This window comes from Myxocyprinus asiaticus, chromosome 18, assembly GCF_019703515.2.
Source record: "Myxocyprinus asiaticus isolate MX2 ecotype Aquarium Trade chromosome 18, UBuf_Myxa_2, whole genome shotgun sequence".
Classification (NCBI taxonomy): Eukaryota; Metazoa; Chordata; class Actinopteri; order Cypriniformes; family Catostomidae; genus Myxocyprinus; species Myxocyprinus asiaticus.
The window spans coordinates 43,245,008-43,488,800 of NC_059361.1; the positions used below are offsets into that span (position 1 = coordinate 43,245,008).

At 39.3% G+C, this 243,793-nt stretch overlaps 3 protein-coding genes across 6 annotated transcripts in view; 1 reads left to right on the forward strand and 2 right to left on the reverse strand.

Moving 5' to 3' along the window:
• Positions 1–90,909, reverse strand: part of LOC127456305 (UPF0606 protein KIAA1549L-like) — a 169,092-nt gene extending 78,183 nt beyond the window's left edge. Inside the window, exons 1-10 of the mRNA XM_051724727.1 lie at positions 90,822–90,909; positions 37,021–37,383; positions 29,240–29,734; positions 28,143–28,258; positions 16,160–16,379; positions 13,158–13,291; positions 12,716–12,884; positions 5,677–5,736; positions 5,333–5,484; positions 4,733–4,904 (exon numbers count right to left, since the gene is read on the reverse strand). Coding sequence (XP_051580687.1) covers positions 4,733–4,904; positions 5,333–5,484; positions 5,677–5,736; positions 12,716–12,884; positions 13,158–13,291; positions 16,160–16,379; positions 28,143–28,258; positions 29,240–29,734; positions 37,021–37,383; positions 90,822–90,891 — 1,951 coding nt within the window. The 5' untranslated portion in view covers positions 90,892–90,909. The remainder of the gene's footprint in view (positions 1–4,732; positions 4,905–5,332; positions 5,485–5,676; positions 5,737–12,715; positions 12,885–13,157; positions 13,292–16,159; positions 16,380–28,142; positions 28,259–29,239; positions 29,735–37,020; positions 37,384–90,821) is intronic.
• Positions 90,910–125,979: 35,070 nt separating this feature from the next.
• On the reverse strand, positions 125,980–212,704 carry LOC127456306 (homeodomain-interacting protein kinase 3-like). 4 transcript variants are annotated; one of them, XM_051724729.1, is made up of 17 exons: positions 212,368–212,704; positions 188,825–190,091; positions 166,630–166,753; positions 156,227–156,346; positions 152,297–152,383; positions 150,359–150,543; positions 149,833–149,989; positions 143,832–143,949; positions 143,610–143,731; positions 143,328–143,443; positions 143,002–143,169; positions 141,143–141,433; positions 140,775–140,921; positions 138,267–138,496; positions 137,914–137,965; positions 135,178–135,317; positions 125,980–133,943 (listed from the first exon to the last, which is right to left on the reverse strand). In XM_051724729.1, exons 2-17 carry the CDS (start codon positions 190,087–190,089, stop codon positions 133,486–133,488), a joined length of 3,780 nt encoding a protein of 1,259 aa, XP_051580689.1. In that variant the 5' UTR covers positions 190,090–190,091; positions 212,368–212,704; the 3' UTR covers positions 125,980–133,485. The 4 variants fall into 4 exon arrangements, with proteins under 4 accessions (XP_051580689.1, XP_051580688.1, XP_051580691.1 ...); XM_051724728.1 differs by having other exon boundaries at positions 143,328–143,446; XM_051724731.1 differs by lacking the exon at positions 137,914–137,965.
• A 9,431-nt stretch (positions 212,705–222,135) lies between these two features.
• Positions 222,136–243,164, forward strand: iqcg (IQ motif containing G). Its single transcript, XM_051724754.1, has 9 exons — positions 222,136–222,407; positions 224,309–224,472; positions 234,392–234,520; positions 234,621–234,702; positions 235,189–235,350; positions 236,067–236,141; positions 241,618–241,749; positions 242,306–242,407; positions 242,503–243,164. Exons 1-9 carry the CDS (start codon positions 222,309–222,311, stop codon positions 242,608–242,610), a joined length of 1,053 nt encoding a protein of 350 aa, XP_051580714.1. The 5' UTR covers positions 222,136–222,308; the 3' UTR covers positions 242,611–243,164.
• Positions 243,165–243,793: the final 629 nt, after the last annotated feature.

Sequence of the window (243,793 nt, forward strand, 5' to 3'; positions counted from 1 at the left end):
TTGCAGGTTCACCACCTGGTCCCGAAAAGGAGTGTTGGGAACCTTGGGTACGTAACCGGGCCAGGGTCTCAAGATCACGTGAGAGTGTGCCGGCCTCGGACAGGGAGTACCACAGGGGGCAGTGAGAGGAGTCTTGGGAGGCGAACAGGTCTACCTGTGCCACCACGAATCTCTCCCAAATCAGCTGGACTACATGGGGGTGGAGTCTCCACTCCCTGCGGAGCATTACCTGCCATGAGTGCGCATCTGCTGCACGGTTGAAGGCGCCCGGATGGTGAGTGGCTCACAGAGACAAAGGTCTGCTGACTCCAAAGGAGGAGGTGGCGGGCAAGTTGCGACATGCGACACGAGCGTACGCCGCCTTGGCAGATTATGTACACTACGGTTGCTGTGTTGTCGGTTCGGGCCAACACATGCTTGCCCTGAATCAATGACCAGAGCCTCCTCAGGGCCAGCGATACTGCCAGTAACTCTATTGCACACGGTGACCCAGCCCGAGTTCGAGGCATCCATCCTGACCATGACGTGCCTTGAGACCTACTCTAGGGGATCACCTGCCCGTAGAAATACCAGGTCCAACCAAGGGCTGAAAGTCTGACGGCACTGTGGCGTGATGGTCACGCACCGGGTGCCGTGGCGCCATGCCCACCCTGGGACTCGAGTCTGTAGCCAGTGCTGAAGCGGTCTCATATGCATCAACCCGAGGGGGAGAACCACCACCGAGGATGCCATATGCCCCAGGAGCCTCTGAAATTGTTTCACTGTTGCCGCTACCTTCTGCCTGAAGGACGTTCGGTCGTAAGACGTGCCCTGAGAGTGACTGAGTCCAACTCCATACCGAGAAAAGAGATGCTCTGCACAGGGGACAGCTTGCTCTTCTCCCAGTTGACCTGAAGCCCGAGTCAGCCGAGGTACTGAAGCACAAGGCCCCTGATGTCATACTGATGCCAGGATGCGCTTCTGCGTTAACATCCTGAACGGAAGACTGTGTAAGGCCCGGAGGATGGAGGTACCCTCTCCCTGCACCGTAGTGGAGAGGATGCCACTGAACCGGGGCAAGCGTCTGGCGAACTGGATCGCGTAGCCGAGGCGAATCATCCTGATAAGCCACACTGAGGGGCTGGGGAGTGCTAACCAGGCCTCCAGCCTTCGCGACAGCGGCACCAGAGGGATGACTGGACTTACCATGCCTGGGCAGGGTGGTTCAAGGCAAGGCAGAGCAGGCGCCCCACCTGGAAGACAGCCCAAGGGAGACGTACTGCTCCGTAAGCCCACAAAGGTGGCCGGTGAATGGGGCGGGTGAGTGGCCCCAGAGACCAGCACACTTATCTGTATGCCGGCTGTCTCTCGACGGAGAACGAGGGCACGAGAGGTACTCACGTTCGCCTGATTGACCGGAAAGAGTTCCAGCACCTGGCCGTTGTGAGTGCGCTGGCCCAGGGAATGAGGAAACTGCTCATTTATTGACATGTGGGTGCCAAGGCCCAGAGGGCACTCAGCGATGTAATACTCACCATGTGCTGGCCCCAGGGCGATGGTGGGGCTGGAGAGATGCCCCGGGCCAGACACAGAGACCAGCCTCATCCCTGGGCGGCCCATGTCAGGACTGCCTCGAAGCCTGTTTGGGGTTCCTGGGGGCCGGCTGAGGGGCAGGTGGAGCCGACTTCCCACGGGAGAATGTTTTTCTCTGAGACCGGCGTGCGGGCTCCAATGGTATGGGAGCCGGAGACGGCACCGCAGGGGAACGGCTCTGGCGAAAAGCAGACCGGGACCTCAGTTGCCTGAAGGCGGCCGGATCGCGCTGCAGCAGGATGTGTTTAATCACCTCAGTCTGCTTCTTCACGGTCACAGTACGCAGTTCCTGCATCAGCCCTGGATCATTCCTACCCTCGTGCAGATCTTTCAGCGCCTTGGACTGGCGGACCTGCAGGATGGCCAAGGAGTGCCCACAGCCTTGTAAGCCTTCGTCATTAAAGAGGAAGAGAACGTATAGGCCTTGGAAGGGAGCCTTGATCAGTCGTGCCAGGTGGCTGCACCCTGCGGGCATAAATGTACCGCTACAGTGTGCTCTACCTGGGGAAGCCCGACATATCACTTAGTTGCTCCGCTGTTGAGGGTAGTCAGAGTGGACAAGCCCGCGAAGTGTGTACGAGCAGTAAAAGGTGGCTTTCCACGACTTTGTTAGCTCCTCGTGCACTTCTGGGAAAAAAGGTACCGGAGCGGGGCGCAGCCGTGAGTCGCGCTCCAAGCCCAGAAACAAATCATCCAGCCACAAATGCTCACGGCAGGGTGGAGGGTTCCACTTCAGCCCGATGTTCACAGCCGCCCGGGCAAGCACGGCTGCCATCTCAGCATCCGCCTCATCCTGTGCTCTACCACCCGTGGAAGATTCGTGTAGCACTTCCGATAGCAGAAGTCCACCCTCCGATGCCGCGACCGAAAGCTCATCCTCGTCGCAAGCCACGAACGACATATTAAACCTGCCCTGAGGCAGACCACCTGCATCGCTCGACAGCTCGTCCGGACAGAACGAGCGTGCTGGGGGATGGGAGGTCCGCAGGGGCTGAGCTGGCGGAAATGCTCCCATGTCCACATCCAGATCGCCCGGTGGCCGGGTTGGGGAGCAGCCGCGGTGGCTCCTCGCTTCATGAAGAAGGAAGTGAGCCGCGACCACAACGTTCTCATGGGCATGTTCTCGCAATGAGAACACAACCCTTCCACGAAAGCCGCCTCGGCGTGCTGGCGCCCCAGACACTTGAGGCAGATTTCATGGACATGGACATCTTTAAAAAGACGCCAAGCGTTTGCGCGAGCTCTTTTTGAGAAAATATACTCTTTTGAATATACTCTTTTAGCACCCGCAGACTCAGGCTGCTGAAGCACCCAGGGGAAGCACCACACTCAACCGTGTGAGGGTGACTGCTGATATGTGGCATAAAAAATCCAGCAGTGTAGTAAGAGGTGAGAGGATGAACACACAAGCATTCGGCTCCGAAGAAAAAATCTGAATGAGTGATGCACACCATTTCCTTTTATACCCATATGTCCGGGGTGGAGAGTGGCATGCAAATTCCACTCGCCAATTTTCATTGGCCTTTTCTATTTTAAGCAAAGGTGATTGGGGCTCTCAAGATCGAACCCCTAGTGTCACTACATTGACACAACGTCAAGTGAGTGACAGACAGGGAACTGATATATTGTAGCTTCGAGCTTTCATTCACTTCCTATTGAATAAGAGATTAGCATTAACAAATTGCTTTATCCTTTAATTCTAAGTTTAATGCATATGTGTATTCATACACATAAGCCTCTTTCACACATGCAACCAGGTAAATTACAGGAAAATAATTGGGTTGCCTTTACTGGTAAATGTACCACATGTGCTGTTCACATATGCAATGACCTTCTGTCTTTATTCAGTTTTGCTATTACCATTCAAATATCAGCACCAAATGCTGTTATTCTCTGTGACGTCATTTGCTGGAAATGACATCTACTTGGCTATGCCGGAAATGTAGGCTTCTTGTTTGAAAACATGGCAGGTATTATTTTGTATCTGAATTCAGAACATCAGTATGTTGGTGATGTTTAAAAAATTTGGGCAAATGTTTCCATTTATGCAGTTGCTCGAGACTCAACGACATTGTATGCGATGACTTCAAATAAGACAGATGAATATAGAGAAAAAAATTCTATCGCTAGCATCCGAAGGCGGAGACATCACCGTTATAAATGAAGAGTTTACGTATAGCGTTACAAAGAGGTCTGAACTTTCCCCAAAGGAGGCTGGTAATTTTATCGTACGTAACAGAATCACTTACTGTTCCTTTAAACTGTCAAAAAATGTCTTTATCCGCTGGGATGAAGAGAAGCACTCTAGTTTCACTATCTGACCAATTTATTGACATTTTTCTTACTTCTAATTCACTGGTGTTACGGCGCGGAGTAATTACGTTATCGCCGTCAGAATTTTCTTACGTCAGTGCGTTCTAACCTCGTACGAACTGAAACCAGTAATCTTATGGCTCTGTTCATGCATACCATCAACATGGACATTTATAGGTAATGATACAACTTCTCATTATTGGAAATTGCCAGAAAAAAAATTTACCAGAATTTTCAAAAGGGTAATGTTCACACATGACCTCTAACCTGAAAATTGCAGTAAATTTTCTGGAAAAGGCTCTATGTGTGAAAGGGGCTGTAGTGAACCTGACTGGTCTACAAAAGGCAGCTGCCTTTTGTGGCAGCATCCTTAACATAAATCAAGAGTTCATGGCAAATTTGCCGCAAACTTGCTGCAAATTTGCCACTGACTATTTTCACATGCAAAAGATCTATGCATCGAACTTGCAGCAAATTCGCCACAGACTATTTTCAGATGCAAAAGATCTTTGTGGCGAACTTGCGGCAAAGTGTCCAGTGTTGCCAAATGTTTGCCAAAGGTTTGCTGCAGGTTCACCACTACTGGCAAAAATTTGCAGCGAATCACAAGTCGATTTGCACATGAAAATAATGAGTGGCAAACTTGCAAAAAATTTGTGATAAGTTTGCGGCTTGTTTGCCAGAACTCTAGATTTTTTGTAAGGGATCCTAACTGAGATTGAATCTATATAAGTGACAGATTTGGACCGCTTTACATAGACGGTATGCATACAATTAGCACTCCTCATGTGCAGCACATGGGCAACTTGAATAAAAACTTAAGAGCTTGGCGAACCAGCTGTTTCACCTTCAGCCTGTAGTTGGACAAAATATCCCAGTGTGAGCGCCATGGTCTGCGAGTCCACTGTGTTAAGGAGTTTGGCTGCGGATGTGCCAAGCAGTGGAGTCCCATTCTGCTGGACATAGTAGGTCATCTCAGCTGGGTTTTTTGGCCCATGCAGACGCCTCATACTCACCATCTGAAGTCAATGAAACAGCTTGATCACTCACTGTAGGTATGACGTTATTTGGTAAACTTTCAGTTGAATCTTTTCCATAAAATTATAAAACAGTATACTAACTAGTCATAATTCCATTCTAAATATCGAGGTTAAGTGTCTTGCTCAAGGGCATCAGTCTCATACGGATTTTGTCTCATACTAAACACTTGTCATTTTCAAGATTTTGATGCACAAATTTACACATACTTATTTTATATATTTATGCATTTTCTTTCATTTTGGAAAACAAATGTACTCTTCTAAGAGAATGAATTGGGTGAATGAATTTCTTAGCCATTATCAGTAATATGAGGTCTGAGGTACCCACCCAATGGATCATACTCATAATAAACTGTACACATTAGTACATATCAGCATCTGGGCACCCTTATTCTATTAGGTCATACTTGGACGGTGTAACTGCCCACAGTTGTTGCCCGTTTGAAGCGCATGCCCTGCTGATAGGCCGCCATGAAGAGTTCAGCCAAACGCTCCTCCATCAGACTGGCAAAGCTCTGGTACTGTCCCTCAAGAGACGAGTTCTCCACATCCTGAACCACTGAACAGACATGGAAAGGGATATAAGTTTACTTGTATTTGCTTTATAGGGGGAAATCCTCTCTTCCTAGTAGATATGTTTCTGTATTGCATGCTTGAATTGCTAACAGAAAGGAAACACATTCTTCCTTAAAATAAGCTCTTTCACTTATATGGTTGGGATTGTACAATATAATTACTGAGAGATGATTACCTGTGATCACCCAAAAGGGCCTGGTTTCTACAGAAGTGTTGAGGTTGTGGTACTCCAGAGCTGAAGATGAAAGATAGATGAAGAAGAGAGAAATAAAGCGGGAGAGAGAATAGATAAGAGGGCTTGCTTCCAAAGACAGTTGCTTTGATCATGATTCCAGAGGCTTATCTTAACAGACATTACAGAAAGTCTAGCCACATTTCCCAAAAGAAACTTATTCTCTATTGGATACTGGCAGTGTGTTTAAAGGCATTCTGTCTTCAAGCCAATGTTTTAAATAAGCCTGTAAGAATTTGAACTGCTACTTTACTCCACAAAAATCTAAACCTGAACAGTCATTGGAGGCTAAGATTAGGAATGCACTAATCTGGAATTTCTGAGCCGACCAATTCTGATAACTGATAATTCACAGCTCATTGTGACCAATACTGGTAATGATAATTCACAGCTCGTTGTGGCCGATACTGATACTTCACAGCTCGATGTGGCTGACACTGGTAATGATAATTCACAGCTTGTTGTGACCGATACAATAACCGAAAATTCACAGCTTGTTGTGGCTGATACAAAAACTGATAATTCATAGCTCGTTGTGGCCGATACAATAACTGATAATTCACAGCTCCTTGTGACTGATACTGATAACCGATAATTCACAGCTCCTTGTGACTGATACTGATAACCAATAATTCACAGCTCGTTGTGGCTGATACTGATAACCGATAATTCACAGCTCCTTGTGACTGATACTGATAACCAATAATTCACAGCTCGTTGTGGCTGATACTGATAACCAATATTTCACAGCTCGTTGTGGCTGATTCTGATAACTGATAATTCACAGCTCACTGTGGCTGATACTGAGAATCTATAATTCACAGCTCGTTGAGGCTGATACTAATAACCGATAACTCACAGCTCGTTGAGGCTGATACTGATAACCGATAATTCACATCTTATTGTGGCTGATACTGATAACCGATAACTCACAGCTCGTTGAGGCTGATACTGATAACCGATAATTCACATCTTATTGTGGCTGATACTGATAACCGATAATTCACAGCTCGTTGAGGCTGATACTGATAACCGATAATTCACATCTTATTGTGGCTGATACTGATAACTGATAATTCACAGCTTGTTGAGATTGATTCGATAACCAATAATTCACAGCACATTGGGGCAGATACAGATAACTGATAATTCACATCTCATTGTGGCTGATACTGATAACCGATAATTCACATCTCATTGTGGATGATACTGATAACCGATAACTTACAGCTCGTTGGGGCTGATACTGAGAATCTATAATTCACAGCTCGTTGAGGCTGATACTAATAACCGATAATTCACATCTTATTGTGGCTGATACTGATAACCGATAACTCACAGCTCGTTGGGGCTGATACTGATAACCGATAACTTACAGCTTGTTGGGGCTGATACTGATAACCGATAATTCACATCTCATTGTGGCTGATACTGATAACCAATAATTCACAGCTCATTCTTGCCAATACGATAACTGATAATTAACAGCACATTGAGGCAGATACAGATAACTGATAATTCACAGCTTGTTGAGATTGATACGATAACCGATAATTCACATCTCATTGTGGCTGATACTGATAACCGATAACTCACAGCTCGTTGGGGCTGATACTGATAACCGATAATTCACATCTCATTGTGGCTGATACTGATAATTCACAGCTTGTTGAGATTGATACGATAACCGATAATTCACAGCACATTGAGACAGATACAGATAACTGATAATTCACAGCTTGTTGAGACTGATACGATAACCGATAATTCACAGCACACTGAGGCAGATACAGATAACTGATAATTCACAGCACATTGAGACAGATACAGATAACTGATAATTCACAGCTTGTTGAGATTGATACGATAACCGATAATTCACAGCTCTCTGTGGCCGATACTGATAATACACAACTCGATGTGGCATATTCAGATAACCGATAATTCACAGCTTGTTGAGATTGATACAATAACTGATAATTCACAGCACATTGAGGCAGATACAGATAACCGATAATTCACATCTCATTGTGGCTGATACTGATAACCGATAATTCACAGCTCGTTGGGGCTGATACTGATAAACGATAATTCACAGCTCGTTGTGACCGATACTGAGAACTGACAATTCACAGCTCGTTGTGACCGATACTGATAACCGATAACTCACAGCTCGTTGGGGCTGATACTGATAACCGATATTTCACAGCTCATTCTTGGCGATACGATAACTGATAATTAACAGCACATTGAGGCAGATACAGATAACTGATAATTCACAGCTTGTTGAGGTTGATACAATAACCAATAATTCACAGCTCGTTGTTGCCAATACAACAACTGATAATTCACAGCTCAACACAAGCTCAAAATAAATCATGTATCATACTCTTCATTTCAATACATATAAATTAGAAGTCAACCGATATTGGATTATGCTGATATGATAGTAAGGTGTTGGAAGAAATGCAACAGCGTGCTTGGAGAATGTGCAACAGTGCTGCTTCTTCACATTAAAGCGTGCAACACATGCACTTTAGAAAACAGGTTTGTCGCAAGCAGCCTCACAGTCATGACAATGAGAGGTGTGTGAGATTCTCACTTAGATGTGCGTGCTGTGCCCTAGCTGATGTGCAAGAACAGTTTCTTCCTCCAGTGAATGCTGTGATGCTCCCTGCAATACACATCTGAATGGTAACTCCAACCGTCAGCGAGACACTGTTGCTCCTGAATGAATTCAACTGTTTACTCAAGCAAAGATAGCATATGCTGCAATAGCTGCACCAAAAGCTATAAATATCAAACGGTCATCAACAGATAAAACATTAATGAATGAAACTGGTTACTTTGTGTATGGTTTTACTGTGGGGTCAATAGAGTTTTTAACTGCCCTCTTTTTCAGTAAAAGTTTCTTTGTAAAGCCTGAATCATATGATGACCACACTGAAGTGTGCGGCACACATATATAAGCTTACACTGATGTGTTTAAGAACTTAGTTATTTCCTTATTTTGCAACCTTTCCTATTGTTGGGAGACGCTAGTTTCCACAAGGAGTAGCACAAGATCTGGTAAAAATATGTTGTTTTATACTTATAAACAATGACTAAAAGTTATTAGTTTTATATTTTACCATAGTTCCTGATTCAATTACGTCATTGTTTAATGGAATGAGTAATTCATAAAAAAAATTTAAGTACACAGTCTTGTACTTTTTGTATTTTTGTTCTAATACAGCTTCTATCTACTTGACAGAGGAACCAAAATCTCATAAATTGTTGGCTAATATTATGTTTCAATGACATATTTTAAGTCACCAATAAAATCTTTAAACTGTAGGCCAATGACACGTTTATTCAATGATAAACAATAAACAATATACAGTGGTGTGAAAAAGTGTTTGCCCTCTTCCTGATTTCTTATTTTTTTGCATGTTTGTCACACTTAAATGTTTCAGATCATCAAACAAGTTTAAATATTAGTCAAAGATAACAAAAGTAAACACAAAATGCAGTTTTTAAATGAAGGTTGTTATTATTAAGGGAAAACAAAATCCAAACCTACATGGCCCTGTGTGAAAAAGTGTTTGCCCCACCTGTTAAAACATAACTGTGGTTTATCACACCTGAGTTCAATTTCTCTAGCCACACCCAGGCCTGATTACTGCCACACCTGTTCTCAATCAAGAAATCACTTAAATAGGACCTGCCTGACAAAGTGAAGTAGACCAAAAGATCTTCAAAAGCTAGACATCATGCCGAGATCCAAAGAAATTCAGGAACAAATGAGAAAGAAAGTAATTGAGATCTATCAGTCTGGAAAAGGTTATAAAGCCATTTCTAAAGCTTTGGGACTCTAGAGAACCACAGTGAGAGCCATTATCCACAAATGGCGAAAACATGGAACAGTAGTGAACCTTCCCAGGAGTGGCCGGCCGACCAAAATTACCCCAAGAGCGCAGCGACGACTCATCCAAGAGGTCACAAAAGACCCCACAACAACATCCAAAGAACTGCAGGCCTCACTTGCCTCAGTTAAGGTCAGTGTTCATGACTCCACCATAAGAAAGAGACTGGGCAAAAATGGCCTGCATGGCAGAGTTCCAAGACAAAAACCACTGCTGAGCAAAAAGAACATTAAGGCTCGTCTCATTTTTGCCAGAAAACATCTTGATGATCCCCAAGACTTTTGGGAAAATACTCTGTGGACTGACAAGACAAAAGTTGAACTTTTTGGAAGGTGTGTGTCCCATTACATCTGGCGTAAAAGTATCACCGCATTTCAGAAAAAGAACATCATGCCAACAGTAAAATATGGTGGTGGTAGTGTGGTGGTCTGGGGCTGTTTTGCTGCTTCAGGACCTGGAAGACTTGATAAATGGAACCATGAATTCTGCTGTCTACCAAAAAATCCTAAAGGAGAATGTCCGGCCATCTGTTCGTGACCTCAAGCTGAAGCGAACTTGGGTTCTGCAGCAGGACAATGATCCAAAACACACCAGCAAGTCCACCTCTGAATGGCTGAAGAAAAACAAAATGAAGACTTTGGAGTGGCCTAGTCAAAGTCCTGACCTGAATCCTATTGAGATGCTGTGGCATGACCTTAAAAAGGCAGTTCATGCTCGAAAACCCTCCAATGTGGCTGAATTACAACAATTCTGCAAAGATGAGTGGGCCAAAATTCCTCCACAGCGCTGTAAAAGACTCATTGCAAGTTATCGCAAACGCTTGATTGCAGTTGTTGCTGCTAAGGGTGGCCCAACCAGTTATTAGGTTTAGGGGGCAATCACTTTTTCACACAGGGCCATGTAGGTTTGGATTTTGTTTTCCCTTAATAATAACAATCTTCATTTAAAAACTGCATTTTGTGTTTACTTGTGTTATCTTTGACTAAAATTTAAACTTGTTTGATGATCTGAAACATTTAAGTGTGACAAACATGCAAAAAAATAAGAAATCAGGAAGGGGGCAAACACTTTTTCACACCACTGTATTGCATTCTAAAGCAACTTTTTGTATTGCCTAATCAATGCTTTAATTGTCTGCCACAATAATGTACTGTATATTTTAATTATCTGTATTATTACATTTATGATATATGTATAAATATGTATATATATTTAGAATTATTTAATCATTATAATGTATATTAAATCATTTTATTTTGCAAATATTGATATATGCGATACACTTTATTAATTATTCAGCATATGATGTAGTTAATTCGAAAACAAATTTTAATTGATTGACAGCCCTTAAAATCTGATAAAAATGGTATCATAGATTGATTTAGCTAGATGTCTTTTGATAAAATTATGCTAAGAAAACCTTTTATCAGGCTGGTTCAGCTTATGCACATGCACATTCTAGAGCAGTGAGATAAGGCCTGTACCAGAAAGGCAAAAATCCAACATCCACCATACTACTGTTAAGATTTTTCTCATTCATTTTTCCACAAGTGGTCCGTCTCCTCCCTCTTATACTGTCTCTGCTAATACTCACTGGGAGTAAACTAATGTGCAGAACATATTCGATTTTAGACTGAATACATAATTATAGCAAAATACCCATTTGTCTAATTAACAACCCAGTTTTGCTTCTCCCTCGTTCTACCCCTTCTTTCTTTCTTTCTTTCTTACTCCCTCCCTCTCTCTCTGAACAGCCTTGTTCATAAATATAAAAGTTATAAACATATGACTGGAAAAACTGGGATAAAAGAAAAAGCCTTTATTGGAAATATATATATACACCAATGAGCCAAAACTTTGACCACTCACAGGTGAAGCGAATCTCTTTGATCATCTTTTAACAAGGCCACATGTTAAGGTCTGGGTAGATTAGGTGGTAAACAAACAATCAGTTCTCGTAGCCATCGTGTTGAATGCAGGAGAAATGGGCAGGAGTAAAGACCTGAGCAACTTTGACAAGGGCCAAATTGTTATGGCCAGATGACTGGGTCAGAGCATCTCTAAAACGATGGTCCGAGGAGGGACAAACCACAAACCGGCGACAGGGTGTTGAGTGCCCTAGGCTCATCAATGCGTGAGGGCAACAAAGGCTATCCTGTCTGGTGAGAACAGACAGAAGGTCTAATGTGGCACAAGTCAAAGAAAATGTTAATGGTTGTTACGTGACAAATGTGTCACAACACACAGTGCATCGCACCATGTGTATGGGGCTACTTAGCCGCAGAACGGTCAGAGTGCCCATGATGACCCCTGTCCATTGTCGAAAGGGCCTACAATGGGCACTGGACCTGGACCTTGGAGCAGAGGAAGAAGGTCGTCTGGTCCAATGAGTCCTGTTTCTTTTACATAACATTGGCGGCCGTGTATGTGTGCGACATTTTCTTGGGGAAGTGATGGCACCAGGATGCACTGTGGAAAGTTGACAAGCCGGTGGAGGGAGTGTGATGCTCTAGCCAATGTTCTGCTAACTAAATATCATTGCAGACCAGGTACACCGTTTCATGGCAATGATATTCCCCGATGCCAGTGGCCTCTTTCAGCAGGATAATGCACCCTGCCACACTGGACACATTGTTCGGGAATGGTTTGAGGAATATGATGAAGGTGTTGCCCTGGCCTCCAAATTCCCCAGATCTCAATCCGATTGAGCATCTGTGGGATGTGCTGGACCAACAAGTCTGATCCACAGTGGCTCCACCTCGCAACTTACAGGACTTGAAGGATCTGCTGCTAATGTCTTTGTTTCAGACAACAGAGGACACTTTCAAGGGTCTTGTGGAATCCATGCCTTGACCCATGCGGGTCAGCACTGTTTTGGCGGCACGCAGAAGACTAACACCATATTAGGCAGGTGGTCATATTGTTTTGGCTCATCGATGTATATATACTGTATATAGTATCTAAAATCTTAAGGTGAACCACACTCAACAGTCAAGTCAATCAATCAAACTAAAAATATTAGCAATTGCATATGTTACATCCTATTGGTAGAAATGAGGAATCCAGGAAACACTTACGCTCGGCAGTGATCAGTGGAGGGTAAAATAGGAAGTAGCCCAAAAGCTCGGTGGTCAAACGGCTGAGGAGGTTACTGGCTGTTGTGCCGTTAAGAATGATACTACCATTATGAACCACATAAATAAGAGATACAGCAGGAGAACCCAAAGACTGAGATACGCTCAAGATCTGTGAGAAGAGAAAAAAAAGGGATGAAAAATACAAGAGAGAAATAAAGAAATTACAGTACTGTGTTTCAGCTTCCCCTTTGAGAGCCATTTCAAGTTTCTCAAAACGTCCAAGATTGTCTTATTGCTACACTTAACTAAATTTAACAAAGAGAAAATTCATTTCATAAATATAAATGTAAAGTTTAAAGCTTAATGCACAAGATGCCACATCCCCAAAACCTCAAATAGTAAATGTTGAGTTAATAAAATGTTAGGTGTTGAACTGTCGCACCTGTACAGTGAGAGCGCTGTGCGAGTTGAGCGCTATGGCCTCTGCTTCAACAAAAGCATTCTCCAGTCTCTGCTCCATCATCTGAGCAAACCTACAGGACCTAAGGTCATCAGCCGCACCAACAAATCTCATGACTACACACACACACACACACACACACACAAACAAAAGACATGCACACAAACCAAAGACTTAATACCCCCAGCTGTCTTTTACAAAACACGTGAAGAAAGTTGTGAATATAGTGAAAATCAATTTAGCCAATTTTAGATTTATTAGAAACAGCTTGGCCACAGAGGCAGCTATTACTACATGACTACTTGGACACAAACATGTAAGTTCATCCTCAAGCCTGTTGAAACAGTTTATAAGCAAGCTCTTAAGATTTTATTGCAAATATTAAATAGGTTTCATCATTTTGCATTTTAGCCAAATAATTTTTTTTCCCAGGTATATCTGATTAGATTTGCAGATGTATTTTTTAGGGCACGTAAATTCCTTAATAATGTGGAATTCAATTCAAGCTTGATGTACCAGACTAATGCAGTAGGGGGCAGTCAGCGCTCCTGCTGAACAGGCAGCTTAGCCTTCCACAGACGTGATTTTGCGCTCAAAGACTGCTGGGCCGAACTGGAATTTCGAGACTACATTTAACAAACTTTTCAAACTACATTTAACTTGGCATATCGTCCTGAAAGCACAGCTTTTAGAGCTAGAGGTACTGAAAACTAGTGTGATGTGATGCAACCAAAGTAAAGCGATCCGAAAGCATCCGTCTGACGCATGAGTACATAGACCAACAATAAAAAATACATATAATGTTATGTTTTTGAATTGTCTGAATTATAATAATTATTATATATTTCTAATTATTTTAATTATTATATTCTAAATTACCTTTATTTAGGGGCCTTTCACATTAAATATTGATATGTTATTAATTGCGATTAATTCGATTAATTAATAAGGCACATTATTTAAAGGTGCTGAAAGCGATTTTTTCTTGGAAAAATATGCAAATGTTCCTACTACCTTAAAGATATTAATGAAATAAGTGTCCTGAGATTTCTCACAGGTCTCTGTGACAGCTGTAGACTTTGCAAACAGCAAACAAAAATTTGTTTGCGGACGTTGACGCTTTTCACCTCTCAGTCATTTTGCTTGTTCACATTTGAAGCGGATCATTGAGGCTATGATTAATAATGTTTGTCAGTTGAGGGCGCTATTCTGACACTGTTGAATTTAACAGACACAGGAACAAATAATGCTAATGTTTTGCTCGTTTTTTGTCTCAAAATTATCTTTGGAGGGTGGGGTTTTGGAAAGAGGGGGAATGGCTAATTCAGCAGCTCAGTCACATGAAAGCTTCAGAATGCTAAAATCACTTACAGCACCTTTAATTAATCAGATAACAATTTTAATCGATTGACAGCTCCTTTTTTTTTTTTTTTTTTTTTTCCTTGTCGTGCTCCACCTATATTCAAGGACTACATTAATAAAACAACAGGAATGTTCACAAAGGCTAGTACAGGGAGTGTTTGTGAACATTGTGGCATCCCAGCATAACTGTGTGCTTAGTTCTGATTGGCTGTTCTGTAGCAAAGGATTATGGGTATTGCCATTTTGTGTCTCACCGTCTTGTAAACCTGTAGTGCTTTCAATTAGGTGCTGTTGTGCACTGTGTGAGTGCTCAGCTTGTTCTGTGTTACTTTCCAGAATAAAAAGTTCTTAAGTGAAAAAAAACATTTCTCTTGTCTTAACTAGAAGGGCTTAATACCACACACAGGGTGGCTATATGCACTCCTAAAGTCTGGTGGAAACACAAAATTGAAGTGGCATTGGGTGTAACGACGGTGTGGATGTGCTTTCCCATCCTGTTTCCTGTCTCTAGTCTTCATATTCCTTTAATACTACTTATAATAATAAATAATAATGAATATAATGGTTGATTTCCTTGCAGTGATTTGGTCATAGTGACAGTGGTGGAGTTGAGAGAAACCCTGTTGGATCAGAAAATTCTGTAATGATTTACTCTCCATCATGCTGCTCATTTACTCTTTTACATTCAACACAAGCATACCAGTATGGATGGCCAAATTACTTAATCATTAAATAAATAATTCAATGTTTAAATAAATCATTAAATACATAGTGAATTAAAATCTCCCATTTATTTCATTTCAGCACTAGCTTTGAATTCATTTCATTTAAACAATAGCTGTCTGCCCCCATTTTCATACAGTAAATGTAAAATCAATGCTAATATGAAAATGGATGCAATATAGTGCTAAAATAAAATACAAGGGACATTTATTGATTTATTTAATGATTTAATAATTCATGTAATATATATATATATATATATATATCATTATGCATTGCTATTTATTTAAATATTTATTTAATGATGCAAAGAATTAATTCACTATGTATTTAATTATTCATTTAAATATTTATTTAATGATTTAATTTTGAGTAATTTGGCCCTCCATATACCAGAGGCTGTCCAGATACAAAATTAACACAAAAAACATCATAAAATAAGTAAAGGATGACAGAATGTTCACACTTTAAAATAAGTTTGCATTTAGTGCAAAATTAGTTAACAACATTAGTTAGCATGAACTAACAATGAACAATACTTTAACGGCATTGATTCATCTTTGGTAATGATAAGTTAATGCCTTATGAACTAACAATGATCAATTGTATTTTTATAAATTAACCAAGATTAATAAATGCTGAAAAAACTCATTGTTCATTGTTAGTTAATGATACCTAATGCATTTACAAATGTTAACAAATACAACCTTACTGTAAAGTGTTACCAAATTTAAATTATTGGGTTTACTCCTTTAAGAGCATACAATATATATATATATATATATATATATATATATATATATATATATATATATATATATATTTATTTTATTTTTTTTTTTTTTTTTTTTTTTTACTAACTTAAATTCTGAGCAGCAGCATTAACATTTTAGTCTGACCTGTCTTCAGCATGAGTGAGATGGCAGGGCTGGATCTCCAGGGGACTGCTGGGATGGGAATGACTTGCACTAGCGGCACAAACTGCCGGATGTCCGCCATTAATCTCTCAACCCCGTAGACAGTCAGAGCCTCCACCACCGCTGAGGCAGTGTACACCATTCCTCCACCCATCACATAGTAACCAACTGTCACGTTAGGAGTGCTGGAGATGCTCTCAATCTAAGAAAGATATTATAGTTTCGGAATTATATAATTTTATATACAGTATATAGTACATGCATATTGAATCAATATACATATACAGTATCGGCAATTGCTGCAGGTTCACCACTACCGATGAAGAGCTGCAAACTTCTGACAATAATTTGCAAAATGTTTATTTTTTTGCTGCAAATTTACCACATACTGTCACTTTGTACCAAACATTTTTTTTGCAAGGGTGCCTACCGAAGGCATTTTTTTGTTCAATTAAACACAAGTTACAGACAAGAAAAAACACAAAAACAAAAGATGGAGAAAGAGTTTAATGTTAACCTTCCTATGGTATTCAGCCATTTTTTACCAAAATAAATGTTCCTAATTTAATAAAAATGGTTTACTTTATCTGAGCAGTACAAGACTTGGTGACTTTTCCTCTATTTGCCATCTGAACATACAAAACAAAAAAATTGGTCTTGATTTGATAAGTCTAAGTGGTCGTTAAAAAAAAAAAAAAAAAAAAAAAAGAGGACACCTTTGGTATTCACGGTAAAAATTGACCAACCATTGAAAATGAATGATAAAGACCAAAAAACAGAGCTTTTTTTTATCTGTCAAATACAATCAATAAATCAGCCACAATGCAGAAAAAAAACACAAAAAAAAAAACCCACAGAAATGACAGGGTGAGACTGCAAAACATACTCACCCACTCACACACACGTTTTTTTTATTTATTTATTTTAAATATATATATATATATATATATACAGGTGCATCTCAATAAATTAGAATGTCGTGGAAAAGTTCATTTATTTCAGTAATTCAACTCAAATTGTGAAACTCGTGTATTAAATAAATTCAATGCACACAGACTGAAGTAGTTTAAGTCTTTGGTTCTTTTAATTGTGATGATTTTGGCTCACATTTAACAAAAACCCACCAATTCACTATCTCAACAAATTAGAATATGGTGACATGCCAATCAGCTAATCAACTCAAAACACCTGCAAAGGTTTCCTGAGCCTTCAAAATGGTCTCTCAGTTTGGTTCATTAGGCTATACAATCATGGGGAAGACTGCTGATCTGACAGTTGTCCAGAAGACAATCATTGATACCCTTCACAAGGAGGGTAAGCCACAAACATTCATTGCCAAAGAAGCTGGCTGTTCACAGAGTGCTGTATCCAAGCATGTTAACAGAAAGTTGAGTGGAAGGAAAAAGTGTGGAAGAAAAAGATGCACAACCAACCGAGAGAACTGCAGCCTTATGAGGATTGTCAAGCAAAATCGATTCAAGAATTTGGGTGAACTTCACAAGGAATGGACTGAGGCTGGGGTCAAGGCATCAAGAACCACCACACACAGACGTGTCAAGGAATTTGGCTACAGTTGTCGTTTCCTCTTGTTAAGCCACTCCTGAACCACAGACAATGTCAGAGGCGTCTTACCTGGGCTAAGGAGTAGAAGAACTGGACTGTTGCCCAGTGGTCCAAAGTCCTCTTTTCAGATGAGAGCAAGTTTTGTATTTCATTTGGAAACCAAGGTCCTAGAGTCTGGAGGAAGGGTGGAGAAGCTCATAGCCCAAGTTGCTTGAAGTCCAGTGTTAAGTTTCCACAGTCTGTGACGATTTGGGGTGCAATGTCATCTGCTGGTGTTGGTCCATTGTGTTTTTTGAAAACCAAAGTCACTGCACTCCTTTACCAAGAAATTTTGGAGCACTTCATTCTTCCTTCTGCTGAAAGATGCTGATTTCATTTTCCAGCAGGATTTGGCACCTGCCCACACTGCCAAAAGCACCAAAAGTTGGTTAAATGACCATGGTGTTGGTGTGCTTGACTGGCCAGCAAACTCACCAGACCTGAACCCCATAGAGAATCTATGGGGTATTGTCAAGAGGAAAATGAGAAACAAGAGACCAAAAAATGCAGATGAGCTGAAGGCCACTGTCAAAGAAACCTGGGCTTCCATACCACCTCAGCAGTGCCACAAACTGATCACATCCATGCCACGCCGAATTGAGGCAGTAATTAAAGCAAAAGGAGCCCCTACCAAGTATTGAGTACATATACAGTAAATGAACATACTTTCCAGAAGGCCAACAATTCACTAAAAATGTTTTTTTTTTTATTGGTCTTATGATGTATTCTAATTTTTTGAGATAGTGAATTGGTGGGTTTTTGTTAAATGTGAGCCAAAATCATCACAATTAAAAGAACCAAAGACTTAAACTACTTCAGTCTGTGTGCACTGAATTTATTTAATACATGAGTTTCACAATTTGAGTTGAATTACTGAAATAAATGAACTTTTCCACGACATTCTAATTTATTGAGATGCACCTGTATATCTGTCACAATGCTAAACACAAACACTCAGAAATGAAACAATCTCAATGCAGAACAAACACACACAGAGCGAGAGAGAGAGAGAGTGAGAGACACACACACTCACAGAGAGAGAACCAGGGCATCAATAAGTGGAGCTCTACAGTCATATTTTGGTCATTGTTGGCATTACAAGTCATCTGTTGTTTTCCATAAATTGCTGATGACAGCAAATCTCTCTCTCTCACACACATTTTCAAAATAAATTTTTACTATAGAAAGTTTGAAATTGCAAAATATTTACTCTGATTCTTCTGTTATACTCTAATTGAATTTTCTGAATTTTGCAGTTTCTTGATGTTAATTTTCTTGACATTTTGCATTTACTTTGAGTTATTACATTTTTATGTTTTAAATAAATTATTGGTAGAAAAATTCTTAATCTGTGTCTCCTCTTTGTAACACCATGGTCATGATTGATTGCAAGCATATTGACATTAACTAAAAAACTGACACTTCAAATAACTTGAAATGCTAAAATTTGGCAAATAATAGTTTGATAATGTCTAAATATATATAAAAATGCATATCTTGTAATAAAATTTAAAATTAGGTTACAACAAGTCATCAGACTACACAGTAGGAGGCTACAGCCATCAACTGGCTGTTACCATCATGTTATTTACATTTTGTTCACCATATGGTAGCAATCCGCCTCCAATTTGTGTCACATTGAAATGTACATGTAAATAAGATCAAAACAGCATAAAATCCCAAAAGAAATTTATAATTGTATTGTTCTTACTTCAGAGAAGAACAAATGGTATCATTATCATCATTAAAAAAAAGGGTTACACATCTGACCCTTATGGTCAAAAATGACCACAGATACCAAAGGGAGGTGCCATTTTTCAATGCCATAGGAGGGTTAAAGTATAATATGACCCATCTGAAAACACCAGCGTAGTGGCTAGATAGTTGAACAGAAAGACTACCCTGCTGAAAACAGCTTAAACCAGCCCTAAGATGTTTGCTGGTTTTAGCAGGCTGGGAGACCATCTTAGACCAGCAAACCATCTGGTTTAAGCTATTTTTTCCCCTGCTTTACTAGAGGATCCTTGCTGGCTGACCAGCTTTACCAGTCCACAGCATCCCTTACAAAAAATTTCGAGTTTCGGCAAACTAGCCACAGATTTGCCGCTCATTATTTTCACATGCAAATGAGCTTGTGATTCGCTGCAAATGTTTACCAGAAGTTTGCAGCTCTTCACCGACTCTTCTAGTGGTGACCCTGCAGCAAACCTTTGGCAACATTGGACAATTTGCTGCAAGTTTGTCGCAAAGCTCATTTGCATGTTAAAAATTTGAAGTTTGTAGCAAATTTGCCATGAACTCTCCATTTATGTAAGGAATGGCTATGCATGTCCCCTGTCTAGACCAGTACAAAACCAGCATAAACCAGTCTGGACTTTTATGTAAATTCAGACTGGTTTGACTAAGTGAATAGTGTTATCAAAAACATGTTACTGAGCAAGTGTGTTTCATTCCTCTGTGTGTATCTGAATCTCCCAGAGCCTTCAATTCAAAATATCATTGGAGCATATAACAGGAGAATTATTGTGAGAAATACAGATTTGCTCTCAGTTTCAGGCCTACTTTTTCATTTTGGGCCTCCATTGTCACTAATCTTTACTGACACGTAGCACTTGTTTTCTGTTCCTTCTGCTCTCCTTATCTGAAGCTCAAGGATTTCTTAAGCTCGTCTTTTAGTACAAACTGGTATAAACTGGTATTCTGACAACAGAGAGTTTAGACTGGCACACAGATAGAGATGTCTGTTATTGACGCATGATGATTTTCCTTTACGCACTTTTCTGGTATAAATGTTTGATTGTCAATAAACCTTTGAAGACGCTTTGATATAAATTTTGTGTCAGAGTCTCTTCCCTTGCAAGCATATTCCTGAGCGAGAGGACAATGGAGAGTGCTGAGGCGAAAAGGTCGAATTACATAGATTATAGGAGAAATAATCTAACAATTATATTCATTTTATTTAAGTCTATTGGCTGAAACAAGATATACTTATGACTGTGGTGTTGTTTTTATTATGTTTTATTAATGGGTACAATATTGCAGATCATACTTTGCTTCAATTATAGTCTTGCCCTTTTCCTCCAAACTGGTGCCACATTACTTCTGCGATTAAAAACAAACATGCTTATCCTATTTCCCTACAAGTCCACAGCCTTCAAGTTACTCAACTGAAGAAAATGTTTATTGAAATGAGAGAGAAAATGGGAGGGTTGGGAAGAAATAAAACATGGAGAAATTATGGTAAAATCACCCCTATACTGTAATTCCATTAAAGGAATAGTTCACCCCAAAATTAAAATTCTCTCATTATTTACTCACCCTAATGCCATCCCAAATGTGTACAAATTTCTTTCTTCAGCAAAACAGAAACGAAGATTTCTAAAAGAATATCTCAACTCTGTAGGTCCATACAATGCAAGTGAATGGGTACCAAAATCTTGAAGCTTGAAAAAACACAACCATTGTTACAATCCTGGCTCAAGAGAAGCAACATAAAGTACACGGAGACAAAAGTTGACAATGAAAAATGCTGTTTATTTAATTACAGAGATTAATAATAAAAGAAGGTGGTGCGCTGTAAGCACTGCTGCTGGGTGAGTGGAACCTGCCAATAGCCCTTCTAGAGATCTATCTTCATAACAAAGGAAGCAGAACCAACTTAGTCGATGCAGTCAGCCAGGCATGGGAGAGGATAGGAGTCAGTCTTGGTGATGGCATTTATCTTGCATAAGTCTGTACAAAAAGTAGTGAACCATCATGCTTCTCAACTAACAAACATGGTGCACTCCAAGCACTAGAAGTGGGATCAGCTATGCCATGTCCAAACATATACTCTACCTCCTTACACAAAAGTTGGTGCTTAACAGGATTTGCCCTATATGGATGTTGCTTAATAGGGGTAGTCTGACCCACATCTAGCACACTGGTACAAGATGGAACATCGGAGAACAGGGCCAAATGTTGACAAACTAACTGAATAATATCAGAGCCCTCAGGAAGGTTAAGGTAGGACAAATGGGAGTCCAAGTCAGCCAAAATTTGAGAATTTGGCAATCTATTCTGAGAAATCTCAGAGACAGCAACATTTCCTTCTGTCCCTGTAGATGAAACATTCATTACAGCCAGGGCATTGACATCTGTAGACACTGTTTGATTACGGTCAAAATAAGGCTTCAGTAGATTAACATGGCATAAGCAGGTTTTCCGTTTAAGATCTGGAGTCTTAACTAGGTAGTTACACTCACCAACTTTGCGATCAATGATGCATGGCCCACTATATTGAGCCTGCAATGCGGAACCAGATATTGGTAAAAACAAAAGCACTTGGTCTCCTGAAGAAAACACACAATGTTTAGCCTTTCGGTAATACCAAGACTTCATCTTTTCCTGAGCTGCTTTCAAGATTTCTTTGGCCAGTTCACAGGCCCTACTAAGCCTGAAACTAAAGTTAGACAAATAATCCAAAAGGTTAGAAGTAGAATGTTCAACAGCTAACCATTTCTCCTTTACCAGTTTCAAGGGCCCCCTCATAGTATGGCCAAACACAAGTTCAGCTTGGCTGAAACCAAGGGATCTCTAACTGCAAAGAGGAGTAGTGGAATAACTCCATGCAGTAGGCCTTCAGCATTGTCTTGAGAGTTTGATGAAACCACTCAAGTGCACCTTGAGATTCTGGATGATATGCCGATGAAGTGCTGTGCTGGACAACTGCTTTAACACCCGGGAGAAGAGGCGAGACATAAAATTAGACCCTTGATCAGACTGAACAACTCTTGGTAGGCTAAACACTGTGAAAAACTTAATAAGGGCCCTGGAAATGGCAGGAGCTGTGACCTTATGCAAAGGGACAGCTTCAGGAAACCGTGTTGCTGCACACATGATTTGAGCAGATACTGATTTCCTGATTTGGTACATGGGAGAGGTCCAACACAGTCAGTCAATCAAAACATGTTCAAATGGCTCTACAAAGGCAGGAATAGGATATAGTGGAGCTACATGAATAGACTGATTATGTTTGCCTGCAATCTGACAAACATAACACGATCTGCAATACTGAGCCACATCTGACCTCACCCCAGGCCAGAAAAAAAACTTCGACACACAATCCAAATTTGACCAGAAATACAGTTATGATGGGCAAGATACAATATGTCAGACCGATAAACTACTGGAACCACCACCTGGAACACACTACACCAATCATCCTGACTTTTTTTTTTTATCCCCTTTTTTCCCAATTTGGAATGCCCAATTCCCACTACTTAGTAGGTTCTCATGGTGGCGTGGTTACTCACCTCAATCCGGGTGGCAGAGGACAAGTCTCAGTTGCCTCCACTTCTGAGACAGTCAATCCATGCATCTTATCATGTGGCTCGCTGTGCATGACACTGTGAAGACTCACAGCACGGGAGGCTCCTGCTATTCTCCGCGATCCACGCACAATTTACCATGCACCCTACTGAGAGGGAGAACCCCTAATCGCAACCACAAGGAGGTTACCCCAGGTGACTCTACCCTCCCTAGCAACAGGGCCAATTTGGTTGCTTAGGAAACTTGACTGGAGCCACTCAGCACGCCCTGGATTCAAACTCGTGACTCCAGGGGTGGTAGTCAGTGTCAATTCTCACTGAGCTACCCAGGCCCCCTCCAATCATCCTGACTTGAAGTTTTTGGATCTGTCCACTTTCTCATCAAGACACCATCACTGACAAAACAGCCAGAAGCTACATCTAAGAGTGCTTCATCTGATACTACCTCTTTAAACAGAGGAGACAAAGTGGAGTCTTGTTTTTGCTCTAGTATTAACTGCTCACGAGATAGAAACATCTTTCCAATACCTGTCAAATCCATATCACCTTTGGCCATGAAAGTGTCACAAAGTGAAACCTCAGATTGGTTTAGAACTTTTGCCTTCAACATAACTCTTAGCAGACGTGGCACAAGTAGTTACACAAACAGGAAAAGTTTCTGGATATGCCAGTTCAAGCTCATCTGGGCCTTCTGACTTGTGAGGAGTAAAGGTTACTTCAGGGACAGCTAGCACTCTTTCACCAGCTAAATCATTACCTAGAATGAAGGACACACCATCTAGTTATCTCCTTAGCAAGTGGTGAGGCAAGGGACACAGATTTTACAGATCGGGACCTATTTTACTGGTCTTTACCCTTAAACTCAGCTTGTTTTTCACCAACATTTACCTTATGGGTTAAAACAAACTCATCTACCAGAATGACAGCTTGCTCAAGAGTCATTGCCTTCTGCTCATTCAAATAAACAGACACAACCTCAGGCAAAAAATTTTAAACTCCTCAAGCAAAACAAGTTTTCCAAGTTGTTCCTTATTTTCCACCTTCTGAGATGTAGACCACCTATCGTCTTCGTTATCATTGATGAAATAAAAAACCTTCATCAACTAACTTTTTTTTTTCTTCAGTGATTTGGTTGATGAGATTAACACTGCAGAAGACATTAATTAATCCAACAGAGTCATATGGATTACTTTTATGATGGCTATATGTGCTTTTTGGAGCTTCAACATTTTGGTACCTATTCACTTGCATTTTATGGACCAACAAAGCTGAGATATTCTTCTAAAAATCTTCATTTGTGTTCAGCAGACGAAAGAAAGTCATACATATCTGGGATTGTATGAGGGAGTAAATTGAGAATTTTCATTTTTGGTTGAACTATTCTTTTAACTACCACTTTGATGGACAAAGGCCTGCTAACTTTTCATTTTTCCCTTGATTGCTTCCAAAATTAGGACTGCACTGATATCAAAGCATGATTCTTCAAAGAAAATAGCTTGACCAGCAGTTTTCTTTCCTGTTAAATTTTTTATTAAATCATTTTTTTAAAGGAATATTTCACCCAAAAATTATCATTTTGTCATAATTTACTCTCATGTCTTTCCTTCTTGTGTCATATCAATATCATGGGCTGTAGTGGAAGCATAAACAAGGATCCAAAAGTTTTATAAAAAGAGTCCATGTGACTCGTTCGTCATATTCAAAGTCTTCTGAATGCATCCGATAGGTTTTAGTGAGAAACAACCTGAAATTTAAGTCATTCTTCAGTGAAAATCTTGACACTGCTGTGCATTCAAGAGCACTATGAGAAAAGCTCATTCACTATAACCACCGACCACAATAGCGGCTCGCAGCTATATATATCTCGGAATAACAGGAGGGGCCCACCAACTATTAACTTAACGCTGCTAAAAAATATCTTATTATATTTCCCAGTGTGTTGTAACAAACAATAAAGACAAGAATGAAATTTTATACCTTTATATAAATGAATGTTTTGAGTAAACCAGAAGAAATAAACAGAACAATGCATGTACATGAAAATGAGAACTAATTGAAATGAAACCAGTAAAGTAAATCAAAGCAATATACTCAAAGATGGCCTGTAAGTAATGTGAACCAACAGAAAAAGAATAAAAATAAAAAAGACTTATCTGATCAGTTCAAGTTGTAGATGAGTGATTATTTGGGTAAGTATGGAATCACTACAATGAAAGTTGAAATAGTCAATGTTTAGGATGTTCAAGTCCCTTTGATGATGAAAAAAAACAAACAAAAAACAAAACAAAAAAAAATACAAGGGTAAGAGCTAAGACTGTTACATCACAATGGCTTGCATGTTCATACTTATACTAGTGCTTAAAACCGAGATATTCATTGAAACATATCCTTTTGTGTTCCACATACAAAAGGAAGGCATACGGGTTGGGAATGACATGATAGTGAGTAAATTATGAAAGAATTTTCATTTTTGGGTGAACTTTTCTATGAAATATCCAATAGATGGAGTTTCATAAACAAAGTTTGGGAGGAGCAAGTTCATTTAATCTATCACACTGCCAGAGTAAGCATATATAAACAGATGCTTACCTCTATGTGGCATCGATTCTTTCCGGCATTTGGCTCTGCCCACTTTCCCACGACATATCTGTGAGACAGTTTGGGATGACACACTACTCTGCGCAAAGCATTTGCCCTCATCAGATAAGCTCTTCCATCGCAATCTTTGCATTATTCACCAATCTGCCGCAACAGCCACTATTCATATTTCGTGGCAAAGCTGGCTGCCAGTTCAACCACTGTTTGTTTGCACTATCTTTCTTTTATTCTCATCTTTCCTCACCGAAGCAGACCTGGCATCGGGGCTGCCTCCGCATAGGCCACTGCTTCACTGTAAACCTGCTGTACAGTCCCCTAACGGCTGTACACAGATCCTCTTATCCAATTTATTCCACCCCTTTCCATTCCATTTTTTCGAGCTCACCGCACAGCTCTGATAACTATGAAGCAAGCACTTCTATAAACTTCTATTCATCTCTAGATTATAACATGACTTTCTCTCCTTCCGCCCTGGACAAACGTTTCATGCAGATGAAATCAATCCATCATTTTAATTTTACAGTCAAGTCTTCTCTACTTTTGCACGTAACAAGCCTGACCACAGAACCTGATTGCTGCATGACTATAAAGTATTTCAACAATAATCTCCGCTCCACTCAAGCTTAAAGTAATGGGTTGAAATCGGCGCTGGATGACATCGTATATGTTCCAGACATAAATCTAGCAACAAATTTAGTTTAAGGTGTCCACGACACAACGTTTAATTATGTTCTCCCTCAACAAGCATTTGTACAAGCATGTTCGCAGGTGTCTTACAACACCTAATCTCATGATTCAGGGGATCCCCTTTTATGATCCCGGCACAACTATTCATCTGTTACCCCAATTGCCAGCGGAACTTAATGCTAGGCATTTCTGCAAATGCATGTTTTTACATATTACCATTTACATTATCTGTAAATGTTATATTATCTATAAACCCATCCCTCTAGCAAACAGCAAGTAGTGGTAGCCCTGCTTCCATTGTTTCCAACAATGTACACCCACTATCAGAGTGTTGGTCTAGGCATTTATCTCAGCAGAACGCAGATGCCTGCCCAAACTTGAGCCCTGGCTAGCTGCAATGTTAGCTGCAGACCAACGCGATCTATGTCCAACCGCTTCAGGTTCCTTCGGCTACTTTCACTAATGGCTCGAATATCAACCCACTGCAACTTACCATTCTTCTGCCGAAGCCCCTTTCGTTCATGCCTCACTGCAGCCGTGAAAAATACAGCATGAACCATTCTCACATGTATCGTATGCTCTCCCACTGAACACAGTACGGTCCCGTGCTCGAGTATTCAGCCCGTTCATATCGCAAAAAAAGGGGAGGGCTCTCATTTTAAAGCAACGTTATTCACTTCATTTAAATGCAGAACAGGCTCTCTCGTTCGAATGCAGCAAGAGTCACCATGACCAGGCCGCGGGCTTGCCCGTTCAAACGCAGCATGGGCTCTCCCGTTCGAATGCAGCAAGAGTCACCACGTCGCATCTCAAATCGGCGTGAGGGCCCGCCTGCTTAAGCATATCAAGGGCTCTCACGTTCGAATCACAGTGAGGTTTCTCCCGTTCAAATGCAGTGTGAGTTAACTTGTGTTTATTTGTATTGTGGGCTCTCCTGTTCGAAGTGCCGTGAAGACTCCTCCATTCAAATGCAGTGAGGGCCCCCGTTCGATCACAGGATGAGCTTGTTCACTCGAGCAGCAGCCAAGCCCCTCTCCTACGGCGTTCGCCAATTTGATGCACGGGCCCATTCTGTCTAACCAACTGCGTGTGGAAGGGGGTTTAAGGTCGGGTCCGGGCGGCATGGACTCACGCCTCCACCCGGGGAGGACATGCCCGACCACGGGGGCTTCCCCCGTGTTCGGGCGTAGCAGATCCCTCCATTATAGCTCCCGCAGGAGCTCATTTCTATGCGGCCATTACCGCCACTGTCCCTTCAGTGCTTCAGCCTATTTTCACTCTCCATTTTCTCCACCTATCCTGCACCTCCCAGATTCCTATCCCCCAAGTGGACCCTACCGTGAGGCTGCCTCCGCTAGCATCTTTGGCACCTCTACCCATCTCACACACAAGGCTTAGCAAGTGCCCCCAGGTTTGTCTTTTTTGTTGGGGGGGGAATAGGAGGCATCATAGTACATTTTATATCTTCCCAAACATATCACTTTGTACACAAGGCTCCATTGCTAACGGTTCGCAGTCCCATTTCTTGGCTTTTTTGGGGGGTATTCGAGCTTGGGTCAAGTCCCAAACCTCATGCCCTTTGCCCAGGAAAGCGAGCCAGTTTATTCTATCCCCAATGCAGGATTGTATTAACTTGCAAACAACTGAACCTTTGGTTTTCATCACAGCTGTAAACCATGATTTGCTAGATGTGCATTTGCGTTAGGTGTATATTTCAGGCTGATGAATTTAAATATCTGAAACATGCATAATGTACTTAACGTTCAAACCTTAGCCTGAACAGTGCTGTCATTCAAGGCCTTCTTCAGTGCTTGAGTGAATCCTCTAGGGAGATTCTGCTTCAAAATGCTGTCTAGACGACTCCTCCGTAACTGTATGGACAGCACTGTACAAAATAAAAGAGTTATTTACTCAAAGAGCTTGTCAAATGTCAAATAGGTGAAACTGTGAAGAACTTGAAGGTGGAGTAAGTAATTTTAATCCAATACACTTTTTGTTAAATTCCACAGATATCTCTTCACGGTCCGCTAGCTGTCCATTCTGCATGTACGTTGAAAAAAAATCTAGTGTTTGTACACAGCACTGGCTCTGTAAATGGGAAAATAAACAAAGTGGATCGGACTGATCCGCACAATACTATTGTGCATGCATGAATTGGGGGGGGGCTTCTGACAGAGCACTGAAGGGAGGGATGTGTTTGTTTGGCTGTTGAGTTCAAATATCAACAGTCTTTATCAGGAATTGCTTACTCCACCTTTAACGTCTTATATTTTATGTTTCCAATCTAATCAATTGAAACCTTTTAATCAGGACCCTTACAAAACAAAAACATAATTACCATAGTTTTTTGACCAAAACACCACAGGTACTACAGTTATTACTACTGTAAAATCCTCAAGAACAGCATAGTGCAAGGGGGTCAAGGTTTGACTGGTTAGTTTTTACAGACGCATGTCTTTTCATGCAGTTTAAAGCCCTAAAAAAAAAGGTCACTGGTGAAAAATCAACTATAATACAATTGTATTTTATTTAATTTTTTCAAATGATATGTTTAAAAACAAAGAACTTCGTCAGAATATACGGCTACTTTTAAATGGTCATCAATGGAGAAACATGTCGTTTACCTGCATACTTTAATAATGTAGTTACGGCATCTACCAGAAGGGGATAACACTTTTATTGTAGGTAATATTAACTCTAGGAACTATTGTATTTTGGTGAAAACTATGGTTACCGTGGTAAATTTTTGTAAGGGAATTTTGTAAGGGAGTTGCATACTGTACACCTATTTGCACCCACTGAAATTTACAGAAGTTATCAGTCATTTTGTAATGATGGTTTCACTATCTGAATTTAGCAGTCCCACCTGTCTTTATCCACATCCTGTCAGTGATGATACACCTGAACAATGTCGCTTCAGTGGCAGCAGGTCTTTGAAAGGCTAAAGTGCTTCTTGACGGGGTGGTGTTAGCACTTTGTAAGGTTGAGGGAGACAGCATTCTAAGTGTTGCTTTTGAAGATTCTTGGAGTGTGGTTGTAGTTCTGATAAGTGTTTTAGTTGTTTTAGAGTTTCGTTTAACACTGGTTGAATGTGTAGTGCTGGTCAGCTCTGTGAATGTAGTAGAGGGGGTGCTGGTTGTGGTCGTGGTAACAGTATTTCTGGTAAACATTGTAGGTTGAGATACAGTAATGGCGGTGACCTCTGCTTGTTCTCGTTGTGTGTCCACATTTGTAGCTGAAGTTCTGTTGGGTGCAGTATTGTTTCTTTGATCAGGTGAGAATTTGTTGGAATCATTGGCTTTACGGTGAAGGTCTGCAGCTTTGGATGTAGACTCAGATGACAACAGTTTAGATATCCTCTCTGCAGACTCTGCAACAACACAACACTTTTAGAGAAGAAGGTGGAAAAGAGACTGTAAAAGATTAAGATTATGATGGTTATGATGATGCTGTTGATTGTCATTGAAATAAAGCTGATGGTGATAAATATACTGTAATGGTGATAATGATGTTATGATAACAATAGTGATGATGGTGCTGACACTGATGACGATGGAGCTGACAGTGCTGGTAATAAAGATGATGATGGTGATGCCGATGGTATAAAGATGATATTGATGATGGTGATAAAGATGATGGTGCTGACAATGCTGGTGATAAAGATGATGGTGGTGATGCCAATGGTAATAAAGATGATGGTGATAAAGATGATGGTGGTAATGATGGTAATGGTAATGATGGTGGTGATAATGATGGTGATAAAGATGTTGCGGTTAATGTTGAAAAAGATGATGGTGGGTAATGCTGATGATGGTGATCACAGTGGTAACGATGGTGGTGATGATGATTGGAATGATGGTGGTGATGATGGTGATGCTGATGGTGATAAAGATGATGTGATCATGATCGTGCTGATGATGATAGTGATGATGGTGCTGATGATGATGTTATAAAGATGATGGTGATGGTAATGATGGTTGATGGTGATAAAAATGACGATGCTAACAATGATAATGATAAAAGTTATGGTGGTAATGATGATGATGATGATGATAGTGGTGATGGTTCTGATGATGATGGTGATAAAGATGATGGTGGTGATGATGGTGGTAATGATAGTGCTGATGATGATAAGGATGATGGTGCTGATGATGATAGTTATAAAGATGATGGTGATGGTAATGATGGTTGATGGTGATAAAAATAATGATGCTAAGAATGATAATGATAAAGGTTATAGTGGTAATGATGATGATGATGATAGTGGTGATGGTGCTGATGATGATGGTGATAAAATTATGGTGGTGATGTAATGATGGTGATAAATATAATGGTGGGGATGATGGTGATGGTAATGATGGTTGCGAAGACAATGGTGGTGATTATTATGATAAAGATGATGGTGGTACAAATGGTGAAAATGATGATAGTGATGATGGTGATTATAATGGCAGTAAAGATGATGGAAATGTTAATGATGGTGGTTATGGTGATTAGCATGATTATGATAAAGATGATGGTGGTCTTGATGATGATGGTAATAATGGTGGTGGTGGTGATGCTGATCGTGATGTTAATGGTAGTCAAGAAGGTGATGGTAATGATGGTGGTGATGGTAATGATAGTGATGATGAAGGTAATGAAACAGTGTTACGTAATCAGGATACAATTTTTTTAACTGTAATGCATTATAGTTACATAGAAAATTTACATAATCAGATTACAGTTACATACATTTAGTAAAAATTGGGATTACTAGTAGGATTACAAATTTTACTTTATAACAAAAGATCCTCCTGATAAATTGATATACAGTAGAACACTGCTTGCTATAGAGTGGCTCTGACACCCTTCACCTCTCTTCTGGTTCTTCCATGTGCCTCACATGAGTCAGGAGCGCCAGAAAATGTATTACTTTTTAATGGAAATTTTGACATTATTATCTCTTTAAAGTTGAAAGGTCAAACACTTATTTTAATTACACGATTGGATTAAACTATCCAATCACAATCCCCTATCAATAGACATCCAGTTAGTGAACTCATTGAAGAGTCAGTTTGAAAGAGCACACAGATGAAATTGTGACTGGAAAAATGTCAAGAAAGTGTGCATGTACATTTAATGAGGATCTTCAAAAATAGATTACATTTCTAAAAGAGGAGTCACAGACAGAGCCTAGTGAAATGAGGTGTGAGATTTGTGGAGTTCGCATTTCCATCACTCATGGAGGATGCACCGGCATCGCGCAGCATGTTCATACAAAAAAGCATGTGGGTAATGCTAAAAGTAAGTGTACCACACCAAGTGTTAACGATGTTTTTGTGAAGCAAAGTTCAGAATCCAACAAGGTGCACGCAAGTGAAGGACTTTTTGCTTATCATTCTGTTGTGCACGACCATAGCTTTGCACATTCATGACCTGAGAAAAGTCTTGCAGGCCAGGCTGGAGGAATCATTCATACCCTTTGACATTAAAAAGCAGTTGGATGCCCTGGTTGAAGCTGGTGACATGCGAGCGGATGATTTCTTTTGTGCAGTGAGAAACTTTTATTCAGCATCGGTGGATTACCTCCAAAATTGGAGCCGCTCATTGGAGAACACAGAAAAACTTGAGTGGGCCCTACTGAGAGACATCCCAGAGTGGAAAGTCATTCAGAGCAACCTCAAACACTTCTAGTCCAGAATCTCCGCTTTCAGTTTGATTGATGAAACCATGCTCTTTGATGAGTGGGCTTGCTCAAAAAACATTGTCAGTCGTTGCATCACTGAGTGGAACATGAACAAGACGGCCATGTCTGAGAGATGGACAGACATTTTTCGTGAGTTGGAGAGCAAGAACTTCGGAGTATTAGCCAAGGTCATGGAATTTGTTTTATGCCTGCCTGGGACCTCTGCATCTGTGGAGCGTGTGTTCTCATTAATGAACGCAATATGGACACCAGATAAATCTCGACTCAGTGTAACAGTCAAGAAGGCAATGCTTTTCGTACATCTTAATTTTGGACTGGACTACTCTGTATTTTACGATAAACTCTTGAAAGACAAGCGCACACTGAGAACAATTGCTGCCAGCGAAAAGTACAAGGTGACAACAGCTACAGATGCGGATGCACCCTCTATTTCGCATTGATCTGTGCCTAGGTAAGGATACATCAATTTCATTTTTGCTGGGAGGGGGCTGTCCCGTTTTCCACAAGCAGGAATCTGGTCACCCTAGTCAAATGTAATTTCGCTAAACAAATCTGCAGGTCAGAAATCACCAAACCTGAACTTCTGTACACAATGAAAAGCAATAAATTCTATGCATATGCTTATGTCCGGCTCTGCCACGTTTGCATGCATATGAATGGTAGCGATAGGTAGGGGTGGGTACCTTGAACTGGTTCTTGTCCAAAACTTGTTCCATTCTTTAAAAAGTACCGGAACCATATAATATTTATGACTTTCAGTTCCGTTAATGGTTCCTGTATTTCCTGTACGTTCAACTGATGCGGAGCGAACACTCTACTAATATACTCTGACAGTGTTTCCTGCACCGCTATTTAGCAGCAGCGCTGCCCTCAGCTAAATGTACAGCGTGAAACACACAGTGCTACCACTGTATTTTGATTCCTGAACAAGTGACTCTAATAAGCCGGCTCTTTTGAATCTATACAGCACAGAACATACATCCCTTCTGGTATTCTCAAACAAATGACTCTTATGAGCTGGTTCTTTTTTAGTGAATCAAAAACACTTACACATCAGTCAGAGTAGTTACTGAATTATTCTTATACTGATGTGCAAGTTATGAATGTCCAACTCAAAATGAAATAAGAACTGTTGAAGACTTACAAGCCTGAAATACAACATAAGACTGCATAACACAACTGTCTCTAGAAATGTTACTGTTATGTCATGTACTTCAGACCTGTGTTACTGACTGATTGTTTATATGACAATGTGTAGTTAAAGATACACAAGTGTTGTTGTAATAAGTGGAATTTTATAAAAGAATAAATCCATGAATTAAATATGCTATCACTTTTCTTGTTTGTTTAGAATTTGTATTTAAAATACAGATAAGATCAATTATTGTATTTAATTTACACCACTAAACAGTCTGCAAACACACCTTTTACAAGAATTCTGTACATTTATTTCTGATTATTATATCTGCTCTGTAGAAACTTGAAATTTGAAATCTCATCATTTGGCATCAGACTGCAGATTGCAGTAAATGCAAGAAGAATTGCATCTCTTATTTCAAAATAATTCTTCCTCAAAAGTACTAAAATATTCATTACTGTGACCATTAAGGAACCTTAATCGTTAAGAGGAATCGGAATCGGAACCAGAATTGTAAAATTCCTTATGATTCCCATCCATAGTGATGTATTGTTCACGAACAATTTATTCATTTTGAACAAATCTTTTATATGTCTCGGGAAGAACGAGTACTCTGAGTAAATTAGTTTGACAAAATTTGTTCATTTTTGTCATGGGCATGCACAAAATGTATATTTCGTGTTTTGTTCATTTGACACTTGACAGCCTCATAGGCTCTGTACAGGAAACAGAAATTATTAGTTTGCCTCCGGACTGGGTCTTCGGGTATTAGTCTTTCGTTAATTTTCCACATGACAGTTGTCTGTATTGGAAACAGAAATTAGTTATTCTCCCAGCGTCCTTACATACAGGCGCTTAGTAAGTTTTTATTTTTGCCCTTACATGAAACATTTCGGGTCTCAAATTTTAGCTCAGGGCCGTTTTTGAGTATATGGGGGCCCCAAGAGAAATCCTACTTGGAGGACCTTGCTTTTCGGGGCCCTTTAATTTTATGTGTCAGGTTTAAACAAGGAGAACCCAAACACAGATTAAATTCAAACCAAAAAACTTTATTAAAGGGGTAAACAAACTCAATATACAAAAGACCCAGGTAAAACAAACTGGGCAAAAAACAAAACAACCCATGAGAGTGAAAACTGTAACAGAAAACTAGACAGAGAACTAAAAACAAATGGAAAACAAGACTAACTGTAAACACACGACTGATCAAGGGGAAAACAGGAGAAAGCCGGGAACACAGAAGGAGTCAGAACATAAATGCCAGGATCCTGCCAATAAAGAATGAACAAGAATCCATACATAAGGTAGGATCCTGACACTACCCCCTCTCAAAAGGACGACTTCCAGGCATCCCAACATGCATAAAACAAAACAAGTCCAACAGAAAGTGGGGGTGTCAGACAGAAAAATTGGGACCGGAGGCACGGACCAGGGAGGGACCAGAGGCACAGGAAGTACCAACCAAAGGAGGGTTGGTGGTGGAAATCAGGGGGAAGGCTTCAGAAAAGGGGTGGGGTCTGGTGGCCAGGAAGGAGGTTTGAGGAAGGGGGCGAGGTCCAGCAGCCTGGGAGGTGGCACGAGTAAGGAGGTGAGGTCCGGCAGCCAGGGAAGAGGCTTCAGAAAGGGGGCGGGGACCAGCAGCCTGGGAAGAGGCTTGAGGAAGGGGGCATGGTCAGGAGGTCAGGGAGGCGGCTCCAGAACAGGTTCAGGAGGTCAGGGAGGTGGCTCCAGAACAGCATCAAGGAAGGGAGGCGAGCTGCTGTGGCGAGGATGGATGCCTCTGGGCGGTCAACGGCAGGCTCAATGAGGGTGCCTCCTGGCGAGCTGCAGTGGCGTGGGATGCCTCCTGGTGAGCTGCAGTGGCATGGGACGCTTCCAGACTGTCAACAGTGGGCTTGACGGGCACCTCCTGTCAAGCTCCAGAGAAGAGGACGGGTGACTCTGGGCAAGCTCCAACGGCAAAGACGCCTCCAGGTGAGCTTCAGCGATGAGGACGAGCACCTCCAGGTGAGCTGCAGCGGCGAGGACGAGCGCCTGTGGGGCTAGCTGCAGCAGCGAGGACGTGCACCTGCGGGACGAGCTGCAGCGGCAAGGATGAGCGCCTGCAGGGTGAGCTGCAGCGGCGAGGACGAGCTCCTGCAGGGGAGCTGCAGCAGCAAGGACGAGCACCTGTGGGGCGAGCTGTAGCAGTGCAGGACGCCTATGGCTGTGCTGCAGCGGTGCAGGATGCCTCCGGCTGAGCTGCAGCAGTGTGGGATGCCTCCGGGCAGGCGGTCAACGGCGGGCTCAGTGGACACCACCAGGCGGACGGCCAACGGCAGGCTCGGCGGACGGCCAACGGCAGGCTCGGCGGACAGTCAATGGCAGGCTCAGCAGACACTTTCGGTGGTCAACGCCAGGCTCGCCAGATGCCTCCGGGCGGTCAGCTGACTCAATGGAGGACAATTTCCTCCTCTTTTTCCTCCTGTTTCTTCCAGACAGCCTCTTTGAAGCAGGCATGTTCGATAAGGGACGGGGCTAGGCGTAGCGTGTGAGGCTGCCGGACTGGAATGGTGGTAAGAAACAGCCCCACAGAAAAAAGTAAAAAAAAGAAATAAATTGTCGAGTTCAAAAATCTGGTTGGATCATCCTGTCAGGTTTAAACAAGGAGAACCCAAACACAGACTAAATAAAAAAAAATTCTAAAAAAAATAAAAACGTTATTAAAGGGATAAACAAACTCAAAATACAAAAGACCTAGGCAAAACAAACTGGGCAGAAAACAAAACAACCCATGAGAGGGAAAACTGTAACAGAAAACTAGACAGAGAACTAAAAACTAGAAAAACAAATGGAAAACAAGACTATCTGTAAACATACAAATGAACAAGGGGAAAACAGGAGAAAGACAGGAACACCAAAGGAGTCTAAGACACAAGAGGAATGATCCAACACCGGACAGAGTAAACGAAGGGAATATAAAGGGGGAGAAATCAAGAGGGCAAGCGAGAAGGGCAGGTGGAACAAATTAACAGAATATCAGAGAAAGAGGGGGCGGAGCCAGGGAACAAGACAGAAACAAGGGGGGCAGAGAAACACATGGAGAGGCAACATAACAGACATAATGACAGAGAGGAAACAACAGAACATAAGTATCAGGATCCTGCCAATAAAGAATAAACAAAAAACCATACAGAAGGCAGGATCCTGACAGTATGATGCATCCTTTTGTTGTATGATTTATGTCCTTATGTTCTTGATGTGAACTGTAGACCCAAATCAAGTATGTCTTACAAAATTTACCTTTGAATTTACTGATAGTCATCTAAGACCATTTAACAGTTAGCAGAAAATATCTTGTAAAATCTACCTGCTTTAAATACATGAAAATAATTAATCATGACAATTGTTTGTTTTTAAAATGTAATTTATTGTCACACTGACATGTATTGATCACAATACAAACAACAGCAACATACTGAACTAAAAGCTGAAGAAAATGAACGAAAGACCAGTAATTGTCACTCACAAATGAATCGCTTATGCTGAGCCTAGTAGCGGTCACGTGACAAATGAATGAAAGGCTCAGATCTGAAGACCCTGTCGGCAGGTGAACTAATCATTTGTGTTTCCTGAAGAGCCTATGCAGCTGTCACATGACAAATGAATGAAATTACTTGAATAAAGATTTTTTCATTTTGCTGAACGAGATTCAAAGATCCAAGTAAGTAAAATTATCCGATTTTCCCATCACTAATGAATGGAAGTTAATGGAATACAAAGTCATTGTGACTGCACCTTCAGGATGGGAGAAGCAATTTCAACAAGCTGGGAAACAAACCTGAGTTGGAAGAGTGGTTGCTGACCAGTTCAGAAGAAGACGGAAGGGTGAATGACGACTCCACTCTCTCTAAAGAAGGCCATCGATGAGTTTCATTGTCTCTTGTAACGGGACTCTCAATAGTGGCTTTTGATGGTACACGTTTAGGAGATTTTTGAGCTGTGCTGACCTGTAAAGTGAGTATGGAGGAAAATGCAGGCTGTTCTCTGTTGCCCTTTGATGAGCCCATGAGCTCTGATTGGACGACAGACAATGGATTCTTGTCTGTCATGAGAAGGCCACCCAAAAGATGAGCTGAGGATGGTGAGGTGGCCACATCCACAAATGATCCTGCTGACCCAGTGTCCTCATGACTCAGGTCATCTGAAACAGAGAGAAAGAGCATGATAAATCTATCCTGAGCAGTGGCGTTGCAAACCACACACATACTTGGAGCCTGCCCCAGAGTTTTTTTGCGGTCAGCTAATTTAAGGCTAATAATACATTGCATAAAAAATCCATTGTTGGTTTAGTCTAATGTTAACACATGAAGATGAAAAACAGAGAGAAAATACAACAGAAATGGTAAGTTTATTAAGTAATGTTGGTGATTTATATAGCTTCTGACCAGGACTTTTGACTTAACACATTCATTCAGTATGATTAATTATATAAAAAATAATGTGTTAAAATAATTACGCAATTAATTATTCCCCCAGACCATAATAAACCCCCATTTTGTTTCCACAGAGACCTATACTTCCATCTCTGTGTACTACACACTAAAGTCAAAAGTCAAAGTTAATGTGAAACGTAAGTACATTGCTTGGGTAACACATATACAATTATTTTAATATGTAATTTTTTAAATTTATTTTTTTTGCCATTTCTGTGACAGCTGGATGGTATGCACCACATAATCAACACATGCAAAACATTATTTTGAATTAATTGAGTGGAAAAACAATTAAGTAATCAGTAATTGAATCTGATTAAAATATTTAGAGAGGTAATTAGTAATTTGTCGTGGATTACTTTTATGAACAATTTACACAACACTACAAAGTGCAAAAACCGAATTGTGTTTCGGGCCTCAGAAATGATAAACCTGCCCCTGGTCCTGACGCAGACCAATCTCCTCTCTTCTTACAGTTTGTTCATTTTGAGGAAAACTTTTGCACACTGTAATTTTCTTCTTCCCTATTCAGAAATCGTTTCCGTGAGATAAAAGCAATGGAAATTACAGCTCTCAACAAACCTTTCACAGCATAAATGGGCTTTTTTCCACACATCAATAAAGATGCTGATGCTTCAAAGAACACTGAAAATATAGGAAGGCATTATAATGTAATATAAGGATGCCAGAGATTTAATTTGGGGCTGGAATTTTCAGCCCCAGGGCCATCAGAAAATATTAAAATTTTGGAATCACTGTTCTCTTGTAACGGGACTCTCTATAGTGGCTTTTGATGGTACACGTTTAGGAGATTTTTAAGTTATGATAGTCATGAAAGGACTTAAGTCCTCTTCAAAGAGATCATCTACAAACCTTAATAATGGTTCCATCACCAATGTATTTAAGATAAAACATATCAATCACAATTAAATCAGTGGTTTTTCGCTGGTGTGTCGCTACCCTAAAATGTGTCACAGGTCTATTCTTATAGGGTCACAGACCACAGAGAAAAAACAACTGAATGTAACTGAATGTAAATAATGAAAGACAAGTAATCATATAATTGTATGCTTTTAAATTTTTTAAAAGGGAGGAGAAAACACTTCCAATACCATTTGTTGTTGACGTCAATGGCTGTGTCCAATCAATCTTTACAGTATTTTGGGCACAAATTCATCTGTCATTTGGTAAAGGCTAGTCAAATTGGACAGATGCTAATATGTACAGGCCCTCAACCTCTAAAAAAACATTAACAAAACTATGCAAGGTAAAATAAACCAGAATGCATTAAATATGGGTTCACTTGTAATAAGGATAAACCACAATGTGTTCCTATTCAGCCTACATGTTAATAATATTACCTATTGCTGCACTGTAAAAATGCTATTATATTTTATTCAGTATATGGCTTTGAGTCACAGATGCTATGAAATGTGCATTACTTTACATCTACATAAAAGTGCATGTCAGTCCAACAATATTTCCCCAAATGTTGCCCTAACTAACCTAACAGAGTTGCCTGAACAATTTCATTTTGAACAATGTTGCTTCATGCATTGCAACATGACTACATTATGCAGTTCATGTTATAGACTTATTTGTTTTATTTTTTTGCTGTTTATTGACTTTATTTATGCTGTTGATGTTGTTAAAATTGTTGTGTGGTGATGTTCAGAGCTCATCTTTTTATGTAATGAGGTTTGTATGTTAAGGGTTGTGGTCTAACTGTGTCTGTACCAAAGTATTGCAGGAATTGTCTTGTCTTACATATTGATGGAGGCGAAGATTGTTGTTAACTTCATATAAAAGTAATATAAAACCATATATAAAAATGAAATTGTTATGGAAAAAACTGTCTTGATTTTTATTTTTGCTCAATAATTCCTTTTTTACAGTGTGGGACTTAGCGGTGGATGGTAATACTTTTAAATTTAATGTTTAAATATGAGGACACTTTTCCTCTTTTGTTTTTTTTTTTTTGTTTTTTTTGTATGATAAACAACTTTGTTGGGTCTCCCTTAATGTCCAATGAAAAAGTCCTTAAAAAAATGGGCTGGCACCCATCCACGATCACTTCTTTACCAGTTTCTGCCAGTCGCTCTGGCATCATCAAATCTGGAGGCCAGTATGATTTATTGATAGTAATCTGCAAGCTCCAGCTTTTCTACAGACTGTTTAATGCAGTTCATTCAGCAAGATCAGTTGAGAACCACTTATCTAATGCCTTTGTTCTATGACAGATGATCAATAAATCTTGTCCTGTCTTTGTAGGGCCCTATGAAATCCAGATTCTTTTTTTTACAAATTCCATGTTTTCCATTTGTATTTCTTCTTAATTCTGTGTTTTAAAGTTTAATTACATTTTAACATTAAAAAATGTCTTATCAAATTAATTTATAAAACTTTAATCAACTGAAAACAGAACAATTACTTTTCAAAATACTATTGCATTATTTTATCAAAAGAGATGCTTCTATACAGATCCTCACAGCACAATCCAAAACACAACATTGAAGTTAATTATTTATTTTCAAATATGCACAGCAACAGCACAGCATCACAGTATTAATGAAAACATTGATGACAACTTTTATTCTGTACAATCCAACTACAGTTTAATTATTATGATTATCCATCCATCCATCTCCTATAGCCGGTTGTCCTATGTAGGGTCGCAAGTACTGCTGGAGCCTATCCTAGCTGTCTTGGGCCAAAGGCAGGGAAACACCCTGAACAGGTGGCCAGTCCATCACAGGGCTAACACACACAGATATACACATTCACACTCTCACCTACGGGCCGTATCTTTGTTCCTCTAGTAAACCTTTATTGAAAAAAAAACTAATCCAAAACACAAAAGCTGGGCCCAAAGCAAAACTCAAAAAGCCCAGAAAACCACAAACACTGGAGCAATTTAAACAGGCGGTGGTCCAAAACAAGAAAGAAAACAAACTAAACTAGACCAAGGCAACAAAATAAAAATGTGGGAACTAAAACAGAAAACACTGTCAAACGAATCTGATAAAAAAAGATCAGAAGTCAGTGGCTGGCTGGCAGACAGACAAAGCAAGACCCAGCAAAAATGACAAAATGAAACAGCACAAGACAAGATTCACAGAGTGAATATAAATGAAAGGAAATCCAGAGGGCAAACGAGGAGGGCAGATGGAGCAAATGAACAGATAATCAACTGGATATCTAGGCAAATGAGGGGGGTGGGGCCAGAGCACAAGACAGAGAGCACAAGGGGAGAAAAAACACACAGGACCAAAAGCAAAGCAAAAACACAGGTAACAGGATCCCAACCCCAAAATCCCAAAAAGTGTGTTGGGATCATGACAGCTGCACAAAAACAAACTAAATTAGAATAGCATCTACAAAAATAAAAAATGATTCACATTATCTTAAAGAATCTGGGTTCCATAAATATTTGATTAATACAAGCTAGTGAGCTTTAAATGGAGAAAAAATAGAGAGCAAATGGTTACTTTTGCTTAAGTCTTTATCTATTACAGATCTTTCTTGTAGTAGGAAATAAAGACTCAAGTCTGTGGTACCAGGTACGTTGTCTTTGTTAAGCACAGAGAACAAAAGACACACCAACACATAGCTTTTTATAAGATGCAAGATAAGAGTCGTCTTTGTTCTAAAGCCCTAATTAGTCCCTGTCTTCCCCCTGCTTGCCCAGACCCTGGAAATTCCACAGGCAGCCCTCCAAGGAGAAGCAAAGCAATTGAAACAGATAACTCATCCACGTCTGGTCCACCAACAGTCCCTTTGAAGTAATCTGTTTACCCATTGACCTTGTCCATGTCTGCTGAGTTTAGTGCCTCCTTCACTTGCGATATTTGATAACTTATTTGAAGACCCTTACAGCAGTATCGGGACTCGGAGTGTCATTAGTTCCACAACTTGGGCTGATTGCCCTCCTGGGAGGCCCCTCTGCTGGAGAGGGGAGTGGTTTCCGCCACAGCCCAACCAGTGTGGGCCTTTCCATCCACATCATACTGAGAACCATCCACAAAGAACACCTGCCATTTGCTGATAGCAAGCGGGTCCAGTTCTGACAACAAAAACCTCTGCCACGGTGTGTTCAGCCCTCTGGAGGACCCTTTCCAAGGTAACCACCACGGGTATCTGCATGTCCTTCCACACCTTTTCCTGGTCTTCTTGAGGCCCTCTTTGAAGAGCCTCAGGAAGTCCTCTCTGTCCCTTTCCAGACTGTCCAGGCCTGGGCCTGGAAGGCTGCCCACTTCTTTTCTGTATACTCTAACATGTCTCCATCCGGCGCAAGGTGGACACAGTGGATAAACCCTCAGTTGAATGAGAACTTACCCAGCAAATTCAGAGCTTTCTTTATGGTGTTGGATATCAGTGTAGCCATCTCATCAGGATTCTTACATTTGGTAATGTTTTAAGTGTTTATCGTCTTTCTATGTGGCCATTCCCTTGACCTCTGCTGGCAGCGTACTGTGTATGGGGTGGCAAACATCCGCCAGTGACAGCATTTGGCATTCGATAAGCTCATTTATCTTGGTCCAGAATTCAGAGTTGCCATACCACAAGCAGCAACTTGTCCTTCAGAGTTAAAGGCAGTCAAAGAAAGATACTTGGGTCACGTTGCAATGGTAGACCCCATTGTCCGAAACCTCTTTCCCATCCACTATTTTCACACATGGGGAGCATTCTAGCTCCACGTTTCCTTGTACAGGAAAGTAATCGTCCTAGAATTGATAAATAATTATATTGTCTGCTCGGTGGACGGACAGATCAGGTAATTGTAATATCGATTCTGCTACAGTTAATTCTAAGATCTAATCTAAATATTTTTTATTAATTATAACCAGTTATAATTAATTATAAATAATTCCCTTTGTAAGCTAATTTGCTACACAGTCTAAATACTCTGGATTAGTTCTTCAGCACTGGCAGATTTTTTTCATCATAAAATATATCGCGCCTGGTAACCTGTGCATTTAATGGCTAGAAAAAGCATTTTAGCTAAATGTAATTTTACACAAGATTCACTATTTCTGCTGCTCCAAACTTACTGAAAATCCCCACAGAGTGTATACAATGACATGTTTTTCTGATCGTATGTGGATTCTGTTTTTTGCTTTCTATGCGATGCTAAAGGCCACTTTGGTTAGCATTTCTCATAGAAACATCCTTTATTCATATATAAATATCAGGGTGACCAGATTCCTGCTTGTGGAAAATAGGACTGCCCCCTCCCAGCAAAAATTTAATTGATGTATCCTTACCTAGGCGCAGATCAATGCGAAGTAGGGGGTGCATCCGCATCTGTAACTGTTGCCACCTTTTCACTGGCAGCATGGTGACAATGTTTCGTGCACAAGCCCACTCATCAAAGAGCATGGTTTCGTCAATCAAACTGAGAGCGGGGATTCTAGAGTAGAAGTGTTCGAGGATAATCTGAATGTCTTTCCACTCTGGGATGTCTCTCAGTAGGGCCCACTCAAGTTTTTCTGTGTTCTCCAATGCGGGACAAAACACGATTTTTTCAGAATAAGTCGAGACACTAGAAAAAGTGCTTAAATACGGGACTGTCCCGGGAAAAACAGGACGTTTAGCCACCCTAATAAATATTAAACCAAATAAAAAATATTGACAAACGATATATTTTTTTTAAACGTGTTTATTGGATTCATGTTTCATCTGTCAAAGCATTTCTTGATGTTTTCTGTACTAAAAAAATACTTTTGTATATTCAAATCATGTTTTGAAATTATGAATCATATCTGATGAATATTCTATAGTCCTATTCATTGTGAGAGTATTCTGACTCTTTTCAAAGTCATATAATTCAGCTGTATATCCAATATTGTCCAGCTGCTTTTTCCTGCTTGAATCAGCACTGAGAGCCATTTCAGAAGATGAAAGGGTGTCAGAAAATTACTCTCATTAAACTTTGTCCTTTAATTATCCAGCAATTAATTCCATTTCATTCTCAGAAGGAGTGCTGTGGCAAAATCTAGAATAGAGTCAATGTTCCTGATACTTCTTAAAAACAACAGATCACAATAACTGAGCTGAGCGCTTCAACATATTAATGTCATGCTCAAACAGAAGATTTAGAAGAGTCTTTATATTTTATTGTTAAAAAAATCTCCACTATAATAAAACTCAGGTGGCCAGATGTTACAAATGGGAAGAGAGAATGAAGTTAAGACGACATGAAAATTGTGACCTGTTAACACTTGCCCCCTTTTTGACTACAGGAATTGGACATACTCAATACAGTATAAAATAGCAATAGTTTATCACATCATAATTGTTATTATCATGCTTAAAGTACCATTCAGCAGACTGTGGGTTATAACACAAATGATATTAAAAGTGCCATTAGGGCCCAAGTACTGAAAGTGCGGAGACCCTATTGTTCTTCTAAGGATTATTATTATTATTATTTAGGGCCCAAGCACTAAAAGTGTGGATGACCTATTTTTCTTCTAAGAATTATGATTAGGGCCCAAGCACTGAAATTGCGGAGGTCCTATTGTTTTTCTAAGGATTATTAGGGCCCAAGCACTGAAAGTGCGAGGCCCTTTGTTCTTCTAAGGATTTTTCTTTATTAGGGCCCAGGCACTGAAACTGTGGAGGACCTATTGTTCCTCTAAGTATTGTTATATTTATAATTATTATTATTATTATGCCCAAGCACTGAAAGTGCAGAGGTCTATTGTTCTTCTAAGGATTATTAGGGCCCAAGTACTGAAAGTGTGGAGACCCTATTGTTCTTCTAAGGATTATTATTATTAGGGCCCAAGCACTGAAAGTAGTGCCACCTAGAAGATGGGCATGTAAGGGGGCTCCATAGCACCCAAATGTTCACCTACAGAGCATTTCACGAACATTGGTACTCATCAAGCAGAACAAATTTCATACTCACAGTCATTAGCTCCACCCAACAGGAAGTCAGCCATTTTGGATTTTCTGAAAATTACAGGCTCTGAACTTTTAAATACAACTCCAAGGGGATTCATGTGAATGGTACCAAATTTGTGCAATATCATGCCAAGATATTGTAGGTGCTAAACTGCGAATGGATTTTTGATATTTTGAATGGTGTCACCATGTTGAAGCAAAGCTTTATGGTGAAAAATGGGAAACAGGAAGTGCCTTATATCTTCTGTGTGCATTGTGTGATTTTGATGACAATTCAGCTCTATGTTTGGTAATGGCGGCTGATCACAGGGATGTGGCTATTATGTGCTATGTTCATAGCACCACCAACTGGCATCAGGAAGTATGGCACTTTTAACAGACTTTGAAATAGCCATCTTATGTTTACATGAATTGTTTCAAAATTCTTTAGAATAATGTCAAGACACTGCTAATGTAAAATTATCAAGGGATATTTGATATCTTAAATAGTGTTGTCTTGGCAACACGTTCATTGTTTTTATTCCTTTCTTCATATATTTGGGTGTTTTGGGCACTTGGCATGCTTAAAATTTCATGAAATTTTGCACACACATCAGAGTCGTTGGCCATTAGAGCTGTGCAAAAGTTCACACATGGGCATGTAGGCTTTAAAATGGGCATGTAAGACGGCCTCTGTAGCACCCCCATTTCACCTACAGTCACCAAAATTGGTACATATATAGTTCTCATCAAGCCGGACAACTTTCATAATTATAGTTATTAGCTCTGCCCAACAGGAAGTTGGCCATTTTGGATTTTTTTTTTTTTTATATTGCAGTCTCTGAACTTTTAAATACACCTCCTAGGGGATTCATGAGAACTCTAGAGATTCAATAGTCCTCTTATATTTACCCAAATTGCTTCAAAATTGTTCAGAATAATGGCAAATGCATGTGTCCAACTTAATTCTTAGATTTGACTACCACAATATTGTCGTTTTATATAAATATTAACAGCAAGAAATTTAGATGTGATACAATAGGGTTTTTTATACACTAAGGCACATTTCCAGATTTTCATAATAATCATTTTGCACACACACATACACAAACACACACCTAAATTCACCTACCTGTTGTTTTCTTCTTCAAAAAGAAATTCAAAAATCCTCAACATTTATTTGTGTGTATAAATATATAATAAATTAATTGTAAATACAGTACATACATATATATATATATATATATATATATATATATATATATATATTGGGAGTGTTGCTGTAACATGTAATTTGTAACGTATTCCATTATATTACTCAAGGTCAGTAACATATTCTAAATACTTTGCATTATTTCTTCAGCACTGGTAGATTTTTTCACTTGTTTTGACTATAAAAACTCTGCCAGTACAGTAAGACAAAATACACATGTTAAAAATACATTCTCTGAAAAACCTAAATATCTTATGCAGTGTTGTTTCTAAAACAAGATAAATCAAACTGATCTTGTTTTAAGGTTTTAAGATATTTTTACAGGAAAACAATAAAAAAATTATTATCAAGAATATGATTTTTGCCCTAATATCAAAGGTCTTACTAGACAAAAAGAAATTATGATCCACATGAATTTTTTAGATAAAAAAAAAATATGATCGTGCCTGGTAACGTGCATGTAAAATGGCTAGAAATATCATTTTAGCTAAGCATAAAGCTGACAAGTTTATTTCTATTTCTTCTGCTCTAAACTTACTTCAAACTTACTTCTCTGTCTGCTCGTATGAATGTAACACATCATAAGAAAGTGTTTCACCGCTGTTCAAATGCACTTTGGATCACATCATTTATATGTATAAATGTTTTCCATCTGAAAGGACTAAATATTAAATGAAACAAATGACAATAACATGTAAAGTAATCTCTTCAGTAATCAAAATACTTTTTGAATGTAACTGTATTCTAATTACCAATGATTTAAACTGTAACTGTAGTGGAATACAGTTATTTATATTTTGTATTTTAAATACGTAATCCCGTTACATGTATTCCGTTACTCCCCAACCCTGTATATATATACAAAACACCATACTGCAACACTCTGACTGTGTTTCCTGTATCACTATTCAATGGCGGCGGTACACTGCTACTGAATCTACAGAGCCACCGCAAAAGATGTACCAGTGTAGTCTGATTCATGGACAAATGACTCAAATGTTTTAAATGAATCAGCAAAAAATAAAAAATAAAAATAATAATAATTGATCTTAACCTTGAGTTATCAGTACATGTGTGACACATCTGACACACAGAGTTATGTAATAATAAATGGTATTTTAATTTTAAAAAATAGTCAAAAATATATAAAATATTACTTTTTTTAGTTGAGTCACGTGACACAACAACATGACAGTGATTTCCTTGAAGCGGTTTTACAGAAGCTGCGCCAACAAAAGTGCCTCTGGTAAAACATATCTTTAAATTTTACATTGAAAACTGTTTGTTTATAAAGAGTAGAGTCTCTAGTTTCGTTTGATATGCTGCTTTAAAAAATGCATTCATTTTTCGTGCATCAACATGCTGATAAACATGGTGTCCACATATGTGGTTAATGCATTCCTATATATTTACTATGCATTTTCACATTAAGTATAAATGGGTTTATCCAAAAACTGTTCTGAGACCAGTGAAGACAGACAGCACACTGGAGGTTAAGTCATTCACTATTTTCTTAAAATGTCTCCATATTGTGGTCCACAGTAGAAATAAATTTTTAGTTGTCCCTTAACAGACAAGACTCTAAAATCTAACTGCAAACTGCAAATAATTGTGGGATCCTACTAGTTCATGAAATGTCAAGGTTTGTTTATTTCAGGATCTGTTATAGTATGTTATCTATCCAGATCTTTATATCTCTAGAGATGGAGGACAGAGCTTTAGGTGCTAATAGAGCACAGCTGGAGACTATGAGCTCTGAGTGGCAGTTATGTAATGAGTCTGGAACACTCTATTGTTCAGAGTTTTGTTACATACACTGAATAACAGTGAAGGTCACAGTGTCCCACTGTCCCATACTTCACACACTATTACCTGACACACTTCTCCATTTCCCTGTGGTGTGGAACAGTGAAACCATTTTTTACAGACAGTTTCTGCAAAACACACCATAAGAAAGAACATCTACTAGACTGCAATTACATTAAAAATAGATCAAATGGAGACATGCTAAGATTTTTCTCTTGAGAAAAAGACCCCCGTTATTTCATATGTCTCCTCTAGTTTTAGAAGAGATCCCAATGTCTCAAACTGTTCTCAGATTTGCCAGTTTTTAAACTCTGCAATCAAAAATCACAGATTTCAATTTGAATTCAAACATTTCATCATCAAATTCTTCCATGGCCAAACTATCTAAGTTATGCTATCCACATTAATTGTGTAGTTCTATACTTTAGCACTCTGCTAAAAAGGAAATCGCTCCCATTATAATCAATGATGCTGTCTACACTGGATGCGCAATTCGCGTCACGTCACGTTGCGCAGACAGAAAATGGCCATTTGGTCAAATAAATGGTTTAGAACATTCGTTTTGACACCTCCAGTATAGACAGCCACAAGGGCCAATTTGGTTGCTTAGGAGGCCTGACTGTAGTCACTCAGCACACCCTGCATTTGAACTCGAAACCCCAGGGGTGGTAGTCAACATCATTGCTTGCTGAGCTACCCAGGCCAAAAAAAATAAAAAATAAAAAAATACAAATTTTGTCTCCTTAAGTGTACAAATACAGTATGTACCCAAAACAAGTGTACCACCCCATTGACTGCTTTGTACCTTAAACAGTACCTTTTTTCTGAACGTGTACTTCATTTTCATTTGATGTTTTTGTTATCTTTTTAATTGGAACATGATGCATGCAAACCAAAAGATAAGATTATTCACAACAAATGAATGGTAAATCAGGCATTTTGTAACACGAGTTAAAAAGAGAAATAAAAACAATAAATCTAACATTATAAACAGATTCTGATTGGATAAGCCACATTTAAAGTTGTTGTAAAATAGCCGATACACATTTACCACACTACAGTTGAAATCTATATGATTGTGCCATATTGCTCGGCAACCGTAAACAACTTAACAAGTTGTTCTTTGTCTTGACTTGTTTGGTACATGGTTCTGCTCTGCATTTTCATGGAACATATACCTACAGTTCCGTCATTGCATCCAGCCCTAGTTGACACTTAACTTAGAGCTCCATTAAGTCAAGAAACCTCAACCTCTCAGCATTATTACTTTCTTTAAATAAATAAAAAAACTTTCAAGGTACTTTAGTGATAAACTTGCTGACTTGAAAATGAACTAATGAATGAGGACCATTTTCCCCTGGAGGGCACTGGAGGGTAACGACTAGCCTCAGATGGCACATCCAAGGACCGCCCACTTTCTGTTCTCTATGCATATAGTACACAAAACTGGAAAATGCTTTCTCGATCAACTTGATGAAACTTCCGCGAGTAGACGCACACAGTCCGCCTGAAGCCGAGTTGTGTTCACAAGGTTCCATGTTGATACAATGAGAGCTTCTGATGATGAAATAATCACAGAATTTGCCCAAGATTTCCAGGTTAGTGACATCAAATCTTTTAAAGATATTCAGAGTTTCGTTTGTGCCCTGTAGCAGAAAGCAAATATCCACGAATAGAGCTGTATTTTCTGCTTTGTTTACTTAATTATATCTGTAAAATTCTCTATAATGAGGTTTTCTGTGCTGTACTTAAGACTCTCTACACATTTTCCGCTATTTTCCCATGTGTTTTCTGTACAATCACTCATGGAGACTCGCATGGCATTATATAAATAATTTATTTCTCCTTGTCTGTCTTTTATTAAGGTATGATACATCTCTGATAACCCCCTAAACACCCCGTAATGACAAAACCGACTGTGATTTGTCACTTAACATGTCAGTTAGATGGCTTTTCCTGTTTAAATGGGCAGTTCTTGGTCAATTGAAGGACCGTCAGGGGGCGGTGGAATCTGCAGCGGACCACCAGGTGTCATTGTATTAATGGACCCTCTTTCAATAGTAGGATCTCCCACAGTTGTCATAATTTTACATAAATTTAATGTACTGCTTATCATTATGCCACACATGATTATTCATGTGCATTATAAGATGTAGATCTGCTGTAACAGAGGTGGAGAATAATGGAGGCCCACATAGTTATATGTCCATTATGTATATACAGCATTCTTATGTAGGGTCTATCTGCCTCCGACAACATGGTACTGAATAAAATTATGTTGTTTTCATTTAAAATCATGTGTCTGATTATACATTATGGATGTTTATGATCTAAACATTAGGGAAAATTAATTTCTTCCTAGTTGTAAAGGACGCTGTAAAATGTCCATATTAAAAGGCATATTAAACATGTAGTTTAGAGAAGGACCATATACAGCTTCTGATGAAGTAGAGGAAGCTGAACATCAGAAAGATACATCTTTTCATTGAATCACTCGACCACCAGCTAAAGGACGGCACCGTAGCTTACTCTAAATGACAGCATGTCTCATTTATATTTTCAGGTAATAAAAAGAGTACAATGAAAAGTCTTGAAATGTATGCATTTATATGTACATGAATTAAAGTTATAAGAAATCAAATCTCTAACCTCTATGCTATATCTGTGGTCCATGAAATGATCAAATATTATCTAGTTAGTGAAGAAGAAAAACAAGAGAAGAATTTTATTGCCTACGTTTTGAATTGGCAGACATTACCTGCATGTTGATACAATGGAATGTAAATTTATAATTAACATATTAACATTCATTAACTGAAGGAACTACAAAAAGAATGTGGGATCTATAATTTCATTCTATAATATTTCTAGATATATTATTAATATTAATATAGTGAAATACAATCTTTTTTTGAAGGGCTTAATATACAGTAAATACATAAAGTGTGTGGAGGCCTTTCCAATGTGTACTTTGTTGAAAATATTACTGTATTAAAAGAAAAAGCACTATGTACACAATTTGTTCACTTTTGAATGCAAATCTGTGGTGTGTGTGTGACTGGAAATGCCGGGGAAAGAAGATTTGTGAGGTAAAGTAATAAAGATTGCTGTATATTATAATAATGCTTTAAAGGTATAATATTGTGCATAATCGGAGTTTCCACGCCCACTGTGTCACTATCAAAAGGGTACGCATGCACTGACAACCTCTGAAACTTACTGACACTTACCTAAAATAAACTAACTCTGGAACATAACCTGCTCAAAAGTTGCTATGGCTGCTAACTTACCCTGAAAGTTACCTCAGTTTTTAGAATTGAAAGTTAAGGTTATCCGCTTACTCTGAGAAAACTTACCCGTGTGTGTCGCTAAACTAGCTTTCTGAAATACCCCCAAGGTTACCCCTAGTATGCCAAATGGGGCAGAACCTGCACTGTATAGGCTATAGCTAACCGAGTTGAGCTAACATGCTAACGAACTGATTAGCTTAACTAATGCATAGTCATCTGAGATTGCGGAGTTGTTAGCAAACTAACTGGGTTAGCGAATTACAAAATAATTTAGCATATTATATTAGCCTATGTTACGAAGTTCATTCGAACTTAGCAAAAAAAAAAAAAACCTGGAGTCCAGTGTCTAACAGACACTCACAAATAAACTTCACAAACCCTCTACTGCAGGAACACAGCAGGCAGTATAGATAACTTACTCAGTCAGCTGAGAAGGGAAATAAGAGACTTCCTCGGCTGTTTATTAGAAATTAAACTGAAAGATAAGATGGAGAGGTCCCATGGTAGGTCCTACCCGAAAGGGGTTGGAGTTTCTACAAAGCATGGCGCCGGGGGCAGTGGGGCCTCTGCCCAAGGAAGACGCAGTTTACCGACAGGGAAATGATCTTGCGGAAGATATCACATGGGGTCTCCTTTGGGGAACCAGCACATGTGGAGCACCTACCTCAGTACAGGGTCTCATTAGCGCACGTAAGTAGACAAAGAGCTGCTCGGAGCTTCTAAAGCTCTGCGTGCGATCCAAATAGATGCGTAAAGCTCGCAGCGGACACAGCAACGCCAAGGCTGGGTCTGCCTCCTCCTGGGGCAGCGCTTGAAAATTCACCACCTGATCCCTAAAAGGGGTCGTGGGAACCTTTGGCACATAGCCCGGTCGGGGTCTCAGGATCACGTGAGAGTAACCCGGACCAAACTCCAGGCATGATTCGCTGACAGAGAACGCCTGCATGTCCCCTACCCTCTTGATGGAAGTGAGCGCAGTCAGGAGGGTAGGCTTCAAAGAGAGTGCCTTAAGCTCAGCTGACTCCAAAGGCTCAAAGGGAGCTCTCCGTTGACCCCGAAGGACTACAGAGAGGTCCCACGAGGGGATGAGGTGCGGTCTGGAGGGATTCAACCTCCTAGCGCCTCTCAGGAACCTGATGATCAAGTCATGCTTTCCCAAGTACTTACCATCTACTGCATCGTGATGAGCCAAAATAGCGGCTACATACACCTTCAAGGTGGTGGGGGACAGCCACCCCTCCAGCCTCTCCTGCAGGAAGGAAAGCACCGATCCGACTGCGCATCTCTGGGGGTCTTCGCATCGGAAAGAACACCACTTAGCGAACAGATGCCACTTCAAGGCATATAGGCACCTTGTAGAGGGAGCCCTAGCCTGAGTGATTACGTTTACCACCGTGGGTGGTAGGCCACTTAGGTCTTCCATGTCCCGTCCAAGGGCCAGACATGGAGATTCCAGAGGTCTGGTCACGGGTGCCAGATGGTGCACCGTCCCTGAGAAAGAAGGTCCTTCCTCAGCGGAATTCGCCAGGTGGGGGCTGTCACGAGGAGCGTGAGATCTGAGAACCATGTTTGGGTGGGCCAGCAGGGTGTTACTAGAACGATCTGCTCCTCTTCCTCCCTGACCTTGCACAGGGTCTGTGCAAGTAGGCTTACTGGGGATATCGCGTATTTGCGTAGTCCAGGGGGCCAGCTGTGTGCCAGCGCATCTATACCGAGGGGTGCCTCGGTCCAAAGCGGGCAATGGGAGGATTCCCGGGAAGCAAACAGATCTACCTGTGCTTGACCGAATCGACTCCAAATCAGCTGGACCACCTGAGGGTGGAGTCTCCAGTCTCCCCTGAGGGTAACCTGATGTGACAGCGCATCTGCTGTGGTGTTGAGGTCACCCGGGATGTGAGTGGCTTGTAGCGACTTGAGGTGCTGCTGGTCTTAAGCCGCGCCGGGGCAGGATATGTTGTAAGGCCTCCGTCTGCTTCTTCACTGCCGAGAACTGCTGGGCAAAGTCCTCGATGGTGTTGCCAAACAGGCCAACCTGGGAAATGGGGGCGTCAAGGAACCGTGCCTTGTCCACTTCTCCCATCTCGACCAAGTTGAGCCAAAGGTGGCACTCCTGGACCACCAGGGTGGACATCGCCTGCCCGAGAGACCGCGCCATGACCTTTGTTGCCCGGAGAGCGTGGTCGGTCGCCAAGCGCAGTTCCTGCATCCCAGGTCAGAACTACCCTTCGTGCAGTTCTTTTAGCGCCTTGGCTTGGTGTACTTGCAGGAGAGCCATAGCGTGCAGGGCGGAGGCGGCTTGTCCAGCGGCACCACAGGCCACAGTCGTCAGGGACGACGTAAACCTAGAGACCCTGGATGGGAGCTTCGGGCGCCCGCATCAGGTGGCGGCACTCTGTGGACACAAGTGCACTGCGAGCAACTTATCCACCTGGGGGATCACCGAATACCCCCTGGCCGCTCCACCATCGAGGATAGTGAGAGCGGGGGAGCTGAAAGACCGGGACCTGGCAGTAAAAGGTGCCTCTCACGATCTTGTCAGCTCCTCATGCACTTCCGGAAAGAAAGGGACCGGGGCGGGGCGGGGCGTGGCCGTGGGTGGCGCCCTGAGCCTAGGAACCAATCGTCGAGCCGCAAGGGTTCAGGGGAGAGTGGAGGGTTCCACTCTAGCACAACGCTCGCGGCTGCCGGGAAAGCATGTCTGTCATTTCCATGTCGGCCTGAGACTGGGCGACCATTCCCAAAGGAGGAAGCCCAGCCGAAGCCTCTGCATCAGACTGGACAGCCCGCTCTCTGATGCTACGCTCGATAATTCATCGTCTTCCCAAGCTCCGAACGAGAGGTCAAACTCGCCTTGAGACGAGCCGGCGGTCTCGTCCGTGAGCCCGACCGGGGCAAGCGAGCGTGCTGGGAAATGGGAGGTCCGTGGGGGGATACCCGGCGGAGGTGGTCCCATTGATGTCCCCAAATTGCCCCCAGTGCTAACCGACGTGGCCTCAAACCCATAGGTAGAAGGACCGGTGCGGGGAGCTGCTGGGGTGGCTTGCTTTCATTGCTTTTCATGCTTTCATACGAAAGCAAGCTGCAACCGCAACGTTGCCATGGTCATGTTCTCGCAATGAGGACATGACTCATCCACGAACGATGTCTCCGCCTGGGCAGTGCCCAGACACGTAAGACAGCGATCGTGGCCATCAGAAGCAGAGAGATAACGACCGCAACCAGGAATAACACACAAACGGAAAAGGCATCTTTAAAAAGACGTTCCGTGTGTGCCGCTCTTTTCATGAATGAAAATATACTCTTTTAGAATATACTCTCTTATTTTCGCTCTGCCGAAGCGCCCAGGGGCATTCTCTGCACTCCACAGGTGCAGAGGGGGAGAAGCCACTGAAATGCGCCGTAAATCCAGCAGTTTTGAGGTGCGTCTTTGGAGGGAACTGAATTCAGTGCACTGAATACAACCACTCGGCTCCGAAGAGAAAATCTGAATGAGTGGTTGCATACCAGCTCCTTTTATACCCGTATGTCCTGAGCAGTGGCATGCAAATTCCACTCGCCAATTCTCATTGGCCTTTTTTCAAAAAAGCAGAGGTGTTTGGGGCTCCCAAGAGTGACCCCTAGTGTCACTACATCAACACAACGTTGAGTGAGTGACAGATAGGGAACAGGGATTTTTGGATGTTTAAGGTATGGGTACTTAAACTTAAACCTTTAAGTTTAAGTTTGCCTCAGAGTACTAGGGATGAACCAATATGGAATTTCTGGGTCGATACCGATTAATCACAGCTCACTGTGGCCGATACTGATATCGATAACCAGTATTTAATTTATTTTTTTATTTTTTTATCTTTTAACCTGGAACTGGTAGCTAATTCATTCAAAGATTCTCTTTTGAAAAATAGATGTCATTTAAAAGCTTGGAATTTGGACTTGCTGCTATTTAAGGTTTGGCAGATTTAGCATGAACCAGAAATGTTCCTATATTACAGATGAATGCTAATTTTAATGACAAATAAATAACAATGCTCTTGAATAAATTGTATGATGCCCATTTATGTATGATGTGTTTACGGTAATCCTGATGACTCGCTCACAGAGAGAGAATGAGCTTCCTCCAGCTGTAGTAATGCATTAAACCAAAATGATTAACAGCATTTAACAAATATTAAAAAACTAAACACACAAAACTAACCCTAATCTCTCTATACATGCCGTAATATTAATGCTAGCAGCCAGACTGCGTGTACAGTGGTGGTTTGAGTGTGTTATTTATGTGTGCTAATGCACGTCTCTTTCATAGACGCTTACTACAGTTCTCATCTGTAACAGTTCCACTGTATAATTTATGAAATTTGAACACAACAATCATAATGGGAATAGGTAACATCATACAGATCAAATAGTCATGAGTCACAATGTTAGAAAAGTCTCAACTCATAAAATACAACAAGCACATTCGTTTCACTCACAAACTAATGTTTTTAGCCATCTTGAGTCAATCTGTGAGAATTATTTCAAGATAAATGTACCGTGTTAGGTTGTATTTGGACTTGTTTTAATCACAATGCTTTTCTGTAAGTAACGATGTGCTATTTCCCACATTCTGTTTATGTTTCATTAAGTAATAAGAGAAAATGATTGCCCCCAAGTAACATACAAACATGTTTTTGTTGCATTTCGTTTATTGCCTCATGAAACAAACAGAATATGGGAAATGGCAGGCTGTTACTTACAGGAGATGACTAAAACCAGCCCCAAAACAACATACCAAGGTGCAGAGATGTTGAAATAATCCTCACGGAGCATCATGAGTTTGACTCTCACTCAGACAGACACACTGTGTATGCGCACGTGCACTGTCGCTTTCGGATGCCCGAGTCCCTGCCTGAAGGAAAGACGCCACAGGCAGTCAGAGATACTCAGCCGCAAGCAAATAAACCATGACAAATTGTCTGCGAAAATATCAATGGTAATTACCATTATCTGCATGATACTAATATTTAGATTTTCCCGGTTAATGGCCAAAAATAAATCGGCCACCAATATATCATGCATCCCTATAAAGTACCTTTTCTGTAACACAGAACAAAGAAAAAGTCTGCATTTACAATGACACAAGGAAAGCACTTGTCATTTGGTCTAAAAGACATGCTTTCGAATGACCCAAGTTCAAGGGCTGAAGAGCAGAATTTTAAAGATGAGTCATTCAAGCAATATCACACAAGCAAGAGTGCCATTGTAATGAATATCAGCACGACGGTGATTCGGCTGTAGGCACAAGGCTGCAAGAAGAGTTAACTGCAATATGATTAATTTGTCAATTTTGCACCATTAATGAAAATAGTATCAAATGAAGCCAACTGTTGTGTCAGACACACACCCCAACATGATACAGCATTATTAGTTTTTGTTATTAACAATTTTTATTGATTCCATGCAGCAAATCAAACAGACACAACAGAAAATGCAGAATCAAACCACATGAAATCACAACCTTTCCCCCCGAACATTAACCCCACCACCCGACACTAACAAGCACCCCAGTGGTCAAAAGCCAACTGACAAAGACACACACAATATTTAGGAACATAAATAAAAAAAAAACACACTAGTCTCTCTCAGCTTGGACTCATCACTACTTTTAAATAGACAGATCAGTGCTGTTGTTAAGAGCAGCTTTTTCCATCCTGAGATCAATTGCAAAAGTAAAACACTTTCTCTCTAAATCAGATCTAGAAATTGTGATTCACTCGCTAATATCGTCAAGGTTAGATTACTGCAACTCATTAGCTGTGTCTCGTTTGGAAGGCTGCATGCTAGGTAGGATGCGTCCTTTGAAGGCTGCAGTATACCGAGTGTCCTCCTTTAAACAAGCCTCGTTTAAACGAGATGGCCTTCGTAGGACAAATGGAAACGGAATGGAACATGGTTGCTATGACAGCACGTCACTCTTTAACAAGCGCGAGGGCTTTGAGCGAGAAGGGAACAAAGTCCCTTTAGAAGGGAATGTATGAGGTACATTTTAGGAGAGTTATAATGATGTAAAGAGAAAAGTAAATAGATTTTACAGGTGCAATTTTAGTCTGATACTTTATTTTTAATTATATATTAATATAATTATACATATTATATACTCTGAACCCATCTACTAAGGTACTTCAACTTGTGAAGTATTCCTTGCGTTTGAACATCACATTTACGGGCAAACCTGCGTCTTTTTTTTTAGACATTTCTGTTGAAGCAAAGTATTGTGGGTTATGAGTGCCCACGAAGGATACACCTCATGCATCCTCCGAATTCCCGTGAAAGTAGGTCGCATTCGAAGGCTGCATTCGAAGTGTCCTACTCGCTTTATCTCTGTGACCTTCTTGTCCCTTACTCTCCTACTAGAGCACTTAGGTCAGCTGACCAACTTCTGCTGAAAGTTCCTCGTTGTCGCTACAAATTGAAGGGCGATCGTGCATTTGCTATTGTAGGCCCCAAACTCTGGAACAAGCTTCCGCTTCATATCAGGACAGCTCCGATGCTCTGCCTTTTAAAATCTGCTTTAAATAAAAACATTTTATTCATTAGCTTTTGAATATATTTTAATTATGGATATAGATTTTAGGCTCAGGTATTTATTAGTATTTATATAGGAGCATATTATGCATATTATGTTGTGATTGAAATGTGTGTTGTAATGCACTTTGGGTCAACTCCTGTTGTTATAAATGTGCTCTATAAATAAAAGTTGAGTTAAGACCAAGCCTATACAATCTAGAGGTGATCCAATAGAATCGATGCAAAATCTTACATTGCATCAGATGCACCCTTGCATCTCTAGATGAAGACATGATGTTTTTTAGAATCCTAGCTCACACTCCCTCCACCAATACCAAGTTTAAATCTTTCTTCCATAATCTCTTGAAAGAAGTTGAAGCTCCGTCCCCCAGACTCTGAATTAACAGGGAGTAATACACTGATGCCTCACTTCCAGAGTATCTGCCGCTTTAGGGGGGTGTATGCTACCCCCAAAAATAGTACAGAGCAGGTGGCACAGCTGTAAACACCTAAAGAACTGAGATCTGGGAATCCTATAATGTTGAACGATTTTTTCAAAAGATCTCAACACTCCACTCTCATATAGGTCACCGAGTGTTTTAACCTCTCTCACAATCCACTCTGACCAGCAGAAAGGGGACTTATTAATACATAATTTTGGGTTCAGCCATATGCTCGAGGCAACTTTTAAATAAATGTCTGAATTAAACACTCTGGACACTTTTATCCATACCATGTGCAAATGCAAGATAACGGGGTGTGACTTAACTTCTCCGGTTAGTTTAATAGAAAGGCTTTGCAGTGGCAAAATAGGGGCAAGAACTTCCTGTTCAATACAAAACCAGGGAGGGGCTCAGTCTGAGACCGAATGCATAATAATAAAACAAAATCTTGGGTAGGCCTAGCCCACCTTTGTCAATCGGCCTATGTAACTTATTGAAATGTAATATGGGACATTTACCATTCCAAATGAAGGGCTTTGCTATGCTATCAAATTGCTTGAAATAAGAGAGGGGGACATCTACAGGGAGAGACTGTTGCAGGTAGTTTAATTTTGGAATACAATTCATTTTAATAACATTAACCTTCCCAATCATTAGATAAATGTAATGAAGCCCACCTGCCCACATCACTTGAAAATCTTTTTATCAAGGGGTCAAAATTAACTCTAACTAAATCACACAAATTTGCTGGGAATAAAATGCCCAAATACAGCATTATTAGTTTAACCAATGACATAAGCATGAAGCGGGACTGTTATGATCTGTTTTCCAACCAATGGCGCTCAGGTGGGGTGGGGGAAATGTTCAGAAAACCTTCAAGTTGGTGATGCCAAATGACACACTTAACCTTAAATTTGAAGAATTCTTGGTCAGTCTTGGTGACCATTGATTGAGTCTGACATATCTACTGTATAATGAGGTCAGGTAACAAACCATTGGACTGACCTGAAGGCAATGCTTAGCACGAACGCCTCAATATCTAATTTTGAGCCAACAATGCACAAACAAGCAGAGTCTGCTGTTTTCAGTGTCAATATCTAATCTAGTTGAACTCTGCAACCATTATACTGGCAAGTAAGATTAATATTTATTTGAATCACATTTTGATATACAGCTGATGATAGGGCAGAGTAAACCAAACTCGACCATTCTATAACAGCCATTCTATATTTTTTTTCAAAAGATTTTTCAAATGTCTAACTGTAAGTATAAAATTTTGTCCTATAACTAGTCCTTCAGCGCTCTGGACATGAATGATATCTCAAATCATGTCATAGATGTGTGCTATTTCTTTTCTTACTTAACTTACAATTTTTTGCATAATGGCAAAGAATAAAGTAAAAGAAAACCACATAGATCTACATTAAAGGAGAAACCCGAGTAATATCTAGAGACCAAAATATCATAGAAACTTGGGGTGGGCTCTTTAACCTTGGGCCAGTAAGCTACCTCCTAGAAACTCTCCCCCCAGAGCACCCTAGCAACCAGCCAGAATACCCTAGAAACCTCATAACAACATGCTAACAAGCATTAAAAAGAATCATCCAATCGTGGAGTTTTCGGTAAGCACCGGTGGTAAAATCTTTGCAAAATTACATTACATGGATTATTACATGTATCGTGGCAGTTCTGGCATGAAATGTCCACTGTGTGGTGCTAAAAAGAAGTTAAGTGTTCTCCTAAACAGTTTTAAGTTTAAATCAACAAAACCTACCTCTCTACCCTAATCCTTAAACTTTAACCTAACCGACAGTGTCAAAAAAGCAAATGTGAGATAAAAAACAAAATTGCATCAGCAACCATATCATCTTTTGGTGCTTCTATGACACTTTCGGCTCTTGTGTCGACTCGCAAGCTCCTCGTACCCTGGTCCTTTGCAGCTACCTTGCAATTTGGTTGTGCCAGAATAAGCATGTAAATGTAGTTAATACTGTAATTCAAATGTTAAAATGTATCACCTGACAAGTCATGCACTATAGTAAAAGTGTTTAGATGTCATAAGATAGCATTGTGTGTAGAACAGGGCGAAAAGCATGTGTTTATGAATTGATAATCTGCCGATTAACTCGTGATTTACTCGATTATGTGATATGACTCCGGTCCCTCCTTCTATTTAAGTTTATTGGATTGCTGCACCTATTTAAATGTCTGCGAGGCCAAAATTGTAAGTCTGATTACTTACAAAAGTAAAAGCTCCACAATTACCTGGATGATTTGAGGGTTGTTTAAATCCTTAACCCTTAGTATGGGCCATAATAATAGTGATGTTTGCCTTAGAAAATACCTCTAATAAATATATATATATATATATATATATATATATATATATATATATATATATATATATATATATATATATATATGTTTTTACTCACTCTTTCTGAAACTTTAGCTGTAGTGAGGGATGGACTATGAGGAAACTAGCTCAACCTTGAACTTCTTAGTACAGAGACTCCATCATGAAGGTAATGCACAGCAGTGAGGTGGAGTCATGTGTCATAGTACACTGACCTACATAATATAAAAAATCTATCAAAGCTTTAGCCTACTTTTGGTACCTTGCTGAGTTTGACAGTAAAGAAATGCCTGAAGCAGTCAGATATCCTGTGAGAGTGTTAGATAAGAGTGTGACCACTGCAGAGTTTAACAGCTAACCCGAATTCCTGCACATATCTGTTACCACCACCTTCTGAGGAACACTTCTGGGTGCTGGGCTGTTCCCTGTCTGTCACTCACTCGACGTTGTGTCGATGTAGTGACACTAGGGGTTCGATCTTGAGAGCCCCAATCACCTTTACTTAAAATAGAAAAGGCCAATGAAAATTGGCGATTTGCATGCCACTCTCTGCCCTGGACATACGGGTATAAAAGGAGATGCCGTGCATCACTCATTCAGATTCTTTCTTCGGAGCCGAATGCATGTGTGTTCATCCTCTCACTCTTTGCTACGCTGCTGGATTCTTATGGTGCATATCAGCGGTCACCCTCACACAGTTGAGTGCTGTGTTTCCCCTGGGCGCTTCGGCAGCCTGAGTCTGCAGGTGCTAAAAGAGTATATTAAAAAGAGTATATTTTCTAAAAGAGCTCACGCAAATGCTTTTAAAGATGTCCTTCCGCATTTGCGCTACCGGATGTGGCCGTTATCTCTTCCCTCCGGATACCCATGTCTGGGGCGCCAGCACGCCGAGGCGGCTTTCGTGGAAGGGTTGTGTTCTCATTACAAGAACATGCCCATGAGAACGTTGTCGGTCACGGCTCACTTCCTTCTTCGTGAAGCAAGGAGCCACCACAGCTGCTCCCCAACCCGGTCCATCCTGGGCTGACGCTCAGCCGGCCAGGTCGGCAAGCACCGCAGGCGATCTGGATGTGGACATGGGAGCGTTTCCGCCGGCTCAGCCCCCGCGGACCTCCCATCTCCCAGCATGCTCGTTCTGTCTGGACGAGCTTTTGAGTGATGTAGGCGGTCTGCTTCAGGCCGGGTTTAATGTGTCGTTCGTGGCTCGCGACGAGGATGATCTTTCGGTCGCGGAGGGTGGGCTTCTGCTATCGAAGGTGGACGAATCTTCTGAGCTCCCGCCCACGGGTGGTAGAGCACAGGATGAGTCGGAGGCTGAGATGGCAGCCGTGCTTGCCCGGGCCGCTGCGAACATCAGGCTGAAGTGGAACCCTCCACCCTGCCCTGAGCGTTTGCAGCTGGATGACTGGTTTCTGGGCTCGGAGCGCGACTCATGGCCTTTCTTCCCGGAAGTGCACGAGGAGCTAATGAAGTCATGGAAGGCACCTTTCACTGCCCGTACACGCTTCACAGGCTCGTCCACTCTGACTACCCTCGACGGCGGAGCAGCTAAGGGATATGTCGAGCTTCCCCAGGTAGAGCACGCCGTAGTGGTGCATTTATGCCCGCAGGATGCAGCCACCTGGCGCGACCGACCAAGGCTCCCTTCCAAGGCCTGTAAGTTCTCTTCCTCTTTAATGATGAAGGTTTACAAGGCCGCAGGTCAGGCCACTTCTGCCCTGCACACCATGGCCATCCTGCAGGTCCACCAGGCCAAGGCGCAAAAAGACCTGCGTGAGGGTAGGACCGACCCAGGGCTGATGCAGGAACTGTGCACTGTGACCGACCTCGCCTTACGTGCGACGAAGGTCATGACGCGTGCCCTGGGGCAGACGATGTCCACGCTTGTGGTCCAAGAATGGCTCAACCTTGTGGAGATGCATGATGTCAAGAAAGTCCGCTTTCTTGATGCGCCCATCTCCCAAGGGGGGCTTTTTGGGACACCATCGAGGATTTCGCCCATGAGATCTCGACGGTGAGAAAGCAGACCTAGGCAATTAAACACATCCTGCCGTGGCGCGACCCGGTCGCCTTCAGACCACCGAGGTCCCGCACCCCGTCTGCTTCTCACCGGAGCCGTTCCCCTGCGGTGCCGGCCCCAGCTCCTGTACCATTGGAGCCCACAAGTTCATATATCAGCGCCTTAGTCTTCATTAAGTTATGCTTTTTACTAGGGGTGTGCAGCAAAGCCATTATCTGTATTTGTATATGTATCTGTTCATATGACAAAATTATCTGTCTCTGTATTGGGATAGAACCGGGTGTGGGCAGGGCTTAAACCGGAAGTGCGTCAAAACTAAATGAAATGCCCATTTTTAAATGTTACTCTTACATTTATAGTTTCTATTAATAAAATATGCCTTGTATATGCATTTTCATAATAACAGCCTAATAATAATAATAATAATAATAATAATGCCCTATGATGTCCAGGGTGTTTCTGTTCATTTGTCTGTGCATGTATAACAAAATTATTCTGGAGGCAGGAGGTGTCAAGCAAAATGTGAAATATCAAGCACACATTTTGCAGTGAATAATAAATACAAATTTATACATTAAAAGAAATGAAAATAAAATCAATATAGCCTACAAACAGGTGAAAGTCCCGTAAACCTACCAGGAATTTTTACGATAGGACAAAATTATTTAGTTAAGTAATAATAATATAATATATAATAATAATAATATATTATAATATATATTATAATAATGCTCAAAACAGTGGAGATGATAGTGGACTTTAAGAGGAACATCCCAACACTGACCCCACTCACCATTCTGAACAGCACTGTGGCATCAGTGGAGTCATTCAGGTTCCTGGGAACTACCATCTCACAGGACCTGAAGTGGGAGACCCACACTGACTCCATTGTGAAAAAGGCCCAGCAGAGGTTGTACTTCCTTTGCCAGTTGAGGAAGTTCAACCTGCCACAGGCACCGCTGATACAGTTCTACTCAGCAGTCACTGGCCACGTTTACATGCAACCAAATAATCCAATTAGAATCCGACTGATAGATCAATTGGATTGAAAAGCCTTCATATAAACACAAAAATGATCCGATTGAGCTGAATCCAAATGAAATTTCCATCCAATTGTAGGGGGTGGTGTAGACATAAAATAATCTGAATAAAATAATTAGCAATGTAAACGTTTGAATCCAAATACTTTCTCAATCATATTCAAAATACCTTGTGCTCATGCGCAGAGATATGGTGCGTATGTTCATACATGATACTCTTCGCGTGAACCTAATTTATACAAAGCAATGACAAAATGCATTATTGAGGGTATGCGGGCTCGCACTGAATATTCTGCAGGGCACAAATGTTCTTTCATGACATCGCATAAAGCAGTTGCTTTATGGGGACTTTAAGCATCAGTTGCGGTTATGGTGTTCTGTGTTCAATTGTGTGTACGCGACTTCACTCACTTCCTGACGTCGAAACCATAATTTCTAAAGCAGTTTTTCTTTGCCATAGTGACAGTCGATCGTATGAGACAGATTAGGAAAGTAAATGATAGAATATGTTTTGCAAGAGATGATGCAAAGTAAACACAGTAAATAGCCTAAACATCCTCCTCAAAACTTATGTTAAATTACACACGCGGTTATAGGCTTTGAATAAAAAAACTAAAAAATATCAGTAGCCCATTAATAATAATATCTAGGTTTTAGACGTAGGCTATTTATATCGTACAAGAGTAAAACTCTTCTTCTGACTGTCACATATTCCATGTTGTTTGTTTTGACTTTTATGTTGAAATTCTGGTTTAGTTCCCTTTTCCTGTTTCCTGTTAGTTTTGTAGTCATTTGTAGTTTCTTTTCATGATTGGTTTTCCTCTGATTGTTTACCCAGGTGTTTCTTGTTCCTTTGTTTTCCCTTGTGTATTTAAGCCCCTTTTTTCCCCTGGTTTTTTGTCAGTCTTCATCTGTATTATGCTGTGCTTTGTTCCCTGTGTTTTGTTTCATTATGTTCTGAGTTACCTGGTTTACTTTTGTTTTATTAAAGGCTGCATTTAGATCCTCATTCCTCTCCTGTCTTGTCACACTGACAGTTATTTAACACTGCAAGCATCCTTTCTCTTGCTGTTTCAAATAGCCTAACTTTTTTTCTTGGTTGATTATATGCTCAGTTCCGCTATCATTATTGCTTAGTGATTTTTTTGGTGTAGCGTCCCATCTGCAGCTGTTGCTTAAAGTCCCTATTATTTTGTTTCCATTCCACATCTGAAAACTCCTTTAAGGACAACTCTCACCCACCTGTCTTTACTTCGTACTCGCATCCAGAGATGTCTATGGTTATACTGGAAGAGGAATGGGCATGAGGCTAATACATGGTTAAGTCACAAAGGGTATTACATGCTGCTTCTAATTCTTCGTTTGCAGAGTAGAGTGGGTAACATAAGAAGAACGTTTTTTGGGCATATTTTTTTAGATATCTCAACAAAGATATTCTCAGCCTTTCTCTGCTTCTTCAGACTGACACTCTTCGCATGCACAGAAGTTTGGTTTGTAATACATGTCATGCACATGTAAACAAATATTTGTTTCGGATTGCAAAGTTTAGGAGACATATAAACAGTACATTTGGATTGAATTTATTCGGATTGACGAAAATTAGTGCATGTAATCATAGCCATTGAGTCTGTATTCTGTACTTCAATAACTGTCTGGTCTGGTTCAGCTATGAAATCGGATATCAGGAGACTACAAAGGACAGTTCGGACCGCTGAACGGATTACTGTTTGCACCCTGCCCTCCCTTCAAGAACTGTACACTTCCAGAGTGAGTAAAAGGGCTGGAAAAATCACTCTGGACCCCACTCACCCAGCCCACTACCTTTTTGAACTGTTGCCTTCTGGCCAGCACTACAGAGCACTGAGTACCAGAAACATCAGTGTAACAATGCTGCTAGAGCTGGCAAAGACAGAGACGATGAAGTGAAGAACCCAAGTGTAATTTTATTAACAAACGTGAAATCCCCCCAAAAAACTAACTATAAACGTGAAACATAAACATGAACTTGACTATAAACTTGACTTAAAATAGACTTGACATAAACAATGACTTGAACTAACATGACAATGTTACCAAACACACAATACCTGACAACCGACAATGGAAAACATGAGGGCTTAAATACTTGGACATGGGAGAATACATGACAAATATAACCAATAAACACTAAGAACTCTAAACAAGATAATCAAACAATGAACCAATGAAAACAAGACACATGAACATGGAGGGAATACAGGACATCACATGACCAGAAACACATGACATTATACAGGAACTAAACTTTTAAAATAAAAGACATGAAATACATGAACACACACATTAAACTTTACATAACCCCCCCACTAAGGGGCGGCTCCCGATGCCCCAACACATGAACAAGACACATAAAACATGGCATAATTTTCAAAGTTCAATAGGGAGCTGGGGGGTCTTGAGGCGTGGCTTGGCAGGACGTGGAGCATAGGATCAGGGCGGAGCCCATGGGGGGTGGAGCCGTGAGAGGCTCCAGGGGCGGATCCATAGAGAACTGGATACCCAGAGAGCAGCGGAAGACTCGAAGAGCCAGGGTGGAGCCAGAGGCAGGGAGGACCAAGGAGGCGCCGGAGGCTCGGAGGAGCAAGGCAGAGCTGGGGGATCGGAAGACTGAGGTGGAGTGGGTGGGACTGAGGACCAAGGTGGAGCCGTAGGGAAGGAGGTCCCCGGTGGAGCTGACGGATCAGAGGGACGAGGCGTAGCCAGAGGATCGGAGAGCCAAGGCGGAGCCAGGTGACTGACTGACCAAGGTGGAGTTGGAGGGACGAGGGACCATGGTAAAGCCAACAGGCTGAAGGACCGCAGTGGAGCCGAGGGAACTTAGAGCCAAGGTGTTGTCGAGGGATCGACAGGCCAAGGCGGAGTCCAGGGCTCGAAGGGTCTAGGCAGGGTCAGAGGGTCAAAAGTTCCCCTTGCATGATCATGAAGAAGCATTCACAGGGTGGGTACAAGGGCGGGAACCATCTCCAGGTCTAACAGTTCAGATGTGGCCATGACATGGCGTAGAGCAGACTCAGGCATGGCTGTGACGTGGCATGTAGCAGGCTCAGGCGTGGCTGTGACACGGCATGGAGCAGACTGAGGCTTGCCTGTGACATGGCATGGAGCAGACTGAGACATAAACATAAACATGAACTAGACTGGACTTAACTTGACTTGACATGGCTTAACTTGACTTGACAAACCAAACAACGATACATTAACAATACCTGACAAAGGACCATGGTAAACATGAGGGTTTAAATACATGGACAAGGGTAACAAGACAACCAATGAACAGACAGAACTATAAACAAGATAACAAGACTTATAAACTCAAAATGAGTAACTCAAACAATGAACCAATGAAAACAAGACACATGAACATGGAGGGAAACAGGATATCACATGACCAGGAAACACATGACTATAAAACAGAAAATCACATGACATGAAACACAAAACATGAACAAAAACACATTAAATGTGACAAGCACAGTGACCTCCTATATGTCAAATATCCAGGAAAATTTGATGCCTTATGAAATGGCCCTTTTAAACAAGAAATCCTTTGTAGTATCCCTTTAAAAAGAATAGCATGGAATGACATGAGGGTGAGTAAATTTTTGGGTGAACATTTCCTTTAAAGGGTTAGTTCACCAAAAAAAAAAAAGAAAATTCTCTCATCATTTACTCACCCTCATGCCATCCCAGGTGCATATGACTTTCTTTCTTCATCAGAACACATTTGAAGAAAAATAAAAAATATATCTTAGCTCAGTAGGTCCTTAAAATGCAAGTGGATGGTGATCCAACCTTTGAAGCTCCAAAAAGAACAGCCAGTCAGCATAAACGTCATCCATATGACTCTGTTTGTTAAATTTATGTCTTCTAAAGCTAAATGATAGCTTTTGCTGCGAAAAAGATCATTATTTAAGTTCTTTTTCACTATAAATCATCGTTTCATATCTGAGAGAAATGCCAATTTCGGGGTTTGTGCTTATTTACACAACCCACTTCCTTATTATCTGAACTTTAATAAAGGATGCATTAAAGATATTGATGTCAAAGTTTTCTCGGTTAAAAGAACGCACTTGCCGAATGCATTGCAAACTGACGCCAGAGGGCGCCTTTGCTTTCGTAAGGAATAGGTGACACAGTATACAGTATGTTTGCCATCACGGGTAAAGAAAAAATTTAATAAATACCACATAAAACAATTATTTCAAACTGTAATAATAATTTGCAATTACTGATTTTCGCAGTATTTTTTATCAATTTAATGCATTCTTGGTGAAAGGAAGCATAAATTACTTCCAAGAACAAAAATGTCTTAGTGTTCTAAAAAATGGAAGTGTATATACTATATATAATATAACTTTCATAAATTAACTTATAATGTAATTTATGAAATTTACTCTTACTTGAGTCATAATATTTCTCAGTACTTCTACTTGTACTCAAGTGAATTATTTCTTCAGTAGCAGTTATTTTACTTAAGTAAAAAAATCAGTACTCTTTCCACCACTGGTGTAAAGCAGCAAACAGCCAATACCTCACACAACTCACACAAAGGTGTGTGTTTCAGGTTAATATTTCTTGCTTTATGAAATATGTTTAGCAGTTTGGGAGTGAGATGCTAAAATACGGGACAAACGGCGTCCCATATGGATTTCATATGGAACGCAATTTTTGTTTCCTCAAATACGGGATGTTTACGTATATTACACAGGATGGTTGGCAACCCTATCCAAAAGACAAGACACTATATTGAACCCTCATGTTTAGATCTTTTTCTAAACTCACCTGTGCCCTATTCATCCGCATATTACAACCCTAATACCCTCATAAATCTAATCAGATTAGAGGACTGGGACTTACTGTTGTTTAATAATATAGTTTTATCAGTTCTCTTGCTGGTTTGCACTGCTGAATCTGTTGATTTATCTCTATTAAGTAAAAGTACAAGGTTACAATATTAAGAGGGGCACAGTACGGCAGTAATTTGGGATTGGGTGAATATCTTGGGAATAATAAACGTCCCTAAACCACAGGGCAGGTAACAGTGTTACCTGTGCAGTGTAACCTGATTTATCCTGAAGTAGCCCGAGAAACAGTGTGCTGTTCATGACAGTCCTTGGAGTGATATGATAGTGGAGGAGGACAAGGCATCTATTGGGGATTGATGCAGAACATCAATATAGAACTGCAGGTTGTTTTCACAGGGATACATTTATAGAAGCAGAACTCTCATGAACTCAAATGGTATAATCAGGATCAGTTTTACTGGCTACTCATACACTGGGATTAAAAACACTATTTATATTAATATTATATTTTAAAATGATAAATATATGTAATATGACATAAATATAAATTCAAATAATTCAAATAAATTACATTATTTTGGCAGACGAGTAAAGTATTAATTAAACAATACAAAAAGTGGCTTCAAAAGTCAAAATATTTTTGTTGTATTTCCGTATCATTGAACATTAGTCTATGACTATTCTGCAGTGTACAACAATCCAGTTCAATTTACTGAACCAACCCGGTCTCATAAAATGAACTCTTGGACACCACAAACATTTTAGAGCACTTTTTAGACAGTCCCCTGCACACTGTAGGCTAATATCATACCTAAAACTAACTTCTAAAACTAAGTCCTGCTTGCTCTTTTGGCTCTTTGCGCTCTAAAGTATCCCTTTACCATTTTAACTGAGTGAAACCACTCCAAACGATTCAGTGCGTGCATCAGTGAGGTTTTGGCATGGCTTTATTTAGTTTTGAAATAATCACACAGTTGGACAGTTAACCAGTCATTAAAAAGGGGCTAGATACCATCCACACAGCCAATCAGGTGAGAAGCAGTTGTTACAATTTCCTTCATAACTCACAGACTGTTAAAAACCCTACCTGCCATCTTTTGGTATAATAAGTATTTATGCCAAGAACTGTACCATTAAAGGAATATTCCGTGCTCAATACAAGTTAAGCTCAATAAACAGCATTTGTAGCATAATGTTTCACTGAATTTCGACTCACCCCTTGAAAATTAAAAATCGTGCTTACAGTGAGGAACTTACAATGGAACTTTACACAGATAAGGTTAGTATCAGGTATAATGTTTACGTCTTGTGATATACTTTGAAACGGTGTGTATTTAATGACTGGCCTCATTCACTTCCATTGTAAATGCCTCAATGTAACCTTGATTTCCCTTTCGTAGGAACTCGAGCTGCATAATAGCATTGGGACATGCTCTGAGTGTCACGTGGTCTGAAGCCCTTGTACAATCACGCCAATTTATTGGCTGGTGGCGCTTAAGCTACGTCACTGTTCTTCAGTGCACGATTTTGTCTAAGCCCGTGTTTGTTCCAATGACTCACGTCAAAGCGAGGACTATTAATCCTCCCTTTTGAGTGGCAAACACATAAGGATGACTTTTATACAGCATAGATTTCATAGCAATTTTAATGTGTTTTTTTCCAAACATTACAAGGGTCTGACGGGGACAGCTGCGCATTTCGAGGCTCGCAATTTCTCATCACGAGGTGTTATCCCCACTTGTTCCAGTTCCACGGCCTCTAGATTTTGAGCTCCGTGTGCGGGAAGAGTGTGTGTGTGAAAGAGTTACCATGCGCGTCTTGAGCCGTTGCCATTAAAGAACACTGTATGAGAGATTTCGTCATTCGAAGGTAAGGAACAAATTGGCCCCTTTGTCCCTATTGTCTTTTTCTGTGATGTTCTGTTAGAATGCACATGAATAAGGCAATGGAGGAGCAGCCTCTGCCTTTCTCTTTCTCCCCTCCCCGTTCGACGCAAACTGCTCATGGCGGAGGGGATCATGAATGAGCCGGCCGCAGAGCGAGGGGGCTGGAATAAGAGAATATTCCCCAACGGAGTGATGGTGAACCAGTGCACGGAATGCTTCATTATGTCAGTGCCATTATTCTTTCAGGATTATATCAGGAGATGTTAGAAATTTTAACTTGTTTCTTCTATCTTTTGCCCATTCGTGGACCATGCATGTGTTCTGGCGAGACAAGAGACGTGCACTGCTATCTCTGCTTGATTTTTCGGTGGCGGAAAGGATGTCACTCTTGTCAGTCAGCTGCTGGATCTACACACGATGGTTTTGCAGTCCAACTAAGCGCATCGCATTAAGGAATGACTTCGAGCTAATATCGGCTCCATTTGGAATTTCCCGCGTTTTTTCCCCCTGGGCTCTCAAGTTGGTCAAGGTGATGCTTTTGTTCGCGAGGGTGTTTCGCGCTATCTGGGTACTACACGTTGTTCCCCCATTATATGCTGGGATCGGTTTAGTGTCTAACCCGTTTTTCAGTATACCAATTTAGCTCAGTTTCCCTTGTAATTTACACTGGCGAATGAGCATTGAATATTTCCAGCTTGATTTTGGCCTCTGCCTCCATGACCAAAGGTCTTGAGGCACAAGTAATATAACTCAATGTACAATATAAATAGGGCTACACACGAGACTGATGGGCTTGCTGTGTAATGAAGGATGAGCCCCCATTCAGTGAACAAAATTGGACCGTATGAACATATCAGTTTTTCTCCTGTTTTGCACTTCACTCAGTATCGGAATGAGTTCGTCGTTGTATGCGCCTCAGTGGCCGACAATGCATCTTTACACGTTCCCACCGATCTGTCTGCTGCTTGCAGTTCTGCAGAGAGTTCGGGAGGATCGGGTTCATCTTCTGTTAGTGGTGCCATTTTGTCCATCTCAAGTATGGTCTTCGTCTCTGGTCTCTCTCCCGGATGAAATGCCATGGGAGATTCCAGTCAGAACAGACATGTTGTCTCAGGCTCGGGGCAGCATTTGGCACCCCCAGCCAGACATGTGGAAGTCATGGGTATTGCCAGAGGCGGACTGGGAAGAGAAATCGGCCCTGGATTTTATAAAGAAACCGGCTCAAAAGTTGTTGAGCGGGGGAGGAGGGAGGGGTTGTCACTCTCCTTTTTTGCATATCGTGGCCCCCTTCGGCATATCTTGCATATCTTGTCTCTAATTTTATGTGTGGGGTACACAGGCTTAGACCTTTTTGTCCCATTCGCATTCCCTTATGGGATTTATCTGCTGTTTTAGAGGCGCTCTCGGGTGCTCCATTTGAGTCCTTGGCAACAGTCACTGGTAAGTTTCTGACTCTTAAAATGGCCCTGCTAGTAGCATTGGCATCATTTAAAAGGGTAGGTTATTTGCATGCCCTTATGTTTGGATTTTGCACCAGGGTGATTAAGAGTGGTGTTAAGACCTCGTCTGGGCTATTTGCCCAAGGTCATTTCTACATTATTTCACTCGCAGACTATTAATTTTTAGGCTTTCTATCCTCCCCCATTTGAGTCGGAGGAGCATGATATGCTTTGCCCAGTTCGGGCACTGTGAGTTTATGTTGACCGTACTAGCTAGTGGCATAAGTCAGAGCAGTTGTTTGTGTGCTTTGGTGGCTGCAACAGGGGTGTTTCGGTGTCAAAGCAAAGACTGTCTCATTGGCTTACTGATGCAGTTTCAAGTGCTTACGAAGCACGCAGTTTACCTTCGCCTTCAGGTATTCGAGCCCATTCAACGAGGAGCATGGCATCCTCATGGGCTTTGGCTAGAGGTGCGTCCTTGGAGGACATTTGTACGACGGCAGGGTGGTCCTCTCCGCATACATTTGTTAGATTTTATAATCTGGATGAGGGTTTGACTTCTGCTTCTCGGGTTCTCTCTGTTGGAATAGGAGTAAACTCATAATTTTCTCTGTTTTATTCAGACACTTTAGCTCACTTGTGCGCAACTACATGCTTGCCACATGGGCGTAGACAGCTGGCAGCTACTGTTTGCATGGCGTGAATGTATATCATTCCCAGTGCGATTACGCAGCTCGAGTTCCTATGATAGGGAACGTCTCGATTATGTGAAACGTAACCCTAGTTCCCTGAGTGGGAACAAGACGCTGCATAAGCTGGCCATACTCTCTAGCAGCTGCATAGGCTCGTGCCTTCCTGCAGAAAATCTGACTCGATGGCATAAAAGTGAGCGCTTTTATGGAGCCTGTGACGTAGCTCCATAGGGGTATCACTTAAGCACCACCAGCCAATAAATTGCCCTGATTGTACAAGGGCTTCAGACCACGTGACACTCAGGGGGTGTCCCAATGCGATTACACAGCATCTCGTTCCCACTCAGGGAATCAGGGTTACATTTCACGTAACCGAGATGTTTTTTTCTTCTTTTTTTTATATAATTGGGGGATTAGTCTAAAAAATTTTTGTAGAAATCAAATTATGCCACCAATGCTGTTGATTGACCTTAACTTGTATTGAACCTGCAATATTCCATTACTGGACTAATGAGAAAGACTTGATCATAACATCATGCAGTCAATGTTACAATTACTCCCATTACGTGTGTAATAATGTGTGTAACCAACAACCAAAAGAGTAAATAGATATTAGTTTGAATTCAAAAGCATAAAAATTCTGCAACTTTTGCTTCTTTTTCTCAGGCAGAGAGGGAACTCTACCGAGCGTGTGCTGATTAAGTGTCTTTCACTATAGCTTGTTTCTGATTAAAGAAATCCCCCTCCCTTCCCTCCCACCCTCAAGTGTTGCAGTTCAGAATTAGTTCTACACAAGGGGTCAAGACAAAAATGACTTAGGAGCCATTAGCTCCTAAACTGAAATATTAAGGAGCCAAATGGCTGTTTTTAGTATCCAAATCAGAGATTTTCTCGATTTAGATTGTTGTTCAGAAACAAGATAGAAAGCAGAAGAAAAGGAAGTCAGCTGATAACCCATTCCTCGAAGGTTTAATAAACAGTTGTGACAAGGTTCTTTCACTCTCTCAAGGAGGAAGCGGGAGACGGCGAATCAAACTCAAAAGGTATCTTTATTTACCCCCCCCCCCCCCCCCCCACACACACACACACACACACACAGTATATATAGTTGAGAAGATAAGTTTGCATTCCACATGTTCACACCCTTGTTATTGTCTTCTTGAGCATCAATGAATGTTTGCACCTTGTGTAATAGTTGTGTACAAGTCCCTCAATTGTCAAAAGCTTGATCTCATATATATATATATAAAATTTTAATTGTTTTAAAATATTGCCTTAGTCTTTCTTTACTGTTACCGGATGGCCCCAGACACAGAGACTACAAGAGTGCAAATTGAATTAAATCCCAGATGCAGTTTAAAGTGCTACTCCAGTTCCAGTAAGTAATTACCAAAAGAAAAAAAGTGGTACACAATACAGGACTTTTAATTATAAAGAAGCCCGAAATACACATGGGACTCTTATTTTGAAATGTATGTGCTCCCAGTTGTGAGCTCACTGACGGCTAATTTGCTGAGAAAGTGAATCTGATTCAAACTGCTAACCTGAGCTCCTGAGTTCAAACCCTCAGTTCTTTTCAGGTGATTCATGATAAAGATCCGTTTCAAAAGAGTAATTTGTTCACGACTCTCTCACGTTGGGTTTGTTGTTGCATGCGGTGCAGCAAGCTTGTCAGAAACTGGTGAAAAGCAGCGCATTCTAAAAATATATTAAATAACTCACAAGATGATATCTGATGAAACCGCATATGAACGCACACAACCCGACTGTCGACAGTGGCGACTATATTTAAAATTTTTGTCGCAATCAGTTATTTTTGGTCACATTTGCGACCATTTTAGTCACAGTCTGGAGCCCTGTACACTAACACTGTGTGTTCAGCAGAGGTAGATATGTGCATAGTTATACTGTATGAAGCACAAGATACTGATGCTAATTAAGCTCCATGATAAAACTACCATTTTTACTTTATAATTACTGCAATAGTAACTAAAGAGGGACAGAAAACAATGGCTGTAGTGGACACAAAGCACTGCACAAAATATCAGCATTTTGAGCTGTGAACATAAGTTTATACTGTATCAGCATTCATTAGTTTGTTAATCCAATATCCTTCCACATATTGGCATGTGACCAAAAGTCATGGGTTGTGTTTACAATTAGCTATTTTTAGTAAGTCAACATCAACACAATATAGAACAAAAGTGATTACAGACACTCACTCCACTTAATTAACCTTCACACACATTAAGAGAAGAGAATTGTAAGAAATAACAGTATTCTGCCCTAAAATATGAGTTCCACTAGACCTGATCTAAGAATGACGCATCACCTAAATGGCTTGATTTTTATGAAAACAAAGAAATGTTTACAACTTGATCTTGTCACACTGAATGGACTGAATTCACTGTCTTTTTAATCTTCTTTAAATAAAAAAAAAATCTCAATCCATTCTTTCACCACTGTTCACCTTCCTCTCTACTTACAGTTGATGTCAGAAGTTTACATACACCTTAGCCAAATACATTTAAACTCAGTTTTTCACAATTCCTGACATTTAATCATAGAAAACATTCCTTGTCTTAGGTCAGTTAGGATTACTACTTTATTTTAAGAATGTGAAATGTCAGAATAATAGTAGAGAGAAGGATTTATTTCAGCTTTTATTTCTTTCATCACATTCCCAGTGGGTCAGAAGTTTACATACACTTTGTAAGTATTTGGTAGCATTGCCTTTAAATTGTTTATACTTGGGTCAAAAAGTTTTGGGTAGCCTTCCACGAGCTTCTCACAATAAGTTGCTGGAATTTTGGCCCGTTCCTCCAGACCGAACTGGTGTAGTCAGGTTTGAAGGCCTCCTTGCTCGCACACGCTTTTTCAGTTCTGTCCACAAATTTTCTATCGGATTGAGGTCAGGGCTTTGTGATTGCCACTCCAATACCTTAACTTTGTTGTCCTTTAGCCATTTTGCTACAACTTTGGAGGTATGCTTGGGGTCATTGTCCATTTGGAAGACCCATTTGTGACGGAGCTTTAACTTCATGGCTGATGTCTTGAGATGTTGCTTCAATATATCCACATCATTTTCCTTTCTCATGATGCCATCTATTTTGTAAAGTGCACCAGTCCCTCCTGCAGCAAAGCACCACCACAACATGATGCTGCCACCCCCATGCTTTGGGAAGGTGTTCTTCGGCTTGCAAGCCTCACCCTTTTTCCTCCAAACATAACGATGGTCATTATGGCCAAACACTTTGATTTTTATTTCATCAGACCAGAGGACATTTCTCCAAAAAGTAAGATCTTTGTCCCCATGTGCACTTGTGAACTGTAGTCTGGCTTTTTTTATGGTGGTTTTTGAGCAGTGGCTTCTTCCTTGCTGAGCAGCCTTTCAGGTTATGTCGATATAGGACTCGTTTTAATGTGGATATAAATACTTGTCTACCTGTTTCCTCCAGCATCTTCACAAGGTCCTTTGCTGTTGTTCTGGGATTGATTAGCACTTTTCGCACCAAACTACGTTCATCTCTAGGAGACAGAATGTGTCTTGTTGCTGACTTGGGAGATCTCACTGTAATACTCTCTCTCCACATGGAATGTGAATGGGTTGGGGCACCCCATAAAAAGAAGGAAGGTTATTTCTTTTCTTAAACGTAAGAAATATGATATAGTGTTTCTTCAAGAAACACATCTTTCCCCGCAGGAAGCTGAAAAATTTGGGAAGAAATGGGGTGGACATGTTTTCTTTAGTGCTGGCTCAAGTAAGAATAGGGGAGTCATTATACTGATAAATAAACATCTACAATTCAAATGTCTCAAACAGAGTAAAGATAAATTAGGAAGAGTCATTATTGTTTTAGGAGAAATTCAGGGGCAAAGGTTGATTTTGGCTAATATTTACGCACCTAACACTGATGATCAGGGCTTTTTTATAGATCTTGAAGGGATGTTGCAAGCCACTGGCATCCCTTATGGTATAATATTGGGAGGAGACTGACGACTGAGCAAAAAAATTCTCTTGATTCTGAGATAATCTTGGAGGAGCTTGGCGAGGTAATTAAGGGCCAGATGACTTTGCCACTGAATTTTTTAGATCTTATACTACAGAATTGGCTCCACTTTTGTTAGAAGTTTATAGGGAATCATTAAAGAATGGAAAGCTTCCGCCAACCATGACACAAGCCCGGATCAGTCTGATTCTTAAAAAGGACAAAGATCCAAGCGAGTGTAAAAGTTACCGTCCAATTTCCCTGATTCAGCTAGATGTTGGCAAAAATTCTAGCTAATCGATTAAGTAAAGTTATGGCATCTCTTATACATATAGATCAGGTGGGGTTTTTTTGGGGCCGCAGCTCTTCTGACAACATTAGGCGTTTCATTAATATCATGTGGTCAGTGGCGAATGATCAGACTTCTGTCGCTGCCATCTCACTTGACGCCAAAAAGGCGTTTGATATGGTAGAATGGGATTCTCTTTTTAAGATTTTGGAAATATATGGGTTTGGAAATACTTTTATTGGATGGATTAAGTTACTTTATAGACACCCTGTAGCAGCGGTACAAATAAATTGATTAATTTCAGATTATTTTACTCTGGATAGGGGCACTCGGCAGGGTTGCCCTCTTTCTGTCTTACCCTGGAACCATTAGCAGCCGCGATAAGAAAGGAGGATGATTTTCCAGGGGTGACGGCAGGAGGTGTGGCACATAAGATTTTACTTTACGCAGATGATATTTTACTATTCATCTCTGACCCCACTACATCTATGCCTAGCCTCCACAGAATTATCAATTCCTTTTCAAAATTTTCGGGATACAGAGTTAATTGGTCTAAATCTGAAGCTTTAGCTCTGACTGCGTACTGCCCAGTAACGTTTTTTCAACCCGGCCCCTTTCAATGACCCAAACAGGGCATTATGTATTTGGGCATTTTATTCCCAGCAAATTTATGTGATTTAGTCAGAGTTAACAATTAATTAAAAAGTTAACAATTAATTAAAAAAAAAAAATTAAAATTTTTTGACCCTTTAATAAAAAGGTTTTCGAGTGATGTGGGCAGGTGGGCTTCATTACATTTATCTATGATTGGGAAGGTTAATGTTATTAAAATGAATTGTATTCCAAAATTCAACTACCTACTACAATCTCTCCCCATAGATGTCCCCCTCTCTTACTTCAAGCAATTTGATAGCATAGCGAAGTCCTTCATTTGGAATGGAAAGCGTCCCAGGTTACATTTCAACAAGTTACATAGACCGATTGGCAAAGGTGGGCTAGGCCTACCCAAAATTTTGTTTTATTTTTATGCATTCGGTCTCAGACATTTGGCTCATTGGTCTCTTCCACCTTAGAGAGCCCCTCCCTGGTTTTGTATTGAAAAGGAAGTTCTTGCTCCATCTCACCACTGCAAAGCCCTTCTATCAAACTAATTGGAGAAGTTAAGTCACACCCTGTTATCTCACATTTACACTCAATATGGACAAAAGTGTCCAGAGTGTTTAACTCGGATATTTATTTATACATAGCCTTGAGCATATGGCTGAACCCTACACTATGTATTAATAAGTCCCCTCTCTGCTGGTCATATTGGATTGTGAGGGGGGTTAATACACTCAGAAGACCTATATGAGAGTGGAGTATTGAGATCTTTCGAAAATTTGATTCAACATTTTGGGATTCCCAGATCTCAATTTTGTAAGTATTTACAGCTGCGCCACCTGTGCTGCACTGTTTTTGGGAGTAGTATGCACCCCCCTAGAGTGGCAGATACTCTGTGAGTGGTGATTGCTGCTTTTGGGAAGGGTCATGAGGCATCAGTGTATTACTCCCTGCTAGTTCAGAGTCTGGGGGACGGAGCTTTAAATTCTCTCAAAAGATTATGGGAGGAAGATTTAAATTTGTTATTGAGGAGGGAGTGTGGGCTAGGATTCTAAAAAACGTCAAGTCTGCATCTAGAGATGCAAGGGTTCACCTTATGCAATTTAAGATTTTACATAGATTTTATTGGTCCCCTTCTAAATTGAATAGGCTTGGTCTTAAGGACAAACCCATCTGCCATTCAGAAGATGGAGACACCACCCATGTTTTTTGGGGGTGTCGTAAGATCCAAGAATTTTGGCTGAAGGTGCAAAGTTTTGTATGTGATGTGTTGAACACTCAAATCTCGTTCTGTCCCAGAATCTGTATTTTGGGAGATGGGGAGGTCATAAATTTGAAGGATATGTACATAAAAAATTGGGTTTTGACCAGTGTGATTATTAGTAGGTAGGTTATTTTGAGGAGATGGAAGTCGGATGGAGCACCCTCGTTCCCAGAGTGGTGCGCAGAGATGGGGAGGGTGGCTGCCTTTGAGGAAGGGTCGAGCAGAAGGATGGGAGTTATGGATCTTTTCAATAAGAAATGGGGCAATTACTTAGCATTTTTAGGGGAATCTCGAGGAGGGGTGGTGGAGGGAGTAATTTAGAGTTTTGGGGGTTTTTTTAATTATACTTGATTATTGTATTTTCTTTTTTTGTTGTTGTTTTAGTTTTGTGTTTTTGTTTTTTGTTTTTGTGTGTCTATATTCTATTGACCACAGGAGTGTTCGTGGGGGGCTCAGGGTGGGGTGGGAGTTTGGTAGGGGAGGGGATATAGTGGGGGATTAATGTTAAAAGTGATTGATTCACTATATATATATATGTTGTATTTTCTTTGTGTTAATTTATGAATCAATATAAAGAAAAAAAATGTTAATAACAAAAAAGAACTTTTGTGGTAATCTATACATTATGCCAGAAATGCTGTGGATTAAGCTTCAATTGAATAGTCCTTCAATGTTGTCACCCTAATTGTTTAATGTCACCCTAATTAAATAATTAACTGATTTTGATTTATTAATTCTGGAATCAGAACTTCTGATTAAATAACATCATCTGATTGTTTAAAAAAAAAATAGTTTCAAGGACTTCAACCTTTTGTATGCAAACTTCTGACTTCAACTGTGTACTTCTCAGAACAATTTTAAACTATGTATTGCAGCACTACTCATATTATTGATTTCTTAGGATGAATCGCTTTTGCTGTATTTTGCATTTGTAAGTTGCTTTGAATAAAAATGTCTGGTAAATGTAAATATGGCATCTTAAAAATGAGACACCGAAAATAAGCGAGATGTGTCAATTTTCACCTCTGAAAGACACCAATGTTCAATAAATAGTTACATTTATTACTACTAGGCTAATAAACGGGCTTAAAAAGTCTGCCAAGTAATATAGTTCATTATGTTAACTATTTTTTCAATTATTTTCTTCTATTTAATTAAAGATCTTTAATCCCCGCCTTTTACCACGTGCATCCGTTTTTCCGCTTTTCTAATTTTATCACGATTCTACTGAGTGCATCTGTTTTTTGCTCTGTTTTTACATGGATTATTGCATCGAACTCAAACCCCGCTGCTCAGGAACCTTATTCCGTTACATTTACTTGAGTAACTTTTTGGGAAAAATTTACTTTTATGAGTATGTTTAATTGTGGGTACTTTTTACTCAAGTAAATTTCTAATGAAAATTTTTTACTTTTACTTCGTTACAATGGGCAGTGTTCCTGTCGTTACTTTACTGGTTTTAATTATTAAATGTGTAATTAATTGAGTTTTTTTAAATGGGACTTTTACGACAGCGGAACTTAACAGCGACGCTCTGTGACTCAAGTCGAGCTCATCACTCCTGCGCCAAGCGCTCAAAACAAACACTTTCTTTTTTCACACAATGCCTTCATTTTACACCAAGACAAGCATATATTTCAAGATTAAAATTACATTTCCAACTTAAGAAAGCATGTTGCAGTAAATTTTGGTGATTGTGATAACGTGAGCTTGTCTATATCATGGTGATGGTCATATTCAGGGTGATCCTGTAACTATGGGCTCTTATGACCTCAGTTTATATGTATACATTTTTATATCAGTGCTGCAATACATTAGTGTCTACTGTATAAATCCATGTAACCATTCGCATTAAGTGTAAATGCCTTTTGCTCTGCATATCACATGCATGCAGACAGCATTTCCATGATTGACAGACGATGTGCGTTTTTCTAACAGACAACAAAGAACAAGCTTTGAACATAAATAAGCCTAACACCTTTCCAAACACGAGATAAGGTGCAGTCTACCCTTAGTGTACAGAACTAATAATCTAAATTCTTTCGACGAAATACTTTAACTACCCTGGACTAAGAATCCATACAAGACTTTAAAAAGCTGTGAAGAAGCGACAGTAGGTATTAATAAAGCGTGATCTTGCTTTGTTTTATTCAGCATTATATATAATTGGGCCTGTGGAACATTGTTCACTTTTTTTCACCATAATAATTACTAGAAAGGTTTCCAAACTTTTCTTTTAATTTACAGATTCGTCCAAACCTGACAAGCATCTTTAAAGTGATAGTTCACCATAATTTAATAATATTCTGTCATCATTTTCCCACCTTCATATTGTTCCAAACCTGTGTGATTTTCTGTATTTTGTGGAACCCAAAAGACGTTAGACAGAATGTTAGAGACTGACAGTCTCAGTCACCATTCCCTTTTAAACATATGGAGGAAAAAAACATGCAGTGAATGTAAATGGTAATTAAGGCTAACATTTTGTCTAACATCTCCTTAATTGTGGTGCAAGTGTAACCGGTCCTATTCAACCCACTCCGAGCCGTCTCTGGCATGGGAGGCAGGCACGCTAATGAGGAGGCTAAAGACTACAGCCTCTAGTGCGCTTCTTGAGGGCAAGGGAGTGAGGTTTACACACTGCACAGCTACCTACCATTACACTCACCCCCCTACACCTCACTCCCATCCAGTTCACGGCACCACTGTAACCGGCCCTACTTGACCCACTCCAAGCAGGATTCGAACCAGCGTCTCTGGCATGGGAGGCGGGCGTGCTTATGAGGAGGTTAAAGACTACAGCCTCTAGTGCGCCACTTGAGGTCAGGGGAGTGAGGTTTACACACAGACTGCACAGCTACCTACCAGCTGGCCACCGTTACATATGGAAGAATGTCATATTTTTGAGCAGCATGATGGTGAATGATGACAGAATTTCCAATATAATAATAAGAATTATTATATAATTATGTAATACATGTTAAATATGTTTTATGTAATAGAATTGAGAAGTAAATATCTATTATGTTATATGTCGAAGTAACAAGTTATTATTCTTTCAATTGGATACTTTCTTACTCAAGTAATTATTAACATGAGTACTTCTACTTGATTTCTTTTTTTTTTTTTTTTAAATAAATATACTTTTACTTGAGTAATGTTTTTGGCTACTCTACCCACCTCTGATACTCGTTTCCCGAAGCAACACCACTCTCCTGTTCCTTTTAGGATTTCCAGATTCTCCACACTTAGTGATTCCCCCCTGAAAAGCCTGTTGGAAGCGCCCTGGTTATAACATTTACAAGTGCTGACAAATGCTGGCGGAGACTACAATATGTATATGTCCCATTTGAATAAAGAGAACGTTCTTGTATAAAGCTCTATATGGAGGAAGTCGAACCTCTTAAACTGCTAGACAACCCTGACATTATTAACAGCACAGACGAGGTAAAGAGACGACAGTGTGAAATGCATCAATATTGATTACAAGGTTTTTAAAATACACATCGTCAACCAAACTAAAATGTTTTATCAGCAGTAGCACTAACTGGTATATGGTATAGATCCATATTAAATTGATTAGGGTGAGTCTATAAGACTTAATTTTTATTAGGAATAATTATTCTGTCATCATTCACTTACCTTTATTTTGATCCAAACCCGTAGGACTTTCCTTCTGCCATGAATGAAAAAAAGATTCATGTACTGTGTAAAAGTGAATGGTGACCGAGTTTAATCTACCCAATTTCTCCTTTTGTAGGCCTACTCCATGCAATTATTAACTGTGAAAGTTGTAGTTAAAGGTTTCTAAACATGCTTAGGACATTCGTTTTTCATATCAAACACTAGCCTATAGTTTAATTTTTAGAAAGACTATCTACATTAGCCTAACTACAGTATTATGGAGCCATTCAGGGTCTGAACTATGGTTATGGCCTTTAGTATTACAAATGCCACTATTAAAAAATGGAAGAAGAATGGTAAACTTTCATGAAGGTAAGTACAATTTAGAAAAGGTTAAAGTCTGGAGTTCCATGGACAAATGGACAAATAAATTATGCTTCTATCCTACTCCTGTTCTAACAGGTCATGTTTGCCTCCAGATATTCTAAAGATGACTTAAATCATTAGGATTGTGTCCTGCTGAACTAATTTTATTCTTGTTCAAATAAAATGTCTAAACAAATGCATGCAGTTGCAGTCTCCAGTTACCTTTATGACTTTTCGCTGAGTGGATAGTGACTTTGGCATTCCACTAGCCACAGTGGCCGGTGAGCAAAAAAGTTAATATCAAGCCTTGTGTGTAAACTTGTAAAAACCGATGTCACCACAGTAATATGCTCTGTGTTTGTTTGATTAAACCAAATGTTCTCATTACACATCACTATACTCTTGTGTTCTGAAACAGTGACTATATTAAAGGAAACACGTACAACACCGATGAATAAATATTAGGAGGTTTTGAATTAACGACTAGCTTTGTTACAAGTGTGAGCAGTTTGGTGTTTTGTACTAAGAGTTTTGAAAAATTACCACTAGCATGTGAAAATCGTACCAAAGTAATTTAAAAAAACTGTAATTGTTGGTGACTTCAACATTCACATAGATAATGAAATTGATACACTGGGATTAGCATTTATTGATATTCTCAACTGTTGGGTTCAGACAAAATGTGACAGGAGCAACTCATTGGCATAATCATAGACTTAATTCTGTTATATGGAGTCAATTTTGATAATATAGCAATTCTGCCAAAGAGCAATGAAATCTCAGTTCATTACTTTCTTGTATGTTGCACTTAGCTAATATCTCTCAGTCTGTGCCACATTATCAATCAGGTAGAACTATTCTTTCGACCACTAATGATAGCTTCACTAATAATCTTCCAGATTTGTCTCAAATAATTAGTAAGCCAAAAAGTTCAGAAGAACTTGATGTAGTCAGAGAGAATATAGATAAAGTCTACTTTAGCACTCTAGATAGTGTAACCTCCCATTCCCCAGCATGCTCGTCTGCCCCGATCGGGCTTCCGGATGAGTCCGCCGGCTCGTCTCACGGCGAGTTCGACCTCTTGTTCGGAGCCCGCAAAGCTGATGAGCTCTCGAGCGCAGCATTGGAGAGCGGGTTTGTCCAGTCGGATGCAGAAGGCTCAGCTGGGCTGAGCGCCGCCACCTAGCGCAGATGCCCAAAGCTCCCATCCAAGCCCCGTAGGTTCACATTGTCCCTGAAGGCCAAAGCCTACAGCGCTGCTGTACAAGCCACCTCTGCCCTGCACACCATGGCTCTCCTGCAGGTCCACCAAGCCAAGGCGCAAAAAGAACTGCACGAGGGTAGTTCCGCCCCAGATCTGATGCAGGAACTGCGCTCGGCGACCAACCTCGCTCTCCGAGCGATGAAGGTCACGGCGCGGTCTCTCGGGCGGACGATGTCCACATTAGTGGTCCAGGAGTGCCACCTTTGGCTCAACCTGGTCGAGATGGGTGAGGCCGACAAGACACGGTTCCTTGCTGCCCCCATCTCCCAGGCTGGCCTATTCGGCGACACCGTCGAGGACTTTGCCCAGCAGTTCTCAACAGTGAAGCAGCAGACAGAGGCTATCCGGCATATCCTGGCTCAAGATCCTGCACCCCGTCTGCTCATCGCCAAGGGTGTCCCCCTGTGGTGACTGCACCGGCTCCACCACAGCCTGCCCCTTCGGCCCAGCCCCGGCGTGGAGCCCACCGCAGGAAGCAGATGCCACCCAGAACACACGAAGGTCGTCAAAGCGCCCCGGAGACGGGCGACCCAGGGTCAACGAAACCCACTGCATTGGAGCTGGTAGTAAGACCACTCCATCCCCCGGTGGAGGGCCGGGTGGAGAATCTTTTATTGCCTTTTTATTTGATTTTGCCACATGCCCAAGTGGCTGCGGTACCCAACAGTTCAGCAAAAGAGCGGTTTCCTCCTTCCCTGGGTCACATACCCAGTGTGCACGGTCGTCATCACAACCATCATCCACCTTTTTCCCTTGCAGAATTGGCACTCCAGCGGCGGTCTGCATGCCCCTGCGCGCCCAGCTGTGGCACACATCTGCCCCCGATGTGACAGTCTCCACGGGTTGCGAGGACAGGCCTCTTCCTCCCCCGTCCCAGGCTGTTCCGGGGGTGGTCACAAGGAGCCAGGTAAGTGCTTCGATGTCCCTAGACTCAGAATGGCCACGACATGGTGTGGCACCTCGAGGTCCGCCCCGCCGCAAGGCCCCACCTGCCGGTACATCCGACGACGTTGTCCCTTTGGTCCCCCTTGCACGTAACTTGGATGCGTGGCTTGCGCTTTCCAATCCATCGCGATGGCTGGTCCGGACCGTCTGACTCGGCTACGCGATTCAGTTCGCCAGGCGTCCGCCCAGGTTCAGCGGTATCCACTTCACCTTGGTGAAGGACAAAAACGCTGCTACCTTGAGCGCGGAGATCGTTACCCTCCTACAGAAGGATGCGATAGAACCTGTCCCTCCGGCCGAGATGAAGAAGGGGTTTTACAGCCCCTACTTCATCGTACCGAAAAAAGGCGGTGGGTTGCGGCCAATCTTGGACCTGCGAGTACTGAACCGGGCTTTACACAGACTCCCGTTCAAAATGCATTCTGGCGAGTGTCCGGCATCAAGATTGGTTTGCGGCAGTAGACCTGAAGGACGCGTACTTTCACGTCTTGATTCTACCTCGACACAGACCCTTCCTGCGGTAGGAAGGAAGTGTTTTTGCCCCATTAAGGGCAATCTCGACGATTGGCTAATCCTAGCTCACTCTCGGGACATGTTGTGTGCACACAGGGACTTGGTGCTCTCGCACCTCAGCCGATTAGGCCTTCGGGTCAACTGGGAAAAGAGCAAGCTCCTCCCGGGTCAGAGCATCTCTTTTCTCGGTGTTGGACTCGCACCTCACGAACGAGTGCAGACAGTCGGTGCTGGCCTGTTTGAAGGCGTTCAAACAGAAAACAGCAGTTCCACTGAAACTCTTTCAGAGGCTCCTGGGGCATATGGCATCCTCAGCGGTGGCCACCCCGCTCGGGTTGATGCATATGAGACCGCTTCAGCACTGGTTTCAGACTCGAGTCCCGAGATGGGCATGGTGCTGCGGGACACATCGCGTGGTCATAATGCCGGTCTGTCACCGTCTTTTCAGCCCTTGGACCGACCTCTCATTTCTACGGGCAGGTGTTCCCCTAAAGCAGGTCTCCAGGTGCATCGTGGTCACGACAGACGCCTCCAAATGGGCTGGGGCGCTGTTTGCAACGGACACGCAGCCGCCGGCTTATGGACGGGCCCGCAGCCGCATTGGCACATCAACTGCCTCGAGTTGTTGGCAATTCTGCTCGCCCTGCGGAGGTTCCGGCTATTGATCCAGGGCAAGCACGTGTTAGTTCGGATAGACAACATGGCAATGATGGCATATGTCAACCGCCAAGGCAGTCTGCGCTCTCGTTGTATGTCACAGCTCGCCTGCCGTCTCCTCCTCTGGAGTCAGCAGCACTTCAAGTCGCTGCGAGCCACCCACATCCCGGGCAACCTCAACACTACATCGGACACGCTGTCATGGCAGGTTACCCTCGGGGGAGAGTGGAGACTCCACCCTCAGGTGGTCCAGCTGATTTGGAGTTGATTCGGACAGGCACAGGTAGACCTGTTTGCCTCCCAAGAAAACTCCCACTGCCCGCTCTGGTACACCCTGACCGAGGCATCCCTCAGCATAGACATGCTGGCACACAGCTGGCCTCCTGGCTAATGCAAATATGCTTTGCCCCCAGTGAGCCTACTTGCACAGACTCTGTGTAAGGTCAGGGAGGACGAGGAGCAGGTCGTCCTGGCAGCACCCTACTGGCCCACCCAGAGGTGGTTCTCGGACCTCACGCTCCTCGTGACAGCCCCCCTGGTGAATTCCCCTGAGGAAGGACCTTCTTTCTCAGGGACGGTGCACCATCTGGCACCCACGACCAGACCTCTGGAATCTCCAGGCGCCAGGAGGCTGAACCCCTCCAGACCGCGCCTCGTTCCCTCATGGGACCTCTCTGTAGTTCTTCAGGGTTTACAGAGAGCCCCTTTTGAGCCTTTGCAGTCAGCTGAGCTTGAGGCACTCTCCTTGAAGACTGCCCTCCTGACTGCACTCACTTCCATTAAGAGGGTAGGAGACCTGCAAGCGTTCTCTGTCAGCGAAACATGCCTGGAGTTCGGTCCAGGCTACTCTCACGTGATCTTGAGATGGACACCCTTGGGAGGGACACCCAAGCCTGGCGGCCCAGACGGATAATCCCCCTAGTTTTTTAGGGAGTGGAAAAAAAGAAGGGGAAAAGAGGCCACGACTGGGTTAGCCTGTCTCTATCTTTTGGGTAGTTGACTTGTCCCCAAAGGGCCGTTCGACACTCATAACTATGTTGGGGGAGCTTACGTGTCAGCCTGGTGCGCTGGCTACGAGGCACACAGTTGTCTGCCCGACACACACCGCCAGTTCACGTAACACAGTTCAGCAAGTTGCGGCATTTTGTATTGGGACCCCTTGTGTCACTACATCGACAATGTCAAGTGAGTGACAGATAGGGAATTCCTGGTTACGAGTAACCTCCGTTCCCTGATGGAGGGAACGAGACTTTGTGTCCCTCCTGCCACAACGCTGAACTACCTGCTGAAATGGCCGGACCTTGTCTCGGCTCCTCAGCATAAAACCTGAATGAGTGGTTGCATACCAGCTCCTTTTATACCTGTATGTCCGGGGGAGTGGCATGCAAATACCACTCGCCAATTTTCATTGGCCTTTTATCAAAGACCAGAGGTGTTTCGGGGTCCCAAGAGTGACCCCTAGTGTCACTACATCAACACATCGTCTCGTTCCCTCCATCAGGGAACGGAGGTTATGCAAGTAACCAGGATGTTTTCTGTAATCTTACAACCCCTTCTTAATATTATTAACTCCTCACTATCTTTAGGACATGTCCCCAGAAACTTTAAGATGGCAGTTCTCAAACCACTTATCAAGAAAAAAACATATCACCAGAAATGAACTGCCACAAGCTACCAGCTGGACTGCGATGCCCCTCACTGACCTCTACCTGCATCATCTTGGTCAAAGGATGGACTACACTGCTAACCCAGAAGAACATTAAGGCTCATCTGAATTTTGCCAAAACACACCTTGATGAGTTCTGTGGACCGATGAGTCGAAAGTAGAACTGTTTGGAAGACAGAAGTCCCGTTACATCTGGTATAAACCAAAAACAGAAGTCAAAGTTCTGAACCTGACTGAGATGCTGTGGCAGGACCTTAAATGGGCAGTTCATGCTAGTGTGTAAAGTGGCACAACCAGCTATTAAGTTTAATGGGGCAGTTAGTTTTTCACATGGATGAACTTTTTTGCTTCAATAAAAATAAAAAAATAAAAAAAAAAATAAAAAAAATTATATATATATATATATATATATAAAACTGTATTTTGTGTTTACTCAGGTTGCCTTTGTTTTGTTATATCTCGTTTGAATATCTAAAACAATTTAGTATGAAAAATGCACAAAAATATCTAACAGCACAATGATGACTTAGACATTACAAATATCACATCTTCATTTTATGTTACAGCATAATTTTCTGTGAAGCTGTTTTGAAACTATGTGTGTTGTGAAAAGCTCTATACAAATAAAATGTAATTGACTTGACTTTTTTGATTTTAAAATGGCTTCAAATGTGGTTCATCCAATCAGAATTTGTTAGAGTCTGTTTTATATTTTATCATTTTACAGTGACCTAGTCAAACATTCATTCCATTAAAATATTATAGCTTGATATAAGTGCAAGTATCCAAGACACCCCAAAAAATATTGATGAAATAAATTATACAGAGCAGGAATGCTCAGTCCTAAACTGTTCCTGTAGATCTACCTTAAACACCTAAACAAAGATATTTGGGTTCAAATGAAAATTACTATGCCCAAGACAACTAGGCCCAGTTTCCCCTATATATTATATCCCCTATAAGTTATATGCTATGCATGTACTTAAATAAAAATCCTTAAGAGAAGTATTCAAACAGGTCAAACACTGATCTATCAGCTCACTCAGAGCACAGTGACCCAGTTAATACGTGGAACCTAATTTCTCCACTGGACGGACACACACACACACACACACACACACACACACACACAGTGTGTAGAAAACTAGGACCTCTGCAGATGCTCCTCCAGGAAAAAAATCCACCAGCAGCCTCAGCATTTAAAGGGGTCATGAAATGGAAAATCAAATTTTTCTTGCTATTTAGACATATAAGAGGTAACTGTACTATAAAAACATACTGTAAATTTTAGAAGTCAAAACCTACCCAGTCTAAAAAGAGCATGTATAGATGCCACCTTGCTGAAACATCTCATTTTGAAATCTGTCTATTTGTGACGTCATGAGACATTGCTCATTTGTATTTACACATCCCACAATATGCATCATCGAACCCTTGGCTCCGCCCACTGGCGCTCAATTGAAGTCAAGAGAGCAGGCCTTCTGTGGCAAACTATTCCTAACATAACACCAAAGGGGACCCATCTGGACTATTTTTGATTATTTTTGAAAATATTCATGCACTAGACAGACATCTTTGACCGCTTGATACATATCTCCCGCCACTTTAAAAAGGCGTGGTGTCAAGTTACAACTCTGAAAGGGAGAAGCAATTCTCTTTCTTTCAGCTGCTGCCTGCATCATGGACACGTTCTTTCGCCATCTGCGCTATTTTTAATTGTTGGTGTATGTAAACATTGTCTTTGACGATGGATGTCTTTGACCATTTCAGTGTGTTTCTGGCGATGTGCGCCTCATACATACTGAAGGCGCACTGTGCGTAATTTCACCGTTCTTTGGACTATTTTTTTTTTTCGGCTCATGTCAGCATGGATTGCTTGTGAACAGACAAAATACGATTCAAGCTTTGCAAAGGAACTGATATTGAAGGTGGGGACAGTTAAAAACACTTCAAAAACATAAGTAAACCATTTCATTCATGAATATTTCAAATTTCATGACTGTTTGATAGTTTATGGTGCTGAGTGTTAACAGTTGTGCTTGAGATGAACAGTTTAATATATTCGGATGCAATGTGCTGTTTGTGAGTTACGTGTAAACCCTGCAATTTTGTTTTATAATGTTGAGGGGCTTGTTCATTCTCTTTTTTGAGTTTTAAAAAAGGCTAAATTTGAAGGGCTGCATGATGTTAGACAGTCATAACAGTGGGCGTTTACGTTTAAGTTTTAAGGGGGAGCTAAAGCCAAAACCGAGCGTTTCAGACAGAGGGCCAGAGACAGGGTGGAAAATGATAATATATTACTAAATTGTGATTACATTATCAGTAGACCTCAGCGAAGATAATACAATTATTTAAAAAATAGCAATTCATGACCCCTTTAAAGTCAGACCATGCTGCTGTGGACAGTTTTAATGCGGCTTTGCACTGCTTGATTTATTAAGGCGCGCCATGCAATATGATCTCAACACATGATTAGCCCAGAATAGACGCTTTGGGACTTGACTGTGTACAGTTGTTATGCATTTAAAGGATGTTTGCATTAAAACCGATATGCATTCATAATATCGAGGAAATGGAGGTGATTTCAACGTGTTATGTGTGTGTTATAAGGACAAAAGAGTGCTGCAATCTCGCGCACAGCTGCAGTCTCAATCAGTGAGCGCCTACACACACTTCATTGCATACTGCACTCACGTGCTTCATCATCACATTACATCACTAACTCCTCTCTCTCTCTCTCTCTCTCTCTCTCTCTCTCTCTCTCTCTCTCGCGCGCGCGCGCACACACACACACACACACACACACACTCGTTTACATGTTAAATCCTGCTCCTAAATGAAAATGCTTTGCATTTTTGAAATTATATATATATATATATATATATATATATATATATATATATATATATATATATATAATGTTGTTAATAATTTTGTCTCCAAACTAAGCTAAGTACACACTCAACTTCATACAATATTTATTAGGCCATTTCTGACTACACCATTAAAAAATAAAAATAAAAATAATTTATGCATATACGGGTTCTTTGTTTATAAGATATTAAGGTATATACTGAAGCGAAGCCAAGAACGTGCAAAAAGAAAAAACCTAAATACACATATAGGCTATATAATAAGCCTATTAAATACTACTACTAATAATAATAATAATAAGGTAAAAAAAAAAAAAAGAAGAAGAAGAAGCTAAAAGTAAATCCCGCCTTTATGTAACACTCTTATTCTAAACGTTGACCACATTTACTAAATATTTTGAATTATGCAAAAGTAAAGTTTAATATGATGTGTTTTAGACAGCAAACCGGTGAAATCCGCAAACCACTGTCATATTTGAGGCGATATTCTCAATTGAATGCTTGTTCAATGCCTTTTTTTTTTTTTTCCTCCAAAAAACATTTACGTTCCACTCATTTATGCAACCGGCAGTCTGACAGAAAAATCGCGTCTGGTATTATTTTAGAAACAAATACATAGATTAGATGTTGCCTTACCCTCAAAAGCCTGCGCACTTTGTAATAGAAGTAGGAATATTGCTAAAAATGAGAGTTTGGTGCTCCGCATTCCACCTGCCGTGTCTCGCGAGCATCCTCTCCTCCTCTCTCTGGAGCGCGTGTCACTGCGGCTCAATCTGTGTAAATCTCTCCAGTTTCCCTCTATATCACCAGCCATTTGTGTATCCAGAGAAGGTGGTCTGGTCTCGATTCCGGACCGGACATGTGTTCAGATCCGTAAGTCAGTGGTACGTGAAGTGGTCAGTAGAGAGCTGCATTCGTGAAAATGCCCACAGTCCAACCATCACTGCGACACCGGGGATTCATCCTTGACGGGTTATCTATTCCTTAGACTCCTCGTACTGGCCATAATATAATCAGATATCGGAAGGACTGCATGTAGTTCTTTGTTTAGTTGTTGGCTGAAGCTGTTTTATGAAAAAGTGCATGCATGCAGAGTGTGGCTGTAGTTTTTGGCCATGTGCATGCTCTAGCGGTCAAAGAACCACACTACAATCAGGCTGATTTATAATCCTTCAGATTCTCGTAAAACATTACCATTATTTGGTAACACTGTATAGTACCCCAGTCAGCGCATTTCCTTTGGCACAGCTTTTGCCCAGAAAAAGAGCTGAAATGTGTCCCAGCTCAGAAAGTGAATGATGGCCTAAACCTGGTTGAGATATTTTTTTTGCCAGAACTGAACCAAAACAGTGCCATAACTCCACCAAAAGAAAGCCAAATTAGTAAAGCTTGTCTGGCCCATCTGCAGTGATTTTAACCACCACGCAAACCACGCAGTTGCGTGGGGCCACCGCCCCGGTAGGAAAGCTCTGCAATAACCACTTGAGTGACATGTTCTGGGTACCTGTGCGAATACGCTGTTGTCAGCACTCTCAGAGCGGTTCAAGTTAGAGGTCTGGCGGGTTCGGGTCAGTTTTTCAAGTAGGACTTTGGGTTCGGGTTTGTAATTTATGAAAAAATATACAGGCCTTCCAAACTTGTTTCGCCCACAGGCTCTCACTCACAGATACTCGCAAACAGAAGAGTTACGGGCCATTCACACCGAACGCGTTTTTGCGTGCATCTGCTCTGTTTCTATTGTTTGCCTATGTAAACATGCGCTGGACGAATGTCCATAACTGCTGCACCGTGTCTCACTGTTTCTTCAGTGTTTCATAGGACCGGCACATTTTTAGACACTGTGTCAAGTTAAAAAGAACTTCATGTCTCAAAAACACACGTCGAGGGGGCCTGGGTAGCTCAGTGGTAAAGACGCTGGCTACCACACCTGGAGTTCGCTAGTTCGAATCCCAGGGTGTGCTGAGTGACTCCAGCTGGTTCTCCTAAGCAACCAAATTGGCCCAGTTGCTAGGGAGGGTAGAGACACGGGGTAACCTCCCCGTGATCACTATAATGTGGTTCGCTCTCGGTGGGGCGTGTGGTGAGTTGTGTGTGGATGCCGCGGTGGATGGTGTGAAGCCTCCACACGCACTACATCTCCACAGTAATGCACTCAACAAGCCATGTGATAAGATGCGCAGGATGACAGTCTCAGACACGGAGGCAGCTGAGATTTGTCCTCCGCCACCCGGATTGAGGTGAGTCACTACGCCACCACAAGGACTTAGAGCACATTGGGAATTGGGCATTCCAAATTGGGAGAAGAAATTGGGAGATTGCACTGCATCTTGTGCACAGGTGTCACAAATATTTAAAGGTGCAATATGTAATATATTTACTGTACTAAAGCATAAAATTATCATAGCATATTTCCTAAATCTCTGATAACATATTATGCTGAAATACTGGCTTCTCTGAAAACGATGCTACAGCCAGTATATTCTACTTTGAAATGTCCGTTTAAGGCCGGAATATCTGTTTGTGTTTTGGCCTGTGTGATCCCGCCCACTGCCCATTTCCCAATAGTAATTCAACACCCCGGGTTGCCAGATTTGAAACAAGTTAGCGGGCAAACACAGCGCGCTGCAGCCATGGAAGCCAGCAATACATCTAGCTATAAAAAATCCACATGAGCTGGTTTATAATTTGCAAACAATAAAAACATTACAAACATGTACATTAGCTGATCAACTTACAGTGTAATGCTCGTCACTTGCCATTGTCAGTTTGCTCGTTCCTGTTGCGTGTCCTCAACCTGGCAACCCGTGTGAGCTTGGAGTCTGGGGAGGAGCGGACGGGGGAGACAACTCTCTCTAATATTTTGAATTTGGACTGCAGTACCCATTTTAAATGCTTGATGTCAATGTTACATATTGCTCCTTCAACGTTCTGAACAAGTTCAGGTTGCATAGAGGTGACTGTTACAATTTTTAACATTATTCCAGATTATATTGCACCAACAGCAATGTTTTTTTCCTTCTGCTCTAGTGTGCTGAGGGGCCGTCGTGCCTTGAATGTTTGCTGTTACAGTTACAAATGTCACCTACGATGCTTACATAAAATACAGCCTTTTGCAACATGATGAACAATACACTACAACATTAGAATATAAGCTCCAGGTGAAAGTAAATAAGACAGAAATATATTACTATTGTATACAACAAATCCTCAAAGTAATAATAATAATACTGTATCATACTGTATTATAATGAAAAACTGGACAACAATGAATAATTGTTTGGTTATAATAATAATAATTAATAACAACTGAATTCCAAAATGTTAGTGAGTGAAGTAGTAGGTTTTGCACACCCTGTTCATAAAAAGTATTTTGTAAAAATATATGTTGGTAAATATTGCTTTTTTAATCACTGTACTGTGGAAAAACTGGAAAACATGCTTTAATTATCTTTAAATTTGTATTTCATTAAACATTTTTAATGTACTTGGCTACAATGTCTGATAGGATGAATTTAAAATAATGATTTAAAATAAATTTTATTTAATTTTTTTAAGCAATTTTTTTTAAATTAGTCAGTTGCTTGGGGCCTCAGTAATCGTAAACCCGCACCTGTGGCCCATACATAGGCCTTATATGTAATTCTCTGTTAAGGCCTGATGGCCCTTATGTGGCTGATAGACTAAATGCCAGTATTCTCTCAGAATTTAACCAGAAGAACTCCAAGCCTACTGAATACTTTAATTTACTGCACAATAAATTAAACATAAACCACAAAATTAAATCATAATCTTTTTTATTTGAAGTAAAAATAACATGTTAAACATTACAGAAGTGTGTTAATGTTGAAATTGGAAGTGGTTAGAATTGTCTAATGCATTATGCGAGTGTACTTACAATAATGTAAACCTTAACACATGAAAAGTGCATTAAAGTTGGTAGTAATATCAGAAAAATCTCACCCATGGAAAATATCTTTTTCACTCACAACCTTTTAGGAAGAATATAGAATTATATAGAATTAATAGAATAATTCACATATTAGACACTTTTTATAGCCTGAAAAACAATACACACATCATCTACTCCTAACACTTTTGGTCCTAAGCTAAAAAAAATATATATTTAGATAATTTTCTTTTTTTTAATTTACTGAATATATCAGTAATAGGATTTTAAAATGCCAAAACTTCACTTACTTGAAGCTACTTAAGGGTGTGTCAGGATATGGCAGTTGTGAGGAGAGAAAAGAGTGGGGAAAATGACCACTGTCCAGTATTTAAGTTGCTCATCCATTGATATACCGGTTAAAATTATATGACTGTAAAAAATTTGGGTAACAATTTATAATAATGGTCTGTCATTAATAGGTAACTATGCAGGAATTAATGCAGGATTAATGAGTAGTACTACATTAACACTTTAGTTACTACTATTAACTAATATGGAAACATGATTAACCAGTCAGTAAGTAATAGTGAACTGATGACTGAGGTAGTTCACTGTTAGGTAATCAGTAATTACTGAATTTGATCTGCCTCACTGAGAACTATTAACTAACTATGGCCAATTTAAAATAACTACTAATTAATTACTAATCAAAACATTAACATGTGTCTAAAATGTGAATGATTATGTTTTTATTGTGAACAAGATCATGCATGGGTTCTTTGTGGGAATTAATTTAGGAATGTAACAGTTTGCTAAATCAAGGCTACAATGTCTGGTAGATTATCATAGTCAAGGATGTAACCACATATTCAGGATTGATGGGGACCAAATTTAATAATGTAATAATTAACCATGGAAAAAATCCATATCAGTAGACAAATAAAATGAATATTGGGGGGGGGGGGGGGGGCTCATGATCATAGTCAGCTTACTTTACAGAAATATAGGGATGTTTGTGCCCAACCTATGTATTCCTTGGGATATCTCTTCTGTTCATTAAAAAATTATTAACTTCTGCATGTTTGATATTGCTGAAGGTCTTTTTTAAATAATTCTGGTAACACATAAGTAATGAGTCAAGTGTTACCACATAAGTACTAAGGAATTACTAATGATTGGGACCATTATTGTAAAGTGAGGGTCATGGTAACACATTATTAATTAATGAGATCTTACTGTTTCCTTCCTTGTGAGTTAAAGGTTATCTGGACCATTATTCTAAAGTGAAAACACATTATAAACCATTAATAGTAACTGAGGTGTTACTTGTCAGTTAGTAATGAATACTCAAGTGTTTGTTCCTACATGTTATTCATTTAATCAAACAGATAGTTAACAAACATTCACAGACATAAAATAAAAATAAAAAAAAATAAAAATAAAAAAAAATGTCTGGCATTGAATTATGAATCATTGAAATAATTGAACATAACTGCATTGGCTACAAACCTTTAGCAGGAGAATGCTTTTTAATTGCTGGTGCTCACAGTTACTACATGTTTTAAAAGTCTTATCTCTTAACATAAAATAAAATAATAAAATTATGTGTCTAAAGGACAAGTGTGTCGATCTCCACAAGACTTCAACAGAAAACAGAGAGAAAACCGGCGTGCAGCATGTGGCCGATTCCACATGTGAACTTCTGCCCTAGACAGCCCACTCTGTACATACGTACAGTTTTTATCAAATTAATTTGGCCTGTTTCCTCCTTTGCCTATGTTCAGTATGAACAGAACAGAATGTATGTTCAAATTTACCACGTGCAGGCGGATCGATGGGAGGGTGGAGCAAAATCGCACTCGCTCTTCTTTCAGTTTCAGCATGAGTATGTGCTGAACACTGAATATGGTGAACCCTGATTGGATTAGAGGCTTGATGGACCAGACACTCATTCTTTTTTCCCACTGGATCCATTGTTACTCAGAAGAAAAAAAAATGCACTTCACATAAAATTAAACACTTCTTGTAAGATTAACCTACAGTATCTAGGTTAATTTTGTAAAACAAAAAATGTTGTGTATATTCAAGTGTATAGTATATTAAATAATTAATAATGCGTTACCATGACCCTCACTTTAAAATAATTAGTAATTCCTTCAAGTTTATGTGGTCAAACTTGACTTTTGGGTTACCAAAATTATTTTAAAAAGACCTCCAGCAATAAGAAAACCTGCCGAAGTTAATAATTTGTAATGAACAGAAGAGATATCCCAAGGGATAAACATGTTGGGCACATACATCTGTAAGCTGACTATGATACTCTACCAGACACTGTAGCCATAATTTAGAGAGCTGTTATGTTCATAAATTAATTCCAGCAAAGAACACAAGTGTGGCGCATGTTTCTCTGAAGGCACATTTCATGATCATGTTCACAATAAAAACAGAATCATTCACATTTTAGACACATGCTAATGTTTTGATTTGTAATTAATTAGTAGTTATTTTAAATTAGCCATAGTTAGTTAATAGTTCTCAATGAGGAAAATCCAATTCAGTAATTATTGATTACCTAACAGTGAACTACCTCAGTCATCAGTTCACTATTACTTACTGATTGGTTAATCATGTTTCCATATTAGTTAATAGTAGTAACTAAAGTGTTAATGTAGTACTACTCATTAATCCTGCATTAATTCTTGCATAGTTACCTATTAATGACAGACCATTATTATAAAGTTTTACCAAAATTTGTCAACCATTATACATTTTTGAGAATATTTGAGCGTCGCCAGTTAGAGGTTACAAAATACCAAATACAAATTATCCATCACTCAGATGGATATGAGTTGCAAAGTTTCCATCATGGTTATTTTTATCCATCATTAGTTGCTTTTGCATTATTTCTCCATTGAAACGTGCCTGTTCTCACAGATCTCTCTCTCCCTCTCTCGCACGTACTAAAATTACCTTAGGAATTATAAAACAGCTCCTATTTTAAATGTGCCGTTATATCTAATATAGTTGCCAAAAGGCTATATCCACGATGTCTTCTTCAAAGATCCCTAAGTTATGTTCATGGTTTTTATAGGGATATTGTTTGGTTTGTTGTTCCGTTGGGTCGGTTTGCATTCTCACCACAAGCGAACCGTTCCAGGGTTAGTTTGCAATCGGTCCGAGACACCTCTTTCAGGAGGTCTCAGACCGATTGTTTTGGTGCGGATCTGAGTGCGATTACTGTGTTCATATTTTCCTAAAACACGGCAGGTTCCGAAACAAACGCTCCAAACGAGCCAGGTGTGAAAACAACCTAAGAATGGCTAAGGATGCTTATTTTATTGCTTGGACTGAACCCAATTTCGTTTCCTCCACCAACTGGTCTCTGTTCACATCATATTATTTGGGTAAACTATGTCATCAACGTGAGTACAAGCGGCAGCTGTTTACCACTGTAACTAGGTAACAACTATGGAAGATATCAGCTTCACTGTGTTATTTAAGTATTCGTCTGTATGGAGAGAAGGGGTATTAACATCTAATGGTATGACATATTATGTCTGGTGCCTCTGGCACATGCTGCTGGAAGTTATGGCACATCCGGTGGAATATCCGCTTGTGAGCGGCATGTGCCATTAGAAGTAGTGGCACGTTCCACTGAATTGTGTGGCATTTCTGGTTGTTAGAGGCATGTGCCACTGAAATTTGTGGCACGTCTGGTTGACTGACACATGCCACTTTGTATTTTAATACGCGGCAGTTTAGTCAACGGTAGTGATCACACACTGACATACTGTATAAAGCACGTTACATCCAGACATTAGCTTTTAGCAGGCTACCTGCACCTTAATTTAACAGATAAGCAAAAAGGATTGTTTTACACTGTAGTTTAGGTCTGTCTTGTGTTCCGCTGTAATACACGTTATGCATGAAATGTATTTTGTTTTCTTGTAATAAAGCCATTGTCATTTCATAACACATGTTGGTCTTTTATTAATTTGCTTAAACAACATAGGCGTTTTATTTTGAAAATGTGCTCTGACAGCTTAACTATTTAAACTATTTAACTTTTCATTATATTTGTGTGGTTAAGAGATGCCATTGTGATCACCAATGTGTGATTGTATTCTTCTGAGTCTATGTAGAGTGGTGGCTACAACTGTAAAATTTAAAGAGAGCAAAAGGACAATTGCCACCAGTAATTTAAATCAGGTTTGGCTTAGATCATTTGTAGACTAGCAGTGTGGAATATGACAAGATTATACAGTGGCCCCTTTTGTCCTTTTTTCTGGAATTACATATGAAAGGCACCTACAGTTGAAATCACAAGTGTCCTGGATATCTATGAACTGGCACCTCACAATTCTATGTAAGCATAGGTCTAGAGATGCCATCTAAAACCAAAAGGCTGTCCATCATAATGATAACAAAAATAGTAATATCCATTTGTTAACACATTATGTCTATTCCAGAAGCAAATTAATTAATGCATACTTTTTAATGTATACTTCCATTCCTCTCACATTGTAAAAAAGAATAGCAAAATAGAAATATATATCTTAATCCATCATTCCTCCAAATTGTTTGCATAAATGATATTTAAAGCCACCAATATTTAACCACATATTAATTAACTTTGATTTATTTGTATTATAAATTAACTTGTAATCATTCCTACATTGAGACTCCTCCATTTAGCCAACAGTACTTCCATTACTATACTGTATATAACCTATCCAGCAGACATGAAAAGAAACGGGCACAAGAAATGTGTATGTAAAATAATATGTCACTGTGTGTCAATAAGAACAGAGTACCAGTTTTCTGGGAGTCGATTTTGAGGAGAAGAGAAGAAAGTGGGAGACGAAGTTTGGGACACATGCGTTTATTTATCTTCATCAGATCACACATAGCGAGATTATGTGTCTTCACACACGGAGATGTTATCTGTGCCTCTACCTGTTCACACACACATAGATGTTATATGTGTGCCTTTGTCAAATTCTTAAGAGAGGATGACATTTTAAATACACAGTTTTATGTATACTGTTGCAAAAACATGCAATGAACATACAAGGTAGACATTGTCGCAGGGAGGCATTAGTGCCTTTCCAAAAATTTTATCTTTCACCTCTCCCTAACTGCGAGCAGTGTCTAAACCAAGAACACAACATCAAATAAAGTGTTCTCTACAAGAGGAAAACAAAATGCCATCATGTCCATGTCAGCAGATGTCTCACAGTGGTACCCTAAACAATACAGATAAATAAAAAAAATGGTTCAACTCATAAAAAATAAAAAAAATACATATAATGCACATGACAGCATCCCTGATATTTTGAACAGCATTGGAAAAACCTGCTTCTAGAAGAAGTCTTGAATGTTGACAGCACAGCTGGTGGTGTGAGGAAGGTCACTTTTTGGGTCTCATAGATCACAGCATGTCTTCATTGATAAAATCTATGTAAAAAACAAACATAACTCAAAGAAATAAACATCATTTGTATGTTGAAATTTCATTGCATTCATATTTAAAACTAGAACCTTTCACATCCTTAACCTTCTTCATATACTTACAAAAGTGTGACTGTGAATGTTTTAAAGTGAATTAAGTTTAATTCTTTCAGATTGAAACCATTCATTTGTTAGTTTTACAGATAATGGAGCTGTCTGTTCTTTCAGTTTGTAGAGCCATACAGTACAGAAGTATGTTTGGTTTCAGACGTTAATTCCATAAACCATTAGAACGTACCTCTAGGAGCATCACTCTCACGCACACACATGCACGCGATATCAAACAAGCCACTTACCTTTTTTTTTCCTAACAAAATAGCCTGTCTAAGCTGCCGACTCCACAAGTGTCACCCACGTATCTCAAAACACAATGGCATGTGTCAGTCACTACCAGACATGCCACACATTTTTCGTTATGGCATCTTACGTTCTGCTGCTATATCTTGTGGCATGTGGCACTGCTACTGAAAGTTGGCACATTCAGTTTTTAAACACAACACTTTGGCATAGTCAGGTTTGATTGATTTTAACCGGACAAAACATAAATACATGCAAAGAATGATGCATTGACCAAAATCTATTTACAGTAAATTCTCCCAACTAGTCACTAGTTGAGCTTTAAAGAAGTACTAATAAAACTTTCATACCCTATGGATCCAGAAACTGAAAGAACAGATTTACAACAGATTTGCACATGCCTCTGAACTTAGTGGCATGTCCAGTTGTTAGTGGCACAATGCTGTCTGTTCTTTCAGTTTCTGGATCGATACAGTATGAAAGTTTTATTAGTACAGTACTTCTTTAAAGCTCAACTAGTGACTAGTTGAGAGAGTTTACTGTAAATAGATTTTGGTCAATGCTGCATTCTTTGCATGCATTTATTTTTTGTCCAGTTAAAATAAATTAAACCTTACTATGCTAAAGCCAATTAGAACTTTGATAAGAAAGTAGCAGATTTCTTTAAGGTTTCTGAGCTAGACAATGATCTAAACATGAGTGCAGCCAACCTAAACATGCATCACACTACATCCTTGCAACACTTGGATACAATTACCTGTTAATGCGAGATAAAAAAAAACATAAAATAAAACAAACAAAAAAAAATCTGTTAAAAGTGAATTACCTTAAAGTCCCAGGGTGGTTTAAAAATGAAGGTCTGCTCTTGGCCCACTTTCTAGAAACAGCATGTATGCCAGTCACAGTGATGCACTTTAATAACTTTTTCCAGTTTCTTCATGTCCTACGAGGTAAATTGTTAAAAGTTAATGAACTTACAGGTATTACAAATGATACACATTAGCTAATTAGTTAAAGTGAATTAACATTTACCTGCTTTTACATGAACATGCACTAGAATGTGCAATAGACTTGCAATAAGAGTCAGACGAAACTATACAGTATACATTTCAAACCTCTTTGTAGCACCTCATTATTTTACACTTACCACAAAATGAAGTGGTCCCCAGCAAGGCTCAGGGCTCTCATGCTGACTGACATGTCAAGGAAAAAATCCATAGTGTCTTCAGGTGTAAGGTCATTTTAAGAATAAATCAGGTATTACCACAAAATACTCCTATAAAAGAGGTAACTTTAAATTTACAACCATAAAAAATGTTTAGCAATACACTATCAAACATGATAAGTTTCAATGGGAGGTATTTTTGAATAATCTGTTTTCTCCACCTGGAAAAAATGCTGGGAGCATGACAAGCTTTGAAACGGTGTTAAGAATGATTTTAAATAAACTCTGGATGCACCACTCACAGGGGTTCACTATTATCCAGTGATTCTTCTTTCAATAGCTAATAGCTAATCCGATTAGCTGAAACAACACCGACAGTAGCAACTTCAAACAAGCCATTTACCTTTAATTTCCTTAATTCTTTTTACAGCACAGTAAAGTTTTGTGTATATGCTGCTGACTTCTCAAGTCTCTCTTAGATGAACGTGTTCTAAAACAGATTATCGATGGTATCAATATGCATCGGCAAGTGTCAGTGCCACAAAATCAATGGCATGTGCCACAGCTTCCAGTGGCACATGCCACTCACAACCGGATATGCCACCGGATGTGCCACAACTTCCAACGACATGTGCCAGAGGCATCAAAACGTAAGAGGCCATACCACAAAATGTTAATACCACTACTGTGTATGGATTTACCACCAAAACTTTACATGCACAGAACGAAACGTATGTTTCTCGCGGATGCATTAAATGTGCAATGATGTGAGGAACAGCGTCTGTCTGCCGCGAGCCTGCAGATCCTTTTCAAGAGGTGTGAAGAATGTGAGCTGCTCTCTGAAGGGGATTTATTTAGCAAAAGCAGGTATGAGAAATGCATTTACCCACATATGCTTCTTGCGGTGGCGTAGTGGACTAAAGCACTGAACTGGTAAGTGAAAGGTTGTTGGTTCAATTCCCACAGCCACCACCATTGTGTCCTTGAGCAAGGCACTTAACTCCAGGTTGCTCCAGGGGGATTGTCCCTGTAATAAGGGCACTGTAAGCTGCTTTGTATAAAAGTGTCTGCCAAATGTAACTGTTATAATTGTGGGATAATGTGAAAAGCATATTCAATTTATATTAAAAAAAAAATAAATTCCACACAATGTATAGCATACACTTAAACATTTAGATTTTTTGCAGCCTTCAATTTGTACATTGTTTGATGACAACATTCACCAAGATGTGGAATAATGTTTTAAAATAAAAGTCCATATTTCACAACACTTAAGTGTCACCTCAGACAGCACTTAAGAATCAGTCTTAGACTTTGCTGGCTTTGCTTTCAGTGTCTGTATAAAAAGCTCCTACTCTTTCACAAGTCCTTTTTGACACTTAAGTCAAAGCTTAAGACTATTCTTAAGAGCATTTCTGAGAAATTTTATACATAAGGCCCCAGGGCAAATTAAGTAGACAATGCCCCCTCCAAAGATAGCGGTGAGACCAACACCAAATAGAGCAGCACTGGGTCTTCTCGCGGTTGTCAAACACAGCAGTAGCAAAATAGTGCCCTCCGCTGACAACTTTTATGAGTCTGAATAAGATGTTGAACCTGAATGTTCCGCTTAAACTACTACACTATATTAATGTGCAAAATGACTGACAGGCAGAAAGCACATCAAAGTCTTCTGATTGGCTGATCAAATAATGTGTCTGCGGCCTGTTTACACAGTCTAGTGCTGTCACATATCTTTCAGGGAGAAGAATACATTTTTTTTTTATTGCTTACAACACATTAAATTGAATAGCTTGCCCAAAAATAAAAATGCTCTCATCATTTACTCACCCTTATGCCATCCCAAATGAGTATGACTTTCTCTCTTCAGTAGAACACAAATGAAGATTTTTAGAAGAATATCTCAACTCTGTAGGTCCATACAATGTAAATGAATGGGTGCCAACATTTTGAAGCTCCAAAAATCACATAGGTCAGCATAAAATTAATCTATATGACTCCAGTGGTTAAATCATTGTTTTCAGAAGCAATAGGTGTGGGTGAGAAACAGATCAATATTTTAGTCGATTTTTACTATAAATTATCCTCCCTGCTCAGTCAATCTCCACTTTAAATTTCGCTTTCTTCTTGTAGTTTTTGGTGATTCACATTCTTCATGCATACACCCCCTAAGAATTTCTTGCAAAAATGGACTTAAATTGATTCGTTTCTCACCCACACCTATTATATAACTTCTGAAGATATGGATTTAACCACTGGAGTTTTCTGGATTACATTAATCCTGCCTTTATGTGCCTTTTGGAGCGTCAAAATGTTGGCACCCATTCACTTGCATTGTATTGACCTACAGAGTTGAGATATTCTTGGTCTAAGCTCTTAAATTATTTAAGCGCACTGGAGATGTATCCTAACCTAGTTAAGGGTAGCATGATGACTGTGTTATGTTGAAACCACACACTCTCCATCAAAGAAAGTGTGTGTTAGACTTACTGGATAGTGGGATTTGGCAAATGTGATTCGTTGTTGAGCGACTAAGCCAAATCCAATAACATAATTTTTAAATTGAACCCTTTCGCACATGCGATCAAACCAGTGTGATTAAGCTAGGCTGGGCTCAGAGGTGTACGATCAAATCTATGCGATCTGCATTCGTGCTACTGTTTACCATAATGAACCAGCTGCTCAAATAGTCTTTTCAACATCACAATATATTTATTTTGTTATGTTACAAACATTCAAACAATTGTTTGCAGTTTGATGATCTGGTGGACCTGGCCATCAGAGTAGATCACCGGCTGGCAATGTGCCGACGCAGCCATTCTGAATGTCTGGCTTGGGTGCCAGGACCCATCTCATTGCTGAGTAGAAGCAGTGGTGCATCACTAAAGGGCAGTGCCTGTATTGTGACAAGTTGGGACATTTTGCTTCAACCCGTCCGTTAAAAGCCAATACTTGCCAGTAGCCGGGTGTGGGGGGGCACACTCCTCCCCGCCATCGTGCAGTGAAACCACACTTCCTACACTTGTTAAGTCCTGGTGGACTCTGGAGCAGAGGGAAATTTTTTGGACTCTGCACTAGTGGCCAATGGGGGACTCCCCACCACTTATCTACAGACTCCCCTAACAGCCCGCGCAGTCAATGGGTTGTGTCTCGCACAGAGCTCCCAGTCCTTGGGCCCTGTAAGTCTTACCATCTCAGGGAATCACACTTTCAGGTTGTGTTTAACCTGCTCCAGTCCCCTTGAGCTTCTATTGTGCTGGGGCATCCATAGCTGCTGAAGCACAAAATAAACTTTGATTGGGCTGAGAATTGTTCTTTCCTGGAGTCCTTGGAGCAAGCTCTCTGTCAAGGTCAAGAAGTGCGCTTTCCATGCAAGGTCGGTTCCGTTCCTGTGGTTTATTATCTCAGCGGAGAGGATCCGCATAGTTGTAGGTAAGCATCCCCAAGGAAACCTCAGTACACATTACACTTGTGTTTTGAGAAAGCTATAGATGCAGATGACTGTGCAATGAGCTTATTTGTTTATTTATTTATTTATTTATTTGCAACAGAATATGAATTTTCAATGTAAAAGAAATGAATGTTTGTTTCCATTGGAGTTGTAAATGGATAGTGTACTTGATATTGTGTTGTGAAAGGCAATAATGATGATTCTTTAACAAGTATAAAAAGCAGTTCATGTGTAAATACTTCAATAAAAAAGCACTGTGGACTTTGAATCCAGCGATCCGAGTTCAAATCTCTTTGGAACCTCCTTAGCTACTCGTGCCCAAAAACCAGAGGTTGGCTGTTGAAATTATTATAAACATCAGCCTTGTTTTTGCCAATTTCCAAAAAGCAATTATGTTCTACACACCCAGGGGACCGCTGTTTAATAAAAATTGGGTCCATGGTGTAATAGTTAGTGCTCTGGATGCTGAATCCAGCGAACTAAGTTAATATATTGGTGGGACCTTCTGTGACTTTAACCCTCTGGGGTCTGAGGGTGTTTTGGGCCCTGGAGAAGTTTTGACATGCTTTGACATTTGTGCTTTTTTCAGTTGCTCAAAAACATATTAATGGCTAAAGTCTGATAACACTGTATTCAGCACAAACTGGGCTACAATAATATGTGAACAACATGTATGTACATGTCTGTATTTTTGAGAAAATAATGTTTATGCATGTTTTTTGAAAAAACAAAAATTTTAAGTCACTGAAATAAGGCCATATAACACATACTAAACATTTGTTCACAAGACTTTTGAGAACTGGATTTTGAGGTAGTGATCTGGTATCAAAAGTGAGTTTTGTGGTTAAGTAGGTTTGTACCCATGAAGAATGTCACATGGTAAGAGTTCCCAAGGAAACTTCAATACACATTAAACTTGTGTTTCGAGAAAGCTATAGATACAGATGAGTGCTACATGAGAAATGGGACAAAAAATAAATAAATTTAGATTTGCATTTTTGTTAGGATTTATTGGCAGTTTTACATGTTTTTGAACTGTATGCTTGCTAAAGACTTTTGAATGTCTCCCTATTTACCCATTAATATAGATAGGAGCTGTACTTGCATGACTGGAAATAGCTGTATGTGGGAGTGGCATGCTAAACATCAGAATTTTATGAGGTTTGTTTTGACATTGCAGAAGAGAGCAGACTGGGCCTGGTGGCTCGCTGATCTAGGGGTATGATTTTTGCTTTGACTGCAAGAGGTCCCGGGTTCAAATCCCAGATGAGTTCATCCTTGCCCTTAGAGCTTCATCCCATGGGGTGTAAAATATTATAACCAATGATTTTTTTTGTGTGAATTTGGGCCCAGAGAGTAATAACAATTGGCCGGTTAGCTCAGTTGGTGCTAATAATGCCAAGGTTGCAGGTTCGATCCACGTATGGGCCAGGGAGCCTTTTGTACTGAATCTCTCTTCTGCTCAACTCTCATGTGCAGGGTGGCCTAAAGTTATTCCATGAAAAAAAGAATACATGATGCTGAAATAACTCAGTTGGGAGAGCATTAGCCTGAAGATCTAAAAGTCCCTGGTTTGATCCCAGGTTTTGGCAACCAACTTTCTCGGCTGCTTTTGGACCATGGCTGCTCTCAGCCCAGTTCAAACCCCTTTCCACAGGGCAATTACGCTCTCCACACCCAAGGGACCAAAAAGATTTTTTTTTTTTTGGCCTTTTAATGACAGAGTTAGTGGAGACGAGACAGGAAATGACAGGGGAGAAGAGTGGGAATGGGATCAGGAAAAGACCTCACAAGCTAGGACTCGAACTCAGGTCACCAACAATGTATCAGCACCACATGACATGAGCGCAGCCTACTAGGCTATGACTCTGATGGGACTATAATTTACTACAGATGAGCTGCATGGTGTAACGGTTAGGATGCTGGCCTCTGAATCCAGTGATCAAAGTTCAAATCTCTTTTGTGCCAAAGGTGCGCAGGACCAAATCAGAACACTTTTCAAAAGCAGTGAGCCAAATAATCTCTTCATACTCTGCTGGCAAGGTGCCTGTTCTTTGTAAGTCGCTTAATACATCTGAGATGATGTGACATATTCAAGATCTTCTAATCGTGATAATTCCTTTTGTAGCTAACTCTGTTCTTCAAACACGTGAGCGGATTTGATTAGAATATCTGGATTGAGTTGTCTGAGCACATGTATTGATACTCGAAACCATAACCAGCAATGCAGCGACAGGCTGGCGACATGACAGAGCAATGTAATGACATCATAAACTTTAGTAAAAATATACATTTAATTATATGTATTTATTTATTGATGTACATTTATATAAGGGATTTGTTATTTGTATATAACATTATGAATATATACATACAAATATATAGGCCTATACAGTATTTAAATATACAGTACTTGATATTTCTGTATAAATTAATTTATAGAGAGCCGTCAACATTAATGTTAACCCCAGCCAAAAAGAACGTAATCTTAAAAAGGAAACTAAATAAAGAGAAAAGGCTGAAAAGTTGTGAATAAATTAAATGTGTAACTGTAACATTATTTTCAACTGCACTTACTTTTGATTTGCAACAGTTTTTTATTTTAAATGTCACAGATGTTACATTATTTTCAATTAGATTATGTCCTGACTTATGCAACATTAGTTTTATTATTATTACAATGTACTTGCCTACACAAACTGCACAAATGCGGGATAGAATAAAAGCTCTCTTTAAAAGACTGCGTTCTAACGTGGCTGGAAAACAAATGAAAATCATGAACTATTTTGTGTACATGATGTACTAAGATGTATACATTTCTAAACATGTGACAGAAATAGCTCAGCTGGGAGAGTGTTACACTGAAGATCTAATGGTCCCTGGTTTGATCCTGGGTTTTGGCAACCAACTCTGTTGACTGTGCTTGGACCATTTCAAAACCCTTTTCAAACCCCTTTCCACAGAGAGATTACGATCTCTACACCCAAGGGACCACTATTTAAAACAGATCGGTTCGATGGTATAATGGTTAGCAATCTGAATCTAGCGATCCAAGTTCAAATCTCGGTGGGAGCTTTTGTGACCCTCATGCCAAATGTGTGCAGGCCCCAATCAGAAGACTTTTCAAAAGCAGTGAGCCAAATAATCTCCTGTAGTCAAAGAGTTCATACTCTGCTGGCCAGGGGCCTGTTCTTTGTACATCGCTTAATACATCTGATATGATATGATATGACGTATTCGAGATCTTCTAATAGTGATAATTTTATGAGAGTTTTTTTACCCTGCAGAAGAGAGGGTAAGGTTATTCGCTGTTTGGGACGTCAACGCATGGGTCAGGGAAGCACTTTGTTTGGCTGGAGCGCCTGAGTGATGCCCGGAATGTCTGCTATTTGTGCCTAAATTGGTCCGGCCCTCAGTCCTCCAAGGGGACCACTCCCACGTTTCCAAGGCGATCCATTTTATTCTCCTCCCCAAGCTCCCTTTTGCTAAGGAAATTTCACTGGTGGTGGTAGACCACGTCTTTCGGATACATGTTCTTCCAGTGGATGTGGTATCTGATAGGGGGCCCCAGTTCATCTTCAACTTCTGGAGGGAGTTCTGCCAGCAGATTGGTGCCTCTTCAAGTCTGTCATCAGGCTTCCATCCACAGGCCAAGGGGCAGTGCGAGCAAGCCAACCAAGACCTGGAGTAGATGCTATGCTGTCTTGCCTCCCATAACCCCTCGTCCAGCAGTTGACGTGGGCTGAATATGCCCACAATTTACTGCCCATCTCATCGATTGGACTCTCCCGATTTCAGTGCTGCCTGGGATACCAGCCTCAACTCTTTCCCTTTGCAGGAGCCCGAGGCTGCACTTCCCTCTGCCCATGCTTTGATTAAGTGGTGCCAGTGTACCTGAAGAGGGAGGATCTTCTCAGGGCCAGGGGATGCATCAAGATCTCTGTGGACCATCTCATACTCTGGCCCCCTGGTATGTTGTGGGCAAAGTGTATGGCTCTCGACTAAGGACCTGCCACTTAAGGTGCCAGTACGCAAGCTGGTGCCGTGGTACATTAGGCCTATACCCTATTGCTAGTGTCCTCAGTCTGGTGGTGGTACAGCTCGGGCTTCCGCTATCCCTTCGTTATGTTCAACCTGTCTTCCATGTGTCTCGGATCAGATCTGTTGTCATAGCCATCTTAATCCTCCTGTCTATTTTACGGAGCATGTGCGCACACATGCTTGTCAGTTAAATGGATCGCAACATAAAAAAGGGACCACAATCATTTTGACCAAAACAATTATTTTGATAAAACTTTGTTGATATGTTGAATGCCAAATTTACCTCTAAACTGAACCGTGTTTAACTGAAATCATACATCTTACAAGTACTAATTTAAGAACAGTAATTGTAATTGGACTATAACAAAGAGTTTGGTTTATTATCAATTAAATTGTCCTTCTGCACAGTTGATCTTTTATTATAATTTGAAAAGCAATATGCAATTTATGTAGCAATGTTTATTTATTAAATTTTTTGCACTGAATAGCATACACTTATACATTTATACAATTTTGTAGCTTTCAATTTGCCCATTGTTTAGAGAACACTGGACAAGATGTGGAATAATGTTTTAAAATACAGGAAATAAAATGTGGCTTTCTCATTTGATTAATTAACTAATTAATAAATAGATTAATCTATTATCAAAATGTTTTTTTTAATTATTATTATTATAATGTGCTGTATTAAATCATGAATGAAGGGTGTCATACCGCTCTGACATAATACACCTGCAGTCCCAATATTGGCTGATTCAGTGATTAAGGGTGACTATTCTGGGTAGACATATCCGCCTGAAGTTGTACAGCCATATGCACAGTGCGTACCATGACCTGAGAAATATTTTCTCTGATAATATTTCAGCAATCATGAAGTGTGAACCATATTTTGTTGACTGTTTAAAAGAACTAGCAATGCACGATTTGTGAATGAATTATTCTATTGAGTCGGTTCTTTTCAGTGAATTTAAAACTTGATGTGTGATTCAGTTTAATTCCTTCGGACCGCTCTCTCACTGAATTGTTTGGAGCGGTTTCTCACACAGAAAAACAGTAACGGCATATGTACGAACACAGAACTAACAGCGCTAGATAAAGTGGCTATTTACCTACAATCAACTGAAACAAAATGCTGCCTTTTTGAGAGGTAACTTTGAGAAAATTAAGCTAGCGCTGTGTCATGAGTAGGGCTGCAACTAACGATTATTTTGATAATCGACTACTCTAATGATTATTAGAACGATTATTCAACTATTCAGGCGATTATTGCAATGATTAATCATTAGCTCTTAACCGATTATTCAGCTTGTGACTGACTTAAAAGGTTGTATTAAACATGCTTACTAACAATAAAGAGGACAAAATCATCTTTTAAAAATACCTCTAAATGACATTCACTGAATTAAAGGGAAAAATACCTTTTATTAAGTTTAATTCAGTAAATAAATTCACAGCAAAAAATATTCTACTGTTATCAAGAGTTTTTGTCTTGTTTTCCATTTAAAATGATCTAAAAATCATTAAAACAAGATAAATTTACTTGAGAAGCATCATAAAAGATATTTAGACTTGCTTTAAGAGAATGTCTCTTAAATATAAGTGTATTTTGTATAGAAGTGTATTTTTTCACTTGGTTATACTTCTGCGAGTGCAGTAAAGACAAAATATACTCATATTCAATATCTGTTCTCTAAATGCAAGTCTAAATATCTTATATGCTGCTTCTCAGATGAATGCATCTTTCTTTAAAGGATTTTTAGATATTTTAAAATATTTGTATTTTAATATTACTCCTTTAATATTACAACATTCTCAGATACATTTTTTTTCTTCTGCAGTATAGCTGCTAAAGTAAATGTACGTTGTTTTAAAGGAGTTTTAGATATTTATATTGGAAAACAAGCCAAAATGAAAACAAATCAAAAACGTATTTTGTTGCAGTGTATAATGGGGTGAAGACTACCCTCTATCACCTTTCTGTTCACTTCAGTCCATCTTTAACTCACAAAAAAACAAAAACTCTCTCTTATATTGGCAATTTTCTTCACGTTAAGAAATGCACAGTGACACATATACTGTATTATGATACAATAAGTAGTGAGCTGCAGTAAGCGTGCATGCTCAAGGGATGAGGATCCCCGTGACAGAGTGTGCATCAGCCGGTTGCAGTTTCAATCTGGACACTTTGCGCAGCTCGAAGAGGCGATGACCGCACAGAGAAATGCCAGTTTCGGAGTTTGTAGTTATTTACATGATCTGCTTCCTTATTATTTGAACTTTAATAAAGCTATAACACATGAAATATAAGTGCATTTAAGATGTTTCCTTTAAAGACGCTCGACACGCAAGTTTTGCTTCAGCAGAGTGGCAGCTCCAGCTCCACTTATTCTACTTAGTGCTTCTGTATTTACTTATTTGGTATGTTTGCATTATAATTCCCTCATAATTTGCGATCTACATCACCTGAAGCTGTTTGGAATGTTTATAGTGCATCTGGACTGTGAGCCGTGTTTTCTTCCTCTCCTCAGTCAGGCATCATCATTAGAGTTTAATGTGATGTGATGTTAAATGAGATCAAACAAGTTTTTTTTTTTTTTTTGTCAATGTCCTCGATAACGTCGACTAATCATTTCAGCCCTAGTCATGAGAATAAGGGGCTGTTCACACAAACAAGTTTTTACATCCGCTGGCACTGTTTTTCTATCTTTTTCCATAGACATTCCCTAGATGGATGTTTTTGAACACTACATTACTTTTACTATGTTTTTAGCATCTTTCAAGGGAGCGCTGCATGTTTAGATGCCGTGCCAGGTTAAAAAGAACTTCAACTGTTTAAACCGCACCTCAAGACACCTGTGTTCAGCTATTATCTTGCTTTTGTACCATAAAAATATGTTTGTTCTGAATGGTTACTGTCTTTTAAGCTTTAGCCAGTGCTACACATACTCAAGAAAATTAATAAATTCTTCTCATAAAGTGACCAGAATTTAAACACTTTGGTATTGCTTTTGCAAAAAAACAAACATACATTAAAATCTCCTGGGGGAGGATGCCCACCTGAACCCCCAACAAATAAGGTTAGCTATACTTTAGTCAGATTTCTGTGCTTACCCTCAGATGAAATCCTGCCGGTGCTCATGGACATCACTGTAGTCCTTACTTCACAGCACTTAAGTGTCACCTCAGTCAGCACTTAAGAATCAAGCTTATACTTCTTTAAGCTTAAACTTAAACTTGATTCTAGCCACGTATAGCATTAGCCATTACTCATTATCTACTGCATATCTTACTTCCAATCATAATTGAGTTGTAATAACAGCAACCTGCACCATAGGTGTGTAGGTTGGATGCGTCTTTTGTAGGCAGCTCAGCGGAATGCAGAATTAGCTTTGTTTAAACGAGATGGCCTTTGCAGGACAAATGAAAAAAAAAAAAAGAACATATCATGGTTGACTGCACACATTGCTCTGTGAGAAGGGAATCTCTGAGGTAAACTTTAGGAGAGTTATAATGTTGTTCAGAGAAGATTATGGATTTTGTGGCTTTAATTTGATATTTACTTGTTAATACTTTATTTTACATCACATATATTATTATAATTTGACATGTTATATATTTTACACCCATCTACTGAGGTACTTCAACTTGGGAATCAACATTACTTGCATTTGAATATCATATTTTCGGGTAAATCGGAGTAATTTTTCAGATAAATTATGTTTGTTTATGTTGACACAAAGAATTATGCGTTGTAAGTGCCAACTAAGGATACACCTCCTGCATCCTCCGAATTCATGTGAAAGAAGGTCACATTCAAAGGCTACGGTCGGAGTGTCCTACTTGCTTTTTTTGAGAAGAGACAGCCTCTGTGATGTATGCGGCTGACAAATGCCACCTGCTGAGCGCAAAACCTTTGAAACGAGACACAGCATATTAGAGTTGTTATGTATCTCGTGCCACTTTTAAAAGACGCAGTGTCAAGTTACATATCAGCATGGATTGCTTGGGAACCAGTCATAAGACCTACCATGACCTCCAAGGTTGTTCATTGATGGTATATGCTTCCGTTGAAGCCATTAGTCTGCGTTATTTCATACAATTTCATTGTTTAAAAATCAAAAAAAGTTTGATAGCCAAATTCCTGGTAAACAAATACATTACCCATTGTCCAGCAAAGAAAGCTAATCATAGAAATCACCAACATAACCGGTGAAACAAGCCAAGGAGCGACCACCCTCTCCAATGATGCAATGATGTGAATGACGAAACCAAGTCGCTCTCCCTTCACACTTAAACTACTTATATATTTGTATATATTGGAACATTTTGCAATAAATGTAAAATATGGTAGAATATCTGGACAGCCTTGTTGCAGAGCTGCACCAAGTCACTCAGCCCCGTGTCCAAGACAACACTATTGCTGCCGAGTTAAGGACCACGGAAGAGGACGTTGGAGCACCGGACCATAGAGAGGTGGCCGGGGCTAGCGTGAGACCCCCAGGGTTCCGAGAAGACAGCACCCATCCCCGCGGTGGCTTGATCGCCTTTTTCCATGGCCGGGACCTGGAGGAGGATAGTTCCCAATCAGATGAGAGTGAGCATGCCAGTGCTCAACCTTCTCAGGAGGTGGGGTGACAGCAGTGAACACGGGCCCCGGCGAAGCTGCCGAGGTACGATGGGTCGGCGTCACCTGATTCATACCTCACACAGGTCCAGCTGGTGGCCTGCCATACTAGGTGGAGTCAAGAGGACATGGTGGCTCACCTGCCGTTGGCACTAGAGGGTCTGGCTCTGCAGATCCTTCTCAATCTCAAGCCTGCCAAGCAGTGGCATTACGGTACCCTTGTGACAGCACTAGAGCGGCATACCTGGAGCAATAGTGGGATAAGTTGGCTACTTGTCGGAGGAAGGAGGGTGACAGCCTAGGGTCCCTTGCGACAGATGTCCAATTCTATGCCTGACAAGAGTATCCACCAGCGGCACCAGACAGTGGTGCTGCATAGGGACCATTTGGCGCCATACCAGCCACGGGCATAGGTACGGACAACTGAGGGCCCTAAGGACTATGGATACCTGTTGAGCCCTGCACCATCGATGGTTGTGGTGTGGCCGCTGTCGCCTGCACCTCTTTCCCTGGGTGGACAAATTGCGAATGAGGTGCAATGTCCAAGGCGCACACGCCGATGCCTGAGTTCCTACAGGATAGCATAATTTCGGAGGACTAAATTAATAAGGTGGGGGCAGTGTAGTGTCCCAGTATAACTGTGTTCTTGGTTCCGAATGGCTGTTCATGTTGCAAAGGATTATTGGTATTTTACAGAATTAAAAGCTATTATTGTATATCAGGTCTGCCTGTATTCCATCTTGTTGATGTCCATAAAGGAGATTTAGTTGAACCCCAAAATCTGTGTGCCGTTACAATATGTTGTTTCTATACTTATAATCAACAACCTAAATTCAATAGTTTTATATATTACCATTATTTTTTAATTACATCTTACACAATGCTTCATGGGATCGTAGTTCGTGCCCTCATGAAAGACGTTAAGTACACAGTCTTGTGCCTTTGTCTTTTTGTCCGATTTCCAAATACTTTTTTTTGCCTCAAAACAAAGTTTATAATGTTATGATTCACCTCAAAGCTGGTTGCTTTGGTTTGTGGCATACAACTCTTTTATGGAGCATTTTATGAAAAACCAATGCAAAAAATGAATGGGGAAAATACTTGCGTATCATTGTTGACTGCACACATTACTCTCAAATTGTGCGAGCACTCTGAGTGAGAAGGGAATCTCTGAGGTAAACTTTAGGAAAGTTATAATGATGTTCAGAGAAGAAAACGGGCACTGTTATGCACTATCCACCTTATTTTTCGACGTAACTAGGGCACCATCATTATCAACCTTGAATGTGGACCTCTTCTGGTATAAGCCACTTCCAGCTTTTTTAGCAATACAAAAATACTACATTATGCTGCTTTATATTACAGGCTGACAAAATATATCTCGTCATATTATTATCATTAATTATTATTTTCATAAACACATTGGTTTAGAGTGCATATAGTTTTATAGTTTATTGCATTTTGCCATCGTTTTATCACATGCAGTTGCACAGGCAAAATGGCGCTGACACGGACAGTCCTCAGCAGCTCTGTCTGTCACAACTTCCACAAACTTTACACAACCAGGAGAGAGATGGAGAAAGTGAGCTGAAAGCTACTGGGAAAATGCTACTTCAACTTTCTTTGCACCAAAACTGCATCTTGTTTCATCTTGGCAAAAAATTAAAAGCATTATTCTCTCTGTTCTTGTCAGAGAGAATTATCTCATTCTTAGCAGTGTATAGTAAAGAGACATGCAGATCAGTATTCAGCATGGCTTATGAAATATCGCCTTTGTAAAAATAAATAAATAAAGGCAAAATCGGAGGTTATGCAGGTACATGTGAATGGAGGTTTACATGGAGACAAGAAACACTGTATCGTCACGATCTCGGAAAAGAAAGAAGCAGATTTTATTATCGTCTCTTCAATACAACACACAGCAACAAGTAAATAATTTATTTACTCTTTTACTATAAATGCTGATGTTCGAAAATGATCTGACATTAGGATATCATTCTGCTGTACATCATGTGGTTGTGTGATAGTTTATAAGCCAGTATTACTAAATTCTGGTATTATTATGTTTCTAGTTATTTACATTGCATGTAAATGAACGTCATTAGATGGTTTGTCTAAATGTGGACAGATGAATATCTAAGCTCTTCGAGATAACTTTGTTACCCTTTCCAGCAGATGCTTCTTGTGAATAGCAAACTCAAAATGTTTGAGTGCTTTTTATAATTCAAAGTAGTTCTAACCCACACCTCTAATCTCATTTCATTAATTGGATGCCAAGTTGCCAACTACTTACTCTAATTAGCTTTTGTTGACGTCATTAGCCTAGGGGTTCACATACTTTTTCCATCCTACACTGTAAATGTTTGAATGATGTATTCAATATGTACAAGAACAATACAGTAATTTGTATGTTAGTAGTTCAAACAGATTGTGTTTGTTCATTATTGTAACTTAAATGAAGATCAAACCAGATTTTATGACAAATTTAGATATAAATGCAGGTAATTCCAAAGGGTTCACATACTTTTACTTGCTACTGTGTGTGTATGTGTGTGTGTATATATAAACTTATGCACTTAACTGTACATCTAAGTCTGAGAAGAACATAAAATGCTAGTAGACAGCCATCCATTTACAGGCAGAGAGAAGTCTGGTGTGGTGTGGAACTGGAACAGGTTTCTGTCCTGGTTGACTTGTGATTTCTATGTCCTCGCGAACTGGGGACTTAAGGCCCTGATATACTTTTGTAGAAGTTATTTTTCATTCTTCTTTCAGGGGTAAAAATAAGTTGCAAACAGCCGAGCAACAGTATACTATTTCCGAACATTCTGACACCCGCCACACTGCTGTGGGAGGCGATTAGAAGTAAATTTAAATGTAAAAAAATGAGGTCAGTAAAAGAAGCTGTTTTAACCAATCAATGATGATTTAAAGCAATATATATGCAGTAGAATTGTTTTAATTTGTCGTTTACATTCTGAATTCATGACGCTAATGCACTAACACACAATGCGTGGCCATAATATGCGCTAATTACACTTTGTTATTGAAATTTATGATGACACTGACAACTGCAAAGATGAGTATATAAAAGTGTACATTTTCAGAATAAAGACAAAAGAATGATGATAGAGGCATATCTTACTTTGGGCAGATGTGTGTATGGCTTTCACTGCAGATGGCACGAATGAATGGGCACTTGAGAATATTTGAGCAGATTTGAATCCTTTTGTAGACTAATAAATCAAAACAAAAATCGCATGACACGGTCTTAGAAAATGTCTCTAAGTGAACGATAGTACAGATGTAAGTAATTTGCACCAGTTTGCTAATACACCTGAACTTCTTCACAACATCGAATCTTAGTGAAACCTGGGCTAAAACAAGCTAGACACACCGCAACGAAGGAAGCAGGACGCAGGTGTCTCAAAGTGCTTTTTTAAATACTGAAGCTCATTTTAACTTGACACAGTGTATAAAATCCGTCAGTCCTGCACGAGACTCCATCTAGTGTGCGATTACATCAGAAAACAATTAAAACACAGTGTGAACAGCCCCTGCGATCTCTTAAAAGTATATGTCTGCGTTGCCGTGTCAAGTACTTCAGTAGGTACTTGTGCTTCGGATCTGCTTTTGTCTTCTAATCTGCATTTATCATAAACTCAAATTAATGGTAGTGTTGGGCCTCAAGTATTCAGATAGAAGACAAAGGCAGGCCTAACACAGTCGTAAAACCTAACTCAGGCCCCCATATCAAGTCGTAAATCTTACTGATAAAATTCACACCAAAATCAAACAAAGGGAGTCCAAAACAGACTACAAATCCCATGATGTCTTGCTCACTAAAGGATCGAACGCTCAACTCCTATTGGATGAGGCACACAACAGAACGCACCTCAACCATGACATCTCAGGAGCAGAAATACCTCTGAAATGCTTCCGGGATTTGCTTCCAGCAACTTTGCTCGCCGTGTGTAGACGCAGCTAATCGCTGCTCTCAGGTGCAGCCTCGTGGCACAAGGAAGTAACGTCCGACTTGAAACTGTGGCCATACAATCTCCATCTCGCTGGACGAGTTGAGATTACTCTGTGTTCCACCGAACACACTAACGGATCCGAAGGAAACCGCCGAGCAGTCCGCATCTTCATCCATGTGCCTACAGAAGTGAAGAGAGAAAAGATTTCTCTTCCATCTTCAATCAAGTCGACGTTGCTGATTTCTCCGCCAGCCCGCCGAGAATCAGCAGCCGTACCGCCCGCCAACAGAGCGAGGAAACGGCCTCCCGTCATCACCCAAGCCTCGAGGAACCTCGAGTCGGAGTTAAAAGACGGATGAACACACATTCTGCGTCCTCATGCGATTCAAGTAAGAGGTTTATGTCTGGGCAGAGATAGAATATTATAGTGTGTTATTCTTGTGTATCAAGGTTATTGCTTGTACAGTTTACGGACCGCCATGTCCGCTCGTTATTAATACTCGGGGTATTAATTATCACAAATTTGATTTGCTGTATTGTAGTCCAACCACATTGAACTGTTGTGCATTTCCGCCATCGCGGGTGAGACCGGCAAATTGAGTTTATCCATTAAAGAATCAAAGACCGTGGGACGGTTTACGAGCTGTCCACCACGTCTCTGAGTGATAAACTAACAGCTGCTTTCTCTCCCACAATCGCGAAACCGGCTTTGGGGCCATCACTTTATTCTCTCTCTCTCTCTCGTACTAACACACACACGCACACGCGCACACGCGCACACGCGACCCCTCACAAACATTCTTGCACACATTTTTGGCTAGTAGATAGCTTCGTGATAAAGCTCAGCTTTGTCCCTATGCTACCATTGACTGGTTTCTCTCCGCCCACATTCGCGGCCATATTCTCTGGCCGGAAGTCTCACGTGACATACTCTCCACGAGAGTCACGTCCGCCATTTTGTGCGCATCCCTCCTTACACACACACACACACACCTTATGTGTTATAGGATTATTTTGATTTCCATATCTAATCATGTCACTGTTTAGTTTGTAGTTGTAAGTCGGAAGTTTATTGACTGCATTGTATTAATTATTAATTGATATTACTGCATAAATAAACTTTGTTTATATTACAAAGAGAAGTGTTTTGGTTTGTTTTGCATACGCCTGTGTCATGCTGACGGGATGTCAGTGCTCGGATTCATTCATTGTTTTTTTCCCAAAAATCGATATTCTTCGGATGTCAATTTTCCTAGGAAAACAATCTAATATTGAGACTGTTATACTATCTGGTTATTAGTCCCTGATTTCAGGGTGGTGCCCCATCAATGTTGATCCTTATTAATATTCTATTGATTTTTGATAATTGATAATTATCTTTGATGATTGTTGAATTTGAAAGATCAATAAGCTAGTGTTAATTTTAATTAATGTATCATAGATGTTAATGATTGGTGATTATCTTTGATAATTGTTGATTTAAAGGATTAGAAAAAGCTAACATTGATTCTCATCAATGTTCTATTGATTTTAATAATTAATAATTATCTTTGATAATTATTATCAAAGGCATATTGCCAATGCATTTAAAGGGGCTGCATTGAATTAGAAATGTTATCGTTAGACATTAAATTTTGATTTTCAATTCAATAATGTTTTATATAGAATTGTTGAAAGTCTGTACATTATGAAACGCAAGTACATCATAAGTAACTGTAATTAAATTACAAAAAAATTAAGAGTAATGCCTTACTTTACTTTTTCAAGTAATTTAATTACAGTAACACGTTTCTTTGTACTTTGTAACGTGTTACGCCCAACACTGGTTACAAACCACCGAAATGAATGCAAAAACTCTTCTTTTTGGCCAGATTTTGTTATAAATTATGTCACACCTGTTCATTCTTCGATTTCGTAGAAAGTATGTCTGGGCCTTTATGGCATTCCTTAAAGGGATAGTTCACCCCCCAAAAAATATTTTCTCATCATTTACTTACCCTCATGCCATCCCAGATGTGTATGATTTTCTTCAGCAGAACACAAATGAATTTCTTTTTTTTTTTTTTATTGATTAAAATTTTTTATTAAATCATATATATATATAAAACAATGAAATGTAAACATATATATACACACATATATGCACCACTCCGGATATGGGGGCACACCAGCTGACCTCCAACCCCTCAAAATAACCTGCCTGTGGCGATCATCACACAGGTCAGAACCCAGTTCTCTATATGGCCATCCCCCACATCGATGACCATCCCATCTGCCAGAACACAAAGTCTGGGGCAAAACGAAACCCAAGTGCCCACCACGTCGCACACAAAATTCTGAATCTTCGACCAGAATTTCTGGATCTCGACACACCACCAAAAAACATGGGCCATGTCTCCATCCTCCAATTGGCATCTCCAGCAGGTGGGTGTGTCTTTAAAACCAAGCCTATACAGGCTAGAGGGGGTCCAATAAAATCTATGCAAAATTTTGAATTGTATAAGACGCACCCTTGCATCTCTAGATGCAGACTTAACATTTTTAAGAATCTTAGCCCACACTCCTTCCTCCAATGCCAAGTTGAAATCTTTCTCCCATACTCTCTTGAGAGAAGTGAAGGCTCGATCCTCCATACTCTGAATTAACAGGGAGTAGTACACTGATGCCTCATGACCTTTTCCAAAAGCCGCAATCTCCTCTCCCAAAGCATCTGCCTCCTTAGGGGTGTGTGTGCTACTCCCAAAAATAGTACAAAGCATGTGGCGCAGTTGTAAATACCTGTAAAACTGAGGTCTGGGGATCCCAAAATGTTGGACCAAGTTTTCAAACAATCTCAACACTCCACTTTCAAATAGGTCACAGAGTGTAGCAGCCCCCCTCACAATCCACTCTGGCCAGCAGAAAGGGGACTTGCCAATACACAATCTTGGGTTCTGCCAGATGCTCGAGGCAACATTTAAATAAGTGTCCAATTTAAACAATCTGGACACTTTAGTCCATACCAAGTGTAAATGTGAAATAACGGGGTGTAACTTAACTTTTCCGATTAGTTTGATAGAGATGCTTTGTAATGGCAAAATAGGGGCAAGAACTGCCTGTTCAATAATAAACCAGGGAGGGGCTCTCTCAGGTGGAAGTGACCAATGAGCCAAATGTCTGAGACTGAACGCATAGTAATAAAACAAAATCTTGGGAAGGCCTAGCCCACCTTTGTCTATCGGCCTATGTAATTTATTAAAATGCAATCTGGGACGTTTACCATTCCAAATGAAGGACTTCGCTATGCTATCAAATTGCTTGAAATAAGAGAGGGGGACATCTACAGGGAGAGATTGTAGTAGGTAGTTAAATTTTGGAATACAATTCATTTTAATAACATTAACCTTTCCAATCATCAATAAATGTAATGAAGCCCACCTGCCCTTAAAAAGATAATCCCATTCTACCATATGAAATGAATTTTCGGCGTCAAGTGAGATGGCAGCGATCAGAGATTGATCATTCGCTACTGACCACATGATACTAATGAGACGCCTGATGTTATCAGAAGAGCTATGGCCCCGAATAAATCCCACCTGATCTATATGTATAAGAGATGTCATAACCTTACTTTACCAAAATTTTTGACAATATTTTTACATCTAGTTGGATCAGGGAGATTGGACGGTAACTTTTACACTCGCTTGGATCTTTGTCCTTTTTAAGAATCAGACTGATCCGGGCTTGTGTCATGGTTGGAGGAAGCTTCCCATTCTTTAATGATTTAGTATAAACTTCTAACAAAAGTGGAGCCAGTTCTGTAGCATAAGATCTAAAATATTCTGCTGCAAAACCATCTGTCCCCAGAGTCTTTCCAGTAGGTAGGGACTTAATTACCTCATCAAGCTCCTCCAAGGTTATCTCAGAATCAAGAGAGTTTTTTTGCTCAATCGTCAGTTTAGGAAAATCTAATGGTTCCACAAAGTTTCTAATATCTTCATCAGTAGACAAAGACGTGGAACTATAAAGATCAATATAGAATTCTTTAAAGGCATTATTAATATCAATGGCTATGGTAAAAATTTCACCACCAGCAGATTTCACTGAGGGAATGATAGAAAGAGACTCTCTCTGCTTTATATATCTAGCCAAAAGCTTCCCTGCTTTATCACCCAACTCAAAGTATGACTGTCTTGCCCTGAATAACCAAACTCCACTTGCCGCGACAAAATAGTATTATATCTATATTTCAATCGGGTCAATTCTCTGAGGCCATCAGCTGACATACAGCGCTTCAGCTCTGCCTCTGCACTTTTAATATTTCCTTCCAACTCCATGAGTTCTCATGCTTTGCATTTTTTGATGAATGAGGCATACTGTATGATCCAGCCCCTAAGAACCGCCTTAAGTGCCTCCCAAGCCATGCCCACAGAGGATACTGAGGACCAGTTGGTCTCCATATAAACACTGATTTCAGTCTTTAACATTTGTTGGAAATCAGGATTTTGCAAAAGGGATACATTAAGGTGCCAACTATATGATTTCTTTTTCTCTATATGTGGCATCACCTCTAAACTCACCAGAGCGTGATCTGAGACTAAAATGTTTCCAATTGAGCAATCCACAACAGATGAAATTAGGGATTTGGATATAACAAAAAAAATCTATTCTAGAATAAATCTTATGGACTGATGAAAAAAATGTATAGTCTCTACCAGATGGGTTCAAAAGTCTCCAAATATCCGTAAGACCAAGATTTTTACACATCCTGTGAAGCGTCAGTATTGCTCTAGGGGGTTTACACACTTTTGCTTCACTGTGATCAAGGACTGAGTCCATCAAAAGATTAAAGTCTCCTCCCAATATTATATCATGAGGGGTGCCAGCAGTTTGCAACATCCCTTCAAGATCTCTAAAAAAGCCCTGATCATCAGCGTTAGGTGTGTAAATATTAGCCAAAATCAACTTTTGCCCTTGAATTTCAGCTAAAACAATAATGACTCTCCCTAATTTATCTTTAGTCTGTATGAGATATTTGAATTGTAGATGTTTATTAATCAACATAATGACTCCCTTGCTCTTACTTGAGCCAGCACTAAAAAAATATGTCCACCCCATATCTTCCCAAGTTTTTCAGCTTCCTGCGGGGAGAGATGTGTTTCTTGAAGAAACACTATATCATATTTCTTACGTTTAAGAAAAGTAATAACCTTCCTTCTTTTTATGGGGTGCCCCAACCCATTTACATTCCATGTGGAGAGATAGTACACTCATATTAACATTCGACATTTTGATATAGTAGAAAAAATAAATTGTGTGTAAAAAAAAAATTATACAGACCACATTCCCCATTAGTGAAACAATCAAACCCCGAACTTCCCGAACAAAACAAACAGAAAAACAAATGTGCGCATTAACCCCGCGCACGACAGCGCCAACCGGCAACAATCCCTCTAAACTCAAAAGGTCCATGAATGCCCACGAGCCCCCACGACAGCTTTGCCATCGGATTGCACAATTTTGCCTCACAAATTTGTGAGGCAAAATTACATAACAGAAAATACTTTGTGTTCATTCTTCCTATTGGCTGGGTTTATTTTACAAAGAATGTGTAGATTCATTCACAGAACTGTCTCAAAGGTGTGATCTTCCACAAAACAAATTCCAGCTGATATAAAACATTCAGATATGTTCAGTGAGCTGGCTGTTATGAGTTCAACAGATGACGTAATCATTCCAATGTCCCGTAAAAAAAACTCAACAAAACAAACTACAGCCAGCAGGAGGAATAAGCACGAAGAATGAACAGATTAATCCAAAGCTGTTCCAAAGGAGTGTTATTCAATAGAACAAGCTCCAGCCGCTAGGCGGAACCAATACAAAAAGAAACAAAACCGGCATCCCGGTTCCCCGGATGGTTGAGTCAATTCACTCGGAGGCCGCATAAAAGTAAATACCATGACTTACTCAATCCGTCAACTTTATAAAAGACATCCTTTGTGTGAGCATGTAGATATTTTGCAGTCATCTGTAGTGTCCACTCTCAAACTGGCCAGGAACTTCAATGCAAAAGTAATCTTTCATCAATGCAAAAGTTTAAGGAAAAGTGTTATTCACAAAACAAGCTCCAGCCGCACAGTGGAGCCAACACAAAAGAAAAAAGAAACCAAAATGTCGCCCAGCTTCCTCAAGAGGAAGTACAGCGAGTCGACCCACTCACATAAGAAAACCCAATGGTTTACTCACCCATTGATTAAATAAAAGACATTGCCTGATTGGGACATGTAAATACTTTGTGACCGTCCTTCATTTCTATTCTCAGTTTGGCCGGAAACATCAGAGCAAAAGTAATCTTTCGCCGATGTAAGAGTTTCTTACATTCCTTGAACCGATCGCGTTTCTGTCTTATCGAGTTCGCAAAGTCCGGGAACAAGAAAATATTATGGTTCTTCCAAGAAAGCTTCCCTTTGCTCCTTGCCTGGCTCAACACAAGATCTATATGATGATCTCAGAAATCTGACCAGAATTGATCGGGGCCTGTCTCCCTCAGCAAATCTGTGAGCTCGCTCGATTTACAGTTTGTGGCCTGTTATGTCGAGCAGATTCGGGAAAACTCGTCTAGGAATTTCACCATATCTCTGCCCTCCTCATGCTCAGGAATTCCAACAATTTGAACATTATTCCTGCGGCTTCTATTCTCAAGATCTTCAAGCTTTTCAAGGAGATGTTTCAAATCAACTTTGGTCACGGGCGGATTAGCGGTTAATTCCCTCTCCGAAGACTCCAAATAATCGATTCGTTTTTCAACATCTGTCAATCTTGTAACGATCTCAGAGAATTTTGTTTCCATCGCCGTAATCGATTGACGTATTACAGCGAGATCCTCCAAGTCAGCAAGAACCTTCATCAACATCACCGACATGTTGGACAACTGACGCTGGATCTCCTCTCCCGCCGCGGCATCCAAATCGAGTCCCTGGTCTGTAGGCCTGTTGGGGCTTTCATCCTGAACACATAAGTGTCTTTTAATGTCTCCAGAGCCCGAGGATTTTGACTTCTTTGCCATGTTTTGCATCAAAGAGCAAATGTGTAACTGGGTGTATCAAAATTCACCAGATTATAACATGAAAAGAATCAAAAATTTAGCAAAGTGCGCAGAGCTCGTCGCTCACACGTCTGCCCCTTGCATGGAGTCACGTGACCCCTCTCAAATGAAAATTTTTAATAGAATATCTCAACTTGCAAGTGGATGATGATCAGCACTTAAAAGCTTAAAAAAGCACAGACAATTGTAATAAAAGTAATCCATTCGACTTCAGTGGTAAAATCTATGTCTTCTAAAGCGATAGATCGCTTTAAGTGAGAAACGGATCAATATTTGAGTCCTTTTCACTATAATTGTTTACTTCCAGGTCGCTCTCCGAAGCGCGTCCACGAGGGGACTCGGTTCACCCTGCCTCTTAACGTAAACGTGCTGGAATGTTCAAATGAAAGCAAAAACCAGTAAATAATTATAGTGAAATGTGCTTAAATATTTATGTTTCTCACCCAAAGAGACCGTTTTGCTTTAGATGACATTAATTTCAATCGTATGGAGTCATATGGATTACTTTTACTACGATTGTCTGTGGTTTTTGGAGCTTTAAAGTGCTGGTCACCATCCACTTGCATTTTATGGACCTACAGAGCTGAGATATTCTTCTGAAAATCTTCATTTGTGTTCTGCTGAAGAAATAAATTCTTACACATCTGGGATGGCATGAGGGTGAGTAAATGATGAGAACATTTTCATTTTTTGGTGTAATAACCCTTTAAATACAGCCAATAAAATTCAAACATCAATAACGGTTTTTATAAATTTAACCTGAGGCTTTAACATTTATAATATACTCATTTTGGCCTCTGTGGTAAACATTTGTGCACAATAACCTACAGGATTCAAATTTAAACAGTCTTTAAGAGTGTAGTGACAGTTTTAAAGTCTAGTCTCTCTGTGGCGCACCATCATCTTCCACAGTGGCAGTCAAAATGAACAGACACTTTCCTGCAGTTAACATTTAGAAAACATGTAGGTGATTATTGTTATGTGAAGTTGATCATTTTGAAGTGGCTAATTTAAAACAACTTAAAGGGAACTATATAAACTTACCTCAGATTTTACCTCAGGCAGCCTCAAGGAAGAATGTCGGCCTTGATTTTGTTTTTAAAAAGCGTTAAAATACAATACATTACTTTAACCATAACTCTAAAGTGACATTTAACATTAAATGGGCCAAAAAAGAAAAAAAGAAAGAAAAAAAAAAAAACCTACATAATACGAAGAAAAATAGAAGAAAAATAATATTGCCTACGTTTTGCTCAGCAAAAAGAAGAGCATGTGCAGTACTCTGATTCTCTGTGTAGCAACGATTTATCTAAATGGTAAAAAAGAAGACACTCCCCTGAGAAATATTTGATTAAATAAAGCACGACAACCATCATAACATAAAACATATCTAAGCAGTTAGCGAGTAAACACCTCTGTCCGCAAACTGTGGTGATGTATGCTCTAGCTCTGGCCCAACAGCCGTCCCGAGGCTGCTGGTCTTTTTTTATTTTATTAAATGTCAGTAATAACAAAAAATAAAGAAATAAATGGTCACAACAACAAGCCAGTACAACAGAGGGTGGAAAATAAATAAATACATACATTTTCACAGTACTTACATTTTTAATGCACTTAATGAGTCCAAATATGTGCCTGTCATCATATAAGGCCTAAGTTTATATATATATATATATATATATATATATATATATATATCATTTTGAAGTAAAAACACCATGAAAGCTTATTAAATCACCAAAAGTCACTTCGAAATCTGTTTAATGTGACTAAGTGGAGAAGGCTTGGTCACATCTTTATTAATGGAGAACTGGAGGACACACCAATAAACATTATATTTAAAGGGTTACATTCCCCTCATCCTCATACTGTGAAATATTGCACAGTGCAAGTGCAACGTGACAAACTAGTGTAGCATCAAATAAGCAAATGAAACAAAACGCTAAATAAAAAGCCACAAAAGTCTACAGATATTAAACCCGCGAGTAACAACTTAATTTATCAACTCTTAACTTGCAGTTTGAAATAACTTTGACAGATGGTGAAATCTATGTTAAAGGGATAGTTCACCCAAAAATGAAAATTCTCTCATCATTTACTCACCCACATGCCATTCCAGCCTTGTTGGTCCATACAATGGAAGTGAATGGTGACCAGACAATTACAGCTCCAAAAATCACAAAGTAAACATAAAAGTAGTCCATAAAACTCCAGTGGTTAAATCCATTTCTTCAAAAGCAATATAATAGGTGTGGGTGAGAAACAGATCAATATTTAAGTCCTTTTTTCCTCTAAATCTCTACTTTCACTTTCTGATGTGGTCTATTCACTATTCACTTGCATTGTATGGACCTGCAGAGCTGAAATATTCTTCTAAAAATCTTCATTTGTGTTCTGCAGAAAAAAGAAAGTTATATACATCTGGGATGCAGTGGTGGTTCTGGGGGGGGGGGGCGCGTGGGTGCAGTGCCCCCCCCCCGATGACATGAGGGTGATTAAATGATGAGAGAATTTCCATTTTTGGGTGAACAATCCATTTAAACCTTAATGCAGAACGAATGTAGATTTATGTAGAATAAAAGCATAATAATGGAAAATATCAGGTTATAATGGGAAAAATGATAGATTAGAAACAAAAGACCCAGATTTAACATTGCCAAAACATTTACCAAAAAAATGCATAAAAATAATGATTAAAAGCATTATGCGTGTCATTAAAAAAATGTGGCGTTCATATTTATTGAATGCGGTTATTAGAACAGAGGTCAACAGAAGTCATCCATTTCATTTTGAATTCAAATATGAACAAACAAACCAAAAAAATATCCCAAATTTCTTGTGTTATAGTCATTTGTATATTGACACTGGATGTAGTATGCTGGTGATTGCCATTTCACAGGGATCAAAACGTGAACATAATTTACAAAAGAACCAAGTAACTTTCAACAACTTTTACATTCTGTACTTAAAGATCGGCATTAATTATCAAAAGATGTTTACACAAATACAATTAAACACAATTACTGCATGTTTAAAATGAGCCAGTTAACATTGATTAGACACATTATTGATTAACAAGGCTTTTCATATAATCCATAGTGTGAGGGGGAAAAGATATTGCCGTTATCTCTTTAAAATGTGTACATAGAACTATTTTGATCCCTGGAATGGAGAGTTATACTGTTGCATTGGGAAATGAGTGAACTAAATACTTGTCTTTGCAAAGTGAACTTGTTTCATTACAAATGTCTCAATCAAGGCACACACACAGTGTTGCTTACACTGCTCGAATCAAATACGATACAGAATTTAAGACATGACATACCCGGCGACATCAGATATCTTTTGTTAAAAACATGTTCTCAGCACAATTTTCAAATGACAAACATTAATAAAATAATTTGGTTGGACAATTTCATCACAACACTGTACTCTCATTTTCAAACCACATGGTTACTGCACACTAGTGTTTTTATAAGTGCTCAGTGGCATGAGGTTATGGGATTGATTATCAAATATTCATTCAAATTTGCATATGACAAAATACTGATACATTTTCATTATCTGTATGTCTGTAACACAGCAGAAATGGTTTTCTAAATAACAGCCATTACTTTGATACTTCAATCAATCCTGCAAACTGTTACAAGTCAAAACATAGGTAAACATACAAAAATGTAATTACACCGATACATCTACAGTATATGCAGTGATGAGTCAGAACTGTTAATGAAGATACAATACTGATTTAAAAAGAAAATCTAAATGTCCATAATCAGCAATACTGTAGTTACAAATGACACTCCAAACGAGCAAAAATAACTGAAAATCAAAAACCACTTCTAGTTTAGGCAATCAGACAAACCCATACAAATAATGCAGATGCAGATAAGAACTAGTCTAACCTAATTTCACAGCTATCTGAAGTGGCAATCAATATATAGCAGCTTGTCTATGATACATTCATTCAAGATAGATGACACGACTTATTACTTTTTCAAAAAGCTAAACGTAACCTCATCCGTTTTTTTTTTGTTTTTTTTTAAATTAACACCATGACTATAGTTACAGTATACATGAGGTCTATGCAGAGAAAGTAGCTACCTTGCTCAGAAAAGGGCTATGTTCCAAAACCTAGAGAGCTGCCAGCTGTCTACTGCCTTCGCTCGCAGATTCCTTCTAAGGTAGCATCATAACTGAAACGGAACCTAATTGACCAATTTGCAACACGCTTCATAGGCGCCAACTTTGCTCGTGACACATGACGCTCCTCGCGTGAAGAAAGTTTAGTTTGGAGTTAGCATGTTACTAATCAAATAGCGTGATACTATAAAGGCCAACGTATACTACGGTTGTCCGTGCTGCTGATCACTCCGCTCACAGTATGCGTGACACAAATTTCATCATCAGCACAGTCTGCGTGGCCCATATTTTCTCGACATTCGGACATACTCTGAACGGCAATACGGTCGATCCAGAACGCAGAAAAACAAAGTATACCCAGGCTTTAAGAAGAATAAAACAGCACAGCAGTAGCTAACTAAAAATAGTGACGCTAATAACTTAACTACATTTTTTCAGTAGCGTGACTTGAGTTTAGTTTCGTAACGAGCGTCCTCTTTCTCTCTCAAAATCATTTAAGTGTATCAGTACTGTCGGACAATTCATGTAAATGAACCGATTAAAATAAAAGATTCACTTATATTTAGGGTTGGAAACGCTGAAATATAACGGTATGTTCGGACGGTTCATGCAAAGGAACTAGTTCACATAAATTATTCACTGATCCATTTCAGCATCACACAGCCTTAAAAGGATTTTGCCTTTTTTCTTAAAGCAAAATATTTAGTCAACTGCTGCTGTTTATATTTATGGCACTTTTCCACTGCATGTTACGGTTCGATTCGACTCGACTCTGCTCACTTTTCTGAGCTTGCTTTTCCATTGCAGTTTAGTGCCGCCTCAACGTGGGATTATAGGCTGATCGTCATAGTTGCGCCGCCTCTACTGCCGTGACATCATCTTAAACACTACACAAACATTACTGACCATAAACAATAACACGACCGCTAGCTGTTAGCTACTAGCTCATTGTGCTGCATCCAGGGGCACTCTCCCTCCCATTGCTCGCCGGTCTATTGCCATAGATAGCGTCCATTTGGTCGAACCACTTCCACTTTCTTCTGTTTGAAACACTCTGGCTGTTGTGGTCCTTGATGGTTCTGTAGTCACTTTTAAGTTTTTTTTTTTTATCTTTTCCCTACACTGTTGGTGGGTCTGGTGGTAGCCGTGTGTGGCCAACAGCTGAGACACTTCCTGAAAGACTTTTCTGTTTCGCGTCGTTTTGTTCGTCGCTAACGAGAGGAACGTCTGCACCTCGTTTATTGACCACGGCGAGGTTTAGAGCACAGCCATTTCTTTTTACAATTGGAAAGTCGCGTGAACAAATGATATTTCTATCGCTGTTGCTAACTTTAAAACTAGCAGGTTGATGTCCCATGTCGCAAATCCAGTGATCTGCAGGGTTTTGACATCGCATTTAGTATAGGCTCGGCTCATTTGGAACCTCGACCGAGGTGGTACTAAAAAAAAGTACCAGGTACCATCCACAGTGGAAAACCCCCAAAAAGCGAGGAGAGTCGAGCTGTACTGTGCAGTGGAAAAGTCCCAATATTTAGATTCAGTTATGTAAAATAGGGTGTTTTCTGGTTTTATTAGTATATATTAAAGTATAAATTGAATGTTGTCCACCTAATTAAATATATAACTCAGTTGATATTATTTAATTCTGCAATAATAAGTAAACCCTACTAGGGAATTCGGTCATTTTTTACCTAAATACATTTTTCTCATTTAATAAAATGTTTTCCTTTATCTGAGCAGTACAAGATAACTTTTCCTCCATTTGCCATCTGAACATACAAAAAAAAATTGGGCTTGATTCGATTAGTCTAATTGGTTTAAAAAAAAAATAAAAAAAAAAAAATAAAAAAAAACCCCACACACCTTTGGTATTTGCAGTCAAAATTGACCGACCAATGAAAATAATGGGAAAGACCCAAAAAAAAAAAACAGCAATTTTTGGGGGGGGTGATTTGTCAAATACAATCAATAAATCAGCCACAATGCAGACAAAACAGACATAAATTACAGAATGAGACTCTAAAACATCATCATCAATGCAAAACATACACACCCACTCACACACAAACACACTTACATGCACAAAAATTAACTGGTGAGACTATAACACAGAACTTTATTTTTTTACCTTTGTCAAACAAACAATAAATCAGTCATAATGCTAAACACACACACTCAGAAATGAAGGGGTGAGACGATAACACTCACAATGCAGAACACACACACACACACACACAGAACCATGGCATCAATAAGTAGAGCTCTACAGCCATCTATTGGTCATTGTTGGCATTACAAGTCATCTGTTGTTTTCCGGTCGATGACAGCAATCTGACACGCAATCTGATACACACACACACACACACACACACACACACACACACACACACACACACACACACACACACACAGCAACAATAAGTAGAGCTCTACAGCCATCTTTTGGTCATCTGTTGTTTTCTAGCCGATGACAGCAATCTGACACACACACACACACTTGCAAAATGTTTACTCTGTTTTATACTGGATTTTCAGAATTGTGCAGTTAATTTATGTTTCTTGATGTTCATTTTCTTGACATTATTATGCATTTACTTTGAGTTATTACATTTTTATGTTTTAAATAAAACATTGGTAAAAAAAAAATGCTTATTATGTGTTTTCTCTTTGTAACACCATGATCAGTGGTAATGACATTAACTGCAAAAACTGACACTTCAAATCAATTTTAAAATGTTAAACTTTGACAAATGACAGATTAATAGTGTCTAAATATATATTCAAATGCATATCTTAATATATAAAATAAGGTTACAACAAGCCACTGGCTGTTACTGGCATGACATGGTTTTCAAGTCATGTTATTTATTTGTTCACCAGACGGCAGCAATCTGACTCTCATATTTTCTTCATGTTTCAACTTATAGAAGTGTAGGTTCTGGATTTGTATTTTTTCAATAAATCTGCTTATTTGTATATGCAAATGGTCAAATTTAGAAATGTACATATAAATAAGATCACAATAGCATAAAATCCCAAAAGAAATGCATAATTTTATTGTTCCCTGTTAAGGGAATAAGAAATGGTATCAATATCATCAACATAAAACAAAAATTTAAAAAAAATGGTTACACGTCTGACCCTTCTGGTCAAAAATTAACGCAAATACCAAAGGGAGGTGCAATTTTTCATTACCATAAGGGGGTTTAATTATCAAGCATCAAAATATTTTCTTCTTTAAATAGATTCAGTGTAGTTAGCTACTTATTGTTGACATACATTTCATCATCAGCAGGGGCCACGCAGACTGTGCAAGTGCAGCCAAATTGTTGCACACCTGGGAATCCTTAAAACATTGCCCACAAAGGCATCTCACAAGGTTTGGAATAGAGCCTACAAATTACAGTCTTTGGTGGTACACAAGCAACTTCATTTATAAAGACAAAAAATACACAAAGAAGAACTAAAAAAAAAAAAAAAAAATGCACACAGCACACACAAACACACACACACACACATATATATATATATATATACACATACACACACACACACACACACACACATACTGTAGATATCGGCTATATTTATTTCTCCCTGACGGAATGTATGAAATGCAGTTGACATCAACAAGCTTTCAACACATGATATAATGGTATATAATTAAGAAAAAACAGTTAAATTGATTCACAAATGCATAAATGAGGATTGCACACCTTAAACACACCTTGTCAAGCTTCAGCACTGAATAAACTAACTCTATAGTATATGTGTCTATACATCAGAAACTGTATGGTCTGCTCAGGCTAAGATGAATCCATAACCCACAATCAAAGACCTTTTTGCATTTGTGTCTTCATCTAGTCAGCCATGCCACCACAAAACACACACACACACACACAAACACACACAAAGAATTTAAATACACAGACAAAAAGAGAAAACAAACCCTTAAAGGGACAGTTCACCCAAAAATGAAAATTCTGTCATCATTTACTAATTTCCATTTTTGGGGTGAACTTTCCCTTTATTTTTATATTTATCCTTATATCTAGATTGTATTGCAGTTTCACTAAACAGTACAAATACTGTTAGTAGTAAGACATTTTTCGGAGTAATCGGTATTCAATGAGCTCTTTATACAACTAATTAATTCAAGGTAACGAAAAAAAGTCACATCGACAACAATAAAACCAGCAAGCATTTGCTGCAGCAAAAGCATGCCGTCCTCCGGTGACGTAACAAAAAGTAACTAAATTACTACATCTCAAATATACATTGGATCCAAAAATAAGCACTGCGGTTTGTGCAATGCAGTACATCGATGCCTTTCTATGCATGAAATAATACACCTGTGTGTATAATACATGTACACACAGACGAATTGCAAGTGCTGCAGTCCGGTACACGTACATACACAAACACATTTTATATACATACAGAGAGAGTAGTGTAATAGTAACACGAACTGGACTGCCAATATATAAGGCACTATGGCTGGAGACAACAATGCATCGAGCCTCTTGACGTGTTAAGAGCACCTCTAGGCTTCTGTCAGAGTGACATTGCAGCTCATGCAACACATGCAGCGCGTGACAAACAACCCGTCGGTGACTCAGTTCCGAAAAACATCAAAGACATTGAGAAAAATACAAATACTTGGAACAACTTGTCAGTCTTGAACAAGATACTGGGTCTTTTACAAACAAAGATGCGTCGTATACAAGGTAAAAGGCAATGTATAAAAATAAGTTGACCATCACATGATTTTGAACACCATCCGCTGTTCTTTAGAGAAGCATTCATTTGAAACTCCAATAGTGATGTATCAAATGTGCATCTCCCGTTCCTGTACATTCTCCAACCTTTGACTTTCTTCAACCTACTTGCTCAAGACTTTCCAAACATCTCCTTTTTTAAAGCTCATTGTAATTGCACTCAAGTCTACTTTGTGATTCTGAAAAATTGCTAGATTTCTCTCTTGCGCCATGGCTTTGGGAGCAAGAACCAGGTGGTTTGTGGTTTCTTGCTACGCCCGAGACTGAGGTGGAGTTGACTGCCCTTCTGGCCTGAAGAGGTTGGCGGAGCCAGTCTCAGACGTACGGGTACTGGTTAAGTTTAGTGGGACTGAGGGGGAAACCTGCGTATGCGGGTGACGCGATGAAGGAGTGTGGGGGGAAGAAGGGCTTGAATTGACCCTGAGAGTGGAGGGTGGGCGAGGGCAAGAGGCGGGGGTTGAGCCCCACCGTGACCTGGTGCACGAGGTGACCCGCCGGATGGGAGAAGCCATAGGGAGTTTGAAAGATGTGATTCCGCGTAGCCCCGGGTGAAGCCAAGAGGTGGGCCATGGGCGCATTTGTCACCAAGGGTCCTGAGGTGGGGTAGGAGAGTAAAGTGGGCTGGGTATGTGGGTGGACACCCAGGTGCGACTGAGGAGGGTGGACCGTAGTGTGGGTGGGGCTGCCATGAGGCAGAGTGAAGGTGTGGCCATGAACGGTGGGTGGGATGAATGCCTGAGGCCGGCAATGGCTGTAGTTGCCATTCCACTCCAGGTGGGAGGAGCCATAATGCTGGACCTAGAGCACAAACCAATCAGTTCATTCCGAAATAAAGCAAGTATCGATCATTTCATTTCTAGAAGAATAACAATAGACTCAAGAGACCCCATGAAATGACCCCATTATGGCTTTTAGTTCACGTCTGTTAGCTTTAAGTTCGTTTATATGTTAGTGTATTTTTATATGTTGACAAAATTCACATTTAGCAGACACACATTTATAATTTACATTCTCAAAAATATTGATGACTCATCTTGCACTAGTGATGGGAATCATAATGAATTATAATTACAGTTCCGATTCGGATCCCTCTTAAAGGGTCATGAAACCCCAAAACACATTTTCTGAGAAGTTAACAGATACTATGTACAGGTTGCACATTATAAAAAAAAAAAAAAAAAAAACTCATTATGTTTATTAAGACGGGAAAAGTGGAAATTTATTTATTTTTTGAGCCATTTCGTTCTTCTGGTTTAAAAACTAAAGTTAAAGCAACATCACAAAAATGTGTAAACTCATATACCTCAGATAGCAGTAGATCTTGAACGTTTCTCCCCATTATTCATGAGAAGGAACGCTTCCATCCAATCACAGCGCTGTCTCATGCAAAATGCACATTCAAGAATCGTTAACGAACCGAAAGTTATTAAAATCATACGGTTTCTGTATTTTTTAAAAATGGAAACGGTTCTCGGTTTTCAACCTTATCTTGCACTTATGGGTGATTCCAAATTTTTGTCCAATCAAAATCTCGCTATAATGAGAATGTCCTGCCCCTTTAATAATATCTGCCTCTGATAAACTATATAAAGTAGCAAATCATGGTTCATGGCTCTGACGTAAACTAAAGGCCATTTAAAAAAACACTTCTATATGTCCCGCCTTCCGTCCGGTCTCAAAAGGAAATTGGTTGACACAGGAAAGAAAATGACACTTATCACATGATTTCATGGGGTCTTTAAGGCCTATTCACACAAAAAGCAATGACAAAAAGCAAATTGAAGGGGAAACATTGCTCGCTTCATTACAAATAAAAGACTTGTGCCGCTGAAAAATTAAGCCAAAAATGTATGCTGCGTGTGAATAGGCCTTTTTTGATCAAGTATTTGATCCAGACAACTCAGATTCTTGAATTAACTATGCTAGTACATACAACTTAATATCTGGGCTTCTAAAAACCCAGTTAACCATAAAACAATCAATCACATTTCCTCAAAAGTAGCAGGTTGAGAAGCAGGGGAGAGGAACTGACCTGTCCAAAAGTAAGCTGCTGTTGAGGGGGCTGCAGGGGCGGGAAAGCAGGCGTGGTCTTCTGCTGCCGATTCACCAATAACGTGGAGTACGGCAGCTGTCTGTTGGAACCACTGCGGACTTTGGGTGGACATGACTGCTCTATATAACCACAATGGGAAGAACAGGAAAATAAGCCAATCCCTCCTTAAAAGCACATACAGAAATATGTGCTAGACAAAACACAGAAGTAGCCAAAACAAAACAAAGAAACAATGAACATCGGCACAAGCTCTTTCTGTTTTTCCAGTGGATAATAAGTAGGGCTGTTAATTGATTACAATATTTGTTACTAATTAATTGCACAGTTTTCTGTGATTAATCATGATACATTAAAACAAACATTAAAATATAATTATAAATATATTTACTTTATTCTTTGTCTCAAAATACTTGCAAGAAATTGGTTAGTCATCATTTATTTTTAATTATTTTAATATACCCATGTTAAAATGTTGCAGATATAGTTAGACACATTTTTTACATGTATAAATCTTTGATACAAGTATATACTTACATGCCATAAAGTCAGTGGACATGCAGTGAGCAGATTCAATTTATATTAAGCTTTATTGGCAAGGTAAACTTAAGTGTACATTGCCAATGCATTATTAGAAACAATACATACAGATATAAAACAAATTGAATGCTTAAGTTTAATTTGCTTAAGTTTAAAATCTCAAAACTATTATTTTCTCTGGCTGCCGTTGTCATCGCGCACACACACTGGATCTCTCTCGTGCAGTTTCACTTTTAACACTGGTTCAAATATCTCTTCCACACCTGGCTCCATTCTCTGTACAGTAAATCCACTCCCGGTTTATTATGCCCAGGACATGCGTCACGCGAAATTAATAAGCATGCACTGCTCCAGGGAATCAGTTTTTTAGTGCTAGATTTTGTAGTCGAGTCAGATGTGTGTCTCCTGGAAATGTATATACACCGATGAGCCAAAACATTATGACCACTCAAAGGTGAAGCGAATAACATTGATCATCTTCCAGCAATGCCACATGTCAAGGTCTGGGTAGATTAGATCATAAGTGAACAATCAATTCTCGTAGTCAACGTGTTGAATGCAGGAGAAATGGGCAGGAGTAAAGACCTGAGCGTCTTTGACAAGGGCCAAATTGTTATGGTCAGATGACTGGGTCAGACCATCTCTGAAATGTCAAGACTTGTGGGGTGATCCCGGTCAGCAGTGGTGAGTAACTACTGACAGTGGTCCTAGGAGGGACAAACCACAAACCGGCGACAGGGTGTTAGGCGCCCAAGGCTCATTGATGCACAAGGGCAAGGATATCCCGTCTGGTCCGAACCGACAGAAGGTCTACTGTGGCACAAGTCACAGAAAATGTTAATAATTGTTATGGGAGGAATGTGTCACAGTGCATCGCACCATGCTGTGTATGGGGCTGCGTAGCCGAAGAGTGGTCAGAGTGCCCATGATGAATCCGGTCCAACGTTGAAAGTGCCTACAATGGGCAAGCAAACTTCAGAACTGGACCTTGGAGCAGTGGAAGAAGGTCGCCTGGTCCGATGAGTCCCGTTTTCTTTTACATCACGTGGACAACCGTGAACATGTGCACCGTTTGCCTGGGGAAGTGATGGCACCAGGATGCACTGTGGGAAGATGACAAGCCAGTGGAGGGTGTGATGATCTGGACAATGTTCTGCTGGGAAACCCTGGGTCCGGCCATTCATGTGGATGTCAATTTGACACGTGCCACCTACCTAAACATCGTTGCAGACCAGGTACACTCCTTCATGGTATTCCCTGATGGCAGTGGCCTCTTTCAGCTGGATAATGCGCCCTGCCACACTGCACACATTGTTCGGGAATGGTTTGAGCGACAGCACATTAGGCAGGTGGTCATAATGTTTTGGCTCATCAGTGTATATGCAACTTTTAGCTACAGGAAGTGGGGAAAAACATACGTGAATTTTCAGGAAGTGAAAAAAATAAAAAAAAACGGATACAGCATTATTTGCGTTAATTATTTTTAACGCATTAAACAGTCAACTATTACTCACAGAAATTAACACGTTAAATTTCCCAGCCCTAATAATAAGTGAATACACCTGCAACACTTTTACAATTTTCAGGAAATGTTTTCAGTTGACAAATTACTTTTAAGTAAATTACTGGGGTTATATATTTCCAAAATAATATTAGTGTTGTGGAGTATATTTAAAACATGAATAATGTTTATATGCAAGTCTGTGTGTGTATATATATATATATATATTCTGTGACAGCTGAAGAGTCACCAAAAGGTAAAACGTGTGGTTCTGAATGATTTGTGTGCAACTATGTACAAGGAGGAAACATGGACATTATATTGAATTTGTTGAGCGGAAAAGTGCTTTAGAAAGTTATGTAAAGTAATTAGTAATGTGATTACTTTTTCAATTAAGTAATCAATAAAGTAATATGATTACAATTTTAGATAAATAATCAGTAATTTGTGGTGGATTACTTTTTGGAGTAACTTAAAAAGTCAAGACGTGTAAATGATTAAATGTTTCTTTCTATTTTCCGCTTGTTTGCCTTTGTTTATGGTTCCATATAAACACTTTCACACACAGTTTAGACCAAAAAAACAAAATATATATACAGAAGAGAATGTTTGAGAAAGAGTTTTCAGAGGGAAGGAAACACTCCAGCCAGTCTTTCCACCACTGCACCCATAATCACCTGTGACCGTGTCTGTTACCCATTAAAGACACACATTCCCCAGTCATGTGATCTGAAAGTAAACAGCAGCAGCAGTGATGTTCTGACCTGAAGTAACCAATCAGTGTGTCCTTTAAGCTTCAGGACTTAGCCATTACATTGATATTCAGGTGCTAAAAGTGTCATTTCTTTTTCACAATGACTGCAATAAAGTTATATTTTTTTTAACCAAAATAAACATGTAATCTCCAACTGAGATTGCCATTCGTACTTTGTCTTGCTCTGTTTGTTTGAGCATCACGACCAGACCAGCATAGGAACATTGGCTGGACGATAGCATGAGTCTGGGGTGTAACTATCTGATGGCATATTACCTGTACGGCCAGTGGGCTCATTGTTGTGAACTCTCATGGGCGGCACCATCATGGTGCGGACGGGCGGCTTGACAGACTTCGTCTCTGTGGCTCCCGTGGCTTTACAGTTCTGGTTGTTGTCATTAATAAATGTGCTTTCCAGGAAGGGGCTGTCCGCTCGGCTGGAGGAAACAGAGGTGGGCGAGCCGTCCACAGGATCACAGCCGCTCTCGCGCTCGTCATCTGACATACTGCACACAGACCAGAGCAGACGTTCGAACACACTGAGCAAAGACAACACTCGCTGATTAATAGGGATGTCCCGATACCATTTTTTGGAGAATGAGCACAAGTACCGATACCTCCTTTCAATCCAAAATACAACAATGGAGTTATTTTTGGTCAAATAAAGTGTCACATAACAGAGCATCACAGATGTGAGATATTGCTTAAATATAATACAATTACTATTGATTTATTATTATTACTAGTAGTATTACAGTGAATATTACATAACTACTCCATTACATTGAGCTTTAATTTTGCGCAGAAGCTTTTACTTTGGAGTGAAGCCCTTTCCGTTTCTGTGTTTTTTTTTAATAGTAACTTCTCACTTCCGGAAAAGCAGGTAGCTATGTGACCCAATGTGATTATTAAACCGCAAGAGGCTTCATTAAATAAATATGTAGTCTGTATGTGCCTCGTGCTACAAAGTGAATTAGCACTCTGCTCGCTGTCATCTGCTACAAACAGAGTGTGCAGTGCTCATGATGGTGTTTTCTGTATGAGCAAAGGAGCTCTAAAAGGAGCAGCCGGCGTCGGCACAATACCAGCTCCACACGTTTCACAAGCACTCACATGCAAACTATATATTTATCACATTAAATCACAGCCTTTGCGGTTTAATAGCCACACTAGGACATGATGTGATTTTTATTTGTGTGCTGATTGTTTACAGAATGACATTAGTATGTCAGATGGTATAGTTTTTTGTTATCAGAGCATTTTTATGAGGACGAGTGCACGGACCCGATTCCGATACCAGCATCAGTATTGGTACATCCCTACCGGTTATGATGTTCGGATTGAAATAGTAGCATACTGCATACTACACAGTATACACGCTGTATAGCGCAAGCTATTTCTTTAAACAGTATGCAGTATGCAATGATAAACATAAACAGAAGTATGCTACATTGTTGTCTCATGACTTGACTCATTTTTTCATTTTTGAAATTTTCACACAAAATAGCAAAAAAAAGACGATAGCGAGTGGTGGTCAACTATCATCTCGAAAATCAATATAGTTGTTGTGCATTTTTTTCCTTTTCAGTTTTGTGTAAAAATGTCATATAAAAATGAGTCAAGAAAGAGATATTCAAAATAACAGTTGATATTACTTCCGGTTCGTTCATCACACTGAAAATGGAATTGTGAAATACATTATCTCACACAGTATGCTCTGATTGTATATTGCACATTTAGGTAAATGTATTAAGTCATCTGGATATTGCATGCATATTGAAAATATGAATACTATACATATTGCATACTACCAGTGTTTCCCCTATATGCATTTTGCAAAGGCACAGCGCTGCCACTGAATTATGAGCGCCACTGTCACGATTTCACATAGTTAATTTAATATTCTTAACGCAAAATAACGCTTGCCAGCCCCAGTCAGCTGTGCACATTGTACACTGAGAAAGAGACCCACCACATATACACACAAATACACACACATACTCACAAGGTGGGTTTCCATCCAACTATTTTTATGCGCATTTTGAAATTGCACACAAGAAATCCTGAATGGAAACCCTTGATATGCGAATAAACTTTCTAAATTCGCTTAAAATGTAATGCGCTAGGAGGAGGTAGATTTTCTAGAGTTTCGCATTAGTTCAAATGCGCATTATGGTGATGGAAACTGTTTATTCGCAAAACGTCGACGTGTTTTGACCATTTGTGTATGTATTATGAGCGTGCGATAGCTTGATGTGACTAGCCCACTGAAAGGTCTGACCTCGGCACACAATTCTTTGAACATACTGCTTGTCATTCGGAAGTGTTTAACCCACAGCTGATCGACAAAGTGGGTCCTCACAATCCGCCAGAACAGTTTTGAGAGCGGGCACTCCCAGGTATGCGGAGACTGGCGGTGTGTGGGCATCGCAGCTAATTCAGCCCACATTATATCAGATATTACACTTATTCTGTGGTGAGATTCGCGGCGGGGAAACCCATTTGAATACGGTACATGATTGTCTGTTACAAAACTTTTATGTCTCGGTGATGAAACTAGTTTAAAACAAACAGCCCCCATATTCTAAATGGTACTGACAAAGAAAACAGGAGAAAAGACATCATCACAACGCTTATAACCATTTACCATGGATTTACTGTAATAACAATAACTGTTTGTGTCAGAAAGAGTTTTTATATGTATTTAGACTGCTGTTTTTTTGTCTCTGGTGTGTCCTAATTTAGACAGCAAGGTAAATGTGTGTGTGTGTGTGTGATAATGACCTGTTGGGTCTCTTGCAGGGTGAAGTTCTGGAGTGCTCTGATGCAGATGAGCTGGTGCTGAGGATGGAGTCTGGACTGCTCAGTGAACACACTCGCTCCATATTCAGTGTGCTGTGACATGCCTCACACTCTGGACTGCCCTTACATCTGAAACACACACACACAAACACTCACTATATGCTTTTATTACATGGAACATAGTGGTGTGAACATTCTACTAAACATCTCCTTTTGGGTTCCACGGAAGTCATATGTATTTGGAACGACATGAGGGTGAGTAAGTGATGATATTTTCACTTTGGGTGAACTCTTTAACAAGTGTGCAAAAACGTATGTTCTATCGGATGTATATTAGTGTGTCAGCTCACTCTATTGAGTGTTTCTGTGCGTCTGGACCCTCCTCGTCTGTTCCACTGCTGATGCTGATGACGCTGGCCGCAGGGCTCGGAGAGTCAGCGATCACAATGCTCTGCCTCTGGTTCTGACACTCTGCTTCTGCCTCACAGCACACAGACTCCTCCTCTAGCCCCACCTCTGACTCCGCCTCCACCACACACTCCACCACCTCTTCCTCCTGTGTGTTTTTGGCACTGTGTACCATCTTTGGGGACTGGCATGCTGAATTTTGGGAGTTGGTGCTGTGCATGAAGTTGTTACTTCTAGGAGGGATAATTACGATGGAGATGAATTAGTGGGGATAGGTTGGCAGAGCAAGAATGTAATGATCAACAACAGAACATGTGATAACTTAAAACAAAAGACATTTGCACTAATGAAAGACTAGGTGTGCCACTAAAAAAAAAAAAAAAAAAAAAAAAAAAGAGGAGGAGGAAATTGACCACTACATAGAGAGTGTTTTTGGATGACACAACATCTGTCTTTGCTGGGGGACAATGTGCATCAAAGTGGCTTGTATTCCACAAGACTGACTGTCCATAAATAACATTTTTAAACTCATCTGGAAAATAAAGAAAAGCAATTGGTAAATTCTCTTTAAAGTTCTATTTAAAAGTTGCATTCATATTTTATATTTCATCATTATATTTAACCCCATTTGGTCAGTGTTCATGTTACTGAGTATTTACAGGCAATTACTCAGTAATACTAATGAAATACAAGTAATTACGCTGTAATTGTTTGGTAGAGCTGCTTGTACTTAAATATTCTTCTTATTACAGTAATTAATGATGGTAATGCATAGTTAAATAAATTTGTTACATTTTTTTTAAATTGGTAATTTTATTGGTAAATAAGTGATTTATTTCTGAATTCATAAATTGATAATTGTTTCCTTCATTTTTTATTTTTTTAAAGAAATAATGTAAATAAATCACTTTACAAATTTTTTTTTTTTTTTTAAACTGATGTTTTAAAATGTCACATTTAAAATGTTGATAAAAGCAACTGGTAAATTTTTTTAAAAATGCAATTGAAAAGATACATTTGAAAATTATTATTTTATTATTGTATTAAATTACGCTCTTAAACATTTCAAGAAATGTCCATTTGATGGTCAGTTTGTCAAGTGATTCATTTCCTTACATTTCTATTTTTTGAATTCATAAACTGATAATTGTTTCCTTATTTTTTAATTATTTATTTAAAGGAATAATATAAATAAATCACTGATGTTTTAAAATTGACATTTTTTGGACATTTAAAATGTTGATTAAAGCAATTGGTAAATTTCTTTAAAATGCAATTAAAAAGATGCATTTGGAAATGATTATTTTATCGTTGCATTAAATTATGCTTTTAAACATGTCAAGAAATGTCTATTTCATGGTCAATTTGTCAAATGATTTATTTCTTTACATTTCTATTTTTTAATTTATAAATGATAATTGAATTTCCTTTATTTTTTTAATTAGAAATTGTAAATAATTCACTTCACAAACTGAACAATAACTGGACATAATAAAAATAATTATACATTATAAAATAGACATTTTGTACATGCTGATTAAAGATGATATGTAAAGTGTTTAGTTTTGGCCTTAAAATCTATGCAATCTAAATTCCTATGCATTTAAAACTGATTTATTATTTTATTGTCATATTTAACTACATTTTCAAAATGTGTTTTTTTTATTTTTTATTAAAATCGGTCACTTTAAATTAATCAACGAATTAACTAAATAAACTTTTCTTTTTTTTTTTTTTTTTTTTAAGTGGCACAGGTTCCTTCATACACCGGCTACTGTTCAGATATGGTGTTTTGATGAACCTGTTTGAAGATGGTTTATTTCTCTTGTTAGCTGCTGGCTGTGGCCACACCACATGAGCTATGCCTATGCTTATTGGCTGGTGAGCGGACAGGGTCATCGGGTTGGTTAGCAGCGGCTGGGGGTGGGGCATCATGGAGCTGTAATGGTTGCCATGGGAATGAACTTTCCTGCAAAAAATGGAGAGGAACAAAGCACTTCATTATGGAGGAAAGTGTATAAAGAAAGTTGGCTTGAACAGCTGGACACAACGCGTTACAACATCTGAACAACTGAAGGATAAATAGAGCAGAGCAAACACAATGGCGGAACAGTTCCCTGCACGCACCCCCAGTTTTGTGGACCTGCCACTGCATCTGAGGCCAGTGTTGCTGCTGAGGGGGCCACCGGGGTCACCTGTGGCCAGGCGGGCACCAGGATCTGCTGAGCACGATTTGTCCACGCCTGCTGTGGAAAAGATAAAGCATGTTGAATGACATAATTAAATGAGTTTAACTCTTAAGCCTCATTAACACTGATGGCAATTTTATGGCTGGAGCACACCAGGTCAATATACTGTTGGTACATTGTGGAGAACTGTTGAAACTCTCCACGTTAAAGTTGTGTTTACCTGTGTAATGAGGCCTGGTCTGATCTGGAGAGGTTGAATGGCAGAGGCTTGTGTCACCAGTGGTACAGTGTTTTCCATGCGCACCGAGAAGCCCGCTGGCTTATTCGGGTTGTGAGGAATACCTGTCACATCAAGGACAAGGACGAATACATGAGTAACAAAAATATGACAAGATAGAGCGTACAGGTAATATTCGATCTGATACCAATAAAAGTGCAGTACATTGTATGGTGTTAGGGCAGAGAATCAGCGCCTGCTGGAAAGTGTCTCCAAACTGAGCACTTCCTGTCTGAAGCGGTATTCTGTGATGCATCACTGATGGGGCAGATGAGGCTAAAGCCTTTGTGAATGAGCAGAAAGAGAGAAAAAGATTAAGAAATTACTCACAACATTCCTGACAACTTTTCGGTTCGGGTCAAAAAGACCCGGTAGAGTACAGTAGATATACAGAACACCTCCCTTTTGATTATGAACATTGCCATAGGCTTTTTTTTGTGCGTGTGTGAAAAACAACACACAAGCTTTTTGAAATGGCATTTCATCAGGAAAGAGCACCACCTATATGTCAGTAGTATTCCATTACAGACAAACTATTCCTTTACAGTAGATATAGAGTAAACACCTCATTTTGAGTAAAAAAAAAAAAAAAAAAAAAACATTCTGATAATTGGAATACTCAAACACTGTATCTGTTTAAAACAAATATGGAATCATGGCTTATATTCTAAAATATTTTTTTTTATTTCAGAATAGAAATAAAAATGAGCAAAAAATCCCATCAATTTTCACTGAACAGGTCTAGGGACATATCTAGGGATCCGGATATCATAAACTTGGTTTCCATTCACGTATTTTTACTGGATGGAAATGCCAAGATGCGCATAAAATCTCTATAATGTGCATATATATGTATATAAAAAAATAACTTGACATGCGCATAAACTACAGTGGAAACATATTTACTGAATAAATTCCAAGACGCACATTAAAAAAGTCATGTGACTTTGCCTCAACAAATCATGTGACTGAATAATTTGCTTATAACTATACTAACCAGCGGATCAATATAATCACATAGCATCTGAAATATTGCTCTGGTCATTCTGAAATGCCTAAGCATGGCATTAAAACATCTGGCTACTATTACATCCCAAAACAGTCTGACACACTTTCGCTCACAGATATAAAGCACACTAAAAAAAAAAAAAAAAAAAGGGAAAACGCAGGTCGTCCGAGTTAGTAAATCATCTGCACAACAAAATTGTGTTTCTCTTCTAAATGTGTTTTCTTTACTTTCGATTAATGTAAATCTCTAAAATGTGCACTCTCATACATTACATTATGCAGGGTGAATGTAAACCAATCAAGTATGTTCAACAACATGAGCAAGGAGATTTGGGCAGGGAATTTGTTGTTCCCAGCATGATTGCATGGGACTTGATGTGGAGAGCAAACATTTAGAAATTAAGTGTTATTTTATGGATTTTTGAGCAAGATGAGAAAAAGTGGTCGATTGATGCTGTTTTACATGGTTCTATTGGGGTTTAGAACCGATTCTGTTAACCGACTGGGTTGCCATTGTGGTGAAGAGTGACACTTTTGCTTAGGTTTAGGTTGGGTACACAAACAACATTCTGCATGTTGCTTTACTCAAGGAACAATTACTACTTAGCATTTAGCATGCTAATGTATGCTTTTGCTAGCTAAAAGTTAGCTAACTAGCATAACTTTACAACATAAATGACTAATGCTACTTAGCATTTGGCATTTTAATGTATGCTATGCTAGCTAAAATATAACCTTACAACATAAATCGTTTTTTTCACATGCAAATGAGCTTTTGATTCACTGCAAAAGTTTGCCAGAAGTTTGCAGCTCTTCACAGGTAGTGGTGAACCTCTGGCAAACACTTGGCAACAATGGACAATTTGCCACAAGTTTGTAGCAAAGCTCATTTGCATGTGAAAATGATCACTGGCGAATTTGCGGCAAATTTGCCATGAACTCTCGATTTTCCTAAGGGAATGCATGCTATTGCTAGCTAAAAGTTAGCTAACTAGCATAACCTTACAACATAAATCAGTAATGTCACACAAAAATATTATGTAAAACTGAGGCAATGAATCATGTTAAAGACACATAAAATCACTTTGAGGCTACTTAATTGGGATTTTAAAATAACTTGATTCCATTATGTTGAAATTACGTGAACAAATTATGTTTCCCGACAAAGAAATAATGAGATAAACTAAGAGTGAAAATGTTGATGTAACTTAATTGATTCATGTGGAACCGATGTACATGATTAAATCATGTAAATTCAAAGCATTTTTTTCCAGTGCATCTGCCTCTGATCGGCAGCAAGCATAAGGTTTGTGAGAGCATTTTGTCTGGATTCATTTATTACAGCAAGTAATTTAATACATTGAAGAAAAGAGCCACAGTGGCTTCCCCAGTGGCTTCAACTTCCATTTTGTGCAGACTACGTTGTTCTCTTGAACACATGGGATGGAATCTCTGCTTTATTCGCTAATTGTTTATGCAATATTTCATTTTTTTTATTAAATTTACTATAGTGACTTGGGGATGGTCTCTTTGACTTGGGCCAGGAAGCTACCATCTTGTAAACATTTGGTAACACCCTAGCAACCACTTAGCAACAAAAAGGCATTTTGACCAAATACAAGATTAAGCTACGTTTTTCACTGTTTTTAACTCTTAAACAGGTAAAAATGACCCAATAAAACTGTAACAGGTTTAAGACTCTGTAACGACTGTACAAAATGAGTGTTGACTGGCTTTAGCCATTCTGGAAATAAAGGTTCAGTAGTAGCTAAAAATAAATGTTTGTAGGAACAGCCATTGACGTGCACTGCATTCAGGTGTCCTATAGGTGGCGACAGGGTGCTAACAGAGACTGTATAAGAGAAAGATGCACATGCTCAGAGCTGGCAGACAGGAAAACAAATCTCTGCCTTAAGATCAAAGATCAGTCAACTACAAAGTCTGGTTACTGAATAACAGCAATTATGCTTAAGGGTGTGAACGTGCTCGAAGACACTGGCAAAAGCATTTATTTCAATATTTAGTTTCAATATCAACCCTATCCAGGTAAATGTTGACATTAAAACAGCTGACCGGCTCACTTCCTGTACTACAATTTACCAGTTAGAAAAATTCAATACTACAAATCCTAACATCTCCTTTTGTATTCCACAGAAGAAAGTCACTAAAACGAATTCATGTTGAGCAAATAATTACAGAATTTGCATTTTGGGGTGAACTATCACTTTAAGGAGGGCCATATTTATAAGAGAACTGAAGAGGTCACTGACAATTCATTAAAACTATCTGTGTGTGTGTGTGTTAGTGCTGTAGTAAAGTTTTTCTGCGGTGTCTGTCCTTAGCAACCGAATGCTCTCTCCTCGTTGCCATGATGTCAGCAGTGTTGCCGTGACAACGGCAGTTAGGCAACAAATTTGTGAGATCTTAAAAAGACCACAATGCAGAGATGATCAAAGTCATTTACACAGACATAAACATATCCACAGCAGCCCAACGTATAAAAGATGTCGGTCTGACAGCCTGTTTTTGGGTCAAACATACGGTATACTGAGGTTTATTATAATGTAGTGAGAGCAGAGGCAGCGTGTGTTGACATGTTCAGTGACAGCCTGTCATCACCTGCGCTGAATTCAGCACGTCATATTGTGAGGAATGAGTCAACGTGACTAACAACACGTTAACAAAATAAAAGCAAGAAACAGCCACAAACGAAAAAGACTTGAGAAAAAGAAAGGGATTATAAGACAGAGCTGCAGAAATTAAAGGATACATGATGATGTAACAGAACACAACACAGCTGCACAGAAAACAGAGAACAGAACTTACTAAACATGTCAGAAAGGTTAGTAGTTGAAGATTTGATGCATTTCTATGCCCAGCCTTATTTCTTTAAACTGAGCATTCTGAATTCAAACAGAAACTAACCTGACAGCAAACGACACACGATAAAAGGTATATTTTCTATCATAATCAGAGTTGTTGTCCTAACCAGCAGTGCCTGAAAATCGAGAGTTTATGGTGAATTTGCTGCAAATTTTGCGGCAAAGATCATTTTTACATGCAAATGAGCTTTGTGGCAAACTTGCGGCAAATTATCCATTGTTGCCTAAGGTTTTCTGGAGGCACACCAATACCAGCGAAGAGCTGCAAACTTTTGACAAACATTTGCGGCGAATCAAAAATACAGGAAAATCTAAACTTCAAGAAAAAAATAAAAGAAAAAAAAATGCCCTTACAAAAATGAAACAAAAATTTCACTACAGAAAAACCTTTTGTAAATGTGTAACCATTTTTGTGGTGAGAACCATGGTTTTAAAAACCATATTACATGTACTACAAATTAACCATGGTGTTACTAAAGTAAAATTAACCATGTTTGTTTTTGGTTTTTTGATTATGATTTTTCTTCTACCACCACAGTTTTGGTTTTCCTGTAATATTACTAATGTTTTACCACGAATATCATGGTTAAAATATGGTTAGTGTAGTAAAACCATGGTACATTTTGTGGTTATAGTTTTACTACAAATACCATTGTTGAACTATAACCATGGTAAATTATGTGGTTACTATGATTTTACTACAAATACCTTAGTTCAACTATTGTTAATGTGGTAAAATGGTTTATTTTCACAAGAATTATATAAAAGGTACTGTGAAGAAACCCAAAATAATTGTGAAGGAATACAAAGCTTCTTGCGAGGGAACGCAAAACTATTTCAGAAAATAAATTCCCTCCCTGTCCTCTAAGGGGCTCTGTACTGTGGTTACAAAATTAGTGAGGTTTATGCTTAAAACAAGAAAAATAAACAAATTTGACTAATACTGCTGTGAACTGCATAGGTCCAATAATATGCTAAATTATTAATGTTGCATATTGTTAAATTGTTATTAATCATTATCCACTCAGCAGTCAATAATTCACTGTACAAAAACTGTGGTTGTCAAAAACCATGTTTATCTCTGTTGCAAGTGAATCTGTGTTCACTTACAGTCATATTTACAGCAAAATAATGTAGAGTTTGATTGGACGCACTGTAGGAATGGGAATCGTTAGGAATTTAAAGGTGCACTCAGTAATTAATTATTAAATAATTATTATTTAAAAAGTTTCACTTGTAAATAAATGAATAGTCATTTTAAAACATATGCAAAAATCATGAGCACTCATGTGAGATGAAGAGTTCAGTCATCTTAGAAACATATAAAAGCTCTTTTATTATACATGGGTCAGGGGCGCTCTCATGGGGGCAGCCATGTTAGAATCACATGACCAGCTGAATGCTAATTGCTTAATCACAGTAACCGCCCTGTTATTGGACACTTTAATTCATGGATTAAATTAATCCTGGTTAACTGTGCATAGTACATTTCTACAATGACATTGGTAACTGAAAACTACTGTGTTTGAATGATGCAGCATCCAAGCCACTAGGTGTCAGTGTAAGGCATACTTCAAAAAAATATTGAGTGCACCTTTAACAATACTGGCTCTGATTACTTTTAACGATTCCAGTAGCTTTAGGATTCTTTTAATATTTTTGAGGAAGAATTATTTGGAAATAAGAAACGCATTTATTGCATTTACTGCCCTCAGCAGCCCGTTGCCAAATGATGATATCATTTCAGATTTCAACAGAACAGATATACCAAATCTATATGCTTTTGATTCACTGAAAAAAAAACGGCTCATAAGAATCATTTGTTAACCGGACTACAATTGTAGAGCTGTGCTGTAGATTTAAAAGAACCCACTCAAATGAGTCACGCATTTGGGAATTGGACTACACTGTGTTTCACGCTGTAGATTCTGAAAAGATTTGCACTGCAAGAAAACTTGTCAGCGTAGTGAAGTACAATGATTCATCCAAATCAATGGAAAATTGCATGTTTGGGAACTGTTAACGAGCAGAAAGTCATGAAAATCACTTGGTTTCTGTATTTTAAATACTCTTTTACGTCAACAACAAAACAATATGCAAAGTCCATTATTCTATCCTAATGTTGCCTGATTATATGGTTAACTGCATTGTATTATTTGCATTTAGCATTGTGTTTCCCAGCTATTTGTGACCCTATCAAAACAGACCTGCGACCCACCAGTTGAAAATCAGTGGTTGAATGTTCCAGACAGTAAAACATTGTTTTTACAATGTACCTGAGAGTGAATGCTGGTCATTTTGCAGAAGGGCAGGGTCAGGCTGGGTGCTACGTTGCTGTTCGGGACCGTCCTGACAAATGGAGGCTTGGTCCGGCTGTCATATGCACCTGGGCGCGAGCAGCACACGTCCATGATGTGAAAACACGATTTAACACTGCAAAAAAACAGAGAAGAGAGCCTTGAGAACATAAAAGTATGCACTTTGAGTCAATCGTACTGGAAGTGTCAATAACATCCATCTTGATCACAAGTGGACAGTGCTAAATACAGTGTAAATGGCGGCCAAATATTTTGTGATCTGATCATTCAAACCACATTCATTGGTGGTCAGAAACGCATGTGATCACATTACATTTGCATTACAAGTGCCATCTACCCATCAATAATCAACTACACTAAAACAAGGGTCTACATTTTTCCAGTTATGTGCAACAAGAAAAGAACTGTCCGATCACCCGAGATGGACGTTAATACTAGGCGTAATCTGGGCCATAAACATGATTGAGGGTGAAAAGCTGCTCACTGGTTGCTGTGGGGGAAGTCCAGCAGGTGCTGCAAGGTGACAAAGGGATGCATGAGGGCGTCACTTGGGGCGATTCTTTCCTTTGCGTCAATGAACAACATTTTCTTCAGCAAAGACACAAACTCTGCACGGTCCACCTTCTCTGCCAACAAATCACAGCCTTCCAGATTCATAACAAGATTTACCTGAGAGACACAAAACCACAGGACTGTTAGTTACCAGAGCAGTCACACTGGTCTTGATAGTTTGAAAGTAGAGTTCATAGTACTATGAATATAAAGTTTTGCATACAAAACTTGCCAGTCCAAAAATAGCACTTATTTGAAATAAAGCTGTGAAAACCAAACACGTTCTTGTGTTAAAAAAAAAATGCTAGACGCAGCGCAACGAGTGGAACAGAATGCAGGTATTTTTTGAGAAGCGTTTTAGAAGTTCTTTTAACTTGACACGGTTTTCAAGGTGGATTCTCATTGGAATGAATTGAAAAAGCCCGCTTTGCTTCGCTCATCAGGCACCAGTGGACACTTACTGTGAGAATCCCCCTCTTGGGCGTGGCACTTGGCTCCCATTGGAATGGGTGGAAAACCCCCGCTTCGCTCACTACACGCCAGTGGACACGTACGGTCAACTTTGCACGACAAAATTCGGCGGGCAAACCTGGCATGGGCGGATTTTGAGTGCGTGTGAAACCTGCAAAAAACTAATTGCCAAACATCCTCTCTGTGAGAGTGAAGTTAAAAAGAAACTTGCCGCTAAAATGATATCCTTTTTATTGTGAATATTTAGTGCAGCTGTGTACAAAGCACTGCCAAACCAAGCAACTTCCTATTGGTCAATATGGCCACCAAATTTGAACTCCATGCAAAATCAGCGAGGGGATATTCTCCGCCATCAAGTCAATTGCACGAAGTTTACGATCACGCATATTCCCACTGAGATGACTGTATTTCGCAGTTAAAAGGTAAATGTGATCACGCCTTAATATGTTTTGTTTTAAAACCGCTTTGGTTTTGCTACATTTACGCCTCTTATCCTAACTGAAACACCGTTTTCCTCCACTGAAAAAAGAGCATTTCGAAAACACACTCTATTACTACATACTTTTCAAAATAATAACATTAGGAAACTGAAAACAGACCAGTGGGGATGTGAACTTCAAGGCACAGCGGCAAAAAAAAAATAAAAATAAAAAAAGTTGAAAATTATCATTATTTTTGGCACAACAAAACCTTTACTAACATTATAAAATGGACCTCATAGAAAAAGTATGAAAATACCCTTTTAAGTGTGTACTGCCCAGCAAAGGCAAAACGCAGAAACCGCAAAACCGAGTTATAACCAAAATCGAATCTCTTCGACTGATTTGTCCTTTGACAGACAGGTTTGGCTCAACTATTTTCAGATTCTGAGAAAACGGAGTGAGGCTATTTTATAATCTACATTTGGCTGGACAATCAAAAACGTAAGCTATTTTTCTCAGTTTCAGTGTTGGCATAGTTACTGCGTTCTGGCTTTGTAAGGCAGTTTATTACTCTCAGTTCAGTGTATCATTTTACCATATTTAAACCAATTCCACAGAATTAGACAGATTTGCCCCCAAAATCAGTGCAGAACATGTATAAAAAATATATATATATATATATATACACACACACACACACACACACACACAAATTCCATGTGGACCTACTGGAGAAAAAAAAAAGAAAAAAGAAGTGTATGTTTAAAACACATCTGCTGACATTAGTGAGAAGAATTAGCTAAGTGATATGTATTGCTAGGAAACAGACATGGTTTATTTATTTCATGCTTTTAACTAACACAACACAAAATACGCTTGGGTGGACAATTTGCGTTTGTTCTTCTTGTGGGAGTTATCGTTGCGCTGTGACCGACTGTGATCACTGATGTGATGAAAGTGAGTTGTGTGGTACGTACATGCGCTATGTCCTCCAGACAGCTGAAGATGTACTTCCTGGCTTCTTTTGATTTGAGCCTAGTCTCTGTCTCATGCTCTTCTGTGGACTGAAGCATAAATGAGCAGCATTTCAAGTCAACAACTCAAAACTGACCATATTTGTACATTTTCAGTGCATGTTTTTCTAGACATAAATGTTTGATTTCAAAATCGTTCATCAAAATGTCAGAATGGGTAAAAAAGACAAAATGAGAAATTATATTTCACAAAGAAAAAATCTGTTTTTAGGCCAGTTAAATTGTTTGGAATTGTGACATTATTCTCAAGACTATTACGCAGATTTCCCCCTCAAATTTGGCAAAAAGAATAAACCAATAATATTACAGCTAACTCTTCATCATACGATCAAATAATAAAGGATAAAATGAGGTCCTGGCCAGTGGTCATTTTCACACAGTTTTAAAAAAATAAAATAAACTGCCATAACTTTTGATAAAAAAAATATTTTTTTAAATTTAGTCAATATTTCATCATTTCATATTCATGAATTTTAGTCTGTTTTACTCGGACTAAAATGGCATATAAATTTAGTCAACAAAAAAAGCATTTTACCAGAGACGGGCCACTTCTATTAAAATGAATGGGAGAAATTGGAACGCGCAACAGTCAACGGATGTAGAAACGAAGTCCCGCCTTACAAGTAAAAGAGCCAATCACCTTTTAGATACAGACAGCTATACAAGGAAAACTGTGTTATTTTGCGTAATCCGAGGTAAAGCAGCACATTTTATGATTCCAGTGTTGTCAGATTTTACTGCTAATTTGAAACATGTTCTGTGATCGTAATCTTGACTAACCGTTTTGGAGATTTCGGTCTTTCCCCATTCAAGCAGATAGGAGGTGCTCTTGTATGCCGCTTGTTTACTTAGAAAAATAGCTGCCTCGAGAGTTTTCCAAAGATGGCCGCCAGTGGACTGACTTGCTAGAAAGACTTTGAATGTGACAACTATGTGCAAGATGACATAAGCAAGTCTAAAACTGTAACAGACCAAACTTAAACCAAATATTCAAATATTTTTGAACATGAATCAACCAAACTAAAGATTAATATGTTTAATATGTATGATAGAATACTGTCCTGAAAACCTGAGCTCCTGAAATAATAGCATATAATGAATATACTGAAGTATTAGCTAGTTTTTAGATTCCTCACGTTTAGACAGTTTAGGATATTGCATTACGTGAAGCGCGTTTTTTTAAGGAAACAGCATATTCACACCGCATTCTGACTAGCGCGTAACTTATTGTTCATTCGCTTCATTGCCTGTGCAGATGTAAGTTGTAATATTACGTTTATGTTGTAGACAGGGCTTGACATTAACACCTGCCGACCTGCCAAATGCGGGTAGTAATCGGGTTCGGTGGGTAACTCAGTCACCCTTACTAGTCACTTTGGCGAGTGGCCGCAGACAAAGCAACTGTATTATTCTCACATTCGGCGCTTTATAAGCAGTAACCTAAATATGCTTCTCACATCTAACACGCACATCTTCATTGAGCGAATGAAGAGTGCTTTCGTGCGAACCGCCGCAGCACTCATATCTGTGTTCCACAGTTAGAGCCGGAGCTCGGCGCAGAGCAAAACTTGTGTGATTTAGTTGGGTTTGGATATCGCGGTGGCCGGCAGAGATTAGAAAACTGATGTGATGCATTTGAATTCTACAGAGAGAAGTCGAACCTTTCAAACTGCCAGACAGCCCTGACATTAAACAGCACTGATGATGTAAAGAGACAACAGCGTGAGACAACGTCGATTACAAGGTTTTTAAAATACACATCATCATTCAAACTAAAATGTTTTTAATGCAGTAACACTAACTGGTATGTGGTATAGATGCATATTAAATCAATTAGGGTGAATATATATCATCATTTTCTCACCTTTATCTTGATCCAAATCCATAGGACATTCTTTCTTCCATGAATATATTTTTCCATTTATGGAAAAAGTTGCAATGAAAGTTAATGGTGAGTTTAATCAATCTAACATCTCTTTTTGTACTCAATGGTATTATTACTGTGAAAGTTGTAGTTAAAGGTTTCTAAATGTGTTTAGGCTATAAGTCTTTTCAAATACTAAAGTTTATTTTTTAAGAAAGACTATCTACATTAGCCTAACCACAGTGATAACGTGGAGCCATCCATGGTCTGATTGTTGCTTTATTACAAATGCCACTGTTAAAAAATGGTAGACCCAATGGTAAACTTTCATGAAGGCAAGTACAATTTAGAATGGTTAAATGGGTTACCATCTGGACTTTCCTGGAAAAATCGACAAATTATTGACAGTTTTCCCCCTGTTCTATCCTACTCCTGTTCTAACTGGTCATGTTTGCCTTCAGATATAAAGCAGAGTCAAATCATTAGGCTTTGTGTCCTGCTGAACTCATATCATTCTCATTCAAATAAAATGTCCAAAGAAATGCATGCAGTTACAGTCTCCAGTTACCTTAATCACTTTTTGTGAGGTGGGGGATTTTAGCTAGAGAAAATGCTGAGTGGCTAGTGACCTTGGAAAACTACTAGCCACAAAAGTGATCATGTCAAGCCCTGGTTGTGGATATAGCGGATTAATGTCACATATACAGGATGTTTTTGACTGAGGTAATTAACAGTTTAGTAAAGTTTACTGTACAGGTGTTCACCCCTTTAGCTCACGCAGCTCAAAATAAATATAAAAAGTGTTAGTGCATTGTTAATATTGCAGTATTTTTTTATTTTATTTTTATTTCTATCAACAGTATGTTTGAATTAAAACATTTAAGTATTCTTATGATGCGTCTTTTTGTCTTGTTATCATTGGCAAAAAAAAAACAAAAAAAAAAAACTTTCGTCAAAAAACAGTAGTATTTCATTGACTGGTCCTGCCCTACACTACCGTTCAAAAGTTTGGGGTCACTTACTCATTCTTTATTTTTGTTATTTTTCTTCACATTTTAGAATAATAGTAAAGTCATCAAAACTATAGAATAACATAAATGGAACTATGGGAATTATGTTGTGACTAAACAAAATCCAAAATAAATCAAAACTGTGTTATATTTTAGCATCTTCAAAGTAGTCACCCTTTGCCTAGAATTTGCAGACATGTACTCTTGACATTTTCTCAACCAACTTCTTGAGGTATCACTCTGGGATGCTTTTTAAACAGTATTGAAGGAGTTCCCATCTATGCTGGGCACTTATTGGCTGCTTTTCTTTATTATTTGGTCCAAGTCATCAATTTCAAAAACTTTTTTTTTTAGTACAATTTTAGTTTTATAATGAAATAAATTAATATGATGGCACAATTATATTTTTGTCTACAAAACTAATTTCAAACATTTAAGCATACACCTTCAGATCAAAAGATTTTTAAGATCATGAGAAACATTTCAGTCAAGTGACCCCAAACTTTTGAATGGTAGTGTGTTTTTTCCTGCTGAATATTCCATTTCATACAGAAATACGCCATTAACCCCATGAAATCGTGTGATGAGTGCAGTTTTCTTTCAGATTTCCTATATTGACCAGAAATTAGGACAGGACATGTTGAAGGCCTCATCCCACTTTTTTTGTTTTTTTTATCCAATTGGCTTAAGTACATCACAGTCATGAACCATGATTTGCTACTTGCTAGTTTGTTGCAGGTGTTATCAGGGGGAGGGAGAATTTCATTCTAGAGAGCATCTGATTGGACAAAAAAAACAATGTAACATTTGGTTTGTTTTCACAGAAGAGAAAGTGTACATTTTGAAATGTGTATATTTTCTAAAAGTTAATTTTGGCAACTTTTAGCAGTACACAGGCATTTAGAGGATCTCTTGGGGACTTTAAATGCGTTGCGAATGCTAATTCGTTTTGTTTTTAAATAGTGGATGTCACATGTGTGTCATGGCCTTTTATCTTACTTTGAGTCTCCAGGCTGCATATGGCGAGTCAGACTCGCGACAGAAGAAGCGAGACGTCTTCGTCCCCACATTTAATAGCTGCTCTCCTGGCAAACCCTGCGTCTGAGAGATGTAGCGAATCTGAGGAGAGACACAAGGGAAAGAGTGAAACAGAGCTCTCTGCTAATGTTTGAACACCAGGCAGCGTAAACAGATATGTCAACAAAAGACCGTCGTGTTCTCAATAACACATTTAGATGTGTTATTGCAGCACATGTTTTGAAGAACACCCAGAAATGGGCAGTTTACGGAATCGTGTGTATGTGAAAACCCATAGGAGGGTGTGAGTGTGTGCGTGTGTGTGTATAGTGGTTTTGCAAACATTCTGACGTCAGAGGCACCATGGTGCAAACGAAAGATCTATTAGATGCTAAGTGTTACATGGGGACTGCAGAGGTGCAAGAATTCTAGCATGTCTTAATATCACATCATATGACCCTTTGACCTCTCAAAAACACATTTCTCAGATCTAAACAGCTCGTCAGGCAGGAAAACTTCAACTTATCCAAAAAAAAAAAAAATACAACTCAAAAGTAGAGAACATCTGCACCACATCAGCTGCATCACAACAGTTTGAAATATTTACATGTTTTCAGCCAAAACTTGACTCTTAAAGGAATAGTTCACACAAAAATTACAATTTACAATTATAATTCTGTGGATGTGTATCGTTGAAGTGTTGGATGAGAGAAGTATGATGCCGTCTTTGTGTGCTTTCAAGCAAATCCAGGTGGGCAGTCCTTGAAAATATTCTGATTCTTACTGAATTCTAATTTATTGGTATTGACCTTATTCACAGTAGTGCCATCTTTGATTTTTGACGGGAATGAAAACGAGGCTTTGAACAATTTTCCACAGCTCATGCTGTCTGGAGTTTTTTGTCTACTCAATGTTTCTTCAGTGGAACGGTCCAAAACCAACAGTACAACCCACTGATTGTACATCTATCCCTCACAACCTTATTGTCATTCCCGTCAAAACACAAAGATGTGCTTAGGTCCATTAGGTTCTTGTTATACCAATGGACAAGGACCTGTTTTTATGGTGGTAACTGGTAAGGAAATGCAAAGTGGTACGAGAAACTCTGAAGCTTATCGGACCAGTATGTGTATGTGCGTTAAATATCTGAACACGGCAGAGCGTATTTTAGAAAAAGCTAACTTTTACCACTTTTGTTTTTCTGAATAACAGCATGTGAAATGAAAAATGTGATATCCTTTTTATGTAAACAGACTTTATATACACTGATCAGCCACAACATCGATTATCTTGTTACAATGGCACCTGTCAAGGGATGGGATATATTAGGCAGCGAGTAAACAGTCAGTTCTTGAATTTCACGTGTTGGAAGCAGGAAGAATGGGCAAGCGTAAGGATCTGAGCGACTTTGACGAGGGCCAAATTGCGATGGCTAGACGACTGGGTCAGAGCATCTCCAAAACGGCAGGCCTTGTGGGGTGTTCCTGGTATGCAGTGGTTAGTACCTACCAAAAATGGTCCAAGGAAGGGCAACTGGTGAACAGGCGACAGGGTCATGGGTGCCCAAGGCTCACTGATGCGCGTAGGGAGCGAAGGCTGGCCTGTCTGGCCCGATCCCACAGAAGAGTTTCTGTACTACAAATTGCTGAAAAACTTAATGCTGGCCATGGTAGAAAGGTGTCAGAACACACAGTGCATCGCAGCTTGCTACGTATGGGGCTGCATAGCAACAAACCGGTCAGAGTGACCATGCTGACCCCTGTCCACCGCCGAAAGCACCTCCAATGGGCACGTGCGCGTCAGAACTGGACCATGGAGCAATGAAAGAAGGTGGCCTGGTCTGATGAATCACGTTTTCTTTTAGATCATGTGGACGGCCGAGTGCGTGTGCGTTGTTTACCTGGGGAAGAGATGGCAGCGGGATGCACTATGGGAAGAAGGCAGGCCGGCGGAGGCAGTGTGATGCTCTGGGCAATGTTCTGCTGGGAAAATTTGGGTCCTGGCATTCATGTGGATGTTACTTTGACACAAAGATTGTTCCAGACCACGTACACCCCTTTATGGCAATGGTATTCCCTGATTGCAGTAGCCTCTTTCAGCAGTATAATGCGCCTTGCCACACACAATGGTTTGAGGAACATGACAAAGAGTTCAAGGTGTTGACTTGGCCTCCAAATTTCCCAGATCTCAATCCGATTTAGCATCTATGGGATGTGCTGAACTAACAAGTCTGATCCATGGAGACCCCACCTCGCAGCTTACAGAATTTGAAAGATCTGCTGCTAACGTCTTGGTGCCAGATACTGCAGGACACCTTCAGAGGTCTTGTGGAGTCCATGCCTCGATGGGGCAGAGCTGTTTTGTTGGCACAAGGGGGACCTACACAAAATTAGGCAGGTGGTGTTAATGTTGTGGCTGATCGATGTGCATTACCCTAATGCTGTCAGTATTCTATGTAAGCTCCAGGTGAGTGCGAAGCAGCAATGTTTTTGCTGATATTTATATGTCAAGTAAGGCCCGATTACAGCACTGATTGATCAGTATTCCAATAGGTTTAATCAGATTACTGTTAGTCTAAACAGTTGTACCCACAAGATTCAGACACATACAGTGGTCACAAAATGTATTTGGATACTTAAGCAACAATCGTAAAAGTATAAACACCTTTACATTCTATTACAAAATATCTTACCAAGTGGAATTTGTTTTCAAGGAAGATAGCACAAGCACACTTTTAGCTGAACATTTTACAAAATTAAGTTTGTTCAAAAAGAAGACAAGTAATTGCATATAACTTTGCATATAAATTGCAATACTTTGTAGTGGATTTACTTCGACGTTTAGGGTCATTGTGCTGCTGCATCATCCAACTTCTACTGAGCTTCAGCTGGCGCACAACCACCCTGACATTATCCTGTAGGATATCTCGATGAACTTGAGAATTCATTTTTCCCCTCGCTGACGGCAAGCGGTCCAGGCAGCCCCAAATCATGATGCTCCCTCCTCCGTACTTCACCGTTGGGATAAGGTTTTCATGTTAGTATGCAGTGCCCTTCAAGTCCTTCAAGTCTTTAACTGTCACTCTAGGTTTTTTTTGTTTTTTTACTTCATTGAGCATTCTGTGGTGTGCCCTTTGAGTCATCTTGGCTGGACGGCCACTACTAGGGAGAGTACCCACAGTACTAAATTGTCTCCAATTATAGACAATTTGTCTAACTGTGGACAGATGAATATCTAAGCTCTTCGTGATAACTTTGTGACCCTTTCCAGCTTTACACAAAGCAACAATTCTTGATTGTAGGTCTTCTGTGATCTCATTTTTTTGTGAGGCATGGTCCACATCAGCAGATGCTTCTTTTGAATAGCAAACTCAAAATGTTTGAGTGCTTTTTATAAGTCAGCGTAGCTCTAGCCCACACATCCAATCTCGTTTCATTAATTGGATGCCAGGTTTGCCAACTCCTGACTATAATTAGCTTTTGTTGATGTCATTAGCCTACGGGTTCACATACTTTTTCCAACCTACAAAATGTTTGAATGATGTATTCAGTAAGTTCAAGAACAATACAATAATTTATGTGTTATTAGTTAAAACAGATTATGTTTGTTCATTATTGTAACTTAGATGAAGATCAACCAGATTTTAAGACATTTATAGACACATAATGCAGGTAATTCCAAAGGGTTCACATACTTTTCTTGCCACTGTAAATGGGTATATTTTATAGTGTATGTGCTGTTCCCACTATACACCCAGAAATGTTGAACTCTTTCCACTGTGCTGACCTATTGATATGATTTAGGGCTCCATCCTATGACGTCAGTTCAATGCACATGCATACTCTTTATAAAAAAAACAAAAAAACTAAAATAAAAAATAAAAAACTGTAAGAACGCCGCTAACGAGTTTACATGGCCACCTAAGCCATGTTCTCCAGGAGAAACCCAGGTGTGTTAAACCGCTTCTCTTAATCCATTAAACGGCATAGGGAAAACGGCATTCTCATTTACATGATATTATGGATGTTTATTTTCGTTTTTCTGTGTTCTGTAATGGAACACGTTAGGCCAGCCACGCTGCCTTTCAAAGTATAATTTTTTGACCGCGAGTGAATATGAACGCGTTAGGGATAGATGCGCACAGACGAGGACTGTCAGAATGTTGAGAAAATCTGGGCCGCACGCAGACTGTGCTGATGACTAAATTTGCATCCCTCATACTGTGCGTGGAACGATCAACAACGCAGACAACCGAAATCAGGGGCGTAACTACAGGGAGGGCAGCCGCCCTAGGGCCCGGAGTGAGAGGGGGCCCGCAACAGTCGACCAAAAGGAACCATAAAAATGACTGCCAGCCCAACGGATGATGATAAACGACCCAGCCTCCACAAGGAGTGGGCCCGACAGGTTCTTTGCACTGAGACCCGTAAGATACAAGTTACGCCACTGACCAAAGTATACTCACGCCTTTAGAGTAACAGATTTATATTCACACACAGGTGTTCCACTTCAGTACTGTAACAATATTCCTGCATGTCCAAACTGGCAACAAGTTTTCATATCTATAACCAAGGTTACTGTAGATTTTAATTTAAATATTTATTTTCAATATGTCCTTTCAATTTAGGCTAGTTTTTGTTCATTATAGTTTTAGTAAAAATTTTAATTGTTTTCTATTATCTAATTTAAGCTTTTTCAGTATAATTCTTTTTTTTATTTTAGTTTTAGTATTTTAGGGCCACCAAAACAATTTAAATATGTTTAATGCTGCTAAATCTCTTTTTGTCTCTGTTAATCACTATCTAGTGGCATTTTCAAATTCAATAAATGCGGTTTTATAGGATTTAATTGAGATATTTTAGATATACTTTGCTTAAAAAACAAACACATTTTTGTTCTAATTTAGAACATAACTCCAAAACTAATTTAGTTAGTTTTGGATTCATGAAAATGTTGCAGATTAATTTCATTTTTTCAAATTATGTTTATTATTTTCCAATTATGTATTTTACTTTTCTGTCAATACAATGTTTTCATTTAATTTTCATTAATAAAGATAACATTGTATATCACCAGTGGTCTAATAGTCACTTGCTGTAAAATAATGGCAGTGCTGATGGAGGGTGCCACATGCCTTTGAGATGAGCCCCTGCTATTGGTGCCATAAGGGGGTGTTCTTCGCTGCTATAAATATCTTTTGCTGTGTGGGATTAAATTGAACACCCCCATGAAGGAGGCGCGTGGATTAGGGGTGTGCAAGGGAAGGGATGCCACAGGACATTTTAGTCCCTAGACTGGAATCACACCAGATGGGTGACACCCTTCACTAATATATCAGGGGTCATCATGGAAATATCAGGCCTCAGACCTCATCTGAGTTTACCGATTCCCCATAACATGACAGATAGACTTCAGTTTTTCTCCAATGAGTGAGTGGAGGCATACGTGTGTCAATCACACATGAACAAACATCACATACAATTACAGTATGCCCATTTACAACATCTGTCCTCTGTAAAATTAAGCATAACTGGAACAGCCTTTTCACCCGAAGAGCGTCAGGACGAAGTAACAAGAATCGGCAATGGAAATCAAAAGCAATTTTTCAACACAAAAAGTATTCAGTGCATGCAAAACAAAAATTACAAATAAAGTTGTTAAATTCATTTCAAATGAAATAAATATGTCTCGCATTATATCTAAACTTCATTAAAAATAAAAGATTAAAAACAGTGAAAGTAATATTATAAAACCAATAGTTCGGATTCTAAATTCTTATTGGATTAGCCACATTTGAAGCCATTGTATAATAACTAATACACTGATGAGCCAAAACATTATGACCACTCACAGGTGAAGTGAATAATGTTGATCATCTCCTAACAAGGCCACATGTCAAGATCTGGGTAGATTAGATGGTAAGTGAACAATCAGTTCTCATAGTCAATGTGTTGAATGCAGGAGAAATGGGCAGGAGTAAAGACCTGAGTGACTTTGACAAGAGCCAAACTGTTATGACCAGATGACTGGGTCAGAGCATATATGAAACAGCAAGGCTTGTGGGGTGCTCCCGGTCAGCAGTGGCGAGTATCTAATGACAGTGGTTCGAGGAGGGACAAACCACAAACCAGTGACAGGGTGCTGAGCGCCCAAGACTCATTGATGGGCGAGGGCAATGAAGGCAACGAATGCCATCTGGTCTGAACCAACACAAGGTCTACTGTGGCATAAGTCACAGAAAATTTTAATGATGGTTATGGGAGGAAGTGATGGCACCAGGATGCGCTGTGGGAAGACGACAAGTCGGTGGAGGGAGAGTGATGCTCTGGGCAATGTTCTGCTAGGAAACACTGGGTCCGGCCATTCATGTGGATGTCAATTTGACACGTGCCACCTACCTAAACATAGTTACAGACCAGGTGCACCCCTTCATGGCAATGCTATTCCCTGATGGCAGTGGCCTCTTTCAGCAGGATAATGCATCCTGCCACACTGCACACATTGTTTGGGAATGGTTTGAGGAACATGATGAAGAGTTCAAGGTGTTGCCCTGGCCTCCAAATTCCCCAGATCTCAATCTGATTGAGCATCTGTGGGATGTGCTGGACTAACAAGTCCGATCCATGCGCAACTTACAGGACTTGAAATATCTGCTGCTAATGTCTTGGTGCCAGATACCACAGGACACCTTCAGGGGTCTTGTAGAGTCCATGCCTCGGTGGGTCGGCGCTGTTTTGGCTGCACGCAGAGGACCAACAGCATGTTAGGCAGGTGGTCAATGTCTGGCTCATCAGTGTATATGAACACCTGTGACCGAAATCTATTTTAAATGCGTAAAGCTCTGTGGAAAGTTCTGTCCAGACTAAAAAAATGACTAAGGACCCACTGGCTCCTAAACTGAAACATTAAGGAGCCAAATGGCTGTTTTTAGTAGTCAAATCACAGACTTTCTCATTTTAGATTGTTGTTCAGAAACAAGATAGAAAGCAGAAGAAAAGGAAGACAGCTGATAACCCATTAATCAGAGGTTTAATAAACAGTATACAGTATATATAGTTGAGAAGATAAGTTTGCATCCCCTTTTGTCTCATCAATGTTCACACCCCTTTCATAATTTATACAAATATAAAATATTTTTTTTTTATTTAGGTGAAATTGCCAAAACATTTGTAATCTGTTTGATAGATTTTGAAAATATGTAGTTTTGCGCATCCTTAATCCCAGCAGCCCCAGTGGGATGAGCAAAATAAAACATCTCATGTGCTGCAGGGGGTTGTGTACCGCCTCATACAGTATAATGAGGGGTTATATATGGGGCAGTAGGGGGCATACAGTGGAGAGGGCGTATGGCACCCACTGGCATACAAAATCCATAAACCCCCCATCCCAGCTGCCTTAATGGCCCAGCAGGCCACTGGGTTTCATGGAAACTCATCAAGACCCCTGCTACTGCCACCACCCACCCTGTCAACTCATGGGCTGCTGGGACTGCTGCTCTCCAAACCCTCCCCAGAAACAGTGTGCTAATCTGGGCTCGTTCCTGTGTGTCAGTACACACACAGATTCTCTAGTGCCCCCTCCTCTCAGATTCACCCCTGGGTCTTCAGGGGCCCCACAACAGGAGGGAACGATTCGAAAACTAGGAGCGGAGAAAGCACTTTGATTATAAAGCAAGCATAAGCAGACAGATGCACAGCAAACACCCATATACTGACACTTGTGCGCCAACACAGCCAGTAAGCAGCAGCCGTGCAAATTCTTGTGGAGATTGTTTGGGCCTGAGAGCACATACCACAACACTGTGCTAAACAGATTACGTCAAGAGCAAGAGAAATATGGGAGAACTCGCCATCAACAAAAGAGATGTGCAGAGTGTGCGTGTCTGTATATCAAAGAGACTTGAAACAAGATTTGAAGCACACACAGAGAGAGAGAGAGAGAGAGAGAGAGAGAGAGAGAGAGAGAGAGAGAGAGATGGGTGAATCTCACAAATATACATCCAGGTCCAGGACAAAATCAAAAAGGAAAAAAAAAATTATTATATTTTGTATAAAGAAAATAGGCTTATTTATAAGCCTAGGCTATAAATAGGCTTTTTTTTTTTTTGCACTGGGACATTGTTTTCATACCAATTCAGCACATTCCCCCAAAAAATTCCTATTACTGTAATGCTAGACATTTTACATTCGAGTTTTGTTTATAATCCCTATTGTTTTCAATTATGATTTTCATTAGATTCTCATTACTATGATTCAGAGATTTGTTTTTATTTAAAGGAACAGTGCACCCAATTTTGGCATTCAAAACCCCTTTAACTTACTTTATCCGGAGCACAAAATGAAAAAAGATTATTCAACATCTATTTAATACAATGGCAGCATTAGAGCAGGGTGTTGATACATATTTCCTGATTCGATTCACAAGCTCTCAATTTGTTTCGAGAGTCCCTGATTCATAAGCTCTAAATTTGATTAGATTCTGATCCATTTGGGTATTTTTCCATTATAATTTGCATTTTCCTTACACATGAGAAAAAAAAGATCTTTAAAGAAATTATACAGGGGACAATATTATTTGGAAAATTATGAAAATATTAGTTTTTTAACATTTCATTAGTTTTTCATCTTTTGGTTTCACATTTTAGCTTTTGAAAAATGTACAAATGTCATGTATCCCATCAATAAAATGATGTCTTGAAATTCCAAATATTAGTGCTGTCAGTTGATGAAAATGTTTAATCACGATTAATCGCTTAATTTTTTGTAGTTAATCACGATTAATCGCTTAATAGTTTTTAGTTAATCATGATTAATCGCAGATTTTGAAAGTGCTAAAATTTGACCCTATATAAACTTCTTTTCTTGTCAAAATGCATTTATTTCCAACAAAATGTAACAATATAATTCTTTATTAACATTTTCCAAACAAAGCCTTCCACAGTATAAAGATAGAAATGCACTAAAATAGCACCAATTCAAGTAACATCAAACGATTCCCAAAGTGGAAAGTGGGAGTTTGACTAATTGAAAGAACTAATCCCCGCATAGATTGCATTTTCATTGCAATGGGCATTAAATCTCAAACTCTAATCCTCCACAATCTGCCAGTAGACTGTGGCTATCTGCTTTCCTACAGCAATCGTGAAGCAGCATATATAACTCGCGTCCGGGCATCAACGCCAGCGGCGCTTTGAACTCCACATGAAGAGCATTTGCAGACAAAAAAAGTCACATACGGGTTTTGGTGATATTTAAAACTTGACGTGATTCTGTGGAAATTAAAATGCGCCTTACATATGCTGAAAAATACTTGATTTCTATCACAAGTCCCCATCTGGGCTCCTTTCTCCATTTTATCACGGAAGAGCTGTTGTGTGTGCGCAGAGATTCTTTTATTTATCTAGATGACAACCTCTGTCATAGGAGAGAGCGTAATGGTCAACTAGCGTGTTACGATAGTACTGCCCATAGAATGTCTATGGGACTGCCACGTTATGCTATTTTATGCGAAGCTTGTAGGCTCACCTTGGTAGAATGACTCTGGTGTGTGTGTGCTGTGAAGTGTATGCCAGTGTAATGACTCCGGGCGGACACATTACAAAGGTTCCACCCTTCAAACCAGTGTTTATGCTGGTTTATGTTGTATTAAAGGTAAATGTGTTAATCGCGATTTTAAAAAATGTACGCGTTAAACTTTTTTAATTAAATCGCATGCATTAATTCTGACAGCTCTAATAAATATATACATTGTTACACATTTATTGTTTACATAATTTATACTATTTACAAGTATCTACATTGATATGTAGAACAAGAGCTAAAATGGTACGGTCTCTTTAAGAATAGCGAAAGTTAAGAGCATATCGCAGGAGTGTTTTGGTTGAGCGCACATTAACAAGGAGTCATATGGTTTCTTTAGCGCATCTGTGCTGTGTGTTATTAAGAATTAAATCTTTCTATTATTGTTGTTTTTGATCAACAACTGTCTGTAAAGAACAGAAAGGATATTAAAATAGACATTACTCAATGACAAATGGATTGCGTAGATCTCGCCTTTTGGACTCACAACATGCAGTGAAAGGATATCGCTGCTGAACTTCTTCGCCACTATATCTCATTAAATTATCATTACATATTTTGAGTGTGAAATTGTGTTTTTTGCATTTAATTTCAACTATTTTATGTGCAATGTATTTGTCATAATTAAAGAGAATTGGTATATAATCTATCTGCATTATACTGGCCATCAGCCACCCTACCAAAAAAAAAAAAAAAGAAAACGCCGACCACTAGTCAGATTTAAAAAAATATTTTAAATTTGACCTGTAAATGTTCTTGACAGGTTTTGTGAGATTCACTCACATAAGAGTGAGAGGGCTGTTGTACCTGGTCATACTCGAGGGCTCCTGGGTATAGAGGCCAGCCCAGAAAAAGCTCAGCAATCACACATCCCAGAGACCACATGTCTATGGCTTCACAAAACGGCAGACCAAGAATGATCTCTGGAGCCCTGCAGACCAAACAAACACAAACAAGACAAACAGGGTCACCATTACAACACACAGATTAAGATTTCACCATAAGACTAAAAACATTAAGAACCTTTCTAAACCTCAAACACAACAAAATGTGTGTTTAAACTAATGACAGCCCCATGCCATGGTAAAATAAAAGAATATGTAATATTTTGGGAACTTGCTGCAATTTGGGACATACAGTTCTGAAATCACATGCAGCTTATTTAAGTCTATAATATGACAGAATGGTGGCAACACTTAAGGTTTATGGCAAAGTTCTTGATTGCAAAAAATGTACAATGAATTTTTTCACAATTAAACCGTTTTTGCGAGAGAAAATGCAACAATGTCACATTTGCACACTTTACAAAGAGCTGAACTAAACCACTCTAATCAAACAAAAAGACTGTCTGTCCTACAGTTTGTAGTAATCAGTAACTTACTTCAGCTAACACTTTTATAGTGTAATATTGACCATTTTAATATCAAATATTGTCAAAAGGCTAAAACAAGTCCAAATCTATAACATCTCTTTCTCACTGGCTACTTGTCAAATCAATACAAAAACAGACACAATATATAAAAGTTTAGGGCTGCATAATTAATTGAATAAATAATCGAGATTAGAATTACAGCAGCCACAATTAACTCACCAAGAAAAGTGTTCCAGTACTCTACTTAGGTCTATTCTCATTGCATTATAATTTGTATTCACAGCTTGTTATTTTGCAGTGGTTGAGCACTGTAATCAATCACAGACATGTCTTTAACTTGCTTTATTAAAATTTTGCTGCTAAGAGGGTCAATGTGAAGTTCATCCTTAAGGCTTGATACACTGATGTATGAAACAGCAAAAAGTAATTTGGAAACACACTTCTCAGCTTGTTTTGGGTGTAAATCCAACATTAAGAGTATGGTATGCAATTATACCACATGAAAATTATCATTTTTGTCATCATTATACCATTATACATTTTGAGTGGTTTAATTAATGTCTTCTGAAGTGATACAATAGGCCATTAACTATTAATCTTCACTTCCGGACAGATCTCCAATGCGCGTCCACGGGAGCGATGAGTTTCAGTGGTCTCTTCAGTCATGTAAGTGCGCTGGCATGTTTGTGCGAGAACTGGCACGTGAACAAAAAAATACAGAAATACAGTGCTGTTTATGACAGAAGAGGGATGCTGTACAGAAGCTTCATTGGGTTCGTATTTGTATACACCGATGAGCCAAAACATTACGCCTAATATGCTGTTGGTCCTCCGCGTGCCACCAAAACAGCACCGATCTGCCGAGCCATGGACTCTATAAGACCCCTGAAGGTGTCCTGTGGTATCTGGCACCAATACATTAGCAGAAGATCCTTCAAGTCCTGTAAGTTGCGAGGTGGAGGCAAAGTGGATCAGACTTGTCGGTCCAGCACATCCCACAGATGCTCAATCGGTTTGAGACCTGGGGAATTTGGAGACCTGGGGAATTTGGAGGCCAGGACAACACCTTGAACTCTTCATCATGTTCCTCAAACCATTCCCGAACAATGTCTGCAGTGTGGCAGGACTCATTATCCTGCTGAAAGACACCACTGCCATCAGGGAATACAATTGTCATGAAGGGGTGTACCTGGTCTGCAACGATGCTTAGGTGTCGCCGGTTTGTGGTTTGTCCCTCCTCGGACCACTCACCACTGCTGACCGGGAGCACCCCACAAGCCTTACAGTTTCAGAGATGCTCTGACCCAGTAGTCTGACCATAACTAGGGCTAAAACGATTAGTCGACGTTATCGACAACGTCGACAAAAAATTGTCGACAAAATTTTTTGTTGTCGAATAGTCGTTTGATATCATTTATCATCACATCACATTAAACTCTAATGATGATGCCTGACTGAGGAGAGGAAGAAAACACGGCTCACAGTCCAGATGCACTATAAACGCTCCAAACAGCTTCAGGTGATGTAGATCGCAAATTATGAGGGAATTATAATGCAAACATACCAAATAAGTAAATACAGAAGCACTAAGTAGAATAAGTGGAGCTGGAGCTGCCACTCCGCTGAAGCAAAACTTGCGTGTCGAGCGTCTTTAAAGGAAACATCTTAAATGCACTTATATTTCATGTGTTATAGCTTTATTAAAGTTCAAATAATAAGGAAGCAGATCATGTAAATAACTACAAACTCCGAAACTGGCATTTCTCTGTGCGGTCATCGCCTCTTCGAGCTGCGCAAAGTGTCCAGATTGAAACTGCAACCGGCTGATGCACACTCTGTCACGGGGATGCTCGCTCAGCTAGATTATAACGTCATGGCTCATGACTTATTGAATCATAATATATGCATCACTGTGCATTTCTTATCGTGAAGAAAATTGGCAATATGCAGCTTTATTAATAAGAGAGTGTTTGTTTTTTTGTGAGTTAAAGATGGATTGAAGTGAACAGAAAGGTGATAGAGGGTAGTCTTCACCCCATTATACACTGCAACAAAATACGTTTTTGATTTGTTTTTGTTTGGGCTTGTTTTGCAATATAAATATCTAAAACTTTTTAACTCTTTAAAACAACGTACATTTACTTTAGCAGCTATACTGCAGAAGAAAAAAATGTATCTGAGAATGTTGAATATAATATTAAAAATACAAATATTTTAAAATATCTAAAAATCCTTTAAAGAAAGATGCATTCATCTGAGAAGCAGCATATAAGATATTTAGACTTGCATTTAGAGAACAGATATTGAATATGAGTATATTTTGTCTTTACTGCACTCGCAGAAGTATAACCAAGTGAAAAAATACACTTCTATACAAAATACACTTATATTTAAGATACATTCTCTTAAAGCAAGTCTAAATATCTTTTATGATGCTTCTCAAGTAAATGTATCTTGTTTTAATGATTTTTAGATCATTTTAAATGGAAAACAAGACAAAAACACTTGATAACAATAGATTTTTTTTGCTGTGAATTTATTTACTGAATTAAACTTAATAAAAGTAATTTTTCCCTTTAATTCAGTGAATGTCATTTAGAGGTATTTTTAAAAGATGATTTTGTCCTTTATTGTTAGTAAGCATGTTTAATACACCCTTTTAATTCTGGGCACAAGCTGAATAATCAGTTAAGAGCTAATGATTAATCGTTGCAATAATTGCAGAATAGTTGAATAATCGTTCTAATAATCATTATATTAATCGATTATCAAAATAATCGTTAGTTGCAGCCCTAGCCATAACAATTTGGCCCTTGTCAAAGTCGCTCAGGTCTTTTCTCCTAACACGTTGACTACAAGAACTGATTGTTCGCTTACCATCTAATCTACCCAGACCTTGACATGTGGCCTTGTTAGGAGATGATCAACGTTATTTGCTTCACTTGTGAGTGGTCATAATGTTTTGGCTCATCAGTGCATGTTTCTTTTTTTTTTTAATGGTGCATACCTCACTAATCGCACGAACATGCCAATGCGCTTACATGATGCAGGAGGTCACATGATCTCGACCCTCTTGTGGACACCCATAGGAGATCTGTCTGGAAGTGAAGATTAATAGTTAAAAAAAAAAGTTTTAAATATTGATCTGTTTCTCTCATACACCTTTCGTATCGCTTCAGAAGACATTAATTAAACCATTCGGGTCATATGGATTACTTTTATTCTGCCTTTATATGCTTTTTGGAGCTTCAAAGACCCTGATTGCATTGTATGGACCAACAGAGCTGTGATATTTTTCTAAAATTAATTTGTGTTCTGCAGATGAATGAAAGTCATACACATCTAGGATGGCACAAGGGTGAGTAAATGATGAGATAATTATCAGTTTTGGGTGAACTATTGCTTCAAACTACCCCACAACAGCAAAGTGAGGAGTATAACCAATATAAACATACAGCTACCTGTATATATCCAGAAAATATTATGCCTTGGATAACGATGTACTGTATGTTGGCTTAATGTAGTATTGGTCCAACACCAGACCTGGTTACACAGTTTAACAGGTCACTGAGTTCTACTTTACTGCAAGTGTAGCCATGGGGACGCAGGAAGCCCAGTGACTGCTTAGCAACAAATCACCACAGTGATCTCATTGAATGGCATTAAGGTTTATCCGTGTGCGAGCGTGATGCAGCTTCAGTCAGTGTTCATTTGAGTAAGTCTGTCTGACAGATTACTGACACTCAGGTTACTCAAGTACAAACACACGCAATTAATGAAATATGAGCTCTGTTCCAAAACTTTGTAAGCTGCCTACTTAGGTAATACTGCAATGTGAAGACTACTTATACAGGGTTCCCACACCTTTAATGAATTTAAAAATGATCTTAGTTCACTTACAAAGAGCAATTTCTAGCTGATTAAATATTTTAGAGCAAAAATGTGAAAATTATATAGTAAATCATTTTTTTAATAACATTTTAAGATTATATTAATTCCCATGTTTTTTCTTCTTCTAAGATTTAACATCTAAAATGTATGATTTTATGATTATACATTTTTATAAATCTCATATAAATGTAGTTTTTCCATGACCATGGGAACCCTGCTTATAGAATAGCACATTTCTAAGGCAGCATCACATGTATCCTTCACAGACAAGGCAATCTCACAATGCATTGTCACAAGCTCCAAGTTATACATTTTGGGTTGTTTCTCACCTTTGCACAATTTGCATCATGTGCATTCAGAAGACTTGAAATATGACGCACAAGCTGGATGGCTAGATTTTTTAAGATCCTTTTTGCTCCTTATTTGAAGTTTTTAAAGAATTAGTTCACCCAAATATGAAGGGAGAAATTGTGAAGAAAAAAAAATGTGTGCTCAGTGATACAATGATACAGTCATACAATGACAGTTTATGGTGACCACCTCTTCAAGCTTCAAAAGAATGCAAAAGCATAATTCAGAAGTCTAATAATTGATTCCATGAGACTCATGATTGTTATGAAAGCATACAATAAGTTTTGTTGAGAAACAAACAGAAATCGAATGTATTATTTTGTGAAAATGTTCACTGACCGTTGATCTCCTATGCGCGTTCATGATAGGGCACGAGAGCAACAGTTCACGCAGCGCCCTTGTGACATTGGGCTGTTAAAGCGAAAACTCGTTTTATCTAAAAACAGGTGCTCCACAGCGACAGTGACAACAGAACACGACACAGCTGCACACAAAACAGAGAACAGAACTTACAAACACGTCTGAAGAGTTTGTAGTCGAAGAATTGATGCATTTCTATGCCCAGCCTTATTTTTTTCTAAACCGGAGTACTCAATCAAACAGAAAGAGATGGAGTAGGCGGGAATGTTTGTCACCTCTTCTCCATTCTGAACCGGTGAGTATTTGTGACAGACCTGAAGAGAGTGAAAACATTCAGTAGGTGTAACATTCTCAGCCGATATCAAGTAGTTTTTAACCGGCTCATGAGATGCTGGCTTTAATATACTTTTAAGAAAAGGTTTTTGGACCGGGCCAGTTCAAAGCGGACAGGGTTAACGCCGCGATACAGAAAATAGAAAACAAAAGATCGATAGAATATACAGTCGCTCGTCACTGCTGGTTAGGACAAAAACTCTAATTACCATAGAAAATATACCTTTTATTGAGTGTTGTATACCTTCAGGTTAGGACACGGTGTGACTGTGGCTGCCTGTAACGTCCTCTATGTTTCCGTTTGATTTCAGAATACTCCCTTTAAAAAATAAGGCTGGGCATAGAAATGCATCAATTCTTCGACTACTAACTCTTCAGACATGTTTAGTAAGTTCTGTTCTCTGTTTTGTGAGCAGCTGTGTGTTGTGTTTTGTTGTCACTATCGCTGTGGAGGACCTGTTTTTAGACAAACAAAACAAGTTTTCTATTGAACACCCCAAAGTCGCTAGGGCACTACGTGAACTGTTGCTCTCGTGCCCTACATAAACACGCACAGGAAATCAACAGTCGGTCAGCAGTTTCACTGAATAATACATTCAATTTTGGTTTATTTCTCACCAAACCTTATCATATGCTTTCCCAAATCCAAAACCAACTGGATTGCTTCAAGACACTCAAATTTGCATTCATTCTCTGATTTAGACAGTAAAATGTTATTGGAATTTTAAATGCACAACAATAGACCAAATAACTGCGATAAAACGATTATTTAAAGTCACCATGAATTCAAAATTGACAATTCTTATTTTCTTATTGGATGTTGCTGTTTTTTTTTTTATGTTGAATTAGCCGGATAGCTAGCTGTTAGCTAGAGGCTACCAAGCCTCACTGCCGGTTTCCATGACAGCAGGGCTGCTTGCTAATACTTCCTAACAGGCTGATTTCATGACTGTGATTCAGTTAGCTAGTTGTGTGTATAACTTTGCCGAACTGCTTGCGTTTTTTAGCGACACGTACCTGATCCGATCATCTAGATGTAGAACACAGGCTAAATACTGAAAAATACTCAAAAGTTGATATCAGAAATATTTTTTTTCGATAAATATCGATATCATTTTAGCGCCCAGCCCTTGTAGTGTAGGGATTGGGCTGAGCGAAAGGACGATGTAATCGGATATCGATGATATCTTACAAATATCCCAATGTTGATTGTGACACTCACTGACAGACAATGATCGACTGTTTCAAGAAATGACAAAACCATGGAGCTGGGAAGTCGGCAAATATATTAACCCATGTTATGAAATTACCAGCCGCCAAATGTGGGTATTTCATGTGCTCATCTACCCGCCACTGCGGCCAGTGACCTGTAAAACGCTCGGAGTGACACATGACAAGAAATGCTGTTAGACAAAAGGCATGCACTTGAAGAAACACACTTTTTACATTTTTGAAGAACAGATGAAAGAAAAAGCTGTTGATGCACGTCTGATTCGCTGTTTGTTAAGAGGTTCAATGTTGTCCCTTTCTTTTAAATTTTCTGCCAACTGATTGTGTGGGGAGTGCACGCTTATAACACGTGACGCATGTCCCTGGCATAATAAAACAGGGGAGCAGATAATAGGGCTGTCAAATTAATAAATTCAAATATTCTGTGAATTTAAGAAAGAAAAAAAAAAAACACATTAGAATGCTTAAACTGTGCATTTGAATTTTGGATGTGTGTCAAGCACTGATGATAAATTAAGACCGATCACATTTTTCAGCTAAAAAGGCTAGATGCAGCACAACTAATACGGTTTAACAAAAAACAGGTGTCTTGAGACCCGTTTTAAAGGTTGAAGAAGTTCTTGACACGGCATCTAAAAAAACAAAAAAAAAAAAAAAAAAAACACAGCGCTCCTGCACGAGACACTGAATAAACAAACAAAACGCAGCGAAACGATCAAAAACGTTCATCTTGCGCAATAAATATTTCATAGAAAAAATTGTCAACTGGCTGGTTGCAAAACTGTTCGGTGTGAACAGCCCATTAGATGGAGGTCTTTGGCCATTGCATCTTTCTCTCTTTTCAGCATTTCCCAGATTAACCAATGGGTTTTTTAAATGCTTTGACAGGAAAGAACTTCATTTTGTGTTTTGAGATCTTAGCGTTCTGTTCAATTCTGTTGTGGTCCATCTGTTTGAATAATCCCTGCCTGGGATTTAGTCTGAGCCGCTTCATCACCGAGTTCAGCCAATCTGGAAATATTACTACCGTAAATACAACTGTAATAAATGAAAAATACTGTGGTATCGCCATTATTATTAAGCTGGAGTCTGAGGCAGTACTGTGGCACCAACTGTCTTTTAAAAGCAGTTTTCCCCTTTGTTTTACTTTTTATTTAACATGAGAATATGAACAAATCTAAAACGTTTTATTTTTTATTCTGTTCAGCCTATTCATTGCGCCCTCTTATGGACTAAGGAAACTATGTCAATTTAAAAATCAGCTGACTTTAAAATTCAAATTTAATTTGAATTTTTTAATATTTAAGGTAAAAAAAGAAAATAAAAAAAAAATCTAATTTAGTTTCTCAGCCCATTTGACAGCCCTAGCAGATATACTGTACGGAGAATGGAGACTTCACCCGCAAGTGGTGAGCCAGGTGTGGGAAAGATATGGGAAAGTTGCCGTATCTTTTCGCATTACCCAAAACCGCTCACTCACTGTCATCTGAACCAGTGTCAAAAACAAAACTGCGAGAGACCCCCAGCGTGTGCATGATAGACACTGAACAGACAGCCAGAGAAAATAAAAGTTTTGAGATTTTAAACTTCAGCAAATTAAACCTCAGCATTCACTTTGTTTAAATCCATTTGTACAATGTCTAATAATGCACTGGCAATGTACACTTAAGTTTATCTTGCCAATAAAGTTTGATATAAATTGAATCTGCCCATTTGCCCCTATTATTGAAAGAAAATCCACTGGAACATGGCAGATTTTACCCAGCTTTACAGCATGTCCACTGATTTATACCTGTAAAAATTGTACTCAAAGAACTGGACCTTTTAACATTTACATATTTAACTTTGCTGTTATTAGAAATTTGGATAGAATGCAATGCACTGAGGTTTATAAACTGTGGCCTTATGATTCTCAAAAGGCATGTGGTTGTTAAGTTTGCACAATAAAATGTGACAATTTTTCAATTGTTGCCAATTGAAAAATTGAGGCTATATTTAAGCAGAAAGGTGTTGCAAGTAACAAATCTCACCTGGAGGCAAATGAGCTAAAGCTGAACTTAGTACTCTTCTATATAAACCTCTATATACCCCCAACATATAAAGCTTAAATAAAATATCTGACAGTTTAGCACGGTTCACTAAATTTTTGTTTTATATGAATGCAGTTTTGTGGACCGGGGAGCGGACCGTGGTACAGACCTTTACGAAAATCAAGAGGTCATGGCGAATTTGCAGCAAATTGTCCATTGTTGCCAATGGTTTGTTTGCACAATATAATGTGACAACCTTGCCGTTAGGTTTCATTGTATTCATTGCCATTTAAAAGACAACACATTTCTCACTCTTCCTCTGTTATTTTCACTCTCTCACATAAAAGGTGAAATGCAGTCTTTTGAGGACGTAACATGTGATCTGTGAAACCAAACACTCGTGTTTCTTCAACGTGATGGCTGAAAAGAAGCTAGGTGTAATGAAACTTGTGTGGGGGAGTAAACTTGGGGAAGATGTTTCTGGGCATTCTAATGTTTTAGCTGTATTCAAACATAAGTTGCGTTTACACATACAGCCTTTTCTAGAAAATTACCTACAATTTCCAGTTTAGAGGTCATGTGTGAACATACTGGTAAATTTTGCTCTGGCAGTTTTCCTTAATGCGAAGTTGTATCATTACCTATACATTTCCTTATTGATGATATGTGTAAACAGCACATCTGGAACATTTACCAGTAAAGGCAACCCAATGATTTTTCTGTAATTTACCTGGTTGCATGTGTGAACGGGACTACAAATTAAAGTTATCAAAGACGACAGTAAAAGGCAACAATAAAAGCTTTGTCAAACACAGGGTTTTAAATTTACAATCAAATAATGCCTTCTAAACGCTATAACAATTTCCAACCAAACGCAAGCTTTTGAAAGCAATAAGCTTATGAGGCTGTATTTTAAGCAGAAAGGTGTTGCAAGTAACAAATCTCACCTGGAGGCAAATTAGCTAAAGCTGAACTTAGTACTCTTCTATATAAACCTCATATACCCCCAACATATAAAGCTTAAATAAAATATCTGACAGTTCAATCTGACATTTTAGCACAGTTCACTCAATTTCTGCTTTATATGAATGCAGTTTTGCGGACCGGGGAGTGGACCGTGGTACAGACCTTTACGAAAATCAACAGGTCATGGCGAATTTGCAGCAAATTGTCCATTGTTGCCAATGGTTTGCCGGAGGTTCACCACTACCGGCGAAGAGCTACAAACTTCTGGCAAACATTTGCGGTGAATCACAAGCTAATATGAATGTGAAAATAACAAGTGGCAAATTTGCAGCAAGTTTGCGGCTAGTTTAGATTTTTTTGTAAGGGGAAACAGAGACTACCTGTAGGAGGTGGTATGAGCTCGGTTGCAATGGAACAGTGGCACTGTTTGCGTGAGTGAGAAAGCAGTGTGTACTCGGGTCAGCACTTGTACAGGAAGTAAAATAACTTGCGCATGCATTTTTGCCTATTTAAGCATGACGACATCATCAGTTGCACAAAAACACACGTACACCATGAGTGGCAAGGGAACATAAACAAGGCTGCAAATACATTGCTCACAACCAGCTGTCTCCTCAAAAAATGAGACCGATATAGTCGCCTTCTCCCAGACATGCATATCTGCTGAATTATGGCATGTGACGCAGAGAGGCACAAGTGCCAGTCACTCTGGTGTGCATAATGACACCAAATTAATTAAAAAAAAACACACACACACACAAAAAAAAAGAAAAAGCAACCCACATTGTGTTCAATTGTTCAATATTTTCCTCAATCATGTGCATGTTTGTGATGATGCAAGTTGATGACGGAAAAGCAGCGGGGTTCGACAGGATGTGAAAGAGTCTAAAAACAAACCCACACTGCAGGGGGGGGGGGGGGTGGGCACCAGGAGCAATCACACTTGGATCTGTACCGTGGCAAACGTGCCCAGTATGTAAACCACCTTAGGCCACGTACACACTGCAAAGTTTCGTGACTGACATCCGCATTTAAATACGGTGTGAATCCCCTACATTTTTATTCCATGTGTGTATGGAATACAGGAGTTACTGACGGAATTGCGATGTTTGACAAGTGATGAACATAGCAACGCTGCAGCATCTTGCGGCTATGAACAAGAAACATGAATGCTACCAGTTCAGCCCATTTATACCCCGTTTACATCTGGTATTAAGATACGTCTCGGGTGATCCAATCACACATGGTCCAGTGAGACACATCGCTGTTTACACCTGGTCACTTACATTTAATTTGCATGATATTAAAGCGCAACAAAAAGAAAAGACAAAGAAAGCGCGGAAAAAAAATGGCGTGTTGTTTCTCTCAGATGCGGTTGAAATTTAATCTACGCACTAATGCAACATACTAGCACAATTATATGTTATTTTAGTGGATTACCTGTATTTAAGGGGCTTCAGATGTTCGTTCTGTATTTAGGGCTGACCACATGTCATCGGATCACCTGAAACGCATCTTAATACCAGGTGTAAACGGGGTATTATTTTTCACTATTTTTGAGAAAAGAGATTATCCATCAGAGATGTATTATCATCCGACAATGTTTAGTTCGCTGCCGTTGTCAGAATCACCGTGTTTTGTTTCTGCACGTTAAGTGGCTGTTAAACAGCACACACACTCTCTCGGGATTGTAACGTATGATGAAAGAAACAGAGGAGAAAGACTAAAATACACTAGTTGTTCGGTTCAGTACACACTACGTGGAATTAATGAAAATGCGGTTGTCTCTACCTGAATTTTTCAGAAGATAAAGGTGCTGTAAGCGATTTTAGCCATTCTGGAAATTCCACAAGCTGAGCCTTTGGATAAGCCACGCCCTCTCTTTCTAAAACCAAGCACTCCAAAGATACCAAACTAGCTTTATTGAGACCGATACAGAGCAGAAGTGGTTGACAAAAACTACAGCAGCATAACAGCACCCTCAACTGACAACTGTTATGAACAACATGGCATAAAAATGGCATTAAGCCTCAATAATTTGCTGCAACTACAATACTATGAGAACGCGCAAAATGACTGACAGACCTCTACTCAGGATTGGGAAACATCAGGAAAAGACTTTCCAAGATTCCAAATTAATTCCAGTAAACAAACGAGACAGGAAAACTGTTAAACATAATGCAAATTCAAATTTGAAACACTTGCACATTTGGATTGAATGCAACACACTGAGGAAAGGACCTACGCTGATAAAGGAATAGCTGAACATAGGACTGGGCATTTTTTCCGATTAATTCAAATTTGTGTTTTGATAATTTTTTTTATTAAAAAATAAATAAATAAAAAAAATTTTTAATCGAGATTCAGCACAAAATACTGCGAACGCTAAAGTTAGATACATTGTAAATCCACCATTTTACAACTGAATAATGAAGAGAAAAAGAATTCATAGCGCTTGTCTTAATTCCGCTCCCGATCTGATCAGCTGCACGTGTATGGTGCGCTCCAAATGAACGTGACAGGTTAACAACACGTAGACTGATATAAAAGACAGTGGTAATATTCACTTTTCTTTTTACCCATAATAAAGCATTAGTTACGTGACAGTTATGGGCGCTCCATTTCAAATCACGGAGAGGCTATATATATTGGAGAATCAAACGTCCGCCTCTCCTTTGACCATGACGATTTAGATAGATCGCTAATTATTGCTTTGTTCGGTGATGTGTTTCAAGTGTACTGCATCTATAGCCTACAACTGACAAGCGATCATTTTGACAAACTTTGCTATGGTAATGATAAATGAATTCATATTGCTGACCTGCTCAGCGTGAACCGCTAGAGGGTGTGTCTCTATCTGCAGGGGTTTATGAATATACACACAAATTGTTTGATATACAAATGAGAACTTTTAAGAAAAACTTGATAATTTATAGATATTGATTTCTAGATAACGTACTAGATAGACTTGGTTTAGATAAAATTAATACCTACACTGGCTAAGAATTATTTTGCGGTTTTCTTATTCTATTATTTCTGAACCTCTGGGTAAATTAGATTTTGATTTATTTTACATTTACACTCTGTTGACAACTTCCCCCTGAGGTGCATTTGTACATTTTTCTTGCACATCTTTGTTTCCTATAATGGAAAAACTTGGATTTTTACTTGGATTGCCTTGCATTCCAATAAAGAACATACAGTTTGAATCATGTTGGAGTACATTTAAAAGCTGAAAAAAATCGAATCGTGAATGGTGAATTGTCCATAAGTTCGATAAAAATCGAGATTTCATTTTTTTGCCATATCGCCCAGCCCTAATTGAACATTTAAATTATGTAGTTTAACCACCCTCATAGCATTCCAAACCCATATGGCTTTCTTTCTTCAATAGAACACAAAAGAAGATATATTGAAAAATCCACAATATCTTAGTAAGGTGGAAACAACAAACTCTTAGGATCTTGAAGATGCTTTCAAACAATTAAGGGGAAAAAAGCCATTTCTGCTATGTGAAACCTATTGCTTGACAATAATATGTTACAGACAGGTTGGAACTAAATGGCAGTCCTGCCGGGAAAGTATTCCGCTGGGAATGTAGGAAATTCCCGGCAGCTCCGTCATGTCAAGCCAATTTCAAGGCTTTCACTGCTAGCTCGTGGTAAGGACACATTCTTGATCAAGACATCCTGAAAATCTCAAGACTTTCCATAAAGCAAGCAGATATCTAAACATCAAACTCGAGAACAAGGCCTCATTTTGCTTAAAAAAAAACGTAACTTATGAAAATCTAAAAACCTCTAATGATGCATTATCTTTGAATTCAAACCAAAGCCAAATCTGCTGCATCTGAGTTCAAGATGAAAAGGGCTTTGAAATTTGAGCCAAGGTAAGTGACCAAACTTACCCTTCAAGTTTTCAATATGGCCTTGCGCCAGCAAACAGAAGCAAAGAGCTGAGCATAGCACTTGTACAACATGGACTCCAAAACCAAACGGAGGCACCGTGCCCAGATTAGGTATAGACAGACAGTCCTTCATTGCAGGACAGTAACCCGGAGTGAGGGTGTTCTGCTAAGCCAAGGCTCAATAAATCAACTTGAAGCAAAAAATGCTGACATTTCAATGAAGGATGCAGTGGCTGCGTTTGGTTGGACTACAAGAAGCATCCTCTAAAATGCTATAAAACCAAAATATTTTAATTTCCTTATGGTTTGAGAGCTAGTATACTAACTGGACTTTGTTACCAGATATACTGTAAATGGAGAGAGAATACATAAGATATTTGTGAGTTACATCATCGTTCTTTTTAAGACCATTTTCTGAGAAGTGAAACTAAAAGACTAACAGAGAAATGGATCCCAGACAGAAGGGGTGAAAATCCACAAAGATATTGAATTAAAGGATACTCCAAGTTCCAATTAGTAAGCGGGTTTTACAACATGCTGCAAACTGTTCCCAGTTGAGTTAGTAAAGGCCAAACAAGCAGAGTAAAAGGTAATAAGTTAAAAGGAGTTCGTCATTTCAATATACTGTATTTCTAAAGGTAAACAAATTCTGTTTTTTATGTTGTACACTAAGTGAACAAACATTGGGGATGAATTGCAAGGGGTTACAGTAGCTTATGGGCCAATTCACTTCCATTTTCCTGCCAGAAAATAAACTTAATTGAAACCAAACTTTGGACAGGAGAATATGTTCAGGAACACTCTTAGTTGAGGTATTAAAGAGGTAGTTTAAACATTTCTACTACTTTTCTACTACTGCTACTTATCTTCCTTTACCAACTTTATGCCACCATCCTTTAATCAGAACATGCAACAGATTCATATCTGTAAACATAGCTCCGTCCATGTGTGTTGCCTGTGGAAAACAAGCCAAATCAAATCGTCTTTGCTAAATCGCCAAAAATTAGGATGGAATTTGCATAATTTGTTTTAATTCTTTAACCTACTGTCTTTAGTGACCCAGGACCTCATTCCACCCCATTTACCTCATCCATTTTTTTGAGTTTTGCCCAACCTCTTTAGTATTCATCAACCTTTCTCAAGTGTATCAATGAAAAATAAAAAAGCAATATTGCAATATTATCATATAGAATATAATATATTCTATTTAAGTGTCCTATTACAGGATATCTATTTCATTGTTTACTGCAACAAAAATGAGTGCAATATTTATACAAATGCCTACTATATCATGCTGGTTTTCTGCGCAACGCTAGTAGATTATCAGTATCCCATATGCATGAACACATACATATTATACATATTTATTATTCAAGGTGGCGCTGTTGTTTCAATGATTGTCTTGATTTACATTTGACATTGTTATCCGTTTAAATCTGCTATGAGTGTTTTAATTAAATTCAGCTGTTTGTTTGCATACACAGGAACAGCTTCTAGGCCAAACAGTACACCCTCTTACTGGCAAAATCCCTCGTGAACAGTGGAACGATTTCCACTTCCAGTAAAAAAAAAAATAATAAAAAACAAAAGGCAAAAGGATCCCAGTGTTTTCCAGACCAAAGACAAAGTAGTACTTATGCATATTCAAGTAATTTTTACTATTTATAGATCTGATATCTGTCTGATCCAAACTACTTGTTTTGCTATTTTAACCCCTTAAACTCTATGGACCTGGCGCTATATCACGAAAAAAGTTTACGCTTCAAACGTTAAAGTATTCGTATACATAAATCAGGCATGTGAGGTATAATTTGAAAGCTTAGAACCTGAACTTTTCAGAGATAACCATCACTTCTGCATTTGTTACTTAACCAAATAAGGCCTCAAAACATTCACGCTGAAAATTAGCGCCCCCCCCAGAGGTAAAGGGGAATAAATAGTTATATAAAAATAGAAATCCTTCACATAGTACCTAAATGGACAAGTCATATATCAAATGAAAGCTCTTATTCTCAGGAATGTGACTGTACAGTTAATGTTGTTGCCCTAATATCACAGTTCAAAATATTTTCAAAAAAATCACAGTGAAATATGATTTCTGTAAGTCATCAAATACAGATGTTTAGTTTATGCTCTGATAACTGCTGCTGTAAGCCCCAAATAGCCACAAACTTTATATCTGCTTTTACCTTAGGAAGTTTTCAAAAACATTAGCCATTTTTTACTTGTCTATGAACTTCCTTGGCTGAATAATCCAATATTATATCTTAGATGTGCAGAACAAAATATGCCATCCAGAAGGAAAAACATACAAAATAAATAATTAGAAAAATATGTTTTTGACTATTGATCATAAAATGTTATACATCAACACAAAGGGGAGGATCTCAGCTTTCAAATGACACCTAGATTGAGCTTCTACAACGAGAGTGATGCTTGAACTGAAAATTAGACTGAATGTCTATGGACGAGCATATCTTTGAGGGCTAAAATGCGTTGGAGCGCCACCTACATATCAGATCTGTATATTGTGATGGAATGTGATAGAGAATTCTTTTTTGTAGTGCTTACTGCCAACTAGTGGAATAAAATGAGACTTTTCAAAATGTGGTAGAGTGAACGGAATCAGAATTTCATGTTTACAAATTTAGGACAGCAAAAAAAAGTTTTTTTGTTTTTTTTTAATTTAGTCTGTTTATCATAAGATTATAAACACATACAATGTTATTTATGAATAATTGGACTCCTTTTTTTATTTGGGGGGTTCTCTGAAAAATGAGACCCATATTTTGCAATTATTCCACAGCACAGTATGTGTGAATGGTGAGCTTTTCAATTTGAGTGTGAAAAATTGCAGGCGGCAGAAATAGTCACTGTATATAAGCACCTGTTTGAGTACTATTGCTTGACCTTAAGATAAATTGCTGTGTAATTGCTCAAGCAGTAGTCCTACCACTTGGAGTTGGTGAACTATGTTAACTCATGTTTGAAAATGAAAAGCCTCCCAGAGTCCCCTTAGATCTTAAGAGACAATAATTGTCTGATGCAGTTGAATGAACAACAATATCAGCAGACTCCACATGCAAGTTCAGAAAGAGGGAGCACACACATCAATACTTTGTCCATCTAACAAACCATCAGTAATATATAGGCGACATGTAAATGGTAAAATATATGTACTGGCTGCGTACAGACTCTAAAATAATTACAATATGTAATCTACCACGTTTTGTCTTAGACGAGCCAACACTGAGATTTTAGACTAGTCAGGCCTATAAGGGATGGTAAGTAGGTTAATACATGATGTGCTAAATGTTTCTATGAGTCCAACTTTTAAATAAAGCAGCACCAGGGTCCAGTGTTTGGGGTAAATATAGAAATTGTCTGCTATGTTCCTCATTTTTAAGTCATTGGATAAAAGCAATGACTAAATGTAAATACAGGTATATATTATTAAAGTGTTCAAAACAGCTGTTAGAGCTCCCCATGACAAAGTACAATTGTACATAGCTGTTATAAGTAGTGATGCTACTTTTGTTCCTCTGTTCTTGGTGAGCACTCATCAGCGAATCCATGACATAAACAAGCCTTGACAATTCAAGAATCCTTGATATGGGCTATATGACACTGACTGAGTTTTGGGTGGGTTATTTATGTCCTTTTTGGAAATCATTTAAAGACCCAACACAATCAAAGTTTTGTGGCTTTAAGTCCATATGTGTTTGCTTTGAGATGATCTATATGCTAGTGCCCTACTAAACATTAACCAAATTTGTATTTAGCAGATATATACATTTCTAAAGTCTTTCTCTTCCTGGAAAATGGACCAAAAATATAATGTCTATTGTTGAACTACACAGATTTTTGTCCAATTAAATGCTCTCTAAAAAGAGTATCCCACTGCAACCTACCTGCAAGTAGCAAATCATGGTTTATGACTGTGGCGTTACTAATGCCATTTGCAATTTAAAAAAAGGACGAGCCTTTTAATATGCACCACCCAAAAAATATGTTTCAATAAGACAGGAAACTGTGCTTGTCAAGCGATTTTAGTGTTTTTTTTTTTTAAATATATATATTCCAACATTTGTAAATGTGGTCAAACAGACTCAATTATAACTCAATTGTTCACTATTTTTGCCAAAGCAATGAACAAATCTTGTTGCAGTTTTATTTAAAAAGAGCTTCAGAAAACTTTAAGCCAATAATCCATTGCTCCTACACAATGGGGTTTGCGAAGTACAGGAATATTTCTGGGATTGGTGGAACAACCTCATATTAAATGCTAGGCTATGTATATTCCCTTTTTTAAAAGCAACAAAGCACACTAGAAGACAATAACCTTGACTGAGCGCTAAAGTGATCTCTAGCATATTGCTCTGCCTTATTTCACTCTGACTGCCAGTGCACTTCACCATCTATAGAAGTCAAATGGAGTTGGACGCCCTCCCATCAGCTAATTTTAGGCAGCACTCTCCAGCACTCTCCCTTGAGCAGAAACGGGGTAAGCATGGATCACTTTCATGTGACGCGGTGGGGTTTGGGGATAGAGGTTAGGAAAAGGTGGGGAGGCTCTCAGTCAGGTCTTTATATTACAAGCATCTTCACATACTTGAAGTCATCAAGAATGGCAACCAATTGGAAATAGAGCTAAAAGTTAACCCTCTGGTTATGTACAGGTCATTTTGAAAAAACTAATCTTCATTTTATATTTGGCCAAAATGACTTTGGGTTCCCCACAATAATTAATAATTGAATCAGTAAAATAAATAAATAAATACATACATAATGATATTTGTTTATTTTTCTGCAATGCTAGGGTGTATTGGGTGATTTCTAGGGTATTGCAGGATGGTTGCTTACTGCCCCAAGTCAAAAGAGACTCCAAGTATGACATTCTGATGCCTAGATAAGTGTGGGGACATTTTCTAGAGGATTTTTTGCTAATTTTTTGTTTGCCTTGGAGATGTCGTATTCCAAAATAAAAATGCTAGATTATGAGCACTGCTGCCGAAATTTTCATGGTTCATAAATATTCTTGACACACTGTAATGCTTGCTATCCTCAGTCAGCTGCATGCTTTCTACAGTGCGCACAGCAGTGATTTTTCATTCATGAATGAATCAGTCTTTAACTAATCGCTCGTTCACCTCCATACACTGAGTCACATTTCTCGATCACTGATGTCTCTCCCTTTTGAAGCCGATGAGCTCTAGTTTGAAGTGCGAGACTGCTTTGGTGGCTTTTCATGCCTGTAAAGACTGACTATAGCACGAGCATATAGCACGAGCAAATAGCACTGAAGTGCGGGTTGTGAAGGAGCATATCATTGGTTTGACCCACTGTGTGAATCCACCCTTTCACTGAACAAGCAAGGATCAGGATCTGTTGACCGACTGAAGGAGAGGATTTTTATTGTATTTTTTTCCATTTATTTTGGTAATCTCGCTCAAAATGAAGAGAAAATGACTAGATGAATTATGAGTAAAAGTGACTGATGACATTACAAAGACATCAGGATGTAATTGAATTACTTTTAATTATGTTTAGGCTTACATTGTTGTCTTTTTGTTTAGTCATGCACAGCAGTTCAAAAATGATAGCTACTGTATTCTTTGTTGTCATTTGTGGGTAAAATGCTCATGATGCTTAAACACTGCTGAATTCTCCAAGCAGATTTGTAGATATGCACATTTTTATAAAGCATAATTAGACTTGTTTTGGATGTGACGTGAACAACGCTGTATCAGTGGTTTAATTACTCATTGAAAACACATTAAAGATTGCCACATATTGGATAAGTTGTGATTTATTGAATGAATCAGTGAACAAATGACAGAAAGAGAAACATAATCTAGAGCAGTGTTTCATAAACTATGGGTCGTCACCCAAACTGGGTAGCATTGCCATACATGTTGGGTTGCAAGGTGTTTTAATTAGTGAATTAACTAAAATTTCTTTGAGCAAATGTGCTCTTCAGTCTACTCTTTCACACTGTTGTGCTGGCAAGAACTGTCTTTCAGCTGTTTTTATGATGACATCTCTCCGCAATATCATTTGATAGGCACACTCTCTCTCTCTCTGTGATATCAAGCGAGGCGGTGGCGCTGTCAGGTGCTGAGGTGATGCAGTCAACGTGTCACTCGGCTTGACATTTTCGCGAACACCGCGGTTACTGTGTACACTAGCAAAATTTGACAAGATGTATTTTTTTTGTCTCTGTTTTATATAAATCAGAAAGAGTGAGGAGCGAACACAAAGTGTTATGTGCACAAGTTCAAAGTAATTAGTCGCTCTTAATAAGACATACCACGCAGCACCAGCAGCTCGAGAGAAAGCTGCGAAAATTCTCTCAGAACAAGACGAAAAGCAGTTTTTTAACACTTAAAGTTAGTAAAATAGTTATGATTAATGTTTCAATATAAAGAGAAACAAGTGAGTACTGTCTATCAAAGTGTGATAAATTAGTTGCTTACAAACAATCGCTCTGTACTATTGTGCGTCATGCAGTTAATTTTCAAAGTCCAATCCTAAATAAATAAAAAGACATTAGTATGAGTAATGGTCAGTTTAACACTAATTTACTGATCTTGTCTGTTCTATTGAAACTATTATTACAAATGAATGAACCATTTACCATGGTAAGCAAAGTTTCTGCCAAAATACCATAGTTACTGCAATTATTGTTACTAGACCTACTTTAAAACTTGAAATTCATATGGTATCACCTTCAAACTGCGTGGTTTTTTATTTTCCCAACTAATAAGTTGCCATCATTTTTTTATTATTTTTTTTTTTTACTTTTTATTATATTAACAATTGCACAGGCAAAACATTACCAAATTCTGGTCAAAAAGAATAACTTACTAGTTTTTTTGTTTATCATATTGCAGTTCAAATCGCAATTGCAATTTGACTTTTTGTCCAGTTGTATTTTTTTATTTTTTTTTTTACCTTGTATAGTTTGAGGTTGAGGGCATGTCACATAACAGGTCCATGATGACACCTGTCTAATTTGAAAAACTTCTACCAAGTGATGAGTGAATTTGTGGCAAAATATTGCAGTCTTTAACTTCAACAACAAAGCCACCAGTTAAGAACTACTTATCCAATAATTTATAAATGGCAACCTACGCAAAGATGTGATCCAAGCATGTGATCCAATCATATAGTTTTGTTTCATACCAGAACGTGCAGCTTGTAGCACTTCAAATGCATTTCCATTAACTATGCTGCTATTAACTCAATGTCAACAGGTAAGAACACACAAGTAAAATGACTGTAAACAACTCCATCCATTAATCTGTCAACTAATATTTTCATGCACTTGGATGGAGAGAATCTCTTTGGTTTTACTGTCTGTCCAATTTGATGCCATTTATTTACAGAAATGTAGATAATTCCAATTGTCAACTTCCGCATCACAGGCTTGCAATTAAGTGGCATGGTATAATTGTGTCAGCTCCATCAAAACATGTGACTGGCTCAAACTTGTTGACATTTTCTGCATGCATGGAATATCTGGATGACCCACTGCATTTGTCAAAATGTGCAGTATATACAGAGTACACTGAATGGAATACTGTATCCCATGTGCTCTATTCTGCAATGCACTTAAATTGATCTTCAATTGTGACAAATTAAACCATGATTTTTAATGTCTTCTTTTTGACTCAATATTTTGAAGATACTCAATATACTGAACAAACTACCCATAATTGGATTAAAATTGCTAAACAAGCATCAGAGCTGTGGCACAGCGGACTGTACACATACTCAGGACACGTACTGTCCTGTGAGATTTGTAGGCTTACGGTGACCCAGTTTCGAGGCTAATGTTTGGGATGTAAAAAAAAAAAAAAAAAGAATGTCAAATGACTCCAATTCAATGATAAAGCCATTCATTTTTACGTATCTTCTTATACTTCAAAAGGTAAAGAAGTGCCAGTAAAGCCTGTTGGTGCGAGCATTTCACATTCATGATGCTAATTGCATACATTTATGTCACAAACAAGCCAGGAGACATTATCACTTTGAAGAGTCTGGTGGACGTTTCCCCATTATATTTCATTTTAAAAATGTGCATGGCATACTTATAACTAAACAGCGAAGAACCCTTCGAAAAAAATTATACTGGACTGGTGTGAGACTCGGATAAGAACAAACTCTAAAGTGTTGGTTATGTACTGTAATAGCTGTTATCATTTCAGTTCTGCAAAAGTTAATTCCTTGAGTAAGTTTTTCATCTAAACTGAGGTTGATGCAACATTTACAGATGTAAGCCTATTTGAAAAGACAAGAATGTATGTGTAGCCTTTAAAATGGTTCTAAAGAACTTTTTGTGTGCTTTGAGTTTTTGTAAATACCTAATCAGAAAATACTCATCAACACCCAAGCAGAACAACTTTTCTGAACTCGGGAGTGTCTATTTATAGACCGATTTGTCTGCCGGGCTGATTAATTGGACGCCATTCAAACATTTTGAGATTGACATCATATCTGTTGGCTATGGGTACAAAATATTTTGGTTGACCATTAATTCAGTCGTTTGTTTGTACATACCTGTAGTACCGTGACTGGAGGTACGTTGAGCAGACAGCTTTGGAGACGTGACTGGCTGAGCCGAAATCTATGACTTTCACCCGGAAGGGTTGCCGCACAGGGTCCACAAGCATGATATTCTCAGGCTTTAGGTCAGCATGGATCAGTCCCATGGCCTTCAACTTCTTAAGCGCCGTGGCCACCTGCTGAAGAATGGGGCGGATTACCTTCAGAGGTAGTGGGCTGAATTTGTTCTGCTTGAGGAAGTCGTACAGGTTCTGCTCCAGCATCTCAAACACGAGGCAGGTGTGGCTTCGGTGCTGGAAACACTCAAAGGCTCGCACCAGATTATGCTCGTCGGCGTTCTCGTTGCTGAGGCGGGCCAGGATACCCACCTCGATCTGGCCCTGTCGTGCATACGATGGGTGATTCTTCAGGATCTTGACAGCCACAATCTCATTGGTACCTCGCTTCCAGCATTTCACAACCTGGCCGAAAGTACCACGACCGAGGAAGTCCAATATCTCGTAGGTGTTCTTCAAAGAGCAGAGCAACTCATGTTGTACCAACTGGTAGTCACCATCCCCACTTCCAGAACTTCCACCTTGCTTTGCAGGCCCTCCACCGACTGCAGCCGGCACCACACCCGGTGGGTTTCCCACGTTTGATTGCAACATTGCAGGTAACATTGGCAGGTCCTCCACTATCTGCATGGTGCTCCCCAAGTTCTCAAGCTCCTCGCTCTTACGTTTCAAACCGCATCTGTGGGAGCTGTCTTGCAAGTCCAAATTTCCACAGCCTTCCCGGTCACCCTCGTCTTCTCCCCCACCACCTTCGTCACCACCACCACCCTTCCCTCCACCTCCTCCTCCTTGACTGTCGCTTCCCTTTCCCCTACCCCCTCCAGCTGCACCTGAAGCTCCACTGCTGCTACACCTTCCTTTGTCCTGTTGCTCCTGCTTCTTGCCCTTAAAGGATACGCCCCCTTTTTGCTGCGGTGCCGTTGCGTTGGTATGCTGTCGTCGTACACCTCGTACAGCAGCTGTCTGCACTGGAATATTCTGCCCGCGGTGTCTGTCAACCGCAGAATCTCGGGTCTTGAACAAAGGAGTAAGTTTTGTCGGGTACACAATGCCAAGGCTTCTACCATTTAAATAAGTCTGTGGGTAGGCCCTCTCATGGTAAACACAGTTCCTGGGTTCAACTTTGAGTTTCTTCACAATACAAAAGGCACTTGTCTGAGTTTGAAAATCTTGTGGTGGATAGACCAAGACTTGTGAGGCCATACCTGCGAATATAAGAAAAACAGAGGCTTAATTACTAGCGCTCTACTAATGCTTTTGAGAAATTAAGGTGAACAAAAAATTTTACCATTTCCAATTACAAACATTTGAGGCTTGGTAGATGAGTCTGAGAATACTGAAAAGTGAGTCCCTGCAAATTCTGAGGTGATTTGTATTTGTATATAAACTCTGGCATTAATTCACAATCTTTATCTAAAAGTAACATGGTAGCATTTTTTGAGATGGCAGCTGACCTTAAGACAAATGTTCTTATGTTTTTATGATTTCTACAAGCTGTGACATTTAAAATAAAAGCAACATTTTCAAAATATTGCAACACATCAATTTGAAGTGTCTTTATTTTCTTGCTCTTAGTTAGGCTAATTTAGACAATAGTATGCAACAAGTTTGTAAAACTACTGGTGTAAAATATCTGAGTGCTAAAATATTTGGAAGAATTATTACATAGGACTGGAAAAGATTGTTTTACTTATAGTCTCTAATTGTGGTGTTAATGATTAATCAATGATCAATTAATTGTGGTTAATAATTCATTGATTATGCTTACTGAATACCGTTTGATCAATTTCAACACAAATGTTTTCAGTTATCATTTGAGTAGTAGGGGAAAACATTTTTTAAAATTCCTTAAAATTGATTGACATCCCTAGTCTCCATCCATTATCAATTTATATTTATAACTAATATTTGTGGAAGTTTTTCCTCTCAGTTTGCAGTGTGACATCACCGGGGTCCATAAGCTGAATGTAAACAACTTGTTATGGGTCAATGAACCTGAAGCGGCATCATCTGGCTGACATCATCCTTGATCTTTGACCCTATGCTACACTGGAGAACGTCAGACTTCAGTAGCAGACAACAGGCAGAGATAATGACATACTGCAGCAGAAGTTGGACTTCCTCCCGCTAACACCCACCAAACCACCTTCCATTAATGCCATAAACAGAAACAACTAATGGCTCACAGGTTCACATGACCTTTTCATATCAGTTTACTTGAATCGACTTGCAGGTCTCAAGGCAACGGCTGTTTCAAGTGAGCATTAAAGACAGAGGGTTAAGTTAGAGACACTAGAGTCACAGTATCTGTATCTGTGTATGCCAGGCATCAATATTCTCAATAAGACATCCGAACAAGGAAGGTATTCTGAAATTTAGCATAGTCATCAAAAATTCACCTTTTGTAGAAAGAAAGACATTCACGTTTGTAATGACATGAGGGTCAGTATACAATTACAATAATAGTGATACTTGCCTTAGCACACAACACTAAGTCAGTCTCTATGACAGTATTGTGGTTATTGTCCATATTTGCTTCCTGTTGTTGCAAAAATGCACATAGGTACTGCTATCTTGGAGTCAAAAGTAGTGGTACTACTCAGTTAAGATTTTTATTTACACCAAGCTCTTCTCTGGGGTCAACCCCACCTTTAGATTTGATTACCAGAACAAAAATATTAGATTGTGTCCTTTGCATCAGATCAACATAGAACCACAATTTTAAAAAGATGCTGCCAATTTTACATTCATGTGGCTTACATCCTATATAAATGTTATGGCTTGTCCTACTCAAGTTGAGGGCAGACCCGCTCTTGAAATTTCAAGAGTAACTTTCCTATATTGTGCAAATAACCAACAGAGATGAAGGGAGGGGAGAGAAGCTAAATGTGAGTATCACAACATTTCAAAAAACCACAGGGCTGGGGGGCCTGGGTAGCTCAGCAAGTAAAGACGCTGACTACCACCCCTGGAGTCGCGAGTTCTAATCCAGGGTGTGCTGAGTGACTCCAGCCAGGTCTCCTAAGTAACCAAATTGGCTTGGTTGCTAGGGAGGGTAGAGTCACATGGGGTAACCTCCTTGTGGTCGTTATAATGTGTAGTTCTTGCTCTCGGTGGGGCGCGTGGTGAATTGCGCGTGGACGCCGCGGAGAACAGCGTGAAGCCTCCACAAGCGCTACATCTCTGCGGTAATACACTCAACTAGACACGTGATAAGATGCGCGGATTGACGTCTCAGATGCGGAGGCAACTGAGATTCATCCTTCGCCACCTGGATTGAGGCGAGTCACTACGCCACCACGAGGACTTAAAGCGCATTGGGAATTGGGCATTCCAAATTGGGGAGAAAAAAACAAAAAAAAAAACAGGCTCTTCCAAACTAAAAAAAAAAACAACTGACAAGTTACTATCAAAAACAAACATATTTAATTCTTTGTATACCTGAGTCAGAGTAAAAAGTGTTAGCTCTTATCACTGAACAGCAGCTCTTCAATACAGAACTGTCCCAAATCCAAAAATTTCTACACACAAATTCATGAATGCTACATTACAACAAATAGCCTGTTGTTAACTTTATCTGTTTGATGTTTTACTCTAGAAAAGTACCAGAAATCCATTCTGGCTCCAGTCATTATGTACAGTAACTGTCCTTGTAATCATAGAAATACTAACCGAACCAGTAGGCCGGATTAGCTGTAATAATAGGTAGTAAAATACACAGACATGACACTGGGAAAAATAACCCACAGTAAAAAACAAATAAGTCTAAGAATAAACTGCACTTTTAGACCCCGAACTTAAAAGAAGGCCAGTTAAATAATAGTGTTGATGTGCTGTTTCATCACAATTGTGAATTGGTATAATTACGCAAGTACTGGTAATTATTGTCATTTCACCTTTCAAGGCAATGATATGGTAAAAAGTATTTTTAATTCAAATGCATTGCTTCACTTAGAATAAAATACCGATAAGTACTATGGTATTACGTTGTTTTTGGTCATAGTTTTACATTTATTTACAGTTTTTTTATTTTATTTTTTCCTAATTATTAATTGCAACTTGGTGTTTTAAACCTTTTGCTGTTTTCAATCTGTGAATTTTTTTTTTTTTTTTTGGCCTTCAAATTTGCATATCGTTTAAAGTAGATATACATAGCATTTATATAAAATTAATTTAAGAAATAATTAAATTAATTTATTCTCAAAATTTTAATTCTGCTGTTAGTATAAATACAATGGTACATACATGTGGGATCATTAAGTACCATGGTATTTATCAGAGTAAATTACTGTTACTATTGTATTATTGTCAAAAAAAGTAAACATTTCTGCCAATGACTTGTGAGTCACATTTCAACAACTATAATTTCATTAAATAGATAAATAAATATCTGATCCAAAACCAAAAAGAAGCAGTCTCTTACACTGACAAGCCAAAACATTATGACTAATATACTGTTGGTCCTCCGCATGCTGCCAAAACAGCACCGACCCGCCGAGGCATTGACTCTACAAGACCCCTGAAGGTGTCCTGTGGTATCTGGCACCAAGACATTAGCAGCAGATCCTTCAAGTCATTTAAGTTGTGAGGTGGATCCGCCATGGATCGGACTTCTGTGTCCAGCACATAACACAGATGCTCAATCGTATTGAGATCTGGGGAATTTGGAGGCCAGGGCAACACTTTGAACTCTTCATCATGTTCCTCAAACCATTCCTGAACAATGTGTGGTGTGGCAGGATGCATTATCCTGCTGAAAGAGGCCACTGCCATCAGGGAATACCAATGCAATGAAGGGGTGTACCTGGGCTACAATGATGTTTAGGAAGGTGGCACGAGTCAAACTGACATCCACATGAATGGCCGGACCCAGGGTTTCCCAGCAGAATATTGCCCATAGCATCACACACCCTCCATAGATTTGTGTCTTACCACAGTGCATCTTGGTGCCATCTCTTCCCCAGGTAAACGGTACACATGTACATGTCCATCCACGTGATGTAAAAGAAAACGAGACTCACCAGATCAGGCGACCTTCTTCCACTGTTCCAAGGTCCACTTCCGAGGCTCACGTGCCCATTGTAGGCGCTTTAGATGGTGGACAGGGGTCATCATGGGCACCCTGATCGGTCTGCGGCTATGCATCCCCAAACGCAGCAGGGTGCGATGCACTGTGTGTTGAGACACATTCCTCCCGTAACCATCATTAAAATTTTCTGTGACTTGTGCCACAGTAGACCTTCTGTCGGTTCAGTCCAGACAGGCAACACCCTGTCACCGGTTTGTGGTTTGTCCCTCCTCGGACCACTGTCAGTAGGTACTCACCACTGCTGACAGGAAGCACACCACAAGCCTTGCCATTTCAGAGATGCTCTGACCCAGTTGTCTGGCCATAACAATTTGGCGCTTGTCAAAGTCACTCTGGCCTTTATTCCTGCCCATTTCTCCTGCATTCAACATGCTGACTATGAGAACTGATTGTTCGCTTACCTTCTAATCTACCCAGACCTTGACATGTGGCCTTGTTAGGAGACGATCAACATTATTCACTTCACCTGTGAGTGGTCATAATGTTTTGGTTCTGCTGCGTATAGGGCTGCGAAGCCGCAGACCGGTCATACTGCCCATGATGACCCGTCCACCATCGAAAGCGCCTAAAATGGGCACGCGAGCGTTGGAACTGGAACTTGGAGCAGTGGAAGAAGGTCGCCTGGTCCGATAAGTCCCGTTTTCTTTTACATCACCTGGACGGCCATGTAAGTGCGCGCAGTTTACCTGGGGAAGTGATGGCACTAGGGTGCACTGTGGGAAGACGTCAAGCCAGTGGAGGGAGTGTGATGCTCTGGGCAATGTTCTGCTGGGAAACCCTAGGGCCGGCCATTCATGTGGGCATCAATTTGACACATGCCACCTACCTAAACATCATTGCAGACCAGGCACACCCCTTCATGGCATTGGTATTTCCTATTGGGAGTGGCCTCTTTCAACAGAATAATGCGCCCTGCCACACTGCACACATTGTTTGGGAATGGCTTGAGGAACATGATGAAGAGTTCAAGGTGTTGCCTTGGCCTCCAAATTCCCCAGATCTCAATCCAACTGAGCATCTATGGGATGTGCCGAACCAACAGTTCAATCCATGCAGCGTCACCTCGCAGCTTACAGGACTTAAAGGATCTGCTGCTAATGTCTTGGTGCCAGATACCACAGGACACCTTCAGGGGTCTTGTAGTGTCCATGTCTCGGCGGGTCGACACTACTGGAATTGATATAAAATATTTACATTTTTCATATTTTGACATACCTAACTTTTAAAATAACCATTCCCTCTAAATGGACTACAGCTTAAACAAGCATGAAAACCAAAAACAACATTTATATAGTCTTTTGTCTTGAATTGGACAAAATACTACTGGGAGCAAAAAGGGATCAGAACACTCAGGTTGCCCACACACAAACGGCACTGTGCACCATCCACTAGGCCATGTCCCTGACAACACAATGTTTTTATTTTATTTTTATTTAGTTTAAGTGGCAGCTGCAAAGGGCATTGTAATTGACATGTTGCTTGATGTTCCTCATCTAAGAACACATCTGCCTTTATTTCTCTACTTCAAATGAAATAACCTAAGTTCAACCCTCTTTAAACTGCAACCTAAAGTAATTTACTGGTGTGTGACCTGTTCTGACACCAGTTTGAATTAACTAGACGAGAAAAAAAAATAATACTAATCAGGAGCCAAAAAAGGTGGCACCTCGGAGGTGGAAAAAGTGGAAAAGCCAACTAGAAACAGATTTCCCTATTTTTTTGACCAATGAATTTCCATTACTTTTTCAGTGCTTATTAGCCTACTAGACAGGTTTTTATTTTTTTTATTTATCATAAGCCAAAGAAATAGTCTAGAGCAGAGCAAAACTAGAGAAATTTGACTGGAGAAAGTGTGTTCTCTATTATTATAGGTGGTTGGAAGAGATAGGTTGAAAATTAAGAAGGAATGGTGATGTCAACCAAAAATGAAAGTCGTATCAGTTTTCTTTGGAATAAGACCAGGAATGTGTAGCCCATTAAATTAATTTCACAATTTTTAAAATGGAAATTAATATAATTTGTGCAGCACTAGTGTCATCAAATAGAACTGCAAAAATATGTATTAAAAAAAAAAATAAAAATAAAAAATAAAAAAAAAGGTAGATATTTCTACCCCAAACTCATGCCATTAGTCACTATGTTGCCATGTCCGGATGCTCAAACAAATAGCACGACAGAGTCACAGTTTTTCTCCACTTTTCAGGGGATCAACCTATGAATAGTTAATTTATAGCTGTCTATGTATATATAGGCTGGGCTTCAAAAAAGTAAACAGAGTCAATTTTGATATTATGTTGGCTTTAAAAATAGCATACAAACAAATAAGGCCTTTAACCTCCTCTGGAAGTGAACTCCTTAGTCAGTCCAAATTCCCAACTGTACTGGCATCTTTACAATGTTCTACATTTGTGCCAACCACTAAGAAGGTGCCTCGGATCACGGTCTGATTACAGTGAGGCAGCCGTTCAGACCAGTGCTGTAAAGACACATCTCTTTTGAAACATGGTTCTGGGTTCCTCTTTGATAATGAAAAACACAAGAGAAAAGGGAACAGGAAGTCATTTTCAACAAAGTTTCCTGTTCTCAAGGAAAAACCCAAATGCATGTGACAACATTCCACAATAGGAGTAAACAAATTATTTGGGGAAACAACAGCAGGTCAGGAGGCAATGTTATGCCTCAGTGTTTTTCAGCCATTTGACTATGTATCTTGTTATTAGGGCTGGGCGATATGGCTTCAAAAATTATATCTCCATATTTTTCAGCGTATTGATGATATTTGATATCTAAAAAAATACAGTAAATATCTAGAAAAATTAAAAGGCATGTTTTCAACAATTTCTTTAAATAAATTAACACCGAGAATTATATAGAGGCTAATGGTTTTAATTTATATTTAAGAAAATAACACTAAAGTCAATGTAATTGCTACATCTTAAGCGCAGTGCTATACGATTTATCATATGCGCAAAGTCAGGGGGCATGGCCATGAAGTTTTAAAATTTTTGTGCAAGCACTGGATAAGTCTAAGTGCAAGTTGGTTGGGGAGATCGCACGCAAAAGCGCTAATGGGCTGGGTCAAGCGCAATTTAATTCTGAGACTCTTCTCTGGTTATTGCACTGTCTGCGTCTGATTATATTTTCCATTCCCTGCCAACCAATGTCAATATAAATGAAGACTGCCTATTCATAAAAGGGCAATGCATTAGAAGAATAGAAATAAGGACCATTTGAGCCTTACATTCTTCGACGCAATAACTACATCCTAGCGGTGAACTCTCTCCCATTTTTTCTGGCATCCTTCCAGTGCTATGATGTTTAACGGTGAAATACTACAGAGGATGTTTGTGTTTCCTCCTGCCTTGAGGAGTCCCCTGCTCTGTATCTGTATTGTCGGATGCTCCAAACAGTGATGTGTGTGCTCTCTATCGGACTCTCTGGACTGTTTGCTCTCGTCCTGCTCGCCCGTGTCTCACCTGTGGTCTTGACAGTGTTATGTTATATTTGTTATATGTTGCTCGGTTTAATGTTTTAGGCTTTATTTCTGTACAGCGTCCTTGAGCGGTATTTTTATTATTATTATCATTAATCATACTGATCTACTGACACACAAAGCATGGCTAGTATTAAAAGTGATTGATAGCTTTTTGACATCACCTGCTGGTGGAATCTCCAAACTGCAACTGCAGGAACCGATTATAGATTTTGCTCCGAGAATAAACATAGTTCTCAGAAGTCTTAGTGCAATGACCTATTTCTCAAGAAAATAGAAAATTGCGCTTTGCGCCACTTCATTAACATACAATACGCCCACATATAGTACAAGCACTCCCAACCACACTCACTAATACAGGCACAAATATTGCACTTAAAATTATCACTCTCATAAAAACTGAATAAGATGCAGGGCACGGTCGTTTCGCGTAGCGCTGTCTAGCGTGGTCACGAAAATAAAGCCCATGTAATAAACAGCAAAATACCTACACATTATTACTTTTTTAATGCTGTCAGTCGATTCAAATTTTTAATTGCGATTATTCACATAATTTTTATAGGTGATCGCGATTAATCACAGATTTTGAAAGTGCTGAAATTTGCATATTTTATTATTATCTTGTTAACATGCATTTAGACAGCAAAACAATATGTAACAATATAATGATTTATTAACATTTTCCAAACAAAACCTTCCACAGTATAAAGATAGAAATGCACTAAAATAGCACCCAGTTCATGTAACATTAAATATTTCCCAAATTCTAATTGGGAGGTTGACCAATTGAAAGAACTACTACCCCCACAGGTTTCATATTCATTGCAGTGGACATTAAATCTCTTTAACTCTCATTCGCCACAATATTAATCAGCCAGCAGACTGTGGCTATTCGCTTTGCTACAGCAATCGTGAAACCGCATTCATGATTCACGAAAGCGCATCAATGCCAGCGTCAACCACGGCTTTAATCTCCACATGAGAAGGGCTGCAGACAACATCTCATTCTGCATTTTCGTGATAGTTAAGACTTGACCTGCTTGTGTAGTAATTCAGTTGTGCCTTACAGAGGCTGCAAAGTACTTGCTTTCTGTCACAAGTCCCATCTGGGCTTGTTTTGTACATAAGAGATCCTTTCCCATAGCTGTTGTGTGTGTGTGTGTGTGTGTTGTGATGTGTCCATCAGTGTAATGACTCCGGACGGACACATCACAAAGGTTCTGCCCTAGTCCCACCAGTGTTTTTGCTGGTTTATGCTTTATTCGTGGTAAATTCGTTAATCGTGAACATGTTAAACTTTAATAAATTGCACGTGTTATTGGGTTAATTTTGACAGATCAAATTTCTTTATAAAACATATTAAAGCAAGTAAAATGGCACACGAACATGTGAGTTATGACTCAAATCGTTCACTCAGTGTTTTGAACAGATTCACTGAATCAGACAGTTTGAAAGAACTGATTCACGGAAATGAATCCAACTCAATCAGAATAGTTTACTCCTGAGATTACTCTATTAAATTTCAATTATTACTGTGAAGCCCTGTTGTGCAGCATTTTATTTGACCAAAAATAAAATATCTTTGATTAAAGATGTATATGTAATAATTTGATAAAACACTGTATATGTAATAATTTGACACAAAAAATGTCAAATATTTAACATGGAATCCAGAAAAATAAAAATGAAAAATGCAGAATTTGTACTGTATCTGTAAGACTTGCAGTTCTTTTAATCAAGTCATTTTCGGTGTAATTAACTGAAATCTGAGGTATTTTTATTTGTTGCCCAAGTATCGATTTAGTATCAATACCAGGGCTGGTATCGTACCGAAGCCAAAATTTTGGTATCGGAGCAACCCTATTGGATATACTGGATACATCATATATAAATCGCAGACCGATATATATCTCGATTAGGGGTGTCGTGATTTCACTAGAAACCGTGATTAAAAAAAAAAAAAAAAAAAAAAAAGTCACGGTTATTTAAACAATTTAAAATCTACGCTTAAAAAAAAAAACATCCTTTAAGAAAATCGCAAGTTCATGTCAAATTTGCCTCAAACTTGCCACAAATTTGCCACGGTCAAACTAGCGGCAAACTGTCCACTGTTGCCAAAGGTTTGCCGGAGGTTCACTACTATCGGTGAAGAGCTGCAAACTTCTGGCAAACATATGCAGCGAATCACAAGCTCATTTGCAGGTGAAAATAACAAGTGGCAAATTTGCAGCTAGTTTAGATTTTTTGTAAGGGATGAAATGTTTTATTAACATGGCAAGATATTCTATATAATAACAAAATATAACTTATTAAAAAAAAAATAAATAAAAAAAAAAATTGTGTGTAAACCTAAATGTGAAAATCTCTTGCGCTTGTGCTTGGTTAGTGCAGCTGTTACTAAGGTTACTGACAGTGTCTGCATGGTGCTTGGCCAGGTATCGCGATAATGTAACATGGGTTAAATAATAATAATAAAAACATTATAAATATGATTGGAGGGACCACGTCTGAGGCCATTCTAAAATTGCAGATATAAGCACACTTCCACACCATTAATTCTATAAATTTATAATATCTAATAAATGTATAACACGCCTCATATACATCATAGCTTAAATTATTATAATGGGAGCAATTATTTTAACTACACTGAAACAGCCTGTTTGCTGGGTAGACTATGTAGTTTTCTGTTTTTTTTTTTTTTTTTTTATTGTCCTGTGGATATACCTACATAATAAACAATATAGCACAATCTCTACCAGTTTAAACGTTTCTACTGTCACATGGTGTATACTAGAGATGTCCAGATACTGATACTGGTATTGGAATCAGGTCCAATACCGCGTTTGTGTACTTGTACACTGTAATTTTAAAGGTTAAAGACTGCAAAAATGCTACAGTATTAGGTACAAAAATTGGTTAATGGGAAGTTACCTTAAAATATACAGTAAAAAATTTGAATATATTTAAAAAGACAATACATGTGACAATACGGTAAAATGTTGTAAACATTTGCTTTTTTACATGTAAAAAGTATGATTTTAACATAATTAACGGTAAAAATGTATATTACGTTTTACAAGAGAGAACGTACTTTTTACGGTAAATTGTTAAAATTACAGTAAAAAAACAAAAAAACAATAATGGCCGTTCCCAGAATTCCCTGCGTGACAATCACAATTCATTATATTTATGGGAATAGTTATGTTTCTTCTCATTTTTAATACCACTTATCTACACTGGGGTGTTCTGTGTTATATTTAATGTAGTTTAGTTAATGTTTATTGCATTATTTTAATTTCACGTGTTACCCTGATGGTGTTTAGTGTTTGTGTGAGTGACACTGAGCACTGTCTCTACATGTTCATTGGTCATTGCTCCTGGAGGAGCCACTATTGATGAACTTCATGTCTTCATGTACCTTATTGTAATTACTACGGTGAGTAACAATACATTATAAAGTTAAAAGCAGATTTTTACAGTTTCAGACGGTTACAAAGTATTACGATTATATCATTTAATCATATAAACAGTAATGCACTGTAAAATATACAGGCATCAAAATTACATCCCATAAAGCCTGAAGGGTGGTTACCATATTTTTTACACTGAATTTCTGGCAACCACAGCTGCCAGTTTTTACTGTAAATTTAACAGGATTTGTCTTTTTTTTTTTTTACAATGTACCCATGCTCATAAAAATACTCCAATACCAAAAAAATAATACCATCTGATGTACAAATGTCATTCCCCAAACATTCAGCACACAAATTAAAATCTTATGTCCCAGTGAGAATTTAACCGCAAAAGCTGCGATTTAATGTGATAAATATATAGTTAACGTGTTGCGCGCTTCAAACGTGAGTGTTTGTGAATGTGTGGACCCGGCTCTTTGACTCATCATGAGCACCGCGCACCTTGTTTGCAGCAGAAGACAGCGAGCAGAGTGCTAATTCACTTTTTAGCACGACAGACTACATATTTATTTAATTAAATAGCAGCCTTTTGCAGTTCAGTAATCACTTGAGTCACATAGCAACCAGCTTTTCTGGATTGAGAAGCCACCTTCATACACAGAACCAATTAAAAATAAAAAGCCTCTTCAAAATAAAAGATAAATTTAAAGGAAAACGTATGACAGAAATAGATCACTACTGTATACAGTCCATTCAGAAAGTATTCATTTTCACATTTTGTTATGTTGCAGCCTTATGCTAAAATGCTTTATTTATTTTTTCACATCAGTCTACACTCCATACCCCATAATGACAAAGCAAAACCCATATTTTTGATACCTTTGAAAATGTATTAAAAATAAATAACTGAAATATCACATTGACATAAGTATTCAGACCCTTTGCTATGACACTTGAAATTTAGCTCAGGTGCATCCCATTTCTCTGGATCATCTTTGAGATGTTTCTACACTTTGATTGGAGTCCACCTGTGGAAAATTAAATAGATTGAACATGATTTGGAAAGTCACACACCTGTCTATGTAAGGTCTCACAGCTGAAAATGCATATCAGAGCAAAAACCAAGCCATGAGGTCAAATGAACTGCCTGCAGAGCTCAGAGACAGGATTGTGTTGAGGCACAGATCTGGGGAAGGCTACAAACATTTCGGCTGCATGAAAGGTTCCCAAGAGCACAGTGGCCTCCATAATTCTTAAATGGAAGAAGTTTGGAACAACCAGGACTCTTCCTAGAGCTGGCCGCCCAGCCAAACTGAGCAATCGGGGAAGAAGGGCCTTGATAAGAGAGGTGACCAAGAACCTGATGGTCATTCTGGTTGAGCTCCAGAGATCATGTGTGGAGATGGGAGAAACTTGCAGAAGGACAACCATCACTGTAACACTCCACCAATCTGGGCTTTATGGTAGAGTGGCCAGACGGAAGCCTCTCCTCAGTGCAAGACACGGAAAAAAGCACCTAAAGGACTCTCAGACTGTGAGAAACAAGATTCTCTGGTCTGATGAAATGAAGATTGAACTGTTTGGCTTCAATTACAAGCGTCAAGTCTGGAGGAAACCAGGCACCGCTCATCACCTGCTCAATACCATCCCAACGGCGAAGCATGGTGGTGGTAGCATCATGCTGTGGGGGTGTTTTTCAGCGGCAAGGACTAAACAGGGTTGAAGGAAAGTTGAACGCAGCAAAATACAGAAATATCCTTAATGAAATCCTGGTCCAGAGCGCTCAGGACCTCAGACTGGGCCAAAGGTTCACCTTCCAACAGAACAATGACCCTAAGCACACAGTCAAGACAATGCAAGAGTGGCTTAGGGACAACTCTGTGAATGTCCTTAAGTGGCCCAGCCAGAGCCCGGACTTGAACCCAATCGAACATCTTTGGAGAGACCTGAAAATGGCTGCCCACCGACGGTCCCCATCCAACCTGACAGAGCTTGAGAGGATCTGCAGAGAAGAAAGGCAGAAAATCCCCAAATCCCGGTGTGCAAAGCTTGTAGCATCATACCCAAAAAGACTTGAGACAAGTGTAGACTGTCTCAAAAAGAAACAAAATAAATAATTTAAAGCATTTTAGCATAAGGCTACAAAATAACAAAATGTGAAGAAAATGAAGGGGTCTGAATATTTCTGAATGCACTGTAGTTATGTAATATTCACTGTAATATTATACTATAATAAGAATAAATAGTAATTATATTAGATTTAAGCAATATCCCACATCTGTGATGCTCTGTTATGCAACACTTTATTGGACAAAAAAAGAAATACTACTATATTATGTTGAAAATGAATTGTTATATTTTTCTTTGATTAAAGTTTTAATAAATGTACTTATTTAAGAACCATTTTGATGATACAATTGAAAAACTGTTGATATGGGGGGGGGGGGGGGAAATGGTTATCGGACTCTGTATCGGCAGAAAAAAAGTATCAGTACTCGTTCTCAAAAAAAATTGTATCAGGACATCCCTAGTATATACCATCCTACCACCCACACATGAACTGCAATAGTACTGAATTTTTGGAGATGTCTGGCTTTACACACCCTTACCACAATGAAACTTGAGTAAGGGAAAACCCTGGGAAAACCTTATGAATCACCTGGTTTCATGATCAAAGACAACAACATGGTGTGTGTTACTAGGACTAAAAATCAAGAACCAGTTCTTATTTTTCATTCTGTCAAATGTTCCTCAACATCTGCATATTGTAGCCCCTAAAATACTGTTTCCAAGACACCACAACAGAATCTACAGCACCATGGCAAAAGAAATGGTGTTTTACCCAGTTTGTTCTTGACTATTCTGATCCAGTTCTTTGTAATGAAGCAGTCAAAAGAATCTGCCTCGAACTCATAAGTTTGCCTTTAGTTAATGCCTACTAAAAGGTGCACTTGTCTTTGTGTCATCTTGGACCTACAGTGACACCTAGCGGCTTGGATGCAGCATCATTTAAAATCAATAGTTTTCAGTTTCAGATGCCATTGTAGAAATTCAATATTCACAGTCAACCATGATTACTTTAATCAATGAGTGAAAGTGTCAAATAACAGGATGGTTACTGAGATTAAACGAGTAGTATTCGGCTGGTCGTGTGATTCTAACATGGCAGCCCCCATGTGCGGACCATCTCCATGTAGAATAAAACAGCTTTTATAAGGTTACTGATATGACTGGAGTCTTCATTTTAATGTGAGTGCTCATGATTTCCTACATATATTGCAAAATTACAATTCATGTCTTTAGGAGTTTAAATGAGGAAAAAATTACTGAGTGCACCTTTAAGGCTTGAGAAATTTAAATCAGTGCAATTACTGATTGGTTGTAATAAATGTTTTCTACATAAAAAAAATAAATAAAAAAAATGTTGTTTTAGTAGCATTTAAACATTATTTAATCTATTAAAAAAATTTGTAATTACGATACATCTCCACTTTATAAAGAGCACCCTCACTATTTTCAGAAGCACCCTCAGTGATTTTGATCTGGAACCGTGCCTGTAAGTAACGTTAACTAACGTTACAGTATCCACTGCAGACTAGTCCAAACACAATTGTATCATTATTAATGTACAACAGCAAACAGATAACATTACTTCAGAAGTTATCATTGATAATTAACGTTAATCTAACTTTAGCTAAGTTAGGTAACATTAAAGTTAGCTAAGTAATGCTAATTTTAGCTAACAACGTTAGCTGTCAGTCTCCTCGCTTATGTCGACTGATATATCCGGCTGCTTGTCATGAAAAACAAAGTATAATGTATGTAACACGACATCTACCTAGCTAACGTAAGCTAATTATCTAACGTTAACGTTATTACCAGTGGCTCTGACAACGTAACTATTTTCAGCATCTGAGGAGCAAGTTGGCTCATCATGTAACGTTAGGCTATTTGTAATGTTAATTAATCAAGTTGAAGTAACGCTACTGTTTTAAGCTTAATGTTTGTACCCTTGATTTTCAGATCATGAGCATTTTTTTATATTTCAAGAAGAGAGAGCAAAATCCACCACCAGATGAGGAAGAAACAGCTACAGAGGTAGGTATAGCTAGCATAGTTAGATGGCAAGTCAATAGCCAAACAGATTATTCATAGGATATTGTCAAGAAATAAACTGGAGTAACAGTGGAATTTTAACGTTACTTGTTTCTTTGTAGCAGAAGAGACAGCAGGAGAGACAGCCTCAGCTGACTCTCATAGAGGGACAGACATTCAGAGAGGTGCAGCAGGACAGGTACTTCCCATAGGGGCAGCAGGGGAGACAGCCTCCCATGAGGGAGGGACAGCAGGTGATTTTGACAGCAGAGAAAGGTGTAGTAGGTCAGAGTATTTTCAGTTCAGTTTTTTTAACAGTGTTAAACTCCGTCTCATTTTTCATGCTTTGTGTGTGTGATTTTTTTTCCCATGTCATCACTATTCATATCCATACAACCAATGTGTTTATGATTAAATTACTACAAAATTGTTTACAAGAGCACAAAGTTCTTCATAGATCTAGCCTCTTAATTTTGCTCTCAAAATGCACTAGATTGATGCAAAATGTAAAAAAAATTCTTACGGGGGACCATGCCCCCGGACACCCCTAGAGGGTCTGAGGTCCACCCACCACAGTCTCACTTACGCAGTGTTTCCCACAGGATTTTGTGAAAGGCTCTAAACTGAATCAGTACTAACCAGAGAGGTAAAGTCAAGCGGGGTAAATGACCTGCCGAACACAGCAGTCTCTACGTGAAAAGACTGTGGATCGAGTTCATGAGACAGCTGTAGTGCATCATGTAAGCGTGTTTACTTCACGTAAATAAGGCTACACCATAAATCAACCAACAAATAAGAGGAACATGCAGAATAGGCTGCTAAACATTTTTCATACAAGATGAAAAATTAAAAAAAATAAAGGTGGACCAATATGCAAGTAATGTGTTAACCGGGACAACACAAGCACAAAAAATTAAATAAGAAAAATACACTGCTAAAGGGTAATTTCATGAAAAGGGTGCCTTTTCCTGTTTGAAAAGGTGATTTTTAAGTACATTTCTATACATTTAAAACATTTCTGTAATACAAATACTGTAATGTGTTTAGAGGTTAACCGATATCCGATACACAGAGAGCAGGGTAGCTGATAGGCCGATATAATGTTGATATATGACAATTTTATATAATAGTAAAATGACAAATAAATTGTCTAAAAAATTAATTTACATTTATTTAGCATGATTTACTCACACTTTGTAAATAAATAGTAATAAAAAAATAAGATTTCAGTTTCTCCTGCTTTCTATTTAGTCTTTCTATTTTAGTAATTCATTGCACATAAAGAAACTGTAATACAATAGGAAGAAGCCCAGCAAAAACAGACGGTATGTGTGCATTAGCAATCACATTTTTTCAAACTAATTCACAAACAGTAATAAGATTCACAGTGCACAGTGAATATGAAATTTATCTGCAGTATGTCGCATGTGAAGCACTTTTACTTTGAAGTTGCTCAATCACTCTCATGCGGATCCAGCGAGAGCAGCAATCTCGTGACAGCGATCAGTTTACATGGCCCGGATCGCCTGCTTAGAGTGTCACGGACTGACCGTCGCACAACATTCGTGAGACACAGTTTTGACCCAGGCTATTATAATACATGCTTAAGAGGAATATACACTGATGAGCTGAAACATTATGACCACTCACAGGTGAAGCAAAAAACATTGATCATCTACTAACAAGGCCACATGTCAAGGCCTGGGTAGATTAGATGGTAAGCAAACAATCAGTTCTCGTTGTCAATGTGTTGAATGCAGGAGAAATGGGCAAAAATGAAGACATGAGCAACTTTGAAAAGGGGCAAATTGTTATGACCATACGACTGGATCAGAGCATGTCTTAAACGGCAAGACTTGTGGGGTGATCCAAGTCAGCAGTGGCGAATACCTACCCACAGTGGTCCGAGGAGGGACAAACCACACAAAGGGTGTTGGGCACAAAAGGCTCATCGATGCGCGAGGGCAACAAAGGCTATCCCATCTAGTCCGAATCAATAGAAGGTCTACTGTGGCACAAGTCACAGAAAATCTGTAATGATGGTTACGGGAGGAATGTGTCACAACACACAGTGCATCGCACTCTGCTGCATATGGGGCTGCGTAAGATTTAATACAAAGGTGTACACTACAGTCTTCAAAGACAAAGGACAACTGGCTCTAATAAGGACAGAAAGAGAGGTGGAAGGCCAGATGTACAACTAAACAAGAGGATAAGTACATCAGAGTCTCTAGTTTGAGAAATAGACACCTCACATATCCTCAGCTGACAGCTTCATTGAATTCTACCCGCTCAACACCAGTTTCATGTACAACAGTAAAGAGAAGACTCAGGGGTGCAGGCCTTATGGGAAGAATTGCAAAGAAAAAGCCACTTTTGAAACAGAAAATCAAAAAGAAAAGTTTAGAGTGGGCAAAGAAACAGACATTGGACAACAGATAATTGGAAAAGAGTGTTATAGATCTTAACCCCATTGAGCTTTTGTGGGATCAGCTAGACTGTAAGGTGCGTGAGAAGTGCCCAACAAGACAGCCACATCTATGGCAAGTGCTACAGGAAGCGTGGGGTGAAATGTCACCTGAGGATCTGGACAATCTGACAGCTAGAAGGTGTTATTGCTGCAAGTAGAGGATTTTTTGATGAGAACTCTTCTTTAAGAATATACTATGTTACAATAATAACTAAAATCTGAAAATATTTATAGAGAAAATAAGATCAGTCTTGAATTTGTGGAAAGTTTGCTGCAAATTTGCCATGAACTCTCAATTTTCATACGGTATGTGAAGTCTAAATCATAATGCTGATCCCTTTGGAAAAGGTAACAGTCCTCTCCTCAACAAGCCACACAATAGCCGCGTTTCCACTATCGAGCCAAAAGAGGGCATGCTAGTGCATGCCAGGACCAGTTGTGTTTCCACCGTCACTTCCAGGGATTCATTGTGCCTCTTCGGGGCTTTCTCGGGGCCAGTGGCCCGCTGATTACCCTTGGGCCAAACAAGGCCAACTGGGGAGTGAGGCAGGGTCAATGTCAAAGGTAGGAGTTCCCACAAACTTGCCAGGTTGTATATCCAGCGCACAACGGTACAGGTTCAGGAAAAATGTAAAAGAAATTGCGGGTACAGTACAAATCCGTTAAAATGCACAATGGACAAAGCAGTGCCTAAAGAAAGGACTTTCCATGGTTCGAGATCATGGACGGTGTGTTGGGACACCGTGGCAGTTATAGTCTGTGAGTTGTCACCACTAACTTATCTTGCCAGCTAGCTAATGTTTACAAACAATATAAACTTGATGTTCTAGATAACTAGATAACATGATACCTCAGCTGGAGCTTCCATCTTGCTTATGAAATGGGTGGGGTGCCATGACGTTGGCACCAGGGCGGCGTGTTATGGGCAGGTTTTAGGGCAACGCTGCAGGGCTATTGGCCTGATGGTGGGAACGCAGATCGATTTTGGTCTCAAGGCTATTGGCCCCGGCTGGACAGTTGATAGCAATGGCTCGATAGTTAAAAAGTGACTAATGAGTTACTCATATCTGTAGCATAAATTATTAAATGCAAAGTTTAATTCTGAGGTTTAGGGGTTTATCAAATCCTTAAACCAAAGTATGAAAAATTGTCATAGTTTTTCCTCTGCAAAAACAGTGTGACGGTTTTCATAACCAGGACTAATAACAACCTAAATTAAGCAACTCTGGTTTAACACAGTGGTTTCATTTTGCTGGGATGGGAGGGGCTGAATATAATACCAACTGTCAAAAAGCAAGGAAGTCGGTTATCTGAACCAAACTCAAGGATAAGAACACAAGGCCATAAAGCATGAGCGGTCTTGAAACTAAAGTTTCAGTATGCATGTTTTCCCAGAATTCCAAACAAAAGGTAATTTCTGAGCAGCCCCTTTAAATGTAAATTCCTCTGAGTCACAACATGCACTGTAGTCAGGTCTATTTTGGTGGCAGGCCTCACCACAGTGAATAACAAGGGCAGGAGTTTGTGATGGTGTAGACATGCCTGTGCACTCTGCAGGCCTCATGTGACTTCACTATAGCACTCTGCCGCCACTAAATGAACTCATTCTTCATAAAAAGCAAAGCCCTGCAGTTGAAAAGACCGATCTGGCCAGCCTTAACTCCACAACACAATAAGTAACATGCAAACACTCATTGCCTCTGTGGTCACCTTAAATTGAAAAAAAAAAAAAATACAAAAAGTTGCCTACAACTTGATTTCTACAGTCAAAATGATCCACATCATGGGTTCTTTTTTTCTAACAAGACAAATAGCACTTTTAACAGCACTTAACCAACAAGTTTCTCATGCATTGAAAAAAAATTAGTCTATTTGTATTTTACAAGACTCATCCATGCATGCTCACAACATTTGTTTGGTTTTCTTTGAGCTATATTAAGATTTTGGATTGTGACAAATAACAATTTATGCATAATAGACTATAAAATATTTGTTCATCCGTGTTAAAACCCCAAGATCTGGTAGCTCTTTATTATCAATAACAATATTTACGAACATTGACAGAAACATGCCTTTTTATAACACTTTATAATAACGTCTATGAATAAGTCATTAACAAACATTATAAAGGGCTAATACATAACAGATCATTAGTTAATGTACATTCAAATAATTTGATTCATTTTCCTATATTCATACTTGAAATGTTAACGATACTACTGATCTTACCAGCATTTTATAATGTTTGTTAATGACTTATAAAAGTATTATAAAAATACAAGTTTATGCAATTTACCTACAGATACATTTTAATCTTGTTAATTTCTAATGACTTAAAGACTCCAATTATCATTCCCATTTGACATTAATGGTTAAAGCAAGTGATGAAGTGTAAATGGAGTGTAAATAAACTTATTTTACTGGCTACATATTGGCTGTTTTTTTCTCATGCAGTTTTTTGTTTCGTTTTTTTTACACTTAAAGGGGTCATGAAATGCTCTTTTTTAATATAATTATATTATCTTCCCTGAGGTCGACTGACAATGTTAGTAAAGTTGCTGTTTTTTGGGGGGGGGGGTTTTGCACCAAAACAGTCATAATTTAGTATTATATTATAATTTTCCTTCCTGTCTCTGGCCCTCTGTCTGAAACACTCGGTTTTGCCCCAAGTACCTCCGTTAAACTTCAATGTAAACGGCCATTGGTCTGATTGGCTAACATCGTGCAGCCCCTCAAATACAGACATATTTGAAACTCAATCAGAAGAAAACAAACAAGCTCCACAATATTAGAAAACAAAATATCAGGGTATATACAACACGCAACATACTGCATCCAAACATATTAAACTGTTCATCTCAAGCCAAACGGTTAATACTCACACCCTGTCTCCACCGGACACAAGAGGTGCGTCGCATCAAAAGCAATAGAACCTATTATAATCAATTATGCTGTCTACCATGGAAGCATCCATTGCGGCACGTCACCATTGGTCCATTCCATTTTGCACTACACGCGCTGGCGCTGCTACTGCCAACAACACAAATATATTGTTTAGAAAGTTTGTGTCGACGTGTCCGATGTAGACAGCCTCTAGCCTTTGCGTCATGTCATGTCAATGGACGCGCCCGTTGTAGACAGTGGGTCAGCACCATAAATTATTAAACAGTCATGACATTTGAAATATTCATGAACGGAACGGTTTACTTACTGTTTTGCGATTGGGTCCAAGTATATTTAACTGCCCCATCCTTCAATAGCAGTTCCTTTGCAAAGCTTGAATCATTTTATGACTGGTTCACAAGCAATCCATATTTATACGAGCCGAAAAAAACATGCAATCCACACTGAAATACGCTGAAGACACATCCACATGACACACATACATTGTCTAAAGCACGGTGTGAACTAGATGCACACGCATCCAGTTTCATCCTGGAATGCACATCGCCGGAAACACATCAAGACGGTCAAAGACATCCATCTAGTGCATGTTTACATACACCAACACTCAAAAATAGTGCAGATGGGTGTTAGAACGCATCCATGGCGCGTTTGTGCTCAAAATAACAAGAGGCACAGAAGTTGAATGAAACTGAATGGCTTCTCCTTTTCAGAGTTGTAAATTGACACACCATCTTTTGAAAGTGGCACAAGATGCATCACAATGATCAAAGATGTCTGTCTAGTACATGTTTATATACAAAAATAGTTCAGATGGTTCCCCTTTGGTGTTCAGGAATAGTTAGGCCACACTAGGCCTTGTTTGTGCTGCTCTCTCTCTCTCTCTCTCTCTCTCTCTCTCTCTCTCTCTCTCTCTCTCTGTGAATGAACTGAATGCCAGTGGGCGGGGCCAAGGATGCAATGACAAAGTAGACATTTATGTTTTTTCGCTGTAGAGGTGGTCATAAATTAATAGGCCCCCTAGTTACCTTGGGAAGTCGCGGAAGAAGAGAACGAGTCTTGCAGCTTGGTTTCAATAAATGCTTTTATTGCATTTGGGGATTAAGTTTTGAGTTCTGAAATTTACAGTATGTTTTTCTATAGTAGAAAGACCTCTTAGATGTAAAATATCAAGTAAAAATTGAATCCTCATTTGATTGCACTGGAGATGCATTTACACAATATTTGTTTGGCTTTCTTTGAGCTCCGTTTAGATTTTGGATTGTGACACGTAAAAAAAAAAAAAAAAAAAAAAAACTTTATGAATATTTTGATTGTTAAAACAAAAATTTTTATCTGTGTAAAAATGCAAGATCTGGTAGCACTTTATAATAACCTTGATTAATTTAATGTACATATTTTACCTATCATTAAATCATTATATAATGCTTAACAAATGTATGATCCAATATTTAGAAAAGTCATGAAACTTTGATTCATATCATTTTCATATAAATTCATTCTTCACTTACTGATCTGTTTAGCATTCCATAATGTTAATAGCTTTTTAATTACACCTATATAAAGTTATAAAACATGTTTCTTCCTCAAAGTTTATCCGACTTACTATCTTCAAAAGAGGCGTAACTTTCTACCTTGATCATTTCTATTTCAAAAGAAATGCCAAATCATCATTCACATTTGACCTTAATAATTAAAGCCAATGATGAACTTTTCGAGTGTAAAAATTGCTTATTTCACTGGCTTCATATTGGCCGTGTCTCAAATCAAGTGAGCTGTACCTAGATGGAATTTCTGGGCATCATAGGCGTGTTCGACCATTCGAATCGAATCACCCAAGTTCGAATCATCACGCAAAAATGCTATCTAGGTAGACAGCTCACCATAATTTGAGCCACAGCCAATGTGATCATCCTTGTTATGTTTGATCGACTTGTTCCATAAACATCACGAGTTAACTTATGATCAAACTACAAGATCTCCGATCACTCAGATTAATAAAATAATGTCTCACCTTTCACACGGAGTAACAGTAGATTTAATCCAGGTGTTCTCCGATCATTTTACACACTTGTACTTAAGTCACAGCATGTATGTGTGTGTGCTCTCATACTGCTGCCATCTTGTCCCGAGTCCACCACACCAGCAATTTCTCACATTTTACACCTCATAAAACTCAACAATACACGCGATCCGCGACACAGGAGCGAGTCCGGAGCATTGCAGTGATTCCGGGGCTCTTCTCTTGGTGATTTGGGCGGTGGAGCCCATGTTGTGTGCGGAGAAGAGCAGCACTGACAGTCGATATGATATCATGTCCCTCCACACTCACTCTGGTGCGGGTGGAATGTTTGCTGCTTATGACACTGCGTCAGGCCGAACTAATCGAGCTACGAGAGAACTAAAACACACGAGACAGACATGACAGCAACCCTAGAGGAACTCGACGCGTAATGTTTTACCCCCACCCGTATTCTGGCAGGTCCCGCCTCCTGCGTTCGGATTGGCTACTAAGGGCTACTTACAGGCGGTCTGGGATTGGCCAGTTGAGAAGTCGTTCATATAGCCTTAGTAATCATAGTAAACAGGGACATCATATCGGATAAATTGCAGAAAAACAAACAACCACTGAGTTCGAAGTTCAGTGCAAATTTTAATTGGTTAACATTAGACAAGACAAAATTATCACCTGCATGTATGAATATTCCAGTGTATGAACATGTGTGTGTTTTGACTCTCTTCTTTCCTATACAGCTGATAGACCAATTTACTATTTAGTATATTCCAAACAGTTCAATATACGATATGTAACATAAATTGTCACTTCTTTTCTGTAACTTCTTATCATTAATTAATTCTACAGTTTTTAATAATTTAGAACGTTTAACTATAGGTAGCGTGCTTAAACTTGTATCACACACTATACTTACAGTTGAAGTCAGAAGTTCAAATACACTCCACAGATTTCATATTAGCAAACTATAGTTTTGGCAAGTCGTTTAGGACATCATCTTTGTCCATGACACAAGTAATTTTTCCAACAATTGTTTACAGACAGATTGTTTCACTTTTAATTGACTATAATCACAATTCCAGTGGGTCAGAAGTTTACACTAAGTTAACTGTGCCTTTAAGCAGCTTGGAAAATTCCATAAAATGATGTCAAGCCTTTAGACAATTAGCCAATTAGCTTCTGATAGGAGGTGTACTGAATTGGAGGTGTCAAATGGAGCTCCCCGTAGACCCCGAAGGACTATAGAGAGGTCCCACGAGGGGACGAGGCGTGGTCTGGAGGGATTCAACCACCTAGCGCCTCTCAGGAACCTGATGATCAAGTTGTGCTTCCCCAAGTACTTACCATCTACTGCATCGTGATGAGCCGAAATAGGTGGCTACATACACCTTCAAGGTAGAGGGGGACAGCCGCCCCTCCAGCCTCTCCTGCAGGAAGGAAAGCACCGATCCGACTGCACATCTCTGGGGGTCTTCACGTTGGGAAGAACACCACTTAGCGAACAGACGCCACTACGAGGCGCCTGTATGCCTTGAAGAGGTAGCCCTAGCCTGAGTGATCATGTCTACCACCGCGGGTGGTAGGCCACTTAGGTCTTCCTTGTCCCGTCCAAGGGCAAGACGTGGAGATTCCAGAGGTCTGGTCGCGGGAGCCAGATGGTGCCCCGTCCCTGAGAAAGAAGGTCCATCCTCAGGGGAATTCACCGGGAGGGCTGTCGCGAGGAGCGTGAGATCTGTGAACCACGTCTGGGTGGGCCAGTAGGGTGCTACTAGGACGATCTGCTCCTCGTCCTCCCTGACCTTGCACAGACTCACTTGTGGAAACACGTATTTGCATAGTCCAGGGGGCCAGCTGTGGTGCCTCGGTCAGGGCATACCAAAGCGGGCAGTGGGAGGATTCCCGGGAAGCAAACAGGTCTACCTGTGCTTGACCGAATCGACTCCACAGCTGGACCACCTGGGGGTGGAGTCTCCACTCTCCCCTGAGGGTAACCTGTCGTGACAGCGCGTCCACTGCGGTGTTGAGGTCGCCCAGGATGTGAGTGGCTCGTAGCAACTTGAGGTGCTGCTGACTCCAGAGGAGGAGACTGAATGTTGTGACATGCAACAGGAACGTAGACCACCTTGACAGTTGATATATGCTACCGTTGCTGTGTTGATCATCCGGACCAACACATGCTTGCCCTGGATCAACGGCCGGAACCTCCGCAGGGCGAGCAGTACTGCCAACAACTCTAGGCAGTTGATGTGCCAACGCAGCCTTGGGCCACTCCAGGAGCCGGCGGCTGTGTGCCCATTGCATATGGCACCCCAGCCTGTCTTGGAGGCATCTGTTGTAACCACAACGCGCCTGGAGACCTGCTCTAGGGGAACCCCTGCCCGTAGAAATGCAAGGTCGGTCCAAGGACTGAAGAGGCGGCGACAGATCGGCATGATGGCCACGCGATGTGTCCCGCGGCGCCATGCCCATCTTGGAACTCGAGTCTGAAGCCAGTGCTGAAGCGGTCTCATATGTATCAACCTGAGCGGTGTGGCCACCGGTGAGGATGTCATATGCCCCAGGAGCCTCTGAAAAAGTTTCAGTGGAACTGCTGTCCTCCGCCTGAACGCCTTCAGACAGTTCAGCACTGACTGTGCACGCTCGTTCGTGAGGTGCGCCATCATCGAGACTGAGTCCAACTCCAAACCGAGAAAAGAGATGCTCTGAACCGAGGAGAGCTTGCTCTTTTCCCAGTTGACCCGAAGCCCCAGTCAGCTAAGGTACCAGAGCACGAGGTCCCTGTGTACGCACAGCAACTCTCGAGAGTGAGCTAGGATTAGCCAGTCGTCGAGATAGTTGAGGATGCGGATGCCCACTTCCCTTAGCAGGGCAAGGGCTGCCTCTGTGACCTTCGTGAAGATGCGAGGGGACAAGGACAGGCCGAAGGGGAGGACCTTGTACTGGTACTCCTGGCCTTTGAAGGTAAACTGCAGGAAGGGTCTGTGTCGAGGTAAGACCGAGATGTGGAAGTACGCGTCCTTCAGGTCTACCGCCGCAAACCAATCTTGATGCCGGACGCTCGCTAGAATGCGTTTTTGCATCAGCATCTTGAACGGGAGTCAGTGCAAAGCCCGGTTCGGTACTCACAGGTCCAGGATTGGTCGCAACCCTCCGCCTTTCTTTGGTACGATGAAGTAAGGGCTGTAGAACCCTTTCTTCATCTCGGCTGGAGGGACAGGTTCTATCGCGCCCTTGCACAGAAGGGTCGCGATCTCTGCACGCAAGGTAGCGGCGTTCTCGCCCTTCACCGAGGTGAAGCAGATGTCGCTGAACCTGGGCGGGCGCCTGGCGAACTGAATTGCGTAGCCGAGTCGGACGGTCCGGGTCAGCCATTGCGATGGGTTGGAAAGCGCGAGCCACGCGCCCAAACTCTGGGCAAGGGGGACCAAGGGAATGATCACGTCATACGTACTGGCAGGTGGGGCCTTGCAGTGGGGCGTAGCTCGAGGTGCCATGTCGAGGGGACTCGAGCCCCATGGCCGTGCTGAGTCCACTGACATCGAAGCACTTACCTCGCTCCTGCCGCCCACCATAAGATTGGCCGAGGAGGGGGGAACTTGCATGCCACTCCCCCGGACATACGGGTATAAAAGGAGCTGGTATGCAACCACTCATTCAGGTTTTGTGTGGGCTTTGCCTCGTGCATGTGCAACGAGCGCTGTACTCTTTTTTTGCATTCTTTATTGCATGTGACTGAATGTGAGACACAGAAACAACATTTTGAACACCATTTTGAACAATAATATTAATTTCCCGACAAACAGCAATGGGGAAGAGGAAATAATCATTACGTGTCTCCAATTGAGCCTTCTTCGGAACGGTTCTGGAAGGAACAGCAAGCTCTACATTCCACTTCATAGGACTGTGCTTGTCAGGAGTGCTTTTGCTGCATGAGGGTTTTTTCGGCTGCCTTCGTTTGGGCGACAGCTTGCGTGGCTTTACTGGCGGCTCGGCAGTGGCTTTTGGCAGTGCTGAGGCAGCAGGCTTGTGGTTTTTAGTCGGGTCCTGGCCCAAGACAAAGCGGTAGCAAGCCGGTTGTGAAGAAGTACTGCTCCATTTTGGCATAAAATGTCTCATAGCCTGTGAGTGCTGCTGAGTCGTGACGTAGCGCTCAGAAAATCCACAGAGCCACTGAAAAGGCCGGCTGGAGACACCGGAGCATCAAATAGAGTGGCTTTTTCCACGTCACGCATTTCCATGAGGGTCAGCCAGTTGTGACGATCCAAAACAACCAGGTTGGCTATTGACTTGCCAACGGCCTCTACAGTGACTTCCGTGGCTCGCAGCGCTAAGTCCGTAGCGGTGCGGTGCTCTTTGAACATCTCTGGATCGTAGCCTTGCTCGTCCATTTGCTTGAGGAGCTTAGCTTGGAAAACTTGGAGCACCGCCATCACATGGAGTGCTGAACCAGCTTGGCCCGCTGCTGAGTATGCTTTTCCAGCCAGTGCGGACGACAATCGACACAGCTTGGAAGGATGAACGGGGCGTGATTTCCACGAACTGCTACTCGCTGGGGAGAGATGTGCCGCTATCACCTCTTCCACAGGGGGAAGTTGGGCATAACCTTTGTCTTCCCCGTGGTCCACTTTAGTGAGGAGAGTGGAATTGCTGTGTGAATGAGCTGAATAGGGTGCGTGCCAGAATTTCGTCAGTTCATTATGAACTTCCAGGAAGAACGAGGGAGATATGCAGAACGTGGTTGCTTGATGACGTCCGGACTGCAGGAACCATTCATCAAGGTGAGATATTTCAGGTTCCTCTGGAGGAGACCACTCGAGACCAAACTCTTCGACCACCCTTGAAAGGATGCAAAGCATCTCCTTGTCAATGGCGTGTGCACGCTCCTCACCCTCACTGGGGGAAGGGGCGGCAGTGTCCTCCATTGACCACTCGCCAGATGCAGCGAGAGACATCATCCCCAGCATCAGAACCGCCAAACATGATGAGGTTGTGCGCTTTTGCAGAGGGCCGAAGCTCATCATGCACATACTGTATCAGCAAAGACGCAGCACATGGAGATTGAGGGGCTCGCAGGGTGTTTGCATTTTATATCGGACAGCTTCACACCTAAAAGGACGGGACTTAAAACACAATAAGCCAATCCTGGCGTTATTTTAGAAGGGTTAAAACTAGGTCATGTAGAAGGACACTCCCCGTAGCGTCAGCTTAGTGACACAATGTTAAGTGTACTGAATCATCAGGGAATGGAGTTGCCGAGTTCTGACAATGGAATAGAGCTGTTCATGCGTGACATCAATTTGTAGGCGAACCCGGAAGTCTAATTTTCCATGGGTTCCCTCAGGATTTTCCAATGGAGTTTTTGAACTTATGAGTAAAATAAGGTCTGTGGTAATCATTACTTGACGATACGTGGACGTTTTGTTTTACAACATAAATTACACACAGTCATACCTCAAACATGAATTTTGAAGCCGAAAAAAAGGTAGATAATTAAATACAGCTTCAAAATTCACGATTGAGGCATGACTGTGTAATTTATGTTGTAGATTTTTGCTCATAAGTTCAAAAACCCAATTATAAAAAACCATCAAAAAATCCACAGGGAACCCATGGCAAATTCTCTTCCGGGATTTTTGGACTACAAGCTGAATGCTCTATGGGCATGTCGACATGAAAGATGATGGAAAGCAACGATTTTGCAGTTTTTTAAGTGATTTTAATTTCAGTGCTGTGTTTCAATATGTTACATATGACAGTCAACTAATGACACTCCTTTGGCAGCTTGTTCTAAGGAAATAAATAATAATTTACAATGCATTAATAAATCATATAGGTTGTCTAAAAGTGATGCAGGTGTGCTCAGTTATGCTTATTCGCTGGTACAACAAAAAAAAGAGCTTTTGCCGTAATTCATTGTGTATTTGTTTAAGTTTGGTGTCTTCGGTATTCTGTTTCCCACATAAATGTGTGACATGTCGTAATAGAGTGCAACAGTGCCCACGCAATTTTTAGCCGTCTGGGTTCCAGAAGTATTTTTTCTATTAATTTTTTGCATATGCTTTTCATAAAATCCTTCATAAAAGAGTTGTAAGTCATGAACCAAACCAACCAGCTCCGAGGTGAATCACAAAATTACAAACTTTGTTTTGATACAAAAAACTATTTGAAAATCGGACAAAAAGATGAAGGTACAAGACTGTGTACTTACCACCTTTCACGAGGACATGAACTACAATCCCATGAAGCATTGCGAATGAAGTTATTTTTTCCCCAATGTGGCATGCCCAATTCCCACTGCTTACTAGGTCCTCGTGGTGGCGCGGTTACTCACCTCAATCCTGGTGGCGGAGGACAAGTCTTGTTTTTGTTTTTGGCACCATTCTGAGTTGTGCTTGAAAATCCCAGGAGATCAGCAGTTACAGAAATACTCAAACCAGCCCATCTAGCACCAACAATCATGCCATGGTCTAAATAACTGAGATCAAATATTTCCCCCATTCTGATGGTTGATGTGAACATTAACTGAAGCTCCTGACCCATATCTGCATGATTTTATGCATTGCATTTCTGCCACACGATTGGCTGATTAGATAATCGCATGAATAAGTAGGTGTAAAGGTGTTCCAAATAAAGTGTTAAATGAGTGTGCTGTATATTGTTTATATACCTATAATTAACTGACTCGATTGATTCTTTCACACTGCATCATTGGAGTGGGCGGTCGTTCTTGGGCTAGTTTTGTGGGCTTTGTTGGGTGTTGTTCTCTGATTGGTGAAGGGTGAGTAAATGATGAGTTAATTATCATTTTTGGGTGAACTATTCCTTTAGAGGATTTTGGGAAAACATTTGTGACCATCCTAATTTACAAACAACGATTGTGCTCTACAACCAGAAAAATATTTCTCAATAAAGAAATGATTACTGGGCAACATAGTTGCTTCATCATTTCTGAAGCACACAATAGAGCTGTTCAGCTGTGATGTCAATTTGTACGCATAACTGGAAGGCTAATTCGACATGGGTTACCTCTGGAATTTCCTATGGGTTTTTGTAATGGGGTTTTTCCATTTATGAGTAAAATAAGATCTGTGGTAAACATTACTTGAAGATACTTGGAAGTATTACTGTTAAAGAGTGTTTTGGTGTGTCTATTTGTCCCTTTCCATTGAGTGATTCAGACACTTCCATCCCCCAGTTAATTGCTACTTCCTGTTGCCAGAAACAAGCCAGCCCTAGGAGGCAAAGATCACCCTTCGGCCAGCTGGTCAAATGTAACCAAATGGCTTGAGGTGTTCTTACGTGCATACAGACTCAAGTAGCTGCTTATGTCATCTGACTGATCCTTAAAGCAAGTTGAAGTATACCTCACTGGAACATACTGAAGAGGCTGCAGCTGTTCTTTTTCTGTTCAGCTGCTTTAAACTTCAAACCTGATTTAAACCTTTCAGAAACAGGTTTACACTAATTAAATGTAATATAATAGCATTTGGGAAGACTTGGGAGTTTTGTAACTCAGGAGCAGAAAAAACACAATCAGTTTAACCAATTAAAAGTTAGCTACGGGGTGAAATCACTATCTTACCCTACTGAAGTTGCAAGTCTCTGTGCATAAATATAAAGGATTTACAGGACCAAAAAAAAAAAAGAAAAAAACAAAAAAAAAAAAACTATTTTGAGGATTGTAATTGTAATTGTTTTCAATCATGTCAATAAATGTTAAATAACAGAACTGGTATCATCTGAATAAGCAGTTTCTCATGTTTGATTTGCTAATGAATCAATCCAACAGATCTGTGAACCATTTCGACCAATTAAAGGTGCACTCAGTAACTTTTGTCTTTGTTTCATCTTGGATTTACACTGACACCTAGTGGCTTGGATGCAGCATCATTTAAAATCAATAGTTTTCAGTTTCAGATACCATTGTAGAAGCCATGATTACTTTAATCAATGAGTGAAAGTGTCAAACAACAGGACGGTTACTGAGATAAAGCGAGTAGTATTCAGCTGGTCATGTGATTCTATCATGTGCGGACCCTCTCCATGCAGAATAAAACAGCTTTTATAAGGTTACTGATATGACTGGAGTCTTCATTTTAATGTGAGTGCTCATGATTTCCTACATATATTGCAAAATTACAATTCATGTCTTTAGGAGTTCAACTTTTTAAATGAGGAAAAAATTACTGAGTGCACCTTTAACTGAAAATAACCAACACAAAAGAAGGATTAGCTCAGAAATGAGACATCACAATGCCTTGTGACCAAGTTCTACTCTACAAAAGCTTTAACCAAGAGCACTATTTAGGTGATCAGGGTGGCCCTAGCATTTTGGGGGCCCTAAGCAGATTTTCAAAATAGGGTCCGCCTACCTACACATACACCTTTCCAAACACATCCAACATCAATAACTATGCAGGCTTAAACTGTGCTAATAAACAAGTCAAATTATTCAAAAGTATAGAGCTTAAAAATACAAAAAAATCAACTGTAGTTTATTAGCAGGTATAACTGAATATATATATATATATATATATATATATATTTTAATTAACCAAACACACCAATCACATGCACAAAATAAAAATTAACTTTAATGAAATTCCAAGAATGTGCAAATGAAAAAGAATACTAGCAACCATCAAGCAAGCACAAAACAACCACAGAGAACACCTTAACAACTGCATAACAACGGCCCCTAAATACATCCTCCAGTTTTAGCAATAAATGCGTTGAGTTAATATTCGTTATTAATAAAAATTGTATACCCTTTCTTATATACTGAAATTTGAACTTTCCTGACCCCTTAATTATATATAAAAAAAAATAAATAAATACATCTTTTATATGTTAAAAATATGTTTATTTTTATCTTTTTGATTATTTGTCTCCTTTATCTTATTTATATATACATTTTTTTTTCTTCCTTCACCTGTACTTGTCTTTATGACTCAGTGATTGTATTCATATAATGTTTGATCTTATTGAACATTTATATAGAACAAAAATCCACAGTTTTTGCACCATTTGTGGACTTTTTAAATTAGCGATCTGGAACAATTTCACCATGACACCACCTGACCAGCTTAAATATGGGACAAATCACAAATTGATACGGGACGCATGATTTTATCTTTAAATACAGGACGATCCCGTATTTTACGGGATGGGTGGCAACCCTAAGTTCAGCAGTCACATGTGCTCTTTAAAGAACTCTGGGGCTCATTTAATATAGACATGCATGGCCCTTCCATTCCATATGGACCCTTGTCCTTTAATCTGCCTCCCTCTGCTGTTTGTAAGAAAAACCGACATACAGCTACTGTTCAGATAGTGTCATGTCAAAGCCTTAAAAAGAAAAAAAGAAAAAATATTAGATGAAATAAAAATATATACACATTAAAAGAAAAAATACAAACAATACATCTGTAGGTCAAAGATCTCATTATATAACAATTTGGAAATGTCTTACTCTTAGATTGTTAATTATTCTGGGCATGGATGAAGTGTTCCATTTCTAACAAGAAATCCTCAAATAGGCTAGGTATCTTTAAAAGAAATCTGTTCGTAAATATTACATTTAGTAATCTTCAATGACGTAGCCTCGGAGAGAAGCATTCGTGATGACGTAATTACATTACTGAAAGTTCTGCTTCTAAGGGTTTAGTCTTCTTTCTATTTTTTTTACACCGTGAATAACGAAAGTTAAAGCTATAGTCGTTTATTAGACTGCCCGATAATACGTAATAATTAATTAAATATGGTGTGACAGCCAACACGTTTAGAAACGCCTTGTACAGTACTTGTTGTCATGGCAGCGCGTTGAGCGTCTTTTCTTAACGGTTGATTTACCTGTTGCTTTTGATGTTAGAAAGGAAACCGCTGCGCCGAAAGTGGCTTGTTTCTGTGTTTGGATATCTGTTTAGCCTTCACTGGACAGAATGATGTCTCTGGAGGCGCTCAGAGCGTGTGTTGTGCTGCAGGACTGCGCTGATCAGCTGGAGGTAATAGGAAACATCGTGCAACGTCGACCGATCACGGTGAGTATCAGCATCTGGCCCATTTCACAGTCTCTCTCTTTATTTTGTTATTTATTATGCTTTGTACCGCGACCATCGCTCATAATTAAGATGCTATAAAATTATATATACACACACACATTATTAAATATGATATTGGTTATATAAAAAAGCAAATCTCATCCATGTCACATTTCACCCAATAGCAAGTTTAGCTCAATCGACAGCATTTGTGGCATAATATTGATTACCACAAAAAATAATTGTGACTTGCCCCTCTTTTCTTAAAAAAAAAAAAAAAAAAAAATATCTGGGTTCCAGTGAGGCACTTACAATGGAAGTGAATGGGGCCAATCCATAACATTAAAATACTATTTCAAAAGTATAACCACTAGACATAAACAATGTGTGTGTTAACATGATTTCAGTGTGATAAAATCGCTTACTAACCTTTTCTGTGTAAACTTATAGCCAATTTTAGATGTGATGACAATGTAATGTCATCAAACCCTAAAATGACTGTAAAAAGATGATTTAAACAACTTTACAGCTGAAATAATACAAGTTTTAAAGGTGCTGTAAGTGATTTTTCTCCTGGAAAGCTATGCAACATTTTTTCCTACTCCCTGAAAGATATTACTGAAATAATTGTCATGAGATATCTCACAAAAATGTGTCAGCAGGCTGCGGTCTGACGATTTTGACCTGTCAATAATTTTGTGTGTTCTCATAGTATTCTAGTTGCAGTGAATTATTGAGCCTTAAAGCCATTTTTATGCCATGTTGTTCATAACAGTTGTCAGTTGAAGGTGCTATTTTGCTGCTGTTGTTTTTAACAACCGTTTCTGCATGATGTCGGTCTCAATAAAGCTCATATGGTATCTTTGCAGGGCGGGTTCAGGAAAGAGAGGGCGTGGCGAATTCAACAGCTCAGTCTCGTGGAAGTAGAATGGCTAAAATCGCTTACAACACCTTTAACAGACAAGTGTTTTTATAAAAAATAAATAAGTGCACTAGCGACTTTCCAGCACCAGCAAAACGTTCAGCCTGATCTCATGAAAATTATGTGACCGTGGCAACATAGTTACATGCTTCATTACACGTTTGGCTGCAGTTTCCCAATGAAATGTGAAATGGCGAGTGAAATGGTGTCGTAATCAGACGAGGTTTTTAAGGTGAATGTTAGATGGAGGTTTTAATGAATAAATTGTACCTCCCTAACCTAAAACTTTAACCTAAACCAACCAATAGTGCTCAAAACAGATATCCTTACCCCTTACCAACGCCTAAACTTAACCAGTCATATAATACACACAAATGAGAGGTAAACAAAACAGACATCCTTATCCTAAACCAATACCTAAACTTAACTGACAATGTGGAAAAGGCAAATGTGACATGAAAAGCCCATTTTCTGAAGCAATCAAGTTGTCTCGTATCGCTTCTGTGACACTCTCGTCTTACATGTCAGCTTGCGTGCTTGACTGGTCTCAAGCTGTGGTCCTCCGAGTCAAGTCCAGCAATCAGGTGAGCTACCACAGAAGCTAACCATATTGGAATACGTGTGTAAACGTAGGTGGGTCTGTAATACAAGCATTAAAATGTATCGTTTTTCAAATGATGCATTATAGTAAAAGTGTTCCAATAGCATAACAAAGCAGTGTGTGAGTAAAGTGTTTATAAAGTCATAATCAGTTGTTGTAGTCGTGATTAAAGTGCACAGTTGTTGTAGCATCTCTAGTGTTAATTTCACCGGGAAACTGCGGCTAAATGTAGAACGCAGCATGTGCCATAAAACTCAGTTTGTAAAAATGTAGTTATAGTAATGTTCATTCTATGAGACTAGGTTGCAAACGTCACTATTGTGTTATGTTTAGTTTATTAGTCTTTGAAGCACATTCTGGACTGCTTTATTTATGTAGAAACACAGGGCTACCGAACTGAATCTGCAAACATCTGGACGGTGTCTCAGTGCTGGGAGCAGTTTGTCTGATGCTACAGAAGAATTACACACATCCCTTCAGCGACTCAGTATTAATGAGAGCCCACTTACTACTGACAACCTGACCAAAGTTCAGCACGAAAGGTACGAGTAAAGTCACACTTCTCTATAGAGTATGTGGACCTCCTGCGTTCAAATCCTCTTTGGAAGTTTGTTCTTATATACTCAGAAGTCGTAAATACCTTGATGTACGTTCAAGTAATTTTTGGTCTGTTAATGTGTTGTATTTTTCCCTTTCTCCATATCACTTGCAAACATAGGAAGCTTTTTTTAGTGCTACTGCAATTAAATGAAGAGCAAAGTGTGTTTTTGGTGTGTAATTCATGCTATATATTAAGGATGTGTATTTTTGTAAGTTTAGTCTCACATTCTGTCTCTTCATAAACTGAGTTGTGTTTTCCGGCAAGGTTTATTGCTGTTTTTCATCAGCAGTAATCAATATATTCACAATAGGGCTGGGCGATCTGGCAAAAAAAAAAAAAAAAAAATTTTCAAACTTAAAGACGATTTACGATTTTCTATTCATTTTTCCTACATTTATCATGATTTAAATAACATGTTCCTTATTAGAATGCAAGGCAGCCTGGTTAGAAAAAGAAAGTTTTATTCATTTTAGAAAACAAAGGTGTGTAACAGAAATGCACAAAAAAAAACAAAAAAAAAAAAACAAAAGTGCAACAAAGTTGTCAACAACATAAAAGTAAAATGAATTAAAATGTAATTTATTTTAAATAACATTGATGTTCAGAAATAATAGTATAAAATAAGAAAAGGAAAAAATTCCTCAAAGCCATTTTAAGTATTATTTATGTAAATCAAGCCCATCTAGAAAGTTGTCTAGAAATCAATATCTATCAATTATCAATCAGTATGACTATAAGAAATAGTCATGTTTATCTAGATAGTATTTTTAGTATATCAATCAGTTTCTATGTATAACCATAAACACCTGCAGATAGAGTCCAATATCAGAAAAATTTCAGTGTAGTTGAAAACACAAGCAAAAAGCTCAGTTAAAAATAACGAAGTCAGTCAGTGCTGTGAGCATGTGGCGCCCTCTAGCGGTACACGCTGAGCAGAGCAGCAAAATGAAATAATATCGCTGTTTGTCAAAATGATCGCTTCGCTTCCTAAATGTTGGCTATAAATGCAGTACATTTGAAACACATCACAGAACAAAGCAATAATTAGTGATCTATCTAAATCATCATGGTAATTCTCCCATTTATAGCCTATCCATTATATGATTTGATATGAAGTGCCCATATCTGTCACGTATGTTTTTTCTGATTAACATTTTTTATTGATTCATACAGTTAACAAAGAAAAGCAAAACATATATTCACAGAATCAACATTTAACCCCCAATATAATCCCCAACCCCACCCTGACCCTCAACAAACTTCCCTGTGGTCACACATGAGTATACACACACACACACAAAAAAATTATATTTTTTATATATATAAATAATTATCACACACATTTAAAACTATACTTCTCTCTCCACTGCCCCTCTCCGAGAGCCCTCCAAGAATGCCAAATCGCTGCCCCATTTCCCATCAAATGAATCCAAGTTCCCCAGCATTCTAGATGACACTTCCTCGAATGCCGCCACCTTCCCCATCTCCGTACACCACTCTTGAAATAAGAGCGCTTCAGCTGACTTTCATCCCCTTAAAACAATCTGTCTGCCGATGATAATACTGGCCAGGACCCAATTTACAATGTATTATCCCCTATATTGATGACCGCCCCATCACCTAAAATACAGAGTCTGGGGCAAAATGAAATTTGAGTGCCCAATACCTCACACATAAAACTCAGAACCTTCAACCAAAATTCTTGGATCTTAACACATCACCAAAAAAAAAAAAAGGTTGTCTCCATCTTCTGATTGGCATCACCTGCAGGTGGGTGTGTCTTTAAGACCAAGCCTATACAATCTACAGGGGGTCCAATAGAATCGATGTAAAATCTTGAATTGCATAAGGCGTACCCTTGCATTTCTAGATGCAGACTTGATGTTTTTTAGAATCCTAGCCCACACTCTCTCCTCTAATACCAAGTTTAAATCTTTCTCCTATAATCTCTTGATAGAAGTTAAAGCTCCGTCCCCCAGACTCTGAATTAGCAGGAAGTAAATCACTGATGCCTCATGACCTTTTCCAAAAGCAGTAATCACCTCTCCCAGAGTATCTGCCGCTTTAGGGGGGTGTATGCTACTCCCAAAAATAGTACAGAGCAGGTGGCGCAGCTGTAAATACCTGTAAAACTGAGATCTGGGAATCCCAAAATGTTGAAACAAATTTTCAAAGGATCTCAACACTCCACTCTCATATAGTTCATAGAGTGTATTAACCTCCCTCACAATCCACTCTGTCCAGCAGAAAGGGGACTTATTAATTCATAATTTTGGGTTCAGCCATATGCTCGAAGCAACATTTAAATATATGACCGAATTAAACACTCTGGACACTTTTGTCCATACTGAGTGCAAATGCGAGATAACGGGGTGTAACTTAACTTCTCCAGTCAGTTTAATAGAAAGGCTTTGCAATGGCGAAATAGGGGCAAGAACTTCCTGTTCAATAGAAAACCAGGGAGGGGCTCTCTCAGGTGGAAGCGTCCAATGAGCCAAATGTCTGAGACCGAATACATAATATTAAAACAAAATCTTGGGTAGGCCTAGCTAACCTTTGTCAGTCGGCATATGCAACTTACAGAAATGTAATCCGGGACGTTTACCATTCCAAATGAAGAAATTCGCTATGCTATCAAATTGCTTGAAATAAGAGAGGGGGACATCTATTGGGAGAGACTGTAGCAGGTAGTTGAATTTTGGAATAAAGTTAATTTTAATAACATTAACCTTCTCAATCATAGATATATGTAATGAAGCCCACCTGCCCACATCGCTCGAAAACCTTTTTATTAAGGGGTCAAAATGAACTCTAACTAAATCACACAAATTTGCTGGGAATAAAATAACCAAATACTTAATGCCTTGTTTGGGCCACTGGAAGGCACCTGGCTATAAAGCCGTTACCGGGCAGTATGCTGTTAGAGCCAAAGCTTCGGATTTAGACCAATTAACTCTGTATCCCTAGAATTTAGAAAAGGAATGAATAACTCTGTGGAGGCAAGGCATAGATCTAGTAGGGTTGGAGACAAATTATAAATATCATATGCGTAAAGCAAAAGCTTATGCGCCACACCTCCCGCCACCACCCCTGGAAAATCATCCACTTTTCTTATCACGGCTGCTAATGGTTCCAGAGCAAGACAGAACAATAATGGGGAAAGAGGGCAACCCTGCTGGGTGCCCCTATCCAGAGTAAAATAATCTGAAATTAATCCATTCATTTTTACCTCCGCTACTGGGTGTCTATAAAGTAACTTAATCCAACAAATAAAAGTATTCCCGAACCCGTACATTTCCAAAATCTTAAAAGATAATCCCATTCTACCATATCAAATGCCTTTTCAGCATCAAGTGAAATGGCAGTGACCAGAGTCTGATCATTCGCCACTGACCACATGATATTGATGAAACAACTAAGGTTATCATAAAAGCTACGGCCCTGAATAATCCCCAAATGATCTATATGTATAAGAGATGTCATAACTTTACTTAATCGGTTAGCCAGAATTTTTGACAATATTTTAACGTCTAGCTGGATCAGGGAAATTGGACGGTACGCTAGCTTGGATCTTTGTACTTTTTAAGAATCAGACTGATCTGGGCTTGCGTCATGGTTGGCGGAAGCGTTCCATTCTTTAATGATTCCATATAAACTTCTAGGAAAAGTGGAGCCAATTCTGTAGCATAAGGTCTAAAAAATTCAGCGACAAAGTCATCTGGCCCCGGAGCCTTGCCTACAGGCAAGGCCTTAATTACCTCGCCAAGCTCCTCTAAGGTTATCTCAGAATCAAGAGAATTTTTTTGCTCAGCCATCAGTTTAGGAAGTTCTAATGGTTCCACAAAGTTTCTAATATCCTCATCAGTAGACGAAGACATGGAACTCTCGAGATCAAGATAGAATTCTTTAAAAGCATTATTAATATCAAAGGCTGTGGTAAATATTTCACCACCAGCAGATTTCACTGAGGGAATGGTGGAAAAAAAACTCTCTCTGTTTTATATATCTAGCCAGAAGTTTTTCTGCCTTGTCCTCTGACTCAAAGTATGACTGTCTTGCCCTGAATAGGCAAAACTCCACCTTCTGTGACAAAATAGTATTATATCTGTATTTCAATCGGGTCAATTCTCTGAGGCCATCAGATGACATTCAGTGCTTCAGCTCTGCCTCAGCACTTTTAATATTCCCTTCCAAATCCACGAGTTCTCGTGCTTTGGATTTTTTGGTGAATGAGGCATACTGTATGATCCGGCCCCTAAGAACCACCTGAAGTGCCTCCTAAGCCACACCCACAGAGGATACTGAGGACCAGTTGGTCTCCATATAAACAATGATTTCAGCCTTTAACATTTGTTTGAATTCAGGATTTTGCAAAAGGGAACTATTGAAGCAGCAACTATATGATTTCCTTTTTTCCATATGTGGCAACACCTCTAAACTCACCAGGGCATGATCTGAGACTAAAATGTTTCCAATTGAGCAATCAACAGCAGATGAAATGAGGGACTTAGATATATATATATATATATATATAAAAAATAATCTATTCTAGAATAACTTATGGACTGATGAAAAAAAATGTATAGTCCCTATCAGATGGGTTCAAAAGTCTCCAAATATCTGTAAGACCAAGATTTCCCTTGAAGGCATGTTGCGGCTTGCAACATCCCTTCAAGATCTATAAAAAAGCCCTGATCATCAACGTTAGGTGTGTAAATATTAGCCAAAATAAGACTTTGCCCCTGAATTTCTTCTAAAACAATAATGACTAATTTATCTTTAATCTGTGTGAGACATTTGAATTGTAGATGCTTACTTATCAGTGTAATGACTCCCCTGCTTTTACTTGAGCCAGCACAAAAGAGAACATGTCCACCCCATATCTTCCCAAATTTTTCAGCTTCCTGCGGGGAAAGATGTGTTTCTTGAAGAAACACTGTATCACATTTCTTACGCTTAAGAGAAATAACCTTCATTCTTTTTATGGGGTGCCCAAACCCATTCACATTCCCCGTAGAGAGAGACAATCCACTCATATTAACTTTTGACATATGAGGAAAAATTAGATTGTGTGTCAAAAACAAAATTATAAAGACCACATTTCAACATTAGTGCAACAATCAAACCTCGAACTTCCCCCAGAACCAAACAAACAGAAAAAAGAAAAACGTGCGCATTAACCCTGCACACGACAGCGCCAACTGGCGTCCATCCCTCTAAACTCACAGTCCATGTACGCCTACGAGAGCTCCCACGACAACTTTGCCGTCGGATTGCTCAAGTCCCGTGATTCTATAAAAATTTTGTGAGACAGAATTACACAACAAAAAAGAATCTATAAAACAAACTCAAGCCAATAGGCGGAATAAACACTAAGAACATGTAGATTCATCCACAAATGTCCCGAAGGTGTGTTACTCCACAAAACAAACTCCAGCTGCTAGGCGGAACCAGCACAAAAAAAGGCGCTCAGTTTCATCAGACAGTCAAACGAATGTTCAGTGAGCCGGCCCATTCAACTGCTACATGAGTGCAACAAATGACCTAATCACTCCAATGTCTTGTAAGAAATACTCCAGGAACTCCAGCCAATAGGAGGCATAAGCACAAAGAACGTGCAAATTCAACCACAAAACCGTAGATGAGTCGGTCCACTCGGCTGCAACGCGAGTACAACAAAATAACCTACTCCATTGACTTTATGAAGGACATTGCTTGCTGTGGGCATGTGAATGTTTTACGGCCATCCTTAGCATCTACTCTCAATTTGGCCGGGAACATCAGTGCAAAAGCGACCTTCTGTTGATGGAAGGGTTTCTTGCATTCCTTGAATCGATCACGTTTCTCTCGTCGAATTCGCAAAGTCTGGGAACAAGAAAATGCCGTGGTTCTTCCAAAAAAGCCTTCCTTTACTCCTCGCCTCACGTAACACAAGATCTTTATCGGATGATTTCAGAAATTTTGCCAGAATTGATCAGGGCCTGTCTACCTCAGCGGATCGCTGAGCCGGAACCCTGTGAGCTCACTTGATTTTCAGCTTATTGCCTGTTATGTCAAGCAGATTCGGAAAGAGCACTTCCAGGAATTTCACCATATCCTGACCCTCTTCGGCCTCAGGAATTCCGACGATTCGGACATTATTCCACTGGCTACGTTCCTCCATGTCCTCCAACTTCTCCCAGACAAGCTCCAAATCCACCTTGGTCGCTAGCTGATTAGCAGATAATTCCCTCTCTGACGACTCCAGATAATCGATCCATTTCTCGACATCCCCCACTCTTGTAACTGCCTCAGAGAATTTCATCTCCATGGCAGTGATCGATCGACGTATTACAGCAAGATCCTTCAAGTCAGCAATGACCAGCATTGCCGACATGTTCAACATCTCTCGCGGAATTTCCCTCATTTCTCCGACCAAATCGACTCTCTGGCTCGGGGCCTTCTCGGGGTTGTCAGCTTGAGCACATAAGTGTCTTTTAATGTCTCCAGAGCCCGAGGATTTTGAATTCTTTGACATATTGTCCTCCTAGAACAGTTTTGGAACAGAGTGTATCGAATCTCACTGGTTTATGTCATTAATAGTGTTAAAACTAGTAAAGTGCGCAGAGCTCGCCGTTCACACGTCTGAACCTCGCATGGCGTCACGTGACTCCTGACACGTATGTTCTAACACCTTATTATAAACACATGCATTTCTGTTGACATCTCAGAAAATTACACAACTTACACAGAACATAGTTATTGTTTGATTAATGCGGTGTAAACATGCATGATGGATGAAGTCTACCTACAATCACACTGTACAATCGTACTGGAAATATTACCGGCTTTTATATTGGTCTCCATGTTGTTAACATATGTTACGTTGGAGCATATTTCCACACGTTTAGTTTAACAGATTGAGGGCGGCACCAAGCCAAGTGCTGTGAACATTTATTTTTCTCTTTTATATTCAGCCATTGGTGGATTGACAGTGTATCCAACTACAGCGTCTGCTAATATTTTATACAAAACCTCAATTCCACAATTAAAAAAAAAAAATGTAATCGTGTTAAAAGCATAAATTCAAATTAATCAGAAAAAAAAGATTCTTAAATTGACACACCCCAACTCTGAAGTTAGAGCTAATGCTGCCTTTGCATGCTTTCAGAATTATTGTAAATACGAGTTTCCTACTCGAAAGTTGCACATAAAGGACCCCTCAAGTCGTAATTACGACTGGGAGACTCTGATAATCTTGATACCTGAGATTTCAAGATGGGAGGAGTCATAAACTTTCAACATGGCGGAGGAGAGTATGGTTTCTGTTGTGAATGATAGGTTTTATTCATTTTTCTAAATCATTTATGTATGTCAGCAACCATTTGATGCATGTTGTAAATTTTTACACCGTGAAAATAGCTTGTATTTTACCAAAATTCCATTATCGTCAGCAAGTTAACTGAGTAATATCAAAGTCTTTCTAGCAAGTCAGTCCACTGTCGGCCATCTTTGGAACGCTCCCGGGAAGCTATTTCCAGTCATGCCAGTGCAGCTCCTATTTACTTGAATGGGGAAAGACCGAAATCTCCAAAACGGTTGGTCAAGATTACGATCAAAGAACATTTCTGAAATTAGCAGTAAAATCTGACAACACTGGTATCATAAATTGTGTTTCTTTACATCTGATTACGCTAAAAACAGTTTTCCAGACTTGTATGGCTGATACACATGCGCGTTCTCAAGTTGATTGACAGGCGATGTCTGTATCAAATAGGTGATTGGCTCTTTTACCTGTAATGCAGGACTTCCTTTCTACATCCGTTGGGTGTTCCAATTTCTACCATTATTTTTTTTTGAAGTGTCCCGTCTCTTCTACATAGTCTGTGTTTATATGTATTATGGTGTCAAAATAAAAGTTCTTCAAGAAATATGTATGAATGAACCTGGCGTCGACCATGTTTCCTGTTCTTTCTGACAACAAAGCACTTGAACGTGATGTACTCATAATTACCATTTCAAAAGTGGGAAGTAGGATAATTCTAATAGCACATGAATGCAGCTTTAAAGAAAATCCTAAAATTTTATTGGTAATTACGAATTTGTGGTGCCGTTCATGTGTGCTCAACTCATAAATACGGTCATTCCAAAATGAATTGAATGCACTAAAAGTGTTACTATATACAGTGTGAAGGGATATAGAGGACAAAATTAAATATATAATTTCTTTATGAATATCATAATAAAATGGGGCAATCAATAAATAATAAAAGGAATTATTATAATTATTATTAATCGCATTACATTTAGGGCTGTTAATTGATTACAATTTTAATTGGAAATTAATTACATCATATGCTTATTAATTATTGGAATGAATCACAATTCATAGAATATTAATATTTGCTGAGAAAAGTCCCCAAATAAAAATAATCCAATATATAATGATTAAATAATTATACATAATTTTATATAAAAAGTATAAATATGATAAATGCAATAATTCAGATAATTAAAATATACATTACATTATTGTGGCAGACAAGTATTTAGTTATTTCATCATATATCTTAATTTCTTCATGTATTTTTTTAATTTTGTCAGCTTAATTACATTTAAGTGCATATTTCATGTTGTTTCTCATTTCAAGGTGTATTTTACCATTTTTTCAGTTTGCAAATATACAAAAATACTAGGGCCGTCAATTGACTGAAATATTGAATCGAATTAATAACCTAGCCGATTAATTAATCTCAATTAATCACATATTAATATTTAATCCTATAACTGGCCTAATTCTCACTTTGAGCTGTGTCGCATCTCACTAGTTTTCAGCATTTGTAGTCACAAGCTAAGTTGTGTAAAGTTAAATATATTTCGAAATGTAGAAAAATGCATTTCGAGATCCCCGCATTAATGTTGTGCTCAGTCCAGCTATCTTTGAGTGTAAGAGAGTGTCATCTGTAGAAGGCTGAGCTGCCTGTTGCTCACGTTGTTTTGACGTGGTGTGTTGCCTGTACAACTGGAGTTGCGCTGACTGTCCCCTACTGCCACAGATTTGCCAAAAATATCAAGATGGTACATCAAGCTTGAATTGCTCCAATGATAGGAAGTAAAGGATATTTATTTATTTTTATTTGGAATGCCCAATTCCCAATGTGCTTTTAAGTCCTTGTGGTCACGTAGTGATTCGCCTCAATCCGGGTGGCAGAGGACAAATCCCAGCTGCCTCTGTGTCTGAGACTGTCAACCTGTGCATCTTATCTCGTGGCTTGTTGAGCAGGTTGCCACGGAGACATAGCGCGTGTGGAGGCTTCACGCCATCCACCGCGGCATCCACGCCTAACTCACCACGTGCCCCACTGAGAATGAACCACATTATAACGACCACGAGGAGGTTGCCCCATGTGACTCTACCCTCCCTAGCAACTGGGCCAATTTGGTTGCTTAGGAGACCTGTCTGGAGTCACTCAGCATGCCCTGGGATTCAAACTAGCGAACTCCATGGGTGGTAGCCAGCGTCTTTACCACTGAGCTACCCAGGCCCCCAGGAACATTCCTTTTTACGAAATTTACGAACGGGTCAGGTGCAAAAATATTTTGAAGCATAATTTTTTATATAATTCATCGCACTAAATGAACACGTTAAATCGACAGCCCTAATAAATACATTTGGTGCATTTTTTATTTATGCTTATATCTTATTGTATTTTCATATTATTTGCAACATGAACACGAGATATTTTTGTGTGTCTGTTATATCCCTTTATAGCTAGTGTTTTATAGTATATATACAAAAGTATATATACACATATATTTTTTTGGTATCAAGCTTTTTATTTCATTATCAACCTATAATGGGCTACAAATTGTCTCCACAGGCAGTTTCTTTCAGATGTCATAAATGGGTTATTAGTTGAATTGCAGAAGAAAAACACTTTTGAGAGTCTGTTCTCTGTATTGGAGGAGGAGAGGAAGAAGAAAGCCGATCTTCTGGACATGATAAACAGGTTTCAATATGAACTGACAAATCATTTACAGAAAAATATAATGTGCTATATCTTGTAGCCTCAGACAGTAAGCATACAACATACTGTATATAAACCCTAGGGAGAAAGAGAGCCGCCTGAGGGTTAAAGAACTGCAAAAACAGTTACTGGACATTCACGCTGAAAAAGCAGAGAAGTGTGAGGTAATCACATCTTCCCTGTTACATACAAAGGTTTTTATTAATAATTCATTTACAGCTAAGGATTTTACACTCTCAATTATGTTTATGATGATGTTTACTTTTGGTCAAGGTTTTTACCACACTGAGAGAGTAAAGTAAATCTCATTAAAACAATGTAAAAAAAAAAGTGTCCCCAAAATCAAAAGAAATAAATTATATTTTGCAAAAAAAAAATAATTAAAAAAATATTTTAAAGTCTATTAAAAGTCTATTTTTAGCACCATTATAAAACAGTGGCAGCAGTACCATGAGAAAAGACACAAATATTCAATAAACAGTTTACAGTATTATTGATAATTAGTGTTGAGTTACTCAAAAAATAATCAACTACAAATATCTTCTCTAATTATATCTCTAATAATTACTCTGTCTTCCTTTTTGAGCTTTGATCTGTAATTTTGGACAGCTGCCGTGTGTCTCTGAAAAACGGCTCTGATCTCTCTCCAGGCACTTGAGGAGCTGATCGCCTACCTGAAGGTCCAGATACAGGACATGAGGGTGAGGACAGGGCAGCAAGGGAAGTTTGTCAAGAGCTGTGCTGAGCAGCTGGTCTATGAGGGACAGAAAACCAACAGTCACAAAGAGAAGGAACTGGAAGATGAAGTGAGGGTGTGTGTTTGACAACATGTTCTGCTCCTGTATTTTTCAGGAATATATTGCACACTAGAAACCACCCCGAAACCTCTCAGTTTGTAAAACATTCTCAGAAGTTTGGGTGTGACACGCTAAAATATAGGAGAAACGGTGTCCAGTATGGATTTCATACCAAACACAATATTGTTCCCTCAAATAGGGGACGAATCCCTACATCCGTCCGTCCGTCCGTCCGTCCGTCTGTCTATCTATCTACAGTGCTGCATGTTAAAGTATTCAAATTACATAAGGCCTATGCAACCTTAAGATTTTAAGGCTTTTTATACTTGTTTAAACTTCAGAAAAGGCATTGTCAACATTAAAGTTTGTCTTGACAAACACTACTTTTCTAGTTCATCTCTATATCCTCTTGCAAAATATTTAAGAAGAAAGTGCATCAGGTAACACTGTCTATATAAAATTTCAGATTGTGTAGAGGTTGCTACTTAACTGCCTTTCAGTGTTGAAGCTGCTGACATTTTGAACGTGATATCAGAATGGTCAAGTGGGAGAAGTCAGCGTTTTCACAAAATTGAGATTCTCAACTTACTTTCCAATTTGTCGTTATGTGTGATAAAGATCTTTGTCAGAAACTTGTAATTGTAATAATTCCGACATTACATGAATGCAGAATTAAAACCATAGACCATCATCTTTTAATTTAAAATTTCCACCTTTGGTTGTACACTCAGATGCTGCAAGAGAAGAATAAGGAGGAAAAAGATGTTCACATGGAGATGATGACCTTCCTAAACAGACAACACACAGTGAGACACATACATATATATATATATATATATAACAGTGCATTCAGTCAGTATTCATTTTTTCACATTTTGTTATGTTGCAGCCTTATGCTATTTATTATTTCACATCATTCTACACTCCATACACCATTAATGACAAAGCAAAACCAGATTTTTGATAACTTTGCAAATTTATTAAAAAGAAAAAACTGAAATATCACATTGGCATAAGTTATCAGACCCTTAACTTGATACTTAGTTGAAGCACCTTTGGCAGAGATATCAGCCTTAAGTCTTTTTGGGTATGATGCGACAAGCTTTGCACACCGGGGTTTGGGGATTTTCTGCCATTCTTCTCTGCAGATCCTCTCAAGCTCTGTCAGGTTGGATGGGGACGATCGGTGGACAGTCATTTTCAGGTCTTTCCAGAGATATTCGATTGGGTTCAAATCCAGGCTGTGGCTGGGCCACTTAAGGACATTCACAGAGTTGTCCCTAAGCCACTCTTGCATTGTCTTGGCTGTGTGCTTAGGGTCATTGTCCTGTTGGAAGGTGAACTTTCGGCCCAGTCTGAGGTCCTGAGTGCTCTGGACCAGGTTTTCATTAAGGATATCCCTGTATTTTGCTGCGTTCAGCTTTCCTTCAACCCTGACCAGTCCCCCAGTTCTTGCCACTGAAAAACACCCCCACAGCATGATGCTACCACCACCATGCTTCACTGTTGGTATTGTGCAGGTGATGAACAGTGCCTGGTTTCCTCCAGACATGATCCTTGGAATTGAGGCCAAACAGTTCAATCTTCATTTCATCAGACCAGAGAATCTTGTTTCTCACAGTCTGAGAGTCCTTTAGGTGCTTTTTTATGTGTCTTGCACTGAAGAGAGACTTCCATCTGGCCACTTTGCCATAAAGCCCAGATCGGTGGAATGTTGCAGTGATGGTTGTCCTTCTGCAAGTTTCTCCCATCTCCACACATGATCTCTGGAGCTCAAACAGAGCAGTGGTGAATTCTCAGGGCCAGCAAAGACTTCTCTGCTGGCCTAACATGCCAAATAAATAAATATTCTTCATCCTTTCATTCTCAATCACCTTTTTGCCTTTGTATTTTTAATCGCTTTCCACTCATGATTAATCTACAAACAAATAAAGAAAAACTAAAAGTTTATGCAGTCAGAATTTATTCCTTGATGCTCCAAGCGAAGCGTGACAACCGTTTCACAAATAACATGCCCGAAGCCGAAGCAGTGTGTGAGTCTGAGCTCCACCCCCTCAGGCCTTCAAAATTTCCACAGAATCCCTCAACAGTGCAAATGAATGCGCATCTAATGTCAGATTGTCAGATTCATCAGCCAATCAGATTTATTTATTTGTTCTTGGTGGCTGAGATCTTTAGGATATGTGCCGGTCGAGGCCTTCTAGCTGGCCTTGAGTGATGCAATCAGGCTTTAAGTGATGTACGTAATTTGAAAGCGAAGAGTGCGAGATCTTGCTGACGAGTCGGCTGTCATCACTGCCGCTATCATTGTTGAGAAAGAGATTCTTATGGATTTAAAAACATGAGATGTTCTGCATGACCATGTGATTGCTTAATTTATTAAACAGGAAATGAGGACTGATTTTCACTTCAAGTAAATTGGTAAGTGCTTTTTGCATTTTTATAGCAACATCAGGAGTTTTCTAAGTGTAAATTAGGCTGCTTGAGCATTCAGTGTCGGATCAAGTTTTGAAAAGTAGTGCTGCGTTCCATTCAACTCGGAAAGTCAGATTTTACAACTTCCTACTAGGAAAAGTGCAATGGAATGCATCTTGAAGTCAGAATTACAACTTGTAGGCTTGTGCAGAAATTCTCAACTCTGATTTTGCAGAGATGCAGGGGCATGATGTCACACAAACATGTGGACACTCAGGGAGATATACAAAGTAAGTGATAAACATTCACTTTATTTAATATTGATAAATGTGTTCATTTCCACATTACATGATATTAAAGCTTGTTTAACAAACGCCGGCAGAAACAGGTGGATAAAACATTATAATCTCTTTTGATAATCATACATCTGAAGCACAAATGCTAGCGCTGCAGCACTGTTTATCAGTTGGGTTGCTAGGAGACATCTCTAATGAGAGTCAAACCCCTGCTAAGCTAACGGAAGCATTGCAGTTCCGAATATCAGGGAAATGGAATGCATTTATGGTCGGAGATATCAAGTAGGAATATCCCACATCCAACTTGAATGGAACGCAGCATAACCGTGTACCCTGATGAAATGAAATTTATTGCAAGCAACTTTTAAATCGCAAATATTATTAGATAGATTTTTCCAGGTATTACAGACCTCCTTGGTAGATTCATATGAAAAATTATGATTTTTGAATGTCTGTTCAGGAGACAGTCATGCTGCAGTTAAAATTAGGCTTGCTTGAGAATTAAGTGTCGTTTCAAGTTCTGGCTTTTGTGCGTGGACGTGTTTTAAAATGTCAATTGGTATTATTAGTTAGCTGCGACATAATGTATGATGCCCAAAGGCATAGGGTGTCTTATTCATTGTGAAACTGTGTTTTCTTAATGGCATGAATCACACTGAAGGTCTAGACTTTAAATGCACGGCCCGCCACTGAACCAGAGTGACTATCAGGTTCTTGGTCACCTCTCTTACCAAGGCCCTTCTCCCCCGATTGCTCAGTTTGGCCAGGCTGCCAGCTTTAGCAAGAGTCCTGGTTGTTCCAGTCTTCTTCCATTTAAGAATTATGGAGGCTAGTTATGCAGCCAGTTTTTTGTAGTCTTCCCCAGATCTGTGCCTTGACACAATATTGTCTCTGAGCTTTGCAGGCAGTTAATTTGACCTCATGGCTTGGTTTTTGCTCTGATATGCATTTTCAGCTGTGAGACCTTATATAGACAGATGTGTGACTTTCCAAATCATGTTCAATCTATTTAATTTTCCACAGGTGGACTCCAATCAAAGTGTAGAAACATCTCAAAGATGATCCAGAGAAATGGGATGCACCTGAGCTAAATTTCAAGTGTCATAGCAAAGGGTCTGAATACTTATGTCAATGTGATATTTCAGTTATTTATTTTTAATACATTTTCAAAGGTATCAAAAATATGGGTTTTGCTTTGTCATTATGGGGTATGGAGTGTAGACTGATGTGAAAAAATAATATAAAGCATTTTAGCATAAGGCTGCAACATAAAATGTGAAAAAAATGAAGGGGTCTTAATACTTTATGCACTGTATATACACACACAGTATGTACATGATTAATTTATAAAAATGCATTAATTAAAGGAGATTAAAAGAATAGTTCACCCAAAAATTCATATGCTGTCATCAATTTACTCACACTCATTTTAAATCCATATGACTTTTGTCTGTGGAACACAAAAGATATATTTAAGCAATCCTGGCTGCTCTTTTCCATAATGTAAGTGAATGTGGACTGGGTCCGTCAAGCTCCGAAATTACTAAAAAAGTACCGTTAAAGTAAATGACTTAAAAGTCTTCTGAAGCCATACAATAGCTTGTGTGTGAAACATACCAAAATTTTGGTTATTATTCAAAGAAAGTCTTCCTTACAGCAAAACTCTGAAATGGCACATCAACTGTATTTAACATCTACTGCTAGTGATGTTTAGTTTGTGAACGACTCAGTCTTTTTGAACAAATCTTTTAAGCAAATTAATAGTTTTCGTTCACCTCCATTTCATTCAACTCATATTTCTCATTCACTGATGTCACTCCCATTCGCAGCCAATGAGCTCAACCAAATGTGGCCTGCAAAGGACTCCAATGTGGCCCGCGGGATTTGAGGGGGGAAAAAAAAATACTTAAAAACATTCACGTTGATTTAGCCTATTACATCAATATGATGACCTTTTTTTAGCTACAGCAGGGCAGATAAACATTTTAATTTATGGTGTTACATGGATGTTATAGCTAGCATCATTGGTGGAATTTCTTTTAATTACGCATGACATTCAGCGCTCGCAGATTCATGTCTATCAGCAAATGCCCCTAAACTGCAAGTCTTTGCTTTCTGTCATGCCAAAATGTTTTGTGTACAAAATTAGTTAAAAACTTAACTCAGTCATTAAACTTGTTGTTCAAATGATAACATTACAATCTTTGTAATAAATGTTTTTTATCATTTTACGTGTTTTATGCGTGGATTGACTGTCTCAGACGTGGAGGCAACAGATTCGTCCTCTGCCACATGGATTGAGGCAAGTCACTATGCCACCATGAGGACCTAGAGCGCATTGGGAATTGGGCATTCCAAATTGGGGAGAAAAGACCTGCTTTCTTGTCATTTGTGGCTAAAAAGTTTATGGTGTTTTAACTATTTTTAAAGTGTCTTCATACATTTTTAGACATGCAAATTAATTTGTGTTGCTTAGTCCTGCTTTTAAAGACTCTATAGTCAGCCAATAGCATTCGAAAATGGGTTGTGAAGGAGCATATCATTGGTTTCACCCACTGAACAAATACACCCCTTCCCTAATAGTTTTTTTTATTCATTTTATTAATTTGAGTCTGAACGAGTCAAGACATCTCGTTCGTGAACAAACTGAATGTACTGGTACACTCGTTTGCAAACGAAATGTATGAATCAGTCATCTCTTTCATGAGCGAAGATCTGCTGACTGGCTGAACAAGAGGCAAGTCGTTCATTCAGCAAGAAAAGGGGCGGATGAATTATGAATAAAGTGAGTGATGACCACACATTACAATAACATATGGACATTATTGAAACTCATAATTCTTTTTAAGGTTAGTATTGTAGTCTTTTTTGTATAGTTTGATAAAATGTTGTGCTCAGCAGTTCACAATATGATAGATATGCTTTGTTGTCATTGGTGAGGAAATGCTTATTTTGCTTAAACACTCTGCAGTGCTGAAGTCTCTTGGTAGAATTGACTGGATTAAAAAGACTAGAGTCACTAGGATGAATCAAAATCCCCACCACTACCTACTGCTATTCGTTCCCATGTGTCCTGTGACCAAACATCATTGACATCAATGGTGCCATATTTGATTTAAGAGCTACAGCAAAGGTAGAAATTTTAAGTGGAATTTTAGTCTGTTCCTCACACAAAGATATCTTAATGCACAAGTCATATGGGCTAATTTCATGATACTTTTAAGGTGCTTTTTTGTCATTTTGGAGCTTGACAACCCTCTCCCCATTCACTTTCATTATTTTGAAAAAAGTGTCTATGATATTCTTCAAAAATGTGTTATTTTGTGTTCCACAAAAGCTTTTAAGCTTTTAAGTGAATAACAATCCACTGCCATTGTATTTAAAAGATGGTACAATATTAATTAAAGCATTTCCTTTTGTTATCCACATATGAAAGAAAATCATACAGGTTTGAGGGTGTGCAAAAGATGAGAATTGTTAGCTGAACTACTCCTTTAAACATTAAGCTTGATTAATGGCAAATTCACTGAAACTGTTTCATTGCTGTAATTGAACTACTTGTGCTCAAAAGAGCTTACAGGAGAAGCTGCAGTTTTGGATTCAGTGTTATGAGAAAGACTTGGAGGAGAAGGAGCAAGAGATCACAGCTCTAAAGAATACAAGGGCCAACAAGCTGGCACAACTTCAGGAGCTGTCCAAGAAGGTTATTAAAACACTGCTTCTCAACTGCTTCTCAAGTGTTCATGCCAGAACTTGCATTGTTTTTAGCACTAAACAAGTGAATACCTGAACCACTATTAACAAGCATCAAGATTTTGAAAAGACAATGACTTAAATTTCAGGTGGTTTCTAACCAAATCATATCGTATGACTTCCGAGTCACATAGAAAACCTATGTATATGGTACTTATGTTTTTTTTTTAAGCGTTAAAGTGAGGCACTATCCACTGCCATTGTATTAAAAAAGATAGCCCTTGAAATTCGAACTTTTTAATGAATGCGGAACCTTTTGTGATAAGCATAAGAAAGAGAGTCATACAAGTTTTGAATGATATGAGGGTGACTAAATTATGACAATTTTCATTTTGGGGTAAACTATTCCTTTAAACCCTATGGGCTGAGCAACTGGCCCCAGCTTTTATAGCTTCTTATCTGATCACAAATGAAATTTTGATGAGTATTGCTGATAATAATAAGATGTGATTCTATTTTTACAAGGAATCAGTCTACAAATTGTAAAGTAACTCTTCATACCTTAGTGCAGAGACATGCAGCAGGTCATTATTGAAGACAGAATGGAGAAGGAGCGGTTGCGTGTACAGCTGGAGAAAGAGCAGATGGAGAGAGATGCAGCAACTAAGGTAAATTAAAGCAAACAAGAGAGTATTTTCATGCATGCATTAGTCATAAGGAAAAAGATATTTGTTTGACTTTTGTTTCATGTATCCATGTTCAGATCCAGTCCTGGTGGCGCGGGACTCTAGTGCGCAAGGGACTGGGGTCTTCCAAGAAAGGCGAGAAATCCAAGGCTAAAAAGGGAAAAAAAGGCAAAAAGAAGAAGTGATGATTGTGGAATTAGAGATTTTGGTGGCTGCTTATACATTCTCTCTGTCACACACAAACACACACACACACACACACAGATGCCAGTATGCAAATAAATTAAAATTTTAATAAAAGAGAAAATACAGTTATATGACAATTGGATAACTTTTTATTCATGAACATCACTAATCATACTACGGAAATATTCACACTAGAAAACTCACAAGTCCATCTATAAATAGTATGAAACATTAATATTGTTTGGTTTTAAGGGTGCATGTTATAAAAATGCTGTAAAAACTGGGTTCAAAGGACAATCCAGAGTGCTCTCCTACATATAGTTATTCAATACTGTAGGGGAAGCAAGAATACAAGTACAGATTCAAACCTTGTTGATCCTTAAAAAACTTTCTTTCTTTCTTTAAGTTCCATGTTTCATTTTGTAGTATGTATGCTGACATTGTTTTGTGAATACAAACATTTTCAAGAAAAAAAACTGAATTGGCGGATCAAAGCAAACTCGCAGCACATGCTCTTCTAGTGTGCATACTTGTGAGACATACTTCAACTCACTGTCATGGCAATTGATAATAAAAGTATAAAATAAATATAAATGCTAGAAATTACCCGCCCTCTTTCCTGAGATGGGAAATTTGATTGGTTGGAAAATATCCCTGAAAACAAAGGTTCAGGTTGGGCAGTTAAAGGAGGAAGCGGGAACCGGTTTCCACAGTTCATGTGAATCCATTTTATTCACAAATAACCAGCAATCGCTGTACAGCTTCACTCAAAACACAAGACGGCTTTTCAGCATCACTCAAATAAACAGTCCGCTTTTCAGCTTCACACAACACAAGGCTCTCTCTTTCTCTCTCAGGGAACAGACACGAAGACTGTGGTCTGTCTGTCTCTCTCCTCTCTCTGTGAACTGGCCATCTTTTTATCTCCTCTCCCCCGACTCTCACTGTGAACATAGAGATGGTAATTAGTCAAAATTCATCTCAGGTGGATGTCTTTACCGCTTTCTCTCTCCCCAGATGGGCGCTTGACCACACCCTCACCTCTACAATCCCATACCGGCTGAAACAAATGTTATGATTGGTTGAGATTGGTTGTGCATATGTATCATTACTCATTTTAGGTTAGCATTTGCAAAATTCTTAAAAGAATACTGTTCATACAGTATATCCCTCTTTAAAATA

What these genes read in the sequence shown, in the direction of transcription:
- LOC127456306 (XM_051724728.1), bottom strand. Translation starts at nt 190,089, where the DNA reads ATGGCCTCACAAGTCTTGGTCTATCCACCACAAGATTTTCAAACTCAG. An exon ending in AATAAACCATCTTCAAACAG is followed by an intron (nt 141,434 to 143,001) that starts GTTCATCAAAAC and finishes TATCCCTCCTAG; the next exon opens with AAGTAACAACTTCATGCACA. An exon ending in TGAGCCCACTGGCCGTACAG is followed by an intron (nt 137,966 to 138,266) that starts GTAATATGCCAT and finishes GTTTACTTTCAG; the next exon opens with ATCACATGACTGGGGAATGT.
- iqcg (XM_051724754.1), top strand. Translation starts at nt 222,309, where the DNA reads ATGATGTCTCTGGAGGCGCTCAGAGCGTGTGTTGTGCTGCAGGACTGC. An exon ending in ACCAAAGTTCAGCACGAAAG is followed by an intron (nt 224,473 to 234,391) that starts GTACGAGTAAAG and finishes TTGTCTCCACAG; the next exon opens with GCAGTTTCTTTCAGATGTCA. An exon ending in AGAGAGATGCAGCAACTAAG is followed by an intron (nt 242,408 to 242,502) that starts GTAAATTAAAGC and finishes ATCCATGTTCAG; the next exon opens with ATCCAGTCCTGGTGGCGCGG.